Raw genomic sequence first — 249,175 nt, forward strand, 5'->3', positions numbered from 1 at the left:
CGCCGACTGCGAGCCAGGCCTAATTGCCCAACTTCAGTGCCCAACCTCACTAATGCTCTTGTGGCTGAATGGAAGCAAGTCCCCGCAGCAATGTTCCAACATCTAGTGTAAAGCCTTCCCAGCAGAATGGAGGCTGTTATAGCAGCAAAGGGGGGACCAACTCTATTTTAATGCCCATGATTTTGGAATGAGATGTTCGACGAGCAGGTGTCCACATACCTTTGGTCATGTAGTGTACATCCTGTATGACAAGGAACGAACACAGAGAGGAGTTGGCAAAAGCGTAAACAGACTGGACCACCAGGCTAGGTAATACGAGCACCATATTTCTCTCAGAATGCTTGTTCTGGGTTTCATTGAGTGTTTTATTTTATTTATCAGGGTTTTTGTTTTAAATGTATTTGTTTGCTGTTAAAATGTATTTGAATGTCATGATCTTTCTTTCATTGTGCACGCAAAACAGGAGGGACGTACACAATCTGTAATGTGTACCAAGGCTGAATTAGTAATTAGAAAATAAACGTTTTGAAACCTAGCTTTATTCAGGGAAATCAGTGGAGTTGTTATTGGTATGCACATGATTGTGTATGATGTTAGGAGTTGGGTATTTGGTCAAATAGATATTTCTGATAAACAGAAAGTTGGCTCCCCCTTCTGGTACATTTAGCTGATACTGTATTGACAAAACCTTAAGATACATATTACTGTATTCTCTTACAGGATTTGGACTTTTTGCCCTTCAGAAATGTTTAGATTTTTACCATTTTGAAAAAAATGACAAAATATGAATCTGATTGATTGTATAAAATGTCCTTTACACGTCTCTGTGTGTGCAGGTCAACCAGAAGAGATTGATGAAACGGCAATCTGCAGTTAACACAATAACAAAGCGGCCACCCTTTAGTCGGGGCTATGGATGCAAGGACTGACCATCACTGAGATCAAAATGATAGTTTTAACCATGTTTTGAAGCTAAACAGTGTTTACTTACAATTACATTGTAAACAAATAATTAAGTAAAACAAACATATCTTTTGGGTCCTGATAGGGTTTAAAGGACATTTTATACAATCAGATTAATATTTTGACATTTTTTCAAAATGGTAAATATCTAAACATTTTTGAAGTGCAAAAAGTCAAAATCCTGTAAAGGAATACAGTAATATGTATCTTAGACCAGGGGAGAACGATTGCCCCATCGCATTGAGGATTTCAAGTTGAAAGCCGACCGAGGTACTGCAGGCTGCCATTAGCAACTCAATTGTCCTTATAACTTCTTCTGTGTGCAATTTCAAAAGAATCAGTTGAAGGACATACACCTAGTGTATTATAACCAATTATTGGTACCATGATTGTGTTCAATGTTTTTTTATATATCCATGAATATTGACCACATAGATCGCCGTTTCCTCATTCACTATAATGGGGGATTGTGTTTTCTGGAAACAATACCTGCCGTGCTCGGTCGGCCTTCAACATGAAATCCTCAATGCTAGGGGGCAGTCATTCTCCCCTGACTCAATGGAGAGGAGGCAGCACTGAGCTAGCCTGCAACGTCACTTCCTAGAGAATCGCTCAAACTGCACATGCAATGTTTCTTAAAACTCCTTCATGTAGCAAGATGGTGACACGCTGAAATGACACTTCTTGATCTTTAAATGTGCCACTGAGCATTCTCATAGGAAACAATGGGGTGACGTCATCGATGGCTTCGTTGTTTAGTCTGTGGGTTAAACAGTTGATCTATGCACATGAGGCATTTATAGGTTATATTCTTCAAGAGTCAATGGCTTTATATTATTAATTTGAAAGTCCACAAATGGAAGTAGCAGTTGCAGATTGCCCAGCTGATGGAAAGGGTGGAAAACAGAGGCCGGGAGTGAATCCAGCCAGAGAGGAAGAGGTTTTACTCAGCCCAAAATCTCTCCATGAAGATAAGCCCACGAAGTGAGGTCAATGAGAGTGTCAAATTTGGTCAACAAAAAATGTAATTGCTAATTTTCTAAGTGAGGCTTATTTGATCTAAAAGGAGTTTCGTAATGGTTAGGTTGTTAGGAATGCACTGATATGGATGCAAATGGAATTTCGGCAACTTTTTAAAAAAGGACTTTATATTGGAGTTGTGCCTGTTGTCCTAAAGATAGATAGAGGACGTATCATGGATATAACCTGTTTTAGCATGGACACTGCAATGGAGAGCTTCCACGATTTTACAATTGACTACTTTAAAATGGAGCCTTAATGGCGCTGCCCATGCTGTCACAGATACTATGATGGCACAGATACAAATATGAGTCCTCAATCTCTATGGCCTGTTGTTCACACGCATATCTGCCCTCTCATTGGCTAGAATGGTCCCACCTGATCTCGCTTTCTCCCGCTTGCCTTCCATCTTTGAAGACATCTATTTCCATTGTTAGAGCGATCACACGACTATCTTGTCAATATGATACACAATCTTTGATCCAACCGGAGAACAACTTTCCCCTCTCATTGAAGCCATGGAAGTTCACGGCCAACTGCGGTACTGTTAGCAGAAAACAGAATCCCCCATTATAGTAAATAGAAAAATGGCAATCTTTCTGTAAATATTTTTTTCATGGTAACAATAATTGTTTCAAATAAACCAGGTGTATGTCCTTCAACCGAGTATTTTAAAATCACACACAGAATAAGTTATAAAGCTAATATAAACCCATTTGGCCTTCAACTTGAGTTACTCAATGAAAAATATATATATATTATTTTTATATAATTGAAGGCCTCCCGGGTGGCGCAGTGGTTAAGGGCGCTGTACTGCAGCGCCAGCTGTGCCACCAGAGACTGGGTTCGCACCCAGGCTCTGTCGTAACCGGCCGCAACCGGGAGGTCCTTGGGGCGACGCACAATTGGCCTAGCGTCGTCCGGGTTAGGGAGGGCTTGGCCGGTAGGGATATCCTTGTCTCATCGCGCACCAGCGACTTCTGTGGCGGGCCGGGCGCAGTGCGTGCCAACCAAGGTTGCCAGGTGCACGGTGTTTCCTCCGACACATTGGTGCCGTTGGATGCGCGCTGTGTTAAGAAGCAGTGCAGCTAGGTTGGGTTGTGTATCGGAGGACGCATGACTTTCAACCTCCGTCTCTCCCGAGCCCGTATGGGAGTTGTAGCGATGAGACAAGATAGTAACTACTAACAATTGGATACCACAAAATTGGGGAGAAAAAAAGGGGTAAAATTCAACAACAAAAATATATATATATATATATAATTGATGGTCCATGGACTAAGGAGTAACGTTAGCCCGAACAGGAACGTAGGCCCAGGTCCTGAAGTAGCCCTTGGAGGACAGGGGACTATCTGATGCAGCTGTGGACCGGATGCTGGTAGAGCAGGACGAAAGGTGCCAATGAGAGGCAGGTCTTTCTCCAGCACTGGAACTGTCAGGTCCCCTTGGCCATCAGAATCACCTGTCTCCAGCTCCTTGTAATCCTGCAGCACCAAACCAGTCAGATCAAAGAGGTACTCCAAACCCATCAGCTCCCCTAAAGAAAAAATCAGAAATGCAGAAATAAATGAGAACAGACCGGACTGAGAATGGAATAATTCTATAATAATGTGTGAGAAATGTGTTGCTGTTTGTTTTAAATATAAAAGCGGCATTAGATTATAATATATAAATATAATTCTAAAAATTATATTGCCATTACCAGTGTATTTGAGTGTAACGGTGTAAGGAACCATATGTTCCAACTGATGACCTTCCTACTGCACAAAATGTGGGCAATATAGCTGTACCTGCCAGAGCTTCCTGGGCATTCAGAGCAGCAGAGGATGGGCAAAGTACCTCTCCATCTCTACTGAGCTGCAGATGGTGGTGGAGGGCGGTCCCACCACATTTTGTCAACCCTGGCAACGTCCATCTCTGGAATCCCATTTCCCGACCACCTGAACAATGCCTTGGACACCCACTTATGGTCCACATCAGGCAAAATGCATTGCTATCCCTTGGGAAGGCATGTGTCTCTCCCTGAAATCAAAAGACAACAACATCCCCACATGAGAAATAATGTATTGATGATAAATTCCCCAAAGAACAGGTCATCATATCACATGAGATGTACTGTGTAGCTCTAGTATATCATTTAAAATGCAGGTCATCATATCACATGAGATGTACTGTGTAGCTCTAGTATATCATTTAAAATGCAGGTCATCATATCACATGAGATGTACTGTGTAGCTCTAGTATATCATTTAAAATGCAGGTCATCATATCACATGAGATGTACTGTGTAGCTCTAGTATATCATTTAAAATGCAGGTCATCATATCACATGAGATGTACTGTGTAGCTCTAGTATATCATTTAAAATGCAGGTCATCATATCACATGAGATGTACTGTGTAGCTCTAGTATATCATTTAAAATGCAGGTCATCATATCACATGAGATGTACTGTGTAGCTCTAGTATATCATTTAAAATGCAGGTCATCATATCACATGAGATGTACTGTGTAGCTCTAGTATATCATTTAAAATGCAGGTCATCATATCACATGAGATGTACTGTGTAGCTCTAGTATATCATTTAAAATGCAGGTCATCATATCACATGAGATGTACTGTGTAGCTCTAGTATATCATTTAAAATGCAGGTCATCATATCACATGAGATGTACTGTGTAGCTCTAGTATATCATTTAAAATGCAGGTCATCATATCACATGAGATGTACTGTGTAGCTCTAGTATATCATTTAAAATGCAGGTCATCATATCACATGAGATGTACTGTGTAGCTCTAGTATATCATTTAAAATGCAGGTCATCATATCACATGAGATGTACTGTGTAGCTCTAGTATATCATTTAAAATGCAGGTCATCATATCACATGAGATGTACTGTGTAGCTCTAGTATATCATTTAAAATGCAGGTCATCATATCACATGAGATGTACTGTGTAGCTCTAGTATATCATTTAAAATGCAGGTCATCATATCACATGAGATGTACTGTGTAGCTCTAGTATATCATTTAAAATGCAGGTCATCACTATAAATACTTCAAATACAGGCTGAAAAGTAGAACTTCATTTAATTAGATCAATAGATTAAAGACCATCAAGAGACGATCCTTTGTTTTACTTATCTACTACCTCCATAAACTAAACATCATCATGAATGAAAATAATAACTCCAGATTAGTATGAAAATAGTGGGGTTAACAGACTATTTTGATGGTCAGTGTCGTGTGGAAAGACGGACCGTGATTAAAGTTCCACACCTTTTAATAAAGCGAAACTTCCAAACAAAACAATAAACAAACAACGAACAACGAAACGTGACATCAGTGGTGCTACATGCACATACACAAACCAATATCCCACAAAACAGGTGGGAGAAAGGGCTTCCTAAATCTGATCCCCAACGATTACCAGCTGCCTCTAATTGGGAACCAGACAAAATCAAAAACATAGAAAAACAATGACTAGAACACCCCCATAGTCACGCTCTGCCCTAAACACCATAGAGAACCAAGGGCTCTCTATGGTCAGGGCGTGACAGTCAGAGTCATCGGACGTTAAACTAGCTATCAATTACTTTCAGTGATCATGTTTTAATGTTTCATGTTTCATGTTTTTAATTATTAGCCATTTAACCCACTTTAGCAGTCATTGTTGAACAAAGTGCTCATTCTACTAGCAGTAAGTGGTGGTAGAGCTGCAAGCATTTTATGATGCTACATTTGCCTCTGACATTAAGGGTGATGTGTGTGAATTAGCTCTGGTGGGAATGGTTAATGACATCTTTGAACGTCAATTTGCACGAGAGTTTTGATATACGTTCATCATGATCCACAACACCTCATAGCACAGCAAACTGCGAAATACTAATATAAAAATATCATTTTATTTCTTCAAACATGCATGCAACATTGTGTAAAAACATAATACATTGAATTACCCACACAAATCTCTAAAAACGAAGCCACATGTCAAGTTGTTGCAAGAATTTACCATTCTATAGTTGAGAAAAAATATTAGGAAATTGGAATAAATGAAAACTTCTTAAGGATCGGTGTCCCGCCATCGGGACAACTTCCATTGAAACTGGAGGGTGCGTAATTCAAATACATTTGAATAGTTATTATAGCAGTTAAACATTTAGGTACATAAGTGTCTGAAACCTTAAATTCTTGTTAATCTAACTGCACTGTCCGATTTACAGTAGCTATTACAGCAAAAACATGCCATGTAATTGTTTGAGGACGGCGCCTCACATCAAAATATTTTTCCACCGGGACAGGTTTCATACATTCTCATATAAAGAGTAAATATTCACTTACTTTTTGAAAATCTTCCTCTGATTTGTCATCCAAAAGGTCCCAGCGATAACATGTAGTTAGATGACATGTAGTTAGATAAAAATATTTGTTTATATCCCAAAAAGTCTGTTTAGTTGACGCCATCGATTTGAGTAATCCACTCGTTCAACTTGCAGAGAAAGGAATCCGAAAATCTATCTCATAAACTTTGTTTCAACAAGTCAAAATATGTTTATCTTTACCCCTCAGACACCCTAAAATGTAATCAAACTATAATATTTCATACGGAAAGAAGTATGTTCAATAGGAAAACGATTTTAGTAGGTGCTCAACTCCATCATGACGCGGATTGACACAGATTTTCAAGACTGTCCTCATACAAAAACTGTTATTTCTTATTCGTTTTTGAAGTTACAAGCCTGAAACCTTGAACATAGACTGCTGACACCATGTGGAAGCCATAGGAATTGCAAGGAATTGCATATTTTAGGAAGCCATTGCAGGAATGGCATATTTTACAATATGAGCTTTCTCTTGCATTTCTAAGAGGATGGTCTCTCAACAACAACAAACATCTGGTTGGTTTTTCTTTGGATTTTCTCCTATCATATCTATTGTGTTATATTCTCGTACATTATTTTAACATTTCTACAAACGTCAAAGTGTTTTCTTTCCAATGGTACCAATTATATGCATATTCTGGCTTCAGGGCTTGGGCTACAGGCAGTTTGCTTTGGGCACGTCATTCAGGCGGAAATTGAGAACAAAAGGGGTCTATCCCTAAGCACAATTTCCCTTGTAGTTGTTTTTACACGCAAAAAAATTGTTTAGATTTTGCAGAATATGAAATTGAATTAGCATTTTCGAATTTTATGCATTTTGAACACAAAAGTGAGGTAAGGTATTAAAATATTGAAGTTAAATCAGAAACCTGCATACTTATGTGAAAATCATCATATTTACCAAGCCCCCGAATATTTTTCTGGGTGCTTTGGACTTTAACAACAACTTTTCAAAAATAAATAATTCAGCAGAAATAACATACTGTTTCACTGTCTTCACACCTCTTGACTTTTTCCACAATTTGTTGTTTTACAAAGTGGGATTAAAATGGAATAACTTTTCATTTTTGTGTCAATGATCTACACAAAATACTCTGTAATGTCAAATTGGAAAAACAATTCTAACATTTGCAACAAATGAAAGAGAACTAAAACATTAATATATCTTGATCAGATAAGTATTCAAACCCCTGAGTCAATACATGCTAGAATCACCTTTGGCAGCGATTACAGCTGTGACTCTTTCAGAGTAGGTCTCTAAGAGCATTCCACACCTAGATTGTACAATATTTGCCCATTATTATTTTTTAAATTCTTCAAGCTCTGTCAAGATGGTTATTGATTATTGATAGACAGCCATTTTCATGTCTTGCCATTTTCAAGACGATTTAAATCAAAACTGTAACTAGGCGACTCAGGAACATTCAAAGTCATGTTAGTAAGCAACTCCAGTGTATATCTGGCCTTGTGTTTTAGGTTATTGTCCTGCTGAATGGTGAATTTGTCTCCCAGTGTCTGTTGGAAAGCAAATTGGACCAGGTTTTCCTCCTGGATTTTGCCTGTGCTTAGCTCAATTCCGTTTCTTTTTATCATAAAAACACCCTAATCTTTGCCGATGACAAGCATACCCATAACATGATGCAGCCACCACCATGCTGGAAAATATGAAGAGTGGTAATCAGTGATGTGTGTTGGATTTGCCCCAAACATAACACTTTGTATTCAGGATAAAAAAGTATATTTATTTGCCACATTTTTTTCTAGTTTTACTTTAGTGCCTTACTGCAAACATCATGCATGTTTCGGAATATTTTTATTCTGTACAGGCTTCCTTCCTTTCACTCTGTCAATTAGGTTATTTTTGTGGAGTAACTACAAGGTTGTTGATCCATCCTCAGTTTTCTACTGTCACAACCATTAAACTCTGTAACTGTTTTAAAGTCACCATTGGACACATGGTGAAATCCCTGAGCAGTTTCCTTTCTCTCTGGCAACTGAGTTAGGTAGTACATTTGTAGTGACTGGGGGTATTGATACACCATCCAAAGTGTTATTAATAACTTCACCTTGCTCAAAGGGAAATGTCTGAATGTTTTATTTATACCCATCTACTAATAGGTGCTTCTTTGTGAGGCATTGGAAAACCTCCCTGATCTTTATGGTTGAATCTGTGTTTGAAATTCACTCCTCGACCGAGGAACATTACAGATAATTGTATGTGTGGGGTAAAGAGTTGAGGTAGTCTTTCAAAAATCACATTGAGCACTATTATAACACACAGAGTGAGTCCATGAAATGTATTATGTGACTGACTTGTTAAACGCATTTTTACTCTTGAACTTTAGACTTGCCACAACAAGGGATTTGAACAAAAATATAAATGCAACAAGTAAGTGTTGGTCCCATGTTTCATGAGCTGAAATAAAAGATCCCAGAAAGTTTAAATATGCTTAAAAAGCTTATTTCTCTCAAACGTTGTGCACGAATGTATTTACATCTGTGTCGTGATGTTGCTATCGTTAATGTGATGACATCCTATTTATCTAATAATTAAGTATGTTTATTATTACGTGATTCAATTAATCATGTAACAATTAACTCAGTAACCTGGGGTACCATCGGAAAAGTTTGTTGAGTTACCGTTTCCCGGATTAACTCAAGAATATCAGAATCTTGATATCATAGCAGTCAATCATTTCCTCATGTCAGTCTCATTCTTAATGTCGGATAATCCTTTAAATCTGCCCAAACCCGGGTCTCACTAATCATTCCGTACCACACAAGTTGACAACAGGTCCCTAGCGTAACAACACAATATGACACACGTTACACAAGTTGGAGAATTAAAGACAGAGAGGGAGAGAGAAAGGCAACATTTGTAAACTATGCTTAGTTTAGCCATAACATCTTGCCCCGAACTCCCGCTCTTATGAGTAAGAATTGTAATCCATGTATTTACGTGTTGAAGGTTTCCATTGGGTATCACTGCTGGATATCTCCGTTGACTATCTTTGGATGGTCTGGTCTTTTTTGTTATCAGGTGTAAGTCTCTGACTGTCCACAAGATGTCACAATATCCTTTCTCTTAGTTGACTGTTTCCTTGCACTCGTTCTGTAAGAGTGGTCTTCTCAGGATGGCTAATCAGCCGTGTAGATTATCCCAGCGTGGGAATGAGAGCAGTGTAGACAAACGATGACTTGAAGAGAATAACCGGGTGTCCTCTTCAATCTTGTGTTGCGATTCGGGGTCGTGACTACTCGTGGACCTCGGCTGCAGCGGGTGGTCCTCTAGTCTGATATGTAAATTCTTAACTCACATGTTTTATACCCTAGGGTAGAAAGGGGGAATTATCCGTCTTTATGACATGCTCTCTGCGTTCCATGTGGCGTAAGCTATTTACGAGGAAAGGTATCACAATTTACTATGATCTCATTAGACAACTAAAATCACAGCCTCATTGTTACAAAAACATATTTTCTACTTTCGTGATGTTGTATTGATTAATGTGCTGCTCGTCGAATGATTAACAGTTTATAATTACGTGATTAAATGAATCAGGTAATTATTAACTCATTAACCTGGGGCACCAAGAAAGTTTTAGCTATAACTGAGTTTCTTTTTCCCAAATTAACTCAAAGAATATCAGAATATCGATTTTACAACAGTCAATAATTAATAAATTTCCTCTACAGTCTCATTCTGAATGTTGCTTAATCCGGGAATCTGCACAAACCCGAGTCTCACCAAATAAATCCGTACCACACCAATTGAGTTGATTATTTATTTGCTAACAAGCTAAAATTATAATTTAATTGATGCCAGGGACAGTTCCCCGAGGGGAACCCCCCCCCCCCCCCCCCCGTTCAGCTGAAATGGTGGCGCAGGGAATGCAAAATTATTCTTAGAAATATTTAACCTCCACACATTAACAAGTCCAATACCTCAAATGAAAGATAAACACCTTGTTCATCTACCTAGCGTGCCAGATTTTTAAAATGTTTTACGGCAAAAACACAGCACATATTTATGTTAGACCACCACCAAAACAAAGACAAAAGGCAGCCATTTTGTCCCACAAAATATAAAATGATAAAAGCAGGATAAAAAAAAAATCATTGACTAACCTCTTGAAAATCTTCATCAGATGACAGTCATATGACATGTTACACAGTACATTTATGTTTTGTTCGATAATATGCATTTTATATCCATAAATCTCGGTTTACATTGACGCCATGTTCAGAAAATTCTCAAAAATGTCCGGAGGAATTATAGAAAGCTACGCCAGATAACAGAAATACTCATCATAAACTTTGACTAAAGATACATGTTCTACATATAATTAAAAAGATACACTGGTTCTTAATGCAACCGCTGTGTCACATTTTTTTTTTACGTTACGGAAAAAGCCTAAACATTGCAATAATCTGAGATGGCGCTCAGACGTAACAATATTTCTCTGCTATGTTGGAGTCAACAGAAATACAAAATTACAACATAAATATTCCCTTACCTTTGATGGTCTTCGATCAGAATGTAGTGGAAGGAGTCCTACTTCAACAATAAATTGTTTTGTTTCATAATGTTCAATTCTAGTGTCCATGTAGCAGCATTTGCTGCCACTTTCAGCTCCAATGCCCAAAAAATGACTTCTGGTCCAGGATAATGTTGCATCAAAACTTCAAAATTACATATTACAGGTCGATGAAACTGGTCAGAATCAATCTTCAGGATGTTATAAACATACAAAACGAATGGCATTCCAACCGGACAATCCTAGCTCCTCTCGGGCTGATTGGAAAAGAGGAAGCACCCCAAACGCATATGCGCTTTGAAGCACGTGAATCTTCTGCAACACTGTAGTAAATTCCTTCCCATTAAGTCAAAGTTCACAGCATATGCGCCATTGCACTTTCTACTGAATGAGGACATCTAGTGGAAGACATAGGAAGTGTTTCCAGATCCATAACTTGTTGGGAAGGGAGGGGGCGATGACGTCAAAGTTGCCCCAACTTTCAGGATTCCAAAAACTGGTTTGGAAGATTGCCTGCCCTGTGAGTTCTGTTATACTCACAGACATAATTCAAACGGTTTTAGAAGCTTCAGAGTGTTTTCTATCCAATAATAATTATAATATTCATATATTAGCAATATAGGACAGATTTTGATGCAGTTCACTATGGGCACGCAATTCATCCAAAGGGGAAATGCTGCCCCCTATCCTTGAGAAGACACAAACACACAGTCTAGGCTATTGATTAGAACTTAGTACAACAAAACTGTAACGGCTTTCTTCGTGGGAAGGTGAGGCAGGCCAAAACGCAGGGTGGTTAGAGTATGTTATTTTAATAAGGTAACTCAACCTGAACAGAATACAAAACAATAAACGTGGCAAAACCAAAACAGTCCTAACTGGTGCAGAAAACTGGTGCAGAAGACAGGAAACAATCACCCAAAAACCCCAACACAAAACAAGCTACCTAAGTATGGTACCCAATCAGAGACAATGACTAACACCTGCCTCTGATTGAGAACCATATCAGGCCAAACACAGAAACAGACAAACTAGACACACAACATAGAATGCCCACCCAGCTCATGTCCTGACCAACACTAAAACAAGGAAAACACACAAGAACTCCGACCGCACAACCTAAACCTATAGGGGAGGGTCTGGGTGGACATCTGTCTGCGGTGGCGGCTCTGGCGCTGGACGTGGACCCCACTCCATCATTGTCTTAGTCCACCTCCTTAGCGTCCTTTGAGTGGCGACCCTCGCCGCCGACCTTGGCCTAGGAACCCTAACAAAGGGCCCCACTGGACTGAGGGGCAGCTCCGGACTGAGGGGCAGCTCGGGACTGAGGTAGCTCAGGACTGAGGGGTAGCTCAGGCCTGAGAGGTAGCTCAGGACTGAGGGGTAGCTCAGGACTGAGGGGTAGCTCAGGACTGAGGGGTAGCTCAGGACTGAGAGGTAGCTCAGGCTGGTTGACGGCTCTGGCAGCTTCTGGGTGACTGATGGCTCTGGCAGCTCCTGACTGACTGACGGCTCTGGCAGATCCTGGCTGACTGGCGGCTCTGGCGGATCCTGGCTGACTGGCGGCTCTGGCGGATCCTGGCTGACTGGCGGCTCTGGCAGATCCTGGCTGACTGGCGGCTCTGGCAGATCCTGGCTGACTGGCGGCTCTGGCAGATCCTGGCTGACTGGCGGCTCTGGCGGATATGTAATTGCGATAGAGCTGTGCCCACCAAAAATTTTTTTTTTTATTCTTATGGATTGACTGATGTATTTTTTTAATTTGGTGCATGACATGTTATTTTTAAAGTCTTGGACATTTCATAAATGTGAAGCCGAAAGAGAAGAGAAAGTTGTAGAGTTTGTTTTTAATCTTACGATAGGGGTAAGCGCAGAACGTTGTTTGAGTATGGGGTATACTTTTTTTCCTACTGGTAAGAATAGGAGAGTTAGTTGTGATCGCTAGGCTATATCTGGCTGTAAGGGATTCAGGTCTGAATAGTTGAATCGGGAAAAGTTTTGTAATAGTTTCTGATTATTGTTGCTTGGTTTTGTTGTTTAGGTAACACCAGTGAATTTGAGCAGGAAGTTAATGTATTCTACCATTATAATCTGTTTCCATTACGTGGAACAATGTCCGGACATTAAAAGTAGATCTGCTGCCATAGATTTGGGTTTTCTGTTTAAGAAAAGTACTGAGTGGAGGGGGAGCCTGGCCATTTAGAATCTTGAATACAAGACAGACGTCAGTGTATTGCACAAGATTTTTCCAACTCAGGAGCTCATGCTTTCTGAGAATGTAACAGTGATGATAGCTATTGGGCTTCCTATCAAGCACTTTGAGAGCCTGTTTGCAGACAGACTGAATGGGTTTTAATGTTGTTGTAGAGCAAGCTTGGGCCCAACTAGTCAAGTAGTATGTTAAGTGGGGGACTATCATAAATTTGAAGTACCGTTTTGTTACCTCTGTTGTCAAACAATTTCATATGTTTTGGAAATTAGCTAGGTTGAATTTGGTTATGTGAGTTAACTTTTTTATTTGCTTTTTAAAAGAAAGTTTGGAATCAAGTATGATGCCGTGGTACTTCAAATCAGATACCACCTGGAGCTTTTCCCCTGACACAGCCATCTGGCTCAGTGGCATCAGTTGTCCTCTTTGTGAGGAACATGCAGACTGTTTTGTTTTACATCGAGATGATAACATGAGTCCCTCAACCACTTTGTCATCTGGACCATTACTGTAGTGAATTCTTCTGTAGCTTGTTGTTTTCTCTTTGCATGCATATATCACTGTATCATCTGCATACATTGGAACTTCAGACCCAGTACAGACAGAAGGAAGATCATTAATGTACAAGCTGAACAGTATTGACCTTTGGGACACTCCCACATCGTAGCTAAGAGTGGGAAATAGTTAGTTTTAACAATTATGATGATGAGACAGCACCTACTTTTTAAAGGTTCTGGATTTGTTAAACAAAAGGTTTATATTTTTACTAACTGACCATAGTTTGCTTTGTATGTTCTATGTTTTGTTTGGTCAGGTGTGATCTGAGTGGGCATTCTATGTTGGATGTCTTGTTTGTCTGTTTCTGTGTTTGGGCCTGATATGGTTCTCAATCAGAGGCAGGTGTTAGTCATTGTCTCTGATTGGGAGCCATATTTAGGTAGCCTCTTTTGTGTTGGGTTTTGTGGGTGATTGTTCCTGTCTTTGTGTTTGTTGCACCAGATAGGGCTGTTTTCATTTTTTTCACGGTTCTTGTTTTGTATATTGTTCTATTTTCATCTTTACTAAAGATGTATCAAAATAACCACGCTGCGTTTTGGTACGCCTCTCCTTCCCAGGAAGAATCCCGTGACACTAACTTTATGGAACAGGTTGAAATGATTAGAATACTGGAAAGGGGTTTATTTTAGATGTCGATTTCACTTAATGAAAAACTTTCTTATCTGATGTGTTTTGTGTAGGATTCTTTCTTCCGGGACTGATGGAAGTCCCCTACAGTATGTATGTTAACAGGAGAACACGTCTCAAACAACTTTTTATTGAATGCCTGGGATTAAATATCACTGATTCTTTACGCTGAGAAATGTACTACATTTGCGACAGAGAAAAACAATTATTACATTTAGAGGGGTAACAGGAACAATCTAAGGTGAAACAGCTATCACATATTAGCTGGACATTGGTCTAGTAACGATACCAGGATAATTGTATCTAAGGGTAGCGCATGTTAAATTAAGCACATATAAACATTGAGGAAGTTTAAAATGAACGATTAATGACTTGAGGGAGTACAGTGGACTTATCATTATTATCAGGTTTTGTTTGTAGTTAAAAATGTTAGCTTGCTGAATCAATGTAGTATAGTGAATGCCGACGAAACGTTTTGTGTTTTTTCTGGGAAATTGGGGGTTTCATTGTCTCTCTTTGAAATGTTTCCCGGAGATACAATCTTGGGGAGAGTGAGTGAGATTAAGGCTGTAAACTACCAAATGAAATAAGGCCTGGACATTTTTTGTTATTTTTTTCCTTAAGTTTTGCAAACACCCAAACACAACACACTTGTTATGACTATTTGTTGGTGTTTTTAAAATACTATGTTTGATATGTTTGTTCCATTTCCTTTGGGTTTATTGAGTTTTCCATTTGTTTTAGTGCCAAGGTATCTTAAAGGGGCACGCACACACATGGAATTTTCAGAAGTTTTTATTTTCTGAGTTTTAATTAAAAGTGTGAATTCTTTGGATAAAGTAATGTAATGGATACCTGGGATACAACATGTATGAAATGTTTGCCTGTTTTTCATTCATTTGTCTAATATAGTAAGAAACACTTATTTGAAGGGTTTGTATGACCTCTGACCTCTGTCATGACTTTCCATTGAGGTTTGATCACCCTCATTGGAAAGCCATTTGGATAATGAATTTAAGGTCATTTGTAATACTGATTTCAAGGACATTTGTAATATTGATAATTATGATGAAGTTTCTAGTTCTTAGCCATATTTGTGATTTAGACCAATGTGAAGAAGGAGAGGGCGTTGCCTTTGACTAAGGTTAGGCTTCCTTAAGTCTATTTTCCTATGACCGTATGGGTACAATTATTTTTCTTTATGGAGTTCTTAAGAGTAGTGATTTTAATTCAATTTTGTTATTTTACTTTATTTTATTTTATTTTTGCCCAGTAGTAGTGTTTTTTTTATACACATTACTCACATGGGGAGTTATGTGTCAAAATGGGGGAGGGAACAGTCCTCTGAGGTTTTGTATTGAAGTTTACACACATTGAGGGATGTGTAGGAGTGTATGGAGTGATATGTGAAGGAGTGTATTGTTGTGTTGTTTGTTCTGTTCTGTTCCCGATGGGTTATTGGTCTAACTTCCTGATCCTGTGGCTCTGTGATAAAGTATTTTATTTTATTTTTAATTTTTTTATTTCACCTTTATTTAACCAGGTAAACTAGTTGAGAACAAGTTCTCATTTACAACTGCGACCTGGCCAAGATAAAGCAAAGCAGTGCGACACAAACAACAACACAGAGTTACACATGGAATAAACAAAACATACAGTCAATAACACAATATAAAAAAGGAAAGTCTATATACAGTGTGTGCAAATGGCGTGAGGAGGTAAGGCAATAAATAGGCCATAGTAGCAAGTAATTACATTTTAGCAGATTAACACTGGAGCGATAGATGAGCAGATGATGATGTGCAAGTAGAGATACTGGTGTGCAAAAGAGCAGAAAAGTACATAAAAACAATATGGGGATGAGGTAGGTAGATTGGACGGGCTATTTACAGATGGAATATGTACAGCTGCAGCGATTGGTTAGCTGCTCAGATAGCTGATGTTTAAAGTTAGTGAGGGAAATATAAGTCTCCAGCTTCAGCGATTTTTGCAATTCATTCCAGTCACTGGCAGCTGAGAACTGGAAGGAAAGCCAGCCAAAGAGGTGTTGGCTTTGGGGATGACCAGTGAAGTATACCTGCTGGAGTGAGTGCTACGAGTGGGTGTTGTTATCGTGATCAGTGAGCTGAGATAAGGCGGAGCTTTACTTAGCATAGACTTATAGATGACCTGGAACCAGTGGGTCTGGCGACGAATATGTAGCGAGTGCCAGCCGACAAGAGCATACAGGTCGCAGCGATGGGTGGTATAAGGGGCTTTGGTAACAAAACGGATGGTACTGTGATAGACTGCATCCAAATTGCTAAGTAGAGTGTTGGAAGCTATTTTGTAGATGATATCGCCAAAGTCGAGGATCAGTAGGATAGTCAGTTTTACTAGGGTAAGTTTGGCGGCGTGACTGAAGGAGGCATTGTTGCAAAATAGAAAGCTGATTCTGGATTTGATTTTGGATTGGAAATGTTTAATATGAGTCTAGAAGGAGAGTTTACAGTCTAGCCAGACACCTAGGTATTTGTAGTTGTCCACATATTCTAAGCCAGAACCGTCCAGAGTAGTGATGCTATTCGAGCGGGCGGGTGCAGGCAGCGAACTGTTGAAAATCACACATTTGGTTTTACTAGCGTTTAAGAGCAGTTGGAGGCCACGGAAGCAGTGTTGTATGGCATTGAAGCTCATTTGGAGGTTAACACAGTGTCCAAAGAAGAGCCAGATGTATACAGAATGGTGTCGTCTGCATAGAGGTGGATCAGGGAATCACCCGCAGCAAGAGCGACATCGTTGATATATACAGAGAAAAGAGTCGGCCCGAGAATTGAACCCTGTGGTACCCCCATAGAGACTCCCAGAGGTCCGGACAACAGGCCCTCCGATTTGACACACTGAACTCTATCTGCGAAGCAGTTGGTGAACCAGGCGAGGCAGTCATTTGAGAAACCAAGGCAATTGAGTCTGCCGATAGGAATATGGTGATTGACAGAGTCGAAAGCCTTGGCCAGGTAGATGAAGACGGCTGTACAGTACTGTCTTTTATCGATGGCGGTTATGATATCGTTAAGTACCTTGAGCGTGGCTGAGGTGCACCTGTGACCAGCTCGGAAACCGGATTGCATAGCGGAGAAGGTACGGTGGGATTCAAAATGGCCAGTGATCTGTTTATTAACTTGGCTTTCGAAGACTTTAGAAAGGCAGGGCAAGATGGATATAGGTCTGTAACAGTTTGGGTCTAGAGTGTCACCCCCTTTGAAGAGGGGGATGACCGCGACAGCTTTCCAATCTTTAGGGATCTCGGACGATACGAAAGAGAGGTTGAACAGACTGGTAATAGGGGTTGCAACAATGGCGGCAGATAATTTTAGAAAGAGAGGGTCCAGATTGTCTAGCCCAGCTGATTTGTACGGGTACAGGTTTTACAGCTCTTTCAGAACATCTGCTAACTGGATTTGGGTGAAGGAGAAGCTGGGGAAGCTCAGGCAAGTAGCTGCAGGGGGTGCAGAGCTGTTGGCCGGGGTTGGGGTAGCCAGGAGGATAACATGGCCAGCCGTAGAGAGATGCTTGTTGAAATGTTCGATTATCATGGATTTATCGTGGTGACCATGTTACCTAGCCTCAGTGCAGTGGGCAGCTGGGAGATGGTGCTCTTCTTGTTCTCCTTGAACTTTACAGTGTCCCTGTAATGCCCGGGGTGTAGTGGAGGAAGAAGTCAGGCGCAGGAAACAGAGAGTTCAGGGTAACGAATACTTTTTAATTCACCACAACGGTGAAAACGACGCCACCCAAACAAATGCCCCAAAACACGGGGAACTAAACAGTCCAGAAAAGCCACACATACACGGATAACCGTGACTTACAAGCGTGCACAATAGTACACAGAAAATAATTGCGCACACCCAGCAGGCGGGCCGGCTGGTTAATAAAGCCCAACCAATTAACCTAACTAAACACAGGTGTAACTAATAAACAGACAAGGGGAAAAAAGGATCCGTGGCAGCTAGTAGGCCGGTGACGACGACCGCCGAGCTCCACCCAAACAGGAAGGGGAGCTACCTTCGGTAGGAGTCGTGACAGTCCCAAAACCTTTTGGAGTTAGAGCTACAGGACGCAAATTTCTGTTTGAAAAAGCTAGCCTTTGCTTTTTTGATTGACTGCAGGTATCGGTTCCTGACTTCCCTGAACAGTTGCATATCGCTGGGACTGCTCGATGCCAGTGCAATCCGCCACAGGATGTTTTTGTGCTGGTCGAGGGCAGTCAGGTCTGGAGTGAACCAAGGGCTATATCTGTTCTTAGTTCTACATTTTTTGAAAGGGGCATGCTTATTTATGATGGTGAGGAAATTACTTTTAAAGAACGACCAGGCATCCTCTACTGACGGGATGAGGTCAATATCCTTCCAGGATACCCGGGCCAAGTCGGTTAGAAAGGCCTGCTCCGTGGTTAAGGGCGCTGTACTGTAGCGCCAGCTGTGCCACCAGGGACTCTGGGTTCTCGCCCAGGCTCTGTCGTAACCGGCCGCGACCGGGAGGTCCGTGGGGCGACGCACAATTGGCCTAGCGTCGTCCGGGTTAGGGAGGGCTTGGCCGGTAGGGATATCCTTGTCTCATAGCGCACCAGCGACTTCTGTGGCGGGCCGGGCCCAGTGCGTGCCAACCAAGGTTGCCAGGTGCACGGTGTTTCCTCCGACACATTGGTGCGGCTGGCTTCCGGGTTGGATGCGCGCTGTGTTAAGAAGCAGTGCGGCTTGGTTGGGTTGTGTATCGGAGGACGCATGACCTTCAACCTTCGTCTCTCCCGAGCCCGTACGGGAGTTGTAGCGATGAGACAAGATAGTAGCTACTAAACAATTGGATACCACGAAATTGGGGAGAAAAAGGGAGTAAAAAAAAAGAAAGGCCTGCTCGCAGAAGAGTTTTAGGGAACGTTTGACAGTGATGAGGGGTGGTTGTTTGATCGCGGACCCATAGCGGATGCAGGCAATGATGCAGTGATCGCTGAGATCCTAATTGAAAGCAGCAGAGGTGTATTTGGATGGCAAGTACGGTATCGCACCCGACGCCGTACCACCACAGGGTGACCCACAACACTGTGGTCAGAATGGGCGCTATGAAGAGCCCTCATCCAACCATCTTTAAGAAGACAATATATGGTTGTTCCCAAATATATTTAGATGAATACAAGTATATGGTTCTGGTTGTTCCTAAATCCATGTGAAAGATCACTTGAGTTTATTTTGGCTTGCTATCCACGATAATTTCCATCTGTAACATAGACTGTTGTTTGTCTTTTTCTATCAAAATGCTATGGTTGAGTTTTTGTATTTATTTTCTTCTGTTCATGGAATGATTTGTTTTCAGATTTTTCCACTGTTTCCAAAAAGGTTCAGTTCCAGGAAGTAGATGAAGAAGAAATGAATGCCATGGTCAAAGAGGTGTATAATGCCCATTTGAATTGATGAGGAACATTTCATAATCTCTTTTCTGTTATATTTAGTTTGTTTTTGAAAGCCATTTGTATTGTTACACAGTCACTAAACTCAGTGGTAATATTGTACCACCACCCTATTTTATTCCTATACAGGCCTGGCCAGTTTGATGTGCAGTTCTCCTTTCTCTCATGACAAATGCTTAAATGTAACTCACATATAAATTGTGGAATCAAAGTAAAAAACGGACAGATGTTATACTAATTAACCCCCCCCCCCAAAAAGAAGTATATGATGATGTAATCCTTATGCGTTTAAGTTTTTGCTTTACTTTACTTTATGTTCATATTCTTATATTTCATTATTTCTTACTGTTGCATTGTTGTGAAGGAACCTGCAAGTAAGCACTTCGTTGGACAGTATATATGATGTATATCATATACATATGACTAATAAAACTAATAAAACTCTGTTTACTTCCTTAATTGACAGAATTGAAATGGAATTGACCCCAAACTCTGATGAGAGCGCAATATCAGTGTCAATGCTCCCTTCTCTACCTGCCATTTGTGAGAGCTGATGTCTTCTGCTTTACACCAGCTGGCTGCTCTCTTGCTCCAAATGTTGCCAGACTTCTTATGACTGGCTTCTTCCTCTGTCGCTGCTGCTTCAGTTTAGGTCTCTTGAACTGGCTCAGTTCCTGATCGAGACTATACCTGCTTCCAGGAAAGGTACCCGGACACCTGACTGGCATTGGCCCAGGCCTCCACATGCTTCACAGCACTCTGTGACAGATCTGGATGCTGCAGGGCCTGCTGGGTCAGCTTAGGACACGACACAACCTTCTGAGTTAAGCCTAGACAACCAAACTTCCTCAGGATCATCTTGATCTCAGAGGGGTTACTGGGGTCAGCACACAGGATTGACTCCCAGAGGACTGTGGCCTTGCACTGGTCAGCAGTTCCAGCACGGTAAGTGGCTTGGACTTTGGAGTCAAGAGATCGCTGAAGTTGGAGACTTTTATCTCCCTCACCAACTTCAAACATCTGCTATCTGAGCAGCTAACCGATCGCTGCATCGGTAAATAGCCCACCCAATTTACCTACCTCATCCCCATACTGTTCATATTTATTTACTTTTCTGCTCTTTTGCACACCAGTATCTCTACCTGTACATGACCATCTGATCATTTATCACTCCAGTGTTAATCTGCAAAATTGTAATTATTCGCCTACCTCCTCATGCCTTTTGCATACAATGTATATAGACTCTCTTTTTTTAAATTTTTTTTCTACTGTGTTATTGACTTGTTAATTGTTTACTCCATGTGTTGTCTGTTCACACTGCTATGCTTTATCTTGGCCAGGTTGCAGTTGTAAATGAGAACTTGTTCTCAACTAGCCTACCTGGTTAAATAAAGGTGAAAAAAAAAGAAAGAAAAAAGATGGAGCTGTGGTCGGGTTGTTCTCACAAGAGAACAGAGACTTGGCTGGTAGGCCACTTTTAATATGGAGACTGAGGTTCTCTAAGGTGTGTCCTACGGTAACCTCAGCACACAGATCCAAGAAAATGTGTTTTCTCTCAGAAGAGAGAATTAGAAGAGATGAATCCTATGGACACCTGAAGAATGGGGATAGTATTTCGATTTTACAAGCTATTTTACAAGTTGAATTTACACTATTTCTTAAAGACCCACTCCAGCCTCCCTAGCACCTCAGTTATCATCTGATTTACTTAACGAAAGGTGCATTTCAGTAGCTGGTGCAGATCTCCTCATGACATGGCACAAGTGGATGGGTGGGCATTTTGTCCTCTATTGCTCCTCTATTGTTCCAGCAATCAAAGGGGAATGCTGATGACATCTGAGTGCACCAATCAGAGAGACCAATTCCTTGAATACATTTTTTTCTTCTCCTGAAAAACACTATTTTGCTCAAGTATGTTTACTTCACCCTTACGTGCCGGTACTTTACTGTATATATACTCGGAATATCGTTTTTCAATGGAGGAAGAAAAAAAATAGCTGGAGAGTGTCTTTAACAAATGGACGTCTTGATTTGAAAGGCTATGGGAAGATAATTAATTTGACTATTTAGAGTGTTTGTCATAGGCCTACAGGTCAAACCAGTCCACTTTCTACTAATGTAGTTTATGAAAGTTAAATCAGGAAGGCTGGTCTGAATGCATAGTCGCGGGAAGTAGGGGTGCACCATCAGCACCCCTTGAAATATATGAAGACATTTTTTTGGGGGGTTCACAGTGCACTGTGAAGTGCAACACCAAAAGTGTTGATATTCATTCATCCTCATCCATTACACCTAATAGCACAACAAATGGATTAATACCAATATAATTCCAATATAATACCAATACCAATAATAAATATATTACTTTTCTTTCTTCAAAAATGCATGAAACATTGAACAAAAATACCCACAATCCTCTAATAAGGAGCTACATGTTAAGTTGTTGCAAGAACATAACATTCTTAAGTTGAGAGAAAATATTATGCAAGTTGTTTTTACATGCAAATAATCATTCAGTTTTGCAATATATTAAATTGAATTTACATTTTCAAAAGTCAAGCTTTTTTAACACAAAAATTAAATAAAACCAGAAACATGCATGAAAATCATTACATTTACTAAGCCACTGAATTATTTTTTTTTACAGTGCACCACCAGATGGTTTGGACTTTACCACCACCTTCTCAGAAGGAAATCTTTCAGCAGAAATAACATTGTTGTTTGACTGTATCATTTATCAATACAACCGTCAAGCAAAGCCTTGTTATTGCCTCTCTAACGACACAATTGAAGCAATAAGGAAAGCTGTGATGGGAATTTCAGTTTACTTCCTGAATTGATCTACTGTAATTGACCCCAACCATTTCCCTACCACCCTTCCCTACCGCTCCAACAGTGTTTTCAGTTTACTTCCTGAATTGAGTGAATTGACCACAACCAACCCCGGACTCTCATGACAGGTTTAACTATTACAATTAGTAGCTGGAGATTTGGTCCTGGTAGCCAAGATGACATCCAACCATGACCTTGCATAGGGCCAACTGTTTTAGATGTTCATGACTCTATATGAAAAAAATATATTGTAATATCCAACAATATTGGTTGCGTGGGGTAAATTGGTTAGAATTGTGTACTTTGGAGCATCATGCCATTCATTGGAACTGCTGAAAATGTTGGTACCTTTTAATTTAAAGTATAAAGCCATGCCTACTAAAGTGAATGATTACCTACTAATTTTAATGTGAAGTGTGTGTGTGTGTGTGTGTGTGTGTGTGTGTGTGTGTGTGTGTGTGTGTGTGTGTGTGTGTGTGTGTGTGTGTGTGTGTGTGTGTGTGTGTGTGTGTGTGTGTGTGACATTAATCATTTAACAGCAGTTCTCCCAGGCTATGGTCTGCACAAATACTAATAATACATACAGTACCAGTCAAAAGTGTTGTATGTATCCAACAATATTGATTGTGTGGGGTAAGTGGGTTAGAATTGTGTAATTCATGCAAAAACTTGGAAATGCTGAAAAGAGTGATATTGTAGGTTAATAATTCATTTTCAACCACATTTGTTCCAAGTTTAGTTCCTTTTAATTTCAAGCTTTTGTAGGTAGTATAAAGCCATGCCTACTAAAGTTAATGATTACCTACTCACTTTAAACTGAGTTGAGTGTGTGTGTCATTCATTATTTAACAGAAGTGCTCCCAGACTATGGTCTGCACAAATACTAATAATACATTCTTTAGATAAATCATTTTGTTATGGGTCCTCTTAGGCCATCATTATCACATATATGCTTCTTCAGAAACCTATTTCTCATCCTAATGTCTGCTTTAATCTCACTTCTCCTCTGGAACACTCTGAGACGCCCAACCTGTTCTGAGAGAAGCCCGCTCCCAGCACCTGACCTCCTGCCACAAGACTACGCAGACGACCTGCCTGCCTGCTCAGCCATCATCAGAGGAGACCTGAAGGGCATCGACAAGGAGCAGCTCAGAAGACTTCTGAAAACAAAGAATAAGCCCAAGCTTCTGTCTGAGGCGTTCTACCACGACGTGACCCGAAACTGTAAAACGTACGTTACAGGCAGAGGGTTCGTCATGATGCCCCTGAGTGTGGAGGAGAGAGACTTCCCCATCGCCTACTCCATGGTGGTCCATGAGAAGATTGAGATGTTTGAGCGACTCCTGCGTGCCGTGTACACACCTCAGAATGTATATTGCGTGCATGTGGACCAGAAATCCTCAGAAGAATTCAGGACTGCAGTAAAGGCTATTGTGACTTGTTTTACCAATGTGTTTGTGGCAAGTAAGACAGAGAGTGTGGTTTACGCATCGTGGTCTCGAGTGCAGGCAGATCTAAACTGTATGAAGGACCTGTTGAAGTCACCTGTCCAGTGGAAGTACCTGCTCAATACCTGTGGAACAGATTTCCCCATTAAAACCAACGCAGAAATGGTTCAGTCACTCAAACTGCTCAACGGGAGGAACAGCATGGAGTCTGAGACCACTGTTGACTATAAGAAACACCGGTGGCAGTATCAGCACAATATAACCAATAACATAGTAGTCAGAACAGACGTTACGAAGAGCCCTCCTCCAATCAGCACCCCCATGTTTTCCGGAAATGCCTATTTCGTGGTCTCCAGGGACTTTGTCCATCACGTGTTTGACAGCCAGGAGGTTCGGGCCCTGCTGGAGTGGGAGAGGGACACCTACAGTCCTGATGAGCACCTGTGGGCCACTCTGCAGCGCATGCCCTCAGTGCCAGGGTCTAACCCTCCTCACGTCAAGTACCATGAATCAGACATGAACGCCATCGCTCGCATGGTAAAGTGGAGTTACCTGGAAGGAGATGTGAGGAAAGGAGCCCCATATCCACCCTGCTCTGGTGCCTCCAGGAGAGCTGTGTGTGTCTACGGGGCTGGAGATCTACGGTGGCTCCTACAACACCACCACCTCATCGCTAACAAGTTTGACCCAGAGGTGGATGATGTAGCAGTTAGATGTCTGGAGTCCTACCTTCGTTTCAAAGCAACATATGGTTCATCTGGAAGTATCTGGAAAAAGCTACGAAATGAGAAAGGTTTGCACATACCGTAATGTACTTTTTTTATTTATTTGTGTTTTGGTATCATTTTTAAATGTGGTTGTTTTACCTATGGAATTGAACGCACTGATTGGAAGAGGCTATGGATAAGAGCACCTGCTAAGTTATACCAAAAATGTGCATTTTCATGTTGCATTTAGAATACACTCTCTAAACAACAGTTCTATATTTACACAGTCTATATAATGTCAATATAGGTTGTAAAAGAAAATCTGAATTGGGGTGTTCAAATATGTTGGGAATTGTGGCACGGGAGAGTCTGAAAAGAATGAAATACCCTAACCCTGTTCAATGTCAGCAGCAATTTCCGGTGTGAAATTAGACAGTCAGAGGATTTTCTTCTGAATAACTGGTCAGGGTATACCACGTTCCATTCAACTTCAGCCAACTATGATGTAAAGGCTTGATAACACCTGTACTGACTACTTCTATACGTCATGCCCATTGTTGCTTGTCGATTGTTCACTAGAAAAGGCAATCACTTGGTTGCGGTCACTGAAAAGCTTGGATAGCTGTGGATTAGTGAGGAATGTGGGCAGAGGTCAGGTCAGATGAAGGGAGAAGGAACTGTTTCATTACACACTTCATCTGCCGAGCAGCAAAGATGTTGTGTTTAGAGGTGCAACGAGGAGACTCTGACTAAAGGAGGGTATAAATAATGGTGCTGGTGGGAACATGTTTTTGTCTTTTCAGCTGTTTGACCCAGTGGGTAAATAAACTTGGTTTGAGCTTTGACTAGTTTTTCACTCTGTTTGTCAGAACCTAACACCTTGTTACAATAGCCTAAATATATAATATGAAACAGTCTTGGAAGTGCAAGCCAACATAATTCATTATTTTATGAACTTGTTTAACTGCATTGATATGGCTAAAAATACAGTGCTTTCGGAAAGTATTCCGAATAAATTGGATTTATTCAGACCCCTTGACTTTTCCCACATTTTGTTACAGCCTTGTTCTAAAATTGATTCAAATGTTCTTTTCCTTATCAATCTACACACAATACCCCATAATGACAAAGCAAAAACAGGATTTTATAAATGTTAGCACATTTATAAAAAATAAAAACGTAAATATCACATTTACATAAGTATTCAAACCCTTTCCTCAGTACTTTGTTTTAGCACCTCTGGCAGTGATTACAGCCTCGAGTCTTCTTGGGTATGACGCTACAAGCTTGGCACACCTGTATTTGGGCAGATTATCCCAGTGTTCTCTGCAGATCCTCTCAAACTCTGTCAGGTTGGATGGGGAGCGTTGTTGCACAGCTATTTTCAGGTCTCTCCCGAGATGTTCGATCGGGTTCAAGTCTGGGCTCTGGCTGGGCCACTCAAGGACATTCAGAGACTTGTCCCGAAGCCACCCCTGCGTTGTCTTGAATGTGTGCTTACCACCATGCTTCACAGGTAGGGATGGTGCCAGGTTTCCTCCAGATGTGACGCTTGGCATTCAGGCCAAAGAGTTCAATCTTAGTTTCATCAGACCAGAGAATCTTGTTTCTCATGGTCTGAGAGACTTTAGGTGCGTTTTGGCAAACTTCAAGCGGGCTGTCATTTGCCTTTTACTGAGGAATTGCTTCCATCTGGCCACTCAATCATAAATGCTTGATTGATGGAGTGCTGCAGAGATGGTTGTCCTTCTGGAAGGTTCTCCTATCTCCACAGAGGAACTGATTGCTCAGTTTGGCAAGGTGGCCAGCTCTAGGAAGAGTCTTGGTCGTTCCAAACTTCTTCCATTTAAGAATGATGGCGCCCACTGTGTTCTTTGGGATCTTCAATGCTGCAGAAATGTTTGGGTACCTTCCCCAGATCTGTGCCTCTACACAATCCTGTCTCGGAGCTCTACTACCAATTCTTTTGACCTCATGGCTTGCTTTTTGCCCTGTCAACTGTGGGACCTTATATAGACATGTGTGTGCTTTTCCAAATCATGTCCAATCAATTGAATTTACCACAGGTGGACTCCAATCAAGTTGTAGAAATAGCTCAAGGATTATCAATGGAAACAGGATGTACCTGAGCTCAATTTTGAGTCTCATAGCAAAGAGTCTGAGTACTTATGTAAATAAGGTATTTCTGTTTTTTTGCTTTGTCATTATGGGGTATTGTGTGTAGATTGCTGAGTGAAACGTGTGTAGATTGCTGTAACGTAACAAAATTGATGCATGTTGTGTTTATATTTATGTTCAGTATAGTTAGTAAAAATGTCAAAAATATAATTCCACTTTGAAATGATGGAGTATTGTGTGTGGGCTAGTGACAGAAAATCTCAATGTAATCCATTTTAAATTCAAACTAACACAACAAAATGTGGAAAATGTCAAGGGGTGTGAATACTTTCTGAAGGCACTGAAACTGTCAAGGGAAGCCACGTTGTTGCCTTTCTAACGAGGCAATCGAAGCAATAAGGAAAACTGGAATGGGAATTTCAGTTTACTTCATGAAATGACTCCAACCAACCCCAGTCTCTCATGACAGGTTTAACTATTAAACTAAATGGAAGTGGTTCTGGATAAGAGTGTCTGCTATATCATTAGACAGTATATATGACGTCAATGGAAGTTGTAAAAAAAACTCATATGACGGCTGTTCAAAGAAAACTTTTGCCCCTTCAATTTTGCCTTTCATGTCTCTCAAAAGTTGGCTGCATTGTTCGTCACTTCCGAACCAAATAAACTGTTCACCTCAAGCAAATAAATGACAATATTGCTTGGCTAAGTTGCCTTACTCTTTATCTCTCCTTTTCATTTGAAGAGAATGCCACCTGCTGATTGAAGTATGATATCAAATAGTCCTTAACTGCCCATTTGAATTGATAAGGAACATTTCATGATCTCTTTTTCATGTTAGCCATATAACCCACTTTAGCAGACATTGTTGAACAAAGTGCTCATTCTATTAGCAACAAGTGGCGGTAGAGCTGCAAGCATTGCATTTGCCTCTGACATTAAGGGTGATGCACGTGAATTATCTCTGGATGGAATGGCTTATGACATCTTCGAACGTAAACTTGCCCAACAGTTTTGATATCCGTTCATCATGATCCATTAAACCTCATGGGACAGCAAACTGCTTAATATTCATATAGAAAGTCCTCATGAGCACATGTGGGCCACTCTACAGAGCAGGCCCTCAGTCCCAGGGTCTTACCCTCTCCACATCAAGTACCAGGAATCAGACATGAAGCCATTGCTCGCATGGTGAACTTACCTGGAAGGAGATGTGAAAGGAAAGGAACCCAGGAAAGGAACCCTGCTCTGCTCTAGTGCCTCCAGGAGAGCTGTGTGTCTCTACTGGGCTGGAGATCTCTGGCGGCTCCTACAACATCACCATCTCATTGCTAACAAGTTTGACCCAGAGGTGGATGATGTAGTCATTTGATGCCTGGAGTCATACCTTCATTTCGATGCAACATATGGTTAAGATGGGAGTGTCTGCTTAGTTATACCAAAAACATATTGTCATAAACCTGGGGCGCATAGAATGCACTGTCTTTACGACAGTTAATTCACTAGGCCTACGCAGTCTAAATAACATCAATGGAGGTTGTATAAAAACTCATAATAGGGGTGTTCAAATAAATCAATAAAGACTTGTTTAAAACTTCATTTTACCCTCAAATTTGCCTTTCATGTAAAGTTGGTTTCACTAATCAATAACACTTGCTATCTGAGCGTCATGTCTGTATTTACAACAAAAAATGACCAGTATGTGAAATTGTATAAATGAGAAAACATGTTCAAAGAACAACAGCTGTCAATTCTCATTCCTCCACAACACACCTGTTTTTAAACATGCACCTCTACTGAGAACAGCGGAGTCCCTGCATAACCTTCCCGAAAACATTTCAAACCCGACTTCTTTGAAGAGTAGGCCTATCTCATATAACTTTCACCGCGCACCCGATGCCATACCACCACAGGGTGACTCACAACACTGTGGTTAGAATGGGCGTTATGAAGAGCCCTCATCCAATCATCTTTAAGAAGACAATAGATGGTTGTTCCCAAATATATTTAGATGAATACTAATATATGGTTCTGGTTGTTCCTAAATCCTGGTGAAAGATCACTTGAGTTTGTTTTGGCTTGCTATGCTATGGCTCAACATCCACCATCATTTCCACCTGTAACATAGACTGTTGTTTGTCTTTCTCTATCAAAATGCTATGGTTGAGTTTTTGTATTTATTTGCTTCTGTTCATGGAAGGTTAAGTTCCAGAAAGTAGATGAAGAAGAAATTAATATTTCTAATTTATTTAAATGCTATTACAGTGTTACTAATTTGTCACCAGGAAACAAACCAGTTGCCTTAATTTTACACTTATTTTTCATATCAGTAGACTGCCATCTTCTGACATGTGCCGTAAATGCAATGGTCAAAGAGGTCTATAATGACCATTTTAATTGATGAGGAATATTTCATGACCTCTTTTCCGTTATATACTGTTTGTTTTTGAAAGCCATTTGTATTGTTACACAGTCACTAAACTCAGTGGTAATATTGTACCACCACCCTATTTTATTCCTTTACAGGCCTGGCCAGTTTGATGTGCAGTTCTCCTTTCTCTCATGACAAATGCTTAAATGTAACTCACATATAAATTGTGGAATCAAAGTACATAACTGACAGATGTTATACTAATTAACCCCTCCCCCCCCAAAAAAAGAAGTATATGATGATGTAATCCTTATGTGTTTAAGTTTGTGTCTGCAGGGCCATTTACTTTATGTTCATATTCTTATATTTCATAATTTCTTACTGTTGCATTGTCGTGAAGGAACCTGCAAGTAAGCATTTCGTTGGACAGAGTATATGATGTGTATCCTGTACATGCGACGAATAAAACTAAACTTGTGTGTTCCACTTCAAAATTCCCTCATTGCCGCTCTATGAGGAAAACAAATTGAATTCAAACTGGAATTTCTGTTTACTTCCTCAATTGACAGAATTGAAATGCTTTTGTCCCCAACCCTGATGTGAGCGGAATATCAGTGTCAATGCTCCCTTCTCTACCTGGCATTTGTTCAAGCTGATGTCTTCTGCTTTACACCAGCTGGCTGCTCTCTTGCTCCAAATGTTGCCAGACTTCTTATCTGAAGTGCTGACTGGCTTCTTCCTCTGTCGCTGCTGCTTCAGTTTAGGTCTCTTGGACTGGCTCAGTTCCTGATCGAGACTATACCTGCTTCCAGGAAAGGTACCCGGACACCTGACTGGCATTGGCACAGGCCTCCACATGCTTCACAGCACAGTGACAGATCTGGATGCTGCAGGGCCTGCTGGGTCAGCTCAGGACACGACACAACCTTCTGAGTTAAGCCTAGACAACCAAACTTCCTCAGGATCATCTTGATCTCAGAGGGGTTTCTGGATTTACTCCCAGAGGACTGTGGCCTTGCGCTGGTCAGCAGTTCCAGCACGGTAAGTGGCTATGACTTTGGAGTCAAGAGATGGAGCTGTAGTCGGGTTGTTCTCACCTGAGAATAGAGACTAGTATTTAGATTTTACAAGCTAGTTGAATTTACACTATTTCTTAAAGCCCCTCTCCAGCCTCCCTAGCACCTCAGTTATCACCTGATTTACTTAACGAAAGGTGCATTTCAGTAGCTGGTGCAGATCTCCTCATGACATGGCACAAGTAGATGGGTGGGCATTTTGTCCTCTATTGTTTCAGCAATCAAAGGGGAATGCTGATGACATCTGAGTGCACCAATCAGAGAGACCAACTCCTTGAATACATTTTATTTCTTCTGAAAAACACTATTTTGCTCAAGTATGTTTAATTCACCCTTACGTGCCGGTACTTTACTGTATATATACACTCGGAATATCGTTTTTCAATGGGGGAAGTTCAAAAAAAATAGCTGGAGAGTGTCTTTAACAAATGGACGTCTTGATTTGAAAGGCTATGGGAAGATAATTAATTTGACTATTTAGAGTGTTTGTCATAGGCCTACAGGTCAAACCAGTCCACTTTCTACTAATGTAGTTTATGAAAGTTAAATCAGAAATGCTGGTCTGAATGCATAGCCGCGGGAAGTAGAGGTGCACCATCAGTACCCCCTGAAAAATCGGAAGAAATGTTGTAATATTTATTTTTTATTTTTTTGGGGGGGGGGTGGGATTCCCAACAAAAGTAGTGCACTGTGCTTTTAATAGATCTGTATTAGCGGACAAATAAAACCATCTCCTCCTTCTCAGCATCATTCTGTTTCTCCAAACCTCAAATTTTGAAGTTGCTCCAAAAGTCAGAAGTTAAGGGTTAAAGTTTTCGATAAGGTCAAAACATTAAGTTTAGGCATTCATTACGAATTGTTAAATTAAGTGTTTGGAATACGGAAAACGATAAAGAAATGAGTGTGTTCCACTGGGATTAAACATGCAACCTTCAGATCCGGAGTCATGAGATTACGTCCATCTGCCACCCCCGTCCACAACGCCCTAGCAAAACCCAAGCCCACCGCCCCTAGTGGGCGGTTTTGAAGGCATTTGCCATCATCCTTCGGACATTTCAAAGTAATCTTGAGTGATCTTGAGCCTGATGTGGTGACTATTGAGAAAGCAGCAGGTAAAATTAAAGCGCTTATATCTAACCTGTGCTAATCCTACATCGTGCAATTATAACAGTGCACACGTAAATAATGTTTCAGAACCATGGACAGTACTGCAATTTGAGGTAAAAATAGAAGACAGCTGATTGCTGATTTCAGCTCCTTGGACACTGAACAGCGTTGCACACAGTGCCGTTCCCAGCTCCCAACATAGACGATTATGGCAATACTGCTCAAGACCTCTTGGTTCTAGTAGTTTAACCATGCTCTGATGTGCTACAATGGTATGCTGACAATACTTTGTCATGAGTGCATGAAGGATCATTATGATATAACATTATAAGGGGGTCTTGAAAGTGCATTATAACGGCATCATGCAGGCCTTTGTAACACAGGTAACACACAGAGACAAAGCTCAACATAAGTCATGTCATAAACTCTTTAGACACGTTCTTGTTGATCATATTTTATTTACAGCTCGATTTAAATGTCAATATAGAAGACTTGAAGCTCAATGTACCATCTCAGAATTGCTGCTCTGCTTCTGACACAGCATGCTGAGTTGAACATACATAACCTGCAAGGTCCACACAAGCCATTTAATGTCCCCACAAGCCATTCAAGGTCCCTACAAGTCTTCCAGGTCAGATAGAGTTGTTGCGAAAGCTGGCCATTCCATGGGGCAGCATGTAACTTTCAGGGCCCACCCCTCACTGTTGGCTGCTCAGAACATGTGTGATGAAGTCCCAACACAAAATTCTTACATCCATTCAAGCGGTGTGTCAACATTATCTCATCCAGTTTCTACTGTTTTCACATTCCAATGTTGAATCGTGCACCATTTGTGTCCACGAGTTAGAAAAATGACTTTCCTCAACTTTGTAAGCAACAATCCCTGTAGTCCTTCGTCTATCATTGTCAGTATTCTTCTCACAGTCTGGCACACATTTTGAAATTATTAGTGATTATGCCTTATCTGTTTGGGAAGGGACTGGTTAATGGGTTCACTAAAAAAAAATTACAATTTGATTGCCACAACTAAAATTACCAATATAATCCGTCGGAATGTCATAGGCTGTGGATAAAAAAAAAATCTCTCTCTTTGGGTGCAATTTTCACAAGTATGTGGTACATTTTCACAACAAGCACAAAAATCTAAACAGATCATCAAAATGGCTCATGTTTCAAAACTCTAAGCACATTTTCAATTGACTGGATACAACAAACAAATTCACAAAGTTACTGAATCAAATCACTCTTTCAATTTGGATATATAGTCAATCTAAGTACCTGCTTTTCAAAATGCAATATTCCCTTTATTTTTTTATATGATTTTCTTATAATTTGTTAAAGAATACAATTATCTATCACTTAATAAATCTGCTGAAGCAAAATGATGTAATGCCTACTTTACGTATACAGTTCCATAACTGCTGAACACTGTACATTTCTATATTTTTTACCTCATAAATGTATCAGTTTGACATCAATTTCTGTTGTAAGGTAAATCCAAATCCTATATGGATGTGACTGTAAATACTACACCATTCTCCATCAGCCAGTATGCTCCAATAGGACCAAATGGAAAGAGTCACTCTGTGTGCTACCATTTGGAATGATAGTCCTTCCTGATGATATATCCTTCCTGTTTGGCCCTGTCCGGGGGTGTCCTCGGATGGGGCCACAGTGTCTCCTGACCCCTCCTGTCTCAGCCTCCAGTATTTATGCTGCAGTAGTTTATGTGTCGGGGGGCTAGGGTCAGTTTGTTATATCTGGAGTACTTCTCCTGTCCTAATCGGTGTCCTGTGTGAATCTAAGTGTGCGTTCTCTAATTCTCTCCTTCTCTCTTTCTTTCTCTCTCTCGGAGGACCTGAGTCCTAAGACCATGCCCCTGGACTACCTGACATGATGACTCCTTGCTGTCCCCAGTCCACCTGACCGTGCTGCTGCTCCAGTTTCAACTGTTCTGCCTTATTATTATTCGACCATGCTGGTCATTTATGAACATTTGAACATCTTGGCCATGTTCTGTTATAATCTCCACCCGGCACAGCCAGAAGAGGACTGGCCACCCCACATAGCCTGGTTCCTCTCTAGGTTTCTTCCTAGGTTTTGGCCTTTCTAGGGAGTTTTTCCTAGCCACCGTGCTTCTACACCTGCATTGCTTGCTGTTTGGGGTTTTAGGCTGGGTTTCTGTACAGCACTTTGAGATATCAGCTGATGTACGAAGGGCTATATAAATAAATTTGATTTGATAGTGTAGTGTTGAAATACCTGTATTGTGTATAATAATATATTTCACTCATCATCTGAATTTCATTTGTACATTGTAAGCCAACGAATTTCAAGCAGAGCGACAGGCGATACTGTATTAGTTGACAAGTCACGTAGAAAAGGGTGATCTTTCACAATGTTGCATGCGGCAGAAATAGCACACAACACCCGTACTACGTTTTTACAGTAGCCAACTGCTTTACAATACCCCTATTTCTGATGATTTGTCCTACACGTGTGCTGTATACGGATGATGAAACCGTTAAACTGACATATTTCTCAACGTGCTCACAACCTGCCATTGGATACAAATTGTTTAAAAAAAATGGTATGTCAAGTTAGAGTCAAATACTGTATGGAAAATATATATTTACCATCTAGTATTCTTTCTATTCAGCACTTCAAAAAGAACAGTTTTGAAATGTGTATCAGCAGTGCACAACCAAGTTGTTTCAGCAGTGCGTGGTGCACAACACTATAATCCCAAATTGTAGCACATAGGGATTCTTTCCCTTTTGTCCTATTGGAGCACACTGGCTGATGGAGAATGATGATGTAGTATTTACAGTCACATCCATATGCTTTTAACTTCCAACATAAATTGATGTCAAATTGCTCCATTTAGGTAAAAAATATAGACATTTACAGTGTTCAACAGTTATCAAACTATATACGTTAACTAGGCAGTACATACTTGTGGCTCAGTAGTTAGCAGTTTTGAGCAGTTTGATTAAGTGATAGATAATTGTATTGTTAACAAATGACAAGAAACTCATATCAAAAGTAACGTGAATATTGCATTTTGCAGACACTTAAAGCAGACACTTAAATTGATTATGTAACCCCCCCCAAAAAAGTGATTTGGTGCAGTGAACATGTGACTTTTTTTGTTTGTTTTTCTCAGTCAATTACAAATGTGAGTTTTGAAACAGGGACGGTTGTGATGATCTGTTTTGATTGTTGTGCTTGTCGTGAAAATGTACCACATACTAGTGAAAATTGCACAAAAGTGATTGAAAAGAACAACAACTGAAAATAGTAGTTAAAATGACTACATGGTGAGCCGATCATTATCTGATGTATTGGTGACTAACCAAAATGTGCTCATGGTATTTAATGGAGAACAAAGATGTGAAACCCCAATGAATGCACAATCAAAGGTTCTGAACATAAGATAGGGGGCATTACACATGCTATCAGTTTAGAGTTTTGTACTTAAGAGTTTAGAAAATATATCGCTTACATCTGAAAAACAGGAGGGTTCTTGCTTTTAAAGTGATACTAGTAGTTTTATACAATGTCCATTTGATTCAATCTTACCAAACCACCCATAAGAATTCTGCCTTTTTCGTATATATGCTAATATATACACACATGTTTTATGTGTGTGGTATGCCTGTGTGGGTATTTGCATCGTTTCATGTTATTCACTCTCATATTGTTCTCCATATCTTAGAGAGAGAGAGAGAGAGAGAGACTGTGTGTGTGGTTGTGTACACATGTGTAGGTCCATATGTATGTGTGAGTTTGCCTGTGTGCACATACAAACACACACATAACACATAATAACAGCTGCACCTTCCATAACACCTCGATAAAGGATGGCGAGAGTCCACAAAAAAGACCAACAAGATTCCCATATCTCACTGTGGAAACTATGTTTCATCTCTGGTTTTGTACAAATAAAACATCTCCTTTTATATTGGTCTTCAGTCAGCAACAAAATGTCCACACCAACAATTCATCCTCCAAATCTACAGGGGGCGCACAATTCTCTCACACTGCTCATAACGCTCATACCGAGGACTCCCGGGCGGTTTTGGAGTGCAGGGCTTTGGTTTGGCTGAAGAAGGGGTAGGTGGTGCAGAGGCAGCCCGATGCCACGGTAAGTCCCAGGCTGACCCAGGCGCAGAAGATGGACCAGCCGTAACCATGGTCCACGTCGCCGGGCAGTCCATAGATGAAGGGTGGGTTCCGGGAGAGGTCGTAGGAGACGCTGGCGGCGTAGGTGCACAAGGAGATGGTGCAGAAGATCCCTGGAGGGGACAATTTTTTTGCTCCAAGATTTTTATCAAAGAGGTCATACAGGATTCAAATAACAACAAAGGACAGGCTAGACAGTTGAAGTAAAATTAGGAGACATTTATAAGTTATATTCTTCCAGAATCAATGGCTATATATTATTCATTAAAAAGTCTAAAAATGGATGTACCAATCCCGAATTGCCACTTTAATAACTATCTGCATGGAATGACAATTCATGAGTATAACATCAATAAACAAACAAAAAAACACAAGTTGAAAGGAAATCTAAAACTCAACTGAAATGAAAAATGAGCCGCCCTATTGTGTAATGTTATACATACAGTGCCTTGCGAAAGTATTCGGCCCCCTTGAACTTTGCGACCTTTTGCCACATTTCAGGCTTCAAACATAAAGATATAAAACTGTATTTTTTTGGGAAGAATCAACAACAAGTGGGACACAATCATGAAGTGGAACGACATTTATTGGATATTTCAAACTTTTTTAACAAATCAAAAACTGAAAAATTGGGCGTGCAAAATTATTCAGCCCCCTTAAGTTAATACTTTGTAGCGCCACCTTTTGCTGCGATTACAGCTGTAAGTCACTTGGGGTATGTCTCTATCAGTTTTGCACATCGGGAGACTGACATTTTTTCCCATTCCTCCTTGCAAAACAGCTCGAGCTCAGTGAGGTTGGATGGAGAGCATTTGTGAACAGCAGTTTTCAGTTCTTTCCACAGATTCTCGATTGGATTCAGGTCTGGACTTTGACTTGGCCATTCTAACACCTGGATATGTTTATTTTTTAACCATTCCATTGTAGATTTTGCTTTATGTTTTGGATCATTGTCTTGTTGGAAGACAAATCTACGTCCCAGTCTCAGGTCTTTTGCAGACTCCATCAGGTTTTTTCCAGAATGGTCCTGTATTTGGCTCCATCCATCTTCCCATAAATTTTAACCATCTTCCCTGTCCCTGCTGAAGAAAAGCAGGCCCAAACCATGATGCTGCCACCACCATGTTTGACAGTGGGTATGGTGTGTTCAGGGTGATGAGCTGTGTTGCTTTTACGCCAAACATAACGTTTTGCATTGTTGCCAAAAAGTTCAATTTTGGTTTCATCTGACCAGAGCACCTTCTTCCACATGTTTGGTGTGTTTCCCAGGTGGCTTGTGGCAAACTTTAAACTACACTTTTTATGGATATCTTTAAGAAATGGCTTTCTTCTTGCCACTCTTCCATAAAGGCCAGATTTGTGCAATATACGACTGATTGTTGTCCTATGGACAGAGTCTCCCACCTCAGCTGTAGATCTCTGCAGTTCATCCAGAGTGATCATGGGCCTCTTGGCTGCATCTCTGATCAGTCTTCTCCTTGTATGAGCTGAAAGTTTAGAGGGACGGCCAGGTCTTGGTAGATTTGCAGTGATCTGATACTCCTTCCATTTCAATATTATCGCTTGCACAGTGCTCCTTGGGATGTTTAAAGCTTGGGAAATCTTTTTGTATCCAAACCCGGCTTTAAACTTCTTCACAACAGTATCTCGGACCTGCCTGGTGTGTTCCTTGTTCTTCATGATGCTCTCTGCGCTTTTAACGGACCTCTGAGACTATCACAGTGCAGGTGCATTTATACGGAGACTTGATTATACACAGGTGGATTGTATTTATCATCATTAGTCATTTAGGTCAACATTGGATCATTCAGAGATCCTCACTGAACTTCTGGAGAGAGTTTGCTGCACTGAAAGTAAAGGGGCTGAATAATTTTGCACGCCCAATTTTTCAGTTTTTGATTTGTTAAAAAAGTTTGAAATATCCAATAAATGTCGTTCCACTTCATGATTGTGTCCCACTTGTTGTTGATTCTTCACAAAAAAATACAGTTTTATATCTTTATGTTTGAAGCCTGAAATGTGGCAAAAGGTCGCAAAGTTCAAGGGGGCCGAATACTTTCGCAAGGCACTGTATGTTAAAGGAATGTTTGCATACAACCATTGAAGTAGTCTCCTGTTTGTAGCGATGAGCTATTATGAATGGCTATCGCATGTTTTATTATGCATATTAACACCTGTCTGTAAGGTTTTACGAATGCATCTGTATCCATTAGGCATTTACAAATTCTGCTACTGTATGTGTTTGATGAACAGTTGTGAGGAAGATTTGGACGAGACAAAGAGAGGGAGAGGGAGAGAGGGAGAGGGAGAGAGCGAGCGAGCGAGCGAGAGAGAGACAAAGGGGGAGAAAACTAAAGATAGAGATATAGAGCTGTTGTAAAAGAGGCACAGAGAGACAAAAGTTGAAACCAACAATGAAAGGGAAAGAGAAGCACACACTCTCTCTATATCGCTGTCTCTCTCTCTATATCTCTCTCTTTCTCTCTCTAACACACACACACATAGGAGAGGTAGGGTGTTGGTAGTTGGCAGGCTTTGTACCTGCCATGAGGAAGAGCAGGCCGGAGACGTGCTGGGTGAGGCTCTCCTCCCAAAAGAAGCCCACTGTGGCCACAATGCTGCCACACAGCAAAACGGCGGCCGCCATCCCAAGGAACCCCGCCGTGATTCGCCGCAGATCTGAGACACACACACACACACATATAAACATAGCACACACACACAAGCAAGTACACAAAGATACAGACACCAGCATACACATAAGCACACACACACACACACACAGAAAAACACAAAGCGTACACACACACACAAGTGAAAACATTAGCACACACGCACACACCAACATTTCCATGACAACCACCCCCTAGTAAACCCGCTCATGCTACCCCTCAACAGTCTCCAAACAACCACGGGAAACATTTGTTTTTATTAGGTAATACTTTGCATTTCGTCTCGCCTGTCCTACATTTGTTACAACCCTGTCATAAGAATGACATGACGCCTGTCATAACGTAAAATGGCCAGCAACGACTGTTAAAAATAGGTGAATTTGAATGATTTCCGTAATGCATCGTGACAGCATTGTGCCTTGTTTTTCAGTACACGTTATGGCAAGCATTATGTCACTCAACACACAACAGTGTTATAGCGGGATATGTTAATGGAAATATTCAATTCCTGCAACTATACTGTAGCAACATTATGACACATTGATCATAAATCACATATCCGATAGTATACTCCCCCTCCCCCCCCCCCCCCCACAAATGTAGGCCTACTCTGCATCTCATACATTTGTCAGATCGAGTTGCAGTATCCTAACACAGGATCAAACTCGAACAGGAAAAACACTGGCAACGTCCCAAATAACACCCTATGCACTTAATAGGGAACAGCTGTGCACGCAAAAGTAGTGCACTTAATAGGGAATAGGGTGCCATTTCGGATGCAAACACTGTCTAAAGGTGGCAGGCAGACAAAGAAAACCAATCACATTTTGACTTTGATGAATGTTCTTCCTCAGACTAGTTGTGCAGTAATAATAAGACTGTGTGGAGTTCATATGTTTTTCTTTTACAAGCTGACATTTACTTCCTCCCCGTGAACATTTTCTATAACCATGTAGTAATCCGATCATCAGGGGTCGGACACTGGAGTAGGAATGCTAGCTTCGAAAGGTTAGCTTAACATATTCAGCATGTGGGTACAGTATTAGCTTTATTACAGATCATGGTTCTCTGAAGAGATCACTATGGTTGTCTGATGGTTCTGAAGGTTCCACAGCATGAAGCCAAATGAATATGGAGCACTGGGATTTGGACTTCCACTGTTATTTCATTATGGACTTCCACTGTTATTTCATTATCAAACCTAGACACAACAGACATGTTCAGAACCTTTAGTCTACAGTACTGTACGAAGCACTGAAAAACAGACTTAAAAAACACACATACAAAACATGTAACTATTTATAAAAAAAAAACACATAATACAAGGGATGGGAAGAGCAAGTAACAGTAAAACATTTCCCCAATAAATAATGGAAATAATATGGGTAGGGATACAATGGTATTGTTTGAGCAAAGATGGTGGTAGAAATTTGCCCCAAAGCCGTAAGATGAAAGTGAGGGTCGCTATGTTTTTTTGCACCAACCACTACCTGGAAAAGCTCATCTTAAAGGACCCTAACACTACGCATGACAGACGTCAGACTATCCCACCGCAGACACCGACATAGATCAGTTGTAGGGCACCTGGAATCAAACTTCTCACACCACACCAAGTCCATCTAACCATTGTTCAAGAGACTTTTGGCTCAGACCAAACCGGAAATGAGCTAGCATTTTCTACCTCTGGTTCGTTGGGCATTGCTATGGAGGAAATGAATGGGGAAAGAATGGGATTATAGGATAAACTCTGAAAATAAGATCTGAAGTAAACACATGCTTAGGAAATCTTATATGTTTTGTTCTATGAGATAATATCAGTCAGTTTACATGACCTTTATGAATTCTAAAGTATTTATGTGCTATATGTGCTTGTTTTGATTACATAAATGCTTCAAAATTCACAAAGTGACGTTAGCTGAGGAAGATTATCTCATAGAACGAAACGTATAAGATCTCTTACAGTTCCCCATAGGCTTTGGCCAACGAGCCATGTTGCAGTTAGCCTCCTTTAGTTCCTAAAAAAAGACACCATTACTATTTCTCTCTATAAAAAACAGCTAGCCATGCTAGCGGTTTTACTGCTGATGGTTCTGGGACTGCAATACATACGTAAGAGATGCCATTCATCTTGCTGAATGGTTCTCGTCAGGTTGAGCGGGATGTTTCGAAGCCGAATAGGCTGAGAGAAATGGTACTTGACAGTTGTGCATCGGTCCGCAATACCTGTAGAGAGAATGGATTACTAAAAAGCTCTACGTTTTAACATTAGCACGTATGACTTTTGTTATGTAAAATCGTTGCCCTACTTACAGGTCTTTACTTGAAGTTACCATAAGATGTATATGGCATAATGCCATATTATAATGGTTTATAATCATGTACTGTATAAAAGTTTAATTTAACTTTTAATGTCATAACAGCTTTATGTCAGTGATCGTTAATGACGTGTTTGGAGGGAACTATGGTGTTAAATGCTGAGCTCTAATCGATGAACAGCATTCTTACATAGGTATTCCTCTTGTCCAGATGGGTTAGGGCAGTGTGCAGTGTGATTGCAATTGCGTCATCTGTGGACATATTGGGGCGGTAAGCAAATTGGAGTGGGTCTAGGGTGTCAGGTAGGGTGGAGGTGATATGATCCTTGACTAGTCTCTCAAAGCACTTCATGATGACGGAAGTGAGTGCTACTGGGCGATAGTCGTGTAGCTCAGTTACCTTAGCTTTCTTGGGAACAGGAAAAATGGTGGCCCTCTTGAAGCATGTGGGAACAGCAGACTGGGATAGGGATTTTAATTTATTATTATTTTTTTAACCTTTATTTAACTAGGCAAGTCAGTTAAGAACAAATTCTTATTTTCAATGACGGCCTAGGAACAGTGGGTTAACTGCCTGTTCAGGGGCAGAACGACAGATTTGTCTGATTGATTGAATATGTCCGTAAACACATCAGCCAGCTGGTCTGCACATGCACTGAGGACGCAGCTAGGGATGCCGTCTGGGCCGGCAGCCTTGCAAGGGTTAACATGTTTAAATGTTTTACTCACGTTGGCCGCAGTGAAGGAGAGCCTGCAGGTTTTGGTAGCGGGCCATGTCAGTGGCACTGAATTGTTTTCAAAGCGAGCAAAGAAGTTGTTTAATTTGTCTGGGAGGAAGACGTCGGTGTCAGCGACGCGGCTAGTTTTCTTTTTGTAATCCGTTGATTGGACTGTAGACCCTGCCACATACAGTGCCTTGCAAAAGTATTCAGCCCCCTTGAACTTTGCGACCTTTTGCCACATTTCAGGCTTCAAACATAAAGATATAAAACTGTATTTTTTGTGAAGAATCAACAACAAGTGGGACACAATCATGAAGTGGAACGACATTTATTGGATATTTCAAACTTTTTTAACAAATCAAAAACTGAAAAATTGGGCGTGCAAAATTATTCAGCCCCCTTAAGTTAATACTTTGTAGCGCCACCTTTTGCTGCGATTACAGCTGTAAGTCGCTTGGGGTATGTCTCTATCAGTTTTGCACATCGAGAGACGGAAATTTTTTCCCATTCCTCCTTGCAAAACAGCTCGAGCTCAGTGAGGTTGGATGGAGAGCATTTGTGAACAGCAGTTTTCAGTTCTTTCCACAGATTCTCGATTGGATTCAGGTCTGGACTTTGACTTGGCCATTCTAACACCTGGATATGTTTATTTTTGAACCATTCCATTGTAGATTTTGCTTTATGTTTTGGATCATTGTCTTGTTGGAAGACAAATCTCCGTCCCAGTCTCAGGTCTTTTGCAGACTCCATCAGGTTTTCTTCCAGAATGGTCCTGTATTTGGCTCCATCCATCTTCCCATCAATTTTAACCATCTTCCCTGTCCCTGCTGAAGAAAAGCAGGCCCAAACCATGATGCTGCCACCACCATGTTTGACAGTGGGGATGGTGTGTTCAGCTGTGTTGCTTTTACGCCAAACATAACGTTTTGCATTGTTGCCAAAAAGTTCAATTTTGGTTTAATCTGACCAGAGCACCTTCTTCCACATGTTTGGTGTGTCTCCCAGGTGGCTTGTGGCAAACTTTAAACGACACTTTTTATGGATATCTTTAAGAAATGGCGTTCTTCTTGCCACTTTTCCATAAAGGCCAGATTTGTGCAATATACGACTGATTGTTGTCCTATGGACAGAGTCTCCCACCTCAGCTGTAGATCTCTGCAGTTCATCCAGAGTGATCATGGGCCTCTTGGCTGCATCTCTGATCAGTCTTCTCCTTGTATGAGCTGAAAGTTTAGAGGGACGGCCAGGTCTTGGTAGATTTGCAGTGGTCTGATACTCCTTCCATTTCAATATTATCGCTTGCACAGTGCTCCTTGGGATGTTTAAAGCTTGGGAAATATTTTTGTATCCAAATCCGGCTTTAAACTTCTTCACAACAGTATCTCGGACCTGCCTGGTGTGTTCCTTGTTCTTCATGATGCTCTCTGCGCTTTTAACGGACCTCTGAGACTATCACAGTGCAGGTGCATTTATACGGAGACTTGATTACACACAGGTGGATTGTATTTATCATCATTAGTCATTTAGGTCAACATTGGATCATTCAGAGATCCTCACTGAACTTCTGGAGAGAGTTTGCTGCACTGAAAGTAAAGGGGCTGAATAATTTTGCACGCCCAATTTTTCAGTTTTTGATTTGTTAAAAAAGTTTGAAATATCCAATAAATGTCGTTCCACTTCATGATTGTGTCCCACTTGTTGTTGATTCTTCACAAAAAAATACAGTTTTATATCTTTATGTTTGAAGCCTGAAATGTGGCAAAAGGTCACAAAGTTCAAGGGGGCCGAATACTTTCGCAAGGCACTGAGTGTCTGAGCCGTTGAATTGCGACTCTACTTTGTCTCTATGCTGACTCTTTGCTTGTTTGATTGCCTTGCAGAGGGAGTAGCTACACTGTTTGTATTCGGTCATGTTCCTGGTTGCCTTGCCATGATTAAAAGCAGTGGTTCACGCTTTCAGTTTTGCGCGAATGCTGCCATCAATCCACGGTTTCTGGTTGGGGAAGGTTTTAATAGTCACCGTGGGTACAACATCACCGATGCACTTGCTAATAAACTTGCTCACTGAATCAGCGTATACATCAATGTTGTTGTCTGAGGCTATCCGGAACATATCCCAGTCCCTGTGATCGAAGCAAACTTCGAACCAGCGATGAACAGACCTGAGCACGGGCATTTCCTGTTTTAGTTTCTGTCTATAGGCTGGGAGCAACAAAATGGAGTCGTGGTCAGATTTCCCGAAAGGAGGGCGAGGGAGGGCTTTGTATGCATCACAGAAGTTAGAGTAGCAATGATCCAGAATGCTGCCAGTCCTGGTCGCGCATTCGATATGCTGATAAAATTTAGGGAGCCTTGTTTTCAGATTAGCTTTGATAAAATCCCCAGCTACAATAAATACAGCCTCAGGATATATGGTTTCCAGTTTACATAGAATCCAATGAAGTTATTTCAGGGCCGTCCAGGTGTCTGCTTGGGGGGAGGGGGGGGGATATACACGGCTGTGATTATAATCGAAGAGAATTCTCTTGGTAGATAATGCGGTCAGCATTTGATTGTAAGGAATTCTAGGTCAGGTGAACAAAAGGACTTGAGTTCTTGTATGTTGTTGTGATCACACCACGACTCGTTAATCATAAGGCATACACCCCCGCCCTTCTTCTTACCAGAGAGATGCTTGTTTCTGTCGGCGCGATGCGTGAAGAAACCGGGTGGCTGTATCGACTCTGATAACATATGAGCCATGTTTCCGTGAAACAGAGAATGTTACAATCTCTGATGTCTCTCTGGAAGGCAACCCTTGCTCGAATTTCATCTACCTTGTTGTCAAGAGACTGGACATTGGCGAGCAGTATACTCGGGAGCGGTAAATGATGTGCCCGTCTACGGAGCCTGACCAGAAGACCGCTCCGTCTGCGGCGCCGTTGTTTTGGTTTGAGGAACCGCTTCGAGAAAGTCGTATTCCTGGTTGTAATGTTGGTAAGTTGACGTTGCTCTTATATCCAATAGATTTCCAGAAAAGGGCTTTTGGCACCACTAGGTTGCTACGCAGTAGCCAACCAGCAGAGTGTGTGACTTCACGCTCCAGGCCGGACACCGGGAGCCTGTGTAGAACCCTTTTTGGTTCCAGGTAGAACCAAAAAGGGAACCCAAAAAGGTCCTACCTGGAACCCAAAAGGGTTCTTCAAAGGTTTCTCCTATGGGGACAGCCGAAAAACCCTTTTAGGTTCTAGATCGCACCTCCGGAGAAAAATCCAGATCTCAGACTGGCCAGTAAAAATAAAATATTAAGATGGGCAAAAGAACACAGACACTGGACAGAGAAACTGCCTAGGCGGCCAGCATCCCGGAGTTGCCTCTTCACTGTTGACATTGAGACTGTTTTTTTTGAGGGTACTATTTAATGAAGCTGCCAGTTGAGGACTTGTGAGGTGTCTGTTTCTCAAACTAGACACTCTAATGTACTTGTCCTCTTGCTCAGCTGTGCACTGGAGCCTCCCACTCCTCTTTCTATTCTGGTTAGGGCCAGTTTGCGCTGTTCCGTGAGGTGAGTAGTACACTGCGTTGTACGAGATCTTCATTTTCTTGGCAAAATCTCACATGGAATAGCCTTAATTTCTCAGAACAAGAATAGACTGATGAGTTTCAGAAGAAAGTTACTTGTTTCTGGCCATTTTGAGCCAGTAATTGAACCCACAAATGCACAGGAATGATGGTTGCTGATAATGGGCCTCTGTATGCCTACATAGATATTACATAAAAAATATCCTGTTTCCAGCTACAATAGTAATTTAAAGCATTAACTATGTCTACACTGTATTTCCGGTCAATTTGATGTTATTTTAATGGACAAACAAATTGCTTTTCTTTTAAAAATAAGGACATTTCTAAGTGACCGCAAACTTTTGAATGGTAGTGTAAGTATTCAGCCCCTTTGCTATGAGACTCGAAATTTTGCTCAGGTGCATCCTGTTTCCATTGACCATCCTTGAGATGTATCTACAACTTGACTTTTTTATTTTTTTATTTCACCTTTATTTAACCAGGTAGGCTAGTTGAGAACAAGTTCTCATTTGCAACTGCGACCTGGCCAAGATAAGGCATAGCAGTGTGAACAGACAACACAGAGTTACACATGGAGTAAACAATTAACAAGTCAATAACACAGTAGAAAAAAAGGGGGAGTCTATATACATTGTGTGCAAAAGGCATGAGAAGGTAGGCAAATAATTACAATTATGCAGATTAACACTGGAGTGATAAATGATCAGATGGTTATGTACAGGTAGAGATATTGGTGTGCAAAAGAGCAGAAAAATAAATAAATAAAAACAGTATGGGGATGAGGTAGGTGAAGATGGGTGGGCTATTTACCAATAGACTATGTACAGCTGCAGCGATCGGTTAGCTGCTCAGATAGCAGATGTTTGAAGTTGGTGAGGGAGATAAAAGTCTCCAACTTCAGCGATTTTTGCAATTCGTTCCAATCACAGGCAGCAGAGAACTGGAACGAGAGGCGGCCAAATGAGGTGTTGGCTTTAGGGATGATCAGTGAGATACATCTGAAGCCCACCTGTGGTAAATTCAATTGACTGGACATGATTTGGAAAGTTACACACCTGTCTATATAAGGTCCTGCAGTTGACAGTGCATGTCAGATCAAAAACCAAGCCATGAGGTCAAATGAATTGTCTGTAGAGGTCCAAGACAGGATTGTGTCGAGGCACAGATCTGGGAAAGGGTACACAAAAAAAATCTGCAGCATTGAAGGTTCCCAAGAACACAATGGCCTACATCATTCTTAAATGGAAGAAGTTTGGAACCACCAAGACTCTTCCTAGAGCTGGCCGCCTAGCCAAACTGAGCAATCGGGGGAGAAGGGCCTTAGTCAGCGAGGTGACCAAGAACCCTGATGATCACTCTGACAGAGCTCCAGAGTTCCTGTCTGGAGATGGGAGAACCTTCCAGAAGGACAATCATCTCTGCAGCACTCCACCAATCAGGCCTTTATGGTAGAGTGGCCAGATGGAAGCCACTCCTCAGTAAAAGGCACATGATAGCCCGCTTGAAGTTTGCCAAAAAGGCACCTAAAGGACTCTCAGACCATGAGAAACAAGATTATCTGGTCTGATGAAACCAAGATTGAACTCTTTGGCCTGAATGCCAGGCGTCACATCTGGAGGAAACCTGGTACAGTCCCTATGGTGAAGCATGGTGGTGGCAGCATCATGATGTGGGGATGTTTTTCAGTGGCAGGGACTGGGAGACTAGTCAGGATCGAGGGAAAGATGAACAAAGCAAAGTACAGAGAGATCCTTGATGAAAACTAGCTCCATAGCGCTCAGGACCTCACACTGGGGTGAAGGTTTATATTCCAACAGGACAACGACCCTAAGCACACAGCCAAGACAACGCAGGAGTGACTTCGGGACATGTCTCTGAATGTCCTTGAGTGGCCCAGCCAGAGCCCGGACTTGAACCCGATTGAACATCTCTGGAGACACCTGGAAATAGCTGTGCAGCGATGCTCCCAATCCAACCAGACAGAGCTTGAGAGGATCTTCAGAGAAGAATGGGAGAAACTCCCCAAATACAGGTGTGCCAAGCTTGTAGCGTCATTTCTAAGAAGCCTCGAGGCTGTAATCTCTGACAAAGGTTCTTCACCAAAATACTAAAAAGTAAATGGTATTTTGCAAAAATGTCTAAAAACCTGTTTTTGCTTTGTCGTTATGGGGTATTGTGTGTAGATTGATGAGGGGAAAAAACTATTTCATTTTAAAATAAGGCTGTAACAAAAAAATGTGTTAAAGGTCAAGGGATCTGAATACTTTCCTAATGCACTGTATATATGGTTCTATGTAGAACTCTTCATGCCTTCCAAAGAATCCTTCTTGCCTTCCAATCATCAAATAACCGTTTCTTCCAAAAACGGTTCTTAGGATATTAAAAGTTCTAGGTTAGAAACCGTCGCCTTACAAAGAATCATGTCTTCCAAAAAGGGTTCTTCTGATCAAAACGGTTCTTGGTAGAACCCTAACCTTCCGCAAAGAACACTTTTGGAACGCTATTTTCTAAGAGTGTATGGGCACATTTCTTCACAGGTTGAAGCAGGTATCAAATTAAATCCATATTGACAGAAATCAAACGGTAGGTGTTGAAGCTCGAGGTCCTTCACATGACACCTCAGCTGTTTTAAATGCAAGGTGGCAAGTGAGTTCCGGTGACATTTAACCGTTGGCTTAATCAGGGCGACATTAATCTTGATGGACTGGACACCGCGCGGAAAAGTTATCATTTCATCCCGATCGACTTTTTGAGTTTCAACCTTAAAAAGACTTTGTAGGACCTTGAACTTCAGCACATTGGGCATAAATTCAGTTATAGAAAATGTTTTATTCTGGCGTTTCCCTGAAGGAGATCCCTTTATGGTTGTAGGTAGAACACTTTCAATCAAATAAACCTTTCAGATCCCTTTTTTTCCATTGAGAAGGTTCTTAAGAACCCTGTAGGATTCCATATTGAACACTTTTCCCTGTAGAATAAAAAATGGCTTCAAAGGGGGTTCTTTGTGGGTAAAAAAAAAGGTGATATCTAACACCTAAAAGGGTTCTTAGGCTGTCCCTTCCAGGTAGAACCCTTTTGCTTCCAAGTAAAACAATTTTTTGGTTCCATGTAAAACCCTTTCCACAGAGGGTTTAACATGGAACCCAAAATGGTTCTTCCTGGAACCAAAAAGGGTTTAACTGGAATCAAAAAGTGTTCTCCTATGGCTACAGACAAATAACCATTTGGAATATTTTTTTCTAAGTGTAGTCAATCAACACTTTGGCTTTTGTAGCCCTATAGATGGCTCTATTTGACTCGGATAACAACATAAACAAACATTTCCAAGGCCTGTCTACAACGATTACCACTGTGGGAAAATTAGAGGGAAAAAAAATGTAAAAATGTAACTCATAAATTAGCCTATTAATAACCTAAATCATTAGGCTATAATTTCCCAGCACCCTCATAATGATGCGACAATTATAGAAATCATAATAGCCTACTAAAGCAAGCATTGGTCATGAGTTTGAAATAGCAATTAATGTTCCTGGAAATTAGTTTGGGCGTGTATAATCATGAGCCCTTGTGTAAGAGCCGTCATAAACCTTGTTTTGACGCAATGCACGTATGCAGAATCATCACCACAGATGGAGCTACCTCGATTAAAGGGATGCAAAACAGTCATTGCCTATAGTCACGGATTACAGACAGCAAATTTGACAACTGTTTTTCTTTTCTCCCACTTTTTAGTGTGCACATTAAAACTTACCCTTTGATATGAGTTTATCGATATCCCGGTCCATGCCTTGAAAGTAGCATTTTCTCCAGAGTCCAGAATATGTGGAGAACAACGGACGCCCACATTCCGTCTCAAGAATCCCCATCCCCAGTATCGCCCTCCAGTTCTCAAGTAATTCCTCCTCTCTACTCCCGACGTGAATCGGCTTCATAAGCGCCACGTTCCGTTTGGAGTTGCCGTTGTCCACAAGAGGCAAGTGGTATATAGGCATCTCCCTGTTTTTCTGGTCGTTAGAATCCGACCCATACTTGTCGCAGTTCTCCTTATGCCTTCTGGTGTCTGTCTCGTACCAATGGTCGGTGAAGATAGCGGTGACCAACAAGAGTAAAGAGATAACGCTCATGGACAAGCTAAGAGCCGTTGCAAGAGCTTGTTTCTCCATGGTTTGAACATCAGCGCTCGGCGCTATGCGCACAGTTTAGACGTGTTGACAGTCGGACGCCCTTCTTCCAGCACCTGCTATTCCAGTTACTACGCATTTTTACGCATCCTCTGACCTGCGAACATGGTCCACAGTCGAGAGCGCATTGGCATTGGCTGCTTCCCACCCGCGGGTTGCTGAAAATTGAAGATACAACAACACAGGTGGATCCGTACGGTGTCCGCAAGCGTGCTGGGTGTGGGCTAAACTCCGCACTTGCCTCTCTGTGCTCGGGATTACTAGTGTTTACCTGCAGAAACCACACCACCCCTATCGCTCTTTCCCTCTCCTCAGCACCTGGGCTTGTCCTCTTCGTTAGTGACACAGTCGGGTAAAACTGAGGGCTCCTCCTATTCGCATGGAGAGGAAAATGACCATCTCCCGGAGGCGACATACAGCGTGTGTGGGGGAATGTCAAGGTTGTCCTACTCTTTCACAGTCAGTAATAAAGATGGGTGTGTCTATAAGAGAAAATAATGGTTCCCTGTAACTTAACCCTTGCATCCTCAGTTTGATAAAATATCCATTCCCCCAATACACCAAGTAACAATTTGACAATTTGAATGTGTAAAACTTAAATTACTCTCTCTCTCTCTCTCTCTCTCTCTCTCTCTCTCTCTCTCTCTCTCTCAGATGCAGACACATACACAGCACATCAAACATATGAAACAGGCCAAAACGTTTGTCCATCTACCTACCCCTAAATTAAATGAATACTAAAAAGAAACCTTGAATCTCCTTTTTGAGTGCGGACCAGCTACAATGTTGGAATTCTATTACATTTTGGTCATTATATGAGCCATTACTGCAGTACTCTCTCTCTCTCTTACACACATACACACTACCAAACAATTGACTCCCACTCAAAATCCTATTTTCACTAACCCCTAACCCCTAATCCTAAACCAGACCCAAACTCCTAATGCTAAACTTACCCCCTAACCCTAATTCTAACCCTAACCCTAATTGTAACCCTAAACCTAACTCCTAAGCCTTAAATAGCCTTTTTCCTTTTGGGGAAGGATGGCAAGAAGTCCCAAATTTTCCTTGTTTTACTATCCTTGTGAGGAGTTCTGGTCTCCACAAGGATAGTGAAACCAAACACACCCACACAATGGCCATATCAAAGGGAACTATGAACAGAGTTCATGAACTGTACATAAAGCTTTCAGGGGACATATCCAAAATGTCAGGATTTTCAACAATCCCCAAACAAATGATAAATAGCCATTTCAGCATCATGCTATTGCAATTCTATTCAGACACAGTATCAAAGTCTGAATTGAACTCAAAGTGATGAAATAATTGCCACAAAGCGAGCATTGCTGAAATGGATTTGTGGGTGTTTATTTGGCTTGTTTGATCTGCGCCTTTGCCAGCTCTAATAATGGCCCATTAAAATGGAGCCTGGATGTGTGCCTGGCATGACAAGAATTGCATAAATAAACATGTAAATGGTGATAACAATGATTGCAATCTGTACTGGTGGAGTGAACATGGGAAAAAACATTAAGCAATTAAATTGGCACATTTGCTAGGTTGACCAAATTGGTACAAATAACAAATCAAATCAAATATTATTTGTCACATGCGCCGAATAAAACAGACCTTAGAGTGAAATGCTACTTACAACCCTTAACCAACAATGCAGTTTTACAAATAATTAATGAGCAACAATAAAATAACAGTAACGAGGCTATATACAGGGGGTACAGCATCAATGTGCGGGGGCACAGGTTAGTTGAGGTATTTGAGGTAATATGTACATGTAGGTAGAAGTAAAATGAGGGGGAGGGAGGGAGGGGTCAATGCAAATAGTCCAGGTAGCCATTTGATGAGCTGTTCAGGAGTCTTATGGCTTGGAGGTAGAAGCTTTTAAGAAGCCTTTTGGACATAGACTTGGCACTCCAGTACCACTTGTCGTGCGGTAGCAGAGAGAACAGTCTATGACTAGGGTGGCTGGAGTCTTTGGCAATTTTTAGGGCCTTCCTCTGACACCTCCTGCTATAGAGGTCCTGGATGGCTGAAAGTTTGGCCCCAGTGATGTACTGGGTCGTACGCACTACCCACTGTCGTGCCTTGCGGTCAGAGGCCGAGCAGTAGCCATACAAGGCGGTGATGCGACCAGTCACGATTCTCTCGATGGTGTAGCTGTAGAACTTTTTGAGGATCTTGAGGACCCATGCCAAATGAGGGAAGGAGAGGTTGTTATCCTGGCACCACACTGCCAGGTCTCTGACCTCCTCCCTATAGGCTGTCTCATCGTTGCCAGTGATCAGGCCTACCACTGTTGTGTCATTGGCAAACTTAATGATGGTGTTGGAGTCGTGCTTGGCCATGCAGTTGTGGGTGAACAGGGAGTTGGGAGGGGGCTGAGCACGCACCCCTGAGGGGCCCCCGTGTTGATGATCAGTGTGGCAGATGTGTTGTTACCTACCCTTACCACCTGGGGGTGGCCTGTCAGGAAGTCCAGGATCCAGTTGCAGAGTGAATAGCATTCTCACATTGATGTTCTTTTTATCCGGGTCGGTAGTCATTTAGGCAGGTTACCTTGGTGTTCTTAGGCACAGGGTCTGCTTGAAATATGTTGGTATTACAGACTCGGTCATGCTAATGACCTTGTATTCTGTTTGGTCCGGTGCCTTGTGAATGTTGACTTGTTTAAAGGTCTTACTCACCTTGGTTACGGGGGGCATGATCAAACAGTCGTCCGGATCAGCTGGTGCTCTCATGCATGCTTCAGTGTTGGAAAAGGTTACATTGTGTGGGGGATTGTCTTGTTGAATACATTTTTTTGTGCTGTGCATTCCTATTTTCAGATTAGTATAGGCCTAGGGAGTAGGGACAGATCCATCTAGTGACACCTGTTTTTCTCTGGAGGATATTACACAAAGGCAGGACATAAAGGGAAATTCAAATCAAATCAAATCAAATTTATTTATATAGCCCTTCGTACATCAGCTGATATCTCAAAGTGCTGTACAGAAACCCAGCCTAAAACCCCAAAACAGCAAGCAATGCAGGTGTAGAAGCACGGTGGCTAGGAAAAACTCCCTAGAAAGGAAGAAACCTAGAGAGGAACCAGGCTATGTGGGGTGGCCAGTCCTCTTCTGGCTGTGCCGGGTAGAGATTATAACAGAACATGGCCAAGATGTTCAAATGTTCATAAATGACCAGCATGGTCGAATAATAATAAGGCAGAACAGTTGAAACTGGAGCAGCAGCACGGCCAGGTGGACTGGGGACAGCAAGGAGTCATCATGTCAGGTAGTCCTGGGGCATGGTCTTAGGGCTCAGGTCCTCCGAGAGAGAGAAAGAAAGAGAGAAAGAGAGAATTAGAGAAAGCACACTTAAATTCACACAGGACACCGAATAGGACAGGAGAAGTACTCCAGATATAACAAACTGACCCTAGCCCCCCGACACATAAACTACTGCAGCATAAATACTGGAGGCTGAGACAGGAGGGGTCAGGAGACACTGTGGCCCCATCCGAGGACACCCCCGGACAGGGCCAAACAGGAAGGATATAACCCCACCCACTTTGCCAAAGCACAGCCCCCACACCACTAGAGGGATATCTTCAACCACCAACTTACCATCCTGAGACAAGGCCGAGTATAGCCCACAAAAATCTCCGCCACGGCACAACCCAAAGGGGGGCGCCAACCCATACAGGAAGATCACATCAGTGAATCAACCCACTCAGGTGACGCACCCCCTCCAGGGACGGTATGAGAGAACCCCAGTAAGCCAGTGACTCAGCCCCTGTAATAGGGTTAGAGGCAGAGAATCCCAGTGGAAAGAGGGGAACCGGCCAGGCAGAGACAGCAAGGGCGGTTCGTTGCTCCAGAGCCTTTCCGTTCACCTTCCCACTCCTGGGCCAGACTACACTCAATCATATGACCCACTGAAGGGATGAGTCTTCAGTAAGGACTTAAAGGTTGAGGCCGAGTTTGCGTCTCTGACATGGGTAGGCAGACCGTTCCATAAAAATGGAGCTCTATAGGAGAAAGCCCTGCCTCCAGCTGTTTGCTTAGAAATTCTAGGGACAATTAGGAGACCTGCGTCTAGTGACCGTACGTGTAGGTATGTACGGCAGGACCAAATCAGAGAGATAGGTAGGAGCAAGCCCATGTAATGCTTTGTAGGTTAGCAGTAAAACCTTGAAATCAGCCCTTGCTTTGACAGGAAGCCAGTGTAGGGAGGCTAGCACTGGAGTAATATGATCAAATGTTTGTCTATGCTAAGTCCTCCTGGGGATCTGCCTTTTTACTGAAGTTGCTGGGAAATGACTGACAACACAGCTCTTAGCTCCCTCAGTAGATGCCTACTGGAGAACATATTTGTATTGCTTTTAATCTTTTTAAATGAATTTATCTTATTAACACTTTGTTCTAGCTAGCTATTTGTGTAGGTAGCTATCACAATTAAGAATAAGAGTGATGTGTGATATGGTCAAATGTAATAACGCATTGGCTTTGTATTAGTCATTTTTCGATCATTCAGTAATATGGACTTTTTAATAGTACTGTACAATAATACATTCAATCAAATAGTATGTTATAAATAATGCATGTGTTGCAAACTTTCCACATGCACAAATGCCTAGTAAATCTGGCTCACAAGACAATAGATTATAATAAATTCACACAATATGATTGACTGTATGGTTATTATTTTGTGTGCTTTCCAGTTTTACTGAAAAGCAATACAATGTATCAATATAGTAGCCTAATGCAGCATATTATCTATTATACCATAATTATTGATTGATATAATCAAACTCATAAGATCGTTTTTACAAGTTTATGATCTTATTTTCCTAATTATCAAATTCTATGCTATTCTACTCTATTGCACTGGATATTTGTGAGAATGAGAAGAAAGGATCTAGCTGTAAACAAGTAGAGAATTACTAGGGTATTCCTGATCCTCGTGTCAAAGACATTTCTGTAGGATACACAAAACCAAACTAGTCGTTCCTAAACTCTGGTTTCAGATCAGTTTAGCGTTTCACCCCCAACGAGTGAGAATTTGTGGACGCTAAACTGATCCTAGATCTGTGTCCAGGGGTAGAATTCTACCAGAGACCCCAGCCAGCCAGCGACCCACCCTCTTGTCACCCATTCCTTGCATTCCCCTCTTGGACAAGCTGGCTGCGGCGCACGCGCAGTGCTCAGAGGAGGCCATGTTAAAGTTACAGTGAAGTCAGGCTGTGATATTTTCTGACGACGTGTGTTTATATTGTATTTTTTTCGTTATATGTGGTGTCAGTGTTACAACAAATATAGCGACTGGATAACTAAACCAGGGACCTAAAAATGGCTTCCACTTTCGACCTTTCAAGGCGAAATCCGCAAGAGGATTTCGAGCTAATACAGAGAATTGGGAGCGGGACCTACGGAGATGTATACAAGGTAAAAGGGATTTTAGCTATACATTGTCCTGATTTTTGATAAACCATTGATAGGCTACCAATAAAGACATTGTTATTAGTAACCTGACTACATTGTATGAACTTGGAGTAGCCTTCAGGAGTTTAGTCAGTCGGGAAATAACAGTGGTTGTTGAGATAGTAACTACTGTATATCCAAGCTGTTAGCATGTTTACCAACTCTCTACAGATGTGTTCCAATTCACAAAGCCTACTACATCCGTAAGGAATTCTACCTATTAGTGTAAAACATGTATACGTATCCCAGTCAAATTCCACGAACGATATTGTTATAATGTTTCAATTTGCTTTCACAGTGTTGTCATCGCTATCCTTAGCACAATAGTGGACTAAAGTAGCCTAACAATATTCCTTATAGTCATAGGACCTTCCTTACATGTTCTTTTACTTCTTCTATGGTATATTGGCGATCGCACAATGTAATGTGCATCCCGCCACCTACTGTACGGGATGGAAACAGGATTCCTCCACAAAAATAAATAAACTAAACTAAATCAAAAACTTTTCTGATAAAAAAATAAAACAGATCTGATCGCTACACAGGCTCAAGGGGAAAGTGGGAGGACGGGTCTTCCGTAGTCAGTACCCCTTGCAAGTCTTCCGATGTAAAATCCGATGTAAAGTCCCAATAACTTTTCTGCCGCAACCACAATAATGTCCAGTTTTTTAGACTTCTTTGAGACTTGTGCTTAGAGTTTATAACTGTGGCAATGAACGCCATAAAATCCACCTTTTTTTAACACACAGGGTATATTTTGACTGGCAGCAAACATTTATTACAGGCTGTGGTCGGTCCACTACCATCTCTTCACTAGCATCACTTGTTTTCTCAAAACCTTTTTTTAAATCTCTTCCGCATAGGCGATTTGATTGACCGCTCTCACTTTTGCTACCTCAATCTCCTTCACCCTTACAGGGCACTCTAGGAACTCGGGATCATGACCCCCCCCACACACAATTGAACACCGACGTTTTAAAACTACAATAGTCATTTACAACATTAACGATGTCTACACTGTATATCTGATCAATTTGATGTTATTGTAATGGACAAAAAATGTGCTTTTCTTTCAAAAACAAGGACATTTCTAAATTACCCTTCACTTTTGAAAGGTGTGTATATATAGATATAGATATCTATATATCTATACGCGCGCACACACACACACACACACTACCGGTCAAAAGTTTTAGAACACCAACTCATTCAATGGTTTTTCTTTATTTCTAATATTTTCTACATTGTAGAATAATAGTGAAGACATCAAAACTATGAAATAACACATGGAATCATGTAGTAACCAAAAGTGTTAAACAAATGAAAATATATTTGAGATTCTTCAAATAGCCACCCTTCAAATAGCCACCCTTCAAATAGCCTTGATGACAGCTTTCCACACTCTTGGCATTCTCTCAACCAACTTCACCTGGAATGCTTTTCCAACAGTCTTGAAGGAGTTCCCACATGCTGAGCACTTTTTGGCTGCTTTTCTTTCACTCTGCGGTCCGACTCATCCCAAACCATCTCAATTGGTTTGAGGTCGGGGGATTGTGGAGGCCAGGTCATTTGATGCGGCACTCCATCACTCGCCTTCATGATAAAATAGCCCTTACACAGCCTGGAGGTGTGTTGGGTCATTGTTCTGTTGAAAAACAAATTCTAGTCCCACTAAGCTCAAACCAGATGGGATGGCGTATCGCTGCAGAATGCTGTGGTAGCCATGCTGGTTAAGTGTGCCTAGAATTCTAAATAAATCACAGACAGTGTCACCATCAAAGCACCCCCACACCATAACTCCTCCATGCTTTACAGTGGGAAATAGACATGTGGAGATCACCCGTTCACCCACACCACGTCTCACAAAGACAAGGCGGTTGGAACCAAAAATCTCAAATTTGGACTCCAGACCAAAGGACACATTTCCACCGGTCTAATGTCCATTGCTTGTGTTTCTTGGCCCAAGTCTGTTCTTATTATTGGTGTCCTTTAGTTGTGGTTTCTTTGCAGCAATCGACCATGAAGGCCTGATTCACGCAGTCTCCTCTGAGCAGTTGATGTTGAGATTTCTGTTGCTTGAACTCTGTGAAGCATTTATTTGGCCTGCAATTTCTGAGGCTGGTAACTCTAATGAACTTATCCTCTGCAGCAGAGGTAACTCTGGGTCTTCTATTCCTTTGGCGGTCCTCATGAGCCAGTTTCATCACAGCGCTTGATGGTTTTTGCGACTGCACTTGAAGAAACTTCTTGAAATGATCCTTATTGACTGACCTTCATGTCTTAAAGTAATGATGGAATGTAATTTCCCTTTACTTATTTGAGCTGTTCTTGCCATAATGTGGACATGTTCTTTTACCAATTGGGGCTATCTTCGGAATACCTCCCTCTACCTTGTCACAACACAACTGTTCGGCTCAAACGCATTAAGAAGGAAATAAATTCTACAAATTAACTTTTAAGAAGGCACACCTGTTAATTTAAATGTATTCCAGGTGACTACCTCATGAAGCTGATTGAGAGAATGCCAAGAGTGTGCAAAGCAGCCATCAATACAAAGTTTGGCTATTTGAAGAATCTCAAATATAAAATATATTTTGAATTGTTTTGCTCTTTTTTTTGGTTACTACATGATTCCATATGTGTTATTTCATAGTTTTGATGTCTTCACTAATATTCTACAATGTAGAAAATAGTAAAAATAAAGAAAAACCCTCAATGTGGCACCGTCATAGGATGCCACCTTTCCAACAAGTCAGTTCGTCAAATTTCTGCCCTTCTAGAGCTGCCCGCTCTACTGTATGTGCTGTTATTGTGAATTTGAAACGTCTAAGAGCAACAACAGCTCAGCCACAAAAGGCGTTCTCTGGAGTGATGGATCACGTTTCACCACCGACAGATGAATCTGGGTTTGGAGGATGCCATGGGAACGATACATGCCCCAATGCATAGTGCCAACTGTACAATTTGGTGGAGGATGATTTGGGAATGTTTTTCATGGTTCGGGCTTAGTTCCATTGAAGGTAAATCTTAACGCTACATGATACAATGACGTTCTAGATGATTCTCTGCTTCCAACTTTGTGGTAACAGTTTGGGGAAGACCCTTTCCTGTTTCAGCATGACAATTCCCCCATGCACAAAGCGAGGTTCATACAGAAATGGTTTGTCGCGATCGGTGTGGGAGAACTTGACTGGCCTGAATAGAGCCCTGACCTCAACCCCATTTGAACACTTTTGGAATGAATTGGAACGTCGACTGCGAGCCAGGCCTAATCGTCCAACATCAGTGCCCGACCACTAATGATCTTGTGGCAGAATGAAAGCAAGTCTCCACAGCAATGTTCCAACATCTAGTGGAAAGCCTTCCCAGATGAGTGGAGGCTGTTATAGCAGCAAAGGGGGGACCAACTCCATATTAATGCCCATGATTTTGGAATGAGTTGTTCGATGAGCAGGTGTCCAAATACATTTTGTCATGTAGTGTATGACACCACATTCATGTCAGTAGAAATAACACTCATTTTGTATTTCATTGTGTAAATACAAAAAACCCAGGAGTATTTAAACTGTTGTAAAAATACTCACTTAAAATGTATAATATATTATACTTGTAAATATTATTTTCATATAAATAAAACAATTATCCAAAATGTGACGAGAGGATAATATTCAGATGTTATTTAAAAACCCACACAAAGTAGGCTATTTGATTGACAACAATTCCTACTTCTGTAAAATTGTAAACATTCAAACTATTCAGAGACTCTTTCAAAATGTTGGTAACCTCTCTCAATAAGATTTAGTACAGACCAGGCCTGACACAAAATGTAGAAATAGTAGCCTATTTTGACAACAATTCAGTGAACGCAACAAGTATTTGATAGAGAAGATACAAAACACAACTGTTCAGAGACAACAAAAGATTTGTAGGAGAAAATCTTATTTCACACTGTCACTTTATGTACATTTAGCCTACAACATGTCATTGAATTTCTGGAAGCACTGCCCCATCCTGCAAAGTGGCACAGAACACCCAAAATACATTTCTACACATCTCCCACTCTTTGCTCTGTGTCCACTCCAGATTTTACCTTTATTTAACTAGGCAAGTCAGTTAAGAACAAATTCTTATTTTCAATGACGGCCTAGGAACAGTGGGTTAACTGCCTGTTCAGGGGCAGAACGACAGATTTGTACCTTGTCAGCTCGGGGGTTTGAACTTGCAACCTTCCGCTTACTAGCCATGGGAAAATCAAAAGAAATCAGCCAAGACCTCCAAAAAATAATTGTAGACCTCCACAAGTCTGGTTCATCTTTGGGAGCAATTTCCAAAGACCTAAAGGAACCACGTTCATCTGTACAAACAATAGTACGCAAGTATAAACGCCATGGGACCACGCAGCCGTCATACCGCTCAGGAAGGAGATGCGATCTGTCTCCTAGAGATTAACGTACTTTGGTGCGAAAAGGGCAAATCAATCCCAGAACAACAGCAACGGACCTTGTGAAGATACTGGAGGAAACAAAAGTATCTATATCCACAGTAAAATTAGCCCTATATCGAAATAACCTAAAATGCCACTCAGCAAGTAAGAAGCCACTGCTCCAAAACCGCTTTAAAAAACCAGACTACAGTTTGCAACTGAACATGGGGACAAAGATTGTACTTTTTGGAGAAATGTCCTCTGGTCTGATGAAACAAAAATAGAACTGTTTGGCCATAATGACCATCGTTATGTTTGGAGGAAAATGGGGGAGGCTTGCAAAGCCGAAGAACACCATCCCAACCGTGAAGCACAGGGGTGGCAGCATCATGTTGTTGGGGTGCTTTGCTGCAGGAGGGACTGGTGCACTTCACAAAATAGATGGCATCATTATGAAGGAAAGTTATGTGGATATATTGAAGCAACATCTCAAGACATCAGTCAGGAAGTTAAACCTTGGTTGCAAATGTGTGTTCCAAATGGACGATGACCCCATGCATACTTCCAAAGTTGTGGCAAAATGGCTAAAGGACAACAAATTCAAGGTGTTGGAATGGCCATTACAAGCCCTGACCTCAATCCTATAGAACATTTGTGGGCAGAACTGAAAAAGTGTGTGTGTGCGAGGAGGCCTACAAACCAGACTCAGTTACACTAGCTCTGTCAGGAGGAATGGGCAAAAATTCACCTAACTTATTGAGGGAAGCTTGTGGAAGTCTACCTGAAACGTTTGACCAAGTTAAACAATTTAAAGGCAATGCTACCAAATACTAATTGAGTGTATGTAAACTTCTGACTCACTGGGAATGTGATGAAAGAAATAAAAGCTGAAATAAATCATTCTCTCTACTATTATTCTGACATTTCACATTCTTAAAATAAAGTGGTGATCCTAATTTACCCAAGACAGGGAATTGTTATTAGGATTAAATGTCAGGAATTGTGAAAAACTGAGTTTAAATGTATTTGGCTAAGGTGTATGTAAACTTCCGACTTCAACTGTACATATGTATTCAGACGTTTTATTCAGTACTTTGTTGAAACACCAAGTCTTTTTAGGTATGACGCTACAAGCTTGGCACCCCTGTATTTGGGGAGTTTCTCCCATTCTTCTCTGCAGTTCCTTTCAAGCTCTGTCAGGTTGGATGGGGAGCATCGCTGCACAGCTATTTTCAGGCCTCCAGAGATGTTCAATCAAGTTCAAGTCAAGGTTCTGACTGGGCCACTCAAGGATATTCAGAGACTTGTCCCGAAGCCACTCCTGCGTTGTCTTGGCTGTGTGCTTATTGTTGTTATCCTGTTGAAGATGGCAAAGGGTGGTCACACCAAATATGGATTTGATTTAGATTTTTGTTCTGCTCACTCACTTTGCATTTAGTTAATTGATAAATATAATCTATTAACATGTCTATTTCTGAAAGCATTCTTACTTTACAGCATTTTTCACACCTGCCTAAAACTTTTGCACATTACTGTGTGTGTGTGTGTTTTATTTTTTTCTTGCTGATACGAAAGATAAGGAATTGAGAGTCATGATCAAGGGCTATGCTCTCCCCTGTTATATTTATCAATGTACCTTGTATATCTAAAGATGGACAGGACAACAGTCTACAGATGATGACTTTAGTTTTCCTATTGTTACATTCACAGTAGCCTATCTTTAACAAATGTCCTTTTCAGGCCCAAGAAAACAATCGCTCAAGAAGCTCCCAAAGATAAATGCTGGCTTACACAGTTAAGGGTTTCTCAGTTTTAACTTATTCTGTGAATGTTGGTCATGTTTTGAAATACAAGGCAACATTTTTCTGTGTAATCTTTGGCTAAGCTTGAATATTTAAAAAAGACTTCAGGCCTACTTTGTTTTTCTAACCCTTTTAAAAGATGCTTCGATAACTGTTCATATAATGAGTTTATATCCATACTTCAACGTTGGGATTCAACCCACTAGTCATTCTTTTCATTCTGAAGGTTTTAGCTTACAAGCACCAGAGTGGCCCGAGTTAGGCCAGAAAATGAGCTACTATACCAATTTTCTATTTTGAAGTAAATTGGTCCATTTCAGAAACCAGCTAAAAGGGTTTCTTTCTTTCATGAAATACTTATTTAAATACCTGGTAATTGGCGCTAACATGGGTAATTCTGTCATGACAGTTGGCACACGATTATTAACAAGCACTTATACGCAAACTACTTTTTACCGTCAGTGCCCACAGTGCCCCTAAATAAGAGCGGTAAGGGAGGTGGCCTATGCTGCAATAAATATAGATTTGTTTTAGGTAGGCCTATCACCCTGAAAGTGCACTACACATCAAAGAACTTGTGCATTTCCTTTTCCACACTATCTCTCTTGAAATAGGCCTAATTATCATTGTGCTGTAGTATCCATTAGTGCTAAGTTAGGGACTACTTATTTAATGAGAAAAGCATTGTGAAAGGAAGTCTTACTCAAAGGTACGGGAAAGGGAAGCAGTAGGATCAAAGCCCTTGTCATTTGACTGAAACTGTAAAACAAAGAAACAATTAGGCTATGTGCTCAACACAACTCATTGTCTTTGGGCCATAAACAATGCTTCCTATCTTATCCCTTACCGTATCCCCCCCCCGTTTCACCCCTCAAACTACAGTGTGGTCAGAAATGATTGACACCCTTGATAAAGATGAGCAAAAATGACTGGGTCCTGGGGTGCCTTGTTAAGGTCAACGGCATCATTAACTGTACCCAGTACCAGGACATTTTAGACAAAAAAAATTCCAGCAGACAATAACCCCAAGCACACATCAAAATCCGCAAAGAAATTACCATCACAGTCTTATGACTTGAAAATCTGTGATTTGAATTGAAGAGCCGGAGGTGCAGACGAAGGATATCAAGGATCTGGAATGATTCTGTATGTAGAAATGGTCTAAGATGTGTTCTCCAACTCATTAAACATTTCAGAAAAGGCTCAGTGCCCTTATCCTTGCAAGGTGAGGTATTAAAACATATTGAAAACCGTGGTGTCAAGAATTTTGACCCCTACCTTTTTTGAGAATAAATTGTCGCTTTATAAACAAATATCGTTCTCTGAGCTATTGTATTATTATATTATAATTTCCCCATTTTGTTTTTGCATGTAATATAGCTCAGTATTTTAATTTGATTTTATATAGTCATTTTTGCTAAATGTTATGATCAATAATTTCGGATCCAACTGTATGTCTAAAAATGCCAATTGAAGTCCATTTTAATTGTAAATGTATTGACAACCCAGTTGACGGACATTTTTTAAAAACTGCCTAGATAGACTTGCTATTCAAAATGCTGAAATAATGAAAGCCATAGTTGTTCCATTTATCTGTTTTCTTTGCCTATACCCTGCAGCCAATTTCATAGCTGCTGGGTTGTTTTCAGTCATCAGCCTCATCTCTGCAAGTGAGAACATTTGGTAAGATGGGAATGTACGCTACCTACAGTGCCTTGCAAAAGTATTCATCCCCCGTGGCGTTTTTACCATTTTGTTGCATTACAACCTGTAATTTAAATAGATATTTATTTGGATTTCATGTAATGGACATACACAAAATAGGCAATTGGTGAAGTGAAATGAAAAAAAATTACATTTAAAAAAAAAACTGAAAAGTGGTGCGTGCATATGTTTTCACCCCCTTTGCTATGAAGCCCCATAATAAGATCTGGTGCAACCAATAACCTTCAGAAGTCATAATTAGTTAGATTGCACACAGGTGGACTTTATTTAAGTGTCACATGATCTCAGTATATTTCCAGTTGAAGTCGGAAGTTTACCTTAGCCAAATACATTTAAATTCAGTTTTTCACAATTCCTGACATTTAATCCTAATAAAAATTCCCTGTCTTAGGTTAGTTAGGTTCACCACTTTATTTTAAGAGTGTGAAATGTCAGAATAATAGTAGAGTGATTTATTTCAGCTTTTATTCATTTCATCACATTCTCAGTGGATCAGAAGTTTACATACACTCAATTAGTATTTGGTAGCATTGCCTTTAAATTGTTTAACTTGGGTCAAATGTTTTGGGTAGCCATCCACAAGCTTCCCACAATAGGTTGGGTGAATTTTGGCCCATTCCTCCTGACAGAGCTGCTGTAACTGAGTCAGGTTTGTAGGCCTCCTTGCTCGCACACGCTTTTTAAGTTCTGCCCACACATTTTCTATGGGATTGAAGTCAGGGCTTTGTGATGGCCACACCAACACCTTGACTTTGTTGTCCTTAAGCCATTTTGCCACAACTTTGGAAGCATGCTTAGGTCATTGGCCATTTGGAAGACCCATTTGCGACCAAGCTTTAACTTCCTGACTGATGTCTTGAGATGTTGCTTCAATATATCCACATAGTTTTCCTTTCCTCATTATGCCATCTATTTTTGTGAAGTGCACCAGTCCATCCTGCAGCAAAGCACCTTCACAACATGATGCTACCACCCCCGTGCGTCACAGTTGGGATGGTGTTCTTCGGCTTGCAAGCCTCCCCTTTTCCCTCCAAACATAACGATGGTAATTACGGCCAAACAGTTTTATTTTTGTGTCATCAGACCAGAGGACATTTCTCCCAAAAAGTACGATCTTTGTCCCCATGTGCATTTGCAAACGGTAGTCTAGCTTTTTTATGGCGGTTTTGGAGTAGTGGCTTCTTCCTTGCTGAGCGGCCTTTCAGGTTATGTCGATATAGGACTCGTTTCACTGTGGATATAGATACTTTTGTACCTGTTTCCTCCAGCACCTTCACAAGGTCCTTTGCTGTTGTTCTGGGATTGATTTGCCCATCAAAGTATGTTAATCTCTAGGGGACAGAACACGTCTCCTTCCTGAGCAGTATGATGGCTGCGTGGTCCCATGGTGTTTATACTTGCGTAGTATTGTTTGTACAGATGAACGTGGTACCTTCAAGTCTTGTGTTATGCACAAAGTAGATGTCCTAACCGACTTGCCAAAACTATAGTTTGTTAACAACACACTTGTGGAGTGGTTTAAAAACAAGTTTTATTGACTCCAACCTAAGTGTATGTAAACTTCCGACTTCAACTGTACCCCTGTTCTGAAAGGCCCCGGAGTCTGCAACACCATTAAGCAAGGGGCACCACCAAGCAAACGGTACCATGAAGACCAAGGGGAGCTCCAAACAGGTCAGGGCAAAGTTGTGGAGAAGTACAGATCTCGGTTGGGTTCTAAAAAAAATATCCAAAACTTTTTACATCCCACGCAGCACCATTAAATAAATTATTAAAAAATAGAAAGAATATGGCACCACAACAAACCTGCCAAGAGAGGGCCACCCACCGAAGCTCACGGACCAGGCAATGAGGGCATTAATCAGAAAGTCAACAAAGAGACCAAAGATAGCCTTGATGGAGCTGCAAAGCTCCACAGTGGAGATTGGAGTATCTGTCCGTAGGACCACTTTAGCCGTAAACTCCACAGAGCTGGGCCACCTCTCATCACCCCAAGAACACCGTCCCCCATGGTGGCAGCATCATGCTGTGGGGATGTTTTTCATCGGCAGGAACTAGTAAACTGGTCATTATTGAAGGAATGATGGATGGTCCTAAATAAAGGGAAATTCTTGAGGGAAACCTGTTTGTCTTCCAGAGATTAGAGACTGGGACGGAGGTTAAACTTCCAGCGGGACAATGACCCTAAGCATACTGCTAAAGCAACACTCAAGTGGTTTAAGGGGAAACATTTAAATGTCTTGTAATGGCCTAGTCAAAGCCCAGACCTCAGTCCAATTGAGAATCTGTGGTATGACTTAAAGATTGCTGTACACCAGCAGAACCCATCCAACTTGAAGGAGCTGGAGCAGTTTTGCCTTGAAGAATGGGCAAAAATCACATCGAGCCAGATGTGCCAAGCTTGTAGAGACATACCCCAAGAGACTTGCAGCTGTAATTGCTGCAAAAGGTAGCTCAACAAAGTATTGACTTTGGGGGGGTGAATAGTTATGCACGCTCAAGTTTTCTTTTTTTTCTTTCTTGTGAATCTTCAGAGTTGTGTAAATCAAATGATACAAACCTCCCAAAAATACATGTTTAGCTTGTAAGGCAACAAAATAGGAAAAATGCAAAGGGGGGGTGAATACTTTTGCAAGCCACTGTATATGCGTTCACATTCCAGAAAACACTCGCATGAGTGCAATATCAAGACTATTATGAAGGCCCATAAGGGCTTTCTAATGGTGATTTACCTAGCTGCAACATGACAACATTTTGCGTTCCAGCGAAAAAATTCCAGTAGGTACAGATCTAGAATCAGCTGCCCATCACCCAATACTAACCTTAACCATTAGTGGGGAAAATGCTAAACTGCCCCAAGATCTGTGTCTAGGGGCAACTTCACCCTACTCCCTTTGCTCCATTTGGCTCCATAAGATTCCTCGTCGTCTATCATCCTTGACTTTAAGATAACATTCTTGCATGTGAAAGAATGCTAATGAAATGTCTGAGTTCCTTCAATGTTTTTTTGTGAGTAGGAGGACTTGGCTTTTCCAGACAGTATGCTTCACTTGAAGTGTGTCATACTGTCGTAAGAATGACGGAACAAGTACAGTAATAATCGAATAACTATGAATAATTTGCCATTGTCAGGAACATTATTGTCATATGCTGAGACAAAAGTCGCTCTGGATAAGAGCGTCTGCTAAATGACTAAAATGTGATGTACATTTATTTCCCTATCGAGAGCTTGGGATTATAAGATCCTATCTGCAAAAAGATGACTCTAAGATAATTGGCTTTAAAGTTCCGAACCCTCATTGGTTTGAATGGTGTCAGCACTTTCTGTCTTGTATTCTTTAGAACTTAACAACATTTTCATGGCATATTTAGGTAGAGGACATTGAACAGAACAAGGCTATGTCAAATAAAATAAAAATTGAGAAGAATACAGATAGAACCTTCGAGTCCCAAGCTCTCGCTTTGTCATTCTTATGGCTTATATTTAGTGACCAAAATATCATATCACTGTATTTTTCAAATCTTGGACCATATTTATGTTTTTCAATAATAAAAGTTCTTAATTTGTTTTATAAGTGATTTCAATGGGTCTTTCTCAATTTGGATTGTTTTATACTGTTCAATTCAACCTAAAATAATTTCCTGCATTACCATACATTTCTGCATTTCTTGCACTCGTTTTGATTTCTTGCACTCGTTTGAGATCATTTCTACGCTGCCACATAGGGCTGCACGATATGGAGAAAGAAAACTAGGCCTTATTTTTAACCAAATGTTGCGATTTGACTTGCGATTTTGATCAAAATACTTGGGTGAACTGTTGGCGTAATGGAACTAGACCAAACAAAAATATAAATGCAACAATTTCAAAGATTTTACTGAGTTACAGTTCATATAAGGAAATCAGTCAATTGAAATACATTCATTCGGCCCCAGTCTATGGATTTCACATGACTGGGAATACAAATAATGCATCTGATGGTCACAGATAAAAAAAACAAAGGTAGGGGCGTGGATCAGAAAACCAGTCAGTGTATCTGGTGTGACCACCATTTCCCTCATGCAGCGCGACACATTTCTTTCACATTGAGTTGATCAGGCTGTTGATTGTGGAATGTTGTCCCACTTGATCCAGAGCATCCCAAACATGCTCAATGGGTGACATCTGGTGTGTATGCAGGCCATGGAAGAACTGGGACTTTTTAATTTTCCAGGAATTGTGGAGAGATCCTTGTAACATTAGGCCATGCATTATTATGCTAAAAAATGAGGTGATGGCGGTGGATGAATGGCACGACAATGGGCCTCAGGATCTCATCACGGTATCTCTGCATTCAAATTGTCAATCAATTAAATGCAATTGTGTTCGTTGTCCGTAGCTTATGCCTGCACGATTTTTGCCATCTGCCCGGTACAGTTGAAACCGATTTAATCCGTGAAGAGCACACTTCTCCAGCGTGCCAGTGGTCATCGAAGGTGAGAATTTGCCCACTGATGTCAGTTACGATGCCAAACTGCAGTCAGGTCAAGACCCTGGCGAGCACGCAGATGTGCCTGAGGCTGTTTCTGACAGTTTTTGCAGAAATTCTTTGTTTGTGCAAACCAACATTTTCATCAGCTGTCTGGGTAGCTGGTCTCAGATGATCACGCAGGTGAAGAAGCTGGATGTGGAGGTCCTGGGTTGGCGTAGATGCACGTGGTCTGCGGTTGTGAGGCCAGTTCGACGCACTGCCAAATTCTCTATGAGGTGGCTCATGGTACAGAAATTAACATTTTAATTATCTGGAAACAGCTCTGTTGGTCACTCATGCAGTCAGCATGCCAACTGCACGCTCCTCAACTTGAGACATCTGTGACATTGTTGTGTGACAACTGCACATTTTAGAGTGACCTTTTATTGTTCCCAGCACAAGGTGCACCCATGTAATGATCATGCTGTTTAATCCACGTATTGATATGCCACACCTGTCAGGTGGATAGCTTATATTGGTAAAGGAGAAATGCTCACTAACATGGATGTAAACAAATTTGTGCAAAACATTTGAGAGATATACACTTTATGTGCATATGGAACATTTTCTGGGATCTTTTATTTCAGCTCATGATGGGACCAACACTTTACATTTTATATTTTTGTTCAATAGATAATGTTTATTCTAATTCTATGGTTGGAATATAAATAATAGTTGGCACTTTGAATACAGTGTTGTTTGACATTACAACAAAGGAAATTGTGACAGGGTAGGAACCAAAGTGATGGTAAGTGTTTCCTTGGATACCCTATAATCTTTGGCTACATTAAATGTTTCTTCATCTAGCCAACATATTCATGCTTTGCCTATTCGTCTTTGATTTAAAAGATACTGTTGCACAAACAACATGCAAGCAAGCTACTTTTGCTCTGACTCTGTACATTTATTAGCTAGCTAGCTAACTAGTGATTAGCATTAGCGGCTAACACGATTTAGCTAAAACTTGCTAAGAAAATCCTGCATGTGCTGCATTGACCATGCAGACGCAAGTGTCTCATGGTCAAGCAACAACAACTCCTTGAGTGATATTGGGCGGGGTTAAGTCTGTGTGGGAAGTGGCATGGAGAGAGAAGAGAGGGGATGACTCAAGTAGTGGTGTAAACTATAAAAATGGACGTTACACACGGCATATCACATTTAACATACCAAACTTTCAAATACCGTTATATAAGGTAAAGTAAAAACCCGTAACAGGTCCGTGCAGCAATACCGGTATATAGTAAAATACGGTATACTGCCCAGCCCTACTTATAGCTGTGTCTCTCTACTATGACATTCGTATGACTGTGGCATGAGAGTGTTATAGCATGGTCATGATAGTAAGTGTTAACTGTTATTGTAATGAACACCAAGTCCAGGTAGCAGACAATGTACCGACCCTAACCTATATTTATGTCGTTGGTGCTGTATATTAACTAATATACATGGGTTCTTGAAAAATAATTGTTTGTTTACAATTGTACCGTTTATGCTCCCTGCGTATAAAAGCCATGAAAATTGATGGAAAGCCACAAACGCAAGATTGTCATTTCTATGACTCACACGGTGGAGGAACATGTTGCCTGTAACCTACTGTACTGTGGTAAACTGTAAGTGGCACTTCACCTTTTAATATGTAACGTCTGTCAGGATTTTTCTACAATATATTAATTATATGTGGAAATATGTGTTTGATTTAGCCAGCAGCTGATGAAACCAAGTGAATTCTTTCCTCCCTCTCTCCGCAGATTTAGCTTGTGGCTATCACTGTCTAGCTGGCTAGGTTTAGGATATTTACTAGCCCATAGCAGTGACGATCTTAGTTATGTATTCAACATATGGCAGTACACAAAATCTAGCTCACTTATTTTGCCAGATAGAAAAAAATGGTCAGAAATTGATTCAGAAAAGGAGGAAGAGAATAGCTAGCTACGGCATTGGAATGTTAGCAGCTACCTCTTCAACGAGAAGCAACTGTGACAACATTGATCCTAAAATCAAAAAAGAAACTTGAGCAAAATCCACAATTCGCCCCTCCAAAGAAAGCATGGCTCTCGGGATTCTCCGAAATGCCGCCAGATCCGCGTTCGGATCTATGGCCAAAGCGTGGCATTTCAGTTTAGCCTGCACCTGGCAGGCTGTATAGAAAACTCCCCCGGAGCCACAAAATGGCCGAATTACCACAACATGCAGCCCCCACAAACACAAAACTTGTTCTATACAGTAACAATGACGTCCGCGGCCAAATTTACTATTTCCCATAGGCTTGTGCTGTCTATAGCAGTGATCACCAACATTTTCTGAGTCCAGATCACTTTCACAGTTATAAAGCAAGCCGAAAGCTACTGCTCAGATTTTTTTTTTAAACATGACTTCAAAAAATATAAGCCTATACCACATTAATAAAAACAATTATGAAGTTTGTGCAGTAGTCTGTATATACTGTATTATTTTACCTTTTATTTAACTAGGCAAGTCAGTTAAGAACATATTCTTATTTTCAATGACGGCCTAGGAACAGTGGGTTAACTGCCTGTTCAGGGGCAGAACGACAGATTTGTACCTTGTCACCTCGGGAGTTTGAACTTATTATCAGAGCATATTGGCTATGTGCTTGGCCTGACAATATTGTTCATTTAAGCCCATATTATATTCCAAAACACGAGCTTTGATAACAAAATAGATCAGTTGTATCACTTGCGAGGCACAGCATAAATTGAAATAATTAGCTTTTTTTTTTATTTTCCTGGACTGATGGTGCCTGCATCTGATGGTCAGTCTCAACAGAGGGAGGGAGTGAGCAGCAGAGGGGTCTGCCTCTCACTGTCCCTGCCTTCTCCTTTCCTAAGGTGAGACTGACAAGTGAGGGGATACCGTCCTCCCACTCTCTTTTTAAATAGCTGAACTGCCTGTTTGGACAGTACATCAGGCTTGGGTCGGGTTGTTTTGATAGTTCTGCGGCTTCTATGCGTCTAGAAAATGGTTTTGTATTGATTTCAACAATCTGAGGAAGCCCTATTGTCTGGGGAGGGAGTGTGTCAGTGTGTAGTTGCGGGATGGAAAAATGGAGGGGAGGAGGGTGGAGGAGGCAGATGGATAAATAGATAGAGAAAAGAGTGAGGGAAAGTGAACAAGAGAGATATAGTGAGAGGCAGAGTGCGGGTCTAAAGGAAATATGGTGACACTGCATATTTGCGTCGCAGTCCTGGTTTGAGTGGAATTTGTTCATTCTCTTTCTAAGGGCTGTGGTGGTTAACTGTGAAATGGATTCATGGACTCCTCAGACAGAGTTAGGCCTCCTTCAAACTCAATGGCCTTGTTAGAATACTTAAATGCATCCTTCCTTGTTTCCTTGAGGTAATTAACAGATCTATAAGTGATTGGAAAGAAGAAAGCAAGGTTACCACCCCATTACTTCACTGATCCAACCAATTCCGATCTGTGATTACTTAAAGAAATTAAGGAGGGAAGGATGCATTTGAACTATTCCAACAGGGCCATTGATTTTCCTGCATTTCAGGAAGTACTGCATTTCATGTGCTACCTCAACTTTCAGGGGTGTATTCACTAAAAACTAAACAGAAGAAAACAAATGAAACGAGGAGGGACCTACCTGAATTTGTCCAATGGAAACTCGTTGCGAAACATTTTGCTACGGTGTGCACTGAATACACCCCAAGTTCAGCTCAACCGGAACTCTTTGAAGTTTGGGGCTAAACTTTGAATAGACATTGACTGGATGTGGTCCAGCAGCAGCCATTGTGTAGAGAGAGTGTAGTGAAGAGCCTACTTGGCATCCAGTCATCTCAGTCCATTTAAGCTGTCCAGAGGCACGGCTATGGGGGGGATGCGCTTGATTTGGTTAAGGTGATTAACACTTTAGCTTACTAACCCTCTTGTCTTGATCCTTGTTGGCCTGCCTTCTTTACGCCACATACTACTCTCTCTCTCTCTCATTGTCTCTGTCTCTGCCTCTCCTGTTCTCTCTTCTCTTCCTCCTAGCCAATTAGATACTAATCTGATACATATTCAGTCTGTTGAGATCTCACTCTCTCTATCACTCTCTCGCCATTAATCTCCCGGTAGGCCTACATATCTCTTGGTACGTCTTTCTCATGGTATGAAAATAAAATCAAAGTCTACCCTTAGCTAGGAGACAGTGAGGCCATCCTTTTCATGTGTGAATACAAAGCATCTATTTTACAGTATCAATTAACTGTCTTTTGTATAAAAAGCCTGTTGCGAAACACAAGACGGCACCAATGTTCTTTTCCTCAGCGGACCCTCATAAATGTTGTCACCCAATCCTTTCACACTTGGAATTTTTCATCAATTATTTACCGGAGTCCCACAACTGGGCCATTGTCCCTTCCTGTTCCGCTATCACAGCGCCGAGATTGGAATCTCCCCATGCGGACCAACCGGGGCTCATGACCCTGACTTTGAACACACCTGGCTCTGATACGTCTTAGGCAGTGCTTTATTTGAAGGGTAACACATTCATAAGCGGTATATTAGCGGTTCATAAATGCTTATGTCACTACTGCTTTAAAATAGCTTAACACTTTGTTTTAAATATGTCATCATAATGCCTTGCTACATAAGGTTGTCATAAACACTACTTAATTGGCGTTACATTAGAAGTTGGCAAATGATGTCACATAACCAGATTCTATCTGGTATGAAGCACAAGACCCTAAACCCATCTCCTTACTTTGTGCTTGAATGACATACTTATGACACCTCTATGTAGGCATTATAAAGGAGCTTTTAAATAATGAATAAATATTTCTAACATTCAGAATGGAGTTAATGGTCAGACACTGAAATCACACTAGACCTTCCTTCACAGGCACTCTGTATGAACGTGTATCCACATCCGGGAATCGTCAAAACCGCCCTATTTAGGAGTCAAATGCTTAGAATAAAAAAAGGCCTCCTTTTTTGTCATAGCACCCTTTCGGTTCCCCATCTACGCTTTTTTGTGCCTATGGTTAGCATTAGGGATGTGCATCTTTCCCTTTCAAGACAATTCGATACGTATCTAGATACATGGCCTCTGAAACAATACAGGAATGATACGTTTTAGTTTGAATTGGTTCGGTGCGATTCGATACACCAACATTTGTTGCATAAATACATTCATTTTCCATTCTAAATTCAAAACGGCTGCTGATGGCACTCGTGCTGGGCCTCTCTGAGCTGGATCTCTCTGAGCTGGATCTCTCTGAGCTGGATCTCTCTGAGCTGACTCTCTCTCTCCGTTTGTCTGTCTGTGTGTGAGAATTATATACATGGGTAATGTAGGCACCTGTGCTGAGCCATACGGGAAACAGGGCATCTACCACCTCACTATCAGACAAGGGAGGTAATGTTTGCTTTTTCTACCTCCACTTTCGATCTGAAATCACCATCACCCACTAATTAATTAGTCATTTTTGCAGATTCAAAGTGTTTGAGCTCGTAATGTAATCAATATTGTTCTTTATAAAAAATCATATGACATAGCCAATGAATATATAGCACAATTTTGGATTTCACCCCCCATGTCAAACCGTTTGTTTTCTGTTCTCATGAAATTATCAACTTTACCCTGTATATCTAAAAATGACCAAAACTATTGCTGATGGTAAACCGGAACATTAAATGTAATGTAGCCTAAGCCCCGATCAGCAGGTATGCTACAGCCAGATGAGACGTTTCTCAGGCGGTAGTTTAGGCTACTTTATTCCGGTAAAAAACACTTTTCAACCGCGCATTTGATTACAATAATCTAGCATATTATATTGGTTGTCACTCAACTAATAAAGCCTAATAATGCGCAAGCCATTTTACACACATTTTGATGCTGAAGGTGACACGCGGCCTACCTCTTGGTCAGCATGCTAAGCCGTGCACCAAGCGCAGTTTGACTAGGCGACTGATAATGCCTGAGTTGTTTGGCATGTAAAATTACTTGCACATCAATGACTGTCAACACAGTTGCTTAGTTCGACATTGAAAGAGAGGACGCATCAGTTGTCACAAAATATGAGGTATTTTCAGAAGGTAGAAAGTAATATGAGCACCGCCGATTCGTAACGTTTGAATCGATTTTATGACCGATTCATGCTAAATTTGGATCAGTTTAGGGACCCGGGGACATTTGAACCAGGACCAATGCATATTGCTGAATCATTACATCCCTAGTTAGCAGTTTATTTTGTCCTTGATCTAGGATCAGTTATTTTTTTGCAGCCTAAGTAATTATCGGGTCATTAATATGCAATTACCATTTATATGTATAATATATGCCTTTTAGCAGATGCTTTTATCCAATGCGTCGTACAGTACTACCCGCATACATTTTTCATATGAGTGGTCCCAGGAATCGAGCCCACTATCCTGGCATTGCAAGCGCCACGCTCTACCAACTGAGCTACAGAGGACCACAACATTGTTTAACATTTCATTAACATGACTGACAAGTAGCCTAAATAGAGACCTGTAAAACAAAGTGAAACACAGACTTTGACCTAGGGGCCTGAGGAGGATGCATGTTCAGATAGAAATGTACTGTGTAGAACATGTTGGATTATCTGTCATGTGCAGTAGAATAGGGAGTTGTCAGCTCTATTCATTCTATTTCTATCTGCAATGTTTAGAAGCACGCCCCAGCGTGCTCCGTATCCCCCTCTCACAGAGGTGTCACCCAAAGGTGTGAGAAGCTGGACACAGAGGTTCTCTCACTTTTGGACCCTGTGGTTTGGAAAGCTGAGGAAATCCTCTCTGTCAGCTCTTAACGGACCTGTTCTTCAGTAGTCTTGAAAACCCGACCCTAAGCAACCGTAATTAGGGTCTGGTTTCAATGACGGACTCTTTAGGTATAGAGTAACTACATCAATGCCCACATCACGATCTTATCCGCTTGAATAAAATACACAATAGTATCTAGCAAGATGGAGATCACAGAGGTTATTTCTAATGAGTACGTTTCGCAAGTGGCTAGTTTGCTTCAGCTACCTTCACTAAAACCACTGCAAAGGTTTTGTCTGGAAACTTTGGTTTCGAATTGCAACGTTCTGGCGTATCTGTCTCGTGATTTGTTGGGAGAGTTGTCTGTCTGAAAAGAAACCACCCTGGACATTTTTTTTCCCCCTTATCGAAGTTGCCAAAACAGTCTGTTATTGAAACCAGACCCTAGTCACTGTTTCCTAGGGTTGGGTTTTTGAGACTTGTTCCTCAGGCCTTGAAGTCAGGCCTGGATTCTATCAAACCTGCATAAAAAATTTGTGGCTGTATTTTTGTAAAACATTTTGTGGTTTACCTATTTCAGACGGGAGTCTACCTGGTATTTTATAAAGGTCGCTACGCAAAACCATACACCGGTTTTACTTGACTTTTTTTTTTTTTGACCGTTTAAAAAAAAAAAAATGTTAAAGGGTTAGTTCACCCAAATTACAAAATTACATATTAGTTTCCTTACCCTGTAAGCAGTCTATGGACAAGGTGTCTTGCTTTGGTTTTGTTTACCTGGCGACACTCTCCAAGTGCTAACTTTTTTGCATTTAAGGCACAAGTACAATGCAAGTCAATGCATGCCATTTTGTAATTTGGGTGAACTGTCCCTTTAACATGTTAAATACTTCATGGATGCCTTCACTCCACTGTAACATTTTTCAGTACAAGTTCAAAAGAGGTCTTCTCTTTCCTCACCATGAAAGATTAGCATTTAGCATTAGCTACCCCTATCTGTCATACTCCCTTTGTAAACAAAGCTGCTGGATCAATGGTAGTTCTTGTTTCACTCAGACCAGGAAGTGAGTGGAATTCCACAGCACTGCTATGAGCAGGCATGCAGAAGGGAAATAGGGTAATTCTTTGTGAGAATGGAACAAAACATTACTTATTTCTCAATCCATTTGGAGACAGATGTGAAATGTATAATAAACATCTTTCCCCCAAAGGTCATTTCTATGGGTTACATTTCAGAAAAGTCCACAACGTCAGGGTCATTAGTTGCTCCTATTTCACATTAAATGACCCAATAAAGACATAAGTGTCTGCCCCGAACATCCTCTTTTTAGTCTCCCTCCTGACATGTCTCTGACGTTTGAGTGTTGACATTCAGGAATAGATTGATCAGACACAGAAAACAACATGTCTCACTGCATTTCTGGATTATATTTCCATCTGTTATTCTTACAAACAATGACAGTAATTACATCACACATTAAACATCACAAAACCGCTGTAACTGGCACATACAAAAGCAACAAGCCTACACATTGCCTTGAACATGTATCTATCTCATTTGCTGAAAATGCAGTGAAATAAATACTGCCCTGGTGCAAAGAACAGGTCGCTCCAGATTCTGCTCTACAGTCTGTGTGAACCCTGTGGCCCCTGCGGCCCGTGTCGCTTTGGCCTATGTTGAGATGTATTTTCTCTGGCTGTAATTACCTGAGATGGTAGCCAAAGGGCCTGCTGTGCCCTGCGCCTGTGCTGCCTGAGCTTGGCTGAGTGCATGGCACTGGGGCGGAGGAGAGTTGGGTCAGCGTTCCCGATGGAGGGGAAAGCTGTATCTTGACCCTGTGTTGCCTTGGCTGAGTGGCGCTGGAGCGGTTGGGGTAGAGTTAGTGCTCCCAATGGAGGGAAAAGGGGGAAGGTTGGAAGGAGTAGGGGTTGAAGTTCGTAGAGAGGTCGGAGAAGAATTAGGTGGGGGCCAGTCAGAGGATTCATGGCCTGTCTGCTTCTCCTCCTTTTCCTTTGCCACCGTGACGTCGGTAGGAGGCTAACGTTGGTTGTGGAATGTTGCAGAATGTGTACTCTCTAAGCTCATTTGCTTTAATCCCTCGCGGAGTGCGGTACATAAATGTTCACGTAACGTCCGTCAACAGACTTTGGGATGCGGCAACTAGCGAGGAACATTGTTGCACTGCACTGGGTTTGCGTCACTGGTTATATTGAGGAATCACAATTTTGCAGGGCGGGGGCATCCTTTGAATTTCGGGAAGGGGAGGTGACGTTTTGGGCCCTTAGACTTGCGGAGAGGGGGATGCAGTAACCAAAGACTTCCCAGCTCCTATCTAACACAGAACCTAATCAAATAGTTTACAATTTATTTTGGGTTCAGTGTTACTAGAATGATGTCCCGTTGAGAGCTATTGAGTCTTGTTCTTCTGTTCTTGACGATCAGAAATCTGAAAAGCCTGGTTAGGTGGATCAACATGACAGCGACTTGTTTCTGATTGCCCGTTCCAGCATACTGTACAACTTCAAATGCATGTATTGGAACATGGCCACTTGACTCCAGAATGCTAGACGATGGTGCCGTTCTAGGTTCTAACTAGATATGGAGAAACTAGACAGAGGGGGAAACCCAATGGACTTAACCATACCGAGACCTTGTGACATGATCATCATCAGCCAGCCCCTTCCTCTCCCTTCGCCCCCTCAAGGGCACTGGTCGAAACCCGGTGGGCGGTTTCCCACGGTCCTCAGCTCTCACCTTAGGGTGGGGGTGGGTGGTGGGATGAGGTGGGGGCGGTGTGCAGGTGGTGGTTTGCATTTAACCTGCGGTAATGGCCAATATGATTTGCCATTTTCTACGAAATTAGATATCGACCTTTGGTAGAAGTGCCTGTTAACACTACCAGTGCGGTTGATCCCGCTATTGATCTCCGAGCGGTCTACGTTTCCCATAAGGTGCTAGTTAACCTTTTGGAGGTGTTTTTCGCAAAGTGCGTCCAGGTCATTAGTGAAAGACTGCGCAGAAATTTGTATTCAATTTCACCAAGGTTTTAATATGCCTCACAACTGTGTGTGTGTGTGTGTGTGTGTGTGTGTGCTAATTTGTTTCACTGTCTTTTGTGGAAAATCAATGTGTTGCTTTTTCCAATCGCTTTAAAGGAAGCGCAGAAGTGTCACCTTTGCTGTGACACATGCCAAGATGTCATTATAAATATGACATTGATTCTTGATTAACTTTTCTCCCAGGGTCAGCTATGTTGTATAGTACGTCTATCCAAAGGTACTTGAGTATCTTATGACTGTACCCTGCTGGAGTCTTCATTTTATGTGCCATTCTCTCCAAGCTCAGCCCTTCATGAATGTAACATACAATGTGAGCTTGCTGGCTCTGAAGAGGTTTTTTTCCATTTTGCGGTGAATGATTTTCTTGCTCATCACATCTGCTGCTAAACTGGGATTCTCTGCATCTGATGGTGGAGCAGATAGAAGGCGTGGAAAAATAGACTCAAGTCATTGATCCTGCATCTTGTTTCCTCCCATGCCTTCCATCCACTGCCCCCCTTGTGAGAGTGCAGTCTGAACGGGATGAGTGCCCATACATGTTTAATGCTTGGCAGTGGTAACCTTAACCCCCCCCCACCCCGACCCTAACCCTAGCTCTAATTGAACCCTTACCTTAACTCACCCCTTCTAAACTCAACCTCAATCCTAAACCAATTTCGATTAACCTTTGAATCCGCTGGCTAAATGTCTGCCTTTATGCTTCTTTTCTGTGTTTTGATTTCCCTGGCTAGTGATAACCTGTATTGAAGGTTGGCCTATTGCATGTCTCCACAATAAAATTATATTATATAATTATTATATAATTATAATATATATATATATTGTATTATCTAAATGATCATTCCCTGATCCTGAATAACCACATGTTGGTTTTCAATTCATAATGACTTGAATATCTTCTCACTGAACACATGAACCATGATTTTCCTTGTGACCGTGAATTCCGCACTAGTCAGGTTGGGATAAAAACCAGAATACACAGTAGTCCCATTATACCAGAATCTTGAAAAACCGAGTCATCATGACTATGCAAGTTTTATCTGTAGCTATTTAAAGGCCCAGTGCAGTCAAATGTGATTTCCACACTATGAGGTTGGAATAATACTGTGAAATCAGCCTGCTTTGGTGAGATGGAGTTTTTGACACCAGCTAGATAATTAGTTAATAGACCAATGAGAACTAAAGTTCAAAACCAGTCTACCAGTAACAGCTAGTTTTCAGTTTTCCTCTCCCCACTCAGACCACTCCTTGACAGTCATAGCAAAATTCTGGCTTGAGAAATTGCTCTTTGCTAAGAAAATATTTTTGTTTGTTTTCATTTAAAATGGTCAAAAATAATCACAGTAAGGTACTTAATTGTTACACAGAAATGATTTTATATTCAGATAAAAACATCTCCGTTGGACCTTTTTTTAAGTCGAGCCCCGGTGCCAAAACACATCCTCCTCAAGGTATGCTCTTGGGCAGCTCTCCATCGATCACTTGTGGTTTTCTGTGTGTGGAGACTGGTCGATGTGCTCACCCTCTGTCTTGTTTGTCTTCCAGGCTCGGAACGTCACCACAGGGGAGCTGGCGGCCATCAAGGTCATCAAACTGGAGCCCGGTAAGAATCTTTGCCTCTATCTTCTCACACTCTGGGGTGAAGTTTCCCCTATGTACAGATCTAGGATCAGCTTGCCCTCCACCAATCAGTGGGGAAAATACAAAACTGGCCCAAGCTTAGCGTCGAGGGGCAACGTCACCCTACACCTCAACTCACTGTCTCAGCTAGTTTAGCCTCTCCTGACCTATTATTCCATTTGACTTACTTCAATCTTCTCTCCCCCACCATCCTACTTCTCCAGTCATTACTGTGCCTATTTCTGAGACCCACTAAACATGTGGAGGAATTGACTCAAGACCCTAGGCATAATACAAAAGCGTTATGCAAATGAAACCCACCTGAATGCCCCAGGCCATATGCATGGAAGTACAGTATATTATGACCCAGTGAGAGCATAACATTAGTGGTTAAGTTGGTTGGAGCATGTTGCTTACAGTAGAGCTGCGGGTTTAAATCCTGTATAGGCCACACACCGGCCTTATTAGTGTAAAATGCATCTGCTTCATGCCTACCATTTATCATTTGTTACCCATCGCTTTAGATGAGAGTGGTGTGTGTGTTTTTTTTCTGGGACTTTTTCTGTAATAGTCAGGCAGGCCTGGTTGCGTCCCAAATGGAATGTGTCCCACGTCAGGCCAGGAATGTGGAGTGGAGCTAGCCTTGGGAGCCATATCAGACCAGATTTACCTTCATCTCAGCCTCAGATGGCAGGGCTTGATTAAGTTGGAGTGTTAAGAGTAAACCTGTTGGAGCTTGCGGCCAAGCTCTTTGTCTGCGCCACAATAAGATTATAATTTTCGAATAGAGAGGAATATCAGATTTGAAGTCTCTGTGGTATTTCAAAAGCTGCCTGCTTATATCGAATGCATCAAAATCCAAGATGTCCTTATAATTTGATAAGATGATAATGATGGATATGAATTGTTATTCAGAAAAACTTAAAGTAACACTGTTGATATTCTTGTAGAGCTGTTGCTAGTAAGTACCCTGGAGGGATCCCGTGCAATTTCATATTATTGCATAGCAGTGAAACACAGAGCTCAAACGCCTTGTATTATTAAAATGCATTGAATGTCACATCCTGTCATGATGCAACAATGTGTGAAGATTGCAGGACTTCCATAGGCAAAGTGTTACCTGTTACTCTACATCAGTGCAGCTCGTCCATTTACGTGACACCCTCAGGGGTTACACATTTTTATTCTAGCCCAGCACTAACACAAAATATTCAGAATAGGGTTAAAAAAAAAATCCCCCCCCTCCCCACACACACACACACACACACACACACAACCTTGTTCATAAGGATAAACTAGGCGTGGTATAGGCCAACTGACTCACTTCTCCAATAACCTATAGAGGCGATGTCTAACAATCCAAAAAGCAATTTTTATTGTAGTGTTTTTCTTAGTTAGCATTAGCATTGGTCCACAGTTAGTCATCATTGCTACTATAAAACAGCCTAATTATAGTTGGTTTGTGTTTGGTGATAATCTGTCACCGGTCAGTTGTGCAATTGAATTCTGCTATGAATAGCACGTTATCAGTCTCCTTGCAATCTCTAAACTGCATTCTGTTCTGTTGCTTCCATATGTGGAAATAATGACAGATTATCACCAAACACAAACCAACTATTTCTGTCTCCTGTCTATGATACGTGGATTAGGTAATCTATTGAGGTTGAATTGATCATATGTAAGTAATGTTAGAATTAGTTTGGTAATGACGTTCCATTCACGTGAAACACGCGTTTGATGTATTCAATACCATTCCGCTCCAGCCTTTACCACGAGCCCGTCCTCCCCCAATTAAGGTGCCACCAACCTCTTGTGGTTCCATTCTAGTAATCATAATCTATTCATTTGCTAAGGCTGTTTGCTCTGTGTGATAATGCAACCTTAAGGAAACACTCCATTGCGATGAGCGGTCTCCTACTTTTGAGCTACCTATAACACTATTTACAAGTCAACCGATCACTCTAACGCCTCTTAATATGAAATCGGAGAGGTTCGGATAGATGTAAGCCTTATCACGACAATATTTAATGACAAAGTGGAGCTATTACTTTATTGCTTATACCTATCCAATCCTTTCAGATCTACAAAAGGGTGGCTAGGAGTCAATGTGGAATTCTCATTTTGTACAGTCATATGATATTATATTGGTATTTTACTGATTCTAATAGGTATGGTGCTATTTAGAATCCGAATCAAACAACAACTCGATACATCTTATTAACATTTTGGTCTTGGTCAACTTTCAGACTCATTTTACAGTTAACTGTTGATACTATAGTTGGGACGAACCAACCCAGGGAGTGGGAACTGGTGGGTGTAGGCTAGGCTAGAGACTAAAGAAATGTTTACTTACATTTTCTTGCTATAAATCAACAGGGATTCACTTTGAGTTTGGCTTGTGAGACTGGGTGGTAGGCTTGATGGACTGTGCGTGCACGTGAGTGTGTGTGTGCAAAATTGTGTGCGGTTATCTATGTGTGTGCGGGTGTGTGTACAGATATGCAGCCTGAGGCTTGTGGGGTACCATCTGACGTTGCGGCTGGTAAGAGTTCAGACAGGAAGAACTAGCTCCTATAGAAATAATGAACACTACTACATACAGCCCCTGCTCATGTGAAGCACGCTTGTGTGTGTTACCACTAATATTCAACTTTCAGGAAGTCCGTTAAATCTACAGTACAGAATAGGATCATAATTTGATTAACCCGTTGCAGGAGAATTTTCCTACAGTACAGGACATTTAAAACGTGTGGTGTATTTGCGGTTTTAAAAAGGCTTCTGAAGTTTGTAATTTCCCCTTTGACATTTCAGACTTCATTTTCCCTTACAAGAAAATGTATCAACCCCTACAAAAATGTCCATAAATTATAATGATTCACATTTCCTGTTGCTGCAGGATAATTTTCCTGCTGTAGCAAACTGGCTCAAATGAAGTTACTACATCTGTAGCTATCCAATGTTAACTTTCATAATTTTGTGTGTGTGTGTGCACGTGGGGCCGTGTGTGTTGTTGTCCTTGTACGTGAGTGTGTTCTTCAACAACCAAAGCTATTCTTGGGTGGAAGGTTGAGGGGTCAGTCAGTATTGAACCGCCCCCTGACTCTCCCAATCCTCTCCCTTTAATGTCAAACCACCTCTTTACCATATCCGCTGTGACAGCTCCTGCCTTGCTTTTGGTCGTGTGTCCCAAATGGCACCCTATTCCCTATTTAGGAAAGAATGAAATAATTGTGCACTACATAGGGAATTAGGGTTCCATTTTGGAAGCGGCTTTAGTATAAACACACAAGACTGGAGTATTTCTGCAAGGCTTTTGGACTGGGGGACCTCTGTCGTAGCGCTTCTAACGTTAAGAGGCACTATTGATTTGCTGCAACTTTCCTCTCCCTTCATGTGTCCGTTCTTGTAAGGACACTGCATAATTCTACAATAACAGGAATTGATTTGGGGTTTATTTGTAGTATATTTTTAGGTTGTGCTCGTGGTGCCATGGTCATTTCAAACATTTGATTTGCGTCAGTTGTATTATCATCCACAGCTGACTGTTAACCATGTTTTATTTATATAAAGGGATAGTAAGCCAAATGACAAAATTACATATTTGTAACCTTACCTTGTAAGCAGTCCTTACAGAGTATCATTGTCTTCTGCATGTAGTCACTCAAGGCACTTTTTTAAAAGCCCCCTTTATGAAAGACCATCAATGTTAGGTGTGTGAGCCTGTTTATCATAAAAGAACACTGTACTGTGACGTCTCTGTGTTGTTGGGAATTCCAGTCACTTCAAGGTTGCATTTCAAATGATTATTCCCTATATTGTGCACTACCTTTTACCGGGGCCCATTGGGTGGGGACTTATCATTTGTTACATATTCGTCGCCAAATCCACTGGCTCCAGATCATCTATAAGTCTCTGCTAGGTAAAACCCTGCCTTATCTCAGCTCACTGGTCACCATAACAACACCTACCCGTAGCACGCACTCTAGAATGTATATTTCACTGGTCATCCCCAAAGCCAACACTTCCTTTGGCTGCCTTTCCTTCCAGTTCTCTGCTGCCAATGACTGGCACAAATTGCAAAATCACTGAAGCTGGAGACTTATATCTCCCTCTCTAACTTTAAGCATCAGCTGTCAGAGCAGCTTACCGATCACTGTACCTGTACACAGCCAATCTGTAAATAGCCCATCCAACTACCTCATCCCAATGTTGTTATTTATCTTTTTGCTCTTTTGAACCCCATTATCTCTACTTGCACATCATCATCTGCACATCTATCACTCCAGGATTAATGCTAAATGTTAATTATTTTTGCCTCTATGGCCTATTTATTGCCTTACCTCCCTAATCTTCTACATTTGCACACACTGTACATAGATTTTCTATTGTGTTATTGACTGTATGTTTGTTTATGTGTAACTCTGTGTTGTTGGCCAGGTCACAGTTGTAAATGAGAACTTGTTCTCAACTGGCCTACCTGGTTAAATAAAAAAAATCAAGATGGGGTTTCTGATGTCGTTTGAACTTCCCTTGCGGATGTTTAGGGTTGAAATGCTTATTGTCTTCTTACAGTGCATTAGAGGTAGAGAATGCACTTGACAGGCCTTTGATGGTTTGCTAGATTGACGGTGACAATTGGAGCTGGAAAGTGGTCAGAAGCTTTAAAGCGAGAGAGGGAGAGAGTGTGTGTGTGTGCCCGCATTTATCAGGTGGACCACATGCGGTGGAGTTCAGCCCGGAGGTCTCTTATTAGCCATTCCTGCTAACGCAGTGCAGGAACCCCATCTAACATTCATGCTGCCAAGGTTTTCACCCTACCTCTTAAAATGCCAACAGCACGGCAACACGAGGGGAAGGTGCCACAATCCACCGTGACAGCGTGGAGTGACATGGAGGTGCTTGTCAGTACGCATCACGGCCAGGGCAGCTGGCACTCTTGACAGATGTCGCCATGATGTCCAGGAGTGCGTTTCGTGGCGACAGGGTCGATGGCTCGAGGTGTGTCGCCAATGCCAGGACCATGGGAACCTACGTAGGCTAGACATAGGCTGACAGATTGACTATTCATAGTGTGTGGAGTGGACACACACACACACACACACACACACACCCCCCAAGGGTGGGCGGCTAACACCCTCTAACATGTCACAGTTAACCAACGCCGGACACCATATTCAGCACCTTGTTATATCTGCCTGTCTGTTTCAATCTCAAATGTAAAACTGTTTCCCAAAGATGCTTTCAAAGCTTTAGCCCAACTAATATTCCCTAGCAACAGTTTGCTTTGGTCTAATTGGCTTATCTCGCTTTAGTGGCGTGTTGTGCAGAATTCAAAGAAGTCATTTCATATTTGCTTCTTTTTTTTTTTTTACTTGTTCCAATTTGTTCTAATTTGTGCTGTTTGATTTTCAGATGGCATCTCGGTCACAGTTTCCTTTTCATTTGGGCTGGCTGCCAGGCTTTATCTTCATCTTGTGCTTTGTGCTGTCCATGTACAGCCCAACAATCTGGCTTAGAGGCTGCCAAGATCTGTGTAACTGCTCCAATAGATCACAATCTGTTTCCATAAGGCCCCCTCCACCAAATCTGGATCCTGTTCATTAGGGCACGCAACGGGAAAAGTTTGAAAACATTTTGCAACGGAAAACCAAAATGAGCATTCCGTTTTTGAATTCCTTTTTTCTTCCGTTTGGTGCCTAATGAGCACAACCTTGATTGCTTCCAGTCGTCCATGGTATCTGCCAACTCTAAGCCATTTTCTGTTAGCCAACATGAGATTGTGGTTGTACAGCCATCACATTTATGTGGTCCTTGCTTGCTGTCAGTGTATGTGTGCATCCCAAAGGGTGCACCCTATTGCATAGTGCACTGCATTTGACCAGAGGCTTAAACTGCACCGGTCAGGGGGTAAAGCTGCAAAGAAACTGACCTTATGTCAGAGCTTAAGGGCAACTGCATTCCATTATCCTTGTGCTAAGGTAAGCTCTACTCTTCTGGGGTCAGCAATAAAAGTATTTATTCCTTGCCAAACATTCACTACTGTTTGCTAAATAGCCCAAATAAAAAACGACCATTTGGTCCATACAGTTACAATATGTAAGGTCTTAGTGACTAGAATGTTAATATTAAACACTGTTTTGTAACTGCAGATTAATACTTCATTCCATGTATTTGTAGGATATTATGATCAAAAAGAATAGAGTAAATGAATGACAGAAGAAAAAAATACTTTTAGAATGATTAATTGTTAACGCCATGTTCTTAACTTAAAAAAAACAACATGTAGGCAATTCAGCTTACATTACATCTCTGTAATAAGCCAGTAAACCTCCACTTGTGTTCTAAATATAACATATATTTATAAATAGTTTTGAGTCCAAAGACTGATTCTGTCAAGCTCGAGATAAGTGTGCAGGAGTTTATCCAAAGTCACTCCTTTGGTGTTAGCACATAGAGGCGATTGCAGTCAGTAGTAGGCTTCTCCCCCAGTCCTACATGCCCCATAGACACTGATCTTGGGTCAGTTTAGCCTTTTCCCAACGAATGGTTAACGTTATGATTGGAGCAGGAGACGCTGATCCTGGATCTGTACCTAGGGGAAACTTCACCCCCAGAGCATCCTACATAGTCAGCTCCTCTCTCCAATCCCCTCTGTGCTGGAAAAATGTCACCGCGTCACCGGAGAAGGACAGGCTCACCACGACAGGAAGCACCAGGGCCATCTGACCTTGGTCACTGTTGAAAGTGAATCCTAGGACACTCCCTCAGGAGGAGGCCGTAAGCAGAAAAAGACCCGCAAAACCCCCCCACCGATATTTCATTCATCATAGGGTTCGAGTAAACTTTCTACTTTTTTTTTGTTGTTGCTGCAGCGCCAACGCTATAGACAACCCTCGCTTTGCATATCCAGCACGTTACATACATGTTAATGAGCCATTACGTAAGCCAGCATACATATTTATTTTCATCTCTCATTGAGACTACAGAAGGAATTTTGAACGCGGAGCAAGCGACCGGCTTAGAAACATTGAATAGTGGCGAGAGAGATAAAGAGGGAGGTGTAAAAAAATAAATGGTCAGCTTTTTAATGAGGCCTGGAGCGTCCATCATTAAGCCAGCAGTCACACTAAAGTGACTTTGTTCTCTCTCGCGCTCCTCCAAAGCGTTTGTCCCGGCGCACACGTTTATAGACGTTGAGACCCGAGACGGAGATCAAGGTCAGCCCAGATCGGCGCCGTCAGGTCCACGAACCCCAGGGGACATTGGATGAGAATCTCTTTTTTTCGACAATCAACCAGGCCCCGCCGTCTGTCCCTCGGGCCAATCGAAGGCGAGGGAGAGCTTCATGGGCAGTCATTTCTCGTTAAAGCCAATAATCGTGCCCTGCTTCTTCCTCTGAAGAAGCATCGGGTGGAGCTGCGCTCAATAGCTCTGCCTGGGAGAAATGCGCTGACCTAGCAACAGTGCTAGTGCTAACTTGCTGATGGAGAGTGCCGGGTTTGAATGTGCAGCACGCATCCCATATTGACAGAGCTGCTAAAAACGAAAAGCAAGCATCCCCAGCGGGTTTTCGTCAAGGGCTATTCACTGCCGCCTTGTCATTAAGATAATTTCTTATCTGTGAGTGTGTGCATGTGTTTTGATTGTGTGTTTTGAGTGCACCCTCAAGGAGACAGGCCCCCACCAAAACATAGCTTCTATTGGTTTCTATTTCCCCAGTTTCCAAGCCCATCCCGTTCCCCTGCGTTAGAATAGCGTTGAGTGTCGGGAAACACTGGCCTTCTGGTGGTGTTGACAAGCTGCCAAAAGGAATATTCCCAGCCTGTGTAATTATGATCTGTGGAATTGATTCCCCTCAGTGATCGTAGTTGGACGTCGTGCGGCTCATTGATTCTGAGATGTATGGTCCTCATTTGGGAGGTGTGGAGCTTAATGTTTGCAGTGATAGCTTTGCCAGTTTGACAGATGCCTTCATCAAAAGGGACTAGCATAGATTACAAATAACGCATTGATTCTGCTAAATCAATCCTCCGAGCCATTATCTCTGCACATCCGGGTCAGTATGCAGACTAATGCACAGTTGGTACTTGTTTAGAGACAGAGAGGAGTCTACTTACTTTTTTTTGGCCAATTCTGTAAGTTCCCAGCTAGTCTTGCCAGAGTGCTTTGGTTCAGCGAGGTGGTTTAAGCGTGTGTCTGCATCAAAACATTAATAATTCAAACTTATTTTATTCATGTAGAAGCAACTGAAGTTCCTTTTAAAGTCATTCAAGTGTGTTTACATACGTTTGTGTATGTGTTTATAAATGTGTGTTTATGTACATATGTGAATTTGTCTCTCTCCTCACCTGCTCTCTCACGTCTGCCGTCTCTCCACAGGGGAGGACTTCGTGGTGGTGCAGCAGGAAATCGTCATGATGAAGGACTGCAAGCACTCTAACATCGTGGCCTACTTTGGCAGTTACTTAAGGTAGCATATTTAAAGGCCCGCACCCCGCGCTCCCTCCGTCACCATCCCTAACCTACCCTACCCTACCCTTCCCTCCACCCCTGCCCTGGCTCAGTCAATTCCCAGCCACTTACAGGCTAGGAAGTATACACACACACACACACACACACACACCACACACCACACACACAGGCTCAGCGTGGTCTTACTCCACTGCAGTCAAGCTACAGTCAGAGCCTCTGGTCCAACCTAGCCGCACTAACGCTAGCTAGCGATGTGGCTAATTGCTAGCTCTAGGGAAATGCTTTGTATTGAACTGCTTAAGACAAGGGGAGGTGGAGAGTGGCCATACTGAGAAGTTGCAGGGGCTGAAGAGAGGGAAGTTTCAACGCGTTGGTTGCCCGGAAGGCGGTTGTGGCCTAATAGCCAAACCGCATCATGCTGTGTCACGACCTACAAAAGACTCCCAAAAGCAGTCATCCTCCTCATACTCTCGCTCTACCCCCCCAGACTCCACCCCGCCCCCTAGGGTTTGGTTTTTACTCAGACTATTTTGAGACGTACAGTATCGATTGTAATGTCATTGGTTTCCTTTTGCTCTTTACAGGAGAGATAAATTATGGATATGTATGGAATATTGCGGGGGAGGGTCCCTACAAGACATATATCATGGTAAGTATACACAACAACATACACACACATATTTGAAAAAATGACAGTTGGTTCAACCGGTACAATGAAGCCAAATTCAATACGTTTCAGTGTGTGGTTTTAAGCTAATTCCTCACTCAAGCTAAGCGTCCTCTTACTAGGGGTACGTCCCAAATGGCACCCTATTCCCTTTATAGTACACTACTTTATGCCACGGCCCAGAGGGAATCGGTTGCCGTGTAGGAAGTAACCTAGCTCCTACCACATAACCAGACAGACAGTTAACAGATTCTTTACTCTTTTTCTTCTTCTTGTCTTGGTCGTTAAAGGGAGAATCTGCAGTTGCTACGTCCATTTTTGGACTTTAAAAGAGATGATATATATACCCATTTTAATTTGGGAAGGATATAATTTATAAATTGCCTTGCGCTTAGTTCAACTGTCTTACCCCAACACAACCCAAAATATAAGCTGGTTTTACTCCAATGTTTGTAAACATTGTAAGTTGTAAACAAACACTGTATAGGTTTAAAACATGGCTAAAACTATAAGTTTGATGTCATGGATGGTCAGTCCTTTCATCCATAGCATCCATCTATACATTGGAGTAGTTACATTTCTCCAGGCCTCATCCCGGAGTTGTGTACGAAAGCAGTGGTGGCATGACGTCTTTGTAATTGTTTGAACTGCAGATTGCCCATTTAAAGCACAGGTCATTAGAGCGGCTGTCTTAAGCAGCTGCTGTCGCACTTGTGCGCGCACACACATACACTCACAGAGACCGTGTTGATTCTGCTCTTAATGACTGTGCTGGGCTCAGTCGTCTGCGAGGCCCCTCGTTAGAGAGACAGAACAGCAGTCGACACCGCCAAGTACCGTTGATCTCAGCCTCCCACATATCAGCTCCCCGCTGCCACGGAGACGACGTGCTGATCGTAATGTCCCCAACCCAAGGCTCCGTCTACGTCTCCGGTGTAAATAGAGGGTCCCCGAAACGGAAGGTGTCTGAAATGCCCTGTAGTTTCGTTGTGTCGTTACATTCCTTGGACCTTTTAACCTCAGTTGTTTTAGATGTTGGGTATTTTTAACAAGGTTTTAGACCCGCCCTGTAGGCAGGTGGCGGGGGAGGTCAAGGGGGCATGTCAATAGTCTAACATAGCTTCCTCTCCGTCTGCATTGATCTGAACATGGAGGATAGGTGAAAGCAGTATGGTAGACCATAGCTGGGAGTATGCTGTCAACTGTATAGGTTCTTTCAGGTCAGTGCCGATGAAAGAAAGACAGAATATAAAGGTAGGAGGTCATTTTCAACTGAGTTTCCCAATTGAAACAGGGTCAATGAGTTGCCAGCTAACCTGTGTAAATATTTGGAATTAACGTCATCATTTTTTGGAAAGATAAGCTTGAAATGGGAATGTTATAATTGATTGAACTGACTAACTTGGTGACCCTGCTTTTTGATATACCCCTTAGAGGCCTAAGAGAACGTTAGTTTAATTAGCCCTGTCATGGGACTGACTGCACCTTTTAATCAGACCCCAATCAACTGGTGCGATCATGGCTTGCAATCTACTTTGTAGAGACTCTAAGAAGATTAGCCTCTCAACGGTATGGCCAAAGCCCTCACACAGCCTAGGATTGAAGCAGGATGGTGTATGATGCGTGTTCTCACTCAAACTGAAGACAGACAGACGGACGGGCGAGCAAATTCCAGAGGATCATGTTTGAATAGACAGTTGTTTTATTTGTTTATACAGGCGATCTCATTGAGAATATGCCGTTTCCTATATAGTACTATAAATGATATTGAAGTCGAAGAAGAATCTAGCTCTATCTAATTCAATAGCAAATCTATTTTTTGTTCTGTTTTAAATAGGGTTCTGTTGTGCCTGGTCTGTTCTATAGCCCCAATAATCACCTTGAAATAACCTAACGTTGCCAGGTAAAGCTGTCAGATCAACATCCAGTTGTGGACCCTATTGTTGATTTGATGTGATTTGGTTGACGCTGGGGTTAAATGACACAAATACTTCAAATGTGGCTTGAAATGCTGATATGTGCCCAAATAAGACCTTTAGCTTAAACAATATTAAAGATAGACATGATACATTTGAGTTCAGGTACCAGATGTTGTCTCAGGCACCAACGGCCGAGGTACGTTTTAATAAAGCACGTGTGCTTCTCAGGCTCCAACTATGTCTCTCCTTATCTTTCAGTGACGGGGCCTCTCACAGAATCACAAATAGCCTACGTGTCTCGAGAAACTCTTCAGGTACGTCAATTCAGTTTGCCTCCTCCAAACGCTCAAGCGTTCACTCTTCTTCTGACACACGTCTTTCATCTCAAAGTGTAGCCTTTGAACGTCCTCTTACCTTTGATTTGACCCATCCACTCGAAATGAGACTGAAAGCAGCCTTTAGCAATAGGAAAGGAAAGGGAGATACCTAGTCAACTGAATGCCTTCAACTGAAATGTGTCTTCGGCATTTAACCCAACCCCTCTGAATCAGAGAGCTGCGGGGGGCTGTCTCAATCGACATCCACGTCTTTGGCGCCCGGGAAACAGTGGGTTAACTGCCTTGATCAGGGGCAGAATGACAGATTTTTACCTTGTCGGTTTGGGGATTCGATCCAGAAACCTTTCGGTTACTGACCCAATGCTCTAACCAGTAGTCGACCTGCATAGCAACATCGTAAGGACTATTGTTGTCATTGATTTGTTTGATTTTGATACACAACTATTATACCATAATAAATCCCATCTTTAGAAATCACCCTAAATAATAACCAGACTATTGCTTTCCTGGTTAAATGACAATGCTCTCATGCTTTGGAAAAGTATATGTGGCTGATTTTGGTTGGATGTAAATGGGCTAAAAAGGGACAACATATTAGGATGGGATATTATTTGTGAAGAGGTCAATGGACTGACTCACTGTAGGCATGTTTCCCTCCACAGGGTCTCTACTATCTACACAACAAAGGGAAAATGCACAGAGACATAAAGGTAAGGTGGGAAAATGGCACATTGTAGCAGGAATACATGGCTTCCATTGCATAGAATAGAGTGCACAAAGACAAAGGTAAGGTGGGAATGGGACAATAACCGTTTCAAGCAGGAATACATTGTGTAGATTAGGATAGAATAGAGGTTATTGTCCTCTTTATTAAGGAAGTCATTTTACACAAGCTTGTACGCACACACAAATAGACAACACCTTTACCCAGACATGTACAATTACATAGACAGTGGTTTTAGTGTCCTCCTCTGGAATTTCTTGGCATAGATGTGCAATAGCCATTATAAAAACATTTCTGACACTAATGGCCACCATTTTAATCCCCACAAGACATCTTTCAAAGTCACTCCAGGCTTTTCCCGTGTCGGTCTTTCCCCTGTGAAGTTTCCTTTTGATAGATGGCCTTGTTAAGAGACTGCTGCAGAAATGAAGTTGCACTGAAAATGTGCAGATACAAGTTAGTTATATGTTGTTGAAGGGGAAAAATAGGTCAAAACGTACTAAGCGCTTCCATAGGCCTATGCAACTGCAGATCCATTGTGACGTTCTGATCTTCTTTTATGTGCACAAAGGGAGCAAACATACTGTTGACAGACAACGGGTACGTCAAACTAGGTAAGGAGTCCCGGCGTGCAACTGTTTTCTTTGATGTGTGTTTCAATATGATGAATCATGGCAAGTTGATGAGCGCGTGAATCCTCACCTGGCGAAGATTGACAAGCTGTTAATTGCGCTTGGCTGTGAAGAGCACCTTCTGCTTTCACATTCTGTCTCTCTGTCTGTCCTCTCTCTCTCTCTCTCTTTCTGTGTGTGTGTGTGCGTGCTTTCCTATTCAATGTGTGTAGTAGGCGAAATCGAGTCTGCGACGCACACACAGCTTGGACAGTGATAATTGTATCAGTGCTAACACTACACTTTATATCGTATTCCTTTTGGAAGGAACCCCATTCCTGCGGCAGCTTACAAAAGATGTATAATTATTACAATACATGAGCATTGCATGATTTGAATTGATTTCAACATCGTTATGCATAATTATGCATAGTTTATCATCATCAAACGTGTATTAGAAGTTCACTGTATTCATGATAAACTGTTGTTGATTGCATTTGGACATTTATTAGCCATTTATTCCTGATAAACTGTTACTGTATTAATGTAACTCTGACTTTAAACAAATCATTTACAAATCATTCATTGGTGAGTAACGACATGTTAATAAAAATGCACAATTAATTATGCTTAATGGAGGCCTCATGTAGATATAACTACAAAGTCAGGCTTCTCACGTCTTTCTTTTCCTCTGCAGCTGACTTTGGCGTCTCGGCCCAAATCACGATGACCATTGCCAAGAGAAAATCCTTCATCGGCACACCTTACTGGTAACGTCCTTCATCACTTCCCCCCCTTCTATCGATTCTCTCTCTCTCCCTTGATACCCAAGTCAGGGGAATCTATCCATGGATCTATCGTCCGCCATTTTGTCAAGCAGGATATGAATGTGCCCTTCAATTGATTTTAAAAGGTGTTGGACCCCTTAGAGCCGATTTCCGCGGCCCGCATAATGAAAACATCCCCATCAAAATCTATCAGTTTAGGTTAGAGAGATGTTTTTTCTGCATTGCATCTGCCGATGTTGCCCTTTCGCATATGCAGTAATAGGTGGTAGAGCTAGAGCGGTGTTTGTCGGACCATGAGACATCCCGAAAATTGGTCTTCTTACGAAAACGTCTGTAGCGTTCGAACGGTTTGGCCTACAAAAACCATTACGACTATTGAAAGATGAGACGCACAAACACGATGGCGTTCTCTGTTTTGCTATACGGCCCCCACAAGCCTCACAAGACTTGTCTGAAAGTACCAGTTGAAACATTTTTTATGTAAGTGTATATATGGAGAAAGTTTAGTGACAAATTAGGGCTTAAATACACATTTCAATGCGTGTCTGTCACCAGAAATTTTCACAGTTTGAGAATGCTTGACAAAAAGATATGCAAGTCTAAACATGTTTTGCATTGCAAACTACAAAGCTAGTAGAATATATATATTTGTTTTTTCTAAACCCAATCCAGCCCCTTACCCTAAACTGGGTTCGTATCCTAACCCCAATCCAGCCCCTTACCCTAAACTGGGTTCATTTCCTAACCCCAATCCAGCCCCTTACCCTAAACTGGGTTTGTATCCTCACCCCAATCCAGCCCCTTACCCTAAACTGGGTTCGTATCCTCACCCCAATCCAGCCCCTAACCCTAAACTGGGTTTGTATCCTCACCCCAATCCAGCACCTTAACCTAAACTGGGTTCGTATCCTCACCCCAATCCAGCCCCTTACCCTAAACTGGGTTCATATCTTAACCCCAAAGCTGACCCTTACCCTAAACCATGTTGGTATTTAAATCCTGACCCTACCTTTCCCATCACACTCTTTCCCTGCTTTGAGCCCACCCCTCTTTATTCATGTTTTGTTTAGTCTGATGTTTTGTTTTGACTCCTAATTTGTAGTTTTTCTTTTTAATATCTATAAAGCGCAATGTAATTAAAAAAATAAATAAATCAGGGGCAGAACAACATATTTTTACCTTGTCAGCTCGGGGATTCTATCTTTCAACCTTTCGGTTACTAGTCCAACGCTCTAACCACTAGGCTACTTGCCGCCCCATATATAGTCCCACGTATTATTATAATTATTATGCTTGGGGAAAACCAAACACTGCATTCCACAGTAAGAACCTCATACCAACAGTCAAGTATGGTGGTGGGAGTGTGATGGTGTGGGTATGCTTTGCTGCCTTAGTACCTGGACGACTTGCCTTAATAGAAGGAACCATGAATTCTGCTCTGTATCAGAGAATTCTACAGGAGAATGTCAGGCCATCCATCTGTGAGCTGAATCTGAAGTGCAGCTGGGTCATGCAGCAAGGCAATGATCCAAAAACACACAATCAAGTCTACATGAAAATGTCTAAAAAGCAACACATTTTTAGTTTTGGAATGGCCTATTAATGTCCAGACCTAATCCCAAATGAGATGATGTGGCAGGACTTGAAACAAGTAGTTCATGCTTGAAAACCCACAAGTGTTGCTGAGTTACAGCAGTTCTGCATGTAAGAGTGGGCCACAACTCCTCCACAGCGACGTGAGAGACTGATCAACAACTACAGGAAGTGTTAGGTCGGAGTCATTGCAGCTAAAGGTGGAACAAACAGTTATTGGCACAGGAGCATTGGGTGTTGCATAACTTTGTTTATGAAATAAATATGTAATTGTTGTGTTATCTGTTCACTCAGGTTCCCTTTATTTGATATTAGGTTTTGATTGAAGATCTGATAACATTCAGTATCAAAAATATGCAAAAATAGAGAAAATCAGAAAGGGGGAAATACCTTTTCACAGCACTGTAGGACAGACACTTCAGAACAAACTTCCTTTAGATTTTTTGGGGGGCTACTATCTGTTGTTCCATGTAGTGACTGTTATTCAATATGTTCGTATGGGCTCATTTTATTATGGGCTAGTTTTAATTCATTTTTTTATATTTCAAGGGGTCTTAAAATTCTAAATCAAATAACTAAAGGATCTTTGGTATGACCTTAAAACAATTCCATATGTTAGCTTAGTAGAATCCCCGCCCAGCTTATGCAGGGCTTCGACTCTAGTCTAGGGAGTTAACGAGTCAAACATATTCTGATTTATATTGATTGATGATGGGCGGCAGGTAGCCTAGTGGTTATGCGCGTTGGGCCAGTAACCGAAAGGTTGCTGGTTTCAATCCCTGAGCCAACTAGGTGTGTCTATGCCCTTGAGCAAGTAACTTAACCCTAATTGCTCCTGTAAGTTGCTCTGGATAAGGCCATTTTGGGGCCTTAAGCGAGATTTGGGTGGGTTGCCACCCCTGACCATGGGGGCAAAACATTTTAGTGGCCCCCCACTTGGCGGCTCTAGTGGTTGCGCCACCGCTAAACAAAAGTTTTGAAATATTTACAAAATGTGTTCATATTTCTAAACATTTATAAGCAAGTTATTGGCACAGTTGGTGATACAGTGTGAGTTGAGCGATCAGTGTGAGTTGGTTGAGATGACCCTGTAGTGTTAATTGCTATTGACTGTGCCAAGGCTATGTGGTGAACGGTTCATTTGACTGAGCTGACTCCCTGTGTGCAGGATGGCACCCGAGGTGGCAGCCGTGGAGAGGAAGGGCGGGTACAACCACCTGTGCGACATCTGGGCAGTGGGCATCACCGCCATCGAGCTGGCAGAGCTGCAGCCGCCCATGTTCGACCTTCACCCGATGAGGTTAGTGTTTGGACTCGTTGGTATCAGACCAGGGTCCTTTTCTCTTTCTTTTTTTAAAGGAGAGTGGACTCTCCTTTCCTATTTTGTTGTTTTTGACAGAGACCGTTATGAAATGAAGAGCAGACAGAGAGAAGGGGCCAGTAGGTGCCGGGATTCTTATCCATACAGGCAGGGGAATCGTATACACTCACACCCCACATATGTATTTGGACAGGGAAGCATATCTTTTTTGGGGCTCTATACCCAAGGATTTTGGATTTGAGATAGTACAGAATGGCACCTTTTATTTGAGGTTATTTTCATACTTACATACTTCATACTTCATACTCATACATACTCTGTTTTAGCGTTAAGAAATTAAAGCACTTTATGTAGCTAGTCCCCCATTTGAAGAAGTCTGTAGTATTCGGAGAAATTCACTTATAGTGTATTGAAGTAGTCAAAAGTTAGTTATTTGGTCCCATATTTCTAACATGCAATGACTCTACGAACTCGTTGTATGCATTTGCAGAACATAGAGAAAGCAGAACATCATTATTTTAAATGTATGCTTAGTAAGTTAGCACCTCTGAGTAAAAGCAAGGATTGTAAGTGTAAGGACTGATTTCCTTAAATACACAACTGCACTTTTTTTTTTTTCCCCTCAGGGCCCTGTTTTTAATGACCAAAAGTAACTTCCAGCCACCCAAGTTGAAAGACAAGGTGAAGTGGTAAGTGTCTTTTAGGGTTGCTGCCTGCAACATTACCTACACTCTGGCCAGTTCTATTTCACTACTTGAACACACCGTCCTCTCCCACCCCAACTCTTATACATTAGAACTGGATGGGAAAAAAAGATGTAATACAATATTAACGAATCAAATCAAAATGCTGCTAAAATATTAACAGTCAGACACGCCTGTCACGGCGTTAAAGGAGCCTCAGATTCGTGTCGATGTCATTGGACTCCGAGAAAGGCTGTTTTTTTGTGGAGAGGGGCTGGAGAATTGACAGCCTAACTTGAATTACACATAATATGGGGTCAGGTTTTATCCCAAAGAGGTTTGATCGTTATTAGCATATAAATGGAATATTTATGATCGAATGGGCGGAATATATATTTTTTTAATCCAATTTCGTTCTCTCTCCCCAAGGACCAGTAATTTTCATCATTTTGTAAAGATATCGTTGACGAAAAATCCAAAGAAAAGGCCCTCTTCAGACAAGCTGCTGCAGGTAAGATGATCAGCAATGGGATTGTAGTGACGTCATTGTGTAGATCAAGGGATTTGGTTGCCGCAGTGACAACCCATAGAGCATTGTTTGTAAGTAACCCTTTCAAATGTTCAAGGTCAAGATTTAGTGAAATAGTGTGAATATTTGGAACTAGAGCCCTCTTTGCATTTGTTATATGTAGACTGGTTAAACGGGCAATATGAAGTTTAAACAGTAACACAGCAGTCACTGTTTTTGTACACAGCTGAGGGATGGTGCTGGAGAAATGTAACCACTCAAATGTATAGAAAGAGCTAACGGGTGCAAGGACTGACCATTCATGATACTGTATCAAAATTATAGTTTTAAAGGTATACAGTTTTTTTTTGTTGTTGTTGTAAAAACAAGCTTATATTTTGGGTTCTGATAGGGTACGACAGTTGAGCTAAGCTCATGAGGCAGTTAAAATATCCCTCAAGAATCAATGGGTAAAAATTATTTAAAAGCCTGAAAAAGGATGTTGCAATCGCAGAAAGTGCTGCAGTTTTTACATAGCAACTCTTATTTACTAGTAGCCTGAGGTTTGTGTTCTTAGAACTCTCCCATGTTTATTACTCAAATAAACATGGACAGAGGAACCCTTCTAACTCTTACAATGTCAAACGTTTAAAAACAAAAAATATCTTAGAAATCTTGTTTATCAAATCATTTGAATATCTACTGCACTTATAGTGCCTTTTGCACATTACTCTTTAGCCTTTTAATAATCTATTGCACTAGCATGTGATAAAAACAGGATAATATCTTGTGTCATGCTTGTCTGAGACAAATGGCACCGTATTCCCTATATAATGCACTACTTGAACAGGGCCCATATTTGGGACGCAGCCTAAATGTTTTGTGTCTGTCTAGTGTTTGTATATCAGTTCATATCAGATGCACCACTTTAGCCCTGAATTGAATTGTCCTGAGGGATGGATAAAGTTGTATCTTATCTCATCTTAGATAACATTTTCCCCATGCCAAGCCAACTCCTATTTTATTCAACTGCTGTTTGGCTCAAGAGGGAACAACCACGGCAGGAAATGTATTTATCATTTTTTAAATAATTGAGTGCTATGATTAATTTGATAATATAGGTACAAAAAAAAAGGAGTTTTATTCGATTGCATTTCTCATAATGCAATCTTTCTGACACATGGATTTTCTTGACTGGATCTGGCTTTTCTGTTCCATAGTCTCCTACAGTTAGTACCAGTCCCAGATCTGTTTGTATAGTCTTACCAACTGCTATGGTCATTGCCCCACCAATAACCATAGGATTTGTCAAGGCAGCACAAACAGATCCGAGACCAGGCTTTCCTACAGTATAAACTCAGCTTCATTGTTGTCCCCTGATGTTTCCCCAGCATCCCTTTGTCTCGCAACCCCTGAGTCGAACGCTGGCCATCGAGCTCTTGGACAAGGCCAGCAACCCGGACCACTCCTCCTACGACGACCACTTAGATGACGAGCCCGAGGAGCCTGAGGAGGTACAGTGGAGCTGCAGACACTCAATCAGAACCAGTAACCTTTGCCTCTAGCGAGGGGGCTAGTCTGTTTCTGCTATCTTGCCAACTCCTTGCGTCAATCCAAACATTTGGCATGACTATTCCATAAGGAGTTGGCAAGATAGCAGAAACAGATTGGCACCTAGGCTAGGTTGCCTCGGAGGTTGCCATTTTAAAATGGTGACATCGATTCTCACAGCGGAATAGTAATAATTTAGATTAGTGTTTTCTTACCTGTATGGTTACCGGTTTTGATTGATCAAGGCCCTAAATAATTTTAATTGACTGTAGTGGACAATAATTGGTTATAGAGCATCTACTGTACTTTGTCATACAGAACATTTTGTCACTGTAGGTTTTAGGGGTCAATTTAGTCTGTGTATAATGCACAGCAAGAGCTTGACGAGAGTGCTTTTGCTATTCATAGCCACGGTATTCACACTCAGCAGTACTTTCTGTCGTTGCCAATATTATACTAGAATACACTGACTGAACATTCTGTCCTGTTCATTGGCACACTTAAATGCATATTTGTTAGACAAATTACAGAATGTATAATATTATACAGCATCTATATATTTTTGTTTTAATTTTGAAGATGTACTAGCCTTAGCATAAGTGTTAATTAGCCTCTTATCTTCTTGCAATTTAAAAAAAAAAATCAAATGTACACGTCACTAATTCCAAAACCTTGCACTGTCCCTTTAACTGGCAGCAGTCACTTTGTCCAAGGTCCATAATACCTGTCTGTAGGTGTTGACTCTGTGCCTTAAAGGAATTCTTTAGGCCGTCTCAACCCCTGCCCTGTCCTCAACTGCTCCGGGGTAAAGTTTCCCCCGGGTACAGATCTATGATCCCTTCCCCCAATCCTAACCTTATCCATTAGTGGGGGAAACGCAAAACTGACCTGAAGATCAGCATCTAAGGGCAATTTCACTCTACTCCTCCTCATCTCCTCTCATCAGTTGGGCTGAGTGTATCTGCATCTCTCCTTCGCCCTTAGTCGAAATACAAGAGGGTCGTTTGGCTCATACTGGGGTGTGTTTCAACCTGTTGACCCCTCCCTTTCTCTGCAACTCCCACGTATTGCCGTTGGCAGAGAGGTACCGTGTGTGTGTGTGTGGAGGCATTGTGGGCTTGTGTTTGCCTGCTCTGGTAAATTAGATTGTGTGGACACAGACATAGATGTTTTGTGCATGAGAAGTGTGTTACTTCAGAAATGGACATGTGCTGAAATGGTTTGATGTGGAGAATGGTGTGATACCATTGGGTCCTTGCTGAAGCTAAAATGTATGCTAAACCTTTTGAGTACTTAGTCCCACTTTACAGTGGGTGACCATAATACATATTTACATCAGGTAGTGTAATTACAGTGTAGATACTGTAGCTCTACATGTAAATACAAAAGGTATCGGAGACACTTATTGTAAATTGGAACCAAATGCTATTTGTAGACCCGTGTGGCTCAGTTGGTGGAGCATGGCGCTTGCAACGCCAGGGTTGTGGGTTCAATTCCCACGGGGGACCACAAGAAAAAGTATGAAACATGTATGCACTCACTACTGGATAAGAGCATCTGCTAAATTAATCAAATATAAAATACAGACAAGAATGATCCTATAATATATGCTGGTGAAGGTCCTTCAACCGCCCTTCGTTTCCGACAGTTTGGCTAAATGCTTTTAGTCTCTTCTTCAAAACGCAGTGAAGGATGTCATTCAACTGTCATTTTGTGCCCTGGAACTGTCAGTTCCACTGTGAGCCCTTCACATAAAGTAAAGTGCATGTCCTCTGATGCACGAGGGAGGACACACTGCTAAATAAATAACAGTGGAAGCCATCCTGGGACTACCTTGGCTGCCGCCAAGTGTCACCCTAGTCCCTACGTAGTGCACTGCCGTCAAAATTAGTGCACTATATAGAAAAAATTAGTGCACTATATAGGAAATGGGGAGCCATTTGGGATGCACACTTATTGATTTTCCCCACAGGGCTTAGCGACCCCCCCCCCCACCCAGAAGAGCCATTTTCATTACGCATGTGTCATCAAAGTGCGACATTCAGTGGTGTTATTTTTACACCAGCCTTTTTAATCAGGGAAACATGGAAGGTTGCCAGGAATATGTGACTCACCCGAGTGTCCCAAATGGAACCCTATTCCCTATATGGTGCACTACTTTACATAAGTATTCAGTCCCTTTGATATGAGACTCGAAATTGAGCTCAGGTGCATCCTGTTTCCATTGATCATCCGTGAGGTGACCGTGTGTTGAGGCATAGATATGGGGAGGGGTACCAAAACATTTCTGCAGCATTGAAGGTCCCAAAGAACACAGTGTCCTCCGTCATTCCTAAATAGAAGAAGTTTGTCAAAATTGCTTAAGCTCAGTAGATTTGGTTAGGAATCATTGATGGACAGGAATATTTCAACCGTATCTCTGATTTTCAAGCAAATTTAATTCGGGACTGAGACTAAACCACTTATTGGAAAGCCATTCTGGTGTGTCTTTGGCATAACAATGTGTGTAATTGCCTCGCTGAAAAATATAACTCTCTAGGTTTTCAGAAGACAGGCTGGTTTTCCTTGAACTTTTTACCAAGGCTTTGCTCCTTTCATATTTCTTTTGATCCTGACAAATTCCCCAGTCCCTGCCGATGACCAGCATTCCCATTTCATAAAGCTGCCACACAATACTTGAAAATACAATTTACAGGGTTTTTGTGACTCTTTCATAAACGGTACTGTAGGTGGAATGTATGTCAGAATGCCTGCATCCAAAAATACTACATTTTTGACTAATGTATTACTAGCCTGGTCCCTGAACAGTTTGGGCTGACAATGACCATAAAAGTTGGCAATACAGCACAAACAGATTTGGGACCAGGCTAGTTAGTGTTTTACTGTTTCCCTCACTCCACTTTATCTGTTTTGACAGCCTCCTGTACCTGTGCCGCATCGGATTCGCTCCGGGAACACACGAGAAGGGAAGACACTCTCCGAGATCAACTGTGAGTGTCTTCAGTAGCATTTGTCTTAATCCCTCTGGTATAAGACTGTTATGAGAGTGACATTAGCATGCCGTAGTATGTCGTAAGCAGTCATGACTAGGGCTGTTGAAGTGACCGTATTACCGCCACACCGGCGGTCACGAGTCATGAAGGCAGTCAAATTCCACATGACCATTTTAGTCACGGTAATTAGGCTTCTCCAAGCTCTGATGCTGCTGCTGGTCATTAGTAGCCTACCAAACTTGCTAACTGCCTGATACTCAGCATTCTATTGTCCTTCTAATCGCTCTGACATCAATGCAAATGTATTCTAAAATCTAATCAAACACTTCATGTGAGGCCATGAGCTAATGTTGCGCAACATTTCAATAGGCTATGCAATTGAGCGAGAAAACAGTAATGGCCTCTATTAAAAATAGGAGGGTCAGCTTTCTATTGGCTAGGCCTACTGTATTTATTTCTCAACTTTCCTAATATTAAGCACATTGCTTATATTTACAACAGGAATACCTAGCTGGCATGAAAATAAACCACAGGGAAACGCATCCTCCATTCGCAATTTCAGTGCATAGGTTACATGTATTTTTTTCCCGCTGCCCCTGTTTCGAGACCGGTGCATGATAATGGTCCATTCTAAATAAAAACACATTTCACACATATATTATTTAGTATATGTAAAGACAATATTAAATCAAGAATAGCCTAGCCCATAGGCCTGTATGTCTTAGTAAGGTTTGTTTCACAACTAAAGTGGCCAAATAACATTTAATGTGCTTTACAAGGGGTATAGAGCCTAACTGGCATACATAAGTAGCGCGTGAGTTTCAAGTTTTGGGGAAGATCATTTTCACCATAAAAATTCACCTTTTTAATGCATAATTGCATTTGCGGTCACTTTTGAGAATGTTTTTTCCCGCTAATGGAACATTTACGTTTATTACCATGTGCGCATTGCAGCACTTATAATGGGAAGAAATAGCCTAATAGTTTATCAGCATTTTAAGTTAAACGTTCTGATCTGTTGCGTCAGCCACATTGCATAAACATTTTTTTGGGGGATGCTAGTGGTTGTATTAATTTGGGATCTATCGCATCCCACAACTGTCCCAGACTAGGTTTGGAATATTTATTTCTCGTACAGAATAGAATAGGTTGAACTTTGTACTATGGGGGACAGTAGATTGACATAGGCTAGTGCTGTCGCTGTTCGTTAGGTCTACTCATATTGTTGACTGACGAAAAGTAAATAGACGGGTCTTCCAATATCTTCAATATGCACCTTGGAATTGGATAAGGACCACCCAAGTGCTGAAGCGCTTAGCGCATAAAAATCTCCTGTCCTCCGTTGCCAACACTCACTACCGAGTTCCAAACTGCCTCTGGAAACAATGTCAGCACAATAACTTTTCATCGGGAGCTTCAGGAAATGGGTTTCCATGGCCGAGCAGCCGCACACATGCCTAAGATTACTATGCTCAATGCCAAGCATCGGTTGGAGTGGTGTAAAGCTCACCGCCATTGGACTCTGGAGCAGTGGAAACACGTTCTCTGGAGTAATGAATCACAGTCCAAAGGACAAATCAAGGTTTGGTGGATGCCAGGAGAACGCTACCTGCCTCAATGCATAGTGCCAACTGTAAAGTTTGGTGGAGGAGGAATAATGGTCTGGGGCTGTTTTTAATGGTTTGGGCTAAGCCTCTTATTTCCATTGAAGGGAAATCTTAGCACTACAGCATACAATAATATTCTGCACAATTCTATTCTTCCAACTTTGTGGCAGCAGTTTGGGGAAGGCCCTTCCCTTTTCTTGCATGACAATGCTCCCGTGAAGTGAGGTCCATACAGAAATGGCATGTCAAAAAAGGTTGCAAGTTTATAGTGGGAGGCGGGATCAGATCAGCACAGTATTGTCCAATGAGGTTGCGGGGTGAGCCCAACATCGCCACATGTACTGATGTTGTACACAATGTTCGGGGAATCGTTTTGGCTCGTGAGCGCTTCTTTCAAAACTACTGGCTGAAATTATACCAATCCTTTATAACGCATCTTTACAACTGCCTCAAGTGAGTAGCCACAATCTAACGTCTACTAAGGTCACTGTGACTGGTTAGGACATCTATAATGTTACGTTTATAACAATGTAACAAAAGCTTTTCAGATTTCTTCCTAATCGGTCCTTCTCATGACCTTGTGGTTAAATATGGAAAACCACTCCCCCCCACACACTCCCTCCTTATCTCTCCAGCTCTCATTTTTGTCACTCAGAGTGGCAGAGACATCACTTCCCAAGAGACTTGAATATTCGCCCTGCATCTGCAAAAGGCATATGGGGAACTGCTTACTGTTCATTCAGGGACTCTATATGTGAGGGTCTAAATCTTTGCCATTAAGTTTTGACTCCGGGCCCACAGGGATTATGGGGAAAAGTGCCTGCACTAGTAGGAAAATGCCCATAAGCGATCTTTAGCGATATGTTGTGCTTATGTTACTGTTCGACTCATGTGTTTTTGATCATTTTTTCTTTGCCAGGCCACTGGGACTATATTTCGAAATGTGTCGTGTGTTCATTTCTTAGTACTGCAGTTTGTTTAATTCTGTGTAATTTTTTTTTTAACCCTGATAGTTGATCAAGTCAAGTTTGATCCCCCGCTTAGGAAGGAGACTGAACCTCATCACGAACCTGCAGTGAGTGACTCTCCTAACACACACACACACACACACACACACACACACACACACACACACACACACACACACATGCTTGCCCATCAACATTTCACACTTTTTGACCAACCAAATCACGCTTTGCAACAATAACAACTGTTTATATTCATAACCTCACAATTTCCATGGCTTCTGCTATTACTATTGCACTGCTATTATCCCTTAACTGTGCATTGTATTTCGGATGAGGCAAACTATAGAATTATATGTTATATAGACTATATTAACTGTATGTGGCACAATAGGGATGGCAGAGGCCTCATACAAAGCTATATTGGAAACCCAGAATGTGTGCTCCAAAGGTAGGCAGTGCGCTATATATGGAATAGGGAGTCATTTGGGACACACCCACAGTCAACAGATAGGAGTTGTAGTTTGTGTGTTGACTTCAAAAATACCGAAGGGGTGAGACACTCTCGCGTTGTTGAATACATTTTGGAACCCTTCCAACAATGAAATATCTAACCTAGTCTAAACAGTGTTTGAATGTGTGTGTGAATCAACACAGTTATATAGTCTGTACACAGTGCCTTCCCATCCTCCAGTCTTGAAGTATTCTCATCTTTTATGCTTTTTTTTCTTATAACCCCCCCCCCCCCCCCCCCCACACACACACACACGCACACACACACAGTTGGGCGACTTAGCAAAATATTATATTTTTCTTTATTATTCTAAATATATTTGTATATTTTTGCAAGGAGTGTTTTTTTTTTATTATTATTTTTTTTTATCCCCCCAAAAAATCGTAGGCTTGTAATACCACGCTCTTTCTCTCTCTCTCAACTTCTGTCTTTGGTGTGCTTCTGTTGGAGGGGAAGGTCGGCCACTTATTTTAGAAGCGCAAGTCCAGGAAAGATAATTTTCTGAAGGCCCCACTTGCATGGTATCCTTTTGTTCCCCTGGCCAGCCTTTTGAGTCTCTCACCCCTTAAGTGTGTTTTATTTGTGTATACATTTCTAAACCCAACCATCATCCCACCTCTTCGGAGAACAACTTAAACACTACAACATTTTTTTATACTGTGTGTGTGATTTTTATATTTTTGTAAAAACCAGATGACTGTGAATAATCTATATTTTCTTGGTCTGTCTACTAAACAGCCCGACTCTGACGATTTTTTGGACTGTGTGGAAGAACAATACTACACTGCAAGATCTAACATGGTACTTTTGTTCTTATTTTTGCCCACATTTGACCTCCGTTTTGTGTTGTCTCATCCTCATCGCAGTTCATATGTTGTCAGTTAACGTTTGGACGCTTTTCACTCTGAAGCCCGCTGTCTTGCTTCTTTCGTTGGCATCCCATAACACTTTCACTTGTTGTTGCATGTGAAGACATAACCCGTGCGACATGTACTCTCTTTTGTAACACAGTTTGCAGCCTATAGTTCCTTTTGGTTATTAAAGCATCATGCATCACTGCACATTTATTGATGCCCTGTATACCTTACAGTATGATCAATTTGTATTCCTACCTGGTTTTGACGTGGATGATGAAATAACACAGTAATATCAGCATAAAAAATCACCAAACAGGTTAAAATGATGAAATATATCGCATCTAACTCGTCCCCTAGCCTATTTTGTAGTAAGTAGAATTTTTTTTAGCATACGCTTTTTGTTTACAGGGGCACAAAAGGGCTTTATTTTTAGGCCTTGTCACAATGCGACACGTCTCTTTTTCAAAGAGAGAAAGAGGTTTATAGAGAGGGGAATGGTTATCAAAGTGCAACGCCCTCTCAATGATGGCAGACTCAGACGAGGGAGGACAGGGAGCTGGAGAGATGAGAGAGGAAGAGGGGTTGGGATGGAGATATAGGGCTGGAGATGTTGAGAAAGAGAGAGGTTTAGAGAAGGAGCGAGTGTGAGGTTTTATTTTACCTTTATTTAACTAGGCAAGTCAGTTAAGAACTAATTCTTATTTTCAATGACGACCTAGGAACAGTGGGTTAACTGCCTGTTCAGGGGCAGAACGACAGAACGGCAGAACGACAGATTTGTACCTTGTCAGCTCGGGGATATGTAACCTTTCGGTTACAGGTCCAACGCTCTAACCACTAGGCTACCCTGCCGCCCCAGGTTTAGAGAGAGAGTGAGATTTAGAGAGAGAGTGAGGTTTAGAGAGAGAGTGAGGTTTAGAGAGAGAGTGAGGTTTAGAGAGAGAGCGGTTTAGAGAGAGAGCGAGAGAGATTTAGAGAGCGAGAGAGATTTAGAGAGCGAGAGAGGTTTAGAGAGCGAGAGAGGTTTAGAGAGCGAGAGAGGTTTAGAGAGCGAGTGAGGTTTAGAGAGCGAGTGAGGTTTAGAGAGCGAGTGAGGTTTAGAGAGCGAGTGAGGTTTAGAGAGCGAGTGAGGTTTAGAGAGCGAGTGAGGTTTAGAGAGCGAGTGAGGTTTAGAGAGCGAGAGAGAGAGAGAGGGGTTTAGAGAGCGAGAGAGAGAGAGAGGTTTAGAGAGAGAGAGAGAGAGGTTTAGAGAGAGAGAGAGAGAGGTTTAGAGAGAGAGAGCGAGGTTAAGAGAGAGAGAGAGAGAGCGAGGTTTAGAGAGAGAGAGGTTTAGAGAGAGTGCGAGGTTTAGAGAGAGAGAGTGCGATGTGTAGAGAGAGAGAGCGAGGTTTATAGAGAGAGAGCGAGGTTTATAGAGAGAGAGAGAGGTTTAGAGAGAGAAAGAGAGCGAGAGAGATTTAGAGAGAGAGAGGTTTAGAGAGAGAGAGAGGTTTAGAGAGCGAGTGAGGTTTAGAGAGCGAGAGAGAGGTTTAGAGAGCGAGTGAGGTTTAGAGAGCGAGTGAGGTTTAGAGAGCGAGTGAGGTTAAGAGAGCGAGTGAGGTTTAGAGAGCGAGTGAGGTTTAGAGAGCGAGAGAGAGAGTGAGGTTTAGAGAGAGAGAGTGCAAGGTTTAGAGAGAGAGAGTGCGAGGTTTAGAGAGAGAGAGAGCGAGGTTTAGAGAGAGCGAGGGATGTTGAGGTTAAGAGAACGCTTGAGAGGTTGAGAGAGAAAGAGAGGTTGAGAGATGTTGAGAGAAGAAGGGATAGAGAGAGCGGTTGAGAGAAGGAGGTTGATAGAGAAAAGATTCATTGTTTGTCCCATCGGGCATCAGCTTAGCCTCACAACCTCCCCACAACCTCTGCACGAATGTGTTGTGATATGGTAGGGTTTATTGTTTATTGTCAAGCGTTTCCCATTAGGCCATACAGCAGCAATGTGCCCTAGAAATATAATATTGTAATATGGAATTTAGCCAATGCTTTTATCTAATCTAAAGATACAATTATGCACACATCGTACGCATATATTTAGTTGTACATATACGCTGTAGTACATATATATTGCCATTATTCACTATGTCATCATGTAGACACTAAAGAGGGTAGCTGAACAGTTTCTTAACTGCACCCTCTGAGATTCTGTGTACATTGGATTCAAGGCTGACACCTTGTTTGTCCCAAACGACCCCCTATTCCCTATAGGTCACTACTTTTACTACTCAATATAGGGGATAGGGGGCCATTTGGGACGCAGACCCGGCATCTCTGTGACTAAGAGACTGTTATTATAGGGGAAGGAATGGAAGAAAAGCGTCAGGGACGGTTATCAAAGCGCATCGCCCTCACAATGATGGCAGACTCAGACGAGGGGGAGGACGGAGAGATGAGAGGCGAGGGATGGAGGAGGGCAGAGAGGTGACAGAGTCACTGAGCTGCAAAGCCTGAGATCTTCTGTCAACTCTCCTTCCTTCCCTCCCTCTCTTTCTCTCAATAGCTTCCTTCCCTCTCTCTCTCTCCCTCCCTCCCCCTGCTTCCCTCTCTCCCCCTCCCTCTCTGAAAAATCCCTCCCTCAGCAGAACGGTGAATAACGACATTTTGTCTGATAATCTAGGGGTGAAAAAAATCGATGCGGTTTTGCATGACTGAGAGTTCCGCTCCAAAGGCAGAAGGTGGTAAATCTGATTAAGACAGATGTGTCATCCGCACAGTTTATACAGTCTTTACTGTGGAGATAGAGTTTAAGCTCAGAGAAAATAGTTTAAAAAGGCCTTTGCCATTAATTTACCCCTCCTACTCTATAGAATTTTAAGACTAAACTGACAGAATTACCAAGCTTTTCTGATTTATTAAGCAACGTTTAATCTTTCAAAGAAAATGGTAGTTTAAAGCCGAGTTAAAACTGCTGAGTTTTGTTCTCACTGTAAACTATGTCCTGTATTAGATATCTGCATTATTTCTGAGTTGCTGTGTCATTGTCGACCGTGGCCATTTGTCATCATTGTACTAAATCCTCATAACGTCTCTCCTTATTACGATGGTCTCCTTTTGACATGTTGGTGAGAACTCAATTAGAGTGCCTAGAAACGAAACCTTAAAAGACGAGTTACCCCACTTAAAATGCGTAGTTGTATCAACTCATAATATGTTTTAAGTCAACTTCATTTCCTGAGTTTAAGGCTATGGTCTAACCAATGATGCATCTTATCTTTTTCAAATGTATACTGCAAATATTTGAAATTATTTTAGCGTGATGATTGTCATAACCAGTAAGGACAAGTATTGTGTCCAGCATAAACAACTATTTGTTTGGTTTATATACAGTAGCTGCCATTAAATGAAGTGTCAACCAACATGTATTTTGTTGACGTTCAAACAAACCGCTCATCCACCAATCAGCATCTTCTTTGCTTGTGTGTATCCATTACGTGCTTAACCAAATCAATTGTTATTATTAAGAGGTATGATGTATTTGCATGCGTGAATGAATGACTGCCATAGGGCATGCCAATGAATAGAAGTTCACCAACTGAATAAATCGAAAAGCAATCACCTTGCATTTCGACTAGAATTACAGTACACATAGCACCTCCGCACAACAAAAGCTCAATGTCACCTATCACTCAAAAGAGATGGAGCTTTAACGTGTCATGATTTCATTTCGGTCCAACCGTATTCATTTATTTCTCATTTCTAATACACATCATCATGCAGTTATAATGACTTTCTGACTCGTGAGGAATGGAGCATGCAAAGTGAAATGAAATAAGGCTTCTGTCTTGTGTCACGGTCTTCATTTCTCCTAGGACTTGCAGATGGATTACGAAGAGGGATCTCCCAGAAGTTCCTTCTTGGGAGGGCATAAGTAAGTGAGACTGCATGCATGGAGGTTTTGAAAAGTGCAGTGAAATGCTAATGCAAAACTCTAAACCCAACAATGTACGCATTTTTGCTACACCCGCAATAACATCTGCCTAACGTGTATACGACCAATAAAATGTTATTTTTGATTTGATTTGCAGTAATCAATTTCAATGTGGTGGTAAAGGTCGAACAAAAACACAATAAATAAAAATAAGAACGTAAGTAAGCTACTGTATATACAGGGTCAGTTCCAATACCATATTTACAATTTGTAGGGATACAGGAGTGATAGAGGTAGATACAGTGCCGTGAAAAATGATTTGCCTCCTTTCTGATTTTCTCTATTTTTACATATTTAATACTGAATATTATCAGATCTTCAACCAAAACCTAATATTAGATAAAGGGTACCTGAGTGAACAAATAACACAACAATTACATACTTATTTCATTTATTTCATAAACAAAGTTATGCAACACCCAATGTTCCTGTGTGATAAAGTAATTGCCCCCTTACACTCAATAACTGGTTGTTCCACCTTTAGCTGCAATTACTCCGACCTAACGCTTCCTGTAGTTGTTGATCAGTCTCTCTCGTCGCTGTGGAGGAGTTGTGGCCCACTCTTGTATGCAGAATTGCTGTAACTCAGCAACACTTGTGGGTTTTCAAGCATGAACGGCTCATTTCAAGTCCTGCCACATCATCTCATTTGGGATTAGGTCTGGACTTTAACTAAGCCATTCTTAAACTTCAAATGTGTTGCTTTTTATCCATTTTCATGTAGACTTGATTGGGGGTTTGGGATCATTGTCTTTAACTAGGCAAGTCAGTTAAGAACAAATTATTATTTATAATGACGGCCTACCTCTTCAGGTGGACAAAATGACGCCGGAGGAGATGGCCACTGTTTTACGGTCTCCTAACCAATTGTGCTATTATGTTCTTTTTTTCGCGATATTTGTAAATAATTTTGTACGTAATGTTTCTGCAACCGTATCTTATGGAAGAAAAGAGCTTCTGGATATCAGGACAGCGATCACTCACCTCACTCACCTGCCCAGTGACACGAGCCTACCAGACGAGCTAAATCGCTTCTATGCTCGCTTCGAGGCAAGCAACACTGAGGCATGCATGAGAGCATCAGCTGTTCCGGACAACTGTGTGATCACACTCCGTAGCCGACATGAGTAAGACCTTTAAACAGGTAAACATACACAAGGCTGCGGGGCCAGACGGATTACCAGGACGTGTACTCCGGGCATGTGCTGACCAACTGGCAGGTGTCTTCACTGACATTTTCAACATGTCCCTGATTGAGTCTGTAATACCAACATGCTTCAAGCTGACCACCATAGTCCCTGTGCCCAAGAACACAAAGGCAACCTGCCTAAATGACTACAGACCCGTAGCACTCACGTCCGTAGCCATGAAGTGCTTTGAAAGGCTGGTAATGGCTCACATCAACACCATTATCCCAGAAACCCTAGACCCACTCCAATTTGCATACCGCCCAAACAAATCCACAGATGATGCAATCTATTGCACTCCACACTGCTCTTTCCCATCTGGACAAAAGGAACACCTATGTGAGAATGCTGTTCATTGACTACAGCTCAGCGTTCAACACCATAGTACCCTCAAAGCTCATCACCAAGCTCAGGAACCTGGGACTAAACACCTCCCTGCAGAGGGATCCTGGACTTCCTGACAGGCCGCCCCCAGGTGGTGAGGGTAGGTAGCAACACATCTGCCACGCTGATCCTCAACACTGGAGCTCCCTAGGGGTGCGTGCTCAGTCCCCTCCTGTACTCCCTTTTCACCCACGACTGCATGGCCAGGCACGACTCCAACACCATCATTAAGTTTGCTGACGACACAACAGTGGTAGGCCTGATCACTGACAACGACGAGACAGCCTATAGGGAGGAGGTCAGAGACCTGGCCGGGTGGTGCCTGAATAACAACCATGTTATGTTGTTGAGGGAGCCTAAAAAGGCTCCCTCAACATAACCAAGACTAAGGAGATGATTGTGGACTACAGGAAAAGGAGCACTGAGCTCTCATTGACGGGGCTGTAGTGGTGTCCACATCAACAACAAACTAGATTGGTCCAAACACTTCAAGACAGTCGTGATGAGGGCACGACAAAGCCTATTCCCCCTCAGGAAACTAAAAAGATTTGGCATGGGTCCTGAGATCCTCAAAAGGTTCTACAGCTGCAACATCGAGAGCATCCTGACCGGTTGCATCACTGCCTGGTACGGCAATTGCTCGGCCTCCGACCGCAAAGCACTTCAGAGGGTAGTGCGTACGACCCAGTACATCACTGGGGCAAAGCTGCCTGCCATCCAGGACCTCTACACCAGGCGGTGTCAGAGGAAGGCCCTAAAAATTGTCAAAGACCACAGCCCCCCCAGTCATAGACTGTTCTCTCTACTACCGCATGGCAAGCGGTACCAGAGTGCCAAGTCTAGGACAAAAAGGCTTCTCAACAGTTTTTACCCACAAGCCATAAGACTCATGAACAGGTAACCAAATTGATACCCGGACTATTTGCATTGTGTGCCACCCCCCAACCCCTCTTTTACGCTTCTGCTACTCTCTCTTTATCGTATATGCATAGTCACTTTAACTATACATTCATGTACATACTACCTAAATTTTCCCGACCAACCAGTGCTCCCGCACATTGGCTAATCTGCATTGTGTCCCACCACCTGCCAACCCCTCTTTTTTTGCTTCTGCTACTCTCTGTTCATCATATATGCATAGTCACTTTAACGATACCTACATGTACATACTACCTCAATAAGCCTGACTAACAGGTGTCTGTATATAGCCTTGCTACTCTTTTTTCAAATGTATTTTTACTGTTGTTTTATTTCTTTACTTACCTACACACACACACACACACACATACCTTTTTTTTCACGCCATTGGTTAGAGCCTGTAAGTAAGCATTTCACTGTTGTATTCGGCGCACGTGACAAATAAACTTTGATTTGATTACCCCGGCTAAACCCTAACCCGGATGACGCTGGGCCAATTGTGCGCCTCCCTATTGGACTCCCAGTCACGGCCGGTTGTGATACAGCCTGGACTCGAACCAGGTCTGTAGTGACTCCTCTAGCACTGAGATACAGTGCCTTAGACCGCTGCACCACTCGGGAGCTCGGGAGTATAAGTGTAAGATGACTAGGCAAGTTGCATTCAGACCTGGATTCGAATACATTTTTCAAATACTTTCACTGTTTTCTGTAGCCTATCTGGAGTTCACTTTTGCCACTAGGCAAGGCCGATCAAGCCCAGATGAATTATTTGAACCCAACTCTGGTTGTATTGCACTGAATCTTCATGGGAATCTTGAGCTTGTGTAGTTTTTTTCCCAAACTTTTCCACTCTCCTTAAGTATTTTATTTATTTGTAGAGACCGCCATTAATGAAGGGGATGGGGATAAGAGGGGAAGATGGAGATTTGAGAAGGCCGGTGGGGCGTCGAGACAGATGGAGTGTCACACGAGTGAGACAGAGGCGAGAGGTGCCGCTCCCAGTTACACTAACAGATGGGCCTAGTCACAACCTGTGAAGTTTGAGCTTTCCACACAAAGCTATGCGGCACCCTTATACATTATTAGTAATAATATGACAATCTGGTAATTTAGCGTAGCCACAACCTGTGATCCTAGAGCTTTCCACACAAAGCAACATAACAGTACTAGTAATAATATGATAATTTGGTTATTTAGCTTAGCCACAACCTGTTTAGGTAGCGCTTTCCACGCTAACAATGTAACAACCTGTCTTTATACAGGACTAGTAATAATATAATATGGTAATTTAGTTTAGCCACAACCTGTGTAGCTAGCGCTCTCCACACAAAGCAACATGCTAGCATCCTCTCTTAAACAGTAGCCTACTATGCAGACCCTGGCAACATCTCTGATCCAGTGCCACTATGACTATGCTTGTATCTCATGGTCCAGTGGCATAAAACAAATCTGAAGGACAAACTTGAAATGGCCCCAAACCAACTGATGATCATTATACTCAAGCTCAGCCCTGGGATGCATATTTGTCCTAATAATTTCAGGGAACTAAAGTGGCTTCCAGTTGACCTCCGGGTGGTGCAGATCCCCCCAAAAAATTTAAGTTCTACATGACCTTGCCCCCAGTTACTTGTCTGGTTATTTTAAATTCATTAGACTCTCATAGCCATCACACCAGAGGCAGTGTTGCCAATATCAGACCGCTGCACTATAGGAGCATGGCTGGAAAAAGCTATTTCCTTAACACTGGTGCAGAGGAATGGAATGGTGTACCAAACCATATAAAATCCATCCCTACGCAAAGGAGTTTTAAGATAAACAAAACATGCTCAGCAGTTTTAACTCCGCTTTAAACCTTCACCCAAATGACAAAATAACATATTGGTTTATGACAGCAATCCATGCTTTGGTTTAGTTTCCCTGGGACTGTTCCTGTTTGTGCCGCAAATCCCATTCAAGTCATGGGACCGATAATAGCATTTTTCGTGCATCATATTCAAAACATCTATAAGTGACTTTGTTAAGCTTCACAATCAATTTGAGATACTTTCGGATGATTTGAACGTGATGTACGAAAAATGCTAATATCGGTCCTGTGACTTGAATAGGATTTGTCCCACAAATTGAAAAACGTTAGCATGTGGAAACAATGACAGGGAAACTAAACCATATAATGGATTGCTGTCATAACTTGTCCATAGACTGCTTACAATGAAGGTTAGTTGGTCATCTATTTTATTCCTTTTACTCTTTCCTCCCCATTGATGAGATGTATTTTAGATGTACACTACCTTTCAAAAGTTTGGGGTCACTTAGAAATGTCCTTGTTTTTGAAAGAAAATCTTTTTTTTTTATCGATTAAAATAACATCAAATTGATCAGAAATACAGTGTAGACATTGTTAATGTTGTAAATGACTATTGTTGCTGGAAACGGCTGATTTTCTTTATGGGATATATACAGTTGAAGTCGGAAGTTTACATACACTTATGTTGGAGTCATTAAAACTCATTTTTCAACCACTCCACAAATTTCTTGTTAACAAACTAAAGTTTTGTGAAGTCAGTTAGGACATCTACTTTGTACATGACACAAGTCATTTTTCCAACAATTGTTTTACAGACAGATTATTTAACTTAAAATTCACTGTATCACAATTCCATTGGGTCAGAAGTTTTACATACACTAAGTTGACTGTGCCTTTAAACAGCTTGGAAAATTCCAGAAAATTATGTCATGGCTTTAGAAGCTTCTGATAGGCTAATTGACATCATTTGAGTCAATTGGAGGTGTACCTGTGGATTTATTTCAAGGCCTACCTTCAAACTTAGTTCCTCTTTGCTTGACATCATGGGAAAATCAAAAGAAATCAGCTAAGACCTCAGAAAAAGAATTGTAGACCTCCACAACTGTGGTTCATCCTTGGGAGCAATTTCCAAGGGCCTGAAGGTACCACGTTCATCTGTACAATCTGTACGCAGCCGTCATACCGCTCAGGAAGGAGACACGTTCTGTCTCCTAGAGATGAACATACTTTGGTGCGAAAAGTGCAAATCAATCCCAGAACAACCGCAAAGGACCTTGTGAAGATGCTGGAGGAAACAGGTACAAAAGTATCTATATCCACAGTAAAATGAGTCCTGTATCGACATAACCTGAAAGGCTGCTGGGGTAGGAAGAAGCCACTGCTCCAAAACCGGCATAAAAAAAGCCAGACTACAGTTTGCAACTGCACATAGGGGACAAAGATTGTACTTTTTGGAAAAATGTACTCTGGTCTGATGAAACAAAATAGAACTGTTTGGCCCTAATGACCATCGTTATGTTTGGAGGAAAAAGGTGGATGCTCACAAGTCAAAGAACACCATCCCAACCGTGAATCATGGGGGTGGCAGCATCATGTTGTGGGGGTGCTTTGCTGCAGGAGGCATTGGTGCACTTCACAAAATAGATGGCATCATGAGGAAAGGAAAATGATGTGGATATATTGAAGCAACATCTTAAGACATCATTGCAGGAAGTTAAAGCTTGGTCGCAAATAGGTCTTCCAAATGGACAATGACCCCAAGCATACTTTCAAAGTTGTCGCAAAATGGCTTAAGGACAACAAAGTCAAGGTATTGGAGTGGCCATCACAAAGCCCTGAACTCAATCCAAAATAACATTTGGGGGCAGAAATGAAAAAGCGTGTGCGTGCAAGGAGGCCTACAAACCTGACTCAGTTACACCCGCTCTGTCAGGAGGAATGGGACAACATTCACTCAACTTATTGTGGGAAGCTTGTGGAAGGCTACCCGAAACATTTGACCCAAGTTAAACAATTTCAAGGCAATGCTACCAAATACTAATTTAGTGTATGTAAACTTCTGACCCACTGGGAATGTGATGAAAAAAATAAAATCTGAAATAAATCATTATTTCTACTATTCTGACATTTCACATTCTTAAAATAAAGCGGTGATCCTAACTGACCTAAAACAGGGATTTTTTACTAGGATTAAATGTCAGGAATTGTGAAAAACTGAGTTAAGGTGTATGTAAACTTCCGACTTCAATTGTACATAGGCATACAGAGGCCCATTATCAGCAACCATCACTCCTGTGTTCCAATGGTACGTTGTGTTAGCTAATCCAAGTTTATCACTTTAAAAGGCTAATTGATAATTAGAAAACCCTTTTGCAATTATGTTAGCACAGCTGAAAACTGTTGTTCTGATTAAAGAAGCAATAAAACTGGCCTCATTTAGACTAGTTGAGTATCTGGAGCATCAGCATTTGTGGGTTTGATTACACGCACAAAATGGCCAGAAACAAATAATTTTCTTCTGAAATTCGTCAGTCTATTCTTGTTCTGAGAAATGAAGGCTATTCCATGCGAGAATTTGCCAAGAGACTGAAGATCTCATACAACACTGTGTCCTACTCCCTTCACAGAACAGCGCAAACTAACTCTAACCAGAATAGAAAGAGGAGTGGGAGGCCCCGGTGCACAACTGAGAAAGTGGACAAGTGCATTGGAGTGTTTAGTTTGAGAAACAGACGCCTCACCAGTCCTCAACTGGCAGCTTCATTTAATAGTATCTGCAAAACACAAGTCTCAACGTCAACAGTGAAGAGGCGACTCCTGGAAATCATTAAATTATAGTAATTATGGTAATTTAGTGTAGCTGCAACCTGTGTAACTAGGACTTTCCACACAAAGCAATGTAGCGTTCTCTCTTATACAATACTACTAATATGATATAATTTCGATGTATACATTTTTAGCAGACCCTTCCAAAGCAACGTACAGTTAACCTATACCCACTATGGCCCGTGCAGGAATCAAACCCACAACTATTGTATTGCAAGCATCATGACAAAACTAACTGAGCCATCGGAACCACCAATAGAAGATTGAGTAGCCTACTGCTGAGCATAGTGCGTTTGAGAGGTTGTTGTGCACTAGCAGGGAACCCTGTCAGCTTTGATGTTTTTTTTTTAATGAATGTTCAGCCAACATTCTTTCTACCTATTGAGAGGTTTCGCCGAGTGCTAATTCATAAAATATAAGTAGTTTAAGTATAAGTAGTTAATATAAGTATAAGTTTTTTTTTGATCTTCCACAATCACTTGGCAATTTGTTTGTTGGAACTGCCCCCAGCGCACGACCCCGGGTCGCACTAAATAATTTAAATCCAAGACATGGAGAAACAGGTGACAAAGTTATTTTACAAAAAGGAATATTGCTCCACTGATATTTTTAGACAAGATATCAGAGGTTGGTTGGGTACTTTCACAGCATCTTCCGAAAAACGGACGGGAAATCGGCCTTTGAACGATCCACATCAATCTAGCGCCGTCTTTACACTTCAAGTCAATAAAAGCCTTTTTGTAAAACAGTGTTTTGGTAAATCGTCTCCCTTATCCTCAACCACTCCCTGCAAGTACCCCTTGTGTGCAAATTGTAACATGACAGTATCTAGCTCCCTTTATTTCTTATCTCCTGTCTTTATCTCGCAACAGGAGTCTTCTGAAATCGGTGGAGGAGGAGCTAATCCAGAGGTAGGCCCAGCTGTGCTTTCCTTCCTGTCCCCTTTTTTCTAGTTTTTACTCCTCTTTCTCTCTCATACACTCTTTATGTCTATCTATCTATCTCTTCCTGTCTTTTCACTGAAACTATATTTCTCTCTTTCTATTTTTTTCCTATCCTCTCTTCTCATTTCTGTCTCTATATTGGACAGGGCTCACTTGGAAAAATACATGTGGCTTCCCTGTTTAAATAAAGAATTTATAAAATAAAAGTTATTATCTCTGTCATCTCTTTCTCAAACTATTCTATTCTCATCCCTTTTCCCTCATATCTTTTTCTCATCTTCAGCCTCTCTCTCCCTCTGCCTCTCTCCCTCGCTTTCTCACTCTGCTTCCCTCTCCCTCTCTCTTTCTCCTTCCCTCACTTTTTCTTTCTCTTGCTCTCCCCACCCCTCTCTCTTGAGCCTCTTGCTCTTGCAATGCTCAATATTTAATGTGACCTAACCTTCTGCCTCTGTGCTTGTCCGAATGATATGGACGACTAATTTGCTTTAGAACCACTCCCACAAAGACCGGGGGGGATTTCTCACCCTTGCTGAGGCATTAAAGCCGTATGACCAGTTATAGCGCAGCGGGGACTGAAAGTCGGCGGGATGTCCGCTATCGTTTATTATTGGTCTTTGTCTTTCGGCGGCTAGGGTTGTATCCCGCTGGCATGCATTAATTCTCAACGTTAGAGTGAAAAGAAATACACCTCATGCAGGAAAGATACCTGCACCCTGATTTCCAATACACAAGTGACGAGCAGGTCAGCTAGCCTGGTCCCAGATCGGTTTGTGCTGTGTCGACAACTCCTAGGTTCATTGTCTTGCCACACGTGATGTTTGGCAAGACAGCACAAATAGATAGCTAGACTCTGTTCAAAATAAGGCAATGACTGTTTCGGATGTCTTCTCTACTTTCATCTTTGTTGATGAAATGGCACTTACAGAAGCAGGGCACTCTCAAATGTTGGCCGGTTCACTACTAAAGGCGTCAGCTGCTGGCGGCTATCCAAAGTCAGCTAGGCGAACCGAATGAGTCTGCTCGCATACTCCCTTAAAAGACCTCTGCTTGAAAAAACCTGGAAAAAAGCGCCAATAGTACTTTTGTTCATTTTGAGATGCCATAGCCAGTATACACTTCCTCAAAATAGACAGAATGAATCAAAAATAACTCCAGAAATATCATTCATTTTGACGTTTTTGCAGAGGAGATCTTAGTCGTGCAATTTTATATCTAACTAAGATGTTTGGTGCAGTATTTCTGAACAACAAAAATTGCATGAAAACGAGTCGCTTCCTTGAATGACAAAGACTTTAAATGAGGAATCCCTACTGTTAAACAATCACTGATGAAGGGGGGTAGATTCGGCTACCAACTTCAAAACAAAAAAAACTGTGTGCCCGAAAAATCCCTCAGCGAAGTGCAAAACGAACAAAAACCTCACAAAATGTTGTCATAATATATCCACAAACTCTTCTGATCGTTTTCGGTTGGGAAGCATGGAGACACCTTAAGGTAGACCTCACATTGAAATGGATAATGGTGCTTAGTATCAAATTTCACTGTTGAAATGTTTTGGACATGAGGTGCCTACTAAATATTTTCCTACGTTGGACAGGAGAAGAGCATGTTTCCCACTGCTGAAATGCTGTTCAATAGGATTGTTTCCTCTTCCTGGATCTTTCCTCATCTCTCCAAAGCCACGATGGAGAAATGCCTCTCTGTACCTATTCAATACAACTACAAATAATTGTATTGTATTAATCCCAGAGGGGCAATTACAAAGGCATTAATAGTTGTATTAAAAGTTGTATTGAATTTAAATGTACATCCCTCTTCTTCTCCCTTAGGGGACACGAGACTCATTTAGATGATGATGATGATGGTGGTGACCATGATGATGAAATGCAGTAAGTCCTAATGTCTTCAACCCCTTTCTCCTTTAAACTTAACATCTGGCCTCTTAACATTTCATCTGTAAACTGCGGTTATGAATGTTTCGTTATGCAAATGATTGGAACGGGCTACTCTGCTAGGGGCCAGGTTCATGTCCATTAAGCGTTTCTTATTGGACAAGTCCAGATAGTCCGTATTATATTTACTCTGTTTGCTTCCATTTGATGCTTAATAATGCCTAATGAACGTGACCCAGGATATACACTGAGTGTATGAACACCTGCTCTCTCCATGACAGACTGAATCCAGGTGAAAGCTATGATCCCTTATTGATGTCACTTGTTAAATCCACTTCAATTGGTGTATATGAAGGGGAGGAGACAGGTTAAAGAAGGATGTTTAAACCTTGAGACACTGTGTATGTGTGCCATTCAGAGTGTGAATGGGCAAGACAAAATATTGAAGTGCCTGTCAACGGGGTATGTTAGTAGGTGCCAGGCCCACCGGTTTGTGTCAAGAACTGCAACGCTCAACAGTTTCCCGTGTGTATCAAGAATGGTCCACCACCCAAAGGACATCCAGCCAACTTGACTCCTGTGGGATGCATTGGAGTCAACATGGGCCAGCATCCTTGTGGAATGCTTTTGACGCCTTGTGGAGTCCATGCCTTGACAAATTGAGGCTGTTCTGAGGGCAAAAAGAGGGGTGGTGCAACTCAATATTAGGAATGTGTTCTTGTACACTGTACACAAAGGTATAACTGTTAGTACAATAATTTGTTCTAATAGTTATGCTCTCTCTCTCTTAGTGCCAAGGGCTCCACATTGCGGCCCAAAGAGCCTCCACCACCGCCTCCCAACGTTAAGGTATGTGTTCTTCAAATGACTCATTGTCCATCGTATGAGACCGAGAGCGTAGTGTTTCCTCACATATCAACCTGTAAGATGATCTCTTTTCTACAGTGTACACACAGGAATCATTTTTGTGGCACCACTTTAAATTTAACATAGCACAACACTTGTTCATATTTCCTATAGCCCTATTGTGTGCAGTAGAGCATAATACTTTACATACACTGATGATGATTCCATGTTGACGTGTGTGCTTTTATGCCGATCATGTAGTGTTGTGGGTCACATCAATTTAAACTTTTTTGAAAATTTTATTTGTATTTTTTACAAATGTAATTTGTTTAAATTCAGTTGACTTCCTCCATTAACCCTGTTTTGTCTTTTGCTCTCAGCCCATCCCCATTCCACAGGATAGTGCCAACTCCCACGCTCACCATGGCTCCCCTGCTCACCATGGATCTCCCGGTCTCTACGGCTCCCCCGGTGACCATGACGACCACGGGGGGACCATAAAGCGGTGTCCGGCCGCCGAGAGCCCCGCCCGCTCTGCCACCCATGTTCCGCCCAGGCCGCCACCCCCCAGACACCCCCCACACAGGCAGCTTAGCTTAGGTAGGTAACGTAGTCTACAGGCATGCTCACAAACTGAATGGGTGCATTCTGGGAGTGGTGGTATCCCCTATGTCAGAAATGCATTAATGCTGGTTTTCTTATCTCCCCTGCACTTAATTGGAGAACCAAAGCTGTGGTCCCTTTGAATGAATTAATTAATGGGTCGGTGGGTGAATGAGTCAATTAATAAATGAATGAATCAGTCCGTCGCTTCTATTCAACTCATCACAATACCAACCACAATACCCAACTCGAACCACTTAGACAATAAGTGTGATGATGCTGAGATAAAAGCTACCACTGTTTTCAGGGATCTCTCCTTCCAACCCTGCCAACATTTATCCACTCACTCTACTAAACTCAAGAAGCTCCACCCCACTTCCTCCATGTCTTAGCCAGTCATCTTTTCCAAAGTGGACCCTGAGTGTGTGTGTGTGCCCCAGCTAGTATTTATAGCCCGTTTAATTAGGAGCAGTGGTGTGACTGGTGTTGTGATAATGTCACATACCCACTCTGCCACATGAGTCACCTTCCAGTACACACACACTCACACAAACTTCCCCAGTTTCCACATCCTGTCTGCTTCGAGTAGTCTGGTGGCAGGGGCCAACTTTCAAATGAAGCTCCCTGTCCCTCACGTGTACGTCGTAATAGTTTTCCTCCCCTCATCAGCTTTCCTTCGTCTGCGCTTGACGTGAAAGAGCTGGACTAGTACCTGGGCTATTCCATCCTATTGTATTCGCCTGTCCTGTTGTTTTCAGATATGTTAAGGAGAAGAGACGAGGACGCCACTTTAGACTATTGAGACATAGTCTTAAGTTTAGTCACAGAGGCGATCTTAGTCGTATCAGTGTCTTGTTTCAGCACAATTGTTCAGTTCCCACAGAGCCACATTTTCTCTTGCTTCCTTTTCACTCTCCACAGCACCATTCAGATTGTGGCTATCGGGGAATCGTTTAAATAAATCATGTAATATTTAAAAATGAATCCATAATTAATTTCCCTCCCAACAGGCAATGGGTTCAGCTCGTCTGAAGTGAGTGGGGATGCTGGTGGTGCCGAGAAGCAGTCTACTATGCCACCTAGCGTCACCACGAGGAAGGACAGGAAAGAGATTCCGGTAACATCATAGTAATGTAGCCTTGGTCAGAAACTGTGCGTAAAAATTGGTGGCAACACTTTCTGTGAATAACTTGTGTATAATGCACTTAAAGTGGATTTTGTCAAATCCGCAGTGCATTATAAGACTTCCTGTAAGCATTGTGTTAAACATACAGGTTGTAAAGTTCATTATATTGATAAGTGGTCGTGGCTGTCATTAATTCATTAATACCTATAGTGAGGTGTTTATTATATACATAATGCATTTTTGAATAATGTATTCATAATGAATTACACACAGTGCTGGTTCATAGCAAGTGTTATATAGACAGTTTCTGACCTTTTCACATTTTTACACACTCATGTGTTACCTGAAAGTAAGTTATTTGGAGAATAATTTATGTAAATGGTGATTAATTAATGTCCGAACAGCTTTGATAACAGGCTTACATTTTCATTGCAACCTATATAATTATGCGGTTTTGCATTATAAATAAACGTAAATCTTCTCGTTCTTCTTAAAGTGGATTTTTATTCGCACCCAGAGCTCTGAAGAAATAGCATTTATTCTATGTTTACCTCATTAGTTACTCATTAATAAGCAACGACTTGTGAATTAAAGATCAAAGTGCTACTGTGTCATTCCCAAGTTATTACAGCACTGATAAAGACAGAATGATACCATTGTTAACATATAGTTAAATAGAACTCTATAAGATCCACATCATTTTTTTTATATATTTAATAATATTACAGCATAATATACAGTATATTTGAACTATGATTGTTAATCATTCTACGCTGACCTTGGTATGATGATGTCATTTCCTGTTTCCTCAGAAACCAATCAGTAATGGCCTTCCCCCTACGCCAAAAGTCCACGTAAGTCTTAACACCCCTTACCTGCTCTTACACACACGCATTGTCAAGTAGAAAACTATAACTCTGCGCTGTAGGAAAAAGCAAATGAGCACTAAGATACAGAAACAAAAGCACAAATGTGTTGATTACACATTCACTATCTAAATCATTTATGTGAGTTGTAATTCATTCATTAGCAACCTAAAAGTAGTAGTGTTGAGTTCACAACACATTTGTAATTACCGCGACTCTCGAGCTAGAGATCCTGCCACAACTTCGTTTCAAAATAAGCGATTTATTATATTGTACTGAATTTATAAAGGGCTTTTCCAGGTGCTCTACATTGTGATATGCTCTACATTGATCAACTATAACTAAACACCTACATTCCTCTACATCTTGTTTTCTATTTTCGCTGCACAGATGGGAGCCTGTTTCTCCAAAGTCTTCAATGGCTGCCCTCTAAAGATCCACTGTGCGGCATCTTGGATCAACCCCGACACGAGAGGTTCATTTCTGTCTAACTGCCATGGAACCTGATTCCATCAATTGCAGATAACAGTAAACTGTATTTATGCTGGGTTTTAAGGACAGATGTGGTTTCGTGTCAATGTTCAATGTCCACAAAGGGTGTGCAGGGTGTGACAGACAGAGCGCGATTAAAATTTTGACCGAACCCGCTGTGCGATTGACCTTTTATCTGCAATTGATTGAGTTGAATCATTTGATAACTTTATTTTTCAGTCTTGCGCTACCAGTCGTCCCACCGTATTCTTGTTGGAGAAAGGCTTGGAGAAGCCTAGAGCAGGAGTCGAAGCTAACTTGATTTTAAGTCTTACCCCATGTCTTATTGGCAGTTTGCGTGTGCTACTATTAGTTTCCTTCTTAGGCAGTGTGCTAAGCAATGTGTGTATTATCCAAGTGTGCCAGTCTCTCTGTGCTGTAATACTTAATTGTTTCATTCTCTGTTTTAGACCAATACCTGCTATTTGGCGCCGAAGAGGGCATTTACACTCTAAATCTCAACGAACTACATGACTCCTCCATGGAACAGGTCAGTGTCTTATTATTTCATTTATATTATCTTTTTGCCAGTAAATTAAAATTGTTCTATTTATGTGAAGGTGGAAAATATTCTCTTATCGCATCATACTACAGATTATAGTTCAATTTGAATGCTTCCTTCTGTGTGACTCAAGTAAAGGATTTGAGAATTGATCCACAAGGTTTTATCCACACGGATTTGAGGTTTTATCCACAACTGGTCAATAAGACACGTATTATGATTCATTGTACCACCTACTAAAAACTGAAACATGTTTTTATTCCCTAGCTCTTTCCCCGGAGGTGTACGTGGCTTTATGTCATGAGTAATAGTCTGCTCTCCATATCTGGTAAGGATTCATCATAGAAACCTGTATTGCCACACACACATTGCTAATATATCTCAACAAATAACTAAAAATGTTACATTGTTTGTTTTATTTGTAGTTTATAGAATAGATTCTCCAGACACTTCATATAAAATGTACCTTTTTTAATAAAACATTTATTTAGCCTTTATTTAACTAGGCAAGTCAGGTAAGAACAAATTCTTATTTACAATGACAGCCTACCAGGGAACAGTGGGTTAACTGCCTTGTTCAGGGGCAGAACGACAGATTTTTACCTTGTCGGCTCGGGGATTCGATCCAGCAACCTTTCGGTTACTGGCCCAACACTCTAACCGCTAGGCTACCTGCCACCCCAATGACAGTGACATACATTAAAAACATAAACCAAAAGCAGCAATATGTCATCAAGAGCATTAGTCTTATTTTATCATTAAATATGCACTCGTAAATATAAATCGTAAATACTACTTGTCAATACTTGCTTCAGATATACAAGCAGTTATACACTGTACTGTTTGCGTGAAAATCTAAGATTTTCAAAGCATTCAAAGGTGTGTTCGTTGTGTTTTTTGGCAGGAAAAGCTTCTCAGCTATACTGTCACAATCTGGCGGGTCTGTACGAGCATGCTCGACAGATGCAGAAGCTGCCAATGGCCATCCCCACCCACCGGCTCCCAGACAAAATCATTCCAAGGTAAGAAGAAGGCGATGTCTCTGTGTGTAGGAGTTTTCTGTGGGTCCCACTTTTTCGACTAAATTCCTTGTTATTGTGGTTTTTAGGAAATTTTCCATCTCCAATAAGATTCCCGACACCAAGGGATGTCAGAAGTGCTGTGTAGGTGAGTAGAGATGGACATTCTCTTTTTAATTTCTCTCATGCTTTCTCTCTCTCTGCCCTTAGTTTTCCCCTCTTTCTACATCCAACCCCTTACTTTCTCACAAGTTGCTATGTCATCTTGGTACAAGATTGAGAGTAGTTGCTACACTACTGTGTTTCTTAGATGCATCACTTCACTACATGTAATAAACACAATGCTTCTCCATTCCCCTTATAACCAATTATGACAACAACCTCTTCATCTGAGTACCAATAGTTGAAAGATCTTTGAAATATATTATTGTGGTCACAGCTTAATATGATTGACAACCCCGGCTGACTACCAACTATTCCCCCTTAGTGAGAAACCCTTACACGGGCCACAAGTACTTGTGTGGGGCCTTCCAATCCAGTGTGGTCATGTTGGAATGGGTGGAGCCCATGCAGAAGTTCATGCTTATCAAGGTAAGAATTTTTGCATCTGTGTGCGTTTATTTAGTCATCTCTTTGTGTTTGCCAGGCTCACGGTTTACTTCCAAACCTTTGAGGAGTGCTGACAGCACATGTCATAGCCATATGAGGTTTCAACCAAAAACAATAAAGCATTGAGGGTAGCTATGCTAAGAGCCTCCAGGGAAGACAATCCACAACCTTCCGCTAACTGTCCTGTCAAATGGAGGTGTTTGAGATATGCTAAGAGACATCCCTCTACTTTGTAGCCTACATGCTAATGGAAACACACTTCCCTCTTCCTAAAAACACTGACTTCCCCCTGCCCACTGGCACTGGAGGTGTTTGTGTTTCAGATAAGCATGCTAACCCGCCAACATAAACTAAGCTACCCTTGCTTTGTAACCGACGAGCTAACACTTACCCTGTCCTCTCGTAAGAACATTCATTTTCCTCTGCCATGCCCATGGAGGTGTTCGGGTTTCAGATAATCATGCCAACAAGGCTACCCTTACTTTGTAATCTACAAGCTAATGCTAACTCTAGCCATCTCCCCCCAATAACATAATTTTAGATTAGCATGCTAGAGTCTAGACCAAGGAGTTCTTAGGTCAGTCAGGATAGTAGAATTGACATGGTGCAATTTCTAAATTTGATTGTGCATCAGCAGTTTTTCTCTTATGTCAGTCACTGATAGTCAGTCAATTAGCCCATGTCAGCAAACACATTTTTCAATTGCTAAAGTTAGTTTAGCAGCCAGCTACTAAACTTGTTATCGTGATCGAAATACCGGTCGGGGGCCCCCATTGATTTTGTAAGTCTCACTTTATCATATTAAAAACTGCAAACATTTCTCTCCGCCATATTGAAAAATGTGTAGTATTGCAGGAAATGAGCTGTAAAACAACCAATTTTCTTCTCCACCCCATGACAAAATTAGTAGAATTGCAGGAAATTGGTTTTAAAATTGCAAAATCTTCTTTCCACTCCATTGCAAATGTATAGAATTGCAGTAAACTTGCACTAAAACTGCAACACAAATTAACGCTAAAAATGTCTCTTGACAGAAGGGGGTCACTCAAATGTGTTGATGTCAATTAGCCTATCAGAAGCTTCTAAAGCCATGACATCATTTACTGGAATTTCCCAAGTTGTTTAAAGGCACCGTTAACTTAGTGTATGTAAACTTCTGACCCACTGGAATTGTGATATAATGAATTATAAGTGAAATAATCTGTCTGTAAACAATTGTTGGAAAAATTACTTGTGTCATGCACAAAGTAGATGTCCTAACCGACTTGCCAAAACTTTAGTTTGTTGAAAAAACTTTAGTGGTTGAAAAACGAGTTTTAAATACTCCAACCTAAGTGTATGTAACCTTCTGACTTCAACTGTTTATCGTACATGTTGTCAATAATACTTTGTGGTTGCGCGCTCGCATCGGCTTTGTTGGTAAACACCCCACCCGTCTACATGCCTAATGCTAACGCTCCTCTACTCGCAAGAACATCGAATTTGAGATTAGCATGCTAACATGCTAGAGTCTAGACCAATGTAGCATAGTGATAATGCTAACCCTCTCTTTCTAACATTGACATAGCTAATGCTAACCCTGTCTTCCTAAGAACATTGACTTTCCCCTGCCCTGCCCGATGGAGGTGTTTGAGATGCTTGTGGTGCCCGAGCACCAGTACCCCCTCATCTGTATGGGCGTCAGCAAGGGCACGGAGCTCAACCAGGTGGTACGCTTTGAGACGCTGGACCCCAACACCGCTTGCCCCTGGCTCAAAGAGTCCGGTAAGGTCTCATTCAAAGACTGACCTTGACTCCTCATTGACATAGACTTGACACAACTCTAGAGAAAATATAGTCCTATTTGATTCCATTCATAATGGAAAATGTTTGACGCTAATAAAGCAACAGATTAAATGGTTAGTTGACGTTTTTATGTTTTTATCTCCTCCTAGACACTCCACAGACCTGTGTAATCCATGTGACTCAACTGGAAAGAGACACCATTCTTGTCTGCCTGGATCGTGAGTCTAGCAGCATGTCTTGGCAATTCAAAAATTTGATTTGCATTGTAATATTATCAATGTAGATTATACATGCATTGTACGTTCATTGTATGCGTTGCTTGTAACATTATGACAATATATTAACAGTGTATCATGTTTTATCACTGAGCAGTCTTTTAAATGAGATGGAGGGAAACTCACCTCAATAGCCACCAATGTGTTGCACCCCGCCTGGGTGGACGGCAGCCATTTTGTGCCTGGATGTCTTCAGTTTCATGTAATAGCATCATTGTTTAACTCCTCAGGATCCATTAAGATTGTGAATCTGCAGGGGAGGCTGAAGTCCAGTAGAAAGCTTTCAGCTGAGCTGACGTTTAATTTCCAGATTGAGTCGATAGGTAATTGCACTTGACCCCCTTGCTAGAGTTTAGCCAACACACACACACACATGTATCAACAGCTATAGAATGGAGAGCAGAGTTTCACAGTCATGTTATGATGAATGACATTCTGGTAAAATTTTGAATTTTTCATATGGTATATTAAACATCCATCTTTTCCACAGTCTGCCTTCAAGACAGTGTTCTGGCTTTCTGGAGACATGGCATGCAAGGGCGGAGTTTCAAGTCTAATGAGGCAAGTATTTGAACTGTTTATTGTTGTTGTAATACGATGACTATGATAATGACTGCGATGACGTGAATATTAGATCCTGTCCATATTCCCACCAGATTACACAGGAGATTTCCGACAACACCAGGATATTCCGACTCCTAGGATCAGACAGGTGAGAAATCCATTTTTAGATTGAGGCTAAATCCGTTTAGCAGGGATCATCAACTAGATTCAGCCTCAGGACTATTTTTTTTGGGGGGGGGCGGATGGTCAGGGGGCCCAGAACATAATTAGAAAGAATTTGTGAACTGCAAATTGACCGCAAGAAGTCCAAACGAATAATCATGTCAAACCTTGCTTACATTTGTATACGATCACATACTGTATGTCTCTATTACGCGTGGGAATACTTTGGAACAGATTTCCAAAATTAAAGTCACTCGGAGCTGATGCTGATTGCTGGTATTTTTACAGTCTTATGTCCGACAATAAAATAATAACACATTTAAAATAAACATTTATTTTATTTTATTTTTGCTCAGAAAACTTACAAATAAAATCACCTGTGTTTAGTGTTGTGGATACAAATTAGTTTAGCGACCTCTGCTGACATGGGTATGAATCCCCTCTGTCCTTTTCATCTATATGTCCCTCTACTACACATATCTCCCTCATTTCTGTGCTGTCTCCCTCATTTCGGTGCTGTCAAATTAATAAATAAAAATATGCAAGGTAAATATATTTTTAAGTGCCTCGATTATTGCCTGTAATAGCTATGGTGGCGTTCCAGATCTTATTTTTTTGCAGTCACATCTCAGAAGATTGCTATATTTTATTCATGCAGTTCATTTTATTTCTATCTGCAACATTCAGAACATTTCACATCACTGAATACCTTTGATTGCAGGGTTGTGGTGCTGGAGAGCAGACCTACAGACAACCCTACAGCACACAGCAACCTATACATCCTGGCTGGACACGAGAACAGTTACTAACCACCCTGCGCTCTGGGAACCAGAGTAGGCCATCAGTAGGCATAAAGCTTTCTGAAACGGAGTGCTACAGGGATGTACAGTCTGAACCTGTCCAATAAGAAACCTTAGTTTCATTGTCGGTTGCAAAACATTATTTAATTGTATGCCTTAATGAACATGGCCCAGGATTGGTTTCAGTTACATTTTAAGAGGTTATAAATCTGAATGAAATTCATTCATTGAAAATTGCAATTAGGTTTATTTTTCTATTATTAAATTGGAATTCATGTCCTGAAATTAAACTATGGAACTGACCCCATCCCTGATGGGAACAGACTATGATGAGGAGGACATGTCTGACTCTGCATCTGAGACCAAGGAATTGCAATCGGACTATTCATCGAGCAAGCGACCTTGGATATGTCCGGTTTTTAATTGAACCTTATGATTTGAATTGTAAGTCAACATTTATAGTAACACAAACCCACATTCCTGGATATCACACTATTTCAATATTGACCAACTTCTGAGAGCATGCATCCTTACCTGACAAGTGCTTGACCGATGTGTTTGTAATTAATGTAAATAGAATATTGAGGTTGTACACTATAAGTATGTCATGTAGATAACCATGCTGCATATATTTTGTAAAGTTGCCCCCCAACTTAAGAGATATAAAGAGTTGTTGCCTAATCAATGTGGGGTACTACTTTTAAGGGCTTGTCAACTAATGTAATTTTACAAAACAGTGGTAGGATGTCAAAGAGCAAAGTGTCTGTTCATTTTGATCATGTGTTGCCTTTTTTTAATATGTTAGACTCGTTTTGATATGAAGCCATATGCAATGTCATTTTATTTTCACACACTTTAATTCCAACCCCATAGAAAGTTGTCAATTCTCAGATATGCACTGGTTGTGAAATTTGCACATAGTTGTACGCAATAAAACACTTTATTCTTACATTTAAGGCATGGTTAAGTTGTGCTTATAACAAAGTATCTGCATGAGTGCATTAGAAAACATCATACTACACACTTTAGCTGTAAACTCAGACAAATTTAACCAGGCAATATAAGGTTTATTTTTTTACATACACGCCAACGCTATTGTTAAAACTGCATTCAAACTGAAGAGACTCTGGGCAGTTGTACCATCTTAGAATCTTTTTCCGTATGGTGGCCAATGAGTTGAATGTTGAATGTTTGCTAAATTGCATTGTTCATATGGTTTGTTCTGGTGTTTGGGCGTCATAGTAAGGCCTCTCTCTACCTCATGCATTGGGGAGTCAGTGGGAATATGTGGGGCCAAATTGAACATGTAACACTAAATGTGATTTGCTGACTCCATGTAGCTTACACAACTAAAGGAGGGTATGATGAAGTACAAGGATTTTCTGACTTGCTTTCTTTCCATATTGCTTTTGTGTCATGTAAATACAGTAAAATAAAATTGCTTAATTGTGCCTGTACAACTGCTAATATTTGAACATGTTACATATTAAACATTTTAACTCACGATGGGCTAAATTGATTGACTGATGAGCCATAGGAAGCCTGTTATTTTTCTCCAAAATTTTAGACGGTATGATGAAGTATAAGGATCTTCTCACTTGGTTTCTTTCCATATTGCTTTTGTGTCATGTAAATATTGTAAAATAAAATTGCTTAATTTCACCTGTACAACTGCTATATTTGGACATGTTACATATTAAACATTTTAACTCACGAAGGGATACATTGATTGACTGATGAGCTATAGAAAAAAAATAAGAAAGTCTTTTTCTCTTTGACATTTTAGTGGGTATATGTCTTTTTAAGCCTATTAAACCTATGGAATAATTTCTGCCAAGATGTAGATGTGTATTTTGAACATTGGGAATACTTACTATACCATGAACTGCTCCACCCAGTTAGTTAGTGGAGGTGTCTGCTTTGGGAAGTCTCCACAAAAAGATGAATGCTTTCCATTATGTTTTCTCTGGGCTCTGTTCGTCAAGTCTGCGACCTCACCGCGTTCGCACAAAACTAGCACTAGTTCACATGCATCGTTGGTATGTTTAACGTCCTATGCACAAGTACAGTGAAATGCCTTTCTTGCAAACTCAACTCAACAACGCAATAATCCAGAACAATGTATTACTAGAAAAAAGCACGAGAAATAATACAAAAAAAAAAGTAATTAAGTAAGCATACTAAAATACAGAAAATATTTTTAAAGTCAGTTCCAATACTACATGTACATGTGCAGGAATATTGGAGTGACGGAGGTAGATATGTATGGAGGTAATGTGACTAGAGGCACATTGAGTTTGCAATGTGAGTATGCAATGGTTTCAATTGATCTTTCTCATCAAACGATTTTTCATGCTATCGTTTAATTAATTATTGCTCTCGGTTTATCCAGATAGTATACATATCTGCGAATGTGGGCAGGCGCGATGATTATCGTAAACAAGCCCTAACGACGTCATTAGCTATCATCTGCGCCTGTGCAATATTCTTCTACCAGCAACTGCACCCGACCCGAGTCATAACAATCGTCTAAATAAATATTTTTGACCAAAGGTAAACTGGTAATTAAAACAAGCCTTTGCGTGGATTCTTGGTTTTCTCGATAACCAAACAAAAAGGCTAAATAGTCTGAAGACATGTTTTGGAAATTATAAATTCATGGAGGATAACACGGTTATCAATATCCACCCTGCCGAAGATTCGGTGAAAATGGGCGATTTTGTACCGAAGAGGTTTTTTTTGCCCAAAATATAGGGAATGATTCAACTGGCCGAAAAGGACGAACAGTATCGCATTTCCCGAAACGTGAAGTGACACATTCACTCCCACGTTGGATACTAGCTAGTCAGCTACGCCACTGTCCACATATTGCTAGTTAGTTCATCACTACTCCAACCATCTTCCGATTAGGATCGATCCGCTACGGCTAGTAACATCACCAGCTCGGCTGCTAGCTAGCTACTACTAGCTTGCTAAATTAGGTAGGGTAACATTTGTTGCCACCAACAACGTCAGTTCGGAACTTTGAAACATTTACATCTGCCAAAGCAACGCAAGCTTGCTAGTTAGCGTTTGAAGTATCTTTGGGTTCGTGCATTTTGAGCTTTTTTTTAAACTCTCGGTGTCCCGAAAGAGCAACCCTGCTAGCTAACGATAGCGACTTGCTTCGGCAGCTGGAGACGGCTAGCTAGCAGCTATCAACATCTGTACACTGCCGATGCAATGGTCGCATTGTTAACTGTTTTGGTAGAGGAATGCTCATTTGGTGGATATTCTGAGGCAGCGGGCCGCACGGAATATTGCACCTCTCAGTTCCAACCACAGGCCACACTATATACTGCTTTGATGTGAGAAGTGGCCGTGAACACACAACGCTCACTGGCTGCAAGATAGCGCACGAAGACCGGCAGCTGAAGCCATGCAAGCGGCCCAGGTTCAGTACGACTTTTTCAGCGAGGAGAACGCACCGAAATGGCGGGGGCTATTGGTACCCTCCCTGAACAAGGTAAGCTAGGAAGTTGGCAGGTGCCAAGCGAACAAATTAACGTTAGACGGCGAGGGTATGCATTACAAGCAAAGTGGCTATTATTAGCTAGCCAGCTAACGTTAATTAGCTACCTTAAACTGCTCTTTTTGTAGGAATTGATTTTTGTAACAAACATTTAATGGTGCCACGTCAAAACACACCATGTTGCCAGTGACACATGGTTTGGTTGGTCAAATCACATTTTATTGGGTGCATACACGTATTTATCAGACGTTATTGCGGGTGTAGCGAGATGATTGTGTATGCTAATAGTATCAAGATAACATTGTATTTCGAGTACTGTTAGCTGCCCCCCGCTCATTATTGGGGTGCACCCGTGGGGACGCGATGCTTCTATATGACACAGCCCTATGTTTGACTCAAATGGTTTTGTTTGATTCCCTCACCTAAACTCGAACGTCACTAGTTCCCCATCCATTACACCATTCCTAAAAACGTCCCCTTTTATCTGTATCTGCTATCTCAGCGTCACTGTATGTACATCTTGTCCACAGTGTCAGTTTGAGTGTGACGGAACTGGAAGCTTCTGTGGGGGAGGACGGCTGTCACGCTCACAGAACGTCGCCCCCCCTCGGCAAAACTGCATCACTTTTTCCTAAGCTAAGGGCTCCATAGTAACGTTGAAACTGGGCCCTCAATTTCAGACATAGAATAAAGTACTTGCTAGCAGCAACCCTGAATATTGTAGTACTAATCATCATCATGAAACGAGTCATTTGTTTGTTCTTGTCCCTGAAGGCAGTTTTGGAAATTCTATGTTGGTGGAGGTGATGGTGGACTGTCATAGCCTATTCATGACCAATAAATGACTATTTGACCGTTTACATGGACAACATCATTGACACTACAGTAGTTGTTGCTAGATTAGTCATAAGTATCTTTTTATATTGTTGTTGTGATACACTGCTTTACTCTACCTCCTACCAAAGAAAATAACAACATGCAAATTGCACACCTAGACTTGTCAGGTATTGGAAGAGAAATTAGGTTTTGAAACATTGCATGGGTCACAGCTCATCAAGATTGACTCAGCGCCTTTTTTCAAGTAGGTTCTGACTCAGTCTCGATATTTTGGGACGCCCTCATATAGTCTCATGAAGGTGGTGGCCATGTTTTTGGCGATTTACAGACCTTTGGGGTGGTTTGAAATAACATGTCTGATGTGGGCAAAGTTTAGTGACACACCACACACGGTACCTTGGTCTACACAGAGTGAACACTGACTAGCGCCTCTGGTTTGCGTGTGTGTGTTGGTAAATAGAGGCCTATAGCTGGCGTGAGGCGATTAGGGTGGGGTTTTTCAGCAAGATGCTGCAAGCAGGGGAATGCCGAGTCAGTGAACTTCAGTCACAGCTCTCAAGTGAGATGTTACAATGACAGTTGAGAAAATTGTTTCTTTAAAAAAAATGTTCTTTACATTTTTATTTGTTCACCCCAGTGCTTTCTTAAGATGAGTGTTTTCAATGACTAGCATATATTTAGTTCATGTTTGGGCACTGCAACATTCTTAGTTAAAACCACTCCAGACCAACCAATTTAGGCCAAAACAGAAAAACTATTGGGCCTATATAATGGTAGTAGTCAAGATGAAAGGACACCTGAATAACAAACACAATAAGTATCCCAATTTACAATGTGAGTTTGACATGAAGGGGTAGGCCCAGCCTAAGCCTCTCTGTGTCACGTTGGACCGGAGGTAGTGATCATGAGAAGAGAATGCTAAGAAGAACTGGAAGAATCAGAACAATACTTAAACAGTAGGTTAATAATACCGAAACTGAATTCTAGCCTACTGAAAGAAAAACATCCTAATGGACCAACTAGGACTGAATTATGTAATGATAGTGTGCCGCTTGATATGAATCTGGAAATGAAAATTACCTTTGACATGCCTCGGTTAATCTTTTAGCTAACGCTGCAGAAACGGTACACTGTGAGTTATGTTGAGAAGTTGGTCTTATGTGGGAGATTGAACGAACTGTGGAGGAATGCCGCAGAGAAACAGTTCAAGTCTTTGCTCGAGGTCCCACTTTTGGATGACTGGCACATGTGGAATCCCAACGAGGGGGGATGGCCTCTGCATTCCTGTTGTGTGTAGACTGGCAAGGGCCGGCAAATGCCAAAGTGCGATGATGCCGTAGCAATACAACACCACAGGCATGGCAGGAATGTAGCCCAATGCATGAGGTCAGAGCAAGTCAGCCCTCGCAGAAAACAGGAGTGAGCGACAACGAAGGGGAGGTTTAGCCCCAGTGGGTCGCATTAAGGACATTTTTGCAACAAGCTTTTACCCCCTTCTCCTCCAAACCACCCCCATTTGATCCATCAAGTGTTGCTTTCCCCGCTCAAGCTGTGTCAACAAGTCTAGGAGCGGTTATGGAAGACTTCAAAAGAGCCCCATGGCAAGACCAGCTTCTCCTCATTGAGCCGTTCAAAGTTGACACACCCTCTGTTCACCCTATTGATTTAGCAATTGGCCTATCGGCTTCAAAAGAAAATGGTTACATTTGTCTGGAATGTTCTGGCACAGGGAACTGAGAGGATTTGAAAACGTGCATGCACTCCAGTGGATGAGCATTGTTCAGATTTCTGCTGTAGAATGAAATGGGGAAATAGGGTCAGTTTTCTCATGCCATTTAAAAAATATATATTTTCTCCATGGTCCACTGCTCAATACATTTTGGCCTGCTTTGCCAAGATGCCAGGTTAGCCAGCCCTGCCAGGAAAAGCTTTGTCAAGAGCAAGCCCTCATTTTAGCCTCCCCACAAATTTCCAATGGCGTGAGTTTGCAAAGTTTTTGAAGTTCTTTGCTGGATTTTTTAACTTTATGCACAGAGTAATTTGTTCATTTTGTGGGGAGAAGTTGTGGTCAGGTTTTAAAAAAAATATATATATATAAAAAAAAAACGGCTGTAGTCTAGAATATCCCCTAATATTCTCCCAGCCCTGCTAAACATCAATGGACATGATCTTCAATTGGGGATGGAAAATGTCACACTGATTCTTCCATATGTACTTAAAGACTTTTCACATTACAATGGCATTTAACATCCAAACATGCTGCATCTTGCCTCTACTCTTTGGCGATAATGAATCAGTCTAGCATCTGCAATAATCACAATTTTCAAGCGCAGACAATTTTCCATATAAACGGTGTGCCCCATTCCTCTTTCTCTTGTTCCCCTAATCTGTTTGCTAGGGATGTGACGATTCACCGATATGCATCGGTCCCCGATTCAAATGTTTAACATCGGTCCGCGGACCCCAAACCGATCCAAATGTAGCTTGCATCTGGTCATAAAATCGATTAAAACTTCACAAATCACCTGTTCACAATTTTTGGGGAATCGTATTAAATTCTTTCTACCTTCCGAAACTACCTCATCTTTTGTGACAACTGGTGTCCTCTCCTTCAGTGTTGAACTGCGTGTGACTGTTGAGTCATTGATCTACAAGTCATTTTGCATGCTAAACAACCCCAGACATCATCAGAAGCCTAGGCAAACTGTGCTCAGCTTTGGGCGCTGACCAATGTGGGGTAGGCGGTCTGTTCCTGATATTGCACATCTGCTCGGCACCTTCAGCATTCATATAGTAAAATGGCTCAGCTATATTAGTTGACTAAAAATCTGTGTTTGCTGGGTATTGATATCTATGCACTGTTGAAAATGGTGTTTTAGGGGAATACAAGTAAACTACCGGAGACAACTCTCATATGGATTTACCTGCCAAACAGTGCTTAAAATACATTTTATTTTGATTGTTCAGGTTCACCATCAGCAATAGTTTTGTCTGTATATGGTCATTTCTATATATAAAGGGTAAAGTTCATAATGTGGACCGCAATCCTTTTTGCGAGGCTCACTGCATGGTTGAAGCGAGAGGAGAAGAAAATGGTCAAAACCATTAGATTTTGAGATGGGGTGAAATTCAAAGTATAGCTAATCAGTAAATGATAAATATTGATACAATACTAGCTCAAACAATTAATCCACTAATTAACTTGTCATTTTAGCAGGTGGTGATTTTTTTTATTGATTTTTTTTTATTTTACCTTTTATTTAACCCGGCAAGTCAGGTAAGAACAAATTCTTATTTTCAAGGACGGCCTAGGAACAGTGGGTTAACTGCCTGTTCAGGGGCAGAACGACAGATTTGTAACTTGTCAGCTCGGGGGTTTGAACTTGCAACCTTCCGGTCACTAGTCCACCGCTCTAACCACTAGGCTACCCTGCCGCCCCAAATCACCGATTTTAGAAGTGGGGTTGACTAACAGGCTCCACCCCCCCCAGATGCCTCTAGTCTCCCTTATGGCTCAGGTGCAAACATAGTACACCATAGACATACAGTGCCTTGCGAAAGTATTCGGCCCCCTTGAACTTTGCGACCTTTTGCCACATTTCAGGCTTCAAACATAAAGATATAAAACTGTATTTTTTTTGTGAAGAATCAACAACAAGTGGGACACAATCATGAAGTGGAACGACATTTATTGGATATTTCAAACTTTTTTAACAAATCAAAAACTGAAAAATTGGGCGTGCAAAATTATTCAGCCCCCTTAAGTTAATAATTTGTAGCGCCACCCTTTGCTGCGATTACAGCTGTAAGTCGCTTGGGGTATGTCTCTATCAGTTTTGCACATCGAGAGACTGAATTTTTTTCCCATTCCTCCTTGCAAAACAGCTCAAGCTCAGTGAGGTTGGATGGAGAGCATTTGTGAACAGCAGTTTTCAGTTCTTTCCACAGATTCTCGATTGGATTCAGGTCTGGACTTTGACTTGGCCATTCTAACACCTGGATATGTTTATTTTTGAACCATTCCATTGTAGATTTTGCTTTATGTTTTGGATCATTGTCTTGTTGGAAGACAAATCTCCGTCCCAGTCTCAGGTCATTTGCAGACTCCATCAGGTTTTCTTCCAGAATGGTCCTGTATTTGGCTCCATCCATCTTCCCATCAATTTTAACCATCTTCCCTGTCCCTGCTGAAGAAAAGCAGGCCCAAACCATGATGCTGCCACCACCATGTTTGACAGTGGGGATGGTGTGTTCAGGGTGATGAGCTGTGTTGCTTTTACGCCAAACATAATGTTTTGCATTGTTGCCAAAAAGTTCAATTTTGGTTTCATCTGACCAGAGCACCTTCTTCCACATGTTTGGTGTGTCTCCCAGGTGGCTTGTGGCAAACTTTAAACAACACTTTTTATGGATATCTTTAAGAAATGGCTTTCTTCTTGCCACTCTTCCATAAAGGCCAGATTTGTGCAATATACGACTGATTGTTGTCCTATGGACAGAGTCTCCCACCTCAGCTGTAGATCTCTGCAGTTCATACAGAGTGATCATGGGCCTCCTGGCTGCATCTCTGATCAGTCTTCTCCTTGTATGAGCTGAAAGTTTAGAGGAACGGCCAGGTCTTGGTAGATTTGCAGTGGTCTGATACTCCTTCCATTTCAATATTATCGCTTGCACAGTGCTCCTTGGGATGTTTAAAGCTTGGGAAATCTTTTGTATCCAAATCCGGCTTTAAACTTCTTCACAACAGTATCTCGGACCTGCCTGGTGTGTTCCTTGTTCTTCATGATGCTCTCTGCGCTTTTAACGGACCTCTGAGACTATCACAGTGCAGGTGCATTTATACGGAGACTTGATTACACACAGGTGGATTGTATTTATCATCATTAGTCATTTAGGTCAACATTGGATAATTCAGAGATCCTCACTGAACTTCTGGAGAGAGTTTGCTGCACTGAAAGTAAAGGGGCTGAATAATTTTGCACGCCCAATTTTTCAGTTTTTGATTTGTTAAAAAAGTTTGAAATATCCAATAAATGTCGTTCCACTTCATGATTGTGTCCCACTTGTTGTTGATTCTGAACAAAAAAATACAGTTTTATATCTTTATGTTTGAAGCCTGAAATGTGGCAAAAGGTCGCAAAGTTCAAGGGGGCCGAATACTTTCGCAAGGCACTGCACATCATTTACACACAGACACATGCACATAAATCAACTCAGACAGATTCAGCTCAGGGAGGCCCAGCTCATGAGTTCCATCAGCAGATTTTTATTTAGAATGGAAAATGAATGTGTTAGTGCGTCGAACAGAATTGCATTTATTCGTTCTCAAATCAAACAGAATTGTTTCAAACTAAAAAGTATCGTTCCTGTATGTGAAAGATGCACATCCCCACTATTTGCATGTCGTGCCGTGCAGGTCCGCACTGGCTGGGGTTCCTGAGAATGAAATTCCTGGCATTGCTTTGGGTTAGTCTGGCATGCAGGAACCAGGGCCTTCTCTCCACCACACCCACCTGCCTGGGACGGGCAGCTCCGGCCCAGATTCCTTCTGCGCTTTAACCCCTTTTCATAAACCCTTAGCCCCTTCCCACATAATTCACGCAGACCTGACAGGACCTGGACAGGTGGAAGTGCTATTGGAGAGGTGCTATAGGTTGCATAAGTGCTATTGGTTGCAGATTAGGAGATCTGTCTGGTCCCTTCGGTTCTGTTAAGACTCTTGAGGAAAGGGCTATGGGCAAGGGTTGGTTACCAGAGTTGAGTTGGGATTGAGGGAGGAGCACCTGGGTACACCAGCTTGGTTGTCATCGGAAACCTCTGGGCCAAGAGTGACACAGGATCAGGTGAAGAGGTCATGTGGGGCTAGGGCTCACAAGGCCACCTTGCACATCTGGAGTCAATTCACTTGAGCTTGAATCGTCATCAACGATATTGATTCACATGATCAGCAGCTTACTCTGGATTTGAGACTCCCATGCTTCTTTCTAGAACGACACTCAGTCCACTCATAACCTGGGGTTGGAGAATGACCTTGAATTTGCAACCAAGTATTTCATTCTACTCTTTACTTGATGTTGTCTATCAGAGGACCACACTGCTCTACTACACATGTCTGGAGGTGAGGACAAGCCTTGACGAAATGTAAAACACACAACACTTTTTGATTTGAAGTCCACCTTAGGCATTGTTTCTGTGGGGGAGCATTGAGTTGGCCCCCACTTTTCAGTTAGAATAATGAGCCTTTCTTCCAATTTTTCTTGGAGCTTCCCATAAACCTATCCTCCATATATTATCTTGTGTGTGTGCAGATTTTATTTGCAACTCATTTATTCAGATTATTATTACCTTTTATTATTATGGGTTTTAAGACTTTTTTTTCACTTTTTTGTTTATTTATCATTTGCCTTCACAAGGAGGCAGAGCAAATGAAGAAGTCTGATCAAACGGTCTAAAGAATTGCAGCATGCAATGTATTCCAGCATACAGGTTATCTTCAAGCAGAGCTTTCTAGTCAATCTTCCATTTTTTCCCCCAATTGGCAATCATGATGTAGCCTAACGTGAGCCTTGTGGTAGGCTAGGCTACCTCTTTTACATTATCTCAGGACCTCCCTGGTAGACCTTGATCGTTCCCCACTCAAAACACACTTCTGAAAGCACCTACGTATATGCCCACGACAGATGAATACCTCTGTTTGTTCCGTCGCGAGGTGAGAAAGGTAGGTAGAGGTGTGTGTCAGTGACGGTCGTTGCCGTTTAAGATGAGGGAGGATGATCTTTGTTTATGAGCATTGTCTTTCAATTACAACATAGTGGATGACTCATTCATGTTCCATTCACCCAGCTCAATCTAACGTCGATAGTTTTAGGCTCATATGCTACTCACATTTTCCCTGTACCAATGAGTGAAAGTTTACAACGTAGGTGCACCGGTCGAGAGAATTTTGAGTAATCAAGGTGCGAGACAATGACTCAATACCGCCTTGCACACTCTTGCCTGCATCTAGCTGACCTAGGGTGTAATCATTAGTCCAACAGTTACAAATTAGTTTCTATTGTACAAATTCATGCATGTTCATCCCGCTTCCGTTTTAAGGAACGTTTTTCAACCGAATTAGCGGGATCAATACACCCCTTATCAGACACAGTTCACATTCATAGCAGCCACCAAAAAAATAGCATGCTCACTTTGCTTGTTGTATATATAATTCCTTCTTGCAACTATCAACATGCTTTCCTCCTATCACCTTTTCCTGTCACTTGTGGACTTCAGTGCACAACACATCAGCTGTCTGACCAGGTGAAAAACCCTTTCCAAGCCAAACCTTCATATCAGGACCGCTGGCCGCGATACACAGCCTACATCGTTGTCCCGTCATAGTCAACATAGCTACTAGAACTAACGTGTTAGTAAACCGGCTACAATCATGCAGTACAACGTACAGTCAGAAAGCAGTTTAGCAGTTACACTGGTGGGCCCCGGTGGCAATAAATTAATAAAACCAAAATCTTGACTTGGAAGAGTTCCAGTGTTGGATAGCCAGCAAGCTAACATGGCATCCCTCTCTGTTTGAGTAGGCTAAACTAGCTAGCTACATTCAATAGCTAAGTGAAAGTTTAAAAATAAACATACAACCATATATATCTCACTCTTGCTTCTCCTTAATTTTGGAAGAAATTTATATTCAAAACTGTTCAACTGTCTTTCCACTCACCACATTTTAGGCACTTCTGTGCTAGCTAGCTGTAGTTTATTTTTTCAGTACTAGTGTCATTCTCTGGTCCTTTCATTGGGTGGACAACATGTTAGTTCATGCTGCAAGAGCTCTCATAGGTTGGAGGTCGTCCTCAGGAAGTTGTCACAATGACTGTGTAAGTCTATGGAAGGGGGTGAGAACCATGAGCCTCCTAGGTTTTGTATTAAGTCATTGTACCAAGAGGAGGATGTAAGCTATCTGTCCTCCAGCTACACCATGGTACTACACTACAGAGTGCTGTTGAGGCTACTGTAGACCTTCACTGCAAGATGGTGTGTTTTAATCAATTATTTGGTGAGGTGAATATATTTAGTATAGTTTTATTTCTATTAAATTCACTGAGGAGGATGGTCCTCCACTGAGGAGCTGTGTGTGTAAAATGGAGGCATTAGAGAACATTCAGGCTTTATTGACCCAGTACAGCAACCTCTGTATTTCCATAGAAGATGGGCGTTTTCTTTGCCTTGTGATGGGAGAAGATTGCACTTCAGCTGCAGTACGATTTTCGCCATGTTCCGATTCTCTGCCTTTCTATCTGAAGTTGTCACTTGCTTGTTGAATTGGTGTTTGTTATGGGCTCGAATTGGTTTCCACCGTATTTCTTGCTCCAATGAAGTATCAAGCGTGTGTAAAGCTGTCATCAAGGAAAAGGATGGCTACTTTGATGAATCTCAAATATATTTTGATTTTAACACTTTTTTTGGTTACTACATGATTCCATATGCGTTATTTCATAGTTTTGATGTCTTCACTGTTATTGTACAATGTGGAAAATAGTCAAAACAAAGAAAAACCCTTGAATGAGTAGGTGTGTAAACTACTGGTACTGTATGTATTTTGGAGTTTGTATTTAGTTTTTTATTTTATTTTACTTGTTGGAAATAAATGACTGTTAACAGCAGGAAATCAGCTCCAAGTGATTTTAATTTAGGTAATCTGTTCCACAGTATTCCCATGCCTAATAGAGAGATGCGTGTAATTGCATACAAATGTAAGCAAGGTTTGAAATTTCTTGTTTTAGTCAAATACATCTATTTGGGCTTCTTGCGGTCAATTTGCTCTCTCCAAATAATTAGTAATCATGTTGAAAAAATCTTAATGATCCCTGCTGTAGGTTATAGTCCCCTCATTACTTACCTCCCTTTCATTGAGCTTTTCACGCTATCTGCGCCTTTTTGCTTTTATTCGCTCTGCACCATTTTTACCGATCAGTTTACTATTTTATGCAGTCTCTCCCTTAAAATTAAATGGCATATTCATAAAAATAGTTTTACTTTCTATTTCTAAGGTCTCCATCTTTTCACTATCTGACCTCAGAAAACACCCTCTCTCGCTCACACTCACTCTCTCCCTTTGTAACTCTCTCTGCCTCTGAAGAGCTGCCAAGTTGAGTAGAGACCGTGCCCTCTCTAAGAGGAGGAGGGGAGTAGAGACTCTCAGAGCTTGCTTAGTCATGCTCTGATAGGAGGACTCGGCTGGCGAGGCGAACTGAGGAGACCGGAGTGTCTATGCTGTGCTCTCGTCACTGGGCTCAGTCAGTTACCAGGGACACAGAGTTAGAGGCAGTAGTCCCACTCCATGAGCTACAACCGCAAACGTATGCTTATTCCAACCTAAACTCAAGTAGCCTAATTGTGTACTTTTTCCCTAACGTATTTGAACCATTACCAGCTTTAAAGTTAAGATTGATGTGTTGTCTTGTACCAACTCAATGGATGATGGTTAGGAGATGCAGGACCAAAAGGTAGGCCTCAACATTAGAGTAATGTGTCTTTATAGTTATGTTCGTAGCGACAACCCTTCATCGCTGGTCATCTCTTTTTCTAGCCATGTTTGTCACTGTTTGAGTGACTGCATGAAGTGGGCACAAGTTTGTCAGTAGTCAACCCAAAATTAGTTTGGGATAATGATAACTTAATAGCAATTTCCTGCTGGAAATATATGAATTGACTTGGAAAATAGCTTTCATCAATAATCATGTAGCCTATGTCTAGTGTTTGATTTAAAGCCAGCCCATTCAAGGAGTTTAGGTCTATGTTATGATGTGCATGTTCTGCAAGAACTCCTCGTATAGGTCACAGTGACTTGTGACTGTTATGATGGAGTGCACTTGACTGGAATGCAGATGGGCCTATCCAGAGTAATAATGTATTTGAGTAGACTAGGTACTGGTGAACACAGCACTCTGAATTTGCATTTCATCAGGTAGGCCTAATACTCGTTGGCTGTATTGCAATTTGCAAATGCATATCTAGAGGGCTTTTCCAAAGGGGAGCCACATTACAAGCCTATTTGTCTTTTTTATTCATTACATTATATTCCACCGCATCCTATCCAACCAAAAGAGAGTGTGAAGTCTAGCCTACTTTCAGTAAAAAGTTGACTTATTGTATTCTGTCTGTTTTCGAGTGGTCCAAATGAGAAATCCCCATTTTATTTTACATTTTTACAAAGGGTATTTTATTTATTTATATATATATAATTAAATATGGTGTTGCAGTAATATTCACACTGCCCTTGCCTTTGAATGAGGACTCAACTCTCTCGCCAGTTCACTTCACCTATTTTGTGGTCCTAGTCCTCTTTATTCACATTTGCCAAGTTCAGAAAGGATCCAAAAGCTTTTTCCAACATTCCCTGAATGCACTCTGTGTTTTTACAAAGTGCAGGACAAGCCATCCCATCAGAATTTATCAGACCGCTATATATACCTACTTACAGTGGTGGGGGAAAAGTACCAAATTATCATACTTGAGTAAAAGTAAAGAAACCTTATTAATAGAAAAACACACAAGTAAAAGTCAGTCACCCAGTAAAACACTATTTGAGTAAAAGTATTTTGTTTTAAATATACGTAAGTATCAAAAGTAAATGTAATTGCTAAAATATACTTAAGTATTATAAATAATTTCAAATTCCTGCAAACCAGAAGACACAATAAAAAATAGTAAATATTTTTTTTTCTATATATACACAGTTGAAGTCGGAAGTTTACATGCACCAAATACATTTCAACTCAGTTTTTCACAATTCCTGAAATTTAATCCGAATAACAATTCCCTGTCATAGGTCAGTTAACATCACCACTTTATTTTAAGAATGTGAAATGTCAGAATAATAGTAGAGTGAATTATTTATTTCAGCTTTTATTTCTTTCATCACATTCCCAGTGGGTCAGAAGTTTACATACACTCAATTAGGATTTGGTAGCATTGCCTTTAAATTGATTTAATTTGGGTCAAACGTTTCGGGTAGCCTTCCACAAGCATCCCACAATAAGTTGGGTGAATTTTGGCCTGTTCCTCCTGACAGAGCTGGTGTAACTGAGTTTGGTTTGTAAGCCTCCTTGCTCGCACATGCTTTTTCAGTTCTGCCCACAAATTTTCTATAGGATTAAGGTCAGGGCTTTGTGATGACCACTCCAATACTTTGACTTTGTTGTCCTTAAGCTATTTTGCCACAACTTTGGAAGTATGCTTGGGGTCATTGTCCATTTGGAAGTCCCATTTGCGACCAAGCTTTAACTTCCTGACTGATGTCTTGAGATGTTGTTTCAATATATCCACCTAATTCTCCTACCTCATGATGCTATCTATTTTGTGAAGTGCACCAATGCCTCCTACAGCAAATCACCCCCACAACATGACGCTGCCACCCCGTGCTTCACGGTTGGGATGGTGTTCTTAGGCTTGCAAGCATCCCCCTTTTTTCTCCGAACATAACGATAGTCATTATGGCCAAACAGTTCTATTTTTGTTTCATCAAACCAGAAGACATTTCTCCAAAAAGTACGATCTTTGTCCCCATGTGCAGTTGCAAATTGTAGTCTGACTTTTTTGTGGCGGTTTTGGAGCAGTGGCTTCTTCCTTGCTGAGCGGCCTTTCAGGTTATGTCAATTTAGGACTCGTTTTACTGTTGGTATAGATACTTTTGTACCCGTTTCCTCCAGAATCTTCACAAGGTCCTTTGCGGTTGTTCTGGGATTGATTTGCACCTTTCGCACCAATGTGCGTTCATCTCTAGGAGACAGAGCGCGTCTCCTTCCTGAGCGGTATGACGGCTGCGTAGTCCCATGGTGTTTATACTTGTATACTATTGTTTGTACAGATGAACGTGGTACTTTCAGGCGTTTGGAAATTGCTCCCAATGATGAACCAGAGTTGTGGAGGTCTACAATTATTTTTCTGAGGTCTTGGCTGAGTTCTTTTGATTTTTCCCATGATGTCAAGCAAAGAGGCACTGAGTTTGAAGGTAGGGCTTGAAATACGTCTACAGGTACACCTCCAATTGACTCAAATGATTTCAATTAGCCTAAATCCATGACATAATATTCTGGAATTTTCCAAGCTGTTTAAAGGCACAGTCAACTTAGTGTATGTAAAACTTCTGACCCACTGAAATTGTGATACAGTGAAATAATCTTACTTTAAACAATTGTTGGAAAAATTACTTGTCATGCATAAAGTATATGTCCTAACCGACTTGCCAAAACGATAGTTTGTTAACAAATAACTTGTGGAGTGGTTGAAAAGCGAGTTTTAATGACTCCAACCTAGTTGTGTGTGTAACTTTGTTAAAACAACTTTGTTAAAACAATTCAAAATAAGTTTCTATTGACTCTACAGATACCCTAAAATGTAATCCAACTATAATTTTTCATACGGAAAGTAGTATGTTCAATAGGAAACCGATATTAGCAGGTGTGTCTTGTCTTCCTCGTGCGACCAAACATGAATTTCCAATAGTGTGTCCCAGTACTAAAACTCAAGAAACAAGCCTGAAACCTTGAACACGGTGCTGACACCATGTGGAAGCCATAGGAATTGCATTCTGGGAGCTAGATTTAATTATTTCTCTATACTTTCCATTGTAATAGTATAGGCTCTCTCTCAAATAAATTCTGGTTAGTTTTTCTATGGATTTTCTCCTACCATATCTTTTGTATTATAGTCTCCAACATTTTTTCTTTCCAATGGTACCAATTATATGCATATCTGGCTTCAGGGCCTGAGCAACAGGCAGTTTACTTTGGGCACGTCAGTCAGGTGGAAATTGAGAAAAAAGGACCCTAGCCTGAAGTGTCAGAACCCACATTTATTAAAATACGTTTTCTCCCCACTCTTATGTAGGTTTCATAACAGCAAGGAAATAACACTGTCACAACAGGTCTAAATATGTGTCATGACAGTGTTATGTCAGCTGTTAGGACATGATATGGTTATGACCTTGCAGGTCAAGTAAAGGGTTACTTCATCTTCTTTCTTTTGTGGCACATTGGTCTTATGGCAGGGGAAATGGTGTTGCAGTAGTCTAGTGTGTGGTGCGGAAATAATGGCAAGCAAACTTGGGGAGCTTTGTTCACATTGCTCTAAAAAAGAGAACCGGACCGCGGAATTCAAGCAAACCGAATTCAGACAACCTCTAGCGATGGTCTGTTTGGTTTGTTTCGGGGGCTCTTTTGAGGGGTCTGAGTTACTTTGGAGTGTTCACACGGCACAACAAATTAAGCGAACCGCACTGAGTTCACAAAAATTGTCTGAAAAAGGACTCAGTGGGAAACTATACTACACTAGAAAATATCTCGCCAGTCGCAGCCCATGGTTTTTTTGAACATAGACGTCACTCCGTCTAGTTTTGATTTGACATTTGATTGAGTTGTCAACTAACGTGAAATCAACAAACATTTGAACTGTTATTGGATTTAGGTTCAAAGTTGGGTGTAAAAATTTCAAAATGTCTCTAAATTCCCTTACGTTGATTACTTTTCCCACGTTGATTCTATTCCATGGAAACACCATTTATTCAACCAGTTTGGGCCCAGCTGGAATCTATACTGAACTAGTAGCTTAGCCACATTTCTCTTAGTTTCTGTGTGAAGGTGCTGAGCCAGATGCATCTCAAGCTTTTTAACACTTGATTTAAAAAAAGTGTAATGATAATCAACTCAACCTATACTGAACTAATACATGTTTACCACGTATTCTGCTCATCCAACCTTTTTTTAACAGCTGATTTAAAAAAATAAATTTAAAAAATCAACTCATTCTGAACTAATACACATCTCTCTCTGTGAAGGTGCTGAGCCAGGTACATCCCAAACTGTCGTCCCAGGAGGATGCACTGCAGTACATCGAGGAGCTGATCCTACTGTTGCTCAGCATGCTCTGCCAGGCACAGCCACGCAGCGTGCAGGACGTGGAGGTAAGGATCTCCGTCAATAGCGCAACAGTGTCTGGACCAAAAACCTTGTTGACCCCTTTTTTACAAAGTGTAAACATGTTTTTTTTAAAAATTTTTTACACACTTTGGACAAACAGGTCCTTTACGTAGAGAAATAGGAGTGTTTGCTCAGTGTTGTTTTTCCCTCAAATGTGATCTTTTACTGAAGCTTAGGTCAAGGTGATAACACATTTCAATCACAATTAAGTTGAATCGTTGAGATTAGACAACACAATCTTTATTATTAACAGATCACGTTTGGAAGCAGAAAAACAGTGAGCAGACCTTCCCTTTTGGAGTCCCTCATGGAATCAACAACGAACTGTGGCGAGGTAGAAGTTGCCTATAAATCACAGGCGACTGTTCCCCTGATCCTCTCATTTGAACATCGTCAGGGAAATAAACTGACCCTTGACCAGTGATGCGGGCTACTTCTACTTAAAGGGGCAATCAGCATTTGCTACACTGAACAAAAATATAAACGCAAAATGTAAAGTGTTTGTCCCATGTTTCATGAGCTGAAATAAAAGATCCCAGACATTTTCCATATGCACAAAAAGCGTATTTCTCTCAAATTCTGTGCAAAAATGTGTTTACATCCCCGTCAGTGAACATTTCTCCTTTTGTCAAGATAATCCATCCACCTGACAGGTGAGGCATATCAAGAAGCTGATTAAACCGCATGATCATTACACAGGTGCATCTTGTGCTGGGGACAATAAAAAGTCACTCAGAAATGTGCACTTTTGTCACACAACACAATGCCATAGATGTCTCAAATTTTGAGGGAGCGTACAATTGGCATTCTAACTGCAGGAATGTCCACCAGAGATTTTGCCAGGGAATTGAATGCTCATTTCTCTACCGTAAGCCGCCCCTGATGTCGTTTTAGAGTTTTTGGCAGTACGGCCGACCGGCCTCACAACCGCAGACCACGTGTAACCACGCCAGCCCAGGACCTCCATATCTGGCTTCTTCAGCTGCGGGATGGTCTGAAACCAGCCACCCGCACAGCAGATGAAACTTTGGGTTTGCACAACTGGAGAATTTCTGCACAAACGGTCAGAAAACATCTCCGGGAAGCTCATCTGCATGGTCGCTGTCTTCACCAGGGTGACACAATTGCAATGAACACAATTGCATTTTATCGATAGCAATTTGAATGCACAGAGAAACCGTGTGAAACCGCCACCCTCTGTAGCGCTTTATGGTCGGATGCCGAGCAGTTGCCATACCAGGCAGTGATTTAACCAGTCAGTATGCTCTCTGGTGCAGCTGTAGAACCTTTTGAGGTTCTGAGGATCCGTGCCAAATCTTTTCAATCTCCTGAGGGGGAATAGGTGTTGTCGTGCCCTCTTCATGACAGCGTGGCAGATGGTTTTGTTGCCTACTCTTACCACCTGAGGGCGGCCCGTCGGGAAGTCCAGGATCCAGTTGCAGAGGGTGTTTTAGTCCCAGGGTCCTTAGCTTAGTGATGGGCTTTGTGTGCACTATGGTATTGAACGCTGAGTTATAGTCAATGAACAGCATTCTCACATAGGTGTTCCGTTTGTCCAGGTGGGAAAGGGCAGTGTGGAGTGCTTTCAACATGATAATCCACGGCCCCATGTCGTAAGGATCTGAACACAATTCCTGGATGCTGAGCATGTCCCAGTTTTTCCATGGCCTGAATACAAGACATGTCACCCATTGAGCATGTTTGGGATGCTCTGGATTAACGTGTACGACAGTGTGTTCCAGTTCCCGCAAATATCAAAAAACTTTGCACAGCCGTTGAAGAGGAGTGGGATATCATTCCACAGGCCACAATCAACAGCCTGATAAACTCTGCGAAGGAGATGTGTCGCGCTGCATGAGACAAATGGTGGTCACACCAGATACTGACAGGTTTTCTGATCCATGCCCCTACCTTTTTTTTTAAGGCATCTTTAACCAACCGATGCATACAGTGGGGCAAAAAAGTATTTAGTCAGCCACCAATTGTGCAAGTTCTCCCACTTAAAAGATGAGAGGCCTGTAATTTTCACCATAGGTACACTTCAACTATGACAGACAAAATGAGAAAAACAAATCCAGAAAATCACATTGTAGGATTTTTTAAATGAATTTATTTGCAAATTATGTTGGAAAATAAGTATTTGGTCAATAACAAAAGTTTATCTCAATACTTCGTTATATACCCTTTGTTGGCAATGACAGAGGTCAAACATTTTCTGTAAGTCTTCACAAGGTTTTCACACACTTGCTGGTATTTTGGCCCATTCCTCCATGCAGATCTCCTCTAGAGCAGTGATGTTTTGGGGCTGTTGCTGGGCAACACGGACTATCAACTCCCTCCAAAGATTTTCTATGGGGTTGAGATCTGGAGACTGGCTAGGCCACTCCAGGACCTTGAAATGCTTCTTACGAAGCCACTCCTTCGTTGCCCGGGCGGTGTGTTTGGGATCATTGTCATGCTGAAGGACCAAGCCACGTTTAATCTTCGATGCCCTTGCTGATGGAAGGAGGTTTTCACTCAAAATCACACGATACATGGCCCCATTCATTCTTTCCTTTACACGGATCAGTCGTCCTGGTCCCTTTGCAGAAAAACAGCCCCAAAGCATGATGTTTCCACCCCCATGCTTCACAGTAGGTATGGTGTTCTTTGGATGCAACTCAGCATTCTTTGTCATCCAAACACAACAAGTTGAGTTTTTACCAAAAAGTTTTATATTTTGGTTTCATCTGACCATATGACATTCTCTCTAGCAAACTTCAGACGGTACTGGACATGTGTCCCCCTGCTTAAGCCAGTACGTCTGGCACTGCAGGATTTGAGTCCCTGGCGGCGTAGTGTGTTACTGATGGTAGGCTTTGTTACTTTGGTCCCAGCTCTCTGCAGGTCATTCACTAGGTCCCCCCGTGTGGTTCTGGGATTTTTGCTCACCGTTCTTGTGATCATTTTGACCCCACGGGGTGAGATCTTGCGTGGATCCCCAGATCGAGGGAGATTATTAGTGGTCTTGTATGTCTTCCATTTCCTAATAATTGCTCCCACAGTTGATTTCTTCAAACCAAGCTGCTTACCTATTGCAGATTCAGTCTTCCCAGCCTGGTGCAGGTCTACAATTTTGTTTCTGGTGTCCTTTGACAGCTCTTTGGTTTTGGCCATAGTGGAGTTTGGAGTGTGACTGTTTGAGGTTGTGGACAGGTGTCTTTTATACTGATAACAAGTTCAAGCAGGTGCCATTTAATACAGGTAACGATTGGAGGACAGAGGAGCCTCTTAAAGAAGAAGTTGCAGGTCTGTGAGAGCCAGAAATCTTTCTTGTTTATAGGTGACCAAATACTTATTTTCCACCGTAATTTGCAAATAAATTCATTAAAAATCATACAATGTGATTTTCTAGATTTTTTTTTCTCATTTTGTCTGTCATAGTTGAAGTGTACCTATGATGAAAATTACAGGCCTCGTCCTTTTAAGTGGGATAACTTGCACAATTGGTGGCTGACTAAATACTTTTTTGTCCCACTGTATCTGTATTCCCAGTCATGTGAACTCTTTAGATTAGGGCCTAATTAATTTAAATTTAAATTGGCTGATTTCCTTTTATGAACTGTAAAATCGTATAAATTGTTGAAAGTTAGGTGTTTTATATTTGGTTTCAGTATACATCAATTTTGGGACTTAAATTAACGATTTGTACGTATTGATTCTTGAAGAATATAATTTATAAATGCTTCATGAGCTTAATTCAACTGTCCTACCCCATCAGAAGCCAAAATATAAGCTTGTTTTACTCCAATGTTTGTAAACAAACACTATATAGCCTCAAGACATGGTTAAAACTATAATGTTGATATCATGGATGGCCAGTCCTTGCATCCATAGCACTGTCTGAATTTGGTTGGTTACATTTCTCTTTCTACTGCTGATTGCTGCTTTAATGTCTCTCACAGTCACAGCATAGCATTCCGCTTCATTTTATTCTGTTTATTCTGTTAGCACACTTTTTATTGACAGCTGGTGAAGTCAGGGTTGCAGTAAAAGAGGATGTTGATTTTATGTGCCCACCCAAAAAGGGGAAATTATCAGTGTTTGTGAAGTGAATTTCTTTTAAGCTCAGGTCATGGTGTACTTTAGACGGTTTGTTTTGCACTGAGATAAAACTCAGTTTTCATTTGTATTCTTACAAATCCAATCCATTTACAAAGTGACCGGTAGAAAAGTTCAGCTATTTACGGACATGTATTTTGACTTGTATTGCTTTGACAATCATTTGAACAGAACTCACAACATTCTCATATCTTGTTTTATTTTATGCCATTGAACAGTAGAACGTTTTCTTGCGCATCACACTATGTTGCTTTTTGCTTTTCTACAATGATAACTGACATGAGCTAATGCAGAAAACATCTGAAATCTTGCTTTGTTCTGTCCATGTTTTTAGATGGCCAACCTGTTTTCACCTCTTGTTTTTGTTTTGTCCACCTTGACTCATTTTTTGCTAGCAGACGGATCACGTGAAATCTGCAGGTGCTTTTTACGGTCCATGGCCCTAGCCATGGGGCATGGTAAAGTCAAACCATGGATATGTGGTCTCTTTGTACCATGTTTACTCCTCCCTTAGTTCTGTGCTCTCTCTTTCTGTTGACCTCTCCCTGTGACCCTGTCTGTATGAACTTTAACCCTTGACCTGCCTGGGTTGGTGACTGACCACACTCATTTGTGCTTGTGTATATTGTAATTTGTGACCCATTGAATCCAACGGATTGCGTGAAATTTGTATTGTTTGTGTACTATGTATGTACCCTACATAAGGACTACATAACACATTCATAAAGAGCTCCTTAATACCTTTTTGTAAGCACAATATAAATGTTTGATTCCCGCAAATATACAACACAAACATTTTATAAATGCCTAGGCCTCAGAAAGCCTATGTCAACTTGAAGTTGTTGACATAAGCGCTTATGACTTTTTTATGTAGTGCTTATGAAGATGTCCTCTGTTAACTGGATGTATTTTGTAGTTCTCACCCTTTGTTTTTAAAGAGTTAAATGAACTCTTTACCTAACTCATACGTCAAGGGAGGGACATCCTGGTAGTGCCTGCAGCAGAAGTGTGACATGACACATGACATGTACATGTCATGCACCCGCCCTCCCATTGACATAACCTAACCTTTTTTAAGGGAAAAGTCCCATGTGAAACGTCTGCGACACTAAAACAATGGTGAACGCATGGAAATGCTTATGTCAAGTGTCATAGGGCAGTTTGAAGGAGGAGGAGTCATGTTTACCCCCAGTGAACGAAGACATGTTTGCTTTGCCTATTGATGCAGCATCAACAGAGGACCAGGAAATATGTAATTCAAGTAAATAAGAGATAAGGCCGGACTGCAGCCCAAATGGCACCCTATTCCCTACGTAGTCCACTACGTTTGACAAGGGCCCATAGGGCTCTGGTCAAAATTATTGCACTATTGAAGGGCTCTCAATCTCCCTCACACTTCCCTCCTTTCCTCCCCTCAGGAGCGAGTGCAGAAGAGTTTCCCTCACCCTATCGATAAGTGGGCTATCGCCGACGCGCAGGCAGCCATCGAAAAGAGGAAGAGGAGGAATCCTTTGGCCCTGCCAGTGGATAAGATCCACCCGCTGCTCAAGGTAACCCATAATCCCAAATGTCTCTGGGTCATGTTCAGTAGGGCAAAGCAATTTGAAATGGAAAGCAAAAATGAACGTGTCTTACTGGACACTTTCAGCAGGATCTGACATTGCTGATGGCCCGCTGGCCAGTAAAAACATGTTGAGGCAGTATCTTATTTATTGTTGTTCCAGTTTACCTGCTGTGTCAGTCTGCTATTGAAAACCATTGAAAACTACACTCTGAAAAGTCATGTTATTTGTATTTGAGCAAAATGATTGGCCGTTAATTCAACCACGCTCCTCGCAAGTCAGAACTTCTTGAGCGCTCGCACTACATGACTTGATGCCTTCACACGGCATATATGAGCTGTCCAGAGTAGAAAGAAGGGCTCATAAATCTACTCCCTAAGCTTATTTATTTTAGGGAAAGGGGTTTACAAAAGTAAAACTTCAATAGTGAACATACTAGCAAAAATAATACAATGTCTACATTGCCAAATTATATTAGTTTTTTAATACAGTATTACCATAATAACCAAATGTAGCCTATTACGAACTGAATATATACATACCAAGCAGATCAACCTAGGCCTTGCATGACCCTAATGCTTTTACAAAGAAAAGGTTAACGTTGGACCCTGATTTCAGGTAGTTTGTAGCTGTTTCAAAACGTTTTGCGCCTAGTGAACATGACCCTGGTGGCTAGACCAATCATAATGAAGGTCAGGATGTAGCCTAGGTCTTTAGCGCCAAGTACATTCGTCAGGCTGTGAAAATGCTGGGTGTATTCAGTGATGTACAGTGCATTCAGAAAGTATTCACACTCCTTGACTTTATTTTCCCCAAAAACATTTTCATTCGTTGTCAAGGATCTACACAAAATACTCATGTCAAAGTTAAAAATTATTTTTGTAAAAATCAAATACTCATGTCAAAGTTTAAAAAAAAGAAGTCTAATCATATCTTGATTTAGATAAGTATTCAACCCCCTGAGTCAATACTTGTTAGAATCACCTTTGGCAGCGATTACAGCGGTGAGTCTTTCTGGGTAAGTCTCTAAGAGCTTTGCACATCTGGATTGTACAATATTTTCCCATTACTCAAAAAATTCTCCAAGCTCTGTCAAGTTGGTTGTTGATCATTGCTAGACAGACATTTTCAAGTCTTGTCAAAATCGTCTTGAAAATCGGTCTGTAACTAGGCCACTCGGGGACATGCAATGTCGTCTTGCTAAGCAGCTTCAGTGTATATGTGGCCTTATGAAAGGAGAATTTGTGTCCAAGTGTCTGTTGGAAAGCAGACTGAAGCAAGTTTTCTTCTAGGATTTTGCCTGGGCGTAGCTAAATTCCTATACTCTTTTTATCCCCAAAAATCTCCCAAGTCCTTGCCGGAGATGAGCATATCCGTAATATGATGCAGCCACCACCGTGCTTGAAAATATGGAGAGTGGTACTTAGTGATGTGTTGGATTCGCCCAAAACATAACGCTTTGTATTCAGGACATAAAGTGAATTTCTTTGCAACATTGTGTGCAGTATTACTTTAGTGCCTTACTGTAAACCGGAGGCATGTTTTTGAACATTTATATTCTGTACAGGCTTCCTTTTCGCTCTGTCATTTGGGTTAGTATTGTGGAGTAACTACAATGTTGATCCATCCTCAGTTATCTCCTATTACAGCCATTAAACTCTTAACTGTTTTAAAATCACCTTTGGCCTCATGGTGAAATCCCTGAGCGGTTTCCCTCCTCTCCGGCAACTGAGTTAGGAAGGATGCCTCTATCTTTGATGTGACTGTGTGTATTGATACACCATCCTAGGTGTAATTAATAACTTCACCATTCTCATAGGGATATTCAATGTCTGCTTTATATTTTTATTTGACCCATCTACCAATAGGTTCCCTTTGCGAACCATTGGAAAACCTAGCTGGTCTTTGTGGTTGAATCTGTGATTGAAATTCACTGCTCGACTGGGGGACCTTACTAATTGTATGTGTGGGGACAGAGATGGGGTAGTCATTTCAAAATCATATTAAACACTATTATTGCACACAGTGAGTCCATGCAACTTATTATGTAACTTGTTAAGCACATTTTTACTTATTTAGGCTTGCCATAACAAAAAGGTTAAATACTTATTGACTCAAGGCATTACAGCTTTACATTTTTAAAAATGAATATGTAAACATTTCTAAAAACGTAATTCCACTTTGATGTTATGGGGTGTTGTGTATTGATCAGTGACACAATCAAAATTCCACAAAATGTGGAAAAAGTCAAGGGGTGTGAGTACTTTCTGAGGGCACAGTAAAAAGTCCTGAATGTTGCAAACAGGACTGTGTCAAGTATTCATTTATTCATCCGTTCTAGCTGTTCTACACAATATATCTGAAAGTGTTGTAATGTTACATCCTCCTGAACAGAGCCCAGTTACTGATATATTTAAAAACATGAGTTTCACCTTTATTTAACCAGGTAGGCCAGTTGAGAACAAGTTCTCATTTACAACTGTGACCTGGCCAAGATAAAGCAAAGCAGTGTGACACAAACAACAACACAGAGTTACACATGGAATAAACAAACTTAGTCAATAACACAATAGAAAAGTGTATATATACAGTGTGTGCAAATGAGGTAAGATTAGGGAGGTATGGCAATAAATAGGCCATAGTGGAGAAATATTTACAATTTAGAAATTAAACACTTGAGTGATAGATGTGCAAGTAGAGATACTGGGGTGCAAAGGAGCAAAAATGTATAAATAACAATATGGGGATGAGGTAGTTAGGTGGGCTATGTACAGGTGGGCTATGTACAGGTGGGCTATGTACAGGTGCAATGATCTGTAAGCTGCTCTGACAGCTGATACTTAAAGTTAGTGAGGGAGATATACGTCTCCAGCTTCAGTGACTTTTGCAATTCGTTCCAGTCATTGGCAGCAGAGAACTGGAAGGAAAGGCGGCCAAAGGAGGAATTGTGCTCTCCACTTCAGATTTTTTTTTAATGAAACAGACAAATTATTGATTGAACCGCTTTTAACGTGACTCAATAAACAAAATAGATATTTTGTGTGTTCTTTGTCAAAAATGTTTTCTGTTTCGGTGCCTACTGAACACAGCTCGAGGAGCGATATTGGCCACTTCTCACAGTACCTATACTGACCAATAGAGGGAGACATTTAACTATTTTGTGGAATTGGTCACTTATTGAAAATCCATGATGAACCTGTGATGCTTAACAAAATGTATTCACCCATGCCAAATACTTTAATTGAGATGATATTAAAGGGGCGATATGCAGTTGAAACAATAACACATTTTGGTAAAAAGCTGTGGGATGGGTATGGAGAAATGTCGAAAGCCAATATGAGGGTTTGCGCTCAGGCTAGAATGAATGGTGGCTGTAGAGTTCAAATGGTACTCTCACTCAAACCATGAAAGGGAAAATTCCAAGGAGGCCGAGATGCAAAGATTTACTTAATTTAGACCATGCTTCAAAGAATACAAAAGGTTAAAGTTCTGAAAGACCTCAACCTTTTTGCACTTTTTGTTGTATTATTTTACCTATTGCCCCCTTTTTAAATAAGGAAGGATAGGATTCACATTTTAGAATGCAAACTAACACCTAACCATATAGATGCTTTGAGTGACCAAGCAACCTTTAAAAAAACATGTCTCTTATTGGATACCCGATAAGAATATTCCACTTATATTCTTTAGACCTTTTTTTGCTATGAGCTGGTAGTGCTCTTTGTTTTAGAAATACACTTACTGATGTGCAGCAACAACAGGATTACTTGATTGATGTAATTTTAACAACACCGGTTATATGATTCTGAGCCTTGCATTAACCGTAATACATGACTTAATTAGTATTTAAAGTACCCATTGTGCCCAATTACTGTTCAATGATGTACCGGTAACTAAAACACATAAAGGAAATCTTACCCTGCACTTTCTGTGTGTACCATTCAGGCCTGCACCGTTTACACTAGTTTGAAAGTACGGTGGTCAGATTGTACAGTAGTCAAACCACACTGACCCTGCTTTTTCCCCATGATTCCTCTCTTCCTGGGTCATGTTCAGGAGGCACTAGGGTACAAGACCGCCAGTACACAGTAGGTATATGTGTACGTAGTGGACTCATTTTCCCATAATCCCTCTCCCTTGTTCAGGAGGTACTAGGGTACAAGATTGACCACCAGGTGTCGGTGTACATCGTGGCCGTGTTGGAGTACATCTCGGCAGACATCCTGAAGCTGGCAGGGAACTACGTGAGGAACATCCGCCACTACGAGATCTCCCAGCAGGACATCACCGTGGCCATGTGTGCCGATAAGGTGAGAGTTAACACCTGTGTTGTGCTTCACAGTGTGTTGTAATGCATTATGAAGAGGATCTTCAACATCCGCTACTATGAGATCTCCCAGCAGGACATCACTGGCCATATGTGCCAATAAACAATTTCTAGTTTTCCAATCCCAGATTGGCCCTTTTTATGTTGCTATGACTGATTATTAGATTGTCTTGTAAATGTTGTTGTTGTTGGCATAAGTATGGCTGGTGGCGTGTGATGGTGAGAAGTTTCAGGAATCACACTAACTGGTCAATATACAACTAAAGCTGGAGTCCGTAGGGTCATTTGTGAACGTAAGCTGATGAAGAATGCCAGCTGAATGAGGGAGAATGTGTGCCCGCTTTTGTTCGCCTGTATGTTTCTAAGCTTGGGTCTCTCGGGATCCATTTCAATTCAGGAAGTACACTGAAATTCAAATTCCATGTTTTCTTTACAGAAAATGACTGAAGAAAATTGGAATTTCAGTTTACTCCCTGAATTGACTGAACTAAAATGGAATTGACTCCAACCTGGTATTGAATAATCTATGAATTTTATTTTTATTGAACCTTTATTTAACTCTGCAAGTCAGTTTTAAAAAAATATCATATTTGACTGCCTTCCCCGGCCTAACCCGGATGATGCTGGGCCAATTGTGCCCTGCACTATGGGACTCCCAATCACGGCCGGATGTGATCATCCTGGATTCGAACCAGGGACTTTAGTAACACCTCTTGCACTGAGATGCAGTTCCTTAGACCGCTGCGCCACTCGGGAGCAAAAAGTGGTCCGGAACACTCTTTGTGTAATTGTTAAGAATACGTCTCTGGCCACTTCTATTCCCCCTCATCTCCAGGTTCTGATGGACATGTTCCACCAGGATGAGGAGGACATCAGCGGTTTCCCCCTGATGGACGAGGAGCCGTCCACCAGCGAGGAGCAGACCTACTACGACCTGGTCAAGACCTTCATGGCCGAGGTCCGACAGTACCTGCGTGACCTCAACCTCATCATCAAGGTGTTCCGCGAGCCAATCGCCTCCGACGCCAAGCTCTTCTCCCACCATGTGAGTAGTGATGGAGGTACCCTCGCGTACACACTTGCGCATCTATGGTCTTCCATCAGGACTTTGTGTGACTCTGGCCTTTTTCCACTCCCTTTTCTCCCCTCTATCACCGCTCTCACTTCTCTACTGCCGCCTTCCTGCTTTACTCTGTTCCCCATCTCCCCCTTCCACCCATCTTTCCATCACCATCCCCCTATTCTCACACGTCGCTCTCTCTCGCTCTCTACACTACCCTGCAGGATGTGGAGAACATCTTCAGCCGCATCGTGGACATCCACGAGGTCACCCTCAAGCTGCTGGGCCTCATTGAAGACACGGTGGAGATGACAGATGAGGGGAGCCCACACCCGCTGGTGGGCAGCTGCTTCGAAGACCTGGCCGAGGTGGGTGGGTGTGTGTATGTGGTGTTTGTGGGAGCCCAGCTTGTTTGTGGTGGGCAGCTGCTTCAAAGACCGGGCCAAGGTAGGTGTGTGTGAAGCTGTCTTTGTTAAGAAATTGCTGTCTGCAGAAAAGTGTGTTTTTGTGGAGATGTGTGTGTGTTTACATGCATATATATTGTTTTGGTGTGTGTGTGTGTGCTGTTTCTGGGCACCCAAAGACTGAGCTAAAGCTTAGGCATTAGCTTGGGGCGCTAACATGAGTCTTCAGGTACCAGTGAAGGTTGCTCATTACACAAACCACTTCTGTTACACTTAAACCTGTGTCTGAAAATACATTGCTCTTGTGCACCACAACACTGTTAGTCTGCCGAGCTTAAGCTCAGGACCGAGACATTAGCTCAGCGAGCTAACGCATGTCTTCAGGTCCCAGGCAAGGTTCCTTGTCATTCACAGACCCCACTTACACCCTATGGCTGTGGCCATTGTCATAAAACATGACATTTCATATGTTTTATTTCCAGGAGCTGGCCTTCGACCCCTATGAGACGTATGCTCAAGACATCCTACGGACTGGCTTCCACGATCACTTCCTCAGCCAGCTGTCTAAACCGCGAGCTGCCTTCTACCTCCAGGTCAGAGGCCACACCCCCCAGCCTCTGTCCACACCCCCCAGCCTCTGTCCACACCCCCCAGCCTCTGTCCACACCCCCCAGCCTCTGTCCACACCCCCCAGCCTCTGTCCACATCCCCCAGCCTCTGTCCACCCCCCCCCTGCTGACCACCACCCCCCCTGCTGACCACACCTTATCATAACCCCAAAAGTCAGGCTTGATTACTCCATTGTTTGTTTTTATCATTGTAAACAACTGATGTATTCAAATTATGTTTTAAGAAAGTAAAGAGTTGTAATGTAATTAATCATGTACTACAAATATTAATTATGCGCTATTTACATGTGAATTTAATTGGAAGAATTTGCTCATTAACTTTTTTGTTGGTGGCCATTCTTGGATGTGCATTAAATTCTGAATGTTAGGGCAACCAGAAATACTTCTGGTATCCGATTGTTCTGGAAATTCTCACATAGGAACTTCACTGTGTGGAAGGATGTTTGATATGCTTTTTACATTTCTATCTATCTACATTTTTTTTCATCGAGATGAAAGTGGCCATTTTAAGCCCCTTTTAGACCTGTACCTGCCTCGTGTAAAAGCTTTTGATTTGTGAGCCGTACATGATACAGACAACATCTTGGTGTCATTGTGCTCCAAAATATGAATTAGAATTAATGTCAACAATTGTATTTCAGAATCTAGACATACTCCATATTTTAGAGCACACTACAATGACTATAATTGCATCAAGATGTTGTCTGTATCATGTACGGTTGATGGATCATAAGGTCTTACAGGAGGCATGTAAAGGTCTCAAAAGGGAATAAAACGGCCACTTTAATAAATAAAAGTGATTTAAAATGTAGAAAGCGTGTCAAACATTCCTCCCAATTAAGTCCCTGTGAGAATTGCCAGAATAATCTGAGATACTAGAAATGTTATGGGCCATTTCTGGGTGGATTTTCCCTAAGGTCAGAACTTTATAAGACTTTTCCCCCCAGACCTGCATATCCCTGGTCTATATACCTTGATAAGATTTGACACTGTATTACCTGCCCAAGTTAACACTCATCTCTGTCTGTCTCTGAACCCCCAGTCTATATGCGAAGGCTTTAAGGAAGCAGTCCAGTACGTCCTGCCCCGGTTACTCCTGACACCTGTCTATCATTGTCTCCACTATTTTGAGATCTTAAAGGTAGGCATATATGAGCATTCCTAATGTGTTTGGTCCTCTGTAGCTCAATTGGTAGAGCAATGCCACTTGTATTGCCAGGATTGTGGGTTCGATTGCCAGGACCACCCATACGTAAAATGTATGCACGCTGGACTGGGTGTCGCTTTGGTTAAAAGCATCTGCTAAATGCTAAATATTATGTTTTAATATTAGTGTATAAATAGCTTGTGTATCTATTACTGAAAGGCACTGCATATGGATCAGAAAGCCTTGGTTTCTCCCCAAACGGTGATCCACCAGCCCACATTTGATGGGCTCAATGTTTTTCAATCTCAATGCTAGTAGATAGTAGAAAGGGAGGATATGAAGATTGGTCTCTGGTGGGTAGGCATGCATGTGTTTAGAGCAGAAAGTAGTACCGCTGGACCACATGATCTGTACTAGTGTGGAATATCTGCTACCCCGAACCATGTGCCCCCTCCGAGAGAGCCTTAGTGTTTGGGCTCCTTGTTCACCCTTAGGCCTAGATTTGGCCCCCACACTCCCTATTCTCCAGTGAGCCTCTTTCCAGCAAGCCATAGAGGTGGCGGCTCTCTGCAGAGGGCTACATCGCTGAAATCCCTCTTTTTTTTGTTTTTTCTACCCCCAGTTTACTTACTGCGAGTCCAGGGTAAAGGAAACGCGGGTGCGAAGAGAAGTAGTTTCTTTCCTTGTCTTCAGACGGCATAGTCAAAGGGACAGACTCAGGATGCGAACACATGGGTTATGTTCGTTAGGCATCAAACGGACAACTTTTTTTGTGCAAAATGCTTTTAAAGCATTTTATGTTGCATGTTCCAATGAACATGGCCTTGGTTTCTCCATCCACTCCTGGAGGTGCGTGGTTTCTCTATTTTCTCACAAGGTGGCAAACTTATGTGTATCAAGCCATTCCAACGTGTAAAAACATGATTATCCTAGTTTTCGGAAAGATAATTATCTTCTATCGTTGTGCAAATGCAATATGTAGACTTATACCATGGCATTGTTAAATACTTGTTTCTGATTGGCTTGAAGGGCATTCTAGAGTGTGCATTATTGCCCTCAAGGGCACGGCATATCAGCACGGTAGAATTCAAAGGCTATATTTAATCCTTACATGTTCTATGTTTGAGCTGCTTTTGAAAGCAAAAGTCATATTGAAAACATTTGCCATTGTTGAATTAGATTTTCATAGTAGCACGTCTGGTTGTTTGGTTACCAAGGAAACTAGTGAACTTGCTAGCTACTTCAGTGGATGTTGAATACATTTCTACCTGCAAATGAACACATTTTTAGCTGCAAATGTGTTTAATTATAGACATAAAAGGGATATTCAACTCAGGGCTCTATGCGTTCTCTGGAAAATAATGCTGCTCAGTGGGAGGTTAGTTCTACTCCGCTAGCACATCGTAGAACACTCCTTCCACGTCGTTCATTATTTTCCATAGAACGCATAGCCCCTCATTGATTATCCCTTGCATGTCATGCGTTTTGTACAGGTATACAAGACTATCAAACCATAATATAGACACTGTCACTACAGATGTAAAAGGTAGGGCTTTCTGTACTTTAACCACAGCATGCTAGCAACCTTATTAGTTTGGAGACTCTTGAATAAAAACTGTGAAGACGATGACATGGTTTAAGGATAGACAGAGAAAAAAGTAATTGAATATTCAATGTTTTCTCCCTGACAGTTACTTTAGGCCAGCTCACCCCAGAGCCATGTACGTGTAATATATGGCTTATACAATGCATTCAGGAAAGTATTCAGACTCCTTACATTTTTTCCACAATTTTTTACGTTACAGCCTTATTCTAAAATGAATTAAGTTGTTTTTTACCTCATCAATCTACACACAATACCCCATAATGACCAAAAAAACAGGTGTTTAGTTTTTTTTGCAAATCTATTAAAAATACTGATCACAGATGTATTCAGACCCTTTACTCAGCACCTTTGCCAGCAATTCCAGCCTGGAGTCTTCTTGGGTATGTGGCACACCTGTATTTGGGGAGTTTCTCCAATTCTTCTCTGTAGATCCGCTCAAGCTCTGTCAGGTTGGATAAGGAGCGTCACTGCACAGCTATTTCCAGGTCTCCAGAGATGTTCGATTGGGTTTATCAAGGACATTCAGAGTCTTGTCTGAAGCCACTCCTGCATTGTCTTGGCTGTGTGCTTAGGGTCGTTGTCCTGTTGGAAGGTGAACTTTCACCCCAGTCTGCGATCCTGAGAGCTCTGGAGCAGGTTTTCATCAAGGTTCTCTCTGTGCTCTGCTCTGTCCATCTTTCTCTCGATCCTGTCTAGTCTCACAGTCCCTGCCGCTGAAAAACATTCCCACAGCGTGATGCTGCCACCACCATGCTTCACCTTAGGTACTGTGCCAGGTTTCTGCCTAACTAGATGCTTGGCATTCAGGCCAAAGAGTTCAATCTTGGTTTCATCAGACCAGAGAATCTTGTTTCTCATGGTCTGAGTGCTTTAGGTGCCTTTTGGCAAACTCCAAGCGGGCTGTCATGTGCCTTTTCCTGAGGAGTGGCCTCCGTCTGGCCACTCTACCATAAAGGCCAGATTGGTGGAGGGCTGCAGATATGGTTGTCCTTCTGCAAGGTTCCCATCTCCACAGAGGAACTCCGGAGCTCTGTCAGAGTGACCATTGTGTTGTTGGTCAGGCCATTCTCCCCCGATTGCTCAGTTTGGCCGGGCAGCCAGCTCTAGGAAGAGTCTTGGTGGTTCCAAACTTCTTCCATTTAAGAATGGAGACCACTGTGTTCTTGGGGACCTTCAATGCTGCAGTAATTTTGGGGTATCCTTCCCCAGATCTGTGCCTCGACACAATTCTGTCTCAGAGCTCTACGGACAATTTCTTCGACCTCATGACTTGGTTTTTGCTCTGACATGCACTGTCAACTGTAGAACCTTATATAGACAGGTGTGCCTTTCCAAATCTTGTCCATTCAATTGAATTTACCACAGGTGTAGAAACATCTCAAGGATAATCAATGGAAACAGGAGACACCTGAGCTCAATTTCGAGTCTCATAGCAAAGAGTCTGAATACTTATGTAAATAAGGTGTTTTTTGCGGGGGGGTTTTATACATTTGGTCAAATTTCTAAAAACCTGTTTTCACTTTGTCATTATGGGGTATTGTGTGTAGATTGATTAGGAAACAAAATGTGGGGTAAACTACTGGGCAAGACTTGTGTGGTATATCACAAAGGGTCATGTGGTGTCAGTTGAATGTTGGTTGCCATTTTGTTCCTAGGTCTTCACTAAAGAAAGTAAGACTTAAGGGGAAACACGAGTTGAGGGGGTTGGGAATGAGAGAATGATGGAGAGGGCGAGCGATGAAGAACTTATTCTTTACTCAGCCCTAATCTCGCTCATGAGTTTAGCCTTATACCGACCGCATCATGATCCTTCACCGGACTCCCCCTACCAGCGAAACCACCTGACCCAACATGTTTTTCTCTACCCACTCTTTCTCTGTCCACCCCACTTTTTTTCCACAGCAACTGGAGGAGAAAAGTGAGGACGAGGAGGACAAGGAGTGTCTGAAGCAGGCCATCACGGCGCTGCTCAATCTGCAGAGTAGCATGGAGAGGATCTGCTCCAAAAACATGGCCAAGAGGAGGCTGAGGTAGGCAGGGGTGCGCCAATTTACCACCCCTCCTGGTCCATCCACACCTGCTTCTCTTTACCCAAGAAGATACAAAGCTAGCTCTGACACACACAAGAGATTTTGCACACACACTGGCTGATCCAATAAGAGAAATCCACAAGCAAAATATGGAAAGCTAACTCAGACACCCACATAATGGCACAGACCAGAGAAGCACATATGTACCACATGTGCATCAGTTGGTGGATTTGTCTTGAATGTGCACTATGTATGCTCATAGAGGCGTCAACACTTGCACAACACAGACATCACGATAGACACACACAGCAATTCATTCTACTGCCTCATTGGTGTACTCCTCCCATCCTCTGCACACCCCCCACCCTAAGCTCAGTTCTGAGTTTCCCTCTGGACCTAAAATAGACCTGTGGGGGGAGGGAGAGGGTTGGAGGGGGGGCTCGCCACTGTGTTGTCGGAGGGAAGTTGTGTCAGGAATTGGGCTGTCCTGTTCTGGTATTATTGTTCCCGGCTTTGAGAAAAGAAAAAAAAGGTGAGAGAGTTTGAAAGGGGGAAAAAAAAGAATCCCCTTGCTTTCAGCAGTGGACTTTAGCGTCCCAACCTTGCAGACCATTTTTCTCTCCATCCCTCCTTTTGTATTGGTGAAGAAAACGGGGTGTTCTTTTGGTTACATGCGTTTGTTGCTCGTTCTTTACCTGCGTGGAAGCGAAGAGCGTGGAGTATGAGGACGTAGGATATAAACCCCCCAAAATTACCCCTTTGTTGCTGTTCTTTTTGTTTTTATTTTTCATGGGGAAAGGATGGCTTATCTTACGGTATGTCTTTGCACCCCATACTTTGGCGGGAACTTGGGGATGGTGACACAAACAGGAGGCTAAAATGGACAGTTCGAGAGGACACACTGAGTTGGGGTACCCCACAAGGGTTACCTTTGTTGACTTTGGCCGTTTCGCTACACCTTTCCTGTCTCTAGGGGTCTTTGTATTTCCAGAGCCAGAACAAAGAACAACCCAAGAGTTCTATTGTCACAGCCATTTGAATTATGCTTGCTCTTTCGCAAGCTTACTGTTCATTAGGAAAACGTAATAACCTCTTAGTCGCTAATCCTCTAGCAAGGTCCATCGCTGCCTGGAATAAATTATGGTTTGATAATGATGCTCGTTATATATATTTTTGCTTTAATTAACTACTTCATTTCATCATAAGATTGAATGTAAATGCACTTCAAATATAACCTCTGATCAGACTTGAGAGTAGGCAAAGTTTTGACTTTCTTTCTGTATGTAGTTTTTAGAGTTTCACACTTAATGGGACTGGGAAATGGGAATTTAAGATTTTGGGGCAAGTTTTGAGTGTAGTCTATCCCTTGCCCTTCAGAGGTGCCCCTTGTCTCTCAGCGAAGCTAATTCTGGCCGGTTGACAGTCATCCTGTACTTTGAGGTGCTGGTATGAAGACAGGCGCGCACAAGTTGGCTTTGCCTGCCTCCCCTGCCTCTCGGGAGTGCTGATGCAAGTTGTTGTGCGTCCGTGGAAAGCAAAGTAAGCTCCCCCCTGTGATTGTTTACTAGTAGGTTTAGTTCAGATGCACTGTACTAGCGGGTGTTAAATCCTTGTTGATTTTTTATTTTCTCCTCTCACTCAATCGATTGTAGAACCCCCAACAAACCTTTAACCCCCCCAGTGGCTCAATGCTGTTCTATTATTCTAAGTAGATGGTTTTAGAAGTGATCATTGGAATTATTGCTCAGCTGATTTATGTGCAATAGAGGTAAGATTCTGGTTCTGGTGGGCCGCAGAGCTTTCTTGTCTTCTGTTCACTTACGTTTTGTCATTCTGGTTTTGAAAGACCACCGCATGTGCTGTTTTTTCACTCAAACCAGTCTTTTCGTAGTGAATTTCTGAAAGAGTTTTGAACTTACTACTCACATGACCTAACTATTATGGCCCTTAATAATGAATATAGACTGAAAATAGACATTGGTATAATACAAGAATAAAGAGATTGATTAAAACAGACTAGTCTACATTGTGCTCCTAAAAGAACTGAAATGAGAGATACTCATACCTCATTTTTGAATATGATAGTCATAACATAGACCATATTAAAGGTATGATGAACCAAAGCAATATTTAAAGAGTGTCTGGCTCACAGAAATATAATCAGATGCTCTTTATTCTTTTTAGACTCATTCTATTCTTATGCACTTTCTCAGTTGGTCCTCCGAGGCACCCTGTTAACCATGGGTGTGGGCCCTTCCTCGGTAGACTACCGTTTTGTTCAACTGCTGGAATGGTGAGGAAGTCTAGTCAATTGGCCTGCTGGTCCACCAGTGTTGGGTGGAAACTGAAGGGACATGACTGACCAGCAAACTGATAATAAATTACCTAATTGGTTCGGATAAGTTTAGGGTTATTGGTGTGGTTAAAGGAAAACTCTACCCCAAGAACTCTTTTGGTATTTGTTTCTTTAGTTCACTGTTGATAAAGTTATAAAATGTTTTACATCTTGAAAACTGGATTGCTGACATGTATGCAAAACGCATCGTATTGGCTGTATTTCTGTATTTGAAAGTTATATATCTTGAAAATCTGATGAAACAAATACCACAAGATCTTTTTTGGGTGGAATTTTCCTTTTAAGGTTAGGGTCAGGATTACAGTTATGGGTGGGGATGCCAGTCACGTCTCTTCAGTCGCACCCAGTGTTTTGTTAATGAGATGTTTGTAGGAACCCTCTCCTGGACCAGTTTTAGTTATACCGCTGCTTTAGAAACTCAGCCACCCACACTGACCCTACACTCCATCTCAGTCTCGCTGGCTTTGTTGATTTGTTTTCCATTGTCATTGTTCTGTGAACATCAGACCCACATTTCCCTACCTCTCTCTTCCCCCCCTCTCTCTCCCTTTTTTTTCTCTCACATTCTTTCTCTTACATTCAACTATTCCCCTCAAACTCTTCGACGGCGCTAGCGAGTCGGCCTGCCGCTTCTACAGCCAGCAGATGAAGGGCAAGCACCTGGCCATCAAGAAGATGAACGAGATCCAGAAGAACATTGATGGCTGGGAGGGCAAGGACATCGGCCAGTGCTGCAACGAGTTCATCATGGAGGGGACGCTGACACGCGTGGGCGCCAAACACGAACGGCACATCTTCCTCTTCGACGGCCTGATGATCTGCTGCAAGTCCAACCACGGCCAGCCGCGCTTGCCTGGCGCCTCGTCCACCGCCGAGTACCGCCTCAAGGAGAAGTTCTTCATGCGCAAGGTGCAGATCAACGACAAGGACGACAAGGAGGGCGAGTACCGGCACGCCTTTGAGATCATCCTCAAAGACGGCAACAGCGTGGTGTTCGCCGCCAAGTCGGCCGAGGACAAGAATGGCTGGATGGCGGCGCTCATCTCGCTGCAGTACCGCTCGACGTTGGAGCGCATGCTGGACTCGGCCATGCTGCAGGAGGAGAAGGAGGAGCAAATGAGGCTGCCCGGGGCGGAGCTTTACCGGTTCGCCACGCCCGACTCTGAGGAGAACGTGGTGTTCGAGGAGAACGTGCAGTCCAAGTCGGGCATCCCTATCATCAAGGCGGGGACAGTGCTCAAGCTCATCGAAAGGCTCACCTTCCACATGTATGCAGGTGAGAAAAAGCACACGACACAGAAAGGGTTTCCTGTGTTGACCTGTTATGACCTTTTTAAAATGCGTGCCTTTTTCCTACAGCGGGCTATACAAATACCTCCCTCAGATGTGTGGAGTGACAGTAGTTGCTAAATCCTGAAAGAGAACATCTTGCAGACCCTTTCCCATCGTAGAACAGGGTGGAAGGGGGAGGGTTTTGGTGTTAAAAAGTAGTTGGTAGGAGTCAATTTGGTGTTGAACAGGTTTAACCCTTTACACTTGTGTGAATTGGCCTATATGGATAGGGCTACATTGAAATGTTTTTTACAGAAGAAATATGAGCTTATGGGAACATTATTATACCAAAGTTGAGGACACGATAGTTCACCTTTCACAAGACTGAACCCAAACATTACACAGTTGATTTTATGTGCATTTTACATTTACTGTACTTTTCACCGCGTTTGTCGATAATGAAATCTGAAAATACTCTGGATACATTCAGTAACATGATAATATTCCTGGAAAATGTGGGGTAGGTGCAACCTCAGATAAAAAAATTGTTTGAGTGAGAGGACTAACTGGTGTGCAGAGTTCCTAAGTAATTTCAATGTACTTTAATGACTCAGAGTCTTCAACTATAAGGTGCTTTTTTGTGTTCTCCAAGCTGAGCCGTTAAGGAACTAGAGCAAGCACACTTGTAGTTTTGTTTGTAACACAGACCTGCTTCACCGCCGTCACACAATTAGTGTTGTTCATGCAATCCAAAAACGGACCATTATAAATCGCAATCTCAGTCAGCTGGGCATCTTGAAAGCTTGTTCTATTGCCAACATGATGACTAGCTAAGTTATAAAATACTATCTTACAGTGTTAGGCTTTCACAGGGCAATTCAGAGAAACGGGTTGTGATTTTTGGTGCGGATAGAAAAGAGTCATGCTTTAGACAAACAGGATCATTCTGTTCAGAACAACCCCGGGTATTGACGCCATGTCATCTTGTACATCATACATAGTGATCATAAACTTTAACACTGCATGTTATTGTATTGCCACTGTGTTCCAATTTAGGCGCTTATCAGTGCCCAAATATGCTATTTCCAACCTGTATACAGGTACGAGTGTAAAGGGCTACGAGGAGCAGGAAGTAGACATGGGTCGCATCTTTTATGGCTCCCTCTCCACGTTTATTTTCCTGAATGTGAGAGAACTGGACAGTTGAAAGTGAATTCCTATAAACCTAGATATTTTCTGTATCTTGTTAATTTTGTCCTGACTTATTTTAAATTTTTTACTCACCTGTCCACACCATTGTACACCTCCAATGTTTGTGTTTATGCAATTATGCACTTGCCCAGTGCGTGGCGTGTCTGTTCCTGTTATCACCTTGTTGTTCTACACACAAAACCTTGAACATGGCGCAAACGCTGTTTATGCTAAACATAAAAGACAAGATAGTGGAAGGCCTATTTCTTCCCCCCACTTTCGTCATCCCCGCATTCATTTATAGCTGTTTTCACACTGCTCGTAAATATTTGGCCACTGTTGACGTCAGAACGCGGATATGTGATGACCTGCTTTGTTTCAGTGTCATTTTAGCCCCAGATAACACAACGAGAACTGATAAAGAACAAAAAACAAGTGGATGAAGCCTATTCATCTTCACGTCGCCATTTAGTAAGCGACCGGTAGTAGCAGATCTTTCCTGCCTGTAATTTGCCTATCTGTTTAGTGTTTAATGTTTAAAGGGGAAGTCCAGTATCCTCACCTTGTGCATAGCTGTTTAAAGAGAACCAAACCACGGATTACAGTTTTCAGGCCCATAGACTACTTTCAGGGTTAGGAACCCTCTAGCATCAAGTTATAAAATAATGAACTTCCCCTTCCACTGGTTGATGCTTATTTATAAAACCCTCTTAGGCCTCACTCCCCACTACCTGAGATATCTACTGCAGCCCTCATCCTCCACATACAACAGCTGTTCTGCCAGTCACATTCTGTTAAAGGTCCCCAAAGCATACACATCCCTGGGTCGCTCTTCTTTTCAGTTTGCCGCAGCTAGCGACTGGAACGAGATGCAACAAACACTCAAACTGGACAGTTTTATCTCAATCTCTTCATTCAAAGACTCAATCACGGACACTCTTACTGACAGTTGTGGAGGCTTTGTGTGATGTATTGTTGTCTCTACCTTCTTGCCCTTTGTGCTGTTGTCTGCCCAATAATGTTTGTACCATGTTTTGTGCTGCTACCATGTTGTTGTTGTGTTGCTACCATGCTGTGTTGTCATGTGTTGCTGCCTATGTTGTCATGTGTTGCTGCCTATGTTGTCATGTGTTGCTCCCTATGTTGTTGTCTTAGGTCTCTCTTTACGTAGTGTTGTCTCTCTTGTTGTGATGTCTGTTTTGTCCTATTTTTATATTGGAGTTTTTATTTTTAATCCCAGGCCCCCGTCCCCGCAGGAGGCCTTTTGGTAGGCTGTGATTGTAAATAAGAATGTGTTCTTAACTGACTTGCCTGGTTAAATAAAATAAAAATACAATTTAGACACAGCCCTTTGTGGAATGTTGGTGAGCTAGCCATTACAGTGTTGTTGGCAAAGATGCCATGATTTTCAGGCATAGTAAAATAGTCCTTTGGAGACAGGTTTGTTGACATATACAGTTGAAGTCAAAGTTTACATACGTAGGTTTTATTCATTAAGACTTGTTTTTCATCCAGTCCACACATTTCTTGTTAACAAGCTATAGTTTTGGCAAGTCGGTTAGGACATCTACTTTGTGCAGACAGATTATTTCACTTATAATTCATTGTTTCACAATTCCAGTGGGTCAGAAGTTTACATACACTAAGTTGACTGTGTCTTTAAACAGCTTGGAAAATTCCAGAAAATGATGTCTTGGCTTTAGAAGCTTCTGATAGGCTAATTGACATAATTTGAGTGAATTGTACCTGTGGAAGTATTTCAAGGCCTACCTTCAAACTCAGTGCCTCTTTGGTTGACATCATGGGAAAATCAAAATAAATCATCCAAGACCTCAGAAAAATAATTGTAGACCTCCACAAGTCTGGTTCATTCTTGGGAGCAATTTCCAAATGCCTGAAGGTACCATGTTCATCTGTACAAACAATAGTACGCAAGTGTAAACACCATGGGACCACACAGCCATCATACCGCTCAGGAAGGAGACGCGTTCTGTCTCCTAGAGATGAACGTACTTTGGTGCGAGAAGTGCTATATCGACATAACCTGAAAGGCCGCTCAGCAAGGAAGAAGCCACTGCTCCAAAACTGCCATTAAAAAAGCCAGACTACGGTTTGCAACTGCACATGGGGACAAAGATCGTACCTTTTTGAAGAAATGTCCTGTGGTCTGGTGAAACAAAACTGTTTGGTCATAATGACCATTGTTATGTTTGGAGGAAAAATGGGGATGCTTGCAAGCTGAAGAACACCATCCCAACCGTGAAGCACAGGGGTGGCAGCATCATGTTGTGGGGGTGCTTTGCTGTAGGAGGGATTGGTGCACTTCACAAAATAGATGGCATCATGAGGCATAAATCATTTTCTCTACTATTATTCTGACATTTCTTATTGTTAAAATAAAGTGGTGATCCTAACTGACCTAAGACAGGGAATTTTTTTCTAGGATGAAATGTAAGGAATTGTGAAAAAAAACAGTTTAAAAGGTAATTGGGTAAGGTGTATGTAAACTTTCAACTTCAACTGCATTTATCTAAAAGTTGGCATATTTCTGACATGTTGGGCTTACCCAGGACTCCTTAAAGACTCCATAATGCTTAATCTGTAGGTGCTACAAAGCAGAAATTGTCGTATGAAGCTTTACCACTTGTTCTGTAATATGAAGAGTTTGCTTTAAAAATATATTGTTTTGAGTTTATTGAAAATATAACATTTTTGATTTTGGCAAATGTTTCAATATATTCTGGAACATAATATGCTCTACAGGCATATCAAAGTTCCAGAGTGGGATCTCTGCTAGTTTTAAAGTATGGTCCATTTTATACAGAGAAATTGGCGTAGTTGGCAATGTAACCAATCACAGCCCTCCTTTTACTTGTATCCTGCATATCACCAGCAGAGGGCGACCATTTTGAATACATTTTCACGTTCACTGTTGGTAATGCTTACAAATTGGATCATGACTCTTAAGAGTAGCAGAGATCCCATCTGGAACTTTGATATGCCTGTAGAGTAGGCTATATCATGTTCAAATATATATATATATATATATATATATATATATATATATATATATATATATATATATATATATTTTTAAATGCCAAATCAAAAATGTCTTAATGTTTATTTTTCTATATTCATAAATTAATGTAAATATGTGATTGAAACCAAATTACTACTCATTACAGAGCAAGCAATAAAACGTCATGACATCAATATTTGCTTAGTAGCACCTACAGATGAAACACTATGGTATTTTAAAGGCGGCCTGGATAAGGCTAAAATGTCAGAAATATGCCAACTTGTATTAATTCTTTCTCAATTATGCTTTTAGATACAATTGACATTTGTATGTCAACAATCCTTCAACCTAAGGACTGTTCTATGGATTATATTTTGTGAAAATTCAGTAAACCATGGTCATTCTTTGTCTGGGTTTCGTGAGAAGTTACTCTTTTAGAAAGGCTGAATGACCCAGCATGCATAGTATTTCTTAGACCATGGGGTCTGTATTCTTCTCTACGGACGGGTGCCATTCTACTTAACCGGATACAAGGTTGCGATTGGACCAATAAGCTCTTCATTAATTAAAAGTAATGACGTCGTTTTGGGGAAATAAATCACCAAATTAAATCGCTCAAAGTCCAAGTGGATGTGGGCTCTGGTAATCCGGGGAGCAAAACATTTAGGCCAAGCACTTCTGAATTTGGTCTTTCTATGCATTGTTATTCAATGTCATGCAACCATACAGGTGTTGTATAAAATCTTCATAAAGACACAAGTTTTCCTTTGTTTAGCACAGAATCCTTTCTGAACTCTTACACATACGTTTGGATTTTGTCTCTGCAAGTCTAGAGCAGTGTTTCTCAACTGTGGTCCATGAGTACCCCCAAACTGTACACTTGTGTTGAAGCACACCTGATTCAACTCACCCAAGTGCTTGATGATTAGTTGACCAGTTGATTAAGGTGTGCTTGTTCTGGGCTACACCAAACCTGTGTGCTGTGGGGAGTATTGAAGGACTGGAGTTGAAAAACACTGGTCCAAGGTTATTCCAGCACAATACAAAGCCAGGAGAGAACATTCCTCTCATGGGTGGACTGTCCAGCTCACACCCCTGTGTAAACTTCCTCCCCCGAATAAAGAGTAGGGTGTAAATATAGGCCACTATTTTCCTTTTTAGTTTCCAACAGTCTGTGTGCCACTGATTTCAAATAAGCCAAGGGAAACAAGCCTTTTGAGGAAAAGTGTGTCTGTGTGGCCACGGTAATTTGAAAAGGGGAAAAAGGTGCTTCCTGTGCGATGCACCTCATGCCTGGACACACACCCTACTCCCACCCAGGAGACAGCAGGGCAGGGACAACACACACTTTCTCTCTTATCTCTCTGTCCTGACTATCTGCGTTACAATTTGCATGGAACTATGCTTCTCTTTTGCCATAAATTGTAATCAAGAATCCATGTAGTCCATGAGCCAGGAGGGTCGGTCGGGCTCACTTGGGACAACGATGTCTCTTAGTGATATTTTTTGAAGGTCTATGTCCCTTGAGTTGGAAAATGGGTGATAGCAGTGCAGCAATGGTAGCTTTCTGCGTGTTGTCTTTCATCCCTCCGTCCCATCTATTTTTCCCATTGGGATTTTACCCTATGACAAACTATCACTATACAACAAGTTATTGCTCATTTGTACCCTTTAATCTAATATCATTGGAAAGCTTAGAGAGAGACACATTTTCGGAATGTTCAGGTCAACAGAACGTTGGAACTCTGGTATATAACTGCAGTGGTGGAAAAAGTACTCAATTGTCCTGAGTAAAAGTAAAGATACCTTAATTGAGAATGACTCAAGTGAAAGTCACCCAGTGAAATACTACTTGAGTAAAAAAAAAATGGTTTTAAATGTACTTAAGTATCAAAAGTAAACGGAACTGCTAAAAATGTATTTAAATATCAAAAGGAGAAGTATAAACCAACCATTAAAAATTCCTTATATTAAGCAAACCAGACGACCAGATTTTTTTTAAATATATTTTTTTTGACGAATAGCCAGGGGCACACTCCAACGCTGACATAATTTACAAATGACGCATTTGTGTTTAGTGTGTCCGCCAGATCAGCGGCAGTAGGGATGACCAGGGATGTTCTCTTGATGTGTGTGAATTGGATCATTTTCCTGTCAAAATGTAACAAGTACTTATGGGTGTCAGGGAAAATGTATGGAGTAAATAGTAAAGTACAGATGCACTAAAGTACTACTTAAGTAATTTTTAAAGTATTTATACTTAAGTACTTTACACCACTGCATATCCGAATGACCTGTAAAAAGGAAACCCTGATATATTTTAAACTTTGATTGACAAGTGGTTCTTTCATGACCTTTCAAATGATATATAATACAGTGCATTTGAAAAGTATTCAGACCCCTTGACTTTTTCCTCATTTTGTTACGTTACAGCCTTATTCTAAAATTGATTAAATCTTCTTTTTTTTTGCCTCTTCAATCTACACACAATACCCCATAATGACAAAGCAAAAACTTTTTTTTTTAAATGTTTGCAAATATATATAAAAATACATTTAAAAAAATATCACATTTACATAAGTATTCAGACCCTTTACTCAGTACTTTGCTGAATCACTTTTGGCAGCGATTACAGCCAGTCTTCTTGGGTATGACGCTAAAAGCTTGGGACACCTGTATTTGGGGAGTTTCTCCCATACTCCTCTGCAGATCCTCTCAAGCTCTGTCAGGTTGGATGGGGAGTGTCGCTGCACAGCTACTTTCAGGTCTCTCCAGAGATTTTCAATCGGGTTCAAGTCCGGGCTCTGTCTGGGCCACTCAAGGACATTCGGAGACTTGTCCCAAAACCACTCCTGTGTTGTCTTGGCTGTGTGCTTTGGGTCGTTGGCCTGTTGGGAGGTGAACCTTCACCCCAGTCTGAGGTCCTGAGCAGGTTTTCATCAAGGATGGTCTGAGTCCTTCATGGTCTGAGAGTACTTTAGGTGCCTTTTTGGCAAACTCCAAGCAGGCTGTCATGTGCCTTTTACTGATGAGTGGCTTTTGCCTGGCCGCTCTACCATAAAGGCCTGATTGGTAGAGTGCTGCAGATCTGGTTGTCCTTCTGGAAGGTTCTCCCATCGTCACAGAGGAACTCTCGAGCTCTGTCAGTGACTATCGGGTTCTTGATCACCTCCCTGACCAAGGCCCTTCTCCCCCGGTTGCTCAGTTTGGCCGTGCAGCCAACTCTAGGAAGAGTCTTGGTAGTTCCAAACGTCTTCCATTTAAGAACGATTGCGGCCAGTGTGTTCTTGGGGACCTTCAATGCTGCAGAAAGGTTTTGGTACCCTTCCCCAGATCTGTGCCTTGACACCATCCTGTCTCTGAGCTCTACAAACAATCCCTTTGACCTCATGGCTTGGTTTTGCTCTGACATGCATAGTCAACTGTGAGACCTTGTATAGACAGTTCTGTACCTTTCCAAATCATGTCCAATCAGTTGAATTTACCACAGGGGGACTCCAATCAAGTTGTAGAAACATCTCAAGGATGATCAATGGAAACAGGATGCACCTGAGCTCAATTTCGAGTCTCATAGCAAAGGGTCTGAGTACTTATGTAAATAAGGTATTTGTTTTTTATTTCTAAAAACCTGTTTTCCTTTTGTCATTATAGGTTGTGTGTAGATTGATAAGCAAGTTTTATTTAATCCATTTTAGAGTAAGGCTGTAACGTAATAAAATGTGGAAAAGTCGAGGGGTCTGAATACATTATCGTGAGTGTGAGAGGGACCATTTGCTGACATGCACAAACATTTATACTGACTCTGCACACACTCGCATACAATCATCATGTAGGCTGCTACTCTGTTTATTATATCCCGATGGCTAGTTACTTTACCCCTATACATATTTACAGTACGAGTCAAAAATGTGGACACCTACTCATTCAAGGGGTTTTATTTTTTATATTTTCTACATTGAATAATAGTGAAAACATCAACACTATGAAATTACACATGGAATCATTTAGTAACCAAAAAAGGCTTAAACAAATCAAAATATATTTTATATTTGATATTCTTCAAAGTAGCCACCCTTTGCATTTATGACAGTTTTGCGCACACTTGGCATTCTCTCAACCAGCTTCACCTGGAATGCTTTTCCAACAGTCTTGAAGGAGTTCCCACATATGCTGAGCACTTGTTGGCTGCTTTTCCTTCACTCTGCGGTACAACTCATCCCAAACCATCTAAATTGGGTTGAGGTCGGGGGATTGTGGAGGCCAGGTCATCTCTCTCATCATCACTCAATACCTAAGTTTACCTCCACTGTATTCACATCCTACCATACCTTTGTCTGTACATTATACCTTGAAGCTATTTTATCGCCCCCAGAAACCTCCTTTTACTCTCTGTTCCGGACGTTCTAGGCGACCAATTCTCATAGCTTTTAGGCGTCCCCTTATCCAACTCCACCTCTGTTCCTCTGGTGATGTAGAGGTGAAGCCAGGCCCTGCAGTGCCTAGCTCCACTCTTTTATGACTTCTGTAACCGTAATAACCTTGGTTTCATGCATGTTAGCATTAGAAGCCTCCTTCCTAAGTTTGTTTTATTCACTGCTTTAGCACACTCTGCCAACCTGAATGTTCTAGCCGTGTCTGAATCCTGGCTTAGGAAGACCACCAAAAACTCTGAAATCTTCATCCCTAACTACAACATTTTCAGACAAGATAGAACGGCCAAAGGGGGCGGTGTTGCAATCTATATAGCCTACAGAGTTCTGTCCTACTATCCAGGTCTGTACCCAAACAATTTGAACTTCTACTTTTAAAAATCCACCTCTCTAAATACAAGTCTCTCACCTTTGCCTTCTGCTATAGACCACCCTCTGCCCCCAGCTGTGCTTTGTACACCGTATGTGAACTGATTGCCCCCCATCTATATTCTGAGCTCGTGCTGCTAGGCGACCTAAACTGGAACATGCTTAATACCCCAGCCATCCTACAATCTAAGCTTGATGCCCTCAATCTCACACAAATGATCAATGAACCTACCAGGTACCACCCCAAAGCCGTAAACACTGGCACCCTCATAGATATCATCCTAACCAACTTGCCCTCTAAATACACCTCTGTGGTTTTCAACCAAGATCTCAGCGATCACTGCCTCATTGCCTGCATCCGTAATGGGTCAGCGGTCAAACGACCTCCACTCATCACTGTCAAACAGTCCCTGAAACACTTCAGCGAGCAGGCCTTTCTAATCGACCTGGCCGGGGTATCCTGGAAGGATATTGATCTCATCCCGTCAGTAGAGGATGCCTGTTTTTTTTTTCAAAGGCCTTCCTCACCATCTTAAATAAGCATTCCCCATTCAAGAAATTTAGAACCAGGAACAGATAGCCCTTGGTTCTCTCCAGACCTGACTGCCCTTAACCAATACAAAAACATCCTATGGCGTTCTGCATTAGCATCGAACAGCCCCGTGATATGCAACTTTTCAGGGAAGCTAGAAACCAATATACACAGGCAGTTAGAAAAGCCAAGGCTAGCTTTTTCAAGCAGAAATTTGCTTCCTGAAACACAAACTCAAAAAAGTTCTGGAAAACTAAAGTCCATGGAGAATAAGAACACCTCCTCCCAGCTGCCCATTGCACTGAAGATAGGAAACACTGTCACCACCGATAAATCCACTATAATTGAGAATTTCAATAAGCATTTTTCTACGGCTGGCCATGCTTTCCACCTGGCTACCCCTACCCCGGTCAACAGCACTGCACCCCCCACAGCAACTCGCCCAAGCCTTCCCGAATTCTCCTTCTCCCAAATCCAGTCAGCTGATGTTCTGAAAGAGCTGCAAAATCTGGACCCCTACAAATCAGCTGGGCTAGACAATCTGGACCCTTTCTTTCTAAAATTATCTGCTGAAATTGTTGGCACCCCTATTACTAGCCTGTTCAACCTCTCGTGTCGTCTGAGATTCCCAAAGATTGGAAAGCAGCTGCGGTCATCTCCCTCTTCAAAGGGGGACACACTCTTGACCCAAACTGCTACAGACCAATATCTATCCTACCCTGCCTTTCTAAGGTCTTCGAAAGCCAAATCAACAAACGGATTACCGACCATTTCAAATCCCACGAAACCTTCTCCGCTATGCAATCTGGTTTCAGAGCTGGTCATGGGTGCACCTCAGCCACGCTCAAGGTCTTAAACGATATCTTAACCGCCATCGATAAGAAACAATACTGTGCAGCCGTATTCATTGACCTGGCCAAGGCTTTCGACTCTGTCAATCACCACATCCCCATCGGCAGACTCTATAGCCTTGGTTTCGCAAAGGATTGCCTCGCCTGGTTCACCAACTACTTCTCTGATAGAGTTCAGTGTGTCAAATTGGAGGACCTGTTGTCCTGGCCTCTGGCAGTCTCTATGGGGGTGCCACAGGGTTCAATTCTTGGACCGACTCTCTTCTCTGTATACATCAATGATGTTGCTCTTGCTGCTGGTGAGTGTCTGATCCATCTCTACGCAGACAACACCATTCTGTATACTTCTGGCCCTTCTTTGGACACTGGGTTAACAACCCTCCAGATGAGTTTTAATGCCATACAACTCTCCTTCTGTGTCCTCCAATTGCTCTTAAATGCAAGTAAAACAAAATGCATGCTCTTCAACCGATCGCTGCCTGCACCTGCCCGCCCGTCCAACATCACTACTCTGGACGGTTCTGACTTAGAATATGTTGGTAACTTCAAATACCTAGGTGTCTGGTTAAACTGTGAACTCTCCTTCCAGACTTGCATCAAACATCTCCAATCCAAAGTTAAATCTAGAATTGGCTTCTTATTTCGCAACAAAGCATCCTTCACTCACTCTGCCAAACATACCCTTGTAAAACTGACCATCCTACCGATCCTCGACTTCGCCGATGGAATTTACAAAATAGCCTCCAATACCCTACTCAATAAATTGGATGCAGTCTATCACAGTGCCATCTGTTTTGTCACCAAAGCCCCATATACTACCTACCACTGCGACCTGTACTCCCTCGTTGGCTGGCCCTCGCTTCATACTCGTCGCCAAACCCACTGGCTCCAGGTCATCTACAAGACTCTGCTAGGTAAAGTCCCCCCTTATCTCAGCTCACTGGTCACCATAGCAGCACGCGCTCCAGCAGGTATATCTCTCTGGTTACCCCAAAACCAATTCTTCCTTTGGAAAGAACTACAAAAATCTCTGAAACTGGAAATGAATCCCCCTCACCAGCTTTAAACACCAGCTGTCAGAGCAGCTCACAGATTACTGCACCTGTACATAGCCCATCTATAATTTAGCACAAACAACTACCTCTCCCCCTACTGTATTTATTTACTTTGCTCCTTTGCACCCCATTATTTCTCTCTACCTTGCACATTCTTCCACTGCAAATCTACCATTCCAGTGTTTTACTTGCTATATTGTATTTACTTCGCCACCATGGCCTTTTTTTGCCTTTACCTCCCTTATCTCACCTCATTTGCTCACATTGTATATAGACTTGTTTTTTCTACTGTATTATTGACTGTATGTTTGTTTTACTCCATGTGTAACTCTGTTGTATGTGCCGAACTGCTTTGCTTTATCTTGGCCAGGTCGCAATTGTAAATGAGAACTTGTTCTGAACTTGCCTACCTGGTTAAATAAAGGTGAAATAAATAAATAAATCTGATGCAGCACTCCATCACTCTCCTTGGTCAAATAGCCCTTACTCAACCTGGAGGTGTTTTGGGTCATTGTCCTGTTGAAAAACAAATCATAGTCCCACTAAGCGCAATCCAGATGGTATGGTTTAATGCTGCAGAATGCTGTGGTAGCCATGCTGGTTAAGTGTGCCTCTAAATAAATCACAGACCATGTCACCAGCAAAGCACCATCACACCACCACCTCCATGCTTCATCGGTGGGAACCACAAATGCGGGGTTCAGCCGTTCACATACTCTGCGTTCCACAAAGACACGGCAGTCGGAACCAAAAATATCACATTTGGACTCACCAGACCAAAGGACAAATTTCCACCCGTCTAATGTCCATTGCTCGTGTTTCTTGGTCTAAGCAAGTCTCTTCTTATTATTGGTATCCTTTTAGTAGTGATTTCTTTGCAGCAATTTGACCATGAACGCCTGATTTCACGTAGTCTCCTCTGAACAATTAATGTTTGTCTGTTACTTAAACTCTGAAGCATTTATTTGTGCTGCAATCTGAGGTGCAGTTAACTTCAATGAACTTATCCTCTGCAGCAGAGGTCTTCCTTTCCTGTGGCGGTCTTCATGAGAGCTAGTTTCATTATAGCGCTTGATGTTTTTTGCGACTGCACTTGAAGAAGCGTTCAAAGTTATTGAAATGTTCCATATTGACTGACCTTCGTGTCTTAAAGTAATGGACTGTTGTTTCTCTTTGCTTATTTGAGCTGTTCTTGCCATAGTATGGAATTGGTGCGCGATGTCTAATATTAAAGAAGTCTCAACGTATTGCTCGCCTGAGATAGTGTGGTCTATAGCTTATCATAAGGTACTCTATCAACCAAGAGGGTTCTCATCTATATTATTTGTAGCCGTCTATTTACCACCACAGACCGATGCTGGCACTAAGACCTCACTCATCCAACTCTATAAGGCCATAAGCAAACAAGAAAATGTTCATCCAGAATTGGCGCTCCTGGTAGCCAGGGACTTTAATGCAGGCAAACGTAAATCAGTTTCACCAGATTTTTACCAGCATGTCACGTGCTACCAGAGGGGGAAAAAAACTCTGGACCACCTTTACTCCACACACACAGATGCAAACAAAATTCTCCCCCGCCCTCCCTCCATTGGGCAAATCTGACCATGATTCTATCCTTTTGATTCCTGCTTACAAGCAAAATCTAAAGCAGGGAGTACCGCAGGGAGTACCAGTGACTCGCTCAACAACGCTACAGCTTTGTTTTGCTAGCACAGACTGGAATATGTTTTGGGATTCATCCAATGGCATTGAGGAGTATACCACCTCAGTCATTGGCTTCATCAATAATTGCATCGACGACGTCATCCCCACAGTGACCGTAAACATATACCAACCAAAAGCCATGGATTACAGGCAACATCCGCATCGAGCTAAAGGCTAGAGCTGCCACTTTCAAGGAGCGGGACACTAATCCGGACGCTTACAAGAAATCCCGCTATGCCCTCAGACGACCCATCAAACAAGCAAAGCGTCAATACAGGATTAAGATTGAATCCTACTACACCGTCTCTGATGCTCGTCGGATGTGACAGGGCTTGAAAAACTATTTCGGACTACAGAGGGAAACCCAGACACGAGCTGCTGCCCAGTCACGCGAGCCTACCAGACGAGCTAAATGCCTTATATGCTCTCTTCAAGCCAAGCAACACTGAAGCATGCACGAGAGCACCAGCTGTTATGGATCTGTGTGATAACGCTCTCGGCAGCCGACAGATCCACAGATGATGCAATCTCAATCGCACTCCACACTGCCCTTTCCCACCTGGACATAAGGAACACCTATGTCAGAATGCTGTTCATTGTCTACAGCTCAGCATTCAACAACATAATGCCCACAAAGCTCATCACTAAGCTAAGGACTCTGGGACTAAACACGTCCCTCTGCAACTGGATCCTGGACTTTGACGGGCCACCCCAGGTGGTAAGGGTGTCAACAACACATCTGCCTCTGATCCTCAACACTGGGGCCCCTCAGGGGTGTGTACTTAGTCCCCTCCTGTACTCAATGTTCATCCACTACTGTGTGGACAAACACAACTCCAAAACCATCATTAAGTTTGCTGACGACACAACAGTGGTAGGCCTGATCACCGACAACGATGACACAGCCTATATGGAGGTCAGGAGGTCAGAGACCTGGCAGTGTGGTACCAGGACAACAACCTCTCCCTCAATGTGAGCAACTCAATGGAGCTGGTCGTGGACTACAGGAAAAGGCGGGCCGAACAGGCCCCCATTAACATCAGCCCCACAAGTCTTGTGTAGACCTCCACAAGTCTGGTTCATTCTTGGGAGCAATTTCCAAATGCCTGAAGGTACCACGTCCATCTGTACAAACAATAGTACGCAAGTATAAACACCATGGGACCACACAGCCGTCGTACCACTCAGTCTCCTAGAGATGAACGTACTTTGGTGCGAAAAGTGCAAATCAATCCCAGAACAACAGCAAAGGTTCTTGTGAAGATGCTGGAGGAAACAGGTACAAAAGTATCTATATCCACAGTAAAACGAGACCTATATCGACATAACCTTAATGACCGCTCAAAACCGCCATAAAAAAGCCAGACTACGGTTTGCAACTGCACATGGGGACAAAGATCGTACTTTTTGGAGAACTGTTCTCTGGTCTGATGAAACAAAAATATAATTGTTTGACCATAATGTCCATTTAAGTGTGGAGGAAAAAGGGGGAGGCTTGCAAGCCAAATTACGCCATCCCAACCGTGAAGCACGGGGTGGAAGCATCATGTTGTGGGGGTGCTTTGCTGCAGCAGGGACTGGTGTACTTCACAAAATAGATGGCATCATGAGGGAGGAAAACTGGATATATTGAAGCAACTTCTCAAAACATCAGTCAGGAAGTTAAAGCTTGGTCGCAAATGGGTCTTCCAAATGGAAAATGACCCCAAGCACACTTCCAAAGTTGTGGCAAAATGGCTTAAGAACAACAAAGTCAAAGTATTGGAGTGACCATCACAAAGCCCTGACCTCAATCCTATAGAACATTTGTGGGCAGAACTGAAAAAGTGTGTGCGAACAAGTAGGCCTACAAACCTGACTCAGTTACAGCAGCTCTGTCAGGAGGAATGGGCCAAAATTCACCCAACTTATTGTGAGAGGCTTGTGGAAGGCTACCTGAAACGTTTTAGCCCAGTTTAACAATTTAAAGGCAATGCTACCAAATACAAATTGAGTATACGTAAACTTCTGACCCACTGGGAATGTAATGAAAAAAATAAAAGCTGAAATAAATCATTATCTCTGCTGTTATTCTGACATTTCACATTCTTCAAATAAAGTGGTGATGCTAACTTGACCTAAGACAGGGCATTTTTACTAGGATGAAATGTCAGGAATTGTGAAACTGAGTTTAAATGTATTTGGCTAAGGTGTATGTAAACTTTCGACTTCAACTGTACATGTACAAATTACCTCAACTAACTTGTACCCCCGCACACTGACTCGGTACTGGTACCCCCTGTATTTATAGCCTTGTTATTGTGTTACTTTATTTATTTTTTTACTTAAGAAACCTCTTGGAACTACCCATCCTGGATAGTACAGGTCAAAAAAGCATAGGTCAAAAAATATTACTAGAAATATTCATATCCATGAAATCACAAGTGAAATATAGTGAAACACAGCTTAGCCTTTTGTTAATCACCCTGTCATCTCAGATTTTGAAATTATGCTTTACAGCCAAAGCAAGACAAGCGTTTGTGTAAGTTTATTGAAAGCCTAACATAGCATTATGTCCAGCTAGCAGCAGGAAGCTTGGTCACGAAAAGCAATCAAATTAACCGTTTACCTTTGAGCTTCGGATGTTTTCACTCACGAGACTCCCAGTTAGACAGCAAATGTTCCTTTTGTTCCATAAAGATAATTTTTATAGCCAAAATACCTCTGTTTGTTGGTCACGTTATGTTCAGAAATTCACCGGAAATAGCGGTCACGACAATGGCGAAAAAAAATCCAAATTATATCCATAATATCGACAGAAACATGGCAAATGTTTTTTATAATCAATCCTCAAGGTGTTTTTCAAATATATATTCGATAATATATCAACCGGGACAATTGGCTTTTCAGTAGGAGCGAGAGGAAAAATGACTACCTCTGTCTTTTACGCAAGAATCACTCTGAGAGCCCTCAGCTGGCCACTTACCCAATGTAGTCGTTTACGCTCATTCTTCAACATAAAGGCGTGAAATTACGTCAAAATGCTGTAGACACCTTAGGGAATACGTATAAAAAGGAATCTGGTTGATATCCCTTTCAATTGCCAATAGGGGTGCATAGGAACACAACGGTTTCAAAATAAGAGGCACTGAATTTTCCTCAGGGTTTCGCCTGCAATATCAGTTATGTTATACTCACAGACAATATTTTTACTGTTTTGGAAACTTTTGTGTTTTCTATCCTAAGCTGTCAATTATATGCATATTCTAGCATCTGGTCCTGAGAAATAGGCGGTTTACTTTGGGAACGTTATTTTTCCAAAAATAAAAATAGTGCCCCCTAGTTTCAAGAGGTTAAGAAAATGTTTACCAAATGAACTAAACTCTTCTTGAACTGCACTGTTGGTTAAGGGCTTGTACGTAAGCATTTCACGATAGTCTCCACTTGTTGTATTCGGCGCATGTGACAAAGTTTGATTTGATTCTGCATTTTACCAAATAGGGCTATCTTCTGTATACCACCCCTACTTTGTCACAACACAACTGATTGGCTCAAATGCATTAAGAAGGAAAGCAATTCCACAAGGAAACGTTTAACAAGGAACACCTGTTAGTTTAAATGCATTCCACCTCATGAAGCTGGTTGAGAGAATGCAAAGCTGTCGTCAAGACAAAGGGTGGCTACTTTGAAGAAACTCATATAAAATATATTTTGATTTGTTTAACACTTTTTTGGTTACAACATGTTACATATGTTATTTCATTGTTTTGATGTCTTCACTATTCTACAATATAGAAAATAGTAAAAATAAAGAAAAACCCTTGAATGAGTAGGTGTCCACACTTTTTTTGTGTGTGTGTGTGTGTGTGTGTGTGTGTGTGTGTGTGTGTGTGTGTGTGAGAAATAAGTTACAAAAAAGGTTTGGGATGGTAAAATGTGTTCAGTGTAAACTTGAATGATTAAATCCAGATATAACGTATGTAGAAAAGATAATGGAGCTGTATTTTTTTTTTTAAATAAGATCTTCTTTGAGAACTAACAACCACCAGAATAAAAACTAAACTGTCAGTGAGAATCTAAAATGTATTTTGTTTTAAAGTTTGAGTCACTCCGATAGCATAAGAACACAACGTAAGCCAAGGCAAAAAATGTGTAAAATTGCAGGAAGTTAACTTTAAATTAACTGCCCAGTGAAAATCTAAATTTTTATAAGTTCTGTTGAGTCATACCCAAGTAATGTTGTTGACTTGTCCTACAGTATACTTGTATGTGTGGCCAAAGCCTAGGAGAAACACTGCAGTGTGTATGTCGGTGGTGGGAAGGGCAGGCGGGTAATCTATTTTTAAGCGTGTGTGTGGTGGAGTGGCAGTTGCGTGCGTCAGAGCAGCGTCTGTTTCCTGGCTGAAATGGTTCCAGGCCGATTGTTTGTAAATCCACACTGAGGCAGCTATTGTTCCCCCCCCCCAACCCCAGCCAGGCCCGGCGAAAGGGCTTGGACAGATCCATCATGTGAACCACGAGCTAACGATCCTGTTCGGACTGCAGAAGATCTAGCCCTTGCTAGGTGCCCTGTAGCTCACACTCCAAGACCCACATAACCACAGCATCCGCACTCCTAATATACACACAGACCTGGGTCATGTTCACTTGGGAATGTTTGATATTTTTCTTATTGGACAAGTCGAGTTGTCGACCATCTTTCAGTCCGTTTTTTTCTGTTTGGTGCCTAATAATACGCATGACATTGGTTAGCATATCTTAGACTGTTAACTTAATAGTTATAAGATATCTAGCCGGCAAACAGTAGCAAATTTAATTAGTGATCACTGAAAGTCATGAAAGAAAAATAGATACTTGCACACTGCTGGGAATGATTAACAAAATGGCTGACAATCCCATTGTTTTTCCTTCTTGCAGATCCAAATTTTGTCCGAACATTTCTAACAACCTACAGGTCCTTCTGCAAACCTCAGGAGCTGCTGGGTCTTCTTATGGAGAGGTGAGAATGTTGATGCCATTCTACGATTTGGGCTCCACTGTTATTATTCTATGAAGAACCGCCTTTGTCTAATATTGTATCATATTTTTCAACATCAGATACATTGCCTTTCACTTCGGAAAATGTTTTCAGTCAACAAGATTATTTGTCCGTGCTCGTTGACTCTGACCTTTGTCAGAACAAAGACAGAGATGTATTTATCATGGACAATATATTCCTATATACATTTATAGAAACTAGGGCTGTCCCTGACTAAAAAATCTTGATCAACCGAGAGTCCTCTGTTGTTTCGACCAATCAATTGGTCGACATTTTTAAACGTGTATTTTTCCATATTTTAAACGTGTATTTTTCCTTTTTTAATAAAATCAACTATATGTAGCTTGTCTGATGCTTTAAGTACACTGTTTGATCAAATAATTGAGACGCACAAATCACTCAAAGAAAAAAAAACTGTGCCGCCCTCCTCCCTCTGCTGCTGGCCTTTAGGCTACAGCAGGGGTCGGCGACCTTTTCCATTTGGAGTGCCAATTTATGTTATCATTTCTACCGTTCTGCGTGCCAGTTAGAATTATCAATTATTATCAATTATCAAAACAAACGGTTTCATTTAATTTTTCATTAATTTCTTATCTCAAAATATTTGCCATGTGGTTCATCTAAGTTCTATCTAAATGAATATTAAACAAATCTAAAAGTAACTTCTATTGCCATTGCCAACTCTGTAAAAAATAGCCTACATAAAGCCAACAAATAATAACATTGCTGCCTGCAGGTAGAAAATATCCTGATATAAGAAAATGTATATCCTATAAATCACATTGGCTACATATGGCCTGTCTGTATTGAACTTGAAACATTGTCATCATATTACATATAAAACCTTATTTGTTCATCGAAAATTGTGAATAACTCACCACAGGTTAATGAGTAGGGTGTGCTTGAAAGGATGCACATAACTCTGCAATGTTTGGTTGTATTGGAGAGTCTGTCTTAAATAATTCTCCACTCACAGTCTGTGCCTGTATTTAGTTTTCATGCTAGTGAGGGCCGAGAATCCACTCTGACATAGGTACGTGGTTGCAAAGGGCGTCAGTGTCTTAACAGCGAGATTTGCCAAGACAGGACGCTCTGAGCACAGCCCAATCAAGAAATCTGGCAGTGGCTTCTGATTTAAGTAACATTTTCACAGAACTGCTTGTTGCAATTTTGATGAGGCTCTCTTGTTCAGATATCAGTAAGTGGACTAGAGGCAGGGCATGAACGGGATAACGAATCCAGTTGTTTGTCATCCTTTTCGGGAAAGTACCTGCGTAATTGCGCACTCAACTCACTCAGGTGCTTCTCTATATCACATGTTAAATTGTCCGTAAGCTTGAGTTCATTTGCACACAAAAAATTCATATAGTGATGGAAAGACCTGTGTGTTGTCCTTGTTAATGCAGACAGAGAAAAGCTCCAACATCATTATCACAGCCTCAATTTTGTCCCGCACATTGAATATAGTTGCGGATTGTCCCTGTAATCCTAGATTCAGATCATTCAGGTGAGAAAAAACATCACCCATAGAGGCCAGTCGTGTGAGAAACTTGTCTGACCGCTTGCATTGATGACAAGTGAAAATTGTGGTCAGTAAAGAACTTTAATCTCGTCTCTCAATTTTTAAAAAGTGTCAACTTTGTCCCTTGATAACCAGCACACTTCTGTATGTTGTAAAGGCATTACATGGTCGATGCCATATCCATTGCATAGTGCAGAAAAAACACGAGAGTTCAGGAGCCTTGCTTTAACAATGTTAACCATTTTCACTGCAGTATCCAACACGTCTTTCCAGCTGTCAGGCATTCCCTTGGCAGCAAGAGCATCTGGGTGGATGCTGCAGTGTACCCAAGTGGTTTCGGGAGCAAATGCTTGCACGAGCTTTACCACTCCACTATGTCTCCCTGTCATGGCTTTTGCGCCATCAGTACAGATACCAACATGAGCAGCAGCTACGTTTGGCTACATACAGACTGTTAGTGGAATTCCCGTGAGAGAGTAACGGTTAATGTGATTGGATGTTCATTATTTGACTTGGCTACCTGTATTTGACATTGTGTTGTTATTTTGCTGAACACTAGATGGTTTAATTTTATTTTTGGCAGTGAAACGAGGCTTCTCAGGCAAAATACAAATGTCAACGTTGGGCTGTTGGAAAATGTTAAAAAATATATATATTATTATTTAAAAAAATGTATATCACCTTTTTTATTTGGCGTACCCCCGATGGCATTGCATACCCCAGTTTGGGAATACCTATACTAGGCTATCAACTGGATCCAGGCCCGATGCTTGCGCTACCCGATGCTCGCGCTAGCAAACTTGCAACATTTTCTAAATTATTCTGGGCCCTCAGAGTTTCTTGCGCCAGTGAACTTGGGACAGACAGACACAGCTGTAAGCTATTTGTGCAAGGGATAAGAAGTAATTAGGGATTTTAAGATGTTTGCACTGGATCAGAAGATTACGTTTTTCCCTTTCATGCTGAGGGATTCGATCGAAAGGGAGAGAGCTGGAAATATTTTTCAAATATGTTGAGGAACCATTGTCATTATCAATAAAAACACACCTTTACTCGCTGTTTGAGGTGAAGAATAAATAACTTTGAGAAGCTCCACAACTAGAGAGGCACAGCGGTCTAAGGCACTGCATCTCGGTGCAAGAGGCGTCACTGCAGTCCCTGGGTTCGAATCCAGGCTGCATCACATCCGGCTGTGATTGGGAGTCCCATAGGGCGGCGCACAATTGGCCCGGGTTTGGCTGGGGTAGGCCGTCATTGTAAATAAGAATTTGTTCTTAACTGACTTGCCTAGTAAAATAAAGGTAAAATAAAATAAAAAATGTGATGGTGAGTTAAGACAATCAGACATTTTTTCTCACATGTAGGATAGGTTGTGAGCTCTGCAAACAAAATAACTTGTCCCCTCCGACGATGAGAACGGTAAACAACTGTAATAATGATATATTGAATCCATTAACAGAAATGACTGTAACCAAACAAACATTATAGATTAGAAATTGAGAATGAACGGTAAATGTACTACTCTGCTGATGATCTATGTAAATGGGGATTGCGCGCGAAATGTCAGGAAAGAGACATTGTGCATCTTAGCCACACTCCCTTTCTTGGATTGCCGCGGCCTCTGCATATTCCACTAAGGCATGCGTGAATCAGACAGGTGTCTTGTATGCCATGAAAAATATATATATATTCGCGACTGCTCCGCTCAAAAAATCCCGTCTGACCAACAGCCTATCGACCAAACAATCGAACAGTTAACTAAATGGCGTCAGCCCTGGTAGAAACATACCTAGGTGTTCAAACATTTCGAATTATACCAATCTTTATTGTTGCCATCTAGTGTATAGCAATCACCATCTACTGTCTGGTTTAAAGGTGTCTCCCAGATTCCACACTACTGAGTCTTCTCGGTTGTGATTTTGTTTTCCGGAACCTTCCAGGTTTGAAATCCCAGAGCCAAAGCCCACAGAGGCAGACCAGATGGCCATAGAGAACGGAGACCAACCTCTCAGCGCCGAACTCAAACGATTTCGCAAGGAGTTTGTCCAGCCAGTCCAACTCCGGTACCTCTCCACACCTCCCAACTTACCATACCTAATTCCAGAGGATGTGTTCATTAGGGACTGTAACAGAACATGTGACAGCAAAAAGGATGAGGTAGCCCCTGTCTGTTTTTCATTTTGGTGCCTAATGAACATGACCTAGGGGTCAACAAAACATCCTGGTTTTCTTGTGATCCTTATGGTGCCACATGGAGGGTAGTCTGTCCTGATTAGCAGAGAAAGGTTTCAAACTGTTTCAATGCTGGGTTGAAACAGAAGCATGCACTTTTTTTTATATACAGTGCATTCGGAAAGTATTCAGACCCCTTCCCCTTTTCCACATTTTGTTACATTACAGCCTTATTCATTACAGCCTTTTTTATCCTCGTCAATTTACACGATACCCCATAATGACAAAGCGAAAACAGTAAATGTTTTATTTTTTGCAAATGAATTTAAAAAAAATGTTTAAACAGATGCCTTATTTACATAAGTATTCATAGCCTTTGCTATGAGACGTGAAATTGTGCTCAGGTGCACCATGTTTCCATTGATCATCCTTGAGATGTTTCTACAACTTGATTTAAGTCCACCTGTGGTAAATTCAATTGATTGGACATGATTTTGAAAGGCACACACTTGTCTATATAAGGTCCCACAGTTGACAGTAAATGTCAGAGCAAAAACCAAGCCATGAGGTCGAAATAATTGTCTGTAGGGCTCAGAGACAGGATTGTGTCGAGGCACCGATTTGGGGAAGGTTACTAAAACATGTCTGCAGCATTGAAGGTCCCCAAGAACAGTGGCCTCCATCATTCTTAAATTGAGGAAGTTTGGAACCACCAAGACACTCTTCTTAGAGCTGGCTGCCTGGCCAAACTGAGCAATCTGGGGAGAAGGGCCTTGGTCGGGGAGGTGACCAAGAACTTGATGGTCACTCTGACAACGCTCCAGAGTTCCTCTGTGGAGATGGGAGAACCTTCCAGAAGGACAACCATCTCTGCAGCACTCCACCAATCAGGCCTTTATGGTAGAGTGGCCAGGCGAAAGACACTCATCAGTAAAAGGCACATGACAGCCCTCTCAGACCATGAAGGACTCAGACCACCCTTGATGAAAACCTGCTCCAGAGTGCTCAGGACTAGTGTGAAGGTTCACCTTCCAACAGGCCAACGACCCAAAGCACACAGCCAAGACAACACAGGAGTGGTTTTGGGACAAGTCTCTGAATGTCCTTGAGTGGCCCAGCCAGAGACCAGACTTGAACCCGATCGAAGATCTCTGGAGATACTTGACAATAGCTGTGCAGTGACGCTCCCCATCCAACCTGACAGAGCTTGAGAGGATCTGCAGAGAAGAATGTGAGCAACTCCCCAAATACAGGTGTCCCAAGCTTGTAGCGTCATACCCAAGAAGTCTCGAGGCTATAATTGCTGCCAAAAATGCTTCAAGAAAGTACTGAGTAAAGGGTCTGAATTCTTATTTAAATGTTATATTTTTGTTTACAATTTTTTATAAATGTGCAAACATTTCTAAAAACCTGTTTTTGCTATGAAAAACAATTGTGGACAAAGTCAAGGGGTTTGAATACTTTCCGAATGCATTGTAAATATTTTTTTGTAAATATATATAATTTTTTAATGCAAATATTTCACTACTTTATTATGTTCCACTAACCCTGCCACCCCTCCCCTAATTGGAGTAAACTAATGGACAACAATACTCAGGCTTCACCTCAGGTTATACATACTACATAGATTTCACGGACAATAGATTTTACATTATCTTTTTTGTTGGTTTTTAGTCCCAGCCTTCAGCTACCCTCAACCCTTCCCATCTCTCTCTGAAGAACATGCAGTTTTCATTTCTAGCTGCCATATATATTTTCCAGCATGCACTCTTTGTAGTTCTCAATCTGTGGCTTTCTTGTCTCTTATCAGTTAACTCATCTCTTTCCCAGTATTTTAGGAGTTGGTTCAAGTTGCTAATCCAGGGTCAGATTTATTTAGTTTTTAGGTCAGGATTTGTAGTTAGCGGTCTCTTGCTGGTCCGTAACTGCTATCTAACTGGTTTTGACCCACCCTCTCTTCCTGCAGAGTACTGAATGTATGTCGCCACTGGGTGGAGCACCACTTCTATGACTTTGAGCGGGACTGCCAGTTACTGAAGCGTCTGGAGGAGTTCATTGCATTGGTGCGAGGTATGTGTGGATAAATCGGGGCAAGGACTTTCTCTTCTCCTCCCGTTGCATATCCTCTCTTTTTGTCTTGTATTTTCTCCTCTTCTTTTCCTCTCCCGTCTCTTGTATTCTATTTTCTTCTAATTTAGTGTATTTTTTTCTCTCCTCTCTTCTCCTTCACTTCTCTTCTCTGAGTGACAATCTCCCTCTCTGTGACCCCTCCCAGGCAAGGCCATGAAGAAGTGGGTGGAGTCCATCACCAAGATCATCCAGAGGAAGAAGCAGGCGCAGGCCAACGGGCCCAGCCACAACATCACCTTCGAGACCTCGCCGCCACCCATCGAGTGGCACCTCAGTAAGCCGGGCCAGACAGACCAGTTTGACCTCATGACCCTCCACCCAATTGAGATCGCCCGGCAGCTCACACTGCTCGAGTCCGACTTCTACAGGTAGGCCTACAGGACCGTATGGCCGTCCACGCAAGTGTTTTTTTTTTACTCCCATTCCTTTTTGTTCCTGTCCAGTACTAAGGCACCTCGATTTGTCACTGGCTTGATTACTTGGATCAGCTGTGTAAGTGTTGTCCTAGAGCAAAAATGTGACCCACCACCTGGATTCGGTCTTATGTAGCAACATTTGAAATAGTGTCTTTTACATTGGATAAAAGTACAGACTCCGAGCTAGAAATGTGGATATCGTACACTCCAGTTGAGGAACATTGAGAAAGTAATTCTGCTTTGAAAGTTGATAAACTGGTAACCCCACTTTTGAGAAAATGGCCCTTGAATGTTTTGGTACACCTACTTGGAAAGCTCTTCTTTGTCTACACGCATTCAGCATTGTTCACACCCTCTTAAGCCTTAGCCCAACCAATCTAAGGATTCACATTTGAGGCCATGTGCTAAACTGAGTGAGAAGTGTAGTAAACAACAAAGTATTTCAAGACTAAAAGTGCTAAAAGTAGTAGCCTACAATAAGTAAAAGCTCCAGGAAAAAATACACTTCATCTAGTCCTTGTACAATATCCTAATTTGGCTTTGGTGCAGGCCATGTTTTTCTTTACCATCTCTGGTAAACACACACTATATCAAATAAAATCTGTTTATTTGTCACATGTACAGGATACAGAAGGTATAAATGGTACTATGAAATGGTTACTTGCATATTTGCAAGTAATATAAAAATCAGATAGTGTCCAGATAAAAATATAGTGTCAATATTTGATCATTTATTAGATGATGCTTACCCAGACACACTTGCCTAAATTGATAGGCCATGTGAAAGAAATGCTATATCCACCCCCCAGCCACATCTAGCTAAGTGGATGGGCCTCTATTGTCTAGACGTACACATGTTCATGAAATACAACAGATGGCCGTAAAATACAACAGATGGCTAGGTAGCGAGCTAACATTAAGCTATAACTAGCAATGTAAATCGTTTTCTGATTCAAATAATATTACTACAGATCATACACGTAACGTCAGCAAGCTAACATTCGCTAGCTAGCTAACAGTACGCTTTAACTTGAAATGAAAAATGACTTTCTGACAAAATTAGAAACTTATAATATCTGAAAATGACTCTTACATGGATGAAATCTTCACGGCAGACTGGAACCATTTAACTCCGTTTTATTTGTAGCTACATCTTTTTTTGGCCAGCGTTGTGTTAAGTCACTCCGGTTCACACTGACCGTGGCGTGTGCAGAAAGTAGCCCATCACAACTTTTTCCAACTGATCTGTCGATAGCGCCTGCTAAATTCAGGGCATCAATGTTGTTGAGAAAAGTAGCAAAACTTTTGTAGTTCTCAATGGCTAACGTTAAAACTTTCAAAATCCGGCGCAGTAGAAAGGACTATCAATACATACTAAAGAGTTCACGTTACAGAGAGAAGCCTGCTACATGGCAGACCAAACCAAACTCATCTCCCGGCATGTCCAGCCCACCCATCTCAGCCAATCATGGCTAGCGGGAAGGTTCCTGGCTTTTTCCGTGGCTAAACCAACTAGGCTTGTAATTTTAACAATTTAATTTGTATTTACAGATGGAATATACATTTTCTATTAAGGCACATGAAAGTTCACATGTTCCAGAAGGTATTTCTGCCCAAAAACACATTTTGATAAAAAGTAAAAAACGTTCAAATGCCTCTCCTGTGAAGTAGTGATGTACGACATACGCCTAGCTTCCTGAAACGGGGCACACGTGCTGTATTTGTTTCCTTAATTCCAGGTGGGGCGTGAAGGGTGGAGGTGTTCCACTTTATTTAGTCCCCTAAATACCCAGTTATTATTTGTTATCAATTTTGTTATATAATTTCATGTAATTAGAAAGTTCTCAGTGTTAATAGGACTTTAAAAAACGAACAACTGTAGTTTGGGATGTTCTTTCGGGATTCATATCTTTGCAGTTGCACCCAGATCCTCCTCAGAGGTTGTTTACATTGGAAGATACTCATTCATGGACATTTCAATTGATATTCTTATGGCTAAGTGATCAATTTTTTTCCCAGTGAATAAAATTGAGTTCATGATTCGTCACACTTGATGCAGTCTTCACTTTGGATCCAACTCTTGTCTGAATGTGTTTCTATGTTTTCCCATTTTGTCAGATTAAAGTTGTTTAGTACAATAGAGGACACGTGCGCACAATTCTTCTCACATATACTTACACACACACACGAACGTGCAGCACCAGAGAGGGGACGCAGGGACACACTTCCCCCTCTGACGTCGCTGGGCCTGTGGGAACAGCTAGGGTGGGCCGTACCCAAGGTTATCCCCTCACCTCTTTCCCACGCTCCGGGGTGAAGTTTCCCCTAGGTGCAGATCAATGATCAGCTTCCTCTCTCCCTATATTAACCGTAACCGTTAGTGGGGAAAATTCAACTGACCCAAGATCAGCATCTATGGGTAACTCAATGTATGTACTGTAAGAATATCAATTGAAATGTCCATGGAGCTGGTCCTCATTAATAGGTCACTTCATTACTCCCTATTTGTTTACTATACAAGCATCTGATTTACCTAACTTTGTTGTTGAAGGATAAAAACATGAGTTACAAAACACATTCACAGGGTTGGTTAACTCTTAAGGTTCCTCGGGTCTCCACCAAATTAGGTAAATCCGCTTTTAGTTTTAATGCGTCCCACTGCTGGAACAATTTACAGATCTCATTAAAACTGGATGTTCTGGTGCTGCTCGGATGTTGATTGAAAACCTAGTAGCTGAGAAATGTAACTGTTTGATTGTTTATTTGCGTTTTGCATATTTAATATATATATACTTTTTTTTTATTTTATTTTTTTTACACATTTACGCACATGTAGTTTTAAATGTGTATATTGATGTGTATTGTGTACACAGGGCTCCCCTGGAAAAGAGGCCCTTGGTCTCAGTGCAGACTACCTGTTAAAATAAAAACATTCACATATTCAACCTACTCCATTTCCTACGACGAGATCACAACACATCGGCTCGGTGACCCAAAAATGGTCGCCGGTATTGTCTGAAAATCTTAGCGCAATGCTGGCACAGAAAGCTCCCTTTGCTGCCAAGACTGGAATCGGTAGAAGTTTGCACCTGACCACTGACAGTCAGATTTTTTTTTATTTGTCATTTAACTAATAATGGTGGTCCTCTGTGGCTCACATAGTGAGGCTTCAATTCCTGCTGGGATCACATAAACATACAGTATAGTGCCTGCATACATTTTTTGTAAGTCGCTTTGGATAATGGCATAGAATAGTTAGGGTATATGGTAATCTCCTCCTACATATTTGGTTTGGAGAATTATTGACCTCTCTCTGACCTATATCTACAGGGCGGTGCAGCCATCAGAGCTGGTGGGCAGCGTGTGGACGAAGGAGGACAAGGAGCTGAACTCTCCCAACCTTCTGCGCATGATCCGCCACACCACCAACCTCACGTTGTGGTTCGAAAAGTAAGAGCGTCAATTTAGTTTTTTGGCAGCACAAAGAAGCGGTCCTCATGTGAAATGTGACCATGATACTCCTTACACTTGCAGTGTTGACCAAGCATTTTCTATGATCAATTTATGGCATGATAAAGTAAATTATGTAGCTGTTATGTAGCTCAATGTATACTGAACAAAAATATAAACAAGTATAGTGTTGGTCCCATCATAAGCTGAAATAAAAGATCCCAGAAATGTTCCATAAGCACAAAAAGCTTATTTCTTCTCAGATGTTGTGCACTAATGAGTTTACATCCCGGTTAGTGAGCATTTCTCCTTTGCCTAGATAATCCATCCACCTGACAGGTGTGGCATATCAAGGAGCTGATTAAACAGCATGATCATTACACAGGTGCACCTTGTGCTGGGGACAATAGGCCACTCTAAAACAGTTTTGTCACACAATGCCACAGATGTCTGAAGTTTTGAGGGAGCATGCAATTGGCAGGCTTGACCATAAGCCACGTCCAATGACATTTTATAGAATTTGTCAGTATGTCCAACCGGCCTCCCAACCGCAGACCACGTGTAACCACGAAAGCCCCTCCACATTAGGGTTTCTTCACCTGCGGGATCGTCTGAGACCAGCCATCCGGACAGCTGATAAAACTGAGCAGTATTTCTGTCCCTTTTGTGGGGGAAAACTAATTCTGATTGGCTGTGCCTGGCTCCCCAGACAGTGAGCTTGACTCCCAAGTGGGTCCATAGATTAGGGCCTAATGAATTTGTTTCAATCGACTGATTTCTTTATAGGAACTGTAACTCAGTAAAATAGTTGAAATTGTTGCATGTTTTGTTTTTATATTTTTGTTCAGTATAGTTATGTCATGTCCTTTGCATAAAGATGTTATGAATGCTTTATGTAGGTGGCAGAATTTCACCCTAAATAAGGCTGTGATTACTCCTATCCTCCCCGTCTTGATTCTAAAGGTGAAAAGGAAGGAAACATTTGGGACTGTTCTTTGTGTATGAGCTGCTAATCACTGTCTGATTTTACAGAGACTTCCTGAGACTTCCTGATTAGTTTTCAGGGACAACTGAATTGGTTGAGTGAAATGTGTCCTTACACTGACTTAATAGCTCACCATGTTACCAAATGAGGACTAACAGGTCAATATTATGTTACTAATTAAACACATTTGGGAGCATTAAAATGTACCAGTGCTTATTGTCTTGCCCCCACTTACCTTACGACAGCTGTGGAAGTTATTGACCGAACTATGCTGACCTGAGTCATGTTTATTAGGGCTTGCAGCAGAAAACATTTTGCAATTCAAAACAAAAATGTGTGTTTCTTGTTGGACAAATCCAGGTAGTCCCTCCATGTTTGTCAGTTGTCCGTTTGGTGCCTAATGAACACAGCGCTGGCCCCTGGGTTTAAATAGCATTTGTTTTCTATGTACTATGTTCTACACCAGGTGTATCGTAGAGACGGAGAACCTGGAAGAGCGGGCAGCGGTGGTGGCGCGTATCATCGAGATCCTGCAGGTGTTCCAGGAGCTCAACAACTTCAATGGCGTGCTGGAGGTGGTCAGCGCCATGAACTCTTCGCCTGTCTACCGGCTAGACCACACCTTCGAGGTGATGAAGGCCTGGAGGGGTTCTTTCTGCAAGATTCTTTGGTGGTGGTGTTAGGAAATAGTACCAAGACAGTGTTATCACAGTATCTGGCATTGCATGAATCCAATGAAAATTGCGGTACCAAATAAGTGCCTAGTGTTTGAGTATTGAAATGAGTACGTCTCTACGCATCTGTAGGACGAAATATATATATACTTGTTTTGACTGAACTTCTGCCCCCTTTCCAGCAAATTCCAAGCCGACAGCGGAAGATTCTGGAGGAGGCCCACGAACTGAGCGAGGACCACTACAAGAAGTACCTGGCAAAACTACGCTCCATCAACCCCCCCTGTGTCCCCTTCTTTGGTATGTTCTAGTGTTTCTCAACCTATTTGATACCAGGGACCAGGAAGCTATGCCCTCTTTTGTGTCAGGGACTCACAAATAATGTACAGTTTTTTTTAAATTTGGTATACAGCAGTACTGTGTGTCTAAGACAATTTTCCCCTCGGGAACTTTGAAGTTGATCCTGTCCTGTTCTATCCGAAGCTAGGATTTTTCTTCTTTGGAGGACCACTTACATTAAAACTAGTGTTGGTTAACCATCTCGGGGACCGGCCAGCAACATTCCACGGACCGGTGCCAGTCCATGGACATCATCGCTCTGCTCTCTCATGTCTTTTCTTTCTCTCTCCTCAGGGATCTACTTGACGAACATCCTGAAGACGGAGGAAGGCAACCCTGACTTCCTGAAGAGGCATGGCAAGGAGCTGATCAACTTCAGCAAGCGACGGAAAGTGGCTGAGATCACCGGGGAGATCCAGCAGTACCAGAACCAGCCCTACTGCTTACGGGTGGAGAGCGATATCCGGGTGAGGAGCGAAAACAATGATGTCATACGTTCTGTTGAAGTCGGCTCCCACTATATGGCCAGCCCGCATAGTCAACATTTTTTGTAGAAATTGTAATAATTCCGGCTTTGCAGCATGGTCCGACCCATTGATGTTTCACAAACACCATTTAGTTACATGGAATATGAATGGGTGTAAATATGAGTAACACATGGAAGTAATATAAAACATTATTGGACTGTTTCCTTTTCACAATTTCAGCTCTACAGTTACCATGTACAGTTGACAGTTTGCCAAGTCATAGCAACCTATTCGTTTTTGATTAGATATACATTTAGTGGTGATCCCTAGCTTCAACTTTAGTCTCATTGACATCAGTGCATGACTAAGTGAAAATTCGACATAAGTGGAAGGTAGGATTCACCACTTAGTAGAGAGTTACTGCCACTCAGCTCCTGACATGTACTATTTGGTTATTCATCCAATTGTCCCCAATCACCCACACCCTTGTATATTTCACGATGGATCTTTCTTTCCATCTTTCTGACGACTCCCTCTCCTTTGTGTATCACAGAAGTTCTTTGAAAACCTCAATCCAATGGAGGACAAGGCAGAGAAGGAGTTTGCTGACTATCTGTTCAACAAGTCGCTGGAGATCGAGCCTCGGAATGCCCGGTCGTTGCCTCGATTTGTAAGTGTCTTGTTCCTCTCCGATCTTACGGTTCGGTTCACATGATTATCCTCTCTCGGACTCCCTATGCAGTTTGATCAGTTGTTGTATTTCAAAAATTTGTTAGAATGGACATTGGATCTTCATGAGTTCAGATGAAAAATACTTTTTCTCCACTATTATTATTATTATTTATTTTTTACATTTTAGTCATTTAGCAGACTCTCTTGCCCCAAGCGACTTACAGTAGTGAATGCATATTTTTAGTAGTGGCCCCCCGTGGGAATCGAACCTACAACCCTGACATTGCAATTGCCATGCTCTACCAACTGGGACCAGACTGGGCCACACTTAAGCATGTATACTCCATGTATACTCTTAAGCAGTGGCGTCTCGTGAAATGTCCAACAAATGGGGCTGTTGTCAATACGTTGCCAACTGACAATAAGTAGCTGACAAATAACGCTTACGTAAGTCCACATTTCCAAACGGAATGAGTTGGCTACTGTAAATGTTCAACTTATTTGCTAGACTCACAAGCATATGGGAATACAGTAACAGACAAAAACGTGTGTCGTTTAGTTTTAGCTAACGTCATGGCTTGTTTGACAGTGTCATCTTCTGTGTCTGAGCTCACCTCATACCTGACAACAGTCCAGTGTTTTTGTAGATCATCGCCATCTGGTGTTCAGAGTTATAACTGAAAACCAGGGGCTCTTTGGATAGGTTCAGTAAGAGCAGCTAAAATCCTATGATAATCAAATTGTATTGGTCACATACACATGTTTAGCAGATGTTATTGTGGGTGTAGCGAAGTGCTTGTAAAATGTTCTAAGGACTAGAAGCGAGGCAGCCCTCTGGCTCTGTTTTTTTAGGTTCCGCAAGGCGTATAGGGATCGCTTTGAATTGCATTGAATGAGGTGGCTTGAGAAGCTCTCTGGAACTACGCTGCCGATTACAGCAGCACATTTTCTTTTTGAAAACTCCATTTGTAATCTAAGTGCAGCTATTTATATCCCCTAACTTGATATTATTACAATATTTTATCATTAAATACATTTTTGTAAATCCATTTTTATCTCATTGCTGCCAGGTGGGGCGGCGTCCGAGCGCCCTCTATGGACGCAACGCCCCTGCTATTAAGGTAGAAAAAAGACTGACAATTTGTCAGCAGAATTGATACCTAGAACAATTACAGGTAACTGCCAAAATAAAGGAAACACTTGAGGAAATTAAGGATATAAAGTATATTGACAACAGTTTCTTCCGCACAGGTGTTCCTGAGCTAATTAAACAATTAACATCCCATCATGCTTAGGGTCATGTATAAAAAAATCCCAGTTGCCCATTTTGGCTACCATGGCTAGAAGAAGAGATTGGTGACTTTGAAAGAGGTGTCTCAAAGGTGCATAGAGGGTTTAAAGTGTGTGTGTCAGCCACCAGATCTCACCCAATTGAACACTTGTGGTAGATTCTGAAGTGTCACCTGAGTCAGCGTTTTCTACCACCGTCAACAAAACAGCAAATTATGGAATTTCTCGTGGAAGAATGGTGTCACATCCCTCCGATAAAGTTCTAAACCCTTGTACAAGCATGCTAAGGCGTATTGAAGCTGTTCTGAAGGCTTGTGGTGGCCCAACGCCCTATTAAGACACTTTATGTTGGTTTATGTATGTTGGTGTATATTTTGGCAGTTACCTATAGGTAACACACTAACCAGATAGTTCCCCAATCTTCCGACATTAATTTATCAGTTAACTACCAGATAGAAAAGAACCAGCAGCACTTGAGGGCTGAAGGTCTACAGTTGAGAAGCCTTGACATTATATTGTTGCCCTGACCCCTCCTTCACCTCTCTTCTCCCCCTCTCTCTCCCTTTCTCCTTCCAGCCCAAGAAGTACAACTGCCCGCTCAAGTCGCCCGGCGTGCGCCCGTCCTCGGTGCGCCCGGGCACCATGCGCCACCCGACGCCACTGCAGAACGAGCCACGCAAGATCAGCTACAGCCGCATCCCTGACAGCGAGATGGAGAGCGCCGCCTCTGCGCCCAACTCGCCGCGCACGCCCCTCACGCCGCCGCCGGCCTCGGCCGCCTCCAGCTCCACGGACATCGGCAGCGTGTTCGACTCGCCCCAGGGCCCCTCCAGCCCCTTCCACTCCAGTAGGTGGTCCTTCAAGCCGGACGGGGGAGCAGCTTGGGTGGGGATCGCGGCGGAAGGGAGGGGAGGTTGGGTGGGTGGGAGCACAGCTAGAGCTTATAGAGAAAGTGTTTGAGAGTTTGAATTTAATGCTTCCTTCCTCCCCTTGAAGAAATCACTGAGCTAAAGTAAGTGATTAGCTAGGTGAATGCAAAGTGTTCCACTTCTTAGCTTTCACCAATCCAGTCATGTCAGATCAGTGATTACTCCAAGGAAGGAAGGAAGGAAGAATGCATGCAAGACCAGTCAAGAGTGCAATTGAGTGTTATCACTGTGAAATGTTTGGCGCCGACATGGATAATGCCAGTATTCCAATTGATTTACAGTATATTGTTCTGAGCACAGCCAAAGGGAACACAACCTCTTGTCCTAAAGATACTAACCCATTTTACATTACCCTGTAACTCACATTATACCAGTAACTTTCCCATTTTCAGAACTCCGTTGTAACAAGGCGTGTGTGTGGGGGGGTAATGACACCCGCAGTCCTTTCAGAATTGTGAACAGTGAATACATTAACGGGTTAATGGGTGATAGGTCCAGTGGTCCGAAATGAAACTGGTCCATCCACATCAGTCTCTCCTCCTCTCAGGGCCTTTTCTCTCTCTTCTCTCCTCCTGCCTCTCCCTCCGTCCAGACTGCGACAGCATCTTTGTCCCGGTCTCTTTACCACACGGCCCACGTTAGTATGACCCTCTCAAAGCCAGCCTACCTGTTGTCAGTGAATCCCCCCCCACACCCCAACCAAGCAACTACATCAACTCGCCCCCCCCCCCCCGTCTCTCATTCATTCTGACCCTCTCAAGCCCAACTTGCCTCTCCCTACCTGCATGCAACTGACATCCACCTCATTGCTCCCATCTCCGCCCACTGTTGCGCCTGTCTGTCTCCATGGCAACGAACGCTAGTCTGTGTGTGCGTTTCGTAACTCCAAGTAGACATTGCCCACGGGTACAGCTCTAGGATCAGTTTACCTCTCTGAATACCGACCCTAACCAGGCTACTAACCAGTTAAACTGACCCTAGATCAGTGTCACCCCCTTCTGTTCTCCTGTCCTGACTTCATTGTCACTGTGGGGTTTTGCTCTAAGCATCCTTGTACAATATCTCTCTGTGGTGTGTAGTTAGTTATTGAAGTTGGTCATTGCCTCGAACATAATACTTTAGGGGTGTTGTTTGCATACCCTTCCCGAAAGGAGAGTGTCTATTACCCATCCGTTCCTCATCCTCTATTCTAAATGTTTTCAATGCTTGTTTTTACTCCATTCTTCGTGGGCCTGAATGTCTGGAGATATTGTCTGATTTAAGACCTAGGAAACAGTCAAGTGCCAAGCAAAAGAGAGAACCCCCCCCCAGACACTCAGTTGCCCATCCCTGAGTTGTAGAGCCCTGTATGGGATGAATTTGGGGAATTGGGGTTAAATATGTGTAATTACTCTCATCCTGTAAGACTTCATTTGAGTTCCTGATTTCCTTCTATTCCAGGGTCCTCCTCAGTTTCCTCCATGGTGAGTCTCCACAGGAGCACTGAAGACGCCACCGTCCCCCCGCCTGTGCCCCCTCGCAGACGCCCCGAATCCGCCCCCGCTGAATCTTCCCCTTCGAAGGTGACTCTGTTTTGACATGTTTGCTACCTAAAGTTGTTCTGAGACTGTACCATTAGGAGGATTCTCGATTGATTTATTCAAGAGTGTAGATGTGGAACGCTAAATATCCAATGAAACACAACTAAGTTGCGCTGTCAGTTATTTGCTAGAGATTTAGATGACAATTTTGAGTTTGTCGAATTGTTCTCCCACACTCTTCATAACGTTTGCTTCTCCTTCTTTCTCCTTTTCCACCTCTCACATTCCAGATGATGTCCAAGCACTTGGACAGCCCCCCCGCCATCCCTCCGCGGCAGCCCACCACCACCAAGGTCTACTCGCCGCGCTACTCGCTCTCGACCGAGCGCACCTCCTTGTCGGAGCCGCCTGACAGCCCACCCACACTGCCACCGCGGGAGCCCGTGAGAACGCCGGACGTCTTCTCCAGCTCCAACAGCCCCCTGCACCTGCAGCCACCCCCGCAGGGCCGCATCCGCAGCAGCGAACCCACGCTGAGCCAGACCTTCTTCCCTCCCTCGCCGTTCGGCCCGCTCACCCCGCCACCACCCCCGACTCCCTCGCCCTCGCTGGGGCCGCGCAAGCACCTACCCTCCCCGCCCTTACCACTGCTGGGGCCCGGTGGCCCAGACTGCTGCGGCGACTCAGCCCTCCTCCCTCCGGGGGGTGCAGCTGGCCCCCCTGTGCCCCCCCGCCAGAGCACCAGCAGCGCTGCTGCCCAAGCCATCCCCAAGCTCCCCCCCAAAACGTACAAAAGGGAGTCGGTGTCATACCCGTCCCTTGCGCATCGAGACGGCCCGCCCCTGCTGGAGAATGCCAACCCCTTTTAAAAAGACTTGTGTATGTGATCTGGGGGAAATTATTGAACACTAAAGACTTGGACAAAAAACAACAATAATTGTGATGTTGACTTTGAGAAGAAAAAAAAGACAATACCAGTGTAGATTCTTAGCTACCTGGAAAAATAATCATGTGCCCTTATAAAAAAAAATACTTAAACGAAAGATGATTGTCCTTTTTCATTTGTGCAGACCATTTGGAGATTCCCTATAAAAATCATTTTGGGGGGGGGGTCTTACTGTTTTGTTTTGTTGTATGTGTTTGTTTGTTTGTACAGTGTCGTTTGTCATCGTCCAATGTTTATTTCATTTTTATTTTTTAAGTGAATCGATTGCAGCATTACTTGTCTATGAGCTCGGTGGCCTACCCATGCACATACAGCTTGAACCGTATTAAACCATGAACCAGGACCACACAAGTCCACCGCACGCTGGAGGACGGGACGATAAAGACTGCAGCCCAGTTTGATCAGACTCCAGGAAAAATCCACAAGTGTTTTAACTCCCTGTGTATGGGCTAAACAATCTACTAAAGTGGCCCATATTGACCAGAGATGGACCAGAGAGGACTCTAGCTATCACGGTGTTGCAAACCCATTCAACTCGCCCATAACAAATGTCTGTTGTTCAATCCACCTCACTCAGATGGAAAAAGGGACTTGGGAAATCATGTTGTTAGATAGTTTTTAAGGCTTTGTGTAGAGACTCAGTCCAGAGCAAGCTTCTTTTTTTTTTTGTGCCAGTAGATCGACCAGAGTACCATGATTTAAGGCAGGGTTTTCCAACCTCGGTCCTGGGTGCGTGTTTAGTTGTTTTTGCCCCAGCACTACACAGTTGATTCAAATAATCAAAGCTTGATGATGAGTTTGTTAATTGAATCAGATGTGTAGTGTTAGGGCAAAACAAATAAATGTGGGGGGGTCCAGGACTGAGTTTGGAAACCCCTGATTTAAGGTACCCATCCACACCAAAGAGGTACTTTTCAAGAAACACAAGAAGTGATTGTTCTTAAGTTTGTGTTAGTACTTTTATGTTCTGATTCATTTCTGCCAATGAGTATGTAAAGATAATTACGATTTGACTTCTTTTAACAAGGGAATAAAAGTGTTTCTACCACTCTATGCAGTAGGTCCGCTATGAAACTAGTGAAGAGCTGGCTACGGTCCTGAATGCCCAGTTAGAATATATTTGTTTAATGATTCCCTTCCTTCAAAATGGTCACTGATCTGACTGAAGCTAATCGAGTTATGTACTGGAGACCTTGCTCTATCGGTAACATAAAGAGTATGGAAATGTAGTTGCTAATTGTTTACCTCAAACTTCAGCTTGTGTATATGCCCCATACATGCAAGACTCATTTTAAGGTTTACATTTGTCATTTAGCAGACGCTCTTATCCAGAGCAACTTACAGTAGTGAGTGCATATGTTTTTCGTACTGGTCCCCCGTGGGACTCGAACTCACAACCTTGGCATTACAAGGGCCGTGCTCTACCAAATGAGCCACGTTACAATTTCTTAACTCATGAAACCACACAATCCTTAGTTTTAGACTACAATATGATTTTGCTCATGGGTGTCAGGAGATAAGCCCCTTTCTGTCCAATATTTCTGTCAATTCAGGGGACCCCTTTTGACTCAAGTGCACCACAGAGTATAACCCCATTTTAAAAGGAAGGATGAAGGGATGCCTTTTTAAAGCATACAAAAAGGGCCATAGCAAAATGCAGTTGAATTGCTGGCGCTACCTAGATGGCTAAATATGAATGACTAGCCACAGCGAATTGTCTTTGTCCTTATTTTGCTTGATCATGAATACAATACATTTAATCACAGGTAGACCACACTCCAGTCAAATGTTACCAACTCACTATGGAATGGTCATATATTAACAGTACATCTTGAGTACACCACATTTTAATTAAGAGAACAATATCCTGTGACTGGCAATAGTTTATGTATGTAAAATCAAACTATTTGGTTTATTTGAAGAAGTGCCAAGTGTTCCACCTTCAGGTTATGCTATGGTTTGTTCCCTAGGGTCAAAATGTGGGCTGTGAGTCACCCAAATGGCACCCCATTCCAGACACAGCGCACTGCTTTTGATGAGCCCGAAGTACCCTGGTCAAAAGTAGTGTACTATATAGATTCCATTTGGGACACACCCAAGAGCCTAAAGTAATTAACCTGGGTTTGTCGTCTTCATTGTAATCATTCTTGGCTATTCTCCCAGGTTTCTTCCCAACGGACAAAGTGCCATAGGGTCATCCTGTCAGTTGCTTCCAAAAACATGTTATTTTTCTGGCCCATACACTATGTAATGGCTGGAGTTTGAGAATCATAGAAATCAAATGACTAGAACGTGCAGTCACATTCAAGTCACGTCCCGCGATGGGTCAACTGACGGCAATATCAGTGTACCAATATCTAGGAAAGTAATAATGACCTTTTAAGGAAAGTTACTTGAATTTAGCGACCAGGTTGTATGTGTGTACTGCATGTATGTGATCATCTCATTGACAGTGAGTCTGGTGTTTACCAGCAATACTGTGAAAAAGCCTCGGCAATAGAGACCTCTTTAACCCACAACACGTTGATGCAGTGTCAGAAACAATAATTGTGCCACATCGGTAATAAACTTATACTACTGACCATGACTTCCAAGCGTTTAAGTCGAGACTGCAGCAGTGAGATATGCAGTCAGGTCAAATTAGATGAGTAAAGGAATTTGTTTCACTGCTATGTTGAGTTAGATTGTCAATAGATACTCATATTTCACTGTCATGTTAAACTACATACACACACAAGGTTAGGAATACACATTTAGCCATTAGTCAAATGGGGAGCTTAAGGGATAATGGTTGACTGATTAATGTTAGAGTTGTAGTGAAGATCCTGACTCGGTGCAGCTGGTCACCTAGAGACTGTGGCTAATATGTGTGATTTGAGTGTTTCTGATAGTATTGATTACGAAGTTTCAGAAGGAACCTTTAATCATGCGACACATCCCGTACACAACTGGAGTCTTTCTAAGCAGTAACTTCCGGGCTCAACCTTCCATCGTCTTGCACAATGGGGGTGACGGCTCACACCCTGTCGTAAATTAAAGAAGAGGAGAGAGAACATCCCTCTCCAAATTTCACAGAGAAATGTGCTTTGTCTACACAGAGGTTTCCCGCCTGATCTCTTAATACGTTCTAAAGTGAATACTGGAAAAATATTCCTAACAGAGAACGTGGGGAATGGTCAGTGGAAAATTTGAAAACTAATGTCATATTGGTTTTTATTTTGTGATATTAAGTGTTATAAAGGAAATACTGTAACTTGGAAAGTATATACACTACATGTACGAAGTCTCCATCCTTTACGTTGAGCATGAAATATGAACAATTATGAACATTTTTTTGTTAAGATATGAATGTGATTTTAGGAGCCATGAGATCAGATCATTTGTGTCCTATAAACTTTGAACATTAAGTAGCCAAGCCCCTAGTGAGGTCAGAGAGCGTGTCAGCCTGACGGAACCATCCCTTTCGATCAGAGTGCATAAAAGGATTGGTAAAGAAACAACAGCGAGATCAGAAAAGCATGAAGCGGGAGCTTACACGTTTAAAATGGTTGGAACTTTGAACCTCAACACGAGGTGAAGAAAGTAAACTCATCTCCGAGACCAGAACATCGCCAGGCTGCAGCTGCACGTGTAAAGTGGTTTGAACCCTGAATACCAACACAAGGGGAGAAGACAACTCAACTCTCGGACAATCACTGGTACGGCTGATTAGCTGTCTAAAGAAAAGTATCTAGAAAAGTGAATTTAAGTGGGACCATTCTACTATTCAAACCAACGTATTCTACTACTCATCACCACAGAACCATCTACACAGCTGGCTAGCCTATCTTCAAGTAAGCTTCAGGAGCAAATGGAATGTAGAATAAACTCTGTAGGTCTGTTCAGGACTACACGACAAGTTTAACGGGCAGAGGAGCGTAACAGTAGAAGAGACGGATGAACGACCTCTTTTGGACAATCGGAGCCTTACAAGCATGCCGCGAAAAGGCCCAACAGTGAACCAAGACATGGACACGTACATTCATGATTTCTTACTCCAAACGGGTGGCAGTTTGTGTTCAAAGTATATGATTACTGTGAGTTTAGTTTCTAAAATGTGTCACGATAAATGTCTCTTTTTCTCTCTTCCCCTCCATCTCCTTTTGTAAAAAGCAACCATATTGTGTCAGTCCGGTAGGGACCTTTTCCTAATGTATTAAGTGTGTATGTTTATCCTCTGTTATCATTTAGTTATCTAGTAAATAAACAATTAAACCAATTTGTGTGGTACTGAATCATAAGTAAGGTTACGACTGTTCAGAATGATGATATGATGCGAAGTTATGATTAATACGTCAACTGTTTTATGGATGTGATAGGTAAAGACCTTTAGAGTTTAATTCAGGAGATGGTAACTCTAAACAACCACTCTTATGGTGCCCCAAATCCTAATGAGTTAATTGTTAGATGATTCATTTAATAGATGATTCAATAAATAACAATCATCAGATTAATGAAAGTAAAGTCACAACAACAACTATGGCCGGGGATTGGCACTGTCAGCAGGTTCAACACAGTCTGCAACTGGGGGCTGATCCAGCCGGGAGGCCAGCTACCAACCTCAGTCCACGGCCGGGGGCTGATCCAGCCGGGAGGCCAGCTACCAACCTCAGTCCACGGCCGGGGGCTGGCCACTCATACCATACTCCATCTGCTACCACCTGTTTGTCAGATGGCGAGAAGCCAAACTAGTGAAATTTGGTTTCCCGTAATGATATTACATCACGATGGCCTTGGTTTATCTGGAATGACGCAACTAGTCTGTCTGTCCCTCTTGCCAACCCCCACCCCCACCCATACCTCAATCCTGAAAATATAAATAATAGGTTCCCTTAACCGAGCTTGCTCGTTGTGCTGGGTTGGCAGAAATATAACTTTCTGACCAATGGAATGCTTTATAAAGGGAAAACTCCCCCAACATGGCATGCTGGGTGAGCTGAATTGACACAATACACATATACCGCGACTCGTCAGTGAAGAGCACTTTTTGCCAGTCCTGTCTGGTCCAGCGACGGTAGGTTTGTGCCCATAGGCGACGTTGTTGTCGGTGATGTCTGGTGAGAACCTGCCTACAAGCCCTGTCCAGCCTCTCAGCCTATTGCGGACAGTCTGAGCACTGATGGAAGGATTGTGCATTCCTGGTGTAACTTGGGCAGTTGTTGTTGCCATGCTGTACCTGTCCCGCAGGTGTGATGTTCGGATGTACTGATCCTGTGCAGGCGTCTCACAGTACGGACATTGCATCTGCAGTCCTCATGCCTCCTTGCAGCATGCCTAAGGCACGTTCACGAGGATGAGCAGGGACCCTGGGCATTTTTCTTTTGGTGTTTTTCAGAGTCAGTAGAAAGGCCTCTTTAGTGTCCTAAGTTTTCATAGCTGTGACGTTAATTGCCTACCATCTGTAAGCTGTTAGTGTCTTAACGATCGTTCCACAGGTGCATGTTCATTAATTGTTTATGGTTCATTGAAAAGCACGGGAAACCGTGTTCAAAGCCTTTACAATGAAGATCTGTGAAGTTATTTGGATTTTTACAAATTATCTTTGAAAGACAGGGTCCTGAAAATGGGACGTTTCTTTTTTTGCTGAGTTTATATGTTTATATCTGTTTACTCTAATGGTTTTACCATCTGTTAAATGGTGTGCAGTGTGTGTACTGACACAGTGTTACTTGTGTGTGTGTGTGTGTGTGTGTGTGTGTGTGTGTGTGTGTGTGTGTGTGTGTGTGTGTGTGTGTGTGTGTGTGTGTGTGTGTGTGTGTGTGTGTGTGTGTGTGTGTGTGTGTGTGTGTGTGTGGGTGGGTGGGTGGGTGGGTGGGCGGGCGGGTGGGTGGGTGGGTGCGTGCGTGTGTGAGTGATACTCCAGTGTGTTTCAGATGTGTGCAGCTATGAGGGGGGTTGTCCTTCTCGTTCTGCTTTCTCTCTGGGCTGGAGACAAGATGGATGCTCAGATTAGTGAAGCAAATTTATCTAAACTGATTACAGAGATGAAAAAGTGAATGCTTCTCTGTTTCGTTGTAATCATATAGTCTCTGTTTTAAAACCGCACTTCTTATTTCCCAAAGAAACGCTTGCATTAATATACTATACATGAATATACTCAGAACAATAAGATGCATTGAAAGACTTTAAGCTACAGTATGACTGCAGTTGAGGCCTATCATCGTGGGGCACTATGTTATACTTTATTGGCTGTGACGTTACATAAAACACTTCTTCTCTGTGTCAAGTGCCGATTCCAAATCGACCCCAACATCTGTGAAGTTGGAGAGCTCTGGAGGACTACTTAGTTATAACACACAATGTAATACTGTAGCTCAATGTGTGAGGATGAGATTCCCTTATCTATTGTTGGAAGGGTTGGACGGTATCCAGATTTTCATATCGTCATACCGTCCTTCTTTCATACTGGTATATTTAAGCAATAAGGTGATATTTGGCGAATATACCACGGCTAAGGGCTGTTCTTAAACTCAACGCATTGCAGAGTGCATGGACACAACCCTTAGCCATATATCACAAACCCCCAAGGAGCCTTATTGCTATTATAAACTGGTTACAAACGTAACTAAAACAGTACAAATACATGTTTTGTCATACCCATGGTGTACGGTTTGATATACCACAGCAAAAAAAGCACCATTGGGCATCTATACCAGAATGCTAACAACATTTGCACAAGTAATAGTGAATTTCAATGGAGGCTGCTCGCTGAATATGCTAACGGAAATAAACATATTGCAAAGACAGGCAATCCAGCTCATAAAGTAAAAAATACACTGCCAGTCAAATGTTTGGACACACCTACTCATTCAAGGGTTTTTATTTATTTTTACTATTTTCTACACTGTAGAATAATAGTGAAGACATCAAAAGTATGAAATAACACATTTGGAATCATGTAGTAACCAAAAGAGTATTAAACAAATCAATATATACTCTTTGCCTTGATGACAGCTTTTCACACTCTTGGCATTTTCTCAACCAGTCCCACTCAGCCCAAACCAAGTCAAACTAGTGAAATTTGGTTTCCCGTAATGATATTACATCACAATGACCTTGGTTTATCTGGAATGAACTTGCTTATCGTGCTGGCACTTTCTGACCAATGGAAACTCCCCCTACATGGCATGCTGGGTGAGCTGAATTGATACATAAAAACATTGAAGTATTGCTCACACAGATAGAGGATTCAGACACGGACAGCAGCAATGGATCATCAGGTACCTGGGAGTTATTCATTTCTCACCAAACAAAATGTTTAGCCTGTTTTAAGAGCATTTTAAGAGTCTATACATATGTTATGATTGATTCCTTATTAGTTTAAATATGTATACTCCATATCTTTTATATCTGTTTACAGTAATGGTTTTACCATTTAAATAGTTTGCAGTGTTTGTATTGACATAGTGTTTCTTTGTGTGTGTGTGTGTGTGTGTGTGTGTGTGTGTGTGTGTGTGTGTGTGTGTGTGTGTGTGTGTGTGTGTGTGTGTGTGTGTGTGTGTGTGTGTGTGTGTGTTGATACTCTGGTGTGTTTAAGATGTGTGCAGCTATGAGGGGGGTTGTCCTTCTCTTTCTGCTTTCTCTCTGGGCTGGAGACAAGGTGGATGCTCAGATTAGTGAAGCAAATTTAGCTAAACTGATTACAGAGATGAAAAAGTGAGTGCTTCTCTGTTTCATTGTAATCATATAGTCTCTGTTTTATTACCACACGCCTTATTAACTAAATACACCTTGCATTAATATACTATAGGGAATTGTCCCCAAACTCTACAATTAAGGTCAACCAAAGTACGTGCTCTGTGTTCTGTCACCACCTCTGTCTCTCGTTTTTTCTGCTGTTGTTCAGGTTCGGACTGCAAAATCGTGAGTATGCCATGGCTGTCAGGCTCACCAAAGATGAGTGCCAGACTGGAGAGTTTGATGTCAACGTTGAACCAGAGGTGGTCAAGGCGGCACTTACTGCCGGACAAATCTACAAAGGAGACAAGATCATCGCAGCCACACCGTATAATGGCTACCACGCAGAGTATCGTCTCCTGAGTATTACTACCCAGGAAATGGGCTACCCCATATTACACCTGACAGATAACAACAAGGACTGTATAATCTTCTTTACCACATTCTCTCCCTGCCTGGAGTCCTGTATGAATGCAAGTGGAAGCCACAGCATTATCAATGACCTTGATAGGGCCTTTCGTACTAGAGACCTAAACTCTAAAGCCTTTGTGTTCGAGAAAGTCTGGCAACCTAAGTGGGGTGGGGCAAAAACCAATCCCCCAAGGCAAAATGTACTAAACGCCTTCAATACAATACATAAGAAAATCCCCCTATATCGCTGTACACACAAAAAGTGTTATTATTGCAATGAGATGAACACAGGTCACTGTTTGGAGGGCTACAGTGGCTGAGTGCACTCCTTCAAGTCCAGCTGAGCCAATGAAGCCTCCTGTATCTGTAGAGGACTGTCAACCTCTCTCTCCCTTCATCCCTCTCTCTGTCTCTCACTGTCCCTTTTTGCCCTTTCCTCAGTATCTCTGTCCCTCCTTGGGAGAATCTCAATTGGTTTTGCTCGACTCCTCGCGTCCTCTCCTCTATCCTCTCCTCACCTCCTTTTGAAAAAGGTCAAAGGTAATCAAATAGAGGAGGAAAGGAAACACGCAAACAAATGTGCTTGTATGAAATGACTCTCCTTCACCAACACGTAATCAGGCAAATTACATTTACAAAGGAGTAATCCCCAAATACATGTGTTAAGTGGTAAAAATAACTGTAGCTGGTTGCACTTGACATTTTATAGAGAGATAAGTATTGTATCGTTTTTTTAAATGTGGGCATGCTTTTCTTAGAGAAACAATAGCTGATTCAAAGGGGGTGTGGCAGATTTTAAAACACTTTCACGTTTCCCGCTGTGAGGATTCATTTGTGCTCAGGCTATCGAGGAAAGGAGGACCGCTAAACAATAAGACAAGAATAACACAATCTTGTCATATTTTAACAAAGTAACCCAAAGAGATGGTAACACATGTTTGTAACTGTGTATTTTGGCATAGTACTAGTTTATTATTGGGTTAACATTAAACAGTCTGTAACTGTATCCTATACAGTATTTATATCAATGCAAGGTTATCAGAACAATAAGATGCATTGAAAAACTTGAAGCTACAGTATGACTGCAGTTGAGGCCTATCATCGTGGGGCACTATGTTATACTTTATTGGCTGTGACATTACATAAAACACTTCTTCTCTGTGTCAAGTGCCCATTCCAAATTGACCCCAACATCTGTGAAGTTGTAGAGCTCTGGAGGACTACAATGTAATACTGTAGCTCAATGTGTAAAGCTGAGATTCCCTTATGTATTGTTGGAAGGGTTGGACGGTATCCAGATTTTCATATCGTCATACCCTCCTTCTCTCATACTGGTATATTTAAGCAATAAGGCACGAGGGGGTGTGGTATATGGCCAATATTCCACGGCTAAGGGCTGTTCTTCAGCACGACGCATTGCGGAGAGTATGGACACAACCCCCGATGTGCCTTATTGTTATTATAATCTGGTTATCAACGTAATTAGAACAGTACAAATAAATGTTTTGTCATACTCGTGGTATGCGGTCTGATATACCACAGTTGTCAGCCAATCAGCATTCAGGGCTCGAACCAACCAATTTATAAATAGTATTACCGGCTTGGTACACAAGATTGCGCCAAAACAAACGCAAAAAGCGCCATTGGGCGTCTATACCAGAATGCTAACAACATTTGCACAAGTAATAGCGAATTTTTATTGGAGGCTGCTCGCTGAATATGCACACAAAAATAAACCAATTGAAAAGAAATAAAAAATACAGTACCAGTCAAATGTTTGGACACACCTACTCATTCAAAGGTTTTTATTTATTTGTACTATTTTCTACATTGTAGAATAATAGTGAAGACAGCAAAACTATGAAATAACACATATGGAATCATGTAGTAACCAAAAAGGTATTAAACAAATCAATATATATTTCATATATTTGATTCTTCAAAGTAGCCACCCTTTGCCTTGATGACAGCTTTTTACACTCTTGGCATTCTCTCAACCAGCTTCACCTGGAATGATTTTAAACCCGTCTTGAAGGAGTTCCCACATATGCTGAGCACTTGTTGGCTGCTTTTCCTTCACTCTGCAGTCCAACTCATCCCAAACCATCTCAATTTGGTTGAGGTCGGGTGATTGTGGAGGCCAGGTCATCTGATGCAGCACTTCATCACTCTCCTTCTTGGTGAAATAGCCCTTAACCAGCCTGGAGATGGGTTGGGTCATTGTCCTGTTGGAAAACAAATGATAGTCCCACTAAGCCCAAACCAGATGGGATGGCGTATCACTGCAGAATGCTGTGGTAGCCATGCTGGTTAAGTGTGCCTTGAATTCTAAATAAATCAGACAGTGTCACCAGTAAAGCACCATTACACCTCCTCCTCCACGCTTCATGGTGGAAACCACATATGCAGAGATCATCTGTTCACCTATTCTGCGTCTCACAAAGACACGGAGGTTGGAACCAAAAATCTCACTTTTTGACTTATCAGACCAAAGGACAGATTTCCACCAGTCTAATGTCCATTGCTCGTGTTTCTTGACCCAAGCAAGTATCTTTGTCTTTTTGGTGTCCTTTGATAGTGGTTCCTTTGCAGCAATTTGACCATGAAGGCCGGATACGTGAAGTTTCCTCTAAACAGTTGATGTTGAGATGTGTCTGTTACTTGAACTCTGTGAAACATTTATTTGGGCTGCAAGTTCTGAGGCTGGCAACTCTAATGAACTTGTACTCTGCAGCAGACGTAACTCTGGGTCTTCCTTTCTTGTGGCGGTCCTCATGAGAACCAGTTTCATCATAGCGCTGGATGGTTTTTGTGACTGCTCTTGAAGAAACTTTTAAAGTTCTTGACTGGCGTTTCCCTTTGCTTATTTGAGCTGTTCTAGACATAATATGGACTTGGTCTTTTACCAAATAGGGCAATCTTCTGTATACCCCCATACCTTGTCACAACACAACTGTTTGTCTCAAACGCTTTAAGAAAGAAAGAAATTCCACAAATTAACTTTTAACAAGTCACACCTGTTAATTGAAATGCATTCCAGGTGACTACCTCATGAAGCTGGTTTCGAGAATGTCAAGAGTGTGCAAAGCTGTCATCAAAGCAAAGGGTGGTTATTTGAAGAATCTCACATATAAAATATATTTTGATTTTATTTAACACTTGTTTGTTCAACACTTGTTACTACATGATTCCATATGTGTTATTTTATTGTTTTGATGTCTTAGTATTATTAAACAATGTGGAAAATAGTAAATAAAAATAAAAACATTTGACTGGTACTGTATAAAGGTAGGACCTACTGAATGTCCTTTCTTGTGAGTTTGGACATTTACAAGCGAACGTGAACCAGAAACATTGTGCAAATTACTTTATTTTTTTGCATTGTTTGTAACTTATTTTGCACTTAATGTTGCTGCTACCGTCTCTTATGACCGAAAAGAGCTTCTGGGCATCAGAACAGCAATTACTGACCTCAAATTGGACAAGATTAATAACCATAGTTGGTAGTGAGTGGAAAAGCCAGGCGGATGCTTCACATTTATACATCTGGTGAAATATCTGCCTCGTTGCTCTATCTGTGTATATATAGGCTATGCTGAGTCTGTGTGGAGTCTGGAGTTGCTAGGCCAATGGGCCTGCCTGCTCTGAGAATAGGGGAAAGAAGATAGGAGAATAGGGGAGAGGAGAATATAAGACTGGAGAAGGAAAAAGGGCCAATAACAGAGAGAAAAACCCCAAGGATTTCAAGATAGTAGCAGCAATACAAATAACTCATCCAAAGGGCTTTGACTTCTCAAACATGGCAATTAGCTAACACAATATGATGCCCCATCACCTTATTAATTCAGCCACTTACTTAGATTAAAGAGCAAGTTACATTTAAGGGTTACATTAATACATAATTCTGTGTTTTTCAAGCAGAAAAAAATTATAAAACACATAAGAATTATCTTGCTAAATGCAGAAATTAAAACGCTTCTTATTGATGCTCGGCATCAGACAAATTTCGTGGTTCAATTGCACTTCTCCACTCAGATGAGAATTCACAAACAGGCATTCTATGAGCAGACAGCGCTCTGACTGATTTGTAGCTATACTGAACAAAAATATAAACCCAACATGCAAAAAATTTCAACGAGTTTGCTGAGTTACAGTTCATATAAGGAAATCAGTCAATTGAAATAAATAAATGAGGCCCTAATATATGAATTTAATATGATTGGGCAGGGACGCAGCCATGGGTGGGCCTGGGAGGGCATAGGCCCACGCACTAGGGAGTGGGTGGACCATGATCCCGATGAAACTGAAATACATGGGTCTAAATTACAGTATGTAGCAGTGAATTGGTTTAGGTCTTATCTGACCAACAGAACACAAGTATGTAATGTTGGTGATGTTCTGTCAGAGGCCAAAGAAATATCCCGTGGAGTACCGCAGGGATCTATTTTAGGGCTTCTCTTATTTCTTATATATGTTAATGATATTCCAGATACAGTAAAAGGCAAACTCCTGCTTTATGCTGATGATTCATCCATACTGGTATCAGGGAAGGATGCAGTTTACATAGAGTAAGGAATTGCATTTTGTTAGAGATTGGGAAAACTGAATCGATTTTGTTTGGAACAAAATGTAGATTGCTTTTTAAGGCTGACAAGTATACTGCACAGGCAAGGAGATTGAATCTAAAACAAATGTATCTTTTTTTCTTTCTTTTTTAAAATTAAATTGTACCCCTTTTTCGTGGTATCCAATTGTTGTAGTAGCTACTACTATTGCTACAACTCCCGTACGGGCTCGGGAGAGACGAAGGTTGAATGTCATGCGTCCTCCGATACACAACCCAACCAGCCATACTGCTTCTTAACACAGCGCTCATCCAACCCGGAAGCCAGCCGCACCAATGTGTCGGAGGCTACACCGTGCACCTGGCAACCTTGGCTAGCGCGCACTGCGCCCGGCCCGCCACAGGAGTCGCTGGTGCGCGATGAGACAAGGAGATCCCTACCGACCAATCCCTCCCTAACCCGGACGACGCCCCACGGACCTCCCGGTCGCGGCCGGTTTCGACAGAGCCTGCAGTACAGCGCCCCTCCCGGGCCACCCGGGAGGCACGTAAAACAAATGTATCTTAACTTGGTGTGTTCCTAGATCGTTCCCGAGACCTGATTGCTGCTAAAATTATTTATAAAATGGCAAACAAATTGACATTTTTACATCATAACACTAGATATTTTAAAATTAAAGTTAAGAAACTGCTTGTCTCAACCTTGATTCAGTGTAATTTTGATTATGCCTGCTCTGCTTGGTATAGTGGGTTCTCAAAAAAGCTGAAAAAGAGAATGCAGGTCAAGCAAAATAACGTTATCAGGTATATGCTGAATGTTAAGACCTAAGACCCATATAGGGGTACAGGAGTTCCGGAAGGTGGGCTTGTTGCCTTTGGAGTCCAGAGTGGACCAACTTGAACTTATATGTTTGACATCTTAAATGATCGTGCCCCAGGTTACATGAAAAAACACATTAATATGGTCTATAACCAACACAGTCACAATACCAGAGATAGTGTTATGTCATGTAAAATCCCAAGAGTAAACAGTACTGCAAGGAGCACATTTTTCCAAACACGCATTTGTCTATGGAATAGCCTGCCCTTAGAAATCAAGCAAATAAAAAGTAAAAATAGCTTTAAAAAGCAGGCAAAGGTTTTCATTTGGTTGTCTAAGTAAGGGAAACCACTAAACTGTCACTTGTACCCCCCCTACTGCTGGTCAGGTGTATTATTTGAAGGATCGGTATGATGTGAAATGAATAGATTGTTTTAATGTGAAATTAATATTATTGATTTTTAAGGTTAGGGAGAAGTGCAGTGAATAGTGACACTTTTTAGGATGTCAATATAAATGAATGTTTTTATGGTTGGTTGTAATTTTGACTTGTCTTTTAATCATTACATGTTATTGTTTTTACCATAGAGGACCACTTTGGAAACAAGCGTTTTAATTAATACTTTACAGTAATATCCTCTGGGTCCACATTGTGCATTTTGTTGTAAATGTCTGTTGGCCAAAATAAATTACATTTAAAAAAAAGCTTTGTGTGCGCATGGAACATTTCTGGGATCTTTTATTTCAGCTCATGAAACACGGGACCAACACTTTACTGGTTGCGTTTAGGTTTTTGTTCAGTATACATTTCTCCAGTGCTTTTCTCGGTGTAGCCAGCCTACTTTACTCTAGTACGATTAATTTTAAGCAAAACATTAGAAAATGTAGCAGGCTACGTTCTTCATATGATAAACATTAGATGGCCGGGCATTGTTTTTGCATAAAATAATTTGCTATTTCAATGTAATTTCATTTTCTGCCAGCCAAATAACATTGCACTTCTGTTGTCATCTGATGAAAATGAAGCTATTTTCTGCTGAATGTGTTGCGCTAATGTATTTTCTTTGAAGAAAAACTGTAGTTTTTCTCCACTTTCTCCCATTGTGCTATTTACAAACAAACCCGTGACTGGGTCAACTGTTCTGAGGAACTAAGGTAAGCGTCATAATGTAAAATAATGTGACAGGGGTAAAATGAACAAACGTGATCTGCTTTATCTCTTAACATATTGCACAAGTTGACTGCAGGTATTTACTTAAAAAGTAGCTACAAGTATTAAAATGTATTGGGAAAAAAACATCCTGTGGCTTTTTCCAAATACCCCAGTGTACAGTATACCACCCAAGCCTAATTATTGGAGATTTATTCAAGTTTTATCAAGTAAAATTATTTACAATTAAAGTTTCATAACATAGATTTTATAGGCACAGGTATTTTATTGGTATTTTTTTATAGATATTTAAGTGTAGCGGGACAGATGCAACTATTGGTTTGTAAGTAACAGTGCACGTTTAATTACAAAAGTACATTACAAAAAAAGGTATCTTTAGAACCAAAAAGTCACATTTCGAAATGTTGCCAACTGTTTGCTTTGTGATAGCAATGTCCATTGTTTAATATGATTATAGTAACATTTGAACCATCAACAATCCAAAGCATTTTAAGTGTCTCTCAGTTCACCCCAACAGTCTAGAGTGGCTTTCCCTCCTCCTCTCCTCGACCTTCACTTATCTAAAAAAGTAGGATAGGTGAAAGACACATGGCCAAGACCCAATTCCCAGTCCATCTTTTTCCCCACATAGAGGCAGATGAAGGAGACAAGACCATTTTAGACTATTGACATCCACTATGAGCTGGTTTCCCTGACACAGATTAAGCTTAGTCCTGAACTAAAAAGCTATTTCAATGGAGATCAAGAAAATAGACCATGTATTTTATTCCAGGACTAGGCTGAGCCTGATCTGTGTTTGGGAAACTATCCCTATATGTCAAAGTGAATCCTTCATCAGGAGTTGGCAGGCTGGTCTGGAGTTGAATCAGGGTTGCTCTCCACCAGGCTCTGCACTCGGGCCAGGATGATCTCGTTGGAGCTGCTACAGTCTTCCGCTCCGTAGGGGGCGCTCACTGTCAGCACGTTGGCCACGCACAGAATCTCGCCTTTCTCTTCCACGGGGATGCGGTTCTTTTCCAGCCACAGGCGGAGGCGATCTTTCCTGTGCCTCACTTCTTCCGGGCCAAGGGCGTGGGCTCCTGGGGGTGTGAAAATGACCCTCAGCCGCCCCGCCGTTTCTTCATTGCCCTCCTGGAGGACCTCTACTTCCTGCACTGCATGGCCTGTCACAACTCGGACCATCGGTGTGCCTCCTTTCTCCTGGAAAGTCACTAGGACTATACTGAGGGAGGGAAAATAGGTAATGCATTGAGTGTCAACTTAGCTGATATACACCCCTTTCAAAGCAACAATCCTGGTATTGTCTATGACTGAGTCACATCAAAAATATCACACTGTAGCTAGGGATAGCAGTTACGGAGTAGGATGCTCAAACTTAGATCTCATAACAGAGTGGTGTCTTCACTCGTCACTGTTGTAGCTAGGTACCACACTATATAAGTGGGAGAAAAAAACTGACAAATCAGTGCATTGGTGTATTATTTTCATATGATAGCTTAAGCTATCCATCAACAAATTGTGCACATGGCCATGGGGAAGAGTACTGGGAAGTTGACGAAGTTACCTGGCAGATACTGGATCAACGGTAAAAACCCAACCATGATGTTGTTGTTTCTCGTGCGCTGTCACTTTGACCTCTTTGTTGACATATTTACACCACTCAAGTGGCTTCAGTTGACGCCACGTGTCCATTACTATTTAAATATACTGACCGAGAATAAACTTCACTGGGCTTTAATCTCCAAATCAGGTGAATGAGCTGGCTACTGGCTAGCTGGATTGAGCCTGTGATTAAATTTGTCCGACGGTCAAATGTGTCGTAGAAAACAGTGATACAATTCCAAAGGTTCCAGCCCGAAGAATTAAATACCTCGTTACATATTATTAACCTCTTCACCAACCTAATACTCTACTGTGTGATTCATTGTATGAAATATGAGTCATTTAGCAATTTATTGCATTGCACGAGTACATTTGGTGACCCGTCCTGTCTTTGACAGTCCTTTCAGGAGAATCATTTGCCACACGCATGCGCAGATTGATTGTAAAGCGGGCCTTGAATCATGTCAAGACACGGTCGAAACGGAGGAGGTAAACTAAATAGCAAAACAGATTTTCACTTCACAAAAATATTATCTAACGCATGTTCAATCGTAGACAAAATACAGTATTCGTGAAGATAATCTCATGCTTAGTTAACTATCTAACGTTAGCTACATTAGGCGTAACGTTACTTAGCTTTCCTAGCTCTTGCCCTAAACGAGCACACCCGATTCTCTAATCAATGGCTTGATTATGTAGCTATTTTTTTTATCAAAATGTTTTAAAGGGGCAATCTGCAGTTGCTACATCCATTTGTGGACGTATAAATCAATGAAATGTGCCCATTGTTTGTTGAAGAATTGAAAGGTGCAATATGCGGAAATCTCTCCGCCATTTCCTGGTTGCTACAATTCTAATAGTTTGCGACAAAACAAGCAGTCGTTGTGTAGAGAATCATTGTACCATCTAACCCGTTGTGAAATATATTTTCCATAACAAAAAGTTACATATTGCAGCTTAAATGCCTCATGACCTTAGTTCAACTGTTGTACCCCGTCAGAACCCAAAATATAAGTATGTTTTACTCCAATGTTTACAAACAATGTAAATGTTAACAAAAAACTAGCTATAAAGCCTCAAAACAAGGTTAAAACTATAATTTGGATATCATAGGATGGTCATTCCTTATATCATTCCTTATATCCATTGCTCTATGAATTTGAGAGAGGTTACATTTCTCCAGCCCCATTTCTCAGCAGGGGCGGGGAAGGCTTTGTTATTAATGCCATACATTTGTTTGGAAAATTTCCTCACAAGCCAGAATGTTGAATTACTTATATTCCTACAGACAACCTGTAAAGTGAGACAATATATTCACAGGAAAGTATACTTACATGAACCTTTCAAGGCGCTGGTGGTGCATTCAGTTCTTTCACTTGAAGCATGCGCAGAACCATTTAAATACATTCACGAGCTCGCCAAGTATGCCTGTGTCTCTTGTGTGCATGCTTCAGGTGATAGAAATCTGAACGCACTACCAGCGCTTTGAAATGTTTGTATTTATACTTCCTGTCGATATGTCTCACGTTCCTACCTGCAAAAGGACCAACCACATGAACAACTGGGAAAGTGAGTAAAAATACAATTTGATCTGTGTCATAGCCGGCCGTGACCAGGAGACCCATGAGGCGGCGCACAATTGGCCCAGAGCCGTCTGGGTTAGGGGAGGGTTTGACCGGCTGGGATTTCCTTTTCCCATCGTGCTCTAGTGACTCCTTGTTGAGGAACCAGGTCATCATTTGGACGGTGTTTCCTCCAACACATTGGTGTGGCTTGCTTCCGGGTTAAGCGAGCACTGTGTCAAGAAGCAGTGCGGCTTGCCAGGGTTGTGTTTCGGAAGACGCATGGCTCTCAACTGTCGCCTCTCCTGAGTCCGTAGGGGAGTTGCAATGATGGGACAAGACTGTAACTACCAATTGGATATCATGAAGAAGGTGGTAAAAGTACAAAAAACGAAAATATTATTTTATTCAACACTCTAGCTTGTAGAGGTCATGAGGGGAAACTTTCCTGATCCAAATGCCAATTTCTGCCTGACGTAGAAATCAATAAAATTCAACTTTGGGTCTTTAGGCTAAACTGCTGATTGCGGCTTTAAATATATCAGTAGGGATTAGTAGACAAGTTGAATTAGGTGTGCTAGCTCTGGAATAGATCAATAACATGTAACATCTGTGGTCCCCAAGACATTTGAGAACCACTGATAACGTTAGTATAGCTAAAGAGTCTAGGGATTAAGATGCTAAACTCTTACTACTTTTGTAGAGGGCAGCTCATGAGTCAAAAATGGGTCTGCAAAATTGGACCTTATTTGCAGTTTAATTAGGCTAAGTAACAAAAATAAACAAAATCCTCACCTCACTGGCTGTTCCACCTTCTGTCTTAGTTGATGTGTTGACTCGTTCACCACAGAGCCAAACATAGCTACGCTTGATGAATACACCATTCCTCTGTAACATTAGTCGGTGTCATAAAGAATTCAATGGTTATGTATGACATATGTTAGGGGATGGATTACATCTAAATTCAAAGAGCAAATTACACGTTCACTTGGCAACTAATGCAAATCAAACATGGGCCTAGGCCTAATCATAACCCCATAAATCTTTTGTCTTATCATAAAGAAAGGGAAAGGGGGATACCGAGTCAGTTGTACAACTGAAAGTATTCAGCTGAAATGTGTCTTCTGCATTTAACCCAACCCCTCTGAATCAGACAGGTAGAAATTGATAAATTACTAGATGTTACACAATCTAGTAGCAAGGTATGGAGATAAGGTTGATCCTTTGCCTAATTTATCACATTTTCAGGCTTCAAATATTTGCTCTAGTGTGATTTAGGTGATACGTAATTGCAGTAAATCACTACATACAGCTCATTGTCATGTGGAAAAGTACACAATATTATATTCATATGGCTGACACTAGTAATTTATAATTTTATTTAGAACATAGCATGAGGAACTGCCTCAGGCCAACCCTATGCTAATTATTCACTGACCTCAATACATATGGGATGCCTTGAGAGGGCTGCATTTCAATGTGATTTTTACATTTGTGCAGTTACTTCCAACAACCCTTTTGATACGGAGCTTAGGGGAGTGGGAAATCAAAGGCCTCTCAGAACAGAAGTCAGCGTGTTGCAGCAGTGGTGGCACCTCTTTCTGTTTTTCCTTTGCAGACTCTAAGATTTATGTCGGTAACCTGGGCACTGGTGCAGGGAAAGGAGAGCTAGAGCGGGCGTTCGGCTATTACGGACCTTTAAGAACCGTGTGGATTGCTAGGAACCCCCCGGGCTTTGCCTTTGTGGAGTTTGAAGACACCCGGGATGCAGAAGATGCGGTCCGAGGCCTTGACGGCAAGTAAGTGATACCTCAAGACTTCAGACTTTGCCCCCAAGTTTAGCCTACTTTCCAGGACCTACAAGCTGAAAGGGCTCAAAGGGCACCTGTGTTGTTGACGTTTGCCAATCAATAATGTAATTTGCTCTTTGCAAATATTGAAGGATTTTATTGGTTTAGGGACATCTATCAGTAGATGGTAAGCAGGTAGCTGGTATTATCTTGTTACTCATTTCCTACTATCCAGATCATACACTTAAGGTATGTTCCTAAATGCTTGTTACACTTTAGATGGGTTTCCTTAAGTCCTCTTTTTAAAGTGAACTATGCCATTGTGCAATTTGCTGACTGTCGAACTGACTGTTTTTCAGGTTGATTTCTGGATCTCGAGTTCGAGTTGAATTATCTACAGGAATGCCGCGGCGATCTCGGTACGAGCGTGCGCCCACCAACCGGCCCTTTGACTCCAACGACAAGTGCTATGAGTGTGGTGAGCGGGGGCACTATGCCTACGACTGCCACCGCTACGGTCGACGCAGGAGGACCAGGTAAAGCCTCCTTAACCAATACATCAGATTTAGCTTGTTTTGGTCTTTTCTTATTTTGATAGTTGTCGCTTATTTTCCATTGTCTTGATTTTTCAGTGTCTTATGTAGATAAAAAAAAAATGAAAGATGATTATTATACTATCATACAACCTGTTGTTGTTGCAACTTTTGTCTCTCCATCTGTCACTTAATCCCTTTTAAAATATGGAAATACTTCTGAACTGTTATGTGGGTTTTTTTTGTTAACAACTCACCTGGTCAAAACATTTCAGGTTTCGTCGTTTGATTCAGAGTGTCACGATCCTTAACGATTTCATGAGGCATCTAGCAAATTCCACACTTTCGATCCTATGACCATGGGGTTGATCGATCAACCAGACCTCCCCTTCTCAAGCAACTGCCACTTCTAGCTGCACCTTAAAGATTTCATAGAGGGCTGACAATTCACCAGATGATTTGGTTATCAATTTGAGCCTGGGGTTTTGTAAAGAGGACAACCTGGTAGACCATGGTCCCGTCTAGACAAATCGCCTTGCATCTATCAAGTCTCAATCAAGCGATTTGGCTGTCAATACAATCATCATCGTTAGAAATCGAAGAACACGACTAGATGCAGAGGTCGGCTGATAGATACTTCTAGAACGCCTAGATCTGCTCGAACCTTGGTCCAAAGTGGGTCAACCGGGCAAACTCGCAAGGTTTATTTCAAGTACCAATTGTGTTTTTATCTCCAATGTATGACTTGACAATAACATTCTTCTCTTCCACTCTTTACTAGAGAACTGAAAGGCCTGCTTTAAGCAGGATACATTAGCTCCATGAACAGCTATGTCTATATTAGAGGTCGACCGATTATGATTTTTCAACGCCGATACCGATTATTGGAGGACAAAAAAAAGCCGATACCGATTAATCAGCCAATTTTTATGTATATAGTTGAAGTCGGAAGTTTACATACACCTTAGCAAAATACATTTAAACTCAGTTTTTCACAATTCTTGACTTTTAATCCTAGTAAGAATTCCCTGTCTTAGGTCAGTTAGGGGGGGTAAAATTCACAAAAAAAACAACAACAAAAAAAAGAAGTTTACATACACTCAATTAGTATTTGGTAGCATTGCCTTTAAATTGCTTAACTTGGGTCAAACGTTTCATGTAGCCTTCCACAAGCTTCCTACAATAAGTTGGGTGAATTTTGGCCCATTCCTCCTGACAGAGCTGGTGTAACTGAGTCAGGTTTGTAAGGCCTCCTTGTTCTCACACGGTTTTTCAGTTCTGCCCACAAATATTCTATGGGATTGAGGTCAGGGCTTTGTGATGGCCGCTCCAATAACTTGACTTTGTTGTCCTTAAGCCATTTTGCCACAACTTTGGAAGTATGCTTGGGGTCATTGTCCATTTGGAAGACCCATTTGCGATCAAGCTTTAACTGATGTCTTAAGATGTTGCTTCAATATATCCACATAATATTCCTCCTCATGATGCCCTCTATTTTGTGAAGTGCACCAGTTCTTCCTGCAGCAAAGCACCCCACAACATGATGCTGCCTCCCCCGTGCTTCATGGTTGGGATGATGTTCTTCGACTTGCAAGCCTCCCAGTTTTACCTCCAAACATAACGATGTTCATTATGGCCAAACAGTTCTATTTTTGTTTCATCAGACCAGAGGCCATTTCTCCCAAAAGTACGATCTTTGTCCCCATGTGCAGTCGCAAACCGTAGCTTCTTCCTCGCTGAGCGGCCTTTCAGGTTATGTCGATATGGAACTTGTTTCACTGTAGATATAGATACTTTTGTACCTGTTTCCTCCAGTATCTTCTCACGGTCCTTTGCTGTTGTTCTGGGATTGATTTGCACATTTCGCACCAAAATACGTTCATCTCTAGGAAACAGAACGTGTCTCCTTCCTGACCTGTATGACGACTGCGTGGTCCCATGGTGTTTATACTTGCATACTATTGTTTGTACAGATGAATGTGGTACCTTCAGGCGTTTGGAAATTGCTCCCAAGGATGAACCAGACTTGTGGAGGTCTACATTTTTTTTCTGAGGTCTTGGCTGATTCCTTTTGATTTTCCCATATCAAGCAAAGAGGCACTGAGTTTGTAGGTAGGCCTTGAAATACATGCACAGGTACACCTCCAATTGACTCAAATTATGTCAATTAGCCTATCAGAAGCATCTAAAGCCATGAGATCATTTTCTGGAATTTTCCAAGCTGTTTAAAGGCACAGTCAACTTACTGTATGTAAACTTCTGACCCACTGGAATAATCTGCCTGTAAACAATTGTTGGCAAAATTACTTGTCATGCACAAAGTAGATGTCCTAACCAACTTGCCAAAACTATAGTTTGTTAACAAGAAATTGTGGAGTGGTTGAAAAACAAGTTTTAATGACTCCAACCTAGATGTATGTAAACTTCTGACTTGAACTGTATATATGTAATAATGACAATTACAACAATACTGAATGAACAACGAACACTTTTATTTTAACTTATTATAATACATAAATAAAATAAATTGTCTCAAATAAATAATGAAACATATTCAATTTGGTTTAAATAATGCAAACACAATGTTGGAGAAGAAAGTAAAAGTGCAATATGTGCCATGTAAAAAAGCTAACGTTTAAGTTAGAACATAAGAAAGCTGGTGGTTTCTTTTAACATGAGTCTTCAATATTCCCAGTTAAGAAGTTTTAGGTTGTAGTTATTATAGGAATTATAGGACTATTTCTCTATACCATTTGTATTTCATATACCTTTGACTATTGGATGTTCTTATTGGCACTAGTATTGCCAGCCTAATCTCGGGAGTTGATAGGCTTGAAGTCATAAACAGTGCTGTGCCTCAAGCATTGCTAAGAGCTGCTGGCAAACGCAGTGAAGAGCTGTTTGAATGAATGCTTACGAGCCTGCTGCTGCCAACCACTGCTAAGTCAGACTGCTCTGTCAAATATCAAATCATATACTTAATTATAATATAGTAAACACACAGAAATACGAGCCTTTGGTCATTAATATGGTCAAATCCGGAAACTTTCATTTCGAAAACAAAACGTTTATTCTTTCAGTGAAATACGCAACCGTTCCGTATTTTATCGAATGGGTGGCAACCCTAAGTCTAAATATTGCTGTTACATTGCACAACCTTCAATGTTATGTCATAATTATGTAAAATTCTGGCAAATTAATTACGGTCTCTACACAGTTCGCAACGAGCCAGGCGGCCCAAACTGTTGCATATTATACCCTGACTCCGTTTGCACTGAACGCAAGAGAAGTGACACCATTTCCCTAGTTAAAATTGCCTGCTAACATGAATTTCTTTTAACTACATATGCAGGTTACAAAAATATATACTTGTGTATTGATTTTAAGAAAGGCATTGATGTTTATGGCTAGGTACATTTGTGCAAAGTAAGTGCTTTTTCCGCGAATGCGCTTTTGTTAAATCATCACCCATTTGGCGAAGTTGAAGTAGGCTGTGATTCAATGATAAATTAACAAGCACCGCATTGATTATATGCAATGCAAAACAAGCTAGTTAACTACACATGGTTGATGATATTACTAGGTTAACTAGTGATTATGTGAAGATTTTTTTTTTTTTTATATATATAAGAAGTTTATTGCTAGCTAGCAACTTACCTTGGCTCTTTGCAGCCACAAGGTCCTTTTTATGCTGCACTCGCGTAACAGGTGGTCAGCCTGCCACGCAGTCTCCTCGTGGATTGCAATGTAATCGGCCATAATCGGCGTCCAAAAAGGCAGATTAACGATTGTTATGAAAAATTTAAATCGGCCCTAATTAATCGGCCATGCCGATTAATCGGTCGACCTCTAGTCTATATAGTGACTCCTACTACCAGTTCCATTGCACGTGTAATGCTAAATCTAATGTAATCCCCCTTTTTTGTGTGTTGATTTGAGCCAGAGTCAGAGCATCAGTGGGCTTAGGGTAATTGTTGTTGTCAGAGGCCAGGTCAGAATTAAAGACAGACTGAGGCAGTGTTATGTGGGGCTTCGCGGGGCCTGCTCTGAACTGTCAATCTTTCCCTCCCTCCCCCTCGTTTGGATGTGGTTTAGGTCCCGGTCTCACTCCAGGTCCGGTGGGAGGAGGTACTCTCGCTCTCGCAGCCGGGGCCGTGGCAGGAGGTGAGCATTCTTATGCAAATTTTTCTCGTTCCAAAGGCTCTGTTGTCCAACTTCCTCGGAAGAGGGTCACATCAATCATCGATGGAGTTCCTCAGGGGTCTATTCTTGGACCTCTTTTTTTCATAACACGTATAATGAAACAAAAATGATTGTACAGTACATTCAGAAAGTATTCAGACCCCTTGACTTTTTACACATTTTGTTACTTACAGCCTTATTCTAAAATGTATTAAATTGTTTCCCCCCTCATCAATATCTCATTTACATAAGTATTCATACCCTTTACTCAGTACTTTGTTGAAGCACCTTTGGCAGCGATTACAGCTTCGAGTCTTCTTGGGTATTACGCTACAAGCTTGGCAAACCTGTATTTGGGGAGTTTCTCCCATTTTCTCTACAGTTTCTCCCATTTTCTCAATTTTCTCTACAGGCATCACTGCACAGCTATTTTCATGTCTCCAGATATGTTCGATTGAGTTCAAGTCAGGGCTCTGGCTGGGCTACTCAAGGACGTTCATAGACTTGTCCCGAAGCTACTCCTGCATTGTCTTGGCTGTGGGCTTAGGGTCGTTGTCCTGTTGGAAGGTGAACCTTCGCCCCAGTCTTAAGATCCTGAGCGCTCTGGAGCAGGTTTTTTTCAAGGATCTCTCCGTTCATCTTTGCCTCAATCCTGACTAGTGTCCCTGCCGCTGAAAAACATCTGCACAGCATGATGCTGTCGCCACCATGCTTCCCCCGTGGGGATGAAGGCCTCATTGGTGGAGTGCCGCAGAGATGGGAGAACCTTCCAGAAGGACAACCATCTCCAAATAGGAACTTTGGAGCTTTGTCAGAGTGACCATTCGGTTCTTGGTCACCTCCCTGATCAAGGCCCTTCTCTCCCGATTGCTCAGTTTAGCCGGGCGGCCGGCTCTAGGAGGAGTATTGGTGGTTCCAAACCTCTTTCATTTAAGAATGATGGAGGCCACTGTGTTCTTGGACCTTCAATGCTGCAGAAATGTTTTGGTACCCCTCCCCAGATCTGTGCCTCGACACAATCCTGTCTCGGAGCTCTACGGACAATTCCTTTGATCTCATGGCTTTGTTTTTGCTCTGACATGCACAGTCAACTGTGGGACCTTTATATAGACAGGTGTGCCTTTTCCAAATCATGTTCAATCAATTGAGTTTAACACACGTGGACTCCAATCAAGTTGTAGAAACCTCTCAAGCATGATCAATGAAAACATGATGCACCTGAGCTCAATTTCGCATCTCATAGCAAAGGGTCTGAATACTTATGTAAATACGTTTTTTTTAATGATTTTTTTTGCCAACATTTCTAAACCTGTTTTTGCTTTATCATTATGAGGTATTGCGTGTAGATTGATGAGGAAAATGTGTTGTTTAATCCATTTTAGAATAAGGCTGTAACGAAACAAAATGTGGAAAAATGGAAGGGGCCTGAATACTTTCTGAATATACTGTGTATAAAACATTAGGAACACCTTAATATTCAGTTGCACCCCCTTTTGCCCTTAGAACAGCCCCAATTCGTCAGTGCATGGACTACAAGGTGTCAAGTGTTCCACAGGGATGCTGGCCCATGTTGATTCTAATGCTTCCCACAGTTGTGTCAAGTTCTCTGGATGTCCTTTGAGTGCTGGATCATTGTTGATACACACGGGAAACTTGAGCGTAAAAAACCCAGCAGCATTGCAGTTCTCGATACACTCAAACCGGTGCGCCTGGCACCTACTACCATACCCCGTTCAAAGGCACTTACATCTTTTGTCTTGCCCAATCAATCAAATGTATTTATAAAGTCCTTTTTACATCCGCAGATGTCACAAAGTGCTATACAGAAACCTAGCTTAGAACCCCAAACAGCAAGTAGAAGCACGGTGGCTAGGAAAAACTCCCCATTCACCCTATGAATGGCACACATACACAACCCATGTCTCAAGTCCTTCTTTAACCTGTCTCCTCCCCTTCATCTCCACTAACTGAAGTGGATTTACCAAGTGACATCAATAAGGGATCATAGCTTTCACCTGGTCAGTCTATGTCAGGGTTCTCCAACCCTGTTCCTGGAAAGCTACCTTTCTGTAGGTTTTTGCTCCAACCCCAGTTGTAACTAAACTGATTCAGCTGATCAATCAGCTAATTATTAGAATCAGGTGTGCTAGATTAGGATGTGAGGGAACCTACAGGATGGTAGCTCTCCAGGAACACGGGTTGGAGAGCCCTGGTCTGTCATGGAAAGAACAGGTGTTCCTAATGTTTTGTGCACTCAGTGTAGAGTAAATTGTCATTACACTATTATTCTGTACACAACTCCATATACATGCATGCATGCATACATTCACCACCGATACATATACAGATTTATATGTGTTACGGTAGTATGATAGAGTAGTTGATCAGGAATGGCAGTGCAGAGTTTACCGGGTCTGAAGGTATGTTAGCTAACAGCTTTTAATATTTATGTTCTAGATCAAGATCCTTCTCTCCACGCCGCTCTCGTTCTCCTAGAAGATCTAGAGCCCTTACCCCCAAGAGATCAAGGTAAATTGTAGAAAAATGGACTTGCTTGCATTATTTAAAGATCCCACATTGTGTAAAACAATAACATTTTTCACTTATTTAGTAAATGATGGGTGTTGCTTTTCCCCCTAATTTCTTTTTAGATCTCGATCAAAGTCCAGATCAAGGTCTAGGTCACATTCTCATGCAAAGACCAGGTGAGAAATATAACTGTTTCAATGCTCTGATCAGCGTTACATTGCTATTGTCAACAATGCAGCTACATAAGTTGAGTAATTAACAATGCAACAGTTTGTGTCAATCCCCAAAGATTGTCACTACTGCAACAAAATACAATTATGTGTTGGTATTGACCGTTTCGGGTATTACAATTTAGACATTTGCTTGATATATTACATCACTGACTTAAGAGACTAAAGCAGGTTCCTCATTCCATGGAGGGCATAGTGTCTGCAGGTTTTCCCTTTAGATGAAGTAAGAGACAACCAGGTGAGGAGAGTTACTACGTTGAACAAAAATATAAACATAACAAGTGTTGGTCCCATATTTCATGAGCTGAAATAAAAGATCCCAGAAATGTTCCACAAAAAGTTTCTCTCAAATTTAGTGCACAGATTTGTGTACATCCCTGTTAGTGAGCATTTCTCCTTTGCCTAGATAATCCATCCACCTGACAGGTGTGGCATATCAATAACCTGATTAAACAGCATGATCATTACACGGGTGCACCTTTTGCTGTGGACAGTAAAAGTCCACTAAAATGTTTTGTCACACAACACAATGCCACAGATGTCTCAAGTTTCGAGGGAGCATGGTGACTGCAGGAATGTTCAGCAGAGCTGTTCCCAGAGAATTAAATGTTAATTTCTTTACCATAAGCCTCCTCCAATGTAATTTTAGAAAATTTGGCAGTAGGTCCAACCGGCCTCGCAACCACAGACCACGTGTAACCACTCCAGCCCAGGACCGCCACATCTGGCTTCTTCACCTGCGAGATCGTCTGGGATGAGCCACCGGGACAGCTGATGAAACTGTGGGTTTGCACAACCAAAGAATTTCTGCACAAATTCTCAGAAACCGTCTCAGGGAAGGCAATCTGTGTGCTCGTCTTCCTCACCAGGGTCTTGACCTGACTGCAGTTTGGTGTCGTAACCAACTTCAATGGGCAAATGCTCACCTTCAAAGGACACTGAGAAGCTGGAGAAGTGTGCTCTTCAAGGATGAATCCTGATTTTTAACTGTACCAGGCAGATGGCAGACAGCCTTGGGTGGATCGAGTGGTTTGCTGATTGTGAACAGAGTGCCCCATGGTGGCGTTGGGGTTATGGTATGGGTAGGCATAACGTCTTAGGGCTGCAATCCCGTTAACGGGATGATATGACAACAGCCAGTGAAAGTGCAGGGCGCCAAATTCAAAACAGAAATCTCATAATTAAAATTCCTCAAACATACATTTCTTATACCGTTTTAAAGGTAATCTTGTTCTTAATCCCACCGATAAAAAAAAAAAAATGCTTTACATCGAAAGCACCACAAACTATTGTTAGGTCACCACCAAGCCACAGAAAAACTCTGCCATTTTTCCAGGAGTCACAAAAAGCACAAATAGAGAGAAAGTTAATCACTAACCTTTGATGATCTTCATCATATGACACTCATAGGACTTCATGTTACACAATACATGTATGTTTTGTTTGATAAAGTTCATATTTATATAACAAAAATCTGATTTTACATTGGCGCGTTACGTTCACTAGTTCCAAAAACATCCAGTGATTTTGCATAGCCACATCGATTCAACAGAAATACTCATCATAAATGTAGATGATAATACAAGTTATACTCATGGAATTATAGATATACCTCTCCTTAATGCAACCACTGTGTCAGATTTCAAAAAAAAATTTGCGGAAAAAGCAAACCATGCAATAATCTGAGACGGCGCTCAGAAATTTTATCAATTTTGCCGCCGTGTTGAAGTCAACAGAAACCAGAAATTACTTGATAAATATTCCCTTATCTTTGATGATCTTCCAGGAAGTTCCACAATAAATGCTTGATTTTTTTCGATAATTTCCGTTATATATGTCCAAGTAGCTACTTTTGTTAGCGTCAGGTACACATATCCAAACGCTTGTGCGTTTGGACAAAAACTTCGGACAAAGACTTCAAAAAGTTATATTACATATTAAGTATAGAATCAATCATTAGGATGTTTTTATCATACATTTTCAATAAAGTTCCAACCGGAGAATTCCTTTGTGTCTACAGGGGGGCGATAATCATGTGGAATGCGCATGACCAGGAAATGTCTCTCTTCCAGTAAGCTGACTCATTCAGCTCTTATTCAGTCCCACAACACAGTAGAAGCCTCATTCAAGTTTCTAAAGACGGTTGACATCTAGTGGAAGCCCTAGGAAGTGCAACTTCATTCATATCCCAATGTGAATTCAATAGGGCCTGAGTTGAAAATCGACCAACCTCAGATTTCTCACTTCCTGTTTGGATTTCTTCTCAGGTTTTTGCCTGCCATATGAGTTCTGTTATACTCACAGACATCATTCAAACAGTTTTAGAAACTTCAGAGTGTTTTCTATCCAATACTAATAATAATATGCATATATTAGCAACTGTGACTGAGGAGCAGGCCGTTTACTCTGGGCACCTTTCATCCAAGCTACTCAATACTGCTCCTGCAGCCATAAGAAGATAAGCTAATAACCTAATGAACCTAATGAATTTATTTCAATTTGCTGATTTCTTTAAATGAACTGTAACGCAGTAAAATCTTTGAAATTGTTGCATATTGATTTTGATTTTTGTTGAGTGTAATTAGTGACCTAATTTCATCAATCAACTACAAGGGAAGAGCGAAAACCCGCAGGCACTCGGCCCTCCGTGGAATGAGTTGAAGTGAGGCCTAAAGCCTTGTTCACACTGCAGGCCTTAATGCTCAAATCAGTTTTTTTTTTCAAATCAGTTTTGTAATGGTGACTGTTCAAACGGCAAGTTACAAGTGACCAAATCGTACTTGCCCTTTGTTCTGTTGTCTGTACCATGTTGTGTGCTGCTACCATGTTGTTGTCATGTTGTGGTGCTACCATGCTATGTTATTGTCTTAGGTCTCTCTTTATGTTGTGGTAATGTGTGTTCTGTCCTATATATTGTTTAATCCCCAGGCCTTTCTGTAGGCCATCATTGTAAACAAAAATGTGTTCTTTACTGACTTGCCTAGTTAAATATAAAATACATGTGTGTGTTCAGATAGCAGTCATTTGCTGACATGGCTACACTAGTTGTCATAGTAATGATGGGTGTGTGTGCAGTGGTGTAGGCTGATTGGTGGTGGTGCTTGTGCTTCCTATTACTAAGAAGTTTTGTAGCAAACCTAAGGTGACAACAATGTTTGCCATGGACTTTTACCCAGTTGCTTTGAATGTTCAAAATCATAGTGTAAGAACACTTTTAAAGCCTCAGGATAAGATTATCCAACTTTCAAAGCTAGTCCTTTTTGGCTAGCCGCAGCAGTCAACTAGCTAGCTAGGTAGCTGTTTAGGTTTGTAGTACATTCACTAATTTGTTCATAAGCAATTAACAAGCTAGCTAGCTACAACGTCACGTTCTTGTCAAACTCAACAAAGTATCTTGAGGGCAAATAAATCAGATTTGACTGTTCAGACAAGTCGCTTTGCCAGCAATCAGATTGAAGGTGGTTTGAAATATCAGATTCCATGTAGCTTTTGAATGTTCAGACTGCAGGAAAAGTAACAGAAGTGATCTTAACACATTGGTGGAGATAAAAACCACAATGACAAACAAGAAAAGGGGACACTAGAATATGAATGCCTTGTATGTTTACTTCTTCAGGTCTGGTTCTGTGGGCAGATCCAAGTCTGGTTCCCCCACGAGGAGGTATGCAGAAGTCTTGAGTCTGACCCCAATTTTCTTTCCACCATTCTCCTCTCTAAACGATCTGTGGAACAGTTTGACAATGCATGATAAGCAGCAAAACGAGACAATGACAATGTCCATGCGGGAGGGCAATCGTTATGCATGGTTACAGTTAACGGTGTAGATGCATGATGGTTCGTTAAGTCAGGCTACTAAAGCATTACAAGTGAAAGGTAGACTGCAATAAATCAACAACAATTACATTCACATCTTTAATTCAATATGTAAAATATGTATTAAAGGTTATTTGAATTGTATTCTTTAAATTCACCCAAGTAATACATTTTGCATGACAAACTTTTATTTAATGCATGGTCTTTAAATACTTTGCTTGCTACAAATTGCCACTGTCAAAGTCTTGTAAGAATGAGCTCTAAAATGAAAATTCTATTTTAAATCCCAGCTGTTCAAAATCTAAAGCTTCACCTCAAAAACCAAGGTGCGTTTTTCCTCCCAGCTGAGGTAATGACTTTAAGTTGGGGTTAATGCACAGCAAATAAATGAGGAGGGAAGACTCATTTCTGTTTTTTCTCTCTTTCAGCCACTCTACCTCGAGGAGTCCTCGTCGAAGTGACAGCTCGGAGAGGGACGACTGAACTTGGGAAGTTTTTGTTTCTTTATGTTAGCATCTCTAGTGACTAAGTTCTTTGTAAACCCATTGTATTGTATCATTTGAACATATGTGGTGGTGTTAATTTCCTCCTGAGGCATATTACTGACGTTTCAAGAAGAAGCAATGGGGACCCAGTTTGGAATGCTTTTGTGTTTGTGTTTTAGAAATAGTTGTTGGTTAATAAAGTATATTTGATTTAAAACGGTTGTGATACTGTTTTGGTGCTGTGTTGTCCATCTGGGCACAGTTGGTCTTTATATAGCACAACTAATGAAATGGTTGATAAATTAAATGTTTTCGATTGAGTGGTACCTATAGATGGCAATGTTGCACTTGCGAAATGTGCTCTTCGAATTTTGAACTCAGGATTAGAGAACACTGCTCTTGTATTATCCTTGATACCAAATAGCTACTACTACTACTTTAAGCTCTTGCTTCTACAAATGTGTAGGTTAATATTTGATTTCAGACCTTTGGCCTACTTGTATATGTACTGACATGTATGTGTAACTGATAAATGCACACCAGTGCTGTTTAAGATGAGAGAGGGCATTTTTTTTTCATGAGCATGGCCTTATATCTATTATAGCATATTGGATAACTCTCATATTCCATTCACCCAGGCCAATGTAACAGTGACAGGTTTAGGCTACTACGTGATACATTTTCCCTATGACCATCATGATGTTGCTATAACCTAGCCTATGAAGGACATTTTACAACGTAGGTGCACCCAGGTCGAGAAACAAATTTAAGGTGACGTACAGGGACACATGGACAGACAGTGACATTAAATACTGCCTTGCACACTTGCCCGCATCTAGTTGATAGTGCCTTCGGAAAGTATTCAGACCCCTTGACTTTTTCCACATTTTGTTACGCTATATAGCCTTATTCTAAAATTGATTAAATTAATAAAATTCCTCAGCAATCTATGCACAATACCACATAATGACAAAATAAAACACAGAATTACCTTATTTACATAAGTATTCAGGCCCTTTGCTATGAGATGCGAAATTGAGCTAAGTTGCATCCTGTTTCCATTGATCATCCCTGATGTTTCTACAACTTGATTGGAGTCCACCTGTGGTAAACTCAATTGATTGGACATGATTTGAAAAGGCACACCTCTTTATATAAGGTCCCACAGTTGACAGTGCATGTCAGAAGAAACCAAGCCATGAGGTCAAAGGAATTGTACGTAGAGTTCCAAGACAGGATTGTGTCGAGGCACAGATCTGAGGAAGGGTACCAAAAAATGTCTGCAGCATTAAAGGTCCCCGAGAATACACTGGCCGCAATCATTCTTAAATGGAAGACGTTTGGAACTACCAAGACTCTTCTTAGAGTTTGCTGCACGGCCAAACTGAGCAATCGGGGGAGAAGGGCCTTGGTCAGGGAGGTGACCAAGAACACCATGGTCAATCTGACAGCGCTCTAGAGTTCCTCTGTGGAGATGGGAGAACCTTCCGGAAGGACAACCAAATCAGGCCTTTATGGTAGAGTGGCCAGGACTGAAGCCTCTCCTCAGTAAAAGACACCTAAAGACTCTCAGACCATGAGAAACAAGATTCTCTGGTTTGATGAAACCAAGATTGAACTGTTCGGCCTAAAGACAACGCAGGATGTCATCTACAAAATAGCGATGTCATCTACAAAATAGCTTCCAATACTCTACTCGGCAAACTGGATGCAGTTTATCACAGTGCCATCCGTTTTGTTACTAAAGCACCTTATACCACCCACCACTGCAACCTGTATGCTCTAGTCGGCTGGCCCTCGCTACATATTCGTTGCCAGACCCACTGGCTCCAGGTCATCTACAAGTCCATGCTAGGTAAAGCTCTGCCTTATCTCAGTTCACTGGTCACGATGGCAACACCCACCCGTAGCACGCGCTCCAGCAGGTGTATCTCACTGATCATCCCTAAAGCCAACACCTCATTTGGCCGCCTTTTGTTCCAGTTCTCTGCTGCCTGTGACTGGAACGAATTGCAAAAATCGAAGTTGGAGACTTTTATCTCCCTCACCAACTTCAAACATCTGCTATCTGAGCAGCTAACCGATCGCTGCAGCTGTACATAGTCTATCGGTAAATAGCCCACCCAATTTACCTACCTCATCCCCATACTGTTTATATTTATTTACTTTTCTGCTCTTTTGCACACCAGTATCTCTACCTGTACATGACCATCTGATCATTTATCACTCCAGTGTTAATCTGCAAAATTGTAATTATTCGCCTACCTCCTCATGCCTTTTGCGCACAATGTATATAGACTCTCTCTTTTTTTTTCTTTCCCCCCCCCCCCTACTGTGTTATTGACTTGTTAATTGTTTACTCCATGTGTAACTCTGTGTTGTCTGTTCACACTGCTATGCTTTATCTTGGCCAGGTCGCAGTTGTAAATGAGAACTTGTTCTCAACTAGCCTACCTGGTTAAATAAAGGTGAAATATTTTTTTTTTAAAGGAGTGGCTTCAAGACAAGTCTTTGGATGTCCTTAAGTGGCCCAGCCAGAGCCTGGACTGAAAATAGCTGTGCAACAACACTCCCCATCCAACCTGACAGAGCTTGAGAGGATCTGCAGAGAAGAATGGGAGAAACTCCCCAAATACAGGTGTGCCAAGCTTGTAGTGTCATACCCAAGAAGACTCGAGGCTGTAATCACTGCCAAAGGTGCTTCAACAAAGTACTGAGTAAAGGGTCTGAATACTTATGTAAATGTCATATTATTTATTTTTTTCAAAAATTAGCAAAAATTCTAAAATCCTGTTTTTGCTTTGTCATTATGCTGTATTGTTTGTAGATTTAATCAATTTTAGAATAAAGCTGTAACCTACCAAAATGTGGAGAAATTCAAAGGGTCTGAATACTTTCCGAAGGCACTATATAGGGTGTAATCATTAGTCCAACAGTTGCAAACAAGAGTATCTATTGGACAAATTCAGGTATGTTTATCCCTGTCTTGTTCTGTTTGTGTAAACACAGTTCACTTTCATAGAAGCCGTGTTGTATTCCTTATTGCATCTATGTGCTCTCCTCTCACGTCTTCCCTTCCCTTGTGAACATCAATGCACAACACATTAGCTGTATGTGACCTAGCGAAAAACACTTATCAGGCCAAACACAGCCTACATCGTTGTCACCATATTAGGTAAAGTAACGTCATTGTCAGCTAAGCTAATATAACTAATGCTTTAGTAAACCCCTCTACAGTCATGCAATAACATTACAGTGTACAGTCAGTAAGAAGTGACACCGGCAGTCCCCGGTGGCAATAAATTAGTATCACCAAAAGCTTACCTTGACTTTGGAATGTCAAAGCCAGCTATTTAACATAGCATCCCTTGGTTTTAGTAGGCTAGACTAGCTAGCTGCATTTTCTTGCTAAGTAAGTGAAATTGAAAAAAAAATGACAATCTCTCACTCTCTCTATTTCTCTCTTGCTTCTCCTTCATTTTGGAAGAAAATAAATTGTTCAAAACTGTTCAGCTATTGTCTTTCTTTTTTAGTCAGCTACTCACCACATTTTATACACTGTAGAGCTAGCTAGCTGTTGGTTATGCTTTCAGTACTAGATTGATTCTCTGATCCTTTGATTGGGTGGACATTGGGCTGCAAGAGCTTTGAAAGGCTGGAGGACATCCTCCGGAAGTTGTCATAATTACTGTGTAAGTCTATGTGAGGGGGTGAGAACCATGAGCCGCCTAGGTTTAGTTTTGAACTCAATGTACACAGAGGAGCACGGAAGCTAGCTTTCCTCCACCTATACCATGATGCTACCCTACAGAGTGCTGTTGAGGCTACTGTAGACCTTTGCAAAATTGTGTGTTTTAATCAATTATTTGGTGAGGTGATTATATTTAGTATAGTTTTATCTAAAAAATGATCACTTTTAAAATGTTTTACAATTTGAATTTTTATGAAATTTGCAGAGGAGGATGGTCCTCCCCTTCCGCCTCTGAGGAGCCTCAACTAATGCACTGTAATGTTTTTACATGTATTTAAATTGTAAAGTATTTTGTCTGTAATGTCTTTTTCATTATGTGTCAGACCCCAGTAAGACTAGTTGTCGCCGGCTAATGGGGGATCCTAATAAAATAAAATCGTAAACACATTTGATTGTGAAAACGCCCAAGGTCACAGAGACAAAGGAGGGGGTAAGAGATGGTCATAAAAGATGATAATCATGATGCAGTTGATGGCCTCCAGTTACCCTCTCCACTCAGTTTCACTTGGCCAAAGATTTGACAATAATAAAATAACCTCATGGTGAATTAATATCTGAAGTGTTTTTCAGACACGCCAACATGCTGTTGGGCAAGTAAAGACCAGGGAGCGTTTAGCCTATAACAGCACTGGGAACGAGGCCTTTATGTGCATCACAAATCGCACCCGTTTCCCTATATAGTGCACTACTTTTGACCAGAGCCCTATGGTCCCCTATCGGCACTAGTCAAAATAAGTGCACTATATAGGGAATAGGGTGCCATTTGGGATGCACCCATTGAAATGCAGCTGTTTATCGCTTGTTTCTCCCCCTTGTTTTTTCCTTTTCCTCCCAGCTGTTTTATCATAATCCAAAGAGACTGCTCATATCTTTTAATAGCCTCATTAGCCAAAGGCAAAATGTCAACTACCTAATGTGCGTGACCTTATTCTGGTATGCAAGGGGTTCGAAGATGAATCAAGGTTGTGTGGTGTCTTGGGGAAATGGAGAATTAAATCCTCTCACATGAGGAAGACATGTATAAGACAAACAACCATCATCTAAGCCTAACTTTATATCCTAATGTCCACCTATATTTTGTTGATACGGCAAGTGCTGTTTCCTGCTGCTTCTGTTTATCCATGTAAACCCTCAAAACAATTGAGATCGTTTAAACATGGAGCTCCTTCTATTGGTTGGTTGGTTTCTATAAAGGATCAGCACTGGAAAGGAACACAACACACAAGGTGAATCACAGGTGCTATGCAATTGCAAGGATCCTGCATTTATGTTATAGCTTAAATTAAAGTACTAATATCAAGTAATTTAACCAGCTCATAACAAATAAAGTATTCATGCCCCTTGACTTATTCCTCAATTTGTTGTGTTACAGCCTGAATTCAAAATGGATTCAATTTATTTGTTTTTCTCACCCATCTACCCAAAATACCCCATGATGTTTTTATACATTTTTATCAAATTTTGTGAAAATGAAATACATAAATATCTAATTTACATAAGTATTCACACCCCTGAGTTAAAAATATGTAACAATCATATTTGGCAGTGAATACAGCAGCAAGTTTTTCTGGGTAAGTCTCTAAGAGCTTTGCACACCTGTATTGTATACTGAATAAAATATGAACGCAACATGTAAAGTGTTGATCCTAGACATTTCCCATACGCACAAAAAACCTTATGCAAATAAATTGCACTAATTTGTTTACATCCCTGTTAGTGACTAGTTCTCCTTTGCGAAGATAATCAATCCACCTGACAGGTGTGGCATGCAACTTATTAAATGAATCCATGCAACTTATTATGTGACATTTTTACTCCTGAACTTTGCCATAACAAAGGGGTTGAATACTTATTGACTCAAAACATTTCAGCTTTTCATTTTTAATACACTTTTCAAACATTTCCAAAAACACAATTCCACTTTGACATTATAGGGTATTGTGTGTAGGCCAGTGACACAAAATCTCAATTTAATTAATTGTAAATTCAGGCTGTAACACGACAAAATGTGGAGAAAGTCAAGGGGTGTGAATGCTTTCTGAAGGCACTATGTCTCAAGCCTGCTCATAGAATCATAAAGCTAACCTGGTACACTGGCACACATTGTACATTGTCTTATCAACATAAATAGTTGGCTACATTTTAATATAGTATATAATAGGATACTTAATTATCCATTAGTACATCTAATTTGCATCATAATACTGGCAGATGTGGCCCAAAGACATCATGAGACATGTTGACAAGGCAAATAAACACTATTTATATGGTCCTCGTTTGTGTCAATGAAATAGAATTCAAATAAAGATAATAAAAGCAACTAGTCAGTGGCGATAAAATTAGGCCTGCATCGTGTTGTGTAACAATATTTCAGACTGCCTCTGAAATGTACATTATCGATCATAGTCTGCTACTGGAAAAACGTATGTGTTATGTCTATACACCCTCTGCTATATTGTGGATAAAGAGATACCTGTCTAACATAACACAGAGGGTGTTCTTTAAACGAAGCCTCTCCAACATAATCCAGGTAGAATCAGGAATTACCCAGGGCAGCTGTCTAGGCCCCATACTTTTTTCAATCTTTACTAACGACATGCCACTGGCTTTGAGTAAAGCCAATGTGTCTATGTATGCGGATGACTCAACACTATACACATCAGCTACTACAGTGACTGAAATGACTGCAACACTTAACAAAGAGCTGCAGTTAGTTTCAGAATGGGTGGCAAGGAATACGTTAGTCCTAAATATTTAAAAAACTAAAAGCATTGTATTTTGGACAAGTCATTCACTAAACCCTAAACCTGAACTAAATCTTGTAGTGAATAATGTGGAAATTGAGCAAGTTGAGGTGACTAAACTGCTTGGAGTAACCCTGGATTGTAAACTGTCATGGTCAAAACATATTGATACAACAGTAGCTAAGATGGGGAGAAGTCTGTCCATAATAAAGTGCTACTCTGCCTTTTTAACAACACTATCAACAAGGCAGGTCCTACAGGCCCTAGTTTTGTAACACCTGGACTACTGTTCAGTCGTTTGGTCAGCGGCCACAAAGAGGGATCTACAGAGAGCTAACATTAATAGTATGCATGTCTATCTCTCCTGGCTCAAAGTGGAGGAGAGATTGACTTTATCACTAATTGTATTTGTGAGATGTATTGACATTTTGATTGCACCAAGCTTTCCGTTAGAACTACTGGCACACAGCTTGGACACACATGCATTACCCCACAAGACATGCCATCAAAGATCTCTTCACAGTCTCCATGTCCAGAACAGACTATGGGAGGTGCACAGTACTACATAGAGCCATAACTACATGGAATTATTTTCCGCTTCAAGTAACTGATGCAAGCATTAGAATCAGCATTAGAATAAATAGGGGATGAAAATACACCTTAAGGAACAGCAGGGACTGTGAAGAGACACACACACAGGCAGACACAGGCAGACACATGCAAACACACACAATAACATGCGCACTATACACACACTTACACATGGATTTTGTGTTGTAGATATGTGGTAGTAGAGTAGTGGCCTGAGGGCACACAATTGTGTTGTGAAATCTGTTGTGAATGTATTGTAATGCTTTAAAATACCTGCCTTCATTTTGCTGGACCACAGGAAGAGTAGCTGCTACTTTGACAGCAGCTAATGGGGATCCATAATAAATACAAACACAAATACAGTATGAGTCATAACTATTGGGACTGTCACACCCTGATCTGTTTCACCTGTCTTTGTGCTTGTCTCCACCCCCTTCCAGGTGTTGCCCATATTTCCCATTATACCCAGTGTATTTATACCTGTGTTCTCTGTTTGTCTGTTGCCAGTTCGTTTTGTCCGTCAAGCCTACCAGCATTTCCCCCCCTTGCTCCTATCTTTTTCTATAGTTCCTGTTTTCTAGTTTTCCCGGCTTTGACCATTCTGCCTGCCCTGACCCTGAGCCTGCCTGCCGTTCTGTACCTTGTCACACCGCCCTGGATTATTGACCTCTGCCTGCCCTTGACCTGTTGTTTTTCCTGCCCATGTTCTAGTAACAAACTTTCGTTACTTCGACACTGTCTGCATCTGGGTCTTCCCTAAAACTTGATAGGGACATAGTGAGTTATCTAAGATCAACCACTAACTGACTGACTGACTCTTGTCTTAGTCTCTGCTTTTAGCGTCAGCCCACTTCTGAACATGGTTGTGTTCAGTGTGCACAAAACAGAAGGAAACAGACTGTTGCAAAGCTACCAGTAATTCAATAAAGTTACCAGAATCTTTAGTAATTTTGGTCATTACCAGGTAATCTATGGCAACCTATGGTAATTTATACTTCAATAGCTTTTTGAAAATGTATTCATATGCAGTGCATTCGGAAAGTATTCAGACCCCTTGAGTTTTTCAGAATGTTATTACGTTACAGCCTTATTCTAAAATGTACAATCTACACACAATACCCCATAATGACAAAGCAAACAGGTTTTTTGAAATGTTTGCAATTGTATAATTAATTAAAAACATAAATACCTTATTTGCATAAGTATTCAGACCCTTTGCTATGAGACTCGAAATTGAACACAGGTACATCCTGATTCCATCGATCATCCTTGAGATGTTTCTACAACTTAATTGGAGTCCACCTGAATTCAATTGATTGGAGATCATTTAGAAAGGCACACACCTGTCTGTATAAGGTTGACAATGCATGTCAGAGCAACAAAAAAAAACAAGCCATGAGGTTGAGGGAATTGTCCGTAAAGCTCAGAGACAGGATTGTGTCGAGGCACCAAACATTTTGGCAGCTTTAAAGGTCCCCAAGAACACAGTGGCCTCCATCATTCTTAAATGGAAGAAGTTTGGAACCACCAAAACTCTTCCTAGACCTGGCCGACCGGCCAAACCGAGCAATCGTGGGAGGAGGGTCTTGGTCAGGGAGGTGACCAAGAACTCAATGGTCACTCTGACAGAGCTCTAGAGTTCCTCTGTGGAGATGGTTGTACTTCTGGAAGATTCTCCCATCTCTGCAGCACTTCACCAATCAGGCCTTTATGGTGACCAGACAGAGGTCACTCCTCAGTAAAAGGCACATGACAGGCCGTTTGGAGTTTGCCAAAAGGAACCTAAAGACTCTCAGGGCATGAGAAACAAGATTCTCTGGTCTGATGAAACCAAGATTGAACTCTATGATGAACCATGGTGGTGGCAGCATCATGCTGTGGGGATGTTTTTCAGTGGCAGGGACTGGGAGACTAGTCAGGGTCGAGGGAAAGATGAACAGAGCAAAGTACAGTGAGATATTTGCCATCAGTACCTCGGGCTGGGGCGAAGGTTCTCCTTCCAGCAGGACAACGACCCTAAGACCACAGCCAAGACAACGCAGGAGTGGCTTCGGGACATGTCTCTGAATGTCCATGAGTGGCCCAGCCAGCACCCGGACTTGAATCCGATCCAACATCTCTTGAGAGACCTGAAGATAGCAGTGTGCCAAGCTTGTAGCGTCATACCCAAGAAGACTCGAGGCTGTAATTGCTGCCAAAGGTGCTTCAACAAAGTACTGAGTAAAGGGTCTGAATACTTATGTAAAATGTGATATTATGTTTTTTTATTTTTTAGAAATTCGAATAAAAATCTAAAAACCTGTTTTTACTTTACTGTCATTATGGGGTATTGTGTGTAGATGGATGAGCGGAAAAAACAATTCAATACATTTTAGAATAAGACTGTAACGTAATAAAATGTTGAAAAGGTCAAGGGGTCTGAATACTTTCTGAATGCACAGTATACACTGAAAAATATATAAACGCAACAATTCGTAAGATTTTACAGAGTTACAGTTCATATACGAAAATCAGTGAATTGAAATAAATGTATTAGGCCCTAATCTATGGATTTCACATGACTGGGAATACAGATATGCATCTTTTGGTCACAAATACCATTTACCTCATGCAGCGCAACACATCTTCTTCACATCAACACGCTGTCGATCCAGAGCATCCCGAAATTGGTCAATGGGTGACATGTCTGATGAGTATGCAGGCCTTGGAAGAACTGGGACATTTTCAGCTCCGGGAATTGTGTACAGATCCTTACGACATGGATCGTGCTGAAACATGAGATGATGGCCGCGGATGAATGGCACAACAATGGGTCTCAGGATCTTGTCACGGTATTTCTGTGTATTCAAATTGCCATCGATAAAATACAATTGTGTTTGTTGTCTGTTGCTTATGCCTGGCCATACCATAACCCCATCGCCACCATGGGGCACTCTGTTCACAACGTTGACATCAGCAAACTGCTCGCCCACACAACGCCTTACAAGGTCTGCCATCTGCCCGGTACAGTTGAAACCTGAATTAATCTGTGAAGAGCACACTTCTCCAACGTGCCAGTGGCCATCAAAGGTGAGAATATGCCCCCTGAAGTTGGTTACGACCCCGAATTGCAGTCAGTTCAAGACCCTGGTGAGGATGACGAGCATGCAGATGAGCTTCCTTGAGACGGTTTCTGACCGTTTGTGCAGACAATCTTTGGTTGTGCAAACAAATTTCATCAGCTGCCTGGGTGGCTAGTCTCATACGATCCCGCTGGTGAAGAAGCCGGATGTGTAGGTTCTGGGCTGACGTGGTTACACGTGGTCTGCGGTTGTGAGGCCGGTTGGACCTACTTCCCAATTTTCTAAAACAATTTTGACGGTGGCTTATGGTAGAGCAATTAACATTAAATCCTCTGGCAACAGCTGCCAATTGTAACTCCCTCAAAACTTGAGACATCTGTAGCATTGTGTTGTGTGACAAAACTGCACCTTTTATTGTCTCCAGTACAAAGTGCACCTTTGTAATGATCATGTTGTTTAATCAGCTTCTTGATATGCCACACCAGTTAGATATATGGATTAACTTGGCAAAGGAGAAATGCTCACTAACAGGGATGTTTGTGCACAACATTTGAGAGAAATAAGCTTTTTTTTGTGCATATGAAACATTTCTGGGATCTTTTATTTCAGCTCATGAAACATGGGACCAACACTTTACAGGTTGAGTTTATATTTATGTTCCGTGTAGTATTAATTTTTAGACATCTTTGTCCATATTTTCCATGAGTTTTTAGTGGATTGGCGATATGGTTCAAGATGAAATAGTTAATAATAGTTAAATATCATCTAATCAACAAAGGCACTATTTTCAATTAACTTTGAAAGTCCTTCTTTAACCATTGACTTTTTCACAACTGCTGCCAGTTTGGTGAGAAAACATTGACAACAAAGACATATTGACAAAATCAAATAAGTAAAAGTGTTTCAAACAAATATTAACGATATTTCTTACGTAAACTCTCTTATTAAACATCAATGGTATTCACTAAGTTGATGTTTTATATTTAGGATCATGTTTACAGTTTTTTTAATTCTATTTTTTTCTTTAAAAATAATCCTATTTGGTTGTTTTATATATTTAACATGTGGTAAAGCCACACAGAGGACCATGTATAATTAGACACCTGTGACAATCTGAAGTACACAAAAAATGCCACTAGATGTCGTCTTCTAAAATAATTCTGGTTGTTTGCTGGTGAAGTTGAAACATTTCCAGTAACATATTCTGGTTTTGCAACCTCAGTGCTGAGACATGACCAGACTCAACTTTACATTTTTGGGGCCCAAGCTGTTATTCTCAGCTAGATAATTTGGTAACACTGTCTCATAATGCATTTAACCTACCTGCAGGCTACTACAGTGTTAACAATATTTTCCTCGAGATATTGCAAAACAGAAAGCCAATATACAGCAAATAAAATACTATTTGCCTCGAGCATTTGGCATATTTAATATGCCACTAGCTGTATTGCAAAAAGCCTTTAAACAATGTCTGCCATTAGACTGAAGAGACTTGACGCAGGTGGATACTCTCTCTCTCTCTCTCTCTCTCTCTGCAATATTAATAACCTATTTTTTCCTTTTTCATAGTTTTCAGGCCAGACCTTACGGCCATCCGAATCACAGCCATGTGTCTCTTAAATAATCATTTGCATCGGGCCTTGTAATAATGGTCGAGCCCGCAATGGAAGAGCATTAAAGATTTATAGTGTAATAAATACTCCAGCTACTGTTCTGTGTTGTTCTCCCACCTGTTCTCTCTTCAGAACAACACAACGCAACACTAACAGAAATTAAACATCCAGTCGGGCGATGAGTTTCTTTTTGGGGGCCGGATTTGTGGCCAGGAAGACTTTTAAATGTCATCGCTGAATACATTTGAATAATGTATTCATTATTACCAAGGCACCTTGAGCCCCTGTAGTTGTGAGCGTGCCAAGGTGGTTGTATTAGTGAACACTGGTGGGGGCACAGCGGTGGGGGCACAGAGGTGGGGGCACAGAGGTGGGGGCACAGCGGTGGGGGCACGGCGGTGCGGGCACAGCGGTGGGGGAACAGCAGTGGTGGCACAGCGGTGGGGGCACAGAGGTGGGGGCACAGCAGTGGGGGCACGGCGGTGGGGGCACGGCAGTGGGGGCACAGCGGTGGGGGAACAGCAGTGGGGGCACAGCGGTACTCAGTGAATTAGATGAAGCCTTCATTCACACACACACAACGGGAGTGTTGTCGGATAGGCGGAAACCAAAGACTTCGGCGATATACTTGGCCTTGTCTTGTCTGGAACCCGCCGTCATCGCTGTGTGGATTTGTGTGTGCGTGTGCTTGTTCAGTGACACTGGTGGCACCTGTGGAGACTTTTGTTAGCTGGAAAATTCATCCAAATGTCCTTTCCAGTGGACTTTCTTTTTGCCTCCAACAGCAAACATTGTTTTATTGATTAAACAAACTCCCTCGGCACAAGAACTTTTGTGTTTTATCGAACCCTGGAGACTTGTGATTGGGAGTACAGTGGTAATGTATGAAAATATGTATTGGTTTCTATGGCTCATGCAGAGGACAATGTGTGGGCTACTAGGCAGATTGTTGAAAGACAAGTATAGATGTTTTACGCAGTAACTTCTCAGCAGAGGTCGGTGTGTGTGTGTGTTTGGGAGTTCTTGGAACTGATTCAGCCAACTGATTGTCCCTCTTGTCCATTTTCTCTCACCTCTCCTCTCCCACATCCCACCCTTCACCTCTTCCTCCCCCTCTTTCTCCTCCTTCATCCATGCACTTCTCTTTCACTGAGCACCTCTTCACAGGGATGAGAGCCTTATCGATTTATTTCTTCCCCAGCCACCCACTCGCCCTCCAGAAAACTGTGCAAGTTTTGACTTCAAATGGGAAAAAAAACATCATAGATAATCCAGCTTGAGTAGTCAATCACAGAGTCATTTGTGCCCATCTCGTTTGGGGGGAATATTCAGTAATTTAGTGGAGCAATGGCTTTAAAGCAGAGTTGATAGTAATGCCATTCAATCTGTTCTGTTTCCCTCCATCATCTACCTTAATGTCTGTCCTTAACACTGTTGTTGTCCAGATTCATGACCCTCTAAACCGGGTGCTTGTAAATATTTTTCGGGGGCCTTTCAAATTAGCATTCATTTTTTTTTGCATTTTTCGGGGGGGGGTAATTTAATCACAACGCTCCCCAGAAAATGTGCTTTCTAATGACACCCTTCAGGTCTCTGCTGCAACTGAGTTAGAAGACGGAAGCTCATTCAATTAATTTAGCTAGTTCATCTGCCCAACGATGTTCAAGGCCAGCCTCTGTACATTTTACCTCTAGGGCTGATCAATTTGCTGTTCCTATCTTGGGCCTCCCATGGTGCCAGTTTTGAGCTGTCGGCAGTGCTTCAGTTACACTGGGGTAAAGCCACTGTCACTGCCGGTGCTTGTGACAGCTTATGCTGAGCAAAGTCCTGAATGCATACAAGTTATTTTAGTTGTTTTGCAACCAACTGACTGCGCTCTTAACTGTCCAACTGGGATGACTTGGAACGTCCGAAATCATCCCCCGGGGTACGTTGTGGTATGTCTGCGGAAGGACTCCCACCACTCTGGCTGATCTATCGGAAGCGGACGCATCTTAAGAAAGACGCTCCAGTAGCCGAGGATGATCCCGCTGCTTTCTCTGGAACTTCTGGGCAGAGCAGAGTTGGCAGCGGCGACGGGCGAGAAAGCAGAACAAGGACTCCATTGCGGAGGGCTTGGTTGCCAGCGGCCCTTTTGGCACCTCGCTCAGTGAGTCAGACTGCGCCAATTCAGGAGTGCACAAGGGGAGAGAGGCTGATCATCAGGGCACAAGGGGAGAGAGGCTGATCATCAGGGCACAAGGGGCGAGAGGCTGATCATCAGGGCACAAGGGGAGAGAGGCTGATCATCAGGGCACAAGGGGAGAGAGGCTGATCATCAGGGCACAAGGGGAGAGAGGCTGATCATCAGGGCACAAGGGGAGAGAGGCTGATCATCAGGGCACAAGGGGAGAGAGGTTGATCATCATCAGGGCACAAGGGGAGAGAGGCTGATCATCAGGGCACAAGGGAAGAGAGGCTGATCATCAGGGCACAAGGGGAGAGAGGCTGATCATCAGGGCACAAGGGGCTATTACATAAACTGAAAACATCTTAACATGCTCGCCAAAGTGAGACAGGGGAATGACCAAAACTCCTCTTGAGATTTTCTTATTATAAAAATGTTTTGGGTATCCCAGCAGTTCAGTGAACCTTCTATTTGATTTGCTCTGGGTAGGAATTGAGTATGTTACACTACTCTCACCTTTTTAATCGTGCAGTCGGCGTGTCACCTCTTCCAGGAGAAAACTTTTCGAGGGGGCAAAGGAGCGTGTTACGGAGAGGAGCTGGCAGGTGTAGAGAAAAGCAAAGGGCCTTTGAGCACGACTGTCAGACTATTTTTAAGTGTGAGGGACTGAGGTTCAGCGCTGGCGCTCCATTTGACACAGAGGCTGAGGTCTGCCACACAGAAGACAAGCAAGCAAGGTTGCCCAGAACACAAACTAAAGCAAGTCAAGCCAAAACAGACCCAGGATGGAGGAGAACTAGGCTGTTTGAGCTGCCTTGCCAACTCCTATAGTCATAGTGACAGCACAAACAGATCTGGCCGCATGCCAGAGTGGGGAGTCATGAGTGGGGCAGTAAGTAGAAGGTTGGAAGGTACTTTGGACAGAGACGGATAAGGTCTAGACTTCTTAACTAGGTGAATTAACTTGAATGAAGTTAAATGAACACATTACTTGTTGGACACCAGAAGAAGTAAAGAAACAACTCATTTGTAAGCCCTATAGCCGAAATAACAACACACACTTACTGTCAAACTTTCTCATAAGAGGTACTTATTTGTAAGCCCTGTAGCAGAAATTAAAACTTTATTTGACCTGTCTTTGCTTTGGTCACACACACACACACACACACACACACACACACACACACACACACACACACACACACACACACACACACACACACACACACAAATGTACTGTC

The 249,175-nt window shown here is 41.7% G+C and overlaps 6 protein-coding genes and 1 long non-coding RNA gene across 12 annotated transcripts; 5 read left to right on the forward strand and 2 right to left on the reverse strand.

Annotated features, from left to right (window-relative positions):
• The first annotated feature begins 23,489 nt into the window (after positions 1-23,489).
• On the forward strand, positions 23,490-24,830 carry LOC139369372 (beta-1,3-galactosyl-O-glycosyl-glycoprotein beta-1,6-N-acetylglucosaminyltransferase 3-like). Its single transcript, XM_071108654.1, has one exon. The coding sequence runs from the start codon at positions 23,490-23,492 to the stop codon at positions 24,828-24,830; it is 1,341 nt and encodes a 446-aa protein (XP_070964755.1).
• Positions 24,831-32,895: 8,065 nt separating this feature from the next.
• On the reverse strand, positions 32,896-49,493 carry LOC139369662 (transmembrane protein 178a). The gene is made up of 4 exons (XM_071108927.1): positions 48,606-49,493; positions 40,366-40,479; positions 38,126-38,263; positions 32,896-35,697 (listed from the first exon to the last, which is right to left on the reverse strand). Exons 1-4 carry the CDS (start codon positions 49,015-49,017, stop codon positions 35,456-35,458), a joined length of 906 nt encoding a protein of 301 aa, XP_070965028.1. The 5' UTR covers positions 49,018-49,493; the 3' UTR covers positions 32,896-35,455.
• A 4,739-nt stretch (positions 49,494-54,232) lies between these two features.
• On the forward strand, positions 54,233-129,814 carry LOC139370576 (mitogen-activated protein kinase kinase kinase kinase 3a). 2 transcript variants are annotated; one of them, XM_071110152.1, is made up of 34 exons: positions 54,233-54,476; positions 78,314-78,371; positions 86,768-86,858; positions 87,445-87,509; positions 89,705-89,760; positions 90,447-90,494; positions 91,080-91,122; positions 91,817-91,889; positions 94,669-94,800; positions 95,448-95,510; positions 95,934-96,015; positions 97,404-97,526; positions 100,481-100,553; positions 103,177-103,238; positions 104,381-104,443; positions 108,339-108,397; positions 116,449-116,487; positions 118,350-118,409; positions 119,204-119,261; positions 119,639-119,858; positions 120,872-120,978; positions 121,800-121,841; positions 122,244-122,328; positions 122,795-122,874; positions 123,154-123,214; positions 123,791-123,908; positions 123,995-124,053; positions 124,393-124,496; positions 126,107-126,278; positions 126,449-126,517; positions 126,805-126,897; positions 127,065-127,135; positions 127,231-127,286; positions 128,022-129,814. In XM_071110152.1, exons 1-34 carry the CDS (start codon positions 54,381-54,383, stop codon positions 128,107-128,109), a joined length of 2,769 nt encoding a protein of 922 aa, XP_070966253.1. In that variant the 5' UTR covers positions 54,233-54,380; the 3' UTR covers positions 128,110-129,814. The 2 variants fall into 2 exon arrangements, with proteins under 2 accessions (XP_070966253.1, XP_070966254.1); XM_071110153.1 differs by lacking the exon at positions 104,381-104,443 and having other exon boundaries at positions 54,240-54,476.
• A 750-nt stretch (positions 129,815-130,564) lies between these two features.
• Positions 130,565-202,743, forward strand: LOC139370582 (son of sevenless homolog 1-like). Of its 3 annotated transcripts, none has more exons than XM_071110159.1 (22): positions 130,565-131,605; positions 146,280-146,405; positions 151,941-152,072; positions 156,230-156,394; positions 157,247-157,456; positions 157,696-157,839; positions 158,358-158,468; positions 159,547-159,645; positions 163,160-163,287; positions 166,258-166,919; positions 184,966-185,047; positions 188,549-188,671; positions 190,747-190,850; positions 191,056-191,278; positions 194,657-194,776; positions 196,228-196,390; positions 196,618-196,735; positions 197,069-197,241; positions 197,795-197,911; positions 199,780-200,050; positions 201,573-201,694; positions 201,943-202,743. In XM_071110159.1, the coding sequence occupies exons 1-22, from the start codon at positions 131,519-131,521 to the stop codon at positions 202,519-202,521; spliced, it is 4,059 nt and encodes a 1,352-aa protein (XP_070966260.1). In that variant the 5' UTR covers positions 130,565-131,518; the 3' UTR covers positions 202,522-202,743. The 3 variants fall into 3 exon arrangements, with proteins under 3 accessions (XP_070966260.1, XP_070966262.1, XP_070966263.1); XM_071110161.1 differs by lacking the exon at positions 130,565-131,605 and adding an exon at positions 141,781-141,801; XM_071110162.1 differs by lacking the exons at positions 130,565-131,605; positions 146,280-146,405 and adding an exon at positions 151,656-151,783.
• A 7,066-nt stretch (positions 202,744-209,809) lies between these two features.
• Positions 209,810-210,684, forward strand: LOC139370577 (uncharacterized). Its single transcript, XR_011627147.1, has 3 exons — positions 209,810-209,857; positions 210,175-210,293; positions 210,484-210,684. It is a non-coding gene; the product is annotated as an uncharacterized lncRNA (long non-coding RNA).
• A 6,147-nt stretch (positions 210,685-216,831) lies between these two features.
• LOC139370578 (gem (nuclear organelle) associated protein 6) lies at positions 216,832-219,094 on the reverse strand. The gene is made up of 2 exons (XM_071110154.1): positions 218,845-219,094; positions 216,832-218,502 (listed from the first exon to the last, which is right to left on the reverse strand). Exons 1-2 carry the CDS (start codon positions 218,970-218,972, stop codon positions 218,115-218,117), a joined length of 516 nt encoding a protein of 171 aa, XP_070966255.1. The 5' UTR covers positions 218,973-219,094; the 3' UTR covers positions 216,832-218,114.
• Positions 219,095-219,303: 209 nt separating this feature from the next.
• LOC139370584 (serine/arginine-rich splicing factor 7-like) lies at positions 219,304-234,223 on the forward strand. 3 transcript variants are annotated; one of them, XM_071110166.1, is made up of 9 exons: positions 219,304-219,371; positions 222,063-222,243; positions 222,594-222,770; positions 226,863-226,931; positions 229,407-229,478; positions 229,601-229,654; positions 233,325-233,369; positions 233,812-233,847; positions 233,950-234,223. In XM_071110166.1, exons 1-9 carry the CDS (start codon positions 219,344-219,346, stop codon positions 234,002-234,004), a joined length of 717 nt encoding a protein of 238 aa, XP_070966267.1. In that variant the 5' UTR covers positions 219,304-219,343; the 3' UTR covers positions 234,005-234,223. The 3 variants fall into 3 exon arrangements, with proteins under 3 accessions (XP_070966267.1, XP_070966268.1, XP_070966269.1); XM_071110167.1 differs by lacking the exon at positions 233,812-233,847 and having other exon boundaries at positions 219,313-219,371; XM_071110168.1 differs by lacking the exons at positions 233,325-233,369; positions 233,812-233,847 and having other exon boundaries at positions 219,313-219,371.
• The last annotated feature ends 14,952 nt before the right edge of the window (positions 234,224-249,175 follow it).

This window comes from Oncorhynchus clarkii, chromosome 17 (assembly GCF_045791955.1).
Source record: "Oncorhynchus clarkii lewisi isolate Uvic-CL-2024 chromosome 17, UVic_Ocla_1.0, whole genome shotgun sequence".
Classification (NCBI taxonomy): domain Eukaryota; kingdom Metazoa; phylum Chordata; class Actinopteri; order Salmoniformes; family Salmonidae; genus Oncorhynchus; species Oncorhynchus clarkii.

What these genes read in the sequence shown, in the direction of transcription:
- LOC139369372 (XM_071108654.1), top strand. Translation starts at nt 23,490, where the DNA reads ATGGGTCCTCTTAGGCCATCATTATCACATATATGCTTCTTCAGAAAC.
- LOC139370584 (XM_071110166.1), top strand. Translation starts at nt 219,344, where the DNA reads ATGTCAAGACACGGTCGAAACGGAGGAG. An exon ending in ACACGGTCGAAACGGAGGAG is followed by an intron (nt 219,372 to 222,062) that starts GTAAACTAAATA and finishes TTTCCTTTGCAG; the next exon opens with ACTCTAAGATTTATGTCGGT. An exon ending in GGTCGACGCAGGAGGACCAG is followed by an intron (nt 222,771 to 226,862) that starts GTAAAGCCTCCT and finishes GATGTGGTTTAG; the next exon opens with GTCCCGGTCTCACTCCAGGT.
- LOC139370576 (XM_071110152.1), top strand. Translation starts at nt 54,381, where the DNA reads ATGGCTTCCACTTTCGACCTTTCAAGGCGAAATCCGCAAGAGGATTTC. An exon ending in TTGAAAGACAAGGTGAAGTG is followed by an intron (nt 95,511 to 95,933) that starts GTAAGTGTCTTT and finishes TCTCTCCCCAAG; the next exon opens with GACCAGTAATTTTCATCATT. An exon ending in CACCGCCTCCCAACGTTAAG is followed by an intron (nt 119,262 to 119,638) that starts GTATGTGTTCTT and finishes TTTTGCTCTCAG; the next exon opens with CCCATCCCCATTCCACAGGA.
- LOC139370582 (XM_071110159.1), top strand. Translation starts at nt 131,519, where the DNA reads ATGCAAGCGGCCCAGGTTCAGTACGACTTTTTCAGCGAGGAGAACGCA. An exon ending in TGGTACCCTCCCTGAACAAG is followed by an intron (nt 131,606 to 146,279) that starts GTAAGCTAGGAA and finishes CTCTCTGTGAAG; the next exon opens with GTGCTGAGCCAGGTACATCC. An exon ending in GCAGCGTGCAGGACGTGGAG is followed by an intron (nt 146,406 to 151,940) that starts GTAAGGATCTCC and finishes TCCTCCCCTCAG; the next exon opens with GAGCGAGTGCAGAAGAGTTT.
- LOC139370578 (XM_071110154.1), bottom strand. Translation starts at nt 218,972, where the DNA reads ATGGACACGTGGCGTCAACTGAAGCCACTTGAGTGGTGTAAATATGTC. An exon ending in GTTGATCCAGTATCTGCCAG is followed by an intron (nt 218,503 to 218,844) that starts GTAACTTCGTCA and finishes TCCCTCCCTCAG; the next exon opens with TATAGTCCTAGTGACTTTCC.
- LOC139369662 (XM_071108927.1), bottom strand. Translation starts at nt 49,017, where the DNA reads ATGGAGAAACAAGCTCTTGCAACGGCTCTTAGCTTGTCCATGAGCGTT. An exon ending in CGATAAACTCATATCAAAGG is followed by an intron (nt 40,480 to 48,605) that starts GTAAGTTTTAAT and finishes TTCTCTCTACAG; the next exon opens with GTATTGCGGACCGATGCACA. An exon ending in AGATGAATGGCATCTCTTAC is followed by an intron (nt 38,264 to 40,365) that starts GTATGTATTGCA and finishes TGTGTGTCTCAG; the next exon opens with ATCTGCGGCGAATCACGGCG.